General features: G+C 39.1%; 3 protein-coding genes and 1 non-coding gene across 4 annotated transcripts in view; 2 read left to right on the top strand and 2 right to left on the bottom strand.

Moving 5' to 3' along the window:
- The window catches only part of CMAS (cytidine monophosphate N-acetylneuraminic acid synthetase), a 20,211-nt gene extending 10,537 nt beyond the window's left edge, over nt 1-9,674 (top strand). The window contains exons 4-8 of the mRNA XM_045873763.3: nt 2,244-2,377; nt 4,638-4,732; nt 5,095-5,266; nt 6,047-6,200; nt 9,076-9,674. Coding sequence (XP_045729719.1) covers nt 2,244-2,377; nt 4,638-4,732; nt 5,095-5,266; nt 6,047-6,200; nt 9,076-9,266 — 746 coding nt within the window. The 3' untranslated portion in view covers nt 9,267-9,674. The remainder of the gene's footprint in view (nt 1-2,243; nt 2,378-4,637; nt 4,733-5,094; nt 5,267-6,046; nt 6,201-9,075) is intronic.
- Nucleotides 9,675-25,329: 15,655 nt separating this feature from the next.
- LOC123839830 (sulfotransferase 6B1-like) lies at nt 25,330-39,202 on the bottom strand. Its single transcript, XM_045869599.2, has 6 exons — nt 39,041-39,202; nt 36,475-36,659; nt 34,077-34,203; nt 28,305-28,399; nt 27,969-28,155; nt 25,330-25,607 (listed from the first exon to the last, which is right to left on the bottom strand). The coding sequence occupies exons 1-6, from the start codon at nt 39,183-39,185 to the stop codon at nt 25,489-25,491; spliced, it is 858 nt and encodes a 285-aa protein (XP_045725555.2). The 5' UTR covers nt 39,186-39,202; the 3' UTR covers nt 25,330-25,488.
- Nucleotides 39,203-40,564: 1,362 nt separating this feature from the next.
- On the top strand, nt 40,565-40,671 carry LOC123845052 (U6 spliceosomal RNA). The gene has a single exon (XR_006790901.1). It is a non-coding gene; the product is annotated as a U6 spliceosomal RNA (small nuclear RNA).
- A 29,868-nt stretch (nt 40,672-70,539) lies between these two features.
- ST8SIA1 (ST8 alpha-N-acetyl-neuraminide alpha-2,8-sialyltransferase 1) lies at nt 70,540-218,633 on the bottom strand. Its single transcript, XM_045873762.3, has 5 exons — nt 217,824-218,633; nt 167,370-167,514; nt 133,312-133,421; nt 126,692-126,784; nt 70,540-74,342 (listed from the first exon to the last, which is right to left on the bottom strand). Exons 1-5 carry the CDS (start codon nt 218,057-218,059, stop codon nt 73,856-73,858), a joined length of 1,071 nt encoding a protein of 356 aa, XP_045729718.1. The 5' UTR covers nt 218,060-218,633; the 3' UTR covers nt 70,540-73,855.
- Nucleotides 218,634-224,966: the final 6,333 nt, after the last annotated feature.

The following is a 224,966-nucleotide window of genomic DNA, read 5'->3' as shown; positions in this document are numbered from 1 at the left end:
TAGAGATTCTGTTCTCTGTTGAAATTCTCCATCTTTTTAAATCTTTTCCTATAATATCTTTAATATATTTATGATAGTTATTTGAAAATCCTCGATTGCGGGTTCTGACATCTGGGTCATTTATAGTTCTGTTTCTACAACTGTTTTTCTCTAGTTATGGGTAATGTATTTCTGCTTCTTCATAATGACTCGTATTTTGTCACATTCCTGACAGAGATTGGAGTACAGTTGACCCTTGAACAACACGGGTTTGAGCTGCATGGGTCCACTCATACACAGTGTTTTTCAATAAATACAGCACAGTACCGTAAATGTATTTCATTGCATCTTCCTTACTGTCTCCTTTAAATCACACATTTGTTAGAGACAACTAAGCCAGCTGCCCTATTATTCAACAAATGTCAGAGCACCTAACAGAAATCATCCTTATGATTTTCTTAACAGCACTTTCTTTTCTCTAGCTTATTTTATTGCAACAACACAATACATGTAATATACAAAATATGTGTTAATTGACTATGTTATTGGTAAGGCTTCTGGTCAACAGTAAGCTCTTTGTAGTTAAGCTTTGGGGGAATCAAAAGTTATATGTAGATTTTTGACCATGTGGGGGGTTGGCACCCCAGCCCCTGCATTGTTCAAGGGTCTGTATATATTCTTTTCCTCCAGGGAGGTCATACTCCTTCTTCTCTCAGAAACATAGGATATGGAGCCAGTCACTTTGATCCAGTTAGGAGTTGTGCTGGGTTTGAGCTTTAGTTTCACTTTACCTCTTAGTGCAGGTGTCTTGCCAGGAGATGGATCTTGTATGTATTGCTGATAACCCCAGGCTAACAGGACTTTGGGATTTAAGCACCAGAAAACTATAATGATCTCTCCCTGCCTTCCAGCCCATCCCTAGCTTCTTGTGCCACAGCACACCCAGCAAACGTCCTGCAGGGGAATAATTGGGTGGCAAGCACTAGCTCTGTGTTTGGGCTCTTATAGAAGCCAGTCTGTGATTCTAGTCCACAGGGCCATTACAAACTCTGCTGGTTTCTCTTTACCCCAGCAGAGTCCCTCTGCTTATGCCAGGTTTGATCCTTCTTTCCCTTCTTCCTCAGATGCAGCAAATATCCCCAGAGAGAAGCGGCCACTGATCCTTGTTCACTTAGGAAAGACTTGCCCCTCTCATTCCTTTTCTTCCTTCAAAGTACCACTTGAATGAGTTTGTTTATTGCCTATCTCCACCACTAGATTGCACACTACACGAAAGTAGAGTCGTATTCACTGCTATGTATCCCATGCCTGTAAAACTATACCATATGTAGCTATTCAATGTACATTTGCTGAGTATTTTTCCTGGATTATATCAAACACTGGTGGACTAGGACTGAAAAGAGGATGGTTTAGTTAGGGAAGTAAATAGAAGTTATTTCTAGAAGCCATTACTCACGTAAGTGACAGCTAAAAGTAGAATCAAAAAGATTCTGAACAATCACCAACTTTAAACACACACACATATACACACACAGAATCATGCATGCATGTCAATACACATCCATAAACACAGTTTTGGGAAAAAAACAGTGAAAAGGCAAGAGGATCCCTATTTACCAGTACTGAGGGCTTCGTTTGTTACATCATGTTATAATCACTAACATTGATGTTGCTGAGCCTTCATTACCAAGAATAGTAATAAGTAAATATTATTTATTATTATGCTTAGTATATTTTTAAATTATTGGTAAGAATATGTAATATACAAACATTTTTATCAATATAAAAGTCTCAATAATTTAATGAGGAAATCTTCAGTTTTCTGTAATAATTCTATGAAAGTAATTTCTCAACCACATTGTATAAACACATACATTGTATTTCTATAGTAGCAAATAATGAGAAATATATTAAAATATTCAAATAAGGGTATTTTATGACAAGGTCAGTCCTTTTGAAGCTGCCTTAAGGTTGCCTTGATGTCCTTCCAGAACCTTGTATTTTTAAAAATGCCTTAAAACTTCAATTATTCAGAATTCCTCTGTAAAATACTTTATTTTTCTATGATTAGATAATAATTATTAAACAATTAATAAATATTAAAAATAAATCAGCATCATTAGAGATTTTGTTCCTTTAAAAATCCATTTATTTATTGAGATAGAAAAATATTTTACAGTTTCAGTTTATTTATTTTTGAAAATTACTAAATGAATACTCAGTATTCAAAGCAACATAGACTTACTATAGCTTTTTGCTTTTAGTTCGTGAAGTGACTGAGCCTCTGAATTTGAATCCAGCTAAACGACCTCGTCGACAAGACTGGGATGGAGAATTATATGAAAATGGCTCATTTTATTTTGCTAAAAGACATTTGATAGAGATGGGTTATTTACAGGTTTGTGCCTTCATTTTGCAAAAATCTTTTAAACCTTTTTATATGTATAGCTCAGTTCTAAGGAAGACATGGTATAGTTCATAAAGGAAAGTATCAGTTTCTAGAAGAAAGGCAGTAACTGATAAGATTTATCATCTGAGGCACTTATCCTGTAGGCTTACAATAAACTAATCTTTGGAATCCATTCAGTGAGTAAGCAAGAAATTCTGCTACAACTAGGAAATGAATCAGATATTGAATGTTGTATACATGTCCTGATTTTCATTTTATTCCATTCCAAATTCTGTTTTTAAACTATGGTTTGTTACTGTCAGGTTGTGGTTGTACAGTTGAATAAAAATCGATTGCTTTTAAAAAGAGACAAAAAAACATCGTGGATGTGGAAGATCACCAAGCTGGGTGTCAGGAAAGCCAGGATATAGTTCTCTATCTCTAACTATGTGGCTTTGAATATACATTTTATCTGTTCTGAATCTCATTGCTCTCATTTTAAAATAAGGGGGTTGGATGTCTCTCACATCTTTAGAGCCTACATGGTTACATCATAAACTACTTGTTCCTTTTAGTTAATAGCAGTTATTTATTCAGCCCTTACTATGTACCAAGGACTGTACAAAACACTTTTACATAGGTTATACCATGTCATCTGCATAGCAGTGGAATAAAGTAGACATTCCTAGTAGTGATACATGCTACAACATGGAGGAACCTTGAAAACATCGTGCTAAGTGAAAGAGTCCGTCACAAAGGACCATTTATGGCATGTTCCATTTTAATGAAATATTCAAAATAGGGAGATCTATAAAGACAGGAAGTGGTTAGTGGTTGCCTACGGACAAGGGGAGGGGAGTGATTGCTACTGGGTATGGAGTTTATTTTGGTGAAAATTTTCTAAAATTGGATTGTGGTAATGGTCACAAAACTCTGTGAATATGCTAAAAGCCACTGGATTGCACTTTAAATGGGTAAATTTTATAATATGTGAAGTATATCTCAATAAAGCTTTAAAAAAAAAAAAAAGTAGACATTCCTGGCCCAGTTTTATAGAGGAGGGAATGGCTGCTTTGAAAAAAGGAAGTAATTGGCTCAGGGTAGTAAGTGGTACTGTTGGGATTTGGATTCAGATCCTTATTGTTACTCAAAATCAGCATTTAAAAAAAACCCTCTACTCGCTATAGTAAAAATTCTAATGTGACTCATGCTGTGAGGTAAAAGGATTTTTAACAATCATCTGGCAGTATATCGGCAAACTGTAGACTGTTTAGTTAAGTTCGAGTATTCGGGTTTGACACACATAGATAGCGCCCTTTCCAAACTCTTTGCTAAGGGGACTGTTATTTGACGCTTTCCTAAATTGTGGAGAACAATGAAGTATCTCATCATAAGATTTATGAAGAGACTGACAATTCTAAAAAATGAAATTTTCCAGTAATTGATTTTGACGTTCAAATTATCACAGTCATAGGAAAGGTCTCCCCCTTTGCCCCCAGACCCCAGGATCAGGAACTTATCCCTCCCTTTGCTCACATGTGATCCAGACAATTATTGTCCACTCCCATCTGTAGTTCAGGGATCTAAAACAATTCTTTTATTTTTTTCAAGATTTTCTTTATTTATTTATTTGACAGAGAGAGACACAGCAAGAGAGGGAACACAAGCAGGGGGAGAGGGAGAGGGAGAAGCAGGCTTCCCGCAGAGCAGGGAGCTCGATGTGGGGCTCGATCCCAGGACCCCGGGATCATGACCTGAGCCGAAGGCAGACGCTTAACAACTGAGCCACCCAGGCACCCCGACAGTTCTGTACAATAGATAATACAGTTATTTTTCCTTCCCTATCTTGCCACTTAGTTGCAAATTGGAACATAAGTTCTGAAAATCTTTATACTGCTTTGGATGATGAGGGGAGAGACTATCAGAAAAAGGGGATACAATTAGGGGATTTCTAGAAAATTTCCTTGTCAAAATATTGGACGATGTGTATTTCTGCTTTTTTCAGTCTTCAAATAGAAATCTACTTGAAGAAAAATGGGAAGCTTGTACTATGTAGATAGAATTGGAAAAATATTATGGTGTATGGTTTGAATATATAGGAAACAAAAAGCTTTTCCCTCAAAAAATTGTTGAATGTCACTCATTTTACCGGGTTATTTATTTTTCTCAGTATTGTAGAAATGAATTCATTGTTCTGTATTATAATAAACATTTTGGTATTATGAATTAATGTTAAAAACAGTACTCATGGTATTTATACCATTTTTAGGGTGGAAAAATGGCATATTACGAAATGCGAGCTGAGCACAGTGTGGATATAGATGTGGATATTGATTGGCCTATTGCAGAACAAAGAGTATTAAGGTAAAGAGAAGACTTGCACAGCCTTTGCACTGGACCCTGACATGTGGCATTTTCTAGATACTAATTTTTGATATTCCAAACATTTAGGATCTTTGCAATTAGTCTGTTCATGTGAGGAAGACATACACATAAAATATGCCTATAGATGGCTTATTCAGTAACTTGAGAAATACATAGCCTGGTTAGACCACTCTACTCAAAGGTCTCGCACTGGAAGCTGAGGTGTATATGTGATGTAAATGTGAAGGGTCATGTTTGGATAACTGAGTGGGAATGGTTATTAAGTGTACTGGTGTTAGCCATTTGAGAGGGAGTGATTAGTATTGCACTTGTACTCAGAGGTCTATTTTGGTTTCTTTTAGATATGGCTATTTTGGCAAAGAGAAGCTTAAGGAGATAAAACTTTTGGTTTGCAATATTGATGGATGTCTCACCAATGGCCACATTTATATATCAGGAGACCAAAAAGAAATAATATCTTATGATGTAAAAGATGCTATTGGGATAAGTTTATTAAAGAAAAGTGGTATTGAGGTATGTGCCCCCTGAATATAGTGATGTTTTTTAAGATGATGATTCAGGGTCAAAGAACATGTGAGGGAAATAAGAGATTTAAATTTTTAGTATTCTCTATTAAAATGTCTGAAATTTAGCCTTCACATGCCTAGAAAATTGTCATACTTTTATTCTTAGATGAATAAAATTAGGAATTTGTCAATCAGCACATAATATTTCTTGGTTATTCAGTAAGTATAAACACATTATTTTTAAATAGGAACTATCTAGCAATTCCCATAGGATCATTCAACAAGAAAAATTTCATAAAAAATAGGTATTAGCATTTAGAAAAAAAAAATCTTGTGGATTCCTAAGATGTAGCTTATTCTTATTGAAAATTTTAATTCAAAGTAATTTATTTTCAAAAATGAAAGCTAAGATGATTTCTTATAATTCCCTAGAAATCTTAAGTATATGTTCCAAAGCAGCACAAGAGATAGGTTGTAGGCTTTCCTCTGGATAAATCGAATTATAGGAGAATCTTAAGTTAGTATCAGACAATGTATATTTTTTAACCTGCAGATAGGATCCTTCCCACTGTAGAAAACAGTGTCTTTTACCTTCATTGGACTATTAGAAAATGTTGTAAAGATTCATCATTTTGCCTGTGATTTTACTTAATTGGTCCTTCAGAAGGCCACTCATTTGTGACTCATATTATTTACCAGGTGTTATTTTATTTTTATTAGGAAATACTTGTTTATTTATTTTTTCATTTGCCCTTTCTTTCTTTCTTTTCTTTTTTTATTTTTTAAGGTGAGGTTAATTTCAGAAAGGGCCTGTTCAAAGCAGACACTCTCTTCCTTAAAACTGGATTGCAAAATGGAAGTCAACGTACCAGACAAGCTAGCAGTTCTGGATGAGTGGAGAAAAGAAATGGGCCTGTGCTGGAAAGAAGTGGCGTATCTTGGTTGGTATCTTATTATTCAGCCATCATAAAGTAGACCAGGATTTCTTTTTTTAAGAAATAGAGAAATAAAAAAGAAAATTCCCAAGATTTTCATAATTGTAGAGAAATAGGAACTCTCTACACTACTGAGGAAGGCACTAAATTTCTGGAGGTTAGTTTGATAGTCCCTATCAGTTGTATCCTAGTAGAATGATTCCTGACACATGCTTTTGAGTCAGACCACACCTGACTGGCCAGTTTGGGTAAGGTAAGCCTTCATTTCCTCCCCTGTAAACTGGAAATGTCAAGAGTGCCTGTGTCATAGGTCTGTTGGAGGAAGCAATGAGATAATCTGGGTAAAGTACTTAGCAGATTCCCCACATATAGGAAGTACACTCTGGATGATGTCTGCTTTCTTAAAATGTCCCTAGTTTTAACTCTTAAGTTCCAACTCCAGGGAGGAAATTGGACAAATGTGCTAATAATGGAGGAAAAAAAAAAAAGAAGAGCCCACTTAAATATCCTGCAAACATAGAATATCCACAAAATGGAATGCTCTGCAACCATGAAAGCCAGTGCTGTAATCTGTATCGACAGGGTCAGATGTCACAAGGTTGTCACGTTGGCATTTAGCAGATATGCTATGTGCAGGCTTGGGGTTGGTTGCTGGGACTTACTGCTGCCAGAGCTTGCAGTCTGATATGTACATTTTAGATATTAATGACAAGTTATTAAAATACATATAACCTAAGCCATGCATGAAATAAGTAGTTACAAGGGTAATATGGGCCTCCAAAGAAGCAGCACAGAAATGCTTTGGGAGCAGGTCATCTGAAGACTTCAGGACTAACCTTTGAACCGCATGCAAAGATTCAGTGAAGAATACTACAGAGCCCTTGATAGAAAATGATCCAGTTTTTGTAAGGAGAAAACAGTTTTAGTGGAACAAATTCCAGGTATACTAAGTATCTGTGCGACCCTCAGTGAGCTTCTCCAAGGCTTGGTTTTCCTATTTATAGTATAAACACAAGTCAAACTTTATAAGACTATTGGAAAGAAAATTGAAAATAATATAGAATACCTGGTAGAGTGCCTGCAGGTAGTAATAATAGTGTGTATCACTTATATCGGTAAAATTATGTAATTGCATATGCCAAAATACAGTGATTATCCATAAATAGTGGTAATTAAGATGATATTGATTTGGTTTTTGCCTTGACTTTAAAAAAAATGTTTCTACCAAGAATATGCATTACTTACATAATATTAAAAAAAAAAACTATAAAAAGCAGAGGCTAGAAAACAAGAAAATAGAGAATAGACTTCAAATTTTAATTTAAAATCAGAGCACTATTTAGCATGGGTCACATAAATGTATGAAAATGTTTTCCTGGGGCACCTGGGTGGCTCAGATGGTTAAGCATCTGCCTTCAGCTCAGGTCATGATCCCAGGGTCCTGGGATCAAGCCCCACATTGGGCTCCCTGCTCAGCGGGGAGCCTGCTTCTCCCTCCCACTTCCCCTGTTTGTGCTCTCTCACTCTCTCTGTCAAATAAATAAAATCTTAAAAAAAAAGAAAAAAAATGTATTCCTTAAAAATACCAACACTTATATAGGTAAATTTTACGAAATACAGCTTAGTTTCAGGGGTAGATTATGCAAATTAAATACTTGAATTTTCATCATCTTTCAGTGAAAAAATTCAGATTTCAATACATTTAATCATTTAAAAATTTTCACTAGATAAATGTGGAACAGAATTAAAACAAATTCTTTTTTTAATGAGCACTTTATTAGTAGTAGTTGGTCTATGGTATAATAATAATTATACTCAGAATGGAGAATCTGAGGTACTAGGTGCTTCTGAAATTCATCCTATCAACACAAAACAGGGGGAGAGCAGGGCAGGTGGAGAAAGGGTGTAGTTTTGTCAGTGTGATGGTAATTCTTCAACAAATAAGTGATGTACAAATCAAAGAGAACTGTTACAGATTAAAAGTACTTAAAATATAGAGCAACAGAATGCAGTATGTGGACTTTGGCTTCTGAAGCAAACAGATCAACTATAGAGAAAATTTGAGACAGTGGGATATTTGAGCACATACTAAGTTACTAGGTGATATTTCTTTTAAGATTTTTTATTTATTTATTTGAGAGAGAAAGAGTGAGAGAGCACAAGCGGGAGAGGGAGAAGCAGACTCCCAGCTGAGTAGGGAGCCCGACATGGGGCTTGATCCCAGGACCCCGGGATCATGACCTGTGCCGAAGGCAGACGCTTAACCCACCGAACCACCCAGGAGCCCCAAGATGATATTAAGGAATTGTGGGTTTTGTTAGTTTGATGATACTGTCTCACTTTTTAAAAAAGTAGACTGATCTACTAGAGATAGATATGTGTTAGAGGTAGATGCTGAAGAGTCTTGGGGTAAAACGTGATGTCTAGGAATTCCTTCCTAGCCCTCCCTCTAAAAAATTAACGGGTGGAGCAAAGAGAAAAACACTGATAAATGATCCAAAACATTGATAATTATTCCACATGAACTTGGGGTTCTTGCATGTGCTTGGGATGTTTTTTTAATAAAAATTTTAGATAATTCATAATTTATAGATAGAATTTCTCATAAATCTAATACGCATGGCAATCAGAAATTATAATCCTTTCTCCTTCTTTAACTGATAAGAATTGATTTTGAATTGCTTAAGGAAAACCCTAGACCTCAATTATACTTGTAAATACTTTAACATATTTGTTCCACCTCATCTTTGGTATTCTTATATGCAGTGCTTGAGTTCTTGCTGAAGCTACCAGAATTACTTACTGGTTGCTGTTTGCGTTATTAGAACTGAGTATGTTTCGTGTCCTTAAATACTCACGCAGTGTTTCTTTTACTTGCTAGGAAATGAAGTGTCTGACGAGGAGTGCTTGAAGAAAGTGGGCCTAAGTGGCGTGCCTGCTGATGCCTGCTCCACCGCCCAGAAGGCTGTTGGATATATTTGCAAATGTAATGGTGGCCGTGGTGCCCTCCGAGAGTTTGCAGAGCACATTTTCCTACTAATGGAAAAGGTTATTAACTCATGCCAAAAATAGAAATTAGTGTAATGTTAGGAAAGAAAGTATACAGCCTTCTTCAGCCACCTTTATTTTTTATTAAGTACAATTCCATGTTGTAATGTTACAGAGAGTGTGATTTGACCTGTGATGTATCTTAATATATTTTAAATCAAAGTCTTCTCAAATTGTCACTCCCAAAACCTTCTACGAAATAATTGTGCTCTACTTTTCTCTTTATGCAAGATAATTATTTAGAGATTAATACAGTCTTTCTCAGATTTTTAGTAAATGCAAGTAAGAACATCATCTAAATTGACTTTGTATTGTACCCTGTTAAACTGTGTGTTTGTGTGCTTTTAATGATGCTGAGATTTTATTTATTTGGGGACATTGTGTCTGGTAAGACATGCCCTTCTATTAATTAATAAAATTACATTTCACAAACTTGATGAAAACTGTCTTTTTTTTTTTTTAAGATTTTATTTATTTATGTGAGAGAGAGAGCCCAAGAGGGGGTAAGGTCAGAGGGAGAGGCAGACTCCCCGCCGAGCAGGGAGCCTGATGCGGGACTTGATCCCGGGACTCCAGGATCATGACCTGAGCCGAAGGCAGTCGCTTAACCAACTGAGCCACCCAGGCACCCAGAATTTTTTTTTTTTTTTAAGATTTTATTTATTTATTTGACAGAGAGAGAGAATACAAGCAGGCGGAGCAGCAGGCAGAGGGAGAGGGAGAAGCAGGCTCCACACGGAGCGGGGAGCCTGATGTGGGGCTCGATCCCAGAACCCTGGGATCATGACCTGAGCCGAAGGCAATCGCCTAACCAACTGAGCCACCCAGGCGCCCAATGAAAACTGTCTTGTTGCTATAGCAGGGATTTACCAAAGATTCCTGATTTCCTTTAAATGCTGACCATATAGTCAGCATGAGAAACAAGCCACTAAGTACCTGGCAGAAGGCATCTGCTTGTACTTTAGGTATGTGTACAAACAGTGGCCACTCCATACAAATACAGATCTCCAAAGAAATTCATATGTTGCAAAGATTGTACATTGGTTTGGAGTAAATCATTTGCAGTTACCTCTGAGGTCATGGTAATTTTATATACAAAATTTGCTACCACTACAATTTTATAGCCACCACAAAGCACTCTCCTATCTGGGTAAATTCCAAGAATGGAGCTTTATCTCATAAATGTGGACTTTTACCTAATAAGCACTAACCACTTCCTATGAAACACTGACATCTATTTCCACTGTAAAACGAATTCAATTCTGGCAAGAAGCAAGTCATTCAAGCCCAGAAATACAGGAAGCTCTTTTCCTCTGTCAGGACTGGTGCATCTGTCCAGTTCAGAATCTGGCCTTATAGGCCAGGCATTGCTGGAAGAAAAAAGGAACCTCTTCTACCTTAATTTCCTTTGTATCTCATCCTGGTTTTTCTCCCACCTTTCTGGCTTTTCCACTGCTGATTTTATTTTCTCCTACTCCTTAAGTGTACCCATTCCCAAAGGTTCTAACCCCAGTTCTTGTCCTTCCCAGAACCACATCTATATTCGAAGTTTAAGCTGTAGCCTCCATGCAATGACTCCAGAATCTAGTCTGTTGTAAGTTCTGACTGCATCTCAAATTCTTCACATTATAAGCCCAATTCTTGGACTTCACCTCTCAAATGTCTGATCTGACCTTTGAGACATCACAACCTTCTCAACTTCACCTTTTCATCTCTTGTCATACCAAATCTTGAGCTTGATACTTTGGGTAAGCTTTTGCTAGATTAACTGTTCACATTTGTTGTTACCCTTTTTGAAATCTTTTAGTGACTCCATGCTGACCACAGAATTTGATAAAACATTTCCCAGTCCAAAGGTACTCTGGACATATCCTAATATTTCCAGCCTCAGTTCCTACTGATTCTTGTGGATCCCTCCACCCCAATCAAACTATTCTGTGTAATTTTTCAGCAATGCCTCTATTAGCCTCTTCTTCCCAAGTTCTTCCTTTAATCACCACACTAATCATTCATTCTGCAAAAAACTACTGCCAAAATGCCTCCCAAAGTAAATGCTACGCATGAGTATTATACCACAGTATTTGGCTATAGTACTACAATTATACTGGGATCTTGTTTCATTTCAGTGACCCAAAGCCAAGTGTAAGGACAGTTCAGTGAGGACTGAACTACTTCCTGTGTTCCCAATAGTAGGGAATCTTGGTCAAGAAAATACATGTTCAGTTCTGACATGTAAAGAACATAGAAATTACCAATCCCTATATATGTGTATATATACACATATATATATATGGATGATGGATGATGTTTGTGTGTGTGTGTGTGTGTATATATATATATATATACATATACATATACATATACACACAATGGAATATTATACAGTCATCAAAAAAACAACAAAAACAAAATCTTGCCATTTGCAACAACGTGGATGGATCTAGAGGGTATTATGCTAAGTGAAATAAGTCAATCAGAGAAAGACATGTATCATATGATCTCACTGATATGAGGAATTCTTAATCTCAGGAAACAAACTGAGGGTTGCTGGAGTGGTGGGGGGTGGGTGGGATGGGGTGGCTGGGTGATAGACATTGGGGAGGGTATGTGCTATGGTGAGCGCTGTGAATTGTGTAAGACTGATGAATCACAGACCTGTACCTCTGAAACAAATAATACATTATATGTTAAAAAAAAAAAAAAAGATAGTAGGAAGGGAAATATGAAGGGGGGGGAATCGGAAGGGGAGACGAACCAGGAGAGACTATGGACTCTGAGAAACAAACTGAGGGTTCTAGAGGGGAGGGGGGTGGGGAGAGGGGTTAGCCTGGTGATGGGTATTAAAGAGTGAACGTATTGAATGGAGGACTGAGTGTTATAAGCAAACAATGAATCATGGAACACTACATCAAAAACGAATGATGTAATGTGTGGTGATTAACATAACATAATAAAATAAAATTTAAAAAAAAAGAAATTACCAATCCCTTCCTTACAGAGAGAAAAATTGGAAAATTGAAAATCAGTGACTTCTTTTGGACCTCTCAGAGAACTGAGGTCAAACAACAACCACTCCAAAATCTGAAGAGATGGACACAGCCAGAGATACAACACCTGACACTTAACTTACCTGGAGCAGAAGCTGCTGGGTGCCTTAAATGAATAAGACAACTTAAGTGGTAATTTTGATGGATTGCTGGACATTGAGTATAGACTAATGTGTGAGTGAGAAACTTCTGCAGGTCGCAGTCATGAGCAGGGGTGAGGGTGGAGGTGGGAGTGGGCACACTTTCCCTCCAGGAATGCCAACAGGTTCTCACAGGATGGATCTGAGGATCCAAGAAAGATACCCCTATGACCCCGGTGGGAATGGAAGAATAGTTTACTACTTCTACTGATAGTCTCATACTTCTACTTTCTAACCCTCCCAGATCCTTCTCCCTAATAAAGGTCTACTCTGCAGGAGAAGGCTTTGGTATAATACTGCAAGCTTACCCCAACTGGGAGAAGGGAATTCCACTTCACTCTAGCTCCTTCCAGCTTCCTGTGTCACCTACAAGGGGGGAAACTCCATAGTCAACAGGGGAGAGGACATGAAGGAAATAGATCATGAACACCACAGGCAAGAAGAATAGTAGGAGCACTGGGAGAAGAGCTGTACCCATTGACAAAGCCCAGAATCACTTGTGAAGGCCATACACTCAAGCCCACTAAAAGAGGAAGACATAGAAGATTTTAGAATGCTCCCCCTCTTCCACATGCTACAGCACACCGATAAGTCACCAATTTAATACAGCTGAATAGACTGCAGAACACAGACTGTCTGAGAAGCAATACCAAAAGAAGTCCCAAAGCCAAAACAAGGACACTGAGATTAAGAATTCCTCATATCAGTGAGGTCAGATGATACATGTCTTTCTCTGATTGACTTATTTCGCTCAGCATAACGCCCTCCAGTTCCATCCAAGTTGTTGCAAATGGCAAGATTTCATTCCTTTTGATGGCTGCATAATATTCCATTGTATATATACCACATCTTCTTTATCCATTCATCCGTTGATGGACATCTTGGCTCTTTCCATAGTTTGACTATTGTGGACATTGCCGCTAAGGACACTGAAGGAATTTGAAGTCTTGTACATACAGCTACAAGAAGCATCAAATACAGTCCAAATCCCGGCAAGATTAAAATAAATCTTCACACTAAAGACCTGGTTGTCTTGGTACCTATTACTCGAAACATATCTGGCTTTCAAAAAGAAAAAAATTCTAAGGCATACCAAAAGGCAAGAAAAAGCAGAGTCCAAGGAGACAAAGCAATCATCAGATCCAAACTCAGACATGACACAGATGTTAGTATTATCAAACAGGCAATTTAAAAAGCTGTGATTAACGTGTAAAGGGATGTGATGGAAAAAGTCTACAACATGAAAGACCAGATAGGTAACGCCCATAGAGAGATAGAAACTGTAAGAAAAAATCAGAATGAAATGCTAGAAATAAGATGCAGTGACAGAAATGAAGAATGCTTTTGATGGGTGAATCAGTAGACTTGAAACAGCTGAGGAAAGAATGGGTGAGCTTCAGTATTGGCCTATTTCATTTTATTTTTTCTCTATACATCTGAATTACATATGTTACTTTTTTTTCCAGCTTTATTGAGATCAGAGTTGACATAAAACATTGTGTAAGTTTAAGATGTACAACATGATGATTTGAAATACGTAGACATTGGGAAATGATCACCACAATAAAGTTAGTCAACACATCCATGACCTCATACAGCCACCATTCCTTTCTTTTTTCCTTTTCTTTGGTTTTTTGTTTTGAGAACATTTAACATTCCACTCTCTCAGCAACTTTGAAGTATGTAATTACACTGTATTGTTAACTATAATCACCAAGATGTATGTGGAATTGACTCATAACTGAAACTTTGGACCCTTTGGTCACCATCAGCTATTTTCCCCACCCCCTAGCCCTTGGCAACCACCAATGTACTCTCCGTTATTTCAGATTCCACATTAAGTCAGATCATACAGTATTTGTCTTTCTCCATCTGACAAATTTCAGTTAGCATAATGCCTTCAAGTTTCAACCATATTGTCACAAATGGCAGGATTTCCTCTTTTTATGGCTGAATAATATTCCATTATATATAATATTCCATTATTACATCAAATGTAATGTGGAGCAATTCTCTTTGAAATACGTCCAGAAACTAGTGAGCAACTCCTGTACATCAGGCAAATGAGAACATACTCACACTGAAACCATTAGGAGAGGCTGAACCCCCCGGCCCGGTCATAAGCCCCATCCCCAGTACAGCGCCATACAATCAGAAACTCCCAACTCCCAACTTCTCCATAGGAGTAAAGGATTTGGACCCCATATTTAGTGCCCCAAATTTTAAAACTTATACCCAAAGGCAAAGGCCCCCAAAACACGTAATTCTGAAAGCCAATGAAGCCAGTGTCCATGAGACCTAAAAGACAACATATAGCAAACAAAGAAGCAGTTGTTCATAGGCATACAAACACTTGTCCTGGCTATCCCCGGAGCCCAGCTCACAATTTCTCCCCCAGAAGACATATTACTTATTTTACTAGCTGCTCCCTGAGAATCCAGTCTTACAATGTATATTTCTGGGAGTGTATCCATTTCCTCCAGGTTGACCAATTTGTTACCATATAGTTGTTCAGAGTAGTCTCTGACAATCTTTTGTGTTACTGTCTCTTCTTCCATTTATAATTCTATTTGAGGCCTCTCTCTTTTTTTCTTGGTTAGTCTAGTAAAGGTTTGTCAATTTTGTTTGTTTTCAAAGAACCGACTCTTAGTTTTGTCAACTTTTTTCTATTGTCTTTCTAATCCCTATTTCATTTATTTCTGCTCTAATGTTTATTATTTCCTTCTTTCCACTAACTTTGGGCTTTGTTCTTCTTTTTCTAATTCTTTGAAGCATAAAGTTAGGTTATTTATTTATTATTTATTTATTTATATAAAGAAACACTTTATACACTCTATGCTATACCCTTCCCCTCTTAGAACTGCTTTTGCTGCATCCCATGAGTTTTGGTATGTTAAATTTCCATTTTCATTTGTCTCAAGATATTTATTTCTTTTTTTATTCATTAGTTGCTTAGGAATGTGTTCCCCAATTTCAAATATTTGTGAATTTTCTAGTTTTATTCTTCATGTTACTGATTTCTACTTTCATACCATCATAGTCAGAAAAAATACTTGACATGATTTCAATATTCCTAAATTTGTTAATGATTGCTTTGTGGCCAAACATGTAAATCTCCTGGAGAATGTTCCATGTGTGCTTGAGAAGAATATGCATCCTGTGCTACTGGATGGACTGTTCTGTATATATTTGTTAGGTCCATTTGTCCTATAGCATTATTCAGGTCTGCTGTTTCCTTATTGATTTTCTGTTTGGATGATCTATCCACAGTGATTATGGTCAAAATGAGGCAAGTTGCTGACCATCAAATCCAGATGGAGGCATCAGGAGATAGAGTCTACTTCCTAAATAGAAGGAATTCTATTTTTTTTTAAAGATTTTATTTATTTATTTATTTATTTATTTATTTATTTGAGAGAGAGAGAGCACAAGCGGAGCAAGGGGCAGAGGAAGAGGGAGAAGCAGACTCCCTGCTGAGCTGGGAGCCCGATGTGGAACTTGATTCCAGAACCTGAGGATCATGACCAGAGCCAAAGTTAGGCACTTAATCAATTGAGCCACCAAGGGGCCCTCTATTTTTTTTTTTTTAAGATTTATTTATTTACTTGAGAGAGAGAGAGTGAGAGCATGGGGGGTGGGGGAGGGGCAGCTGGAGAAAGAATCCCAAGCAGATTCTGGGCTCATGGGGAGCCCAACATGGGGCTCAATCTCATGACCCTGAGATCAGGACCCAAGCCAAATCAAGAGTCTGACACTTACCCCACTGCACCCAGGAGCCCTGAAGGAATTCTATTTTTATTCTACTGTGTTTGTCAATATGTCTGGGCTTGGGATTTGGAGAAGCTGGAAAAAGATCTGTTTGAGGGTTGTTGTTATAATTATTATGCATTTTGCACTTGGGCAAGTTAGCCGACCTCTCTGTGTCTTAGCGTCTTTACTGCTGGGGGTATTGTGAACATTAAAACACCTAATACAAAGGGGCGCCTGGGTGGCTCAGACGGTTAAGCGTCTGCCTTCGGCTCAGGTCATGAACCCAGGGTCCTGGGATCGAGTCCCTCATCGGGCTCCCTGCTCCTTGGGAGCCTGCTTCTGCCTCTGCTTCTCTCTCTCTCTCTCTCTGTCTCTCATGAATAAATAAATAAAATCTTTAAAAAAAAAAAAAAACAGCTAATACAAGTAGCATATTTAGAGGAGTACCTGGCTAATGTAAGTTCTCTAAATGTTTTTGTTGATGATGATGATGATTGCTTTAGCAATTAAGACATTTGTATTTTAGCTTCAACTTTGTCACAAACTAGCTAAGTAACATTTTTCAAATCATTTGACACCTGCCAAGCTAGTTTATTTGACTATGAACTAAGGGGTTTATAATAGACTGCCTCTATGGTTCTTCTAATTCTTTTTTTTTTTTTTAAGATTTTATTTATTTATTTGAGAGAGAGAGAATGAGAGAGAGCACATGAGAGGGGGGAGGGTCAGAGGGAGAAGCAGACCCCCCGCTGAGCAGGGAGCCCGATGCGGGACCGATCCCGGGACTCCAGGATCATGACCTGAGCCGAAGGCAGTCGCTTAACCAACTGAGCCACCCAGGCGCCCCGGTTCTTCTAATTCTTTAGCTGCGAGATGTACTGATGTTTCACTTAGAAGATATATATGCCATATTTATGATAAATATAGGTATTTAGGGCTCTGGGAACAATTTGCTACAAAATCATAAAGCAGAAGTCTTTTAAATTTCTTTGTACGTCAATGAACTTGAGAAGTAAGTACTCTTGGTTAGACTCTATAGTTCTTTGAAAGAGAACAACTTTCAATAAAGTAACTTTCTCTGTGAGGACTATTTACATTTTTTTCAACTCAACAATGAAGGCTCTATCATGTTAAAGACATTGTGATAGTCCCTGAAGAAAAAAAGATAAACAAGTTCACCACCTAGGCCGGCAGACAAATATAAGGGAATAGGATGAGAGGTAAATAAACAGAAACCAGGGTCTTGTGAGTTACATTAAGGATTTTTAACTTTCTTCTCAGAATAAAGGTAGAGAGCCCCTTAAAGGGCTTGAAACAGGAGAAGCTTTTCAAGAGGAGGTGAAACTTGAGCTGGGCCTGAAGGACTTTAGAAAATGTCATTGGTGTCAAAGGATAATAGCGGAGAAGTGGGGTTAGCATAAGGTGTTCAGAGAATGGGAGAGGTCCATGGTATAGGGGACCTACAGGATCCAGAGGGAAACAGTGAGAAATGAGACCAGAACTTTAGGACCAAATGAGGAGTGACTTCTCAAGAAAATGCTTGATCCCTGTGTCGGCTTTGAAATACCCAATGTCTTTCAAATCCGGTCTATAATATGAACAGCTTACTTGTCTACTTGCGCTCGCTCTTCCCTTTGTAAAGACTTAAAGGGATGCCAAACTGCTCACGGGCTACAGTAAAAGCTTCCCAGTCCAAGCATCATCACTTTCCTTTGTATCCTCCCCGCGCCTCTACTCTGGGGAGGAAACCAGCGAAGCACTAGCCTTCCTCTCTTTATTCCGTCCTCGCTAAGTATTCTCTTAAATCCCAGGCTTCCTTCATAGCCCTGAGTATTTATTGGGTGGCTCATTGGTTTAATGCGTATCTGTAAGTTCCCAAAAGTCAGAAAGCCTGGCTGTCTTGTTGGCATCGTGCAGCTTCAGCGTCGTGGGTGTTGGGATGGGCTGTGCAGATCCCCCTCGAGCCTGGAGGACTGAGTGCCCCCACTGCCGGGAGGACGGATGGTCAGTGGACAAGCCTCGCTGTCAGCCCTCTGCAGCACTGCTTCGGCTCAAAGACAGCTGCTTCAGCCATGGGCACCTGCTTCCCAGGATAGCCCATATCTTCATAGTAGCTAGACAGAGGGTAAAGGGCCTTTTTGCTCCGATAAGAGGTGACACTGAAGGGCCACGCTAGCCTCAGAGCTCCCTGTGGGGTCAGCTGAAGCCTTTGCTGAGACTGTGTGGCAGCCCCTCTCCCCCCTCTGTCTCCTCCTCCTTTCTCCCTTTCCCTTCTACAAGAATTATCCCCAGAGCACCCCTTCATAAACCTGCCGGGCACTAGTTTCCCTTTTAGAGTCTGCTTCTCTGTGAAATATTTCCCAAGTGAATAAATGAATGAACAGAATACATCCTATGCCAATGTGGGATGAGAGCTAGGTAAAGTAATTACTGTTACCTGAATTGCTCATTATTTCCTCATTATTTAAAGTGCCAGGTGTGACTATTGTGGCATCTTAACAGTCACTGTTAAATTCTCCCGTGTCTTTTGTTTACTACATACTGCTACGAATCCCTTTCTCCAAGTCTGAAAGACAAATTAGATGCAATGTTAAGTATTTGTATACTGAGAAAAATACCTCATGTATTTTTTTTTTTTTTTAAGATTTTATTTATTTATTTGACAGAGGCAGAAAAAGCACAAGCAGGGGGAGCGGCAGACAGAGAGAGGGAGAAGCAGACTCCCCACTGAGCAGGTTAACATTTTGACCACTGGGTGTCATCACAGAGCTAACTTTAAAAAAAGATGGCGCTTTAACCAGCTGATTGGAAGCAACTAATGGAGCCTAAGAAGATTTAATAACATATTTTCACCATTCAACCTTCATACTTTGAACATTAATATCCACTGGAGGAAATTCTTTGTAAAGTACAATTTCAGTATTTTTTAGTCTTTCTTCACAAGTCATATAGAAATAAAGTTTCTTCTAACCATGTTTGGGGGGTCTTGAGTGAATGTGGAAATGGGGGAGGAAGGCTAAGGCCTAATGAGGATCTGGAAATGGCTGATTTACTGCTGTGTTAGAGGACCAGAGCTAACTAAATAGACATACTCTCAAAGCTACCCAATTCGGTCATCTGGTTAACTCAGGCCATAAAAATGACCTCTCTCTGTTTTAATTTCTTTGAATCCTCACAACCTCTATAGAGCAAGGACTTTTATGTCCTCCATTTTACAGGTGGAGAAACTGAGGCACAGAGAGATCAGACACGAGGTGACAGAGAGACAGAATTTGAGACAGAGACCTCCCCAAGAGTAGCAGATTATACCTTTGGTGTGAAGGACTAGGCAGTGTAATCAAAGTGTGGTGGTCCCTTGACCATCTTCATCATGCTATATAATCATCATTAAATATAATAGTTGTTAACATATATATTCCAGCCACATGCCAGAGCTACTGAATCAGGACCTCCGGGATAAGGCCTGGGAATCTGCATTTCAGTAAAATTCTGTCAGGTGATTTTTGTGCACACTAAATTTTGAGAATCCTTGAGAGAAGTGACATCGGGAAGACCTCCTTCCCTGGAAAAGGAAGAGAGAGAATGTGCCTCAGAAAGTATAGCAGGGATGGATCTGAGTTCAGGAACCAGCCCATACATCTTTAACAGATACTTCACGCACACTGGAGACCTTCTTCCTGATTACCAGCGGGCTCAGTGTTCCCCTCCCATGCAGCCCCCCATCCCCCTCCCCCTCCCATGCACACCTGTTCATCTGTGGAGGGCCCCGCTAACTCAGGGCTTCCTAACCCTGACTACGTACTCGAATCACTGAGGGAAACTTTAAAATCAAACAGATGCCTGGAACTAACCCAGACCAATCAAATCCCAAGCTCTGGGTGTGGGGCCCAGAGAAGAGAGATTTTTTTGAAAAAGGTTTTTTTCAGGTTATTCTCATGTGCAGCCAGAGTTGAGCAACAGTTCTCAAACAGAAGCTTAAGCAAATAACTTGGAGGTGATTCTCATGCAAATTCAGAAAAATACTCTTTGGGAAACTGTCTTAAATAATATGAAGGTAGGGCGGGAAAAAGAATCTCAAGGAAAAAAAATTTTTAAGTTAGACTGAGACCCTTCTAGGCAGCATTAAAGTATGATTGATTTGGGGCATCCAGAAACCAGTCTTAAAGCCCATGTGAGAGACCGAGGAGGAGGGAGTCTGTCAAGGGCCAGCAAGTTCAGCCATAGTGTCTCTCTCCTCCTGCCTGACCACACAGCCAGAGGATTGCATTTTGCAAAACACGCAGCCCAACTGGCTATGTGGCTATGTGGGCACTCCAGGTTCACTGCCACCAGAAGAGCTGCATGGCAGGTGGATCCATCATGTATTGAGGGACCACTGTCTCCCAATGGCAATCCCTGCAGCTCCTTTTTGGACCCCATTCCTGATTCCACACAGAGATTTAGGCCCCTAGAGCTCTGCCATTGCACTTTGGATAACTGCACAAGTGGAATTTTCACTCTCCACTTCTAGACGTAACTTCTGAAGAAGCAACACCTTCTGGCTTTTTCCTCAGTATTTTCAGGGTATGGGACAACACCAGGAGTCTATTCTAAGGGATTTCTTATCCCTCTTCCATCAGTATAAAAGTAGTGGGCTGGGGCACCTGGGTAGGTCAGTTAAGCAACCGACTCTTAATTTCAGCTCAGGTTATGGTCTCAAGGTTGTGAGATCGAGCCCTGCGTCAGGGCCGGTGCTCAGCGTGGAGTCTGCTTGAGATTCTGTCTCTCCCTCTGCCACTCCCCCACTTGTGTGTTCTCTCTGTCTCTCTCTCCCTCCCCCCTCAAAAAAGTAGTGGGCTAATTCTCCTGAAGGAAACCCTGTTATGTAGTCATGAAGATTTTAAGCTACTAATGATTATATTACAAATGAACAACAACAAAAATGCCCAAATTTATTTACTCAAATCTGCTTAGTTATAGCTTAAGATTATGCTCCTTGTGCTTTGGAAGGATAATAACCCAAACTGTCCTTACTTACATGGTGTTTAGAGACATGGTGTTTCTCTAGAATTAGCTTCCTAATTATCAACGGGGCTGCTAGGTGGATAGATGACTCCTTACTTATTCCTGTTTCCTGTAGCCTTTCATCCAAAATAGTCTGAAGCCCTGTTTCCCACTTCTTCCCCTACTAACTCCTTAGAAAATTCCATCTAGGTCTGTGTATTTAGAAAAAGGACCAATAATTCTTTTATTCAACTAAATTAAAAATAAATAAAACCAATGTGAATGTTATTTAAATGCTGCATTATTCGTCTTTGACACTGGTAATTAATATTTCCTAAATGTGTGAATGAGCTGCTTAAAAATAAAAAAGCATCTCTACTTTATAATCTTACACATTACAAGGAAAAATTGTAACAAAGTAAGGAAAGGTTAAAAGCATACAGACATTATGCAAACCCTCACAGACCTCCCCACCGGATTTATTTACCCTATAAGTGGGTGACAGTTACAGGCTATCCTTACAAACATTTATGATTCATCTTTGCTTACCTTTATATTTGAAGGAAGATAGATAAGTTCTTTCATTACACACTAAATGAATGAAGAGATATTAAAAAGCAAGAATCAATAGTATTTTGTGACTGGTTTGATTTGGAAAGTGGAGGGAAAACAAGGAATTAAATATAATTGTAAGCATTCATGCCCACAGGACCAAGAAGCTAAGCAGGTAGAGAAACAGAAATGTGTTCCTTCATTCTTCAAATCATTCATTCGCTAACTCATTCTTTCATTCAACACATCTTTGATGGACATTTCCTGAGGGCAATACATTGCATTGGTCACTGAAGAAGACACCGACAGCCTCTCTGTAAGGATACAAGAAAATTGGGAGGAAAAGATTCACATACTGTGAATAGTTAAGTAATAATAGAAGAGAATATAGCATCAGGTTGAAAACAGAACTGACTAATGCAGACATGAAGTAATAGCGGAATACAAAAATAAGGGCAAAGTGGGGACAGTCCTGGAACTGAGTTTTCTAGAACATGTAGAATTAAACTGGTCCATGAGCTCAATTCACAGCCAGCATTTGTGAACCACCCATTATGAGGGTTGTCCCAGGCTGTGTGTGGTGCAAGATCCCAAAATGAACAGAACATGGGCTTTAACCGGCAAGGACCTTACAGACTAGAATAGGAGACAGATATTTACCTCGTAATACAAGGCCGGACTGAGTAAGAGTGGGAAGGGAAGGGTCCCTGGAGAGCCAGTGAGGGACAATGGAGAACAACAGGGACACGGGACAGAGTTATAGAGCAGGCTTTCCTAGAGCTGGTGTTAAACCAGTTAGGGGGTGGAATGCCTTTGAGGCACAAATAGATGGAAGTGAAAAAGTGCCGCCCAGAAAACCTTAGCAGAATCGTTGGATTTAGCAGTTATTTATTGACTAGAGAGGAGGGGCAGAGAGAGAAGAAGGAAGAAGAGTGAAAAATCAGTGCCAAGGGGATCAACGGGGGAAGAGCCAGAGGCAATTTGGAGTAGGAAATGCATGTTAAGTTTGTCAGCTCCAAGGAGGTGAAAAAGGAAGGTGGGCAGGTCAGAGTTCAGGCGGGGAGATCCAACTAGCCTGCAGCAGGTCCCCAGCAAATGCTGTCACCACGCAGACGCTCCTTTCCACGGCTCTCCGTAAACCCCCTGGAACTGGCTGCACGTCCCGCGCCCCCCACGTTCTTGAACACTCGCGCGGGGCCCCGGCGAACAACGCCCCAGCCATCGGAGAGTCTTCTATGCAACCAATTACCTCGTGTCTAACAGACGGTTCACACGGTGCGGCCCTAGCAGAAGTCTTGATCCATAGACCCCCCCCCCGCCCCGCCCCCTCCCCCAACCCGCCCCCCAACTCACTCAGCTGTCAAGCCTTGCATCTGAATAAATGCTCCCCGCAGATACTCCGTTGATCAGCCAAAAATCTAGGCTTCATCTTCTGTTTCTTTCTGTCTCTCACTCCTGCATGAGTAGGTTCGCTGGCTCAGTAGCCATATTATAGACTGAAACTGGCCCTGTCTCACCATTTCATCTCTGCCACAACACTGTCACTGTCCACGTGCTCTTCTTCTCTCCCCCGGGCCGCTGTAATAGCTGTGTTTCCCTGCCTCCTCCCTGGACCCTGGGGCCGTCCCCAGCCAGCGGTCATGCTGGTGAAAGCGTCTGTCCGGACGTCTCACTCCCCTGTGGAAAACCCCCAGCTAGCGCGAAACCTGAACTGCTCGCCACGCCTCCAAGCCCAGGGAACCTTCTCTACCGCACCTATTGGTGCCTGCCATATCTCAAATGTTTCCTTTAAAAAAAAAAAAAGATACATTTGCCCGCACTACAATGTAAGTATCTTGAGAGAAGGGACTCTTTCAAGTTCTTCACGTATCCCTACAGTCTAAGGCCTGGCACGTAGAAGGTGCTCAAAAAATATTTCTAATAATAATCTGGGAATTAAGGCTCTTGGTTACACCGCTAGCTTATTAACCTTAAGCAATTTTCCATCAAAACTGGATTACAGTGATCCCAAAGTTACCTACAAATCTAAAATTCTATAATATCTTTTTTTTTAAGATTTTATTTATTTATTTGAGAGAGAGCACATGAGAGGGGGGAGGGTCAGAGGGAGAAGCAGACCCCCTGCCGAGCAGGGAGCCCGATGCGGGACTCGATCCCGGGACTCCAGGATCATGACCTGAGCCGAAGGCAGTTGCTTAACCAACTGAGCCACCTATAATATCTTATGCTGTCCGATGTCAGTTCTTTCCTTCTCAGCGATCATGTCAATCTCGCCAGAAGATGCTATAGTCTCATGGGATTTGGAGCCTTTACCAGCAGTCATTGTCTTCTTGGCTTGCTTTCTCGTCGGATCTCCTCGTCTCACCGTGATGGCTTTGTCATTCTCCGCACATCTACTGCAGGGAGAGTTAAGTGTGAAATCAGCTCCAACGTGAAGACGAACACTTGACCAAGATCACACCTGATTGTCTTTCTGGAATACATTTTATGTGTAACAAATATGTATATATAGGAGATGTGTGAAGATCTCTTACTTCCTGAATAGTGATAAACCTGATACAGAAGACCCCCAATAGATTTGTTACTAGAAATAAGATTCGCAATACACTGAGGTACAAAAGCAAAGTGTTTGGTTGAGTTAACTCACTCAACCCATCGCTTTGGCAGCCTTGAGTTAGATACTATGGCACAGATGTGAGCAACATGATGTAGATGCTCATAAATAGTGTATTGTCATTTAGGTAATAATCCTGAACTAAGTTCACTGAAATTTCATTACAATGTCTTCTAGACTAAAGCTGCAGAATAATGCTCATTACAGGAGAGAGAGAAAAATAGAAATTGAATTAATCCTGGAAATGCTACTGGAAGAAAGAACACATTCTGAAATACTGGAAAAAAATCATAAACACTTCAAGGAAAACCAAGTGGAAAATAAGAAATTCTGTAATTTAATTGACTTTATAAAAGATAAAGAAAATACTGCCATGCCATACCAGTGTTACTTTAATGTGAAAGAGTATCTTTTCATTCTTCATTTTCACCAGTGTACTGGGTTGTGATCATTTGATATGATCTACCTGTTAAGTGTTCCACCTTAGTAAGATTATGTTTGTCATTGTTATGAAAATGGAGAAGATTTCTACACAGACACCAGGGAGTGTTGAAATGAAAATGTTAGTTTAGAGGTCATCGTGTCCAAATAGGCAGAAAATAAATTCTTCTCAAACATTTCCTATTTTAGATAATCCCTCACCACTTTTGTTGTCCATTAATGCAGTTTATAGAACACCCACAGTAATAGGCTCTCTCTGAATAGAAGTAATCTCCTTGCCTTATGAATATCCTAAAAGCAGATATATAATTTGGTCATTTCAAAATCGCATACTTCCTTTTATTAATAATTCTCTCCTATCACCAAATATAGTAAAAACAGTCTCTCGTACATGACACTTTTGACACATTCATGAAATGTCCATTTCTCACTGAAAGAAATATCTGCTTTTCATATTGGTAAAAAAATATTTATGTAATTCCCAAGTACTGCATCCCATAAAATAGAAAGTGGTCTTTTTAAAAAATAAATACTTTATTTATTTATTTGAGAGAGACAGTGTGAGAGAACAAGCATGAGTGAGGGGGAAGGGCAGAGGGAGAGGGAGAAGCAGGCTCCCCGAGGGGACCCCCCGGGATCATGGCCTGAGCCGAAGGCAGATGATTAACCCGCTGAGCCACCCAGGTGCCCCTGGAAAGTGGTTTCATTTCCCAGTTATATTAAGAGTAATCTTCAAAGCGTCTTGCTAGTTCACTGTGTTTCATTTTCTCTGTGAATAGTTCATCAAATACTCTCCTCTGCTTTGAAGTAAAGTAGTTTATCCAATCACCCACTGCTCCTGGAAAAATTGGAAACAGACAAGAACCAATTTAAATGTATAGTATTCACCAAAGAACTCTGTCAGATTTGCAATAAAATGTGAATGATTTCATTTCTTGGTGATAAGATGATGAGGGGTTATTCTTTTCCTCATTTGCTTATTTGTTGCTTCTAATTTCCTCAGTAATGGTTGCATATTAATATGTACAGTTTAAGTTATTTCTTGAAAAGAAGATTCAAATATATAAAGGTCCTAGGTTTTACGATAGCAGGCAAAGAAATGTCTCACCCAAACTTAGTTAAAACACAAAAGCAGGGGGCCTGGTGCCTCAGTTGGTTAAGCCCCTGACTATTGGTTTCAGTGCAGGTTGAGATCTCAGGGTCCTGAGATCAAACCCTGTTTGGGGCTTCGAGTGCAGCGTCTACTTGAGATTCTCTCTCCCTCTCCCTGCTCTTCCAGCTTGTGCTCCCTCACTCTCTCTCTCTCTCTCAAATAAATAAATAAATCTTTTTTAAAAATCCATAAAAGCAGACAAAGTAGACATAATGATGTCACTTACTCCCCTGCTGCGCACCTGTGAAGCAATAACTGTGCCAATAACATATCACAGGGCTGGGCAGTCAGTCTGTCTTCTTGATTCAAGTATAGTTAACCTACAGTGTTACAGCAAGTTCAGGTTGCTAATAGAGGAATAAAGTGAATGGACCCATCCTAGTGTTTAATTCCTCATATAGTCCAAATTTAGCAATAGGCACTCATGGTGACTAGTATCAGTGTTAACCTTCTGTGTTTTGTCACATCCTACACAGGGAAACCACTTTTAGATAGAATTTAAATTCATTAGAATTAATGTTGTTAGTGACGATTATATTGATATGGTTTCACCTGGAGGTATTTGTTATGATCACTAAGAGAGCAGGTCAAAGACTACCTCTGTTCTCATTAGAGTAAATTTCCCAACTTAGTCAGATATGATGGGTGAAAACTGAATACCCTCTCATAATGTGCATCAGAGCTTCTGTTCTCTGGCTCCGATTTTTATCTCCCTCATTCTGCTCCACACGTCATATACTCCTCCAGCACAGGAGACTACCTGCTCTTTCTAAAAGAAACCCTAATCCAATTCCGTGGTGGTTCTGGGCTTTTCTTCTTGTTGTTAGCTCTTGCTGGAATGTATTTCTTCCCTGTCGTTTTCCTGGTAAAATCTTGCTCATGTGTCCAGTCCCAGATCCAATGTCATCTCCTCACCTACTTTGCTAGGAAAAAATTCTCTCTCCCTTATTCATGTTGCTGCTCACATTTGCTCATACTACCAGTATAGTTGCCATCACCGTGTATTACTGCCTCCAGTATGATCTGAAGGACAAGACTATTTTACTCAACTTTTGAATCTCAGTTCTTAGAAAATAGTTTATTAATAAATATTTGCTGAATTGAGTTCTCTCCTCCCTCCCAGCCCTGGTTTTGCAACTGTAAGAAAATAAAAAATGAACCACCAGAAAAGACCAAAGTAATTTGCAAAGTTAAGACACTATCTGATCCATATGAGTTAGCAAATACTGGTGTGGGGAGGAATTCTATTCAGATGAGCTAAAAAAATGGAAACAAAGGTGTGCTTTTTAGTAGGAATCCTGAGTACCTAAATGTAGAAAATTTTGTCATTGTAAATTATGAAAAACTTGAAAAATGTTCAAACATTTTCCCCCCGGATCTGGACTAAAATTCACACGGATTTCGAAACAATTCTATATGCAGATGTACCCAAACTGCTTCTAAGTTCAATGTTAGGAAGTAGTAGAGAAGGTTTATTTCCTTCTCTTTGGGTTTTCACACAGAGGAGCGCCCTGAGATAACTCTCCTAGCTTCCCTGTCTACGCCTTACTTCTATGGGGTGAGTTTTTTGGTGATTTGGGGAAAGTGCACTATCCACACTCATCAGCTCCCTTCTCTCTTCCGAAGAAAGCATGTGTCATGTACCTCTCTCCACCATGCTCTCTGTGGGCTGCCTCAGTGCAGGGGCAGGACTGCATTTGATTGTGACTAAGCAAGCACATTTGCAAAATTGAGGATAAGTTACTAGCAAATGCGCCAGGCTGCAGACCTGAGGCCCATTCTTCAAGGAGTTTTATCATTTCCACCTGTTTGACACCCATGTCTTTCTCTCAGTTGGTTCCTAACTGGGCATGGAAATCTCAATGTCTGGAAATAATGCAATTTAAGAAATTCGTTTAATAAACGTTCACTGAGGGATGACAATGAGCAATCCATTGTGCAAGAGATAGGGGGCACGATGATGAAATGAGAGATTTTAAAATGGTAAAATGGGACTACTACCAAATATAAGCCCCGAGCAAAGTACCACATCCCTTTCTGACTTACCTTTTCTAAATACCAGGTTCCTATTAGATGTGAGGGCACAGATAGTATGATTTGGATCACAGTTTTCTTTGGCTGCATTATTTTTCATTTCACTGAATGATGTTTTCCGAGCAATCTTATTAATTTCGCTGTCACTCACATTTATGCCGAGGAAAGTAACTATTTTCTTGATGCTTTTAGAAAGATCCTGAGCAAAAGAAAAATTATTTTTTTAAAAGTGTAACTCATCAAAACGCCAAATTCATTCCCTCAACCCTGAAAACAGAATTTATTGATTTTCTGTTTTAACTTAATTTGACTTAAATTTTGATTGTTGAAATGTTAGGAAGGACTTACTTTCTTCATTTCTTCATAGAATATAATTAGAATGTTTTTGTCATTTTTGTGCTCTTCCCAGCTTAAAACGTGATCGAACCAGGATCCATATACAACTAGAAGAAAAGTGAATTTTGTTAATATTCAAGATCATGGCTTGGCATCCCACGGTTCTTCCCACTTCACCAAAGTAAGGCACACACGTATTAGACTCTGGAGTGAAAGACTTTTACTTAAGAATTGTTGAATCACATCTGAAATTAATATAACGCTGTGTTAACTATACTGGGTTTAAAATGAAAAAGAAAATGTTAATTACATATGTTAATACCATGTCATTCATTATCTATGAAGAAACTTATAGTTAGGTATACTAAAACTCAATAATTAAAAATGAAATAAGATCCTAAATATTTTTAAAAAAGAGTTTTCCTTAGAAGAGCTCAATCCTAAAACACTACTGTTTCAACTAAATACAATATTGTGAAATGAAGCTGGATGGTTGTATTTTTTAATAAGGCTGTGTTGTTTTTTTCTTATTTTGGTAAACATCTTTTTATCATCATCAGAATGACAGCAGAAATACAGAGATACACATTTTCCCAATAATTGTGTTCTGATAACTACTTTGGATCTTGGGAGAAGTAGAGAAACATTGAGAATTTATTATTCTCTTCCTGTAAAATGACATGCTTTTTCTAAGTTCTCAACATAAAAAGTTAATAAACTTCCTCAAAAAGCGGGGGGGGGGGGGGAGAGAAAAGAGAAAAGAATTCTATTCATTATCTTAGGCTGAAAAATAGTGTTAGGGCTTTACCAGTGGTTGATATTATCTCTTGTATTGTTTTGTTAATTTGACAGATGTCAAAAATGTCCAGGGCTTAAAGTAAAATATTATCATGCAAAATAAATTATCAGCCATGATGATAAAAAACAAAAAGTGAGCAACTTCTTGTGCCACAGAGAGTTGATTAGCTTGACAATCTAAAGCATAAAACAGAGTAATTTAAAATTCTGGGTATACATCTTTCCATGCATCCTTATTATCCACAGACTTAATACTAGCTAATGCCCAAATTATAAAAGAGCTCCTCCACTCGCAATTTTCTGAAGATATGCTATTGATTCATTTAATAAGCATTTATGAAGCCATTAGTGTCTGCCAGACATTGTGCCATATAACTTTTGAACATTAAAGTTTTGAATAAATTGACGTATAATTTCCTCCTAACTAACTGCATTTGTTCACGGCTTCGGCCCCTGGGGAAGTAAGGGGCGAGACAATAACCGTAAGGCATCTGTGAACGGAGAACTTCCGGGACTGTGAAGGCATCACCACAGAGCCCGGTTTGCCCCGCTGTGGACCCAGATGGCTGCAGAGGAAGAACAGGTGTTTGGAAGCTCTGATATGTCTCCAGGTCCCAACATTCTCACTGCCAGTTCAGTGACTTACATAATACTGTATCTTGGAATGACCCAAATTACCTATCAGTGATAAGGAGTTGACCTAAGAACAGACAGTCTGCTCCCAGGAACAAACACCTGGTGGCAAAGAGCACTGATTCTCTCTCCTAGGAATTTAGGCAGCAAACTCGTCTATTGCCTCAAGTGAGGCTCACAATCACCACCTGCATCACCACCTCCCCTGGGCAGCGGCAGTCAAGCCCAGCCCCGGTGGATAATATCACCACCCAGAGTTGCTGATGCAATAGAAGCCCCTGATACTGTCAGGAAGCCCAGACTTCTGTGCCCCCCGCGGCTGGGCTGAGAAAGAGGCCCTGAGTCACAGAGTCACAGCCGGTGGTTAGGGGTGAATGAGTCGGCCCACTGTGGCTTTGCTTCAGGAAATGCATTCCAACATACCCCAAACAGATTTCAGAATAATCTTTTGGAGCATAACCTGATCATCATTTGATCATCATTTGAGGGCCAGCTATTCTCTTATTAACTAATTAATTTATACTCCGTCTTGTTCCAAAAAGACAAAAGAATCTAAAGAAATAGGCTGCCTGGGTCTTTCTTACCCATGTAGAGAATTATACTTTGGGTTAATTTTTTAATTAACCAGGCCTATGGCTTTAAAGAAAATACAGCTTCCAAAACAGAGACTTAAAACCTTTCTTTTCTGGGAAATGCTTTTCTCTGCAACCTTCACTCAATGACAGAATTTTCTACCACCTCCTAGATGGCCCTCCTTCTGTTTGTTATCCAGAATTACTTGTTCCCCCTGAAATGCCCCTGAACGGAAGTTGCTCTTTCTCAACCAACCCAAGTGCCTTAGGGTCTGGATTGTGCATCCGCAATCTCACTGCTTCCTATCAACTTCCAGAACTCCCTCCGAGATAATCCAGGCTCCTTTAAGACTCGTGTCCTTTGAATATATCACTCTTCCTAGCCTTATCTCTGTCAGAAATGGGCTTTCTGATCTGTCCCCTGCAGTCACGGAAATCTCTGATCTTAGAGCACAACCTCCTGGGGCAGCTCAGGTCTTGCTGCCAACACTTTGATGGACAGCTTCTGCAAATACCCTACTTGGACCATTTGTGTCTTTTTTAATCTTCATTTTCTTCCCCTTGTTCATCTCCGCACCTGTTTTCTGGGCAAAACCTTCAACTTCCTTGCTCCCTTATTGCTTATTTCAATCACCTGAAAAAACACTCAGGATTCAATCAAAACACTTTACCTTGTTTTCTTCTTGCCCAGTGCTACTGAGTTCTGGTGAAGAAATCTATACAACTCCATAGTGACACCACTGCCAATTCATTTTTCCAGCCTCAAGGGTCCCGAGGTTGCCTGGCAAACCTATTTGTCCTGCATTAACACATTCTCCTATTCTCCACATCAGCAATTTCAAACCTCCCACACTTCCTGCAAACCCTCTGCCCCACTCCTATCCAGTTTCAACGAATATCTTAATTGCTATTTTCTAGAAAGCACTCTGATGATTGTGCTGAAATTCGCCAGGATGAAGTGCCTAGGAAATATGGAGTTCTCATAAAGACTGGAGAAGGGGCTAGCAGGAAAAAAAAAAAATTATGATGCCAAGATATTATTTCATTGAGATATTAATCTGTCGGGATATTGCCAGAACACAGTTTCTAGTTACTATTTAATTTAAAAACCTAAAATGTATTTGTAAACTGTCTGAAAGGTAAATTAGATGATTAGACAAATGTGTAGCTATCTATGTCTTTATGGTACGGCCTCCTCATATAATGTGTATATATTTATGGTTTGGAAATAGGTACAGGATCTCATGATGCCTCAGTTGTAAAATAATTTTTCTAGATAAATACCTCCTTGTAACCTTTCCACCCTAAAGTGAAACTATTTAAAAGTCTTTGCCTGTCTTTAAAAGTCTATGTCCAATAGAATGAGTAGATTTCTACAATAAATTTCTAGTCATGACTGCATTTGAACATCTAAATAGACCTACAAAATCCAAGTTTGAGCCTCAGAATGGTTAAGCAATTTGCCCACAGTCACAGAGGGTATAAGTTATAGTTAAGACTTGATCCCACTTCTTCTGTCTCCATAGCCTGTTTTTCATGTTGTCGTTGGCAAGAGAAAAAAATCCTCTCTTCAAAAAGTCACTGAAGAACATCCCTGAAATAGTCACCTACCTTTGACAGGAGAACAAACAACCTTATCTTATAAATACTGTTCCCACTCAAGTAAATTTTAAAAAGCTTTAGCAATTCACTGATTACTCCCGGTGTCAGCAGGGTTTGCTCAGGCTAGATTACCTGATGTGTAATACACAGCAGATCCCTTTGCAATTAAAAATCTATTAACACACCTAAGAAGGTATAAAAGAATCATCTGGAATATTTTCTCCAACTAACTGCCGTTCCCAGATACTCTGCTATGACATCAGATAATGGGGTGGTGAATTCCCTATGACAGATAGTTTGCTTCCCTGCCTATGGACTGAGTTGCCCTTTTTGTGACTACATTCATAGAAAAATAACTTCTAGAACAGGAGCACTAACAGGCCTGCTTTACCCTGCCCTAGTCAGACCATACCCAGAGGATGTTTTTTGTCTTCTGGGCACTGCAACGCAATAGAGATGTAGCCAAATGAGAGCTCATGCAGCAGTGGGAGGGGTAGTGAACCCCAGTGTGTAATAATTGGAGACGAACATGGCTTTTCCTGAGGAAAAGCAGACTCAAGATCTGTTTTTTTAAAATAATTTATGTATTTAAACTTGGTTCATTCCAAAAATGGAATTGAGGCAGAGTGAGGCATGCTAACCATCTTCAAATATTTAGAAGACCATCATGTGGAAGAGGCATTAGTGATCAGAGGAACAGCTTTTTGCTGGACCAGTTATGCCACGGTGCTAACAGCAAAGATTGTGGAACTGACACCTGAATTTAAACCTTGGCTCCTTATGAATTACGCAAGTTATTTGGCCTGCCAGCGTCTGCATTTTCCTCACCTGTAAAATGAGGATAACATCTAGCTCATGTGCTCTACTGAGGATGATGAGATCGTGTTTGCATAGCTCTTAGCTAAGTGTCTATATCACATAGTAAGTTGTTTTTTGTTTTTTGTTTTTAACATCTTAGCAGTACCGAGATGGAATGTGTCGTTTGGGGGCAGGAGCTGGGGTGTGAACCTGTTGTCAAAGTTAAGAAGTTCAAGTTTAGCCGGTCCAATTCTTGGGAATGTTATAAAGGTGATTCAAACATCAGGTGGGGGATTTTAACCAGCTGACCTTTAATAGACCTGTCATCCCTGAAAGTTTATGACTCTACTAAATGTTTGTAAAAGAGGAGCTGAAATATTATGAGCATAGCATATTTTTCCATAGGGAATACGGCAAAAGAAAGTGTTAAAGTCTGTTGCTAGCGAGTTCTCAATACTGTCCTGTTAAGGTTATACTTGCTGTGGCCTCTCTGAAAGTAACAAGTAAAAGCTTAATCATTTGCAAGTGAAATAGTGAAACTAACAATTAAGCAGGTCTACCTCTAACCCCTGTGAGATAAGATCCCGTTTCTAAATCATGCCTCTTCTAAATTCTGCATCGTCTCGGTACATTATTTTTGTTTAATGAAAGGCTTGGGAACTCAGGTTTGAGAACTGTTTTTCTTTTTTGTTTTTAAGTGCTCCAGGTACCAGTGAGTCAGGGAACAAGTAATAAATTCAAAGGTCATGCATGGTTATGCAGGATCAATATGCGTGCGCTGCACAGCTCAATCAAATGATGCATCACTTTGGTATTTTCAGGAGAAATTCCTTTTTGTTCATTGCTACAGACCAAGTGTGAGGATGGCTAATTCTTTCATTTCTTTTATTTGGGGAATTTTTTTCCCCTTTTTTGGGGGAGGGGGAGGGAGAATGTGTGTGTGTGTTTGTGTGTGTGTGTGTGTGTATTGTTTGTTGGTCTTGTCTTATTTTCCATTTAGGCCTACATAAGAAATATTTCAGGCTGCCTGTGTAGGTTTCAATGCATCCTCCTCTACTCCAATCAATGCATAATTATTTCACTGACAAAACTGATATTACATGAAAAAAAAGTGATGCTTGATCGGAATTAATCTCTGTTTTAAAAACACTGCAACCAGCTCAATAAGTAATTGCAAATCTGTACTATCTACAGGTGATAAGAAAATCTGTGAAGAAGCAAAGTGAGAAAGAATGGCTTAGAAGTAAAAAAAAAAAAAAAAAAAAAATCTATTCAAATGTATTTCTGAAAGTGGGCCGTTAGGATCCAGTTAAACTTTTGGAAAATGCTTTCATTTGGAGGGGAACTGTATATGATGAATAGAAATCATTGTTATATTTACCATCTCCTCTTAGGAAAAGTTCGAAAAATGCAGACCAGGTTTCAATGCCAGGGAGGTTCGGGTTATCTCTGTAGTAGTGGAATAAAGAAACAGCCGTATCTTTTGGATTCCTAACGATGTAGATAATCTGTTAAAAAAAAAATCAGTTTATTTTTAGATGGAAACAGCCCCCATACAAAACATGTTCTTAAAAAAAAGCAACCGGACTTAACCTGTACATGCCACGATTTTTTGGCAGCTTATACTGATTATCAAGCACAGACTCAGGCCAGTGTTTCTCAAAAGTTAATGCGCACAAGAATCACCTGGGATCTTGCTAAAATGCAGATTCTGATGCAAGGGGTCCAGGAGAAGGCCTAGCTTTCTGCATTTCTAACAAGCTCCCAGGTGAGGTTGGTACTGCCAGTCCACCGACCACACTTTTTCAATTTAGGCCCTAAATGTGGCTCTATCTCTTTAGCAGTGTATTCGAGAAACTGTCTATTCATTTGGAGGACAAGATTACTTTTGTAATATGAAATATTTTAACATAATAAAATTTAAATAATTTTAATGTTATAACACATGATTTAAATACACTAAGATTTCTTGTAAATTGCCTACTCTTATTTATAGGAAGAATGATGTTTTGGAATTTCATTTTCTATAATTGCATCCCCCAGAGTAGGGAATCTGAGCCACCTTCCCAATTTACACAAACACTGCCCTTGCAATCAGATTCAATTTAATACATTTTTGTTTAGTACCTACTGCAGACCAGGCAGAGTGGAATGTTCCAGGTCTGAGAAATCTGATGAGCAAGACAGAAATGTTACCAGCTCTCTCAAAACAGGTAAGGGAACGCAGTGTCATGAAGGTTATAATAAGGACGTATGGAGTGCAGTAAGAGCATATAAAAAAACCTCAGGAAACCAGTGCGAGGAGCTGGATATAATAGGACTATCTTTGATCAAGTCAGTGTTGCATGAGGACCAGATGTTCCACTTACTTTTTTTTTTTTATTCTTATGTTAATCCCCATACTCCACTTACTCTTAAATCGATAATCAGGTGGATACATGTTACATAGGTAAGAAAGTATTAACTGAGTCATGTTTAATACATAACTATCTTTCTGTACGATGTTCATAGTCCAGGAGTTGTGTGTGTGACCCACATGAACAGCACCTGTTCCTCTTGAGAGATGTGAAAAGGCCACTGTGCTCAGAAGTGAAAAGCCACGTTTACCCCCTGTTCTGCCCCCATTATCCTCTCTTCCTCTCAAGAGAAAATTATGGAGTAACTCAACACTTCAGGCTTTCTCTAACTGCTCTCTGCATCCTGAGCAGATTCGCAGAACCCCAAGGCTCTGAAAGCGGTTTAAAAATCCACTCCCTGTCTTAACAAAAAGGGATAAAGTGGCAGAATGTGAAGCCTTAGCCATCCAATTGGAGTTTTTTGTCTGTTCGTTTTGGTAGACAGAAGCATGCTTTAGGGCCTTTGGAGAATACCCAATGTTACATGTCGGTATCATCCCCTGGGAAAGACAATGCAAACTACTAATACATTAATACATATTTTGACAAAAGAGGTTAAAAGAAGTATTCTGTAGTTATGTGTAGCGACATGTTAAGTAGACTTATTGTGGAGGTCATTTCACAATATATACTAATATTCAGTCGTTAAGTGATACATCCGAAACTAATACAATGTTGTATGTCAGTGATACTCAGTAAACACACACATACAATATTCTAAGAAATATTAGGGGATGGTTGAAAGATATGAAGAGGAGGCAGAATAGTACCCTCAGAAAAGAAAATTAAATGTTAACTAAATATCATGAAATGAGCAGACATTTCATGTAAGAGAGTTTGGAAGCAGAAAAAAAGGCAGGGAGACAAAATTAGGAAGAAAACATAGGAGGCTAAGTAGGGTTGAGGGCCGGTAGGGAAAGATGGCAAGAGGAATTGACCATCTGACAGGCCTACTGGAGCAGGGAATGTTAGAGTAGCCCCTAAGCTCTGAGGGCTAGGCAGGGGGAAACAGAGAAGAGGTCATCATCTTGGGAAACCAGGTGCAACCAGAGAGTCTCACTTCCGTTTAGGATTATACCTTAAGGTTCTGTCTTTACTGTGGTTGTTTTAAGAAGCCCCCTACCCATTCTGAGCTTCAGTTTCTTTGCCAATGAAAGGAAAAACATCTATTCTTGTCTTTGTTGTAATGTGTTTATAAAACATAGCTTAATCTTTGCCACATTGTATTCGATGGATCTTGTTGTTTCTGTATCAAATGAGGAAACCAAGGCTCAGAGAGTATCAGCAATTTTTCAAGGTCACACAGATTGAGAGTGGCAGAGCAAGAACTCAAGCCCGGTTTTCTGGTCCTCCCAAGCCTTTGCCTTTAACCACTGAACTCACCTTGCATTGTTTTTGTTTGATATTCGCTGGTAGCAGGTTGTAGCTCAAATGTGTGGGAATAACTCTTCTCTTACGGTTCATTTTTAGCTCGTCAAATTTAGAAATATCTCCCATCTCGATAGGAGACGTTAGACTAATTCGAGCATTGGGAATGTTCCCAATGACCTCTGCAATCCAGTGAGTACCTTCACATAAAATAAAACAAAATGCATTTTTTAAATTAAACGAAATTCTTGATGAAATAAATATAGAAAATTAGCATAAGGTTATAATAGCAAGGAGTGCATTAATTTTATTATAAATAGTTATTATTACCGCTTGACACCCATTGAAACCTGAGACACTCGTTGAAACGCTAGAGATGTTAACTCATTTTACAGGAAGAATCACACTTTAAAGAGCATGAAGGGACTGAGAACTGTCTATGCTGTTTCCTCAGCTTGAAATACTCTTCTGTGCTATACTCACCTCTAACACCTTCTCCAATTCACAAATACACAGATCTTTCCATACACAGTTCCCACTGGTCCTGCAAGCTCATGCATCTTGCTCTTTTATAAATTGTCTTCTGAGTTCCCACTCCCATGGCATAATTGTTTACCCTTTCTGTCCCTCCCAAGTAGCACACACCAGAGTCTAGTTGCTATTGCTTGTATTTATGTGTACCTCCCCATTTCCCCCTGGAAGATAGCCACTGGATCTAATTTTTGTTTGTGTGCAAACATAGAGTAGGCGTGCAAACAAAGCACTTGAACAATGAACAAATGCTATATTCAAACAGCGTAAAGATACAATCCTATGCTACCATGAAGTCTAGAAGGAATACATAAAGCAAATGTGGGTATGCTCCAGTGTAAGACAATAGTAAACTGGAGCAGGGCAGTAGACAATAGTAAACTGGAGCAGGGCAGTAGAAGTTTGGATGGGGATGATGCTTTGCTGATTTGAAAGCAATGTTCCTAAAAAGTTTTAATCAGGCCTATTTCCTTTCCCTTGATCTCATTTGTAATTCCAATTCGAAATTTTTAACAATATTCGCTAATTTATAGCTGAATAAATATTTAAACAGTGCTCTCATTTGCATGATGTTTTAAATTTAAGACTATTTTAAATTATAATGCTCATAAGTCAACTATTTATAATATTCATATAAACATGACTAATATTGTAATGACATTTCTATTATGTTCACAAGATGTATTGATTTATTCTGGTGAAGAAGAGAGAATACAGTTTTGGGCTATATTCAGGGGACCTCCAGAGCTGGTGGGTGATATCAATTTATAGGCATCAATATGTACAGTGGAAGCTTTATATATGGTATAAACTAGCCACCTGCTCAGAGAACCTTAAAAGTATCATAAATTACTTTCTAAACTAACATATCAATTTAGGGTAAGGTGTATTTATTCACAGAGCAATCTACTACATAGAGAGAATACTAAAGTATTCTGGAAACAATCATTTAATTTCCATTTGCAACACCATTTTCCAATAGAAGAATTATGTATGTGATTTATATTTATTCTCAAAAAACACCCTGGAAGATCTATATGAACTCCGTGTCTTTTAATGGGGATGGCCTTTTGGGCCTGACTCACAATCAGATAAAGGGACTAAAATGTAAACACGATTTGAAGGGGCTAAGCTCTTAGTTACTGAATCATGCTAGCAAGCATATGCCCATTCACACATGTCCACTCTTCTGGAAATCACAGCAGGCAGTTGGATATTATATATCCTGGCCACCTCTCAAAATTAAAAAGAATCTATAATTAATTTAGATTATCCCCAGAATGACATTATTCATAATGGTCCTTTCATGAGTGTATAACTATATGTGGAAATAAACTTTGCATAAGAAGGCATAAAATTGAACACTAAAGGGGCGCCTGGGTGGCTCAGTCAGTTAAGAGTGTGCCTTCGGCTCAGATCATGATCTCAGCATCCTGGGATAGAGTCCCGCATCAGTGGGGAGTCTGCTTCTCCCTCACCCTCTGCTCCTCCCCCGCTGCCCCTGCTCTATCTCTCACTCTCAAATAAATAAATAAAATCTTAAAAAAAATTGAACACTAAAAATACTTATGTTTTTTTGATTAGCCTGGGAAAAAAGAAGTATTCATTTATAAATCAATCATAAAGTATGAATTGAACAAATATTGCTTATTGCCATGCCTGGTGCAAGTATGAAGAGAACTTTATAATGTTACAGATATTATGCTTATTATGTACATCAACATCTGTATACTTTAATGAATAAAAGAGAAACAAGACTGGAGTAAAAGCTCTAATTCCTCCAGCTGAATTTTCTCAAAACACAGTTTTCAGCTTTCTAATGTCAAACTTTTTCATTAAAATAAGCATTTATGATACTTAAATTTCCTATGGATAAATTCTGAAAAATAAATGTTTTATAAAAATTGTTATTATATTTCTATAGAGTAGTATATTACATTATTATATTATTATATTTCTATATAGTAGAATATTATACGTCTTATTTCTTACATTTCACACATTTTAAAATGTACTTATACATTTAAAAATACATTAAAATAAACTTTACCAGATTTTGGATAGGACACCAGAAACACATCATCTTCTCTTGCATTGAAAAGATCCAGGGAATTTAGAAGTTCTTCTGAAGACATAGTAGAAAAGAGGATCCCCTTGAATTTATGAAGAACACTTGACTGGTTCTGGAATGACATCTTTCTTCAAATGAATCAAAAAGTATTTACTAAACACTAACTTTACACAAGGCACAGACCAAGTAAGGTCCTTGATGTTAATCCTAGCTCAGTGGCAGGATAATCTCAGAATTACTAAGCTGGTGTTCCAACTAGAAGAATATATGTATATATACGTTTTGCAATTCTTCACAAGAGTAATTTTTAAACCATAACTAAGCCAAAGTCTACTGTGAAAATGATGTCATCTGGATTTTCTTGATAACACAATACAAAATATTTCCTCTAACTTGACATTCAAAATAGTTTACATACAAGGCTATCAGCCTATCAGGATGTAATTATTATCTGAAGGGACTAGAGGTAATCAAATCCTTTGGCCTTAATAAAAAAAGAATTAGCGGCTATAAAGGATTATGTCACTGTGGAAAGGACTAGAAAAGTTGAACGTCTTGTTAATATTAACACATACTAGAGGAAGTAGCTAATACATATTGTGTTCCTGGAAGAGGAGAGAATGGAGTGAGAAAATATAATTTTTTCTTAGAATTGGCAGATAAATCCGTGACTAAAGATGAACTTCATGGGAAATACTTTAAGAAAGATAACATGGGACTCAGGAAACCCAAGCCAGAAAAGAGATATCTTGAGCTTTGATGTATATGGGAAGTTTATGGTTGAATTAAACAAATTCTTGTCTGAATCATTCTTTGCTTTTCTCACTAAATTGTTATATTCTGGATTCAATTGGATATGGCAACAAAGTGCCCAATAACTTCAGTGAACCACAGTGGAATCTTTTTGTTTGTTTGTCTAACCATCAAAAGAAATGTATGTCAACCAGGAAATGATCAGCATTTTTACTAAACATAAAAAAGTAGAGGTCTACTGTGGAAGAAATAATTGAAGAAGAAACATATTCATGATAGTGGCAGAAATGAAAATCAGAATAATTATATACATGGGAAATTCTAAAGAACTACAATTAGAATAAACATGTAAATTGGGCATGGTTGCTGGATGATGAAAACAAATTGTATTTCTACATTCTAGCAAAACCAACTGAAAAATAAAATTTGAAAAACCCTACTATTTACAATAATATGAAAACTCAAATGTCTAGAAATAAATCTAACAAAAGATGTGCAAGGCACTGAAACCACAAAGTATTACTGAAACTAGTTAAAGAAGACCTAAGTAAAATGAGAAATGTACCATGTCCATGGACCAGAAGACTCAATATTATTCAAATGTTAAAATTCTCCTTATTGATCTACAAAGTCAATTCAGTTTGATCAAAATCCCAACAGGGAGGTGTGTGTGTGTGTGTGTTTGTGTGCGTGTGTGTAAATTGACAAGCATTTATATGAAAATGCAAAAGCAGCAAAATAGCCAACGAAGTGCTCTCTTCGGCAGCACATATACTAAAATTGGAACAATACAGAGAAGATTAGCATGGCCCCTGTGCAAGGCTGACATGCAAATTAGTGAAGCATTCCATATTTTTTGGAGGTTCTTCAAAAAGTTGAAAATAGAGCTACCATAAGATCCAGCAATTGCACTACTGGGTATTTACCCCAAAGATACAAATGTAGGGATGCGAAGGGGCACCTGCACCCCAATGTTTATAGCAACAATGTCCACAGTAGCCAAACTATGGAAAGAGCCCAGATGTCCACTGACAGGTGAATGGATAAAGAAGATGTGATATATATATACAATGGAATATTATGCAGCCATCAAAAGGAATGAGATCTTGCCATTTGCAACGACGTGGATGGAACTGGAAGGTGTTATGCTGAGCGAAATAAGTCAATCAGAGAAAGACATGTATCATATGACCTCGCTGATATGAGGAATTCTTAATCTCAGGAAACAAACTGAGGGTTGCTGGAGTGGTGGGGGGTGGGAGGGATGGGACGGCTGGGTGATAGACACTGGGGATGGTATGTGCTATGGTGAGCGCTGTGAATTGTGCAAGACTGTTGAATCACAGATCTGTACCTCTGAAACAAATAATACATTGTATGTTTAAAAAAGAAGAAGAAGAAGATAGCAGGAGGGGAAGAACGAAGGGGGGAAATCGGAGGGGGAGATGAACCATGAGAGAGAATGGACTCTGGAAAACAAACTGAGGGTTCTAGAGGGGAGGGGGTGGGAGGATGGGTTAGCCTGGTGATGGGTATTAAAGAGGGCACGTTCTGCATGGAGCACTGGGTGTTATACGCAAATAATGAATCATGGAACACTACATCAAAAATTAATGACGTAATGTATGGTGATTAACATAACAATAAAAAAAATAGCCAACGAAATCTTATAGAACAAACTTGTAAGACTTAGATTATCAAATTTTAAGCTTTATCATAAAGCAACACTAATTAAAACAGAGTGGCCTGAGCTCAAAGATACATATATAGATCAATGGAACAGAATAAAGAGTACAGAAAAAGACCCACACATAAATGGTCACTTAATTCATGACAAAGGTATAATTCAGTAACAAGAAGATGGTCCTTTTAATGAATGTTGCTTTGTTCAATTGGATCCATATGGGGCGAAAAAAATCTTACCTTACATCATATGCAAAGAAAAATTCAAGATGGGCCATAGAATTAAATTAAAAAAAAAAAAGTTTCTAGAAGAAAACAGAAGAATATTTTCATGACCTTTTGGCAGGTAAATAGTTCTTAAATATGATATACAAAAGCACTAACCATTAAAGAAAAAGATTATAGTTGGGCTTGATTAAATTAACAGCCTCTGTCAATTAAAAGACACCATTAAGAAAGTAAAAGGTAGGGGCGCCTGGGTGGCTCAGTCATTAGGCATCTGCCTTCAGCTCTGGTATCCTGCTCAGCGGGAAGCCTGCTTCTCCCTCTCCCACTCCCCCTGCTTGTGTTCCCTCTCTCACTGTCTCTCTCTCTCTCTGTCAAATAAATAAATAATCTTTAGGGAAAAAAAAAAAGAAAGTAAAAGGCAAGCCACACACTGGAAGAAAATACTCTAATTACATATATTCAACATTATGCTCATTTACAGACTCTTTAAAGAACTCCTAGTAATCAATAACATAAAAATCAAACAACTCAACAGCAACAACAAAAGAGCATACGCCTGAATAAGCCTTTGGAAAAGTGTTCAACATCATTAGTTGTTGAGGAAATGAAAATTAAAATTAGCATTATGGGAAGATCCAATCCCACAATGTTGGCATGAGAAACTCTGTGGGCCCACTCCCTGATGAAACAGCCATAAATAATGAAAATTATTTTTAAAATAAACATTTAGGGGCGCCTGGGTGGCTCAGTGGTTAAGTGTCCGACTCTTGGTTTCAGCTCAGGTCACGATCTCACCGTCATGGGATTAAGCCCTGCCATGGGCTCTGGGCTCACTACGGAGTCTGCTTCAGATTATCTCTTCTTCTCTCTCCCTCTCTACCCCTCCCCCCACTCATATGCGCACATGTGCATACTCTCTCTCTAAAATAAATTGATAAATAAAATCTTTTAAAAAAATAAACATTTAAAGTCTCTAGTAATGATTCAAAATCAGGAAGCAAATGAAGATACATTTATTCAAGATAATATTTGCAAGTCATATATCTGGTAAGGGATTTGAGTCCAGAATATGTAGAGAACATTTACAACTCAATAATAAAACAACCCCGTTAAAAAATGGGCCAAGTCTACATTGTTGAATGTAGGTATAACACAGGCCCAGGGAAAGGCTGAAAAGGTAAGGTAAAGAAATGGGCTGTATCTTGGAAGGCCTTTGCACTAAACCAAGAAGTCTGACCATTGTCCAAGAACTAAGGGAACCACCAAAGATCTGAAGCATCAAGTGAGGAGCTCAGATTACATCCTAAAAAGACCCACCTGCTAGCAGTATGGAGGCGGGTTGCAGTTAATCCAGACTGAAGACAGAAACTCAAGCAGATGCAAATGGGGATGAGAAGAAAAGAGCAGAGCTGACAGTGCCTCCAAGGTAGAATCTCTAGGAATGAGTGGCCAGTTAGACACAGTGGAAGAAGGAGCAAGTAAAGTCACAAAAGCGGCAATCCCACAGGCTGGATTCAGGTTGCGTATTTTGTGTTTATTTTGCCATTCAAAAAATTACATTTGAGCTGCACTGACTTGTCCATTCCTGTTTGCTTTAGTCCTCACCATTCCCTCCTCCCTGTGGCCCTGCTGGGCTTTACCTGTCTGATTTCTGAAGGAATGACTTTTCTAGACAGTCTTTTTTTTAAATTATGTTTGCTTATTCTGGGGTTGTGAGGAGACACATGGGTGAGGAAGGATTAAGGAATAGTGGGGCAAGGTGACTTCATTCCTCCGTCTGATACTGGCTCTGCCACCATCTCCAATCACTACCCCACCCCCACCCCCCATCTTTTACCGACCTCTATTGGATTTTCTGCAGGAAAATCAAGAAAAGAGGAAGAATCTAGACTTTTTCTCTCATAGATGCCTTGAAAAGCTTGAGAAGCTATATTATGCATCTACTAAATTGCCTGTCAGATTTCTAATGCTTATTGCAGCACTGCAGGAATCTAGGATTACTTTTACTTTACAGATGAGTAAACTGAGGCAGTTTAAGTAAGCCAGGTTGCCAATATGCTTTAGAATACTGCGCTGAAGTCTCTTAAAAACAAAGGATCATAAAGCATGACCTCATCATTTTCCTAAGCCATTTGACTTTTTTTTTTATAGCCCTCATTTACTTTTATGATAGATTCACAGGTATATTCACCAGAATCTCTGACCAGCAAAATTAATAAGAAGTATAGCTGATTCATATCTTTGCTTACATATGATATTTTCATACTTCACTGGTAGGAGTATAAATTGGCTATAATCATATTGGAAAGGTGTTTGACAGTATTCTATCTGTCCGTTGCTGGTTACAAACCACCATAAAATGTAATGACTTCAAAGCAACTGATTTGTTATCTTTTACAATCCTGTGGATTGACTGTGTTCAATTTAATTGTTCTTGCTTCAAACCTCTCAGGCAGGGGGCACCTGCATAGCTCAGTCGGTTAAGCATCTACTTTGGGCTCAGGTCATGATCCAGGGTCCCGAGATCAAGCCCCATGTGGGTCTTCCTGCTCAGTGGGGAATCTGCTTGTCCCCCTCCCTCCGCTCCTCCCCTCTCTCCCCTGCCCCCTACTCGTGCTCTCTCTCTCACTTGCTCTCTCTCAAATAAATAAATAAAATCTTTAAAAAAAAAAAAACTACTCAGGCAGTTGCTGTCAAACTGTAGTAATTACTGGATTTTTTGGAAGATTTGACTGGACTTGACATAGAAGACAGCTTGATCACATGGCTGGCAGTCGATTCTGGCTGTTTACTGTGAGTTTAGATGGGGCTCTCTATCAGAGTCCTTATGTGTGGCTTTCCCATCTGGCTTGGGCTTTTTACAGCATGGCAGCTAGATTTTGAAAGGGAGCATTTCCAGAGAGAGTGTTCCAAGAGACCAAAGCAGAAACTGTGAGGTTTCCTATGACCTAGTCTTGGGAGTTGTGTGACATCACTTCAGCAACATTCTACCGGTGATTACAGGGTCAGCTCAGACTCAGTGTGGGAGAGGACTGCACAGGGATGAACATTGGGAAGTGTAGTTCACTGTGGCCATTGGTGGCAACTAGCTCTTACCGGGTTCTCTGACTTCCAATGTTTCATTTCCCTCCTGGCAGCAAAACGCTCTCGCAACCTTCGCAAGGCCTCCAAGGTCCCACTCTGTTAGTGGTCAGGGTCAGGCTTCCAGTCTATGATCCCATTACCTAAATCAGGTCCAGATATCAATGTGGCTTCTTGGGGCCATTCCCTTTGCTGAAGCTCTTTGAGTGCAACTTCTAGAGTATGATTCTCTCAAACTTTAGACTTGTGAATTAAAGAGACCAGTTATCTTCTACACACCCACCATACAACAGGTTAAGACAGTAACAAGGGTATGAGACACGTTCACTTAAAAAGGCAAAGGACAGGAAGCACATAACTGTCGGAGGACTATAAAAATTTTATTGAGTCCGGTCCTCCTTCCTATAAGGGAGTCTCAAAGGCTCTGGGCTCTGTGATCTAGGCTCTTGGTTCCGAGCCATCTTCCCTCTCCATAAGAAATAACACTTCAACAGCTGAGCTGATTTCTCAGACTGACTCATGCCTGTAGAAGGTTGGGGGCCTATAGATCTTTTCCTGTCAAACTGCCTTTGTCCCTTTAAATCCACATAAGGGGCTGTGTTTGTTCATTTGCTTAAAAAACAGTATGTAGGTATTCTGTGATTATTGTTGGTGCTTCCTCCATGAGACAAAAGCCACATCCATAAATATCTCTAGGATAGGCTGCATTCTCCTTTAGGATGAGCATGGGGATGTTTGGAGATGATGTCTTTAAGGTTCTTGGAAATCTTTTTGTCTAGCAGGTAAGGTTTGAGACATGTGCCCTTTAGATTTTCTTTCTTTCTTTCCCTTAAGATTCTTTTTCTTAAATCTTATTTTATTTAAATTCAATTAAGCCCTTAAGATTCTTAAAAGCCTGTCACCTACCGATGAAGTCTGTTAAAGATTAAAACATGTTTTAATCTTTCTGAGGTGTCATAAAAGGATCTTATGACCACATCCTTAACTTCATTCTTACCTTGAGAACATATTTTGCTGATTGTGCTATGGATATGATCTTTGTTCTGGGGTCATTCCTTACTTTGAGACCATTTTGCTAGCTGGAAAGACTGTCATGACCCCCTCTATTTCCATTAGATTCTAATTAATTCTTTAGTTCAACTCCTTTCCTATTTTTATTACAGGCAATAGAAGATACCAGTTATCACTTTCAGCATTCTGCCTGATAGTCTCCTTCACAAAGCCACATGTTTATTAAGTACTCTTCCTATTTTCCATACTTACTCAGGGAATAGTGTTGCTAATTGTTCTTCCATATATGATTCACATCCTCTTTCATTTAGCAATAATCACTTACTCATTATCTTAGTCACTTAGCCAAGAATTTGTTAACAGTTTCCTGATAGCCTATCAAGCTTCTCTCACTGTCTAGTCCCCAAGTCAATGTTACATGTTTTAGGTTTTTGTTACAAAAACACCTCACATGCAAGTACCAATTTCCATTTTATTATCTATTTCCTGAATAACAACCACTCCTTTTTTTAAAAAAGAAGATTTTATTTATTTATTTGAGAGAGAGAGTGAGCGAGCAAGAGAGAGCACACAAGCTGGGAAGGGAGGAGCAGAGGGTGAAGCAGACTCCCTGGTTAGCAGGGAGCCCGATGTGGGGCTTGGTGTGGGGCTCGATGCAGGACTTGATCCCAGAACCCTGGGATCATGACCTGAGCCGAAGGCAGGCACTTAACCATCTGAGCCACCCAGGCACCCATATACAAACCACTCCTAAAATGTAGTATCTTAAGACAACAATGTATTGTCTGTCACAGTTTTATGATTTCACTGGGCAATTCTCATTTAGAGTCTCTCATGATAGCTAGGGCTGGAGGAACCTGAGGACTGAGCTGGTCCTCCAAGGTGACTTACTTACAATGAGGACATGATGCTGACTGTTGGCTGGGGCCATCTACCAAATAACCTTCCTAACTTTCTGCTCTTTCTTTCCTTCTTCCATCTGTCTTTGTCTTTCTTTCTTCCTTTCTCCCTTCTTTCCGTCCTTTCTTCCTTTTCTTCCCCCTTTCCCTCTGATGCTTTGAGACTTTAGTCTTTTTAGTGAGGACACTTGGGAGGAGAGAGGCCTTAGCCTGATGTCTGGATCAGGTGTAGACGATTTGTCAGGGGGTGCATTTCTGGTCCATAGGAGCAGAGCATGCTGTATCTCCCACCACTGATAGGTTTGCTGCCACGTGGGGTACCGAGCAGAATTGAGCTCTTAGGGTGTAAAACCATGAGCAAGTGACTGATAATTACAATCCCGCAGCCAGCAGCTGGAAAGAAAAATAATGAACAGAACACCCAGATTTGGAAGGATTTAGTGAATTAGAATTGCTGGGAGAGATAAGTGACAATGTAAGTTTAGAAAATAAATAATAAGAACATTTAAGGAGATTCTACTAAAACCTTTAGAAAAAGACCTTTTAAAACAAAAGATTTAGAATTCAAAATTCAAAAAATGAATCAAAGGAAAAATTGGTTACTGATGAATACCCACTAGGTAGCCTATAAAAACTACTGAAGGAAAGATGACAAAACACAGAGCAAAAGTTAAAGAAATAAGGTAAAAATAATATAAATGGAAGACAGATCCAGGAGGTTTAACATTTGAATATAAGACATAAAAAAAGACATATTTGACTGGATAGAAAATAAGTATTTAGTGGGAAAAGATATCATAAATCAAAAAATGAATAAAGATTGTGAAAATATTTCCAAACACTATGACATCATCTCTAAGAAAAAGATTTAAAAACTGATCTTTAAAAATTTTTTTAAATGACAAAAGGTTTGAGACAAACTACAGATCCAAACGGAAAATAAGTACATAGGATTTTCCTCAACTTGTGATGGGACTATATCCCAATAAATGCATAAGTTGAAAATATCAGAATTTGAATATGCACTTAATACACCTAACCTACGAAACATCACAGCTTAGCCTAGTCTCCCTTAAACATGCTCAGAACACTTACATTAGCCTACACTTGGGCAAAATCATGTAATACAAACCTGTTTTATAATACAGTGTTGAACATGTCATGTAATCTATTGAACACTGTACTGAAAGGGAAAAAAAGAATGGTTGTTAATACCGGTTCTTCACCCTTGTGATGGCGCGGCTGACCTGGGGCCACTCACCGCCACTGCCCCCATCACAAGAGAGTCTTGCACTGCATATTACTAGCCAAGGGAAAGACCGAATTTTGAAATTCCAAGTATGGCTTCTATTGGATGCATCTTGCTTTCATACCATCATAAAGTTGAAAAATCGTAAGTTGAACCATCATAAGTTGGAGACTATGTCTTACTACCATATGTCTTACTTCTGTCAATAAGGAAACGCTTGTATAAATTTGGATACAGCCATACTATGAAATATTATGTTACCATTAAAAAGATGCATTGAAGGTATAAGCAGCATACAAAGAAAATATACACAATACGATCCTGATTTTATAAGGTGAACAGTAGCCCTAAAGCCTCAATTTCTCTCTCTATATGTATGGCACGCTATGTATTTGGGTGTCTATGATGATAGAGCAAGAGAAAGATAAGAATATTTATCACGTGTGAATGCTATAGAAGTGTGCAAAGAATGAAAGGAAGAAAGAGGCAATAAAAACAGAGAACAAGAAGATTCTTCCTGACAAAATAGCAAGCATGATATGATATAAACTAGGCAAAATTACACATATGTATAATAGATGCCTATGCATGTCTATATGCATAAAGAGATATATGGAAGGAGAAGCATTAAATTTGAATGATGGTTATCTCAGGATGGAGGGATTTCAAGTATCAGTTTCTTGCTTATACACATGTTGATGATTGCCTGCGTTTTTTCTACTGGGAACATGTATTATTCATATCCTCAAATAAGAAATTATTTTCATTGTAGAAAATGGAGCGGGGAAATGAGGGCTAGATAAACTTTTTGAGTGAGCACATCTTGAGATAGAAGAGGCCTGAAAGGATGCCTGATCAAGAAAGAAAGAAATGTGTTTAGAAGCAACACCAGATGGTCCTGTGAGACTTGGTAGCTCAAGAACTGAATGGTGGCCAAAATCGCTCTCATTGTGGGGCGCCTGGGGGGCTCAGTCTGGGCGTCGCCTTCGGCTCAGGTCGTGATCCCAGGGTCCTGGGATCGAGCCCCGCATGGGGTTCCCTGCTCAGCGAGGGGCCTGCTTCTCCCTCTCCCACTCCCCCTGCTTGTGTTCCCTCTCTCGCTGTCTCTCTCTCTGTCAAATAAATAAATAAAATCTTTAAAAAAAAAAATCGCTCTCATTGTACGCCCCAGGAAGCCCCTCCAGCACCCCTGCCGAGGAGTGCTTTTCTCCTCTCTGAAGGAGAGCTGGGGACCCTCATGGGTGTGGCCTCCGAGCCAATAACAGTGCTGGGCTTTAGCATGGGTGACAGTGGTGACTGAGAAATGACAACTGCCATCAGGAAGTCAGGCAAATCCAGAACTCCTCCCTCCCTCCCATAATCCCCCCTGGGCCAGAAAGGGGCAGACTCTCCCAATTGATCTTACTGTCCCGACCCCCAGAAGAGTAACTAATCTTGAAGATGTGGCTAGGACCTTAAAGAGGCTAGCCTTGATGTGCTAAGAAAATTAAAAGGGGAGGGGAGCGAATGTTCAAGGAAGTATTCAAATTCTCTTTCAAAATGATAATTTGGTTTACAAGAACATGTCTTGATGCGTAATTCTACTTTCAGTATGGAAAATGATCTTTTATTTGCTTTTCTTTTGTATAATTGCTAATTCCCTTTCCCCATCTCTAAGAGTTCTGAAGTAAAGTTCATGTACTTGGAAAGTCAAAAGAGGCAAGTATATTATGTGAAGCATAGTGCCAACCTCACAATGGGTACCATTTACAGTGTACTTACTACATGCCAGGCATTAATGCTAAGTGTTCTATGTGCCTATCTTTATTTAATACTCCCCACAACACTACTAAAGAAATACTATTAAACTCATTTTTTTTTAGTGATAAAAACAGACTCAGTGGGATTAAGTAATTTACTTAAGAATACACTTAGCTAGACTACCACAGTCAGTGTTAAATATCAACTTGAAAGCCCCTGTTCTTAATCACTTTGTGATGTCCTCCTGGTTGTATCTGTGCAAGAGTGTGTGTGTGTGCATGCGTGTGTGCACGTGTGGGAGTAAAATGTCCTGAGTAATAAATCTTTAAATATCAGAATTTTATATCTGCTATTTATTGTCCTAATAAATACATTCTCTTCACTCTCCTCCATTTCTAAAAATGTTATTTGCATTTTGAGGTCTTCCAGAGACCTGGGCATAATCCCCAGTGGGAAACAAAAACCTAGAGCAGAATCCAGGTCCAGAGTGAGATAGAAACACAGTGCTGTGGAAGTTAATGAACAGATTAGTAATAGCTCTGAGGAGAAGTGGCCTTTGACAAAGGATCTGAAGATAGGAAGATTTTCACTAAGTGGAGGTGCGTCATGATTTCTGAAAATGGTGTGGGGGTGCTGCAGGAGAGACACAGTGCCTGAAAATTTCAGCTGCTTAGGTTGAAGATAGAATCAGAACAGCAGAAGGTGAGGCTAAAAGATCAGACTGGGTCTCTGCGGTGCAGAATCGTGGAGTCCAGAGTGAGGGGTCTGTTCTCAGTCGGGGATGTTACAGGATAGAGCCTCACCCACAGAGGCCGGGGAGGTGACATAAATGAGTGAAGAGGGCCAAGTGTAAGACACAGACATATGCTTTCTTTTTTATATTAAACATGGAGAAATTATCTTGACTTCCCTAAGCAAATATGTTGCCTTTCATTTATCATTTCAATACGTAGCTTCTTGGGCTATCTTTCGTTTTCTTAGGTTTGAGAGAGGGATGAAGATAGAGAAAAATTTCTCCACGCTAAGAACAGCAACAGCTCATAGCAATTTGATTTGTAATAGCCAAAAAGTGAAGGCAACAAGAACACATGTCCATAAGGCGCCTGGGTGGCTCAGTCATTAAGCGTCTGCATTCGGCTCAGGTCATGATCCCAGGGTCCTGGGATCGAGCCCCGCATCGGGCTCCTTGCTCGGCGGGGAGCCTGCTTCTCCCTCTCCCACTCCCCCTGCTTGTGTTCCTGCTCTCACTGTCTCTCTTTCTCTGTCAAATAAATAAATAAAAATCTTAAAAAAAAAAAAAAAGAACACATGTCCATCAGCAGGTAAATGGGTAAACAATTTGAACATCCACGTGACAGAATACTATTCAATAAAATGTAGTGAACATGCCACTACATGAATGCATCTCAAAAGAGTTTCGCTAGATAAAAGAAAGCCAGAAAACAAAGAGTATATACTGTGTGATTTTATTTGTATAAAATTCTGAACAATATAAATGTGTCTAGAATGACGGAATACGGTTCAGGGGTTGCCTGAGGTTCAAAGATGGTGGGGAGGGGCGCCTGGGTGGCTCAGTTGTTTCAGCAACTGCCTTCGGCTCAGGTCATGATCCTGGAGTCCCGGGATCGAGTCCCACATCGGGCTCCCTGCTCGGCGGGGAGTCTGCTTCTCCCTCTGACCCTCCTCCCTCTCATGTGCTCTCTCTCTCTCTCTCTCTCTCTCTCTCAAATAAATAAATAAAATCTTTAAAAAAAAAAAAGACTTTAAAAAAAAAGATGGTGGGGAGGGACAGGAAGGAGAACTGTGAAGGGGCACAAGGAATCTTTCGGATGTGATTGATGTGCTCATTATGTTGACTGAGGTGATGACTTTGCAGGTGTGTCCATATGCCAACTGTATACTTTAAATATGTGCCGCTGCTTGTATACCAAATATGCCTCAATGAAGCTGTTAAAATTATTGAGGAAAATATTTCAGTACCCAGAAACTGAGGATCAAAGATTACTGCAACACTCTTTGCTGCTTACTGCGTGTGTGTGTTCAATATAAGGTGGGTCTTGAACATTGCTGCTGAAATTATCTGATTAATCACTTATCTTTAGAAACTGTTAGAAGTCTTTTCAATCAGCAAATCAATTCATAGTTTTTTTCTTTTTTTAAAATATTTTATTTATTTATTTGAGAGAGAGAGCACTAGCAGAGGGAGGGGCAGAGGGAGAGGGAGAAGCCGGCTCCCTGCTAAGGGCTCGGGGCTCGATCTCAGGACCCCAGGATCATGACCTGAGCCGAAGGCAGATGCTTAACCAATGGAGCCACCCAGCTGCCCCCATAACTTTTCAATTAATAATATGAAACTATTGGAAATATCTGGGCACCTGAGTGGCTCTGTCGGTTAAGCACCCCACTCTTGGTTTCAGCTCAGGTCATGATCTCAGCGTTGCGGGATTGAGCCCCGCAAGGACAGGCTCCATGCTCAGCAGGGAGCCTGCTTTAAGATTCTCTCTCTCTCTCCCTCTGCCCCCTCCCCCACCCATCAAGTAAATAAATAAATAAATCTTAAAAATTTTTAAATAAAATAAATAAATCTTAAAAAAACCTATTGGAAATATCATGTAATTATGTCTGTGTCCTTCTTGCTAAGGTCATTTATTTTGTGCGTTTATCGTCTTGATAGCAAAACGCCATCATTTTCTCCACCCTCACTGCCTGCCACTCACACATCCACCCCATATCCTCTCAGTGTGTCATTTCCGATGACCCCCAAATCTGTCTAATCAAAAGGCAAACTGAACCAAAGTATTACTGACTTTAAATATCAGGGCTTTATTTTCTCACTAAGCTGTTGATTCAGAGACATACTTCATGCAGATGAAGTTCAGTTTGGGAAACTATTTTATACCCACACTGTGGGTGTTTCTCTGAAGTACTGAAAATTAGTTGCTTTTCTCCTTTTGAACCCCAAACATGTATTGATTATCATTACCAAGAAGCTTAGTTATGAATATGAAGTACTGTAGAGATTGATTTGGGAGGGGTGGTTAGATGTGTGAATCAAGCAGATCTTGCTTTATTGTATCAGTTCCATTTGTGCACCATGCTCACACTCGGACTTAAAATCTGCAAAAAGCAGCACTAACACCAAGTGAAGTCAGTAATAAATACAGCAACATAGATGCAATTTTTGTTTCTCATGAGCCTTGGAAGACACATCTATCACACAGGGAAAAGTAAAGAACTAACCATTGATTCCACTATAGTTTCCAAAAGAGAAAGAAGTTTTCTCTAAAATGGAGAGTAACTCCTTTGGAAGATATAGAATCTTTGTCACAGAGGTTTATAAAAAGTTATTTAATAATAAGGTTAGAGCTTATAAAAATGATCTCTTGGGATTTCCACAGATACTATATTTCTATCATTCTTTCTGGGCTGGGTTTAGTATGTTGGCATAGTACGACCAAAAAGAAAATTTAGAATAGAGAGTGTATTTTATTTAAAATTAGAGGAATTCAGCTTTGTTTATAATCTAAATTTATAACCTATTTGTATGCACAGACGATCTAGCCTGTATATACAAATGGGACTATATTAAAAATAATAAATCTCATTTTCTTTGTCTAATCTATCATAAGAATACCACCAGTATCCTCTTCCTTCCAGACACAAATGTGTACACACTATGTGATTCCATTTATATGAAATTCTAGAGTATGAAAACCTGATATATTGTGTCAGGAAACAGATCAGCAATTGCGGGGGGCCAGGATTTGGGGAGATTTGCTGGAAAGGGTAACAAGAAAATTTTTAGGGCCACAGGCATAGTCTAGATCTTACATTGTTTGTCAAATTCATCACACTGTGCACTTAAAATGGATTCATGTTATTCCTTTTGAATTCTACTTTAATAAACATTATTTTTAGGAATGATATTAAGATAACATTTACCCCTATCACACTGATTTAAAAATTTAAAAGCTTGACAACACACTCTGTTGGGCAGGCAGTGGGGAAATGCCTACTCATATTGCTTGAGGATTAAAAATAATTCAATCCCTAAGGAGGGGAATCTTACGCCTATTGATATAACACCTCAGAATATGTAGTATTCCTGCCAAAAATCTATTAACCAAATCTAATCATGAGAATATATCAGACAAATCCAAATTCAGAGACATTCAACTGACCTGAACTCTTAAAAAATTTCAATGTTAAAGATAAAGAAAGGCAGAGGCATAATTCCAGGTTGAAAGAGAATAATGAGACATGACAATTAAATGCAAAATGTGATCCTAGATGGGATCTTAGAACAGGAAGAAAAAAAAAAAATAAAGGACATTACTGGGACAATTGGTAAAATTTGAATATGAGCTTAGATTGGATTATACTATTACATCAACATTAAATTTCTGAAATTATTTTTGTACTATGATTATGTAGGAAAATGTCCTTGCTGTTAGGAGATGAATACTGAAGTAATTAAGAGTAAAGGATTGGGGAGCCCGGGGGTGGGGGGGGGCTCAGTCGGTTAAGTTTCAGACTCTTGGTTTTGGCTCAGGTCATGATCTCGGGTTGTGAGATTGAGCCCTGGGTCGGACTCTGAGCGCAGTGTGGAGTCTGCTTCAGATTCTCTCTCCCTTTCCCTCTCACTCACTCTCTCAAATAAATAAATAAAATCTTTAAAAAAAAAGAGTAAAGGATTATGGCATCTGCAACTTATGCTCAAATGTTTCAGCAATAATAATAATAATGATTAGAGGGATAAATAAAGCACATACGGCAAAATATTAATGATTGCTTGTTCTGAGTAAAGGTTATATGGGAGTACAATTTTTACAACTTTTTAAGTTTGATGGTTCTTGTAAGTTAAACATTTTGAATAAATAAGATAAATCTTCAAATAGCTGTTTTTCCATTAAGAGGGTAAGCCAAAATGAGAAAGCCAATAATTTTTTTTTTGCCTTGGCCTCCTAGAACAGAGGTAGACCTCTCAGATTGTTGAAAGAAACTTCAAAATGTCCCCGAGATTGTAACTTTGGGTGGTCTAGGCGTTCAGAAAGTGAGACAGGAAAGAAGCCGGAATAGGAAGTGGGCAAAAATGTGTATGTGTGATGGTAAAGGTTGGAGGTCAGTATTTCTGCAGCCCTGTTTCTTCTGCTCCACTAAATTCGCCTCCCTAATTCAGAGGGCTCCGAACATCCTATTGCAATTTTGGCAACATTAGAAAACGAAGTCATATTAGTAAGTGGTCTTGATAGCAGCAAAATTTTCTGGAGAAAAAAAAGATGTCCCAGAATTTGCTTTGCCCGCGAGATTAAGGTTACATGTTAGAGTCGCTGCCAGGTCATTATAGTCTGGAATCTTCCAAGAAAGACGAAGAAAGAAGGGATAGTCTAAGAAGAGCCGGGAAGAAGGGCGAGGACGACAGGGGAAAAGCCGGTGCTGGTGATGCGAACAAGCGCGCCCCCTCGAGGGCACTTGCCGGGCGCAGCTGCCTCGGCTCTCACCCTTCCCACAACCCCCATACAGGGTCTGGCCACTTCATTAGGGAGAGGTTTACATTTTTTTACCAAGTCAAAGAAATTTAAACTGATCTAAGGAAGGATTCACTACTCTTTTGACAGTTTATAATTCTTTGTTTTTGTTTTCCAGCACTGTCTCGTGCCTCCCTTTATTTTAACTTTCTTTCTTTTTTTTTTTTAAAGTTTTATTTATTTATTTGACAGAGAGAGACACAGCGAGAGAGGGAACACAAGCAGGGGGAGCGGGAGAGGGAGAAGCAGGCCTCCCGCCGAGCAGGGAGCCCGATGCAGGACTCGATCCCAGGACCCTGGGACCATGACCTGAGCCGAAGGCAGACGCTTCACGACTGAGCCACCCAGGCGCCCCAAATTTTATTTATTTATTTGACAGAGAGAGACAATGAGAGAGGGAACACAAGCAGGGGGAGTGGGAGAGGGAGAAGCAGGCTTCCCTCAAAGCAGGGAGCCCGATGCGGGACTCGATCCCAGGACCCCGGGATCATGACCTGAGCCGAAGGCAGACGCTTCACGACTGAGCCACCCAGGCGCCCCAAATTTTATTTATTTATTTGACAGAAAGAGACAATGAGAGAGGGAACACAAGCAGGGGGAGTGGGAGAGGGAGAAGCAGGCTTCCCGCAGAGCAGGGAGCCCGACGCAGGGCTCGATCCCAGGACCCCGGGATCATGACCTGAGCCGAAGGCAGACGCTTCACGACTGAGCCACCCAGGCGCCCCTATTTTAACTTTCATACATGCTTCATTTCCCGTACCAAATTGTAAATCTCCTATAGGCCGAGTACAGAACATACTCGTTTTTATTTTCCTCACTCTGAGCCTAACAATTGAGAAAACTTTTTTTTTTTTTTTTTAACCAGGCTACCGGCATTTCATTTGACACGTTGTGTGTTAGAGCCCCCTAGTGTGCAAAACCAGCTGTCTGAAGGAGCCCCGATGACCAGGAATTGACTGAACAAGCTTTCAAGGGACTGACCTCTGACTCCTTTAACTCACGGCCCTTTTCTTATTTCCCTAATGTATTCTTCTGAGGGGAAAGACCAGTTGCAGGATATGAGAACTTCTTAATTCTCCACGGCTGCAGCACTGACTTGTGCCTCTGCCTCTTTCCAAATTGTCTTCTCTTTCACCCCAGGAACGGAGGATGAAGTGTTTTATTGGTTCCAAGATACACCTTTTCACATTTTAACATTTCTGAAATCAAACCGCATCTTACACTTGATGCCTCTCCGTATCACTCCTAGCTGTGTGGAACTCAGGACGTCATTGCCCACCCAGGTGCAAACTCGCTCAGGGCACATCTCAGTTCCACATCAGCTCTATTATGGGCTTTGCGTGTCCCATTTTTGTTAAATTTAACTGTCATTTCGATACTTTAAAAAGCTATATACTAAAATACACTAACAATTGCATATCTACACATATATAGAGAGAGCCGTAATTTGGCATAAAACAGCTATTATGTATGCAAAAAGGCAGAAAAATTATGCAGTGGATTTGTACATTGATTAGTGTGAATTGGATATTTTTTGGAAGAATGATCATATCTCCAGATTGTGCTGTAAAACAACTTAATTTTCTACAAGATCTGAGAAGGTCAATAGAGCTGTATTATATTCTATTACTGAGATTCATGCAAAAAGATTGCTCATCATGTGTCAAGAAATGCAACCAGAGAAAATTTGCCGGTGACCCTCTGAATAGATAACAGACACTTAAAAGTAATAAGAGAATGGTGTGATCTATTCATGCATTGTACAAGACTGTCGATAAGATTTATGTTGTCAGTACCTTCAGGATAATTTGGAATAGAAGCTGTTTACTTGCAATGTTACGTGATTCATTTGAGGAAAAATAGAAATGATAATAATGGAAAATTGAAAATCCTTGTGAAACCGTTAAGGTAGAAACGTTCTTCAAAATTATATGGACAGTTTTATGGTGTTAAAGAGATCAAGAGAGTGAGCACAAGTGAAAAAAATTAGCTTATCACTCTGATAATATACATAATTACTGATAACTGAAAATTATCTCCATAATTTTAAGCTACAACATGATATCTAAGAAGGAGATCTTCTCTAAAAATGCCACTGTGTGAAATTGGCAAAATAATTGGATGATCATGGTTGAGTTAATGGTGGACTGGCTGAAAGTCACTTGGAATTGGTATCAAACAGCCTCCGATAACCCACATTGTAATTTGATTTTCAATGTACCTTAACAATGTACCTTAATAGTAAAGGAGAAGCTCACTGAAACTATAGTAACTTGGGGTATCTTGGCTATTCTTGACTCCTTCCTTTTCCCTATAAGTTACAAGTTAAGTTATACAACAAACTCTATAGGCCTAGATCAATGTTAGGAGCAATGACATCTTTAAGAATCTTTCTGTTCATGAGTATAGTGCATTTCTCCATTAATGTACATCTTTTTTACTGTCTTTCAACACATTTTATAATTACTCCATAAAAGATCTGTGCATATGTTGTTGTTTAATATAGATTGACATGTCATTATTTTTGTTACTATGGTAAATAGTTTCATTTTGTATTTTATAACTCTTATTAGTGACATAAAATGAAATTGACTTTCATATGTTGATCTTATGTCTGGTAACTTTGATAAATTTGTGCATTAATTTTACAAATTTGCCAAATTTTGATAGGTGAATTAGATGATAATTTTGGGTTCCCTATCATTTTCATAAAGAAGAGTTTTGCATTTCCCTTTCAAATTCTTTTATGTTTACTTCTTTTTATTTCCTTATTGTGCCATCGAGATCCCCAAGGACAATGTTGAATGATATGACATCCTACTCTTACTCTTTATTTTTAAAGGCATGTTTCTAATGTTTCACCACTAAGAATGACTTTTGCTTTGCCTTTTTTAGGTAGATACCATTATACAGTTAAGAAACTTATCTTCTATTCTTTTTTTTTTTTTTTTTGAGAGGGAGAGAGGAGGGGTGGTAGAGAGAGGGAGAGAATCTTAAGCAGACTCCATGCCCAGCGTGGAGCCCAATGAGGGGGTTTAATCGCACAACCCTGAGATCATGACCTGAGCTGAAATCAAGAGTTGGACACTTAATTGACTGAGCCACCCAGGTGTCCCATATCTTCTATTCTTAATCTGACAAAAAAAATTTTAAAAATCAGGAATGATTGTTAAATTTTTCCTCATGATTTTTCTTAATCTACTGATAGTCATAACATTTCATGATGTAATCAAGTTAATGTGATTTCAGTATATTATTGTCTAATCCTGAAATACATACAACTTTAAATAACATGAGAAAGCAGAGTTTATTACAATAATGCAAGATTAGTTTAATACCTTAAAATTGATTATTTTAATACAACACATTAACAGAATAAAGAAACTGAAGATGATCATCTCAATAAATTCACAGAAATGCATTAGTAAATAACAAACATTCATGACAACAACTCTCAATAAACTAGGGATAGAAATCAAATTTCTCATTTGGATAAAGGGCATATGCAAAAAAAAAACTACAGCTAGCATTATATAATCCAGAAAGATAAAACATTTTTACTTAAGATCAGGAACAAGGCAAAGATGTCCATTCTCAGCATTTCTATTTAACATTGTGTTTGCAGTTTTAGCCAGTTTAATAAGAATAAGAAGTGAAAGGCATACTTATTTAAAAGAAAGAAATGCATGTGTCTTTATTTTCAGATAATATCAAAAACACTTCATGGAAAAACATAAAATGAACTTCATCAAAACGAAAAACTTTTGATTTTCAAGAGACACCATTAAGAAAATTAAGAAACAATTCATAGACAAGGAAAAATATTTGCAAATATTATACCTGAGAAAAGAAATGTATACAAAATGTATTTTTTTAAATCTAAGAACTCAATAATAAGAGGAACCCTCCCAAATGTGCAATGCGAAAGATTTTAATAGATATTTTACTAAAGGAGATATATAAATGGCTAATAAGCACCAAATACATACTCAACATCATTAGTCATTAAGAAACGAACATTAAGTCTACAAAGAGACACCATTACATACTCTCCAAAATGGATAATTTTTTTTAAAAAACCAATAATACCAAGTGTTGTCGAGGATGTGAAGAAACATACATTTACATTGGGTAGTATAAAATGGTAGAGCTCCTTTGCAGAACAATTTGGTAGTTTCTTTTTTTTTTTTTAAGATTTTATTTATTTGACAGAGAGACACACAGTGAGAGAGGGAACACAAGCAGGGGCAGTGGGAGAGGGAGAAACAGGCTTCCCATGGAGCAGGGAGCCCAATGCGGGGCTTGATCCCAGGACCCCGGGATCACGACCCAAGTTGGAGGCAGACACTTAACGACTGAGCCACCCAGGTGCCCCCAATTTAGTAGTTTCTTAAAAGGAAAATATTACCACGTGAATCAGCAATCTACACACAAATGTTTAAAGAAGCATTATTCAAAATAGGCAATCACTTAAATCCAAATGCACATTAATTGTTGAATTAATAAGCTAACTGCGTTAAATGCATACAACGGAATACTACTACCCAATAAAAAGGAACAAACTACTGAAACATACAATGACATAGATGAACCTGAAAAACATTTGCTAAATGAAAGAAGGGACAAATGACTATATATTATTATTCCAATTACATAGTTTCCAGAAAAGACAAAACTATAGAGACCAAAAGCAGATCCAGATTTGTTGGGCTGAGAGCAGGGGTTGACTATAAAGTGGAACTAGGGAACTTTTGAGGGATGATAGAACAGTTATAAAACTGTACTCTAGTAATGGATTCACAACCATAAATTGTACTAAAAATAATCAAACTGTATATTTACAATGGGTGAATTGTATGGTACATAAACTATTCCTAAATAAAGTTGTTAAAAATGTATTAACTCCCCAAATGTTCATCTCCCACATAGATATTGGGTAGCTTGTTTGTTAAATAATATAATAATAATAATAATAATAATAATAATAAGCCATTCAAGCTCTTGGCAATGGGAACAGAAGGGACTGGAAAAATCCTCAGGTACATTCCCCTCCCTACTAAACCACCACCACCACCGATTTTGATGGGAAAAAGTTAGTAAGTCTGGACTTGAAAAACACAAGAACTCACATAGTTTTGCACATTTTGGTGATACCTAGAACTAGGGACTCTGCTACTGCTAAGTTCAAAGGTGAAATCTCTCTCAAAGTGCTGAAAGCCAAAGATGAAAAAAAAAAAAAATCGCAAAGAGCGAAAAAAAAGCAAACATAATATATAATACAATGATAATTTTAGCAAAATTTTCATCAAACACAATTTAAACCAGGAGAGAACGAAATGACATATTTAAAATGCAAACAGTAAAAACTGTCAAGCTAGAAGTCTATATCCAGTAAAATATATTTCAAAAATAAAGATGAATTATAGAAACCTTCAGACAAACAAAACCTGAGAGAATTTACTATCAGCCTATCAGCACTACAAAGAAAACTAAAGGAATTTCATCAGGCTGTCAAGAAATTATACCAGTTCGACAGGGAGGATTATAAAGCATGAAATTAGGACATGGGGTAAATATGAAAAAGTATATTTTAATTTAAAAAAGTATATTTTAATATCCTAATTTTTGTAAGATAACTGTCTAAGCAAAAACAATATTATATCATGGGGTTTATAAAATACATGGTAGTAATATACACAATGTCTTCGTGTCAGTTTGGGCACCTATAGCAAAGTTCCATAGACTGGATGGCTTATAAACAACAGAAATTTATTTCCCACCTTTCTGTAGGTCGTAAGTCCAAGATCAGGGTACCAGCATGGTCAAGTTTGGTGAAGACTTTCTTCCAGGTTTCAAACTTCCAACTTCTTGTTGTATCCTCCCAAGGAAGAGAGCAGAGAGAGGAAGCAAGCTCTCTGGTCACTCTTATAAAGGCACTCGACCCATTCATGAGGGCTCCACCTTCATGACCCTCCTCTAATCCTAATTCTCTCTCAAAAGCCCCACCTTTCAATATCATCACATTGGGGGTTAGGGTCTCAACATATGAACTCAGGGGCAGGGGGAAACAAACATTCAGTCCATAATATATAACAATAGGAGAAAAGGACAGGAGGGCCAGAGTAAAGTGGCTTATCCTGTTGTAAACTTCTTCTATTTTATGTAAGGTGGTATAATATTACTTCAAGTTATACTGTGATTAAAAATGCATATTATAATCCCTAGAGCAAGGACTGCAATAAAAGCATAGGTTAAAAGCTAATAGAGAAAATAAAATAAGATACTAATAAAATACATGATTAATTAATTATTATTTTTTTAAGATTTTATTTATTTGAGAGAGAGAGAATGAGAGAGAACACATGAGAGAGGATAGGGTCAGAGGGCAAAGCAGACTCCCTGCCGAGCAGGGAGCCCGATGCGGGACTCGATCCCGGGACTCCAGGATCATGACCTGAGCCGAAGGCAGTCGCTTAACCAACTGAGCCACCCAGGCGCCCAAAATACATGATTAATTTAAAAGCAAGCAAGACAATGACCTGAAAGGAAAAAGGAACAGTGAATAAAGAGAAAACAAAAAGCAAGATGATGTACTTAAGCTCAGCCATATCAGCAACTATCTTAAATATAAAGGGGTTAGACATTCCAATTAAAGGGGAGAGACGGTCAAAGTACATACAAAGCTAACCAAGACCCAACTATATGTTGTTTACAAGAGATGCATTTTATTTTATTTTATTTATTTATTTTTTTGGAGGGGGAGAAGAGATGCATTTTAAAAATACACTAGGATGAAAGTAAAAGGATAGAAAAAGATATATCATAAAAACATTAAGCATAAGAAATCTTGTAAGGCTTTCTTGATGTCAGACAAAGTAGACTTCAAAACAAGTAGTGTTACCAGAAATAACAAAAGAAATTTTATATATTTATCTTGATATTTATTCATAGCATAATATTTATGTTTTTATAAATGTAATAATAAAGGGTCAATTCCTGAAGAAAATACAATAGTCATAAACACATCTTTCAAGTAATCAGGTATCATCGAGGTGGTCAATTAGGATAATGAGCCAAATTAAAAATAACAATCAAGCCTTTATTCACTTACTGTGACATTACAAACAGGAGGCAAAAAACAGGCCCTGGTTCCTAAAGGTTTCATTTTTCCTCATGAACTAGCACCGGGGGAGAGTCGGGAGATGCAGTACAGAGGGGGGAATTGCTCACTGCCCAGGAGCCCTAAATGAAAGGATTCTCTCTTGTTATTGACCTGAGGGCCAGAAGGGAGAAAGGGAAGAACTAGAAGTGGAAAAGTATTGAGTCGAAGTGGAAAAAAGTTCCTTCGCGTAGACCTGACGAGGCCTTCAGATTGAGGTGTTAGGCTAGGAATGCAGACACGCATATGACGGTAGCTGTCCCAAGGGTCCTGAGTCCTTGACTGCAACCCACTCCAGAAAACCAATGCATTGGCTGTGTACAAATATGGTGCGGGCAGGACAGTTTCTCCTTTGCCCTTCGCTGGGCAAAGCCTTGTAATTTCGTATGGTTGGGTACAAAGGATCAGCATAGTTGTTTGGCCTGGAGTCACACTCCTCACTTTATGTAGTTCATTATGGAACTGCAAAGCACATAGAGCTAAAATTTATAGAACTAAAGGAGAAGTGGACATATCATATTTGGAGAATTTAAGACTTCTTTTTCTGTAACTGATAGAGCAAACAGATAAAATGTCAGTGAAGATACACTTGACCTAATAAACATTTTAGTATACTCCTGACAGCAACTGTAAAATGTACCTCTTTTTGAAGTAATCGTGGAAGCTGAGCCGTAAAACAAGTCTCAATACATTTCAAAAAGTTAAAATCATAGTGTATCCTTTGATCATGACAAAATTAAAGCTAAAAAAGGTAACAAAAGATACCATAAACCCTCCCCCCATTTATTGGGAAATTAGAATATATACTTCTAAAAGCACATGGGTGAAAGAAGAATCACAAGGTAATTGGAAAGTATTTTGAATTAAACCATGACAGAAGCACAATGTACTACTATTTGTGGGAGTCACTCCTACTTCCATCCCTTAGTCCCCAGATCCAAATATTCTAAATGTGATCCAAGTATCTAAATATGGAAAAAACTGGTCACTATCCAAAACACACAGCACATCTTATAAGATGGTACCACAACCCCTGTCTCTCAAATGGTTCTTAAGATGAGTTTCTATTAGGCCCTGCCAACATTCTGTAGGGCAACAGCTTCTAGATCAGCATTTCTCGAACCTTTTTCTTTAACCCCCGTCCCTGTGCCCAAGGAAACTTTTAAGACTTTTTTTCCCTCTAATCATTGTAATATCTAAGTTTTTTTTTTTGACCTTTAGAACCAACTCTTGCCTCTTGTGGAGGCAATATTGCTCCCGTTGAGAATGAATGTTCTATATAACACGGTAAAGAGTAAGACCTGGTAATTCCATAGGCATAGCTCCTGTCTACACTCTTTTGCTTAAAATGTGCTTCTTGGCCAAAAGGATGTTCCATGTTGTATATGATACCTATATGATAAATAATTCATTATGTAGGTTCCTAGATGGTGGTACTGGCAAAAGCACTGAGGACAGAAAAGGCAAATCCAAAATAAATAGCTATTTCAGTGAGAACAAATTGCCCCATGCTCCATGATGGAAAGTACTGGTAATCACTCTTGGCCTCTCCAGGCATTAACCACCCTACCTTTATAAGAAGTCCAGACAAAACAGGATGCTAAATGGATACCAGTTAATTTCTTTTCTCAGTCACCCCACTACTTTGTCAATGGGCTTCTATACAAAGCGGCTTTGGTAGCGGGTATGGAGGTTGATGCATGGAATCATTAACCTGGCTTCTACCAACCATTGAGTGCCCTGCCAGTAATAGCAAAGGCCAACGCTGAACACTCAGTTAGAAAGCCATTTCCCAGGAGATCGGTAATCCACCTGGTGGGACGTTGATGAAAGTGACCCACCAAATGAACATTCCTATTCTTACTTTTCACTCTTCCTCCACATGCAAAAGTTGGAATCTTCCTGATTAAATCTGTCTTGAGACCAATAAACTCTCGATTGCCCTATAATCTAACTTTTGATTGAATTTGCATATCACAAAAAAGTTCCCAAATATTGATTTTTTTTAATTTTTTAAATTTTAATTTAATTTTATTTTTTATTTATTTGAGACAGAGAGAACAAGAGAGAGAGAGCACATGAGAGGGGGGAGGGTCAGAGGGAGAAGCAGACCCCCTGCCGAGCAGGGAGCCCGATGTGGGACTCGATCCCGGGACTCCAGGATCATGACCTGAGCCGAAGGCAGTTGCTTAACCAACTGAGCCACTGAGGTGCCCCCAAATATTGATTTTTTAAATCCATGCCTGGAAACCATGACTCTTGTGCAGTAAAGAAGTAATTTTAATTCTATCTATATAAAAGAAAACATAAAGGGCTTTTGTTTTCCCATATTTTCAAAATTCTAGAAATTAGATATGTCTTAGAATTATACATGTGAAGCATAATCAGATACGGTCTCAACTTCTTCCCATGTTCTCCAGATCATTCACAATGAATCCCACAAGATCAATTCAATAGTCCTACATCTTTAGTTCTTCGTATCATCAAGAATCTGTATATCCAAAATAATAAGTTTTCAAGCAAAAATCTAGTCTGTGACTTGTAATTACCCTCTTTTTAGGTTTAGAGATTCTTGAGTAATTAATGCTTTTGGATTCTTCATATCTATTTTTGAATGTTCTTGAACTCAGTAATATCTAGATTTTTTTCTTATTTAATGATAGTTGGTAAAAACAAGTTAAATCTGTTTTCCTCATATGGTCTGAGAATAGGTTAGGGTAACCCACATTTATACTAGAGGTCTGCCTTTTTTACCCCCGAATGATTCAGCTAAACACCATGAAGTTTTAACATTAGGTAATAGAATGACCTTCTTAAAATAGCTGTAGCCCGAAAGGCGTTGTGTGACAGTGAATGCAGAGAATTAATAAGATCTGTACGAAGCACACTGATCAATTTCTGAGGTGAAATGTATGATAAAGGATGGACCAAGGTCACTTTTCCTGATGTCCCTCCTGCTGAGAGAGTGTCTGGCAGATCTGGGCCACTAGACCCCAAGGGAAATGGGAGTTTGAAGCAATTACCTAAATAATTTAGACAAGAAGGCACACTCAGGCTTGTCAAAGTCACCCATAGGAACAGAAGGGGAATCTAAATATTTTGAAACTTGTTAGGAATTTGTTAAAGTATCTCTAGGACACATACACCGATACCGACTCATTACATAAAGGGAAGATTTTATCGCTGGAAAAAATAGGCTCATGTACATGTATCACATTAAATAAGCGCTCAATTTTCTTTCTACTTTGCTCAATAGATAAGGCCTTTTACCTGCATAAGAGTAACAATAGTGTTCTTATATTCTATTCATAGCATTTAGAGTTCTGTATTTCTAAAATAATTTTCTCACCAAGCAGCATGAGTTTTCATCCAGAAGGAAAAAAAAAAAATCAGTGTAGCTGATATGGATACAAAACAGAGGAATAGAAAAGGAAATAGAATTACCCATACGCTTCTGGGAAATAAAAAGACTTCACAAGCTATAAAAAAAATCATTTTATTCACAGGGTACATTTCCAAATTTTCTCCAAGTAAGGGAGGTAGAGAAATTGAGACTTACTGAACCTTCTCACTACCAGCCATAATTACAATGAACACACCAAAGAAAAAGACATGTTTTTACAGCAAACTTCCTATGACATTGCATTTAGATTCCGTAGAAACCACTCAGCAGAACCAACCAAGATAGATACTGTTTTCTCAAGTCACACTATAAAAAGTACCAATTAAGGTTTTTTCTTACCTGCTACATTTTATATGAAACTTAAAAAAAAAAAAAAAGACGACGAAGAAATGAAGAGCATTGATCTTCCCCCACACTGCCTGCCTTATTAGGAAAAAGTAATTCCATATATACTTCAAAGGTGATTTCAATTTTATAGTCTAATCTAAAAAGTCTTCTCCAGAATTATTGCATCCATGGACTGGTAGTCAAACTACACCGTGTGAGAAAGAATATTTGAACTTTTCTATTTTTCTCTTACCTCCAGTCTGCAAATTTGCTGAAAAACAGCTTGCACACACGTGGAATGATACAGAAGGTGCAATCATCAACTTAACGAGACCAACGAGAAACTTTTCTTTTTTCAAAGTTTTTCAGACCAATTTTGCCGTGTGGTAACTAGGGTTCTAATAATGTTCCAGACTTTTAAAAAAATTAAACAAGCTTTTCAATGGAGCTGCTCTTTGTCCTCTCCCCTTCCCTCTAGTGTCTCTGACTCTGATGTACCCCTGTGACCATCAATCCCCACAAATTGTGGAATCCTGTATATTATGAGAGGGATGTCTATAGTAACTCATGGATAAGAAAGCACAAAAAATTGGTGCTTAAGAGTGAATGAGAAACAGAAACAAATTGTTTCCTTGCTTCCATGAATGCTACTGTTTGCTGGAGAAAAAAACATTTTTAATCTAATCATTTTTAGATTTCCTGTAGCTATCACCTAAGGAGCTCTCTATGAGAAGGTTCTACTACTTCAACAAAGGATATTTACATACCGTTATCAGACATCTCCAAGGCCTATATTCTATTGTGCATTTATATAAAATAGTTACATTCACTACACTTATAAGAGTTCTTGCTGATGGTAAAGATACAACTTGGAACAGACATGGCTATACCTCTAAAGTCACAGGGGCACAGGAAGGAAATACAGAAGGAAGTGAGAGCCAAGCCAGAAAAAGTTAAGGCACCCTCTGCCACCCCTACCTGGTCATTTTTCTCTTTTCAATGGGCATAAATAATGCAGGGTGTGTGTGTGTGTGTGTGTGTGTGTGTGTGTGTGTGTGTGTACACTAGAACAGAGGGGAGAAAACACATCTAAATCTTTCCAACTGTCACCTGGCATAGCGTACAGTGACCATGTTTCAAAGGGTCAAGTTCAAAGTGACACTTCCTACTATTGCTGCCTCATCATGACAGGAGATCTAAATAATAATCTTGTGTATGCGTCGAAGTGGAGATACAAAGGGGCCATGAAAATGGCAGTGTTTGCATATCCCAGCTCAGACACCAAGGAAAGCACGACTCAGAGGGGGGGCAGGAGGGCCAAGTAAGTAAATTGGTGCCGCTCTTCCATTTTCTTCCCTAAGTGTCTCACCATCTGGCTCTCACGTTACTTCCTCCAGTGTCTTTTCATCATGAGCCGTCACAACTGCATAATAGTATATTTCCTTTACAATGTTTTGAAAGGTTCTATTCTTGGGACTGCACTCAAGGACAATAGCCTCTGTGCTCTGTGCTTAGTGTCATACTAAGATCCCTCCCAGGGGTCCTTCACAATTAAAACCCTGATTTTATCTTTCTCTTTTTCATTTTGCTTAAATCCTTTCTTATTACCATTTTTCATTTTGCTTATGATGCAGAGAAAAACAGACATACCTGACTCCCAATTTTCTCTGCCCTGGATAAACTCATATCTCTTAGATGTTTTCAGTATCATGTGAAACATATGCTTTTAAAATGACAAATAACTGGGGAAAATCTAATTATATAGAAGCAGAAAGAGACATGATGAGTATATTTGAATATTATTCTATAAAACTCCCAGACAGCTTTGCATCATTGATTATATCCTACAGTTTTAACAGGAAAGCAAAATGAGAAAGGATTTTAGCACAATGCAGAGATCAGTAAGAACACAGAGGAGGTAGGCACATAAATGACCATGAACAAAATATAATTCCTCTCCCGTGCTTTAAAAAATTCATAGCTGTGGGCTTAGGTTATCGCACAAATGTTCACAGGTATTATATGTCAATTTATAAGTTATTTATTCCTTATTTCTTAGAGAAGAAATCAGAAATGTTGGCACCAGAAAGAAGAAAATCAGAGGGAGACAGAAACATGTAGTTTTTCCTTCTTGTGATGATGAGCAGAGGTTGTCTTACGTTTGAATGAGCTTTCCTTTCATGACTTGTTTCAATCTTTTGCCTCTAGGAGGTATGTAAAAAATGCAAGAGACACGCCTTGGCTGGGGTTAAAGCCAACAGTATCCATTTTCTTATGATAGGAAGAAAAAAGGCTACAGCCATTGTAGCTTCATGTAAGTCTCTTTCCACTTACAAGACAGGAATCTTACAGGGCTCAACCTAAATATTCTGCTCTCATATTTAGGAGTCATAAACAAACATTCTAGGCTTCTGGATTCTTTTGGATCAGTCTCCCCGGCTCTTAAAGAGACTATACAAGAACTGATGGAATACAGTCCACTCCAATGTGGGGATCAGGGTCGTCAACTCCACTGTGCAGTCCAAAATCTGCATATAACTGTTGACTCTCCCAAAACATAACTAGTTCATAACTACTCTGTCTACGATTGACTGGAAGCCTTATCAACAACATCAACAGGCGATTAACACATATTTTGTATGTTATTTGTATTATATACTGTGTTCTTACAATGAAGTAAGCTAGAGAAGAGAAAATGTCATTAAGAAAATCATAAGGAAAACACATTTACAGAACTGCACTATATTTATAAAAAAAAAAAATCTGTGTATAAGCAGACCCGTGTAGTTCTCATCTGTGTCCTTCAAGGGTCAACTATATTTGATATCTCCCTAGCTTCGAGAACTCAGAAAATTCATCTGAGTGGGAAAAAAAGGTCCATTTTTAATCATCACTGACAGGGCCATAATTAGGTCAGGGTGACCAGAATTCTGTCACAGGACACCCAAATTTAGAGAGCACAAATTTAAGGGGAAAAAAAAACTGTTTAAGGCAGTGTAAAATTTTAAGCTTCTCAGCAAATTTCCACACCAAGTCTCCAGTCACAAGGCTACTAGCTTGACTCCACAGACAGGCCAGCCTCCCTGGTAGAAGACAGAAATACATAGTGCTATAAAGCCAAGGTCAAGGGCAGAGACTTTTCTGACCCTTACGTACTCTGAGAGCTTGGGAGTAGGGTTTTCTCCTCCTTTCCACTTGCCTCATCTCTCCCTGGCACACAGACCCAAGTCACTGGTCATATTTAGTTGGTTACTACAGACTTTGCTAGAGGCTTGACCTAGGTTCCAGGTGCCTTGTAGTTGTTTACTCACTTCCTGATGTGTGCTCACTAAAAGTCATCATCTGAGAGTTGACCTCCATGCTGGGAAGATGAACAAATAAAAAGCATAGTATTGCTCTCAGTCCTTATGCCTCCACATATTTGTCCTCGGGTTCTCACTAAAGTCTTTACAGCTCTTGACCCCTGGAACTCTATAAAGGGAGCAGATATTATTACCTGGTTCTGGTGGGAACGTTTTTGTACAACACAATCAGAATTCCCTAAAGTTTTTGGTGGACTGTGACATTTTTTCCTCTTAGGTCCCTCCTAACAAGGATTTTTCAGTTAAAAATTTCACAAAGTCACTACTTTTAAACATAAAAATTAAAATTATAGATGGCTGATTTTTCAAAGAAATAGAAAGCTGTATATAATACATCATAAAAACTGTGATAGTTGCTGACCAGAGAAATGTTCCTGATATCTTTTTCTATTTGGGAATCATTGCTAACACTTCTGTAAAGCTTCTGTCTAATCTAAGAATATTTTTGTCAGATTCGGAATCCTGGGATTTCTTCCATTATTTTCCCTGTAGATTGTGAAGCTATGTTGCCCATTGCTTCAGGTACAAGTTACATATAACCTAAACGAAGTTTGTAGCCAAGAGAAGGACATGAGACATCACAAAGCCAAACAGGTATTGTCAGAATAGCTACCATTTGGGGTCATTTGCATCATTTTGGAATATTGTTAAAATAAAAGTGAACTATACAGAAACAAAATCCCATGGGCACTTGTTAACTTCATGTGTTGGTTGCAGCTGAGATGCACAGTGCTATATAAACTGCTGGTCAAATACTCTACTTAAAGCATATGTATCCATTGTCCTCTTCCATTTAAAAATCTTTCATATAAAAAATCACTTTTCTATCTTAGAGAATGACTTAATCCTTCACCTATCTTAATTTTACTCTAGTGTAATTAAAATTAAACAAAGGTCACCCTTATTCATGATCCTTAGCATCAGTGCAATTCTCAAACTGGGGCTGATGGAGCCAATAAAAGGTAAAAATCGTATCAGGTACCCACGTTTATCGTATAAACCCAGGTACCCACGGTTTATTGTATAAATCTATCCCTTTTTTCCTCCCATGGAGCAAGCTAATTTTTTGTCAATAAAAAGCAATTTAAAAATGAGACCGATGTTAGAGGGTGATGCCCTCTCTTGGCAGATGCATTGAAAGCAGTGAAATATTTTCTTACTGAGTGTATCTACCATAACCTGAATATCTTCTGAGCTAATCTTAAGGGTCAGTAGTATTAAAATGTAATTGACCAAATTTGGCAAAGTATGAGGCCCAATTCCAGATCAACAGAATAAAATAATAGGCGCTTAGAATTCAACTTCTTAGTAGTAAGACGTCTACTCTGCAAGATAATTCTGGAGAGATCCTCCCTTAGGAACACACATATTTCAATAAGGATAGATATGCATAACTTTATGCTACAACACACATGTGTACACACACATACAAGGACAGTCACACTCCTAGTTTAGATACATCTGTCTAACCATAAAAAAGGGAATACGTATGGCATTATCTATGAGTCAATATAAAATAATGCCAACTGCAATCTACTCTAAGAAGCCATTCTCATTCAATTGTAGTCGTATTTCAGATGATGTGAGCATGTATAGCTATTCTTTTTTTTTTTTTAAAGATTTTATTTATTTATTTGAGAGAGAGAATGAGATAGAGAGAGCATGAGAGGGAGGAGGGTCAGAGGGAGAAGCAGACCCCCCGCTGAGCAGGGAGCCTGATGCGGGACTCGATCCCGGGACTCCAGGATCATGACCTGAGCCGAAGGCAGTCGCTTAACCAACTGAGCCACCCAGGCGCCCATGTATAGCTATTCTTAAGTGAAGACAGTTTGGAGCAATCAAAGCACTCTTTTGGTCTTATCCAGGGTTTCTCAACCTTGACACTATTGATAGTTTAGACTGGGTAATTCTTCGCTGTGGGGGGCTGACCTCTCCACTGTACGATGTTTGGCAGGATCCCTGGCCTCTGTCCACTAGATGACAGTAGCACCCTCCAAATCACGACAATCAAAAGTGTCTCTACACACTGCCAAATGTCACCAGACAAGGGAGGGGACTCACCCCAATTGAGAAGTACTGGTCTAATTAAACATTATCATCTTGGGCCATTTCTGTTCTGCCTTTCAGAAGCCACAAGTTTATAGTCTAAAAATTGCACAGTTTATTGTATAAATCTATCCCAGAAATCATAACAAGATGTTAAATTTCCAAATAGCAGCTTCAGTGGAAATGTGAGGCACAGGCTTTAATGGGGCTCTTTAGTTACATTTTAACAACTTTATCAGTAAAAGTACTAATTTGTGTGACACATGTTTTTCATGAGCCCTTTTACATCTTTGATGAAGTGTATAAGTAAAAATGTATTCCTTTTTAAGGTAATTATTAAATAATAACAATGGCTCTAAAAAGGAAATACGTTTAGGGTTTCACATCTAGTGCGTATTTAACACAGCTCACTCATAGTACATTCTCATTATATTTTTGCTGCCATATAGGATCAAAATAACAAATCAGTTCTGTACAGAATCCGTACTCTCAAATTCTTAGCTTTCCAAGCATCAGTTTAATCTGTGTTATGTCAACCAGTCATTTTTTAACTGCTGATTTCTATAATAACCTCAAAATTTAATCTTACTTAGAAATTGCCTATTCTGGTGGTGATACAGAATTTTTCCAAGGGCTTTGTTGTCTCAATGTCTTTTAAATGAACCCACCAAAAACTGCCAACTGTTTTAATTTATATGGTAGACTAAGTTTCTACCATTAAAAATGAAGCAGAACTTTTTGACATAATTTACCTACATTTTGGTAACATTTAAAAGAATAAAAATAGTGATTTCTAGTGTCTCCTTTTAGATTAAGGCATTCCAAAGCACAAAGACAGTGAGAGGTTTCCTTTACTTTCCTTGCACATGTAAACACATTTAACTGCTTATAATCTGTCAGTAGAGTTTGTTCGCAGTTTGTCAAAGCTTATGTAAAAAGCTTTCTAAGTAGCCTTACTTGCTACTACCAAGGGAATCAACATCTATGAATTCACATCCCTTTACTTGTATGAACCATGCGTGTGTGACCATGCTCAACACAGGGTTCATTCATGAGATATTAGGCAGAGTCAGAATGAGTCAAACAATTCTCATTTTGGGTAAGCATTTGGGGGTCGTGCTGGTGTGAGCATTACGAGCAGCAACCAATAAGCTGGCTTGTCTTAAATCAAGGTGTAGTGGGTAGTGGGTAGTTCACTCACCCGTAGCTCTTCAACAATGGTTACAGATTTTTGCCATACTCAGTCATGTGGGTTCTGCCTTCGGAGTTGCATGGGAATGAGCTTTGTTTAACTGTGTGTATGTGTGAGTGTGTGTGTGTACATGAGTCTGTGTTTTATTAGTGTGCATGTATCTTGGAGTGAATATACCATGGTAGATAGAAAAGGGATGTGCCTTCTAGTCTGTTTCCAGACTAAAACATCATTGTGCTTTATCTCTGAGCACTAAATTATGAAGACAGTTATGCCAATTTGCAAATAAATAATGCACTCACATTTGCAGTCTTTTTGCACTAAAATAACATAATACAAACAGGCTTAAATAATGCAGATCTAAAATTGAGTTTATGCCCTCAATTCTGAGAAAGAGGGAACGTGGCTCATGTTATCCAGACTATGAATCAACACAGTCTAAATTCAACAATGCTTCACATCATCTAAGTAGACCTGATAAAAGGGGAGGAAGCGATTCTTAACATTTTTTAAATGGAAGGAGACTAGAGTTAACAAAGACTTGGTTCAACAAACCACAATAATTAGCTGTAGTGTTTTGTATCTTTATTACTCAGTAAGGGATTCTTTTTTTTTTTTTTTTAGCTACCTCATCACCCACTCACTGCCCCTAAATAGGGCAAAAATAAATAATCATTTTTTAAAAACCTATGGTTCTAAGATATAAGATAGGTTTTTTTTCCTAAAGCCATATTGTGTTGGTAATCAGTAACACTTTGCGCTGGCATTTCCTTTATTCTACCTTGATTAATTCTTCACCTTCAACAACCAGAGTTCTATCTTGTTTGTGAACTGCATCTTCTAGATTTGAACCACCTGAATGTGCTTTACCAACATCATCTCATCAGCATGTTACTGGTTGCAAATCCACAATGTGCTACAAAATATTTCAGAGGATGTTTCATTTCTTATTTGTCCTCCAAGCTAACATCCAAAGTAGAGTTTCTCTTGGGCTTTTATAGTTGTTTTTGTTTTGTTTTGTTTTTCCAAGTGGCCCATGTGAATCCATGAAATGATTTGACCATTTCCTTTTGGAGTCATGTAGAAAACCTAACAAAAATACCCTGTCTTGGTTCTTTCTTTTTCCATGGTCCCTAGGAAGTGGGCTGGAGTGAAGTGTCTTCACATGGGTCTAGCTGCATTCTCAGTGCACCGATTTTATGAAGATACCAGAGCTGGAGAAATTCCTCTGGCATGGCATGGAAGCCAGAGAAGGGCAAGACGTTATCATAGTAGTGGTGGCTGATGGGCTGCTCATGCATATTCACAGAGAAGGGCCAGAAACCATAGATAGCTACCTCTTCACAGAGACCCAGAGCCGCACTCACCAGAAAGAGTCCTGTGGACAGGCGCTTGGCATGGATTCCCCTACTTTTCCAGAACTTTCCAATGCTACGCAGAAAGTTGGGGTTGGCAAAGAGCACTGTCTGATTGGCACCAACATCTGACAGTGTGTAATAAACCCGGAGAGATGGCTCTGTTCCCGTCTTCATAGAAAAGGCAGGCATGTAGATGTAACTGTGGTTATAGATCTTCATGTTGTCCACAAATGTCTTTCTGGACCACAGCAGATTCTGAAACCTATTATAGAGAAGAAGAGGCTCAGTTAAACCCTGAGAAAAGGAACTCATCAAACCCCACTCTATTGTTTGTCTGATGGCCCTGCTAGTTCACATTTATCTCGGGGGTGGGGGGTGGGTGGGGAGAACATGAAAACCGCTTCACTTATATTTAAAATCTTCCTTGAACTTACCAATTATTTCTCATCAAGTAGCCTGGCTTTCCCCAACCCCAACAATCTTAAATTCAGCTTAAGATTCCTTAATGGAATTCCCTTTGAACTAAAATGCACTGTACATTTTGTTCTCCCAGAATTATTTGCCTGGAATGTAAAAATCTCATGAATTCACAAAGGTTCTTGGTTGTTGGATAGGATTCTTAAAAAATATTTTTTAATTTATTCATCTGAGACAGAGAGCTAGCGAGTGAGAGCATGAGCAGGGGGGAGCGGCAGAGTGAGAGGGAGAAGCAGGCTCTCCGCTGAGCAGGGAGCCTGATGCGGGACTCAATCCCAGGACCCTGGGATCATGACCTGAGCTGAAGGCAGATGCTTAACCCACTGAGCCACCCAGGCATCCCACTGAATAGGATTTTGATAAAAACTACTTCTGCAGTCTGATATAAGCACAGGACTGGTTTCTTCATCTGCAAATCAAAGGAACCACCTGGAAGATACTTCTTCCCGTTCAAATTCTATGATCCTAGAAGTATTCCGATTAACTGATACTATATTATAACTATAATATTACATGGAAAAAGGAGCACTTGTTACTATTATAAAATGATGCTGACAGAGTTGCCCGTATTGCTTGCTCCAAAGAACTCTACTTTCCTCTGTTCTTTCCATTTGGATTCCATAAAAAGAGGATCTCCGGTTCAAGTGTATTCAACTAAAATTGATGATGTACATCCTATGTGTCAGGCACTGGGGAATTAAAAATTTAATGACCCAATTTCTGTTCTTAAGAAATTCAGGTCCAACTGTGGAAACAAAAATATAAATGAGTACAACATAATGTTCTAAATGCAACAGTTGGTATCTGTATAAAGTACTGTGGGATACAGATGAAAAAATAATCCTGCCTTAGAGGAGTGGAGTCTGAGAAAGCTTCAGAGAGGGGATGGCATTTAAATACAGCTCCTGTGGGGCAACAACAGGAAGTACAGCAACAAAATAAGAAACACTTTGGTCACAGGTTGGGGTGCACAGTGTCCTGAAACAATCATGAAGAAGAGCCTGTTTCCCTGGGCCACGGGAGGCAGTGGCTGAAGATAAGACATGTTGCAAAAGACCTCGAGTGTCTCTAATTTGTTCGTGGACTTCAGCCTGTGGTGATGGGGAAACTCCACAGCCGCCGTGCGTACTCACAGCACTTAATATTTACCTTACAGATATTTCCTCATTTGCTTAGTGGTCAGTCTGTGTCAAAAAAGGTCACTGGCGATCTGGGGAAGGAAGAGGCTGGTAGCCTGGAGACCAGTGAGGAGGCTGCTACAGATCAAGTATAAAAAGAGAAAAAAGACAATGAACTACACTCGGCTCTTTCAACTTTTGTTCTCTTTCACACAGGGCCGTCACCGGTGTCAGGTTATGTGCAGGTGGAGCAGAGGCCCGTAAGAATGCAATGGAGCCACAACTCACAGAGGAAAGTCTGGCCTGACACGTTGGCAGCGTTCATCATAAATATGTGAAACCAAAACTCTGAATGAACAAATCCACAGGGTTTTGTGTAGCAAGCAGTGTGATTAACTCTGCCTGCCAAGAAAGGTGTGTTCCTTGAGCCCCAAAGAAGGAAAATTGCTCCAGGTTTCCTCATGTCCTTGACTCAGCAGCCTGCTTTAGCAATTTTCTTTGGGCTGCAACAAATAAAGATAGTGGTAACAGGGTTTGTAAGTGGAATCACTTTATCCTAGAAGAAGCCATGGAAGCACATTTACCCATATTCCGGGGCTGGACCAGCCTCGCCAACACAAACTCCTACCTCTCAACTCCACTAGCCCATGCTTAATAATTCTATTCTCCCTGTTGCTCACCCATATCTTCTGCTGTCTTCCTAAAACATGAATGCTTTCCCAGTCATGTAAACACACCCTGCAGGTAACCTCCTACTTCTTTTGAACCATGGTTCTCAAACTCTAGTTAGAATATCCTGATATTACAGCTTCCTGGGTTCCAATGAGTAATCCAGCTGACTTTGTATCCAGCACTCCCTGGTGATTCTCGTGCAGGGGTCCTTTGACAGACTTATTTAGAAGATCAAAGCCATCCATGTAAGCTGTCTAGCTCTCTGACATCTATCCCTCAACATCTCTTTCTTTACATCTTCTAATTTTATCCTTGTTGCAATTCTAACACGAAGAAGTGCTCCCTCTTCCCCTGTGTCTTCGAACAAACCATTTCATATTTTCTAAAAAATTCATGTTCTAAAGTGGATCTCACTTCTTTAAAACATTTAACCTCAGGGTGCCTGGGTGGCTCAGTGATCCCAGGGTCCTGGGATCAAGGCCCGCACTGGGCTCCCTGCTCAGTGGGGAGTCTGCTTCTCCTTCTCCCTCTGCCGCTCCCCTACTCTTGCTTGTGTTCTCTCTCTCTCTCTCTCTCACAAAAATAAATAAATCTTTCTAAAAACACAAACATTTAACCTCTCCCTCTCTACTGAATTATTCCTTTTTGTCTTCTAAGCACAGTTAGAACTTAGTATGAGGCAATTCTTCATATGCTCATACTGTTCCCCGAGCTACATTCTAGTTTTTTCATTTCACTATCAACATTCTAGAGCAATTAGTCTACTTCTATCTGTTCCCTTTCTTGCTTCCATTTCCTCCTTATTGCTGTGCAGAATGGTTCCTATTCCACAGCACTCTGCTGGTTAACGGAACTTATCCTTATTTTTGTAGTGGACTACATACTAATGAGAATTACAGACAGCTCCAATAAAATCAGGGAAATTGATTTTATGTTCCCTGTCTTAAAGCTGACTGATTATTCTTGAAGAGGGCAGTCTTTCTTCCTTGAGTTTTAACTTTGAAAAGGAACACACATCTTGGATTTACTATAGCCTTAATTTTTTGATACTGTTAAAGAACCAGCCTATATATAAAATTTTATTATTTTTACCTACCCCATTTTTCAACAAATAACATTATTTAAGAACTCAAATCAATTCAATGCTTATTTATGGCACACCTAATATATTTACTGTTACTCTGATCAAGAGCTTAATAGGGGTGGTTTGAATTTTACTAAATTATTACAAAATTCAACTAGAATTGTAAAAGAGTAGTGCTCCAGCTTACCTCTCCAGCCTCATTCTCAGATACTCTCTGTATCTTCACCCAATACTCCAGCCATCCCTGTATGTGCATCTGTCCTCATCTTTTGGCATTGATAGTTTCCTTTTGGCTTATCCATTCATTGCCCTGGTGAAGTTCTGCCTAAACATCAAGACTCAAGCTTCTCCTTCTAAAGCTTATTCCTTCCTTTCAACTTAAGCTTTCAAAGGAGTCTTCTTGGAATTTCTCAGGATGAACTAACTCAACCCTCCAAGACTGTGTACTCCTTGAAGACAAGGGACAAGTTTTATTTGTCTTTTAATTTTTACAACTTAGCTCAGAATAGTTGTATACTATACAAATGGAAAACTATTAAACTGAAAAAAGAAGAAAATGAAGTGAGATCAGCAAGTGAAATTATTAAAAATAGAAATGATTATCGCCAAAGGCAAGGGAAGCAAGGGCAAAAATGAACTATTGGGACTTCATCAAGATAAAAAGCTTTTGCAAAGCAAAGGAAACAGTCAACAAAACCAAAAGACAACTGACAGAATGGGAGAAGATATTTACAAATGACATATCAGATAAAGGGCTAGTATCCAAAATCTATAAAGAACTCATCAAACTCAACACCCAAAGAACAAAGAATCCAATCAAGAAATGGGCAGAAGACATAACAGACATTTTTCCAAAGAAGACATCCAAATGGCCAACAGACACATGAAAAAGTGCTCAATATCGCTCGGCATCAGGGAAATCCAAATCAAAACCTCAATGAGATACCACCTCACACCAGTCAGAATGGCTAAAATTAACAAGTCAGGAAACGACAGATGTTGGTGGGGATGCGGAGAAAGGGGAACCCCCCTACACTGTTGGTGGGAATGCAAGCTGGTGCAGCCACTCTGGAAAACTGTATGGAGGTTCCTCAAAGAGTTGAAAATAGAGCTACCATATGATCCAGCAATTGCACTACTGGGTATTTACCCCAAAGATACAAAAGTAGGGATCCGAAGGGGTACGTGCACCCCAATGTTTATAGCAGCAATGTCCACAATAGCCAAACTGTGGAAAGAGCCAAGATGTCCATCAACAGATGAATGGATAAAGAAGATGTGGTATATATATATAATGGAATATTATGCAGCCATCAAAAGGAATGAGATCTTGCCATTTGCAACGACGTGGATGGAACTGGAGGGTATTATGTTGAGTGAAATAAGTCAAACAGAGAAAGACATGTATCATATGATCTCACTGATATGAGGAATTCTTAATCTCAGGAAACCAACTGAGGGTTGCTGGAGTGGGGGGTGGGGTGGGAGGGATGGGGTGACTGGGTGATAGACACTGGGAAGGGTATGTGCTCTGGTAAGCGCTGTGAATTGTGCAAGACTGTTGAATCTCAGATCTGTACCTCTGAAACAAATAATGCAATATATGTTAAGAAAAAAAAAAGAAGAAGAAGAAGGTAGCGGGAGGGGAAGAATGAAGCAGGGGAAATCGGAGGGGTAGACGAACCATGAGAGACAATGGACTCTGAAAAACAAACAGGGTTCTAGAGGGGAGGGGGGTGGGAGGATGGGTTAGCCTGGTGGTGGGTATTGAGGAGGGCACATTCTGCATGGAGCACTGGGTGTTATGCACAAACAATGAATCATGGAACACTTCATCTAAAACTAATGATGTAATGTATGGGGATTAACATAAGAATAAAAATAAATAAATAAAAAAAATGAAATTCAAAAAAAAAGTTCAGAAAAAAAAACATACAGTATATAAAACAGTAAAAAAATAGAAATGATTAATATATAATGAATATGGGCATGAAATAGAAAAATATATCAATAAAAATAGCAGAAAGCACAGAAATATAGCACACTTCACAAATAAATTTCATACATGATAATAAAGAGAAAAATCATTGAAATTTTAAACAGTTACATTCAAGCTAACTATTTAACAATATGAAAATTTGAGGGGGAACAGATTTATGTTTGACAAGAAAATTTCAAAATAATTTCAAGATAAGATATTTAAAGTCTGTATTACAAGAAAAACTAAAGAAAACAACTGTGTGAATTTATCAGCCACTTGCAAATTATCTTTCTATAAAGGAAAATATTGACAAAATTGATTACATCAATATGCAAAATTCCATTGCCACAAAAATAAGATAACTAAAATAAAAAGGGAATGACTCTGAAAAGTATTTTCAACAAATATAAAAATAGAAGCTCAATATTGATAACATTACAGAGTGTAAATATATTGATATAATGATATGAAAATGGACAAAAAAAACACAGATAATGGACAAAAACACAGATGCAAGTAATAAAAAGTGTTAAATGTTCAGCTTCAGAATGCCAGTCAAGATGCAAACTGAATAGAATAAAGAAAGATAAGGGTCCAGTTCTCCCCTCTTCCAGCAAATTCCTAGAAATGAAAGAAAAAATATTTTTAAAGATCTACATCCATCCTGAAGAAAAGAAAAGAAGGGAAACCCTCAATGAATCCCCAAATCTAAGTTACCTCTGAAAAAGAGAATGCTTACAGAAAGAAACCAGAATATAAGCTTATTTGTTGAGCACTGCTCTAAGATGTAGCAGTGCCCCATGCCTAAAGGCAGAAGATACTGAGAAGTTGGGTGTCTTGGAACAATCAACAAGGTGATTGTTTACATTATGGGGCAGGAGAGACATTCAGGTGGACTGAACCCTAAAATCCTGCCCTGATCAATTATCACTGTGGGTAGCAGGGAGCGAATATCAGCCTCTATGGAGGAACAGTGACTATGTGCCCAGAGCTGGCCCAGCCCGAGGGGAAACTGAAATTCTTTTCAACTTGTGCAATATTGGTAGCCAAGCTTATAGTTCCCAAGTAGAATACTGACACTGGCCCAAGAGAAAAGATACGATACAGATAATGACACTGGGGAGTCACCCAAAAGAAAGCCACCTTCCTACCTTCTCAACCAAAAGTAAAGCCTACCCGTGACAGGTCTAGTCTTCAGAGCTTCCAGTTACTAAACAAGAACAGAGAGCCAAGATCAGAAGATATTGAAGGAAAGCCTCCACCATGAGAGTCAGAGAACAAAGTGGAAGAATAAAAGAACTCAGAGGAAACCAATGTTATTCAAGGGCCAGAAGAAAACTCTTAAATATAATTAGCTTGTTTAGAAATATTAATAGTTGACTGCATCCACTTAGACTAGGATGCTATAAAAAGAAAAAGAATATTTAGGTTACAAGAAACAGCTACTGGCAATTTAAGAAGATAATTGGTGGATTCTGGTAAAGGAAATCTCCAGCTAAAGAGCTACAAAGCAGGCCTAGAAACCTATCAGTCAGATACTAGTGAAAGGAAAAGGCCATTTCCAGGAGAGTTGTCTCAACAACAACAACAAAAAAGTGCCTCTGATAGTCATCTGATAGATGTTGACAGTAATGAAAGAAGATTTGCAGCTCTAATTGGGAGTCTGGAGATGAATTAGTGACTATTGCATAGAAAGCCTTTATTTGCTCTGGGGGAAAATAAATAGGAAAAAAATTAAGAGTTGAACAGGATATCAAGTACTCATAAAATAGACTTTTTGTCTCAGATGTGAATTATTATGTAGACAATAAGGTAAGCACTATTAATCTAATTGTGATATATCTTAATTGAGAAGTTAGGGAAGTATAAGTGTGTATGGACGAGTGCTGTGAGTGGCACTTTAAGAGACAAAAACCTTTATTTTTCCATAATAAATCAATAGATAAACTGAAAAGTTTAAAACTGTAATTAAGCATGCTGCTTTAAAATGCAACAAGAGAAAAATCAACTAGAGAATTTGAACATCTTAGAACATTACTTGGGGGAATGTGAGACAAGAATTTACTTCTTGCCATTTTAAGCTTTGCCAAACTATTTGCTTTTCAAAGTGTATATAGCAAAAACTGATTAAAATTTAGATATTCACAAATCCATAATCATAGGGTCTTCAATTAAAAAGTTTATTATTTTTAAACACAAATTAAAAATTTCTAAAAAGGACTACATATCACAAAAGAAAAAAATATATATATAAAAACAATTATCATCATACAGGCCATAACATCTGATCTAAAATGAAAAGTCAACAACACAAAGATACACACACTGCACTAGAAAATTATTTTTTATTTTTTTAAAGACTTTATTTATTTCTGAAGGAGAGAGACGGGGAGGGAGAGACAGCAGGAGCGGGGGAGTGGGGAGAGGGGCAGAGAGAGAAGCAGACTCCCTGCTGAGCAGGCAGCCCAATGTGGGACTCAATCCCAGGGCCCTGGGATCACGACCTGAGCTGAAGGCAGATGCTTAACAGACTGACCCACCCAGGTGCCCTGAAAAAGAAATTTTTTAAAATGTATTTCAAGTATGTCTTTAAGGGGGAATCTGCCAATATTCGCAGATGATATAATTACCTGTCTAGAATATATATAAGAGAACCAATTGGAAAATGATTTGTTGGACCCAATAATAACTTAAAAAAGCATAGCTTTTAAAAATCCACAGCTAAACCAGGCATAGAACTTCCTCAACTTGATAAAGAATAGTTACAAAAAATCTACACCTAGCATCATACTTTATGGTTAGAAACTTGAAATTTTCCTACTATGATCAGTAATAAGTCAAGGATGTCCCCTCTCACAACTACTTTTCAACATTATACTGGAAGTCACTGCTAATACATCTAAATAAGAAAATGAAATAAAGATAAACAGTTTGGAAAGGAATACATAAAACTGTCTTTGCAGACAATCATCTTCACACAATCATCTATGTAGAAAATCTGAAAGAATTAAAAAAAAAAAAAAAGCTTCCGGGAACCAGTAAACAATTACAGCAAGGTTGTAGGATATAAGATTAATATACCGAGTCAACTGCTTTCCTAAATATGAGCAATAAACAAGTAGAATTTGAAATAAAAAATACAGGGTGCCTGGGTGGCTCAGTTGGTTAAGCATCTGCCTTTGGCTCAGGTCATGATCCCAGGGTCCTGGGATCGAGACCCACATTGGGCTCCCTGCTCAGTGGGAAGTCTGCTTCTCTCTCTCCCTCTGCTATTCCCCCCACTTGTGCTCTCTCTCTCTGTCAAATAAATAAATAAAATATTTTTTAAAAAAGAAATAGAAAATACAATATCATTTATATTAGCATCCCCCAAATATGAAATACTTAGGCATAAATCCAACAAAATATGTACAAGACCTATGTGAGGAACACTAGAAAACTCTGATGAATGAAATCAAGGAACTAAATAAATGAGATTTTGAGAGATACTACATGTTCATGGATAGAAAGACTCAATATTGTCAAGATGTTAGTTCTTCCCAACATGAACTATAGATTCAATGCAACTCCAATCAAAAACATAGCAGGTTCTTTTGTGTATATCAACAAACTAATTCTGAAATTTATGTGGAGAAGCAAAAGATGTAGAATAGCCAATATAATATTGAAGGAGATGAACAAACTTGGAGGACTGGCTCTACCCGACTTTAAGATTTACTATAAAGCTACAGTAATCAAAATAATGTGGTATTAGTAAAAGAATAGACACATCAATGGAACAGAACAGAAAACCCAGAAATTGACCCACATAAATGCAGTCAGCTGATCTTTGACAAAGGAGCAAAGGCAATACAATGTAATAAAGATAATGTTTTCAACAAATGGGTGCTGACACAAGTGGGTATCTACCTGCAAATAGTTGAATCTAGACAGAGACTTGATAGCCTTCACAAATATTAACTCAAAATGGATCATAAATGTAAAATGCAAAATTGTAAAACTCCTATAAGATAAATAATGAGAGAACCTAGGTGACCTTGGCTGTGGCAGTAACATTTTATGTACAAAATCAAAGGCACAATCCATGAACGATATAATTGATAAACTGGAATTCATTAAAATTAAAAACATTTCTGTGAGAGACAATATCAAGAGAACGAGAAGACAAACTGCATCCTGGAAGAAATACATGCCCAAAAGACACAGCAGATAAAGAACTATTATCCAAACTATATAAAGAACTCTTTAAATTCAATGATAAGAAAACAAATAACTCAATTTAAAAATGGGCCAAAGACTTCAACAGACACCTCACCAGATGGAAAATAAGCATATGAAAAGATGTTCATATTGTATATCATCAAGGAAATGCAAATTAATACAGCAATGAGGTATCATTACTAGACATCTATGAGAATGATCAAAAATCAAAAAATTCAGAGAATGAACCCTGCCAACACTGAACGCCTATAAGGATGTGGAGCAACAGAAACTCTCATTCACTGCTGGTGGGAATGCAAAATGGTACAGTTTAGTGGTTTCTTATAAAATTAAACACTCTATGTGATCCAGCAATCCTGCTTCTTTGTATCTTCCCAAAGGCATTGAAAACTTATGTCCACACAGAAACCTGCACAAACATGTTTATAGCAGCTTTATTCATAATTGCCCAAACTTGGAAGCAATCAAGATGATTTGCTAAGGTGAATGGATAAAGAAACTGTATTATATCTGTATAAGGGAATATTATTCAGCACTAAAAAGAAATGACTTATTGAGCCATGAAAAGACACGGAGGAACCTTAAGTGCATACCACTGAGTGGAAGATGCAAGAATGGTTCAACATTTGCAAATCAATCAACATGATAGCATCACATTAACAAAATGAAGAATAAAAATCATATGATCATCTCAATAGATGTAGAAAAAGCATTTGACAAAATTCAACATCCATTTATGATAAAAACTCTCAACAAAGCAGGTATAGAGGGAATGTACTTCAACATAATAATGGCCATATATGAGAAGCTCACAGCCAATATCATTCTCAATAATCTGATAATCCTGATTTCTAAGATCAGGATCAAGACAGGATGTCCAATCTCACCACTTCTATTCAAATTAGTGTTGGAAGTCCTGGCCAGAGCAATTAGGTAAGAAAAAGAAATTAAAGGCATCAAATTTTTGAAGAAAGAAGAAAAACTAACACTATTTGCAGATGACATGAAATTATATAAACCCTAAAGACTCCATCAAATAACTTAGAAACAATAAATAAATTCAGTACAGTTGCAGGATACAAAATCCATATACAACAATCTGTTGCATTTCTTTATACCAATAACAAACTATTAAAAATATCAAAAACAATCCTATTTACAACTGCATCAAAAAGAAGAAAATGCCTAGGAATAAATTTAACCAAAAAGGTGAAAGACCGATCTATCAAAAACTATAAGACATTTATGAAAGAAACTGAAGAAGACACAAGTAACTGGAAAAATATTCCATGCTCATGGATTGGAAGAATTAATATTGTTAAAATATCTATACTACCAAAAACAACATACAGATTCAATGCAATCCCTATCAAATTCTAATGGTATTTTTCACAGGAATAGAATAAATAATCCTAAAATTTGTGCAGAAGCATCAAAGACCCCAAATAGCCATGCAATCTTGAGAAAGAAGAATAAGGCTGGATGCATCACACTCAGATTTCAAAGATAAGCTATAGTAATTAAAACAGTATAGTACTGGCATAAAAACAGACACATAGATCAATGAAACAGAATGAAGAGCCCAAAAATAAACCCATGCATATATGGTCAATTAATTTACAACAAAGGAATCAAGAATATATAATAGGGAAAGAACAGTCTCTTTAATAAATGGTGTTGGGAAAACTGGACAGCTACATGCAAAAGAATAAAACTGGATCACTATCTTCCATCATACATAAAATGAACAGATAATGAATTAAAGACTTGAACTTAAAACCTGAATCCATAAAACCCCTAGAAGAAAACATGAAATAAGCTCCTTGACATAGGTCTTGGTGATGATTTTTTGAATCTGTCACCTAAAGCAAAAGCAACAAAAGCAAAAATAAACTAGTAGGACTACATCAAACTAAAAAGCTTCTGCACAACAAAGGAAGCCATCAACAAAATGAAAAGCAACTTACTGAATGGGAGAGCATATTTGCAATCATTTATCTGATATGGGCTAATATACAAAAATATATAAAGTACTTATAAACTCAATAGAAAAAAACAAAATCTGATTTAAAAATATGCAGATCTGAATATACATTTTTCAAAGTAGACTTACAGATGGCCACCAGGTACATACATGAAAAGACGCTCAACGTCATTAATTATTAAGGAAATGAAATCAAAACAAGAATGAGATATCACCTCACACCTGTTAGAATGGCCATTATCAAAAAGACAAGAAATAACAGGTGTTGGTGAGAATGTGGAGGAAATAAAATTCTTGTGCACTGTTGGTGGGAGTATAAATTGGTGAAACCACTATGGAAGACTATATGGAGGTTCCTAAAAGAAAAATAAAGTAAAAACAGAACTACCAAACTATCAAAACGATATATGCACTCCCATGTCCACTGCAGCATTATTTATAGTAGTCAAGATATGAAAACAACCTAAGTATACATCAATGGATAAATGGATAAAGTAATTGTGTAATTATATTATATATATAATAATATATATATAATTCAACCATAAAAAATAAAATCTTGCTATTTGAGACATGGAGAGACCCCAGGGCATACACTAGTGAAATAAGTCAGACAGAGAAAAACAAATATCGTATGATCTTATATGTGGAATCTAAGGAAAAGCAAAAAACCCGAGCTCATAGATACAGAGAACAGATTGGTGGTTGCAAAAGGTGAGGGGTCAGGATGGGAGAAATGGTTTGTTTGTTGGTTTGTTTGTTTTTAGTTTAAATAAAATGAGTAAAAATTTTTTAAAGTGACAACATGAACAAATCAGAATCATAAAACAAAACACTATACAAAAAGACCAGGCAGATTTGATAAAGAACCAAGTGGAAATTCTGAAACTGAAAAAGATAGCCTTTGAAAATAAATATTTTATGAAAAGATTAAATAGTAGATTTGATAGAATCAAAAAGAGAATTAATGCATTGAAAGATAAATCTAAAGACACTACCTAGAATGACACCTGGATGGAAAATATAAGAGATTAAGAGAGAAGATGGAATAAAAAGATCCAAAACATGTATAGAAAGAGTTCCCAAAGAAGAAAATAGAGTGAATGGGAGAAAAGCGATATTTAGAGAACAGACAGATATGCCTTAAAACCAATGTAAAGTAGGTACAAATAAAGAAAGTGAGATGGGGAGGCGAGTGGGGGATGGGCTAGATGGGTAATGGGCATTAAGGAGGGCACTTGTGATGAGCACTGGGTGTTGTGCGTAAGTGATGAATCACTAAATTCTACACCAGAAACTGAGTTACCCTGCATGTTGACTAACTGGAATTTAAATAAAAAATTTGGACAAAAGTAAAAATAAAGAAAGAAAAATTGAAAAAAAAGAAAAAGTCAATTATGTCTAAAACATATGCACAAAAGAGAGGTGGTTATTAAGTACCATTCCCTTGACTCTCTTTTCTAGCATGATTAAAGTAAATAATACCACTAAAAAATAATAATATACAAATAACACAAGAGCCTGGGTGGCTCAGTCGGTTAAGTGTCTGCCTTTGACTCAGGTCAGGATCCCAGGGTCTTGGGACTGAGTTCCACACTGGGCTCCCTGCTCAGTGGGGAGCCTGTTTCTCCCTCTCCTTCTACCCCTACCCCCTGCTCATGCTCTCTCTCTCTCAAATAAATATCTTTAAAAAATAAATAAAAACAAGTAACACAAGAGAAAAACAGATAATGACATAGAACTATCAAGTCTGAGATGAAGAAATTCAAAGGGCCAATGTACATATTAAAATGTGTACAATCTCACCAGCATTAAAGTTATACATTTATACCAATTTTTTAAAGTATACCAATTAAAGCTACAGCAAAATTACAGTTTTCCACATATCCAATTGGTAGAAATTAGGGAACATAATAATAAATAGTAGAGTGTGAGAAATAGGTACTTTTATGCTTCAAATGGGAGCAAGAATCATTACAAACAGTTCAGAAGATGTTTTGGCATTTTCAATATGAACACCAATTGACTCAGCACTTCCATTTCTCAGCTGGTACCTTGGATATTTGCAAAATAACCTCTCACTTCTCTTAGATCTTGGCTCATATAACTGCACCTCAGAGAAGCCTTTCCTGACCACCCCATCTCTCACCTTTGTTGCATTTCTTCATCCTACCTATCGCTCTGTGACATTTTATCATACATGCATGTCTTTTTTTATTGTTTGATTCTTCTTGAATGTCCACAAGGAGCACTTTGTATTGTTTATTGATAAATCCACAACATCAAGAATGGTGCCAGGCATATGGCACTAAGTAAATATTCATGAATGTTTGCTGAAGTATGCAGAAAATTAAAAACAACCTAAATGTCCATCACAAATAGTGTTATATCTTTACTATAATTTATGGCAATTCTTTTAATGACACGGCTCCATTTGTATTGATATGGAAATAGTTCCAAAATGTTATATAAAAAACAAAAAAGTTTCAGAATTACTAGTGAAATTTATGTAGTGTATTATCACACAAGATAAAGATATATATTTTCTGTACTTACATGTATGTGTGTAAATGCATGGGAAATGTTGGAAGGATACACATTAAGCTGAAAACAATGGTTATCTCTAGGGACAGCAGTGGGTATGAGGGTGCAGGTAGAGGGTCAAGGAAAACTTTAACCTTGTCTGGAATGCTCTCATTCTTTAGAAGGTGATATATTTATGTTGCTACTTGTGTTGTTAAATATTTCCTTTTGAAAGGTCAGTCTCCTCAGTGTTCACATAAATGCAAAGTAAAACAATCATGAATTTCTAGTTCACTCTTTCCAACACAACAAAAAATTAGAAGTGTGGTAATTTTATTCGTTAAGTTTTTAATAATATTTTGATGTACTCCTTACAGTATAAAACACATTTATTTAAAAAAGCCACAAATGTTCAAGTTAATTTCTCTTGTTTATTTCATTAAAAGGTCATTTATTTTAAACAGAATATTTGTTTCAATGTTTTTCTCTATAATAATTTTATTTGAACACTTTCCTTATTATTTACTTCCTGTTCAAATGTTCCAGCAATTTTCCAGTAGGTTAACTCATTTCCGTATATTATTTACTTGCTTTTGTAATATTTTGGACCATTTGCCATGTTCATGGTCACTCACTGCCATTTTTTCTGTCTCTTTGTGCAGCTGTTTGTTTACCCAGCTGTTGCTTCCTTTTCCTTTGTCAGTGAAAATTAATTTTGTGTTGATCCACAATACTTTTCTCCTCTGTACTTTCTCACCCTATGGGGGTGGCTCTTCCACAGGAAAATATTTTACCAGATTGCAAACAACACATTATACCAAGCTATTCCATTCAGACATAGTACATATTAAAATACGCCCCAAGAATGCAAACTTTTAAAATATTTGCAAAGTGGGGGTTCCAAACCTAGACTGGACATTGCTAAGAGGAGAGAAATTTAGGACCGGCCTTTCAGAGATGGATATATCTGAACCGAATTTTGAAGAATGAGTAGAATTAGCTATGTAAACAGAGCTGAGGGGGAAAGTATGCTTCTCTGACAGAGTAGTGTGGGCAAACGCACAGAGGTGAGAAAGGTGGTGTTCAGGGAAATGCAAACAATTTAATATAGTGAAGATTTAGAGCCTTGGGAATAGCTAGAGATGAGGCACAGGACAGGATAAAAGAATCATCTATTGCCAATCAAGGTTGAGATTTTACCCATATGGAAAAGGAGAGACTAATTAACATTCATTAATCCATGGGGGAAACGGTGAGGGAGGGTCTCACCACTCACGCTATAGGAGAGGAAGGAAAAGCTGACTGTGGTGAATGGGATAAGCAGGGCTGATCTTCAGCTGGAAAGCAATGGTGAGAAATAGAGGACAGTGTCCATTTTAGTTTGGTGTGAATTCTGTACCAGTTATTAAACACCTATCCCATCTAGGTGTGTGAGAGTGATTTTAGTTTGGGGGCTCGGGTGGCTTCTTTCATGATGATGTGTAACACAACAGGAGAAGGTAGTTTGCAGGAAAATATTATTACCCAATTTTGGACATGCTGAACCACAGACATGAGATCACCCAGAAGAGCCATGTGCCAACATGCAAAACACTGACAAATTATAGCATTTAAATGGTGGGCAAAGGAGGCAGAGTTGTAGCAAAGGGTAGGCTGGCAGAGAGGTGAGAGAAAACCAGAAGAATCTTCAATAACAGAAGGAGTAAAGAGCTACAGAAGTTTATTAACTGATAAATGCTGAGGAGAGATCGAGTGAAGTAAAGACAGAAGATACTCCTGGAACATTTAGTAACATGGAAATTTTCAGTGGCATGTGCTACTTCAGTAAGAATCAATCTAGATCATGGGTTGAAAACTCAGTTGTGCACAGGGGCCAAACAGATTGGGAAAATATGTGACGGGGCCAGGCATACCACAAGAGAGTGTGGATCTGAAAATGGAATGTACATGTCTCATCTAAAGTATTTCAGAGTAAAAAGAAAAAAAAAGTAATAGCCAAGCAACACAATTACGATGGCCAGGTTTGGCCTGTTGGCAACAAGCTTGATGGCAAACTTACTCCAAACTCCAAATGAAGATTAGACCACGGAATCACAAATCCCTTTGAAGCAGATAAAAAAAAAATATGTAGTAGATTTGTGTATTTTGGACATTAGCGATAGTATGAGATAAGAACCAGAAGACCTATAATCAAATCACAGGAATAAGTAAATTCTATTATAAGATTCTTGCTTAACACAGGTTATCCTATTTAAGCCTTGTAGTAACTCTGTGCAGAGGAGCATTGTCCCTTTTCTGCTGTTGAGGAAACTGAGGATAAGAGCGGTTATGTCCTCAAGCCAAGTTTCACAGCTACAATGCAGAATGTGGGTTCCCAAGTCCAGCTCAGCTCAACCTGATTGTTGATTCAACGCTCTTTCAGTTGAGGAAACTGAGGATAAGAGCGGTTATGTCCTCAAGCCAAGTTTCACAGCTACAATGCAGAATGTGGGTTCCCAAGTCCAGCTCAGCTCAACCTGATTGTCGATTCAACGCTCTTTCAGTTATACCGTGTAGCTCTCCTCTGAGGGGAAGACGGATCTCTCCTATCGTATATAAATTCATTTACCTGTGATCTGGGTTCCAACCCTTTGTACCTTCTCAGAGATCTGGTCACATTATCCTTCTTTTACTGCCTTTACCTTCATTCACTCCTTTTCACTGGCCCTTCCCCCAACATGGGTTCTTGCCCAAGTCTCCCTAACCGGGAACAAAAAAACTGACAACAAACAAAAATTTCCTCATCTTTCTGTAGCTACTTGCTGATCTCTTTCTTTGCATCCATAGTTGAACTCTTCTTAACTCTCCCATACGGTCTGGGAGATTTGTTCACTTTCATTACCTAAACTAGGACTCAAACTGGTAATGGAGTAGAAAATATTTTAACAACAGACACTAGAGTTCCTTGTGGAAAAAGAATTCTCTTTGTTTAGGTGTAGTGGTTGCTCTGGGTGTGGGCACTGAAGTCCTATGATCACGTCCCAGTAGCAGAAAAGGAAATAAGTGATAACCAACCTCTTCTGCATAAGTAGTTAAGAGGAATTTGGGGGCAGGGAGAACAGAAGGGTGGGATGAAGGGAGAAGGGGTAATGACATCCTGGGAGGTTAGAAACTAGATGGAACACAAGTGGGACATTCTCAATGACGGGGTGGTGAAAACACTTTTAAGAAAAGAGATGCCCAGGGGCTCCTGGGTGGCTCAGTCTTTAAGCGTCTGCCTTTGGCTCAGGTCATGATCCCAGCATCCTGGGATCGAGTCCTGCATCAGGCTCTCTGCTCAGCTGGGAGCCTGCTTCTCCCCCTCCCCCTGCCCCTGCTCGTGCTTTCTCTCTCTCTCACTCTCACATAAATAAATAGAATCTTTAAGAGAAAAGAAAAGAAAAGAAATGCCTGATGTGCAGTTTTTATGTTCTTTGCTTGCTAGTTTTTTAGTCACTCCCCTCCCACCTCAAACCTTCTATAAATTTTGCTACATATACATAATGCCTTTTAGAAATTGGTATTCTGGAAAAATCAAGGAAAGAGACTTTTAATCCATGTCTGCCTTGATGTGGAGCAGAGAGAGGCGAGCAGTCACAGGAGATGAGGAGACAAGGAATCTGAAGGCAATTTAAGGAAACAGGTAACTGGAATAAATTTTGATCATGTAAATTTAAGCTAATGGAAATTCCCAAAAGATTGTAAAGAACATTGAACTCTATGGCAGATACAGAATAAGAGTTCCAAGTCAATTAAAGAAAAAAAAATCTCAAGGGACAGGCTAACCTCTGTTCACATCTAAATTCATACTGATGGCTTCCTAATCTCCATGTCCAGTCTAGCTGTTTTAACATTCCAAAATTACATGGCAGAATAGCACCATGGTTAAAACTGAAGCCTTTTAACACCTAGCTTCGAATCTCATCTCTAATATTTACTAATGTGAGTTCGGTCAAGTTTCTTAAGTTTTATGTACTCAGTTTCCTCATCTGTAAAATAGAGATATTAGTTGTATCTAGTCCATGGGAATGTTTTATTATATGAATTAATACTTGAAAAGTATTCAAGGGACACCTGGGTAGCACAGTTGGTTAAGCCTCCGACTCTTGTTTTTGGCTCAGGTCAAATGGCTCATTCCATTTTGATTGCGTTATATTTGATCTCAGGGTTATAAGATCGAGTCCCAGGGAAGGCTCCACACTCAGCACAGAGTGTGCTTCAGACTTTCTCTCTCTGTGCCCCTCTCCCATGCTCTCTCTCTCAAATAAATAAATATTTTTTAAAAAGTATTCAGAACAGTATCTGTCCCATTGTAAGCACACAAGAAATATTAACACTTACTATAACCAACAGGCGGCTGGCAATTTCCATTTTGATTCATTTACACACTCAACAACTATTTATTGAGTACCTATTATGTGCCAGGTATTGTTCTACGCACTGTGGGATATAGCAAGTGAACAATATAGACAAAGTCTGTGCCCTCTTAGAGCTTTCATTTGGGTGAGAAGAGACAACCAATAAGCAAACAAACAAAAAAGGACAATATATGGGGAAGGCCATGAAGAAATAAAGTAGAGTAACAGGAAACAAGAGGGTGGGGGCATTGCTACTTAAGAGTTACATTTTAGCAGAAGTCTTACGAAAACAAGGGAGCAAGTACTGTGGTTCTAGAACTGTGGGAAGCATCTCAAACTCAGCATCTTCCCTCCAGTATCTTTTGTGACAACCACATTCCTTATCTGAACAAATAGGACAACCATCCACCAACGACTCAACCCAGCTACGAGTCTTCCCTTTCTTGCTGCTTCTATACCAAGTTCGTTACTAAGTTACCCTCTTATAACATTTTGAGTCCACTTTCCCTATTATTTATAGGTTGAGTTACATGAAATGGCTATTCTGCAGGTCAAAAACAGTTAAATATTGGCATGTGCTTACCAAACCCAGTTTGTTTTCTTCCAGGGCATGCAGAAGGACTACTTCCCAGATTCGTTTTTGGTTAGGTAGAGCCATTTGACTAAGTTCTGGGCAGACGTGCTGTAGGACACCTTCAGCCTCGAGCCTACAATCTCTCCCCAAAATCCATATTTGCTCTAGTCATTCCTCTGACAGCAACACAGAATAAAGAGGGTACAGTCTAGGATTCTTTGGCCCTCGAGGAATGGTGGAACCACAGGATGGAAGAAATTTGGGTTCATAAATGATAGCATGGAGCAAAACTCTTCCCCTTCCCTATACACCATCACTGGATTTGAGTGAGAATACTTCATGGTTTGTGGTAGTTTGTTACAACAGTTACCCCACCCTAACTAATACATATCTTCAGTGCCACAGTTTTATTTCAGATCATCAACTTTCCTCTGTATCATAGCAACAGCATCCAGACTGATCTCTTAGTTTCCAAAACATTCTTCTCAAGGCTCCCACATAACTGTTTCAAGCCCCAATTTGATAATGTCACTACCCATCAGAGGGCAGTTCTTCAATGGCCTGTCCTCAGCTTATCCAAGCAGTTTGGATTTCAAAACCTTTTGAGACATAATCCTGGTCCTACAACCCTAGCCTCTCTTTTTGCTATTGCTCATCAGTACTCTCTACCCTTGCCCCCCCTAACTACTTGATGTTCCTCAAACAGGTCATGCCCACCCATGCTTCTAAGCCATTCCACATGCTACTTCCGCTGATGTGAAAACCCCCTTCACCCTAATTCATTAATCTTTTGGGACTCAACTCATGGCATCTGCTATAGACAGTTTTCTGTGATACCAAGCCTGGATTAGGTACCCAACTTGTATTCTTTCAGCACTTCATTTTTATCAAGGTACTTATCACCTTGTCGTGAAATTATCTCTTTAATTTTCATGGCTCCTTTACTGAATTCTCTCAGAAAGGGCGAATGTCCTTTATCTTTGGGTTCCCTAATACTATGCCTGACATAGTGTAGGCATTCATTGTTTAATGAATAAATACATACAGGAATGAGTGAATTTCTAAGCATTTTTGCATCTTTGCCACAAAATGCATTTAATTCACTCCAAAATATGCTATAGAAAAAAAAAACACAAAATGCTTTTTCTTTCAAGAATACTAAGATAATAGGGCGCCTGGGTGGCTCAGTTGGTTAAGCGATTGCCTTCGGCTCAGGTCATGATCCTGGAGTCCCTGGATCAAGTCCTGCATCAGGCTCCCTGCTCGGCAGGGAGCCTGCTTCTCCCTCTGACCCTCCCCCCTCTCATGTGCTCTCTGTCTCTCTCATTCTCTCTGTCTCAAATAAATAAATAAAATCTTTAAAAAAAAAAAAGAATACTAAGATAATATAAAAGATACTTTTGATTGTGTTTATATTCGTCAACATTTTTTCACTGGTTTTTATGCAAATTATTCCCCTGCCTTAGATCAGAAAATGGATAATTAGGAACTGAATAGCATTCTTAACTACACATCCCTCATTAGACACTAGTTTACTTTCTTGAAAACAGAACATGGAAATTTCTGACAAACTTCAACCCTCCAACAATCATATAATCATTTTTAATCTCAGGAATCATTTAGAAAAATCCCATTTTTTCCAGAAAAATAAAACTGTGCTTGTTTTTCTGACCATAAGTGTTCTTTTATGATTCTCCCTTTTGTAGTTCTTATAATAGCAATTATATTTATTTCTCTAAATTTCAATGTAAAGTTAAAGCCACACTGAACTTTAGGGCGCCTGGGTTGCTCAGTTGGTTAAGCGACTGCCTTCAGCTCAGGTCATGATCCTGGAGTCCCAGGATCGAGTCCCACATCAGGCTACCTGCTCGGCAGGGAGTCTTCTTCTCCCTCTGACCCTCTTCCCTCTCATGCTCTCTGTCTCTCATTCTCTCTCTCAAATAAATAAATAAAATCTTAAAAAAAAAAAAAAGCCACACTGAACTCTAAAAACAGATATTGATTCATTTTGAGACATATAAGATTAACTGAGTTATATTCTCATTTGTGGAATATCACCATTTAAGTAAAAAAATTATGCCAATGTTGGTGCAAAGCAATAATCTTGTATTTTAAAAAACAGACTGTATTTTAAAAGCCCACTGATTTTGCTATAATTGTATCTTACAAAAATTTCTGATACAGATGATGGCCTCAAATGTGACTTCCAATTATAGAGAAGGTAATTTGAGAAAACTGCATGTTCAGCCTCTTCCACAGGTAAACTGTGCAATCTTAAGCAAGTTACTTTATCTCTTTATGCCTCAATTTTCTCACCTGAATAAAATGGAGATAAAAAGAGAACCTAGTTACAGAGTCACTGTGAGGACTACGTGAGTTCATATGTGTGATGCACTTAGAATAGTACCTGGCACATAAAAATTCTTATACTTTTTAGCTTTCGTCATCACCATCTACACGATCATCACCATTATCGATATCTTCATCGTCACATCACTATTACCATCATCATGACCAACATCACCATCACATTATCATCATCGCCAACAACATCATCACAAAATCATCATCATCCTTCCTCTTCTCTTTGTAAGAACAAGTGATGAGAAACCAGTTCCTAAAAAACTCTAGAGGGGCGGAGCAAGATGGCAGAGGAGTAGGAGACCTGGATTTCGTCTGGTCTCAGGAATTCAGCTAGATAGGGATCAAACCATCCTGAACACCTACAAACTCAACAGGAGATTGAAGAAAAGAATAGCAACAACTCTCTGAACAGAAAAGCGACCACTTTCTGGAAGGTAGGACATGCGGAGAAGGGAATCCGAGGTGATATTCGGAAGGATAGACAGTGGGGAAGGGGGTCTCCTCTGTTGGCTGCTTCTGGCAAGTGATAGAGCTGTGGAGCACAAAATGGGAACTTTTAGAAGTCTGCTCCGCAGAGGGACCTCGATCCAGTGGCTAAGTGGGGGGTGGAAACCTCGTGGGACAGTGTGGTCTCAGGCCCCCGGGGTCACAGAAAGTCCAGGGGTGCCTGAGTGTGGCAGAGCTCCCAGGTATCAGAGCAGGGAAGCTGGCTGCAGAGACGGAGCCGAGGTGCGGGCTCTCAGCTTGGGGTTCCATAAACCGTGATCCGCAGCACAGTTGGGCCACTGCTCCTCCAGCAGGGACCCAACAAGCAGCAGACTCCCCTTCCTCCCCCAGGAGGCGTGGTGCAGGAGCGCACCACAGGGATCTGCGGGGTTTGGAGACTCCACATGGGGTCAGGTGCCAGAGATAGAAATGCTCAGTCATAGGCCGGGTGAGCACGGAGTGCGGCCGGAGACTGGGGAGACAGGTGTGACTGACTGCTTTTCTCTGGGGGCTCACTGAGGAGCGGCCCCGAGTTCTCAGCTCCTCCAGGGCGGAGATTAGGAGGTCGCCATTTTCACTCTCCTCCTCCAAAGCTGTATGGAAAGCCTGCAGGGAACAAAGGCTCCAGAGAGCAAATCTGAGCAGATGCCTTAGCCGGGACCGGCAAGACTGGGCAATTCCGCCTCCGGCAAAGACATTTGGGAACCACCGCAAAAGACCCCTCCCCCAGAAGATCAGCGAGAACAGCCAGCCAAGACCAAGTATACGAATCAATGAGAATGGCAGAACTCTAGCGCTAGGGGAATACTGCACATAGAATCCATGGTTTTACCATGATTCTTTAGTCTTTCAAAGTTAATTTTTTTTAACTGTCCTTTTTTTTTAATTTTTCTTTTTCCCTTTTTCAAACAACATCTTATCAATCCTTTTTTTAAAAAACATTTTTATTTTTCATTTTTAGAGTCATATTCTAACCCTTCATAGTAGTTACCCTTATTTTTGGCATATATATATAAGTTGTTGACTCTTTAAAATTTTGAGATATAGTTTCTTCTAACAGATCAAAATATACCCTAAATCTCTAGTGTATGGCTTTGTTCTACTCTCCTGCCTGATAACATTCTCTCCCTTTTTTTTTTTAATCCTCTTCTTTCTTTTTTCAAACAACTTCTTATCAATTCCTTTTATAAAATTTTTTATAATTTTCATCTTTACAGTCATATTCCATCCCTTCATCATATCAACCCTTATTTTTGTACATATATAAGTTTTTCTCTCTTTAAAATTTTGGGAGGCACTTTCTTCTAACAACCAAAATACACCCAAAATCTAGTGTGTGGCACTGATCTATGCACCAGCCTGATCATATTTGATCATATTCTGGTTTTTTTGTTTTGTTCTGTTTTTGTTTGTTTTTATCTTTTTCTCTTTTCTTTTTCTTTTTTCTTTCTTTCCCTTTCTTTTCCCCCAGCTTCAGGTCTTTTCTGATTTGTTTAGAGTATATTTTCTGGGGACGTTGTTACCCTGTTAGCATTTTGTTCTCTCATTCACCTATTCTCCTCTGGACAAAATGACAAGACGGAAAAAATCACCTCAACAAAAAGAACAAGAGGTAGTACCGACTGCCAGGGACCTACTCAATACAGACATTAGTACGATTTCAGACTTAAGAGTTCAGAATCATCACTTTAAAGATACTAGCTGGGCTTGAAAAAAGCATGGAAGGTATTAGAGAAACCCTTTCTGGAGAAATAAAAGAACTAAAATCTAACCAAGTTGAAATCAAAAAGGCTATTAATGAGGTACAATAAAAAATGGGGGCACTAACTGCTAGGATAAATGAGGCAGAAGAGAGAATCAGTGATATAGAAGACCAAATGATGGAAAATAAAGAAGCTGAGAAAAAAAAAGATAAACAACTACTGGATCATGAGGGCAGAATTCGAGAGATAAGTGATACCATGAGACGAAACAACATTAGAGTAATTGGGATCCCAGAAGAAGAAGAAAGAGAGAGGGGCAGAAGGTATATTGGAGCAAATTATAGCAGAGAAGTTCCCTAATTTGGGGAAGGAAACAGGCATCAAAATCCAGGAGGCACAGAGAACCCCTCTCAAAATCAATAAAAATAGGTCAACACCCCAACATCTAATAGTAAAACTTACAAGTCTCAGAGACAAAGAGAAAATCCTGAAAGCAGCTCAGGAGAAGAGATCTGTAACCTACAATGGTAGAAACATTAGATTGGCAACAGACCTATCCACAGAGACCTGGCAGGCCAGGAAGGACTGGCATGATATATTCAGAGCACTAAACAAGAAAAATATGCAGCCAAGAACACTATATCCAGCTAGGCTGTCACTGAAAATAGAAGGAGAGATAAAAAGCTTCCAGGACAAATAAAAACTAAAGGAATTTGCAAACACTAAACCAGCCCTACAAGAAATATTGAAAGGGGTCCTCTAAGCAAAGAGAGACCCTAAAAGCAACATAGACCAGAAAGGAACACAGACAATATACAGTAACAGTCACCTTACACGGAATACAATGGCACTAAATTCCTATCTTTCAATAGTTACCCTGAATGTAAATGGGCTAAATGCCCCAATCAAAAGACACAGGCTATCAGATTGGATTAAAAACCAAGACCCATCGATATGCTGTCTGCAAGAGACTTATTTTAGACCCAAAGACACCCCCAGATTGAAAGTGAGGGGGTGGAAAACCATTTACCATGCTAATGGACATCAAAAGAAAGCTGGGGTGGCAATCCTCATATCAGACAAATTAGATTTTAAACCAAAGACTGAAATAAGAGATGAGGAAGGACACTATATCCTACTTAAAGGGTCCTAACAATTGTAAATATCTATGCCCCTAACATGGGAGCAGCCAATTATATAAGCCAATTAATAACAAAAGCAAAGAAACACATTGACAACAATACAGTAATAGTGGGGGACTTTAACACCACCCTCACTGAAATGGACAGATCATCTAAGCAAAAGATCAACAAGGAAATAAAGACTTTAAATGACACACTGGACCAAATGGACTTCACAGACATATTCAGAACATTCCATCCCAAAGCAACAGAATACATATTCTTCTCTAATGCCGATGCAACATTCTCCAGAACAGACCACATCCTAGGTCACAAATCAGGTCTCAACCAGTACCACAAGATTGGGATCATTCCCTGCCTATTTTCAGACCACATGCTTTGAAACTAGAACTCAATCACAAGAGGAAAGTTGGAAAGAACTCAAATACATGGAGGCTAATGAGCATCCTACTAAAGAATGAATGGGTCAACCAGGAAATTAAAGAAGAATTAAAAAAAATTCGTGGAAACCAATGAAAATGAAAACACAACTGTTCAAAATCTTTGGGATGCAGCAAAGGCAGTCCTAAGAGGAAAGTATATAGCAATACAAGCCTTTCTCAAGAAACAAGAAAGGTCTCAAATACACAACCTAACCCTATACCTAAAGGAGCTAGAGAAAAAACAGGAAATAAAGCCTAAACCCAACAGGAGAAGAGAAATAATAAAGATCAGAGCCAGAAATCAATGAAATAGAAACCAAAAGAACAGTAGAACAGATCAACAAAACTAGGAGCTGGTTCTTTGAAAGAATTAACAAGATTGATAAACCCCTGGCCAGACTTATCAAAAAGAAAAGAGAAATGACCCAAATCAACAAAATCATGAATGAAAGAGGAGAGATCACAACCAACACCAAAGAAATACAAACAATTATAAGAACATATTATGAGCAACTCTATGCCAGCAAATTAGATAACCTGGAAGAAATGGATGCATTCCTAGAGATGTAGCAACTACCAAAACTGAACCAGGAAGAAACAGAAAACCCGAACAGACCTATAACGACTAAGGAAATTGAAGCAGTCATCAAAAATCTCCCAAAAAACAAAAGCCCAGGGCCAGATGGCTTCCTCTACCTCTACCAAATCAAGACCATTTGGAATTCTACCGAACATTTAAAGAAGAATTGATACCTATTCTTCTGGAACTTCTCCAAAAAATAGATATGGAAGGAAAACTTCCAAACTCGTTTTATGAGGCCACCATTACCTTGATCCCAAAACCAGACAAAGACCCCATCAAAAAGGAGAATTACAGACCAATATCCCTGATGAATATGGATGCAAAAATTCTCACCAAAATACAAGCCAATAGGATCCAACAGTACATTAAAAGGATTATTCACCACGACCAAGTGGGATTTATCCCTGGGCTGCAAGGTTGGTTCAACATCCGCAAATCAATCAACGTGATACAATACATTAATAAAAGAAAGAACAAGAATCATACGATCCTCTCAATAGATGCAGAAAAAGCATTTGACAAAGTACAGCATCCTTTCTTGATCAAAACTCTTCAGAGTATAGGCATAGAGGGTACCTACCTCAATATCATAAAAGCCATCTATGAAAAACCTACAGCGAATATCATTCTCAATGGGGAAAAACTGAGAGCTTTCCCCCTAAGGTCCGGAATGTAGCAGGGTTGTCCACTATCACCACTGCTATTCAACATAGTATTGGAAGTCCTAGCCACAGCACTCAGACAACAAAAAGAAATCAAAGTCATCCAAATAGGCAAAGAAGAAGTCAAACTCTCCTCTTTGCAGATGATATGATAGTTTATGTGGAAAACCCAAAAGACACCACCCCAAAGCTGCTAGAACTCATACAGGAATTCAGTAAAGTGGCAGGATATAAAATCAATGCACAGAAATCAGTGGCATTCCTATACACCAATAACAAGACAGAAGAAAGAGAAAGTAAGGAGTCGATCCCATTTACAATTGCACCCAAAACCATAAGATACCTAGGAATAAATCTAACCAAACAGGCAAAGGATCTGTACTCAGAAAACTATAAAATACTCATGAAAGAAATTGAGGAAGACACAAAGAAATGGAAAAACGTTCCATGCTCATGAACTGGAAGAATAAATATTGTGAAGATGTCAATGCTACCTAGAGCAATCTACAAATTCAATGCAATTCCCATCAAAATACCATCCACTTTTTTCAAAGAAATGGAACAAATAATCCTAAAATTTGTATGGAACCAGAAAAGACCCCGAATAGCCAGAGGAATGTTGAAAAAGAAAAGCAAAGCTGGCAGCATCACAATTCCGGACTTCCAGCTCTATTACAAAGCTGTCATCATCAAGACAGTATGGTACTGGCACAAAAACAGACACACAGATCAATGGAACAGAATAGAGAGCCCAGAAATGGACCCTCAACTCTATGGTCAACTAATCTTTGGCAAAGCAGGAAAGAATGTCCAATGGAAAAAAGACAGTCTCTTCAACAAATGGTGTTGGGAAAATTGGACAGCCACATGCAGAAGAATGAAACTGGACCATTTCCTTACACCACACACAAAATTAGACTCAAAATGGTTGAAAGACCCAAATGTGAGACAGGAGTCCATCAAAATCCTAAAGGAGAACACAGGCAGCAACCTCTTCGACCTCAGCCACAGCAACTTCTTCCTAGAAACATCGCCAAAGGCAAGGGAAGCAAGGGCAAAAATGAACTATTGGGACTTCATCAAGATAAAAAGCTTTTTCACAGCAAAAGAAACAGTCAACAAAACCAAAAGACAACCGACAGAATGGGAGAAGATATTTGCAAATGACATATCAGATAAAGGGCTAGTATCCGAAATCTATAAAGAACTTATCAAACTCAACACCCAAAGAACAAAGAATCCAATCAAGAAATGGGCAGAAGACATGAACAGATATTTTTCCAAAAAAGACATCCAAACGGCCAAAAGACACATGAAAAAGTGCTCAACATCGCTCGGCATCAGGGAAATCCAAATCAAAACCTCAATGAGATACCACCTCACACCAGTCAGAATGGCTAAAATTAACAAGTCAGGAAACGACAGATGTTGGTGGGAATGCGGAGAAAGGGGAACCCTCCTACACTGTTGGTGGGAATGCAAGCTGGTGCAACCACTCTGGAAAACAGTATGGAGGTTCCTCAAAAAGTTGAAAATAGAGCTACCACACGATCCAGCAATTGCACTACTGGGTATTTACCCCAAAGATACAAATGTAGGGATCTGAAGGGGTACGTGCACCCTGATGTTTATAGCAGCAATGTCCACAATAGCCAAAATGTGGAAAGAGGCAAGATGTCCATCGACAGATGAATGGATAAAGAAGATGTGGTATATATAGATAAGGGAATATTATACAGCCATCAAAGGAATGAGATCTTGCCATTTGCAACGACGTGAATGGAACTGGAGGGTGTTATGTTGAGCGAAATAAGTCAATCAGAGAAAGACATGTATCATATGATCTCACTGATATGAGGAATTCTTAATCTCAGGAAACAAACTGAGGGTTGCTGGAGTGGGGGGTGGTGGGAGGGATGGGGTGGCTGGGTGATAGACACTGGGGACGGTATGTGCTATGGTGAGCACTCTGAATTGTGTAAGACTGTTGAATCTCAGATCTGTACCTCTGAAACAAATAATGCAATATATGTTAAGGAAAAAAAGGAAGAAGATAGAAGGAGGGGAAGAATGAAGGGGGGAAAATCGGAGCGGGAGACGAACCATGAGAGAGGATGGACTCTGAAAAACAAACTGAGGGTTCTAGAGGGGAGGGGGGTGGGAGGATGGGTTAGCCTGGTGATGGGTATTAAAGAGGGCACGTACTGAATGGAGCACTGGGTGTTATGCACAAACAATGAATCATGGAACACTACTTCAAAAACTAATGATGTATGATGATTAACATAACAATGAAAAATTTAAAGAAAACATACAGTTATAAGATAAGTAAGTTCTGGGGATGTAATGTACAGCATGGTGATAATAATTAACAACATTGAATTGTATATTTGAAAGATGCTGAGTAAATCTTAAAAATTCTCATCACAATGGAAAAAGTATTGAGGTGACTGATGTCAACTAAATTTATTGTGGTGATCATTTCACAATATATACATAAATCATTATGTTGTACACCTGGGACTAATAGAATGTTATATGTCAATTATACCTCAGTAAAACTGGAAAAAAAAAAAAAAAACCTCTAGAAAAATGAACACTATCTCCAAGGAAGCAAGTTAGCCACTTGAGAGGCAGGATATGCCTAACATGTATTTACACAGACATTTTTGGAATGGAGGTGCACGTACCTGTATGCTCATTTGTCATTATTTTGTGAAAAAAATCTAAATATGTTACTGATATTTCAAACTGTCAGTGAACACTTATAAATAAGGAAAGAATAAATGTGAGGTCAGTGAAAATGGTCAATTTCATGTAGTTTATCACAGATTTATTTAGAGTAGAAAGAATATCAAAGAATCTCTCTTTTCTATAGTGAAAAAGAAAAAAGCTAAATATAAGAGAATGAGATCTCTCCAAAATATTATAAAATGCATCATCTCTATTTTATCATAAAGAATTTATGTCCTTATGTTTATAATGTAATTTATAAAGCAATTAATGGAACTATTTGCATTTCCATGAACATTTTTAATATACTACACATTTGTTTGTTCTAGCTATAACATTTAATGATAGATTCCATTATTCAATTACTATTCAATTAAAAAATTTTGCCAATAAAATCTTTGTCCTAAATCTAAATCATGTAGTATTTTAATTTTATTGTATTTCTAGAGTTAGAGTCTATTTCTTTGGTTATTTCTCAATTCAAATGTGAGAAAATAAGTCGAATTTCTCTTTTGTGACATAAACTCAACTAAACCAAAAGTGCAAGAAGGGTATAAAGGTTGGGATCCTTCTACCCTCAGTATCTATGCGAGTGAGGGGGTGGTCAGCCACACTTAAGGGCCAGGACAAACATTTGATATCACTGTGCAGCCATGACTAAATCTGAAGAAACCAAAGAAGACTTAATGTTTTACCTACCCTATCTTTAGTTGGGGGATTTGGCAGATTGAATGCTTGGCTATTGCAAGCCAAATAATGCTACTAATTTGGGGAATCTTCTTTTTTTTCTTTTAGATTTTATTTATTTATTTGTCAGGGGGAAAGAGAGAGAGAGAGCGCACACAAGCAGGGGGAGAGGAAGGCAGAGGGACAAGGAGGCTCCCCGCTGAGCAAGGACCCAATGCGGGACTTAATCATAGGACCCTGAGATCATGACCTGAGCTGAAGGCAGACGCTTAACCGACTGAGCCACCCAGGCATCCCTGGGGAGTCTTCTTATGAGAATTTTAAAAAATGAAATCATCATTAACTAATCATTTACAAACCCCAAGAGCCACTAGAGAGTGTATTTGATAGCTCTGGGAAAGCAAATGAAAGAATCTAACTATTATGTGCCACTTGTACCTTGTACCTTGCAAAGGCTACTTTTGCAGGCTGCCAGAACCATGTCAAGATGTCCACAATCCATCTGCAAAGAACACCCACTGTTTTTGGTGTGGTAAATATCTGTCCTATATAGGGAGATTATTATCTCAAAATTAGAATCAACTACCAGACTTGATTTTCACATGAACCCTTTTAACCTATTTTGGGTATGATCATTTGAGTACTAGGGTATCACGCTATTTGCAAACTTGTTCTAGCTCTTAAGATCCAAACAGAATGCTGAGTATATAATCACAACACGGTAGATCTAAAATTGTGAATGAAAGATTTTCTATTGGGAATTAAGCTTTGCATAAGCTCTACAAAATGAGTCCTGAAAAACTTGGAATTTACAACTAACCAACCTCGAAGCATATATTCAGAAAAAGAAGAGTCAACTCCAAGATCTGGTTTACAACTCACATGGTGGGACATGTATCATTCAAATACCACAATGGGTGAATCGGATAGACTTATTTTACAATAGTATTTAACTATTTTTTTCCTCTCTACAAAAGCAAAACAGAGTAACTATATAATTGTAGGTAAATTAGGAAATATAATGAACACAAAGATGAGCAATATGTGTTTGATATATAGTAAATATTCAATAAATACATGTTGAATGATAGAGATAGAGAAGAAAAAATAAAACAATAATCACACAACCATTTCACCATTCAGAGTTGGCCTCTATTAACATAATGATTTCCATCTTTCACGTACACCTCTAACAGCAGGATAGAAATTTGTGCACAATTCAGAAAGTCTGGCTTCCCTCCCCTCCCGCGACCGGCCCTCACCTGGCCTTCATCTTATTCTGAGGCTCCCATTCTTACTAATGACAAGAGAAAACCTGAGATTTATCATTTAAAAGTAATTAAGTATCTTTGGAAGTAAAATAGTCTTTGGGGTAAATATTCCATCCATTTAAAATGCAAAATTCCTTCAGAGCCGGTTTTCCCCTTTCAGAAGGCCTCTCTCCTTCTGGATCCCCACAGAAGTGGTGGGTCCTTTAGCTGTCTCTAAGGTGGTGTGGTTGATCTTTGTCTGGTCCTTGGGGTCCAGCCTGGTACTTCTGGTTCTCCTGGACACCAAGATGGCCACCACTACTCAAGTCTGTGATTCCTTCTGGTGTCCCAGTAATTCATAGTTGCTTTTTCCCAACCTTGGGCCCCTTCTTCTCTTAGTACCTTTAGTGTTTTGTATCTTCCTACTGGAAATATGAAAATGGCATGATTCCCAAAATATCACATGCAGGCACAACTACATTCAGCCATTTTTAATTTACTGCCCAGCATCAAGATGGGTTCCATTTGGGATGCCAGTATTCCTGGAGAAGCACACCATCCTTTCAGACACACATACTGCTCACCCACGCTACTACTACCCTAACTCTCAAATTTATACCATCTCTGGAAAAAGAGAAGAGGAAGCAAGAGGGCAGATGGTGAACAAAGGAAAAAAAGACAGTGAACAGGAGAATGGAGAACAGACAAGAATAAGAGGAGGGGAATAAAAAATACTGCCAAAGACAAATGGAAAGATAAGATCAGGCAATCAAGAGCTAGTGTGACATAGCATTTGAGATGCAAAAGGAGAAAAGGAACAAAAATCACTTCCCTCCCTAGTACTGATCCCATTATTTATCTGCCATGTTAAACAAAGATGGAGAGAGAAATAGCAAGGCGAAGAAAATAACAAAGAAGAAGAGGTGAGAAGGTGTGTCTCACATGCCCTCTTCAATTTCAAGAACTAATTATACTCTCATTTCATCTCACCTCCAAATTCTTTCAAATCATGAACTGCGAACAGCCCCAAACAAAACCTCTCAGTAAACTGCAAAAACAGTTGATTCTGTGGCTAGGTAAAAACAGAGCCTAAGAGTTAATTATATTACAAATTGTTGAAAAGAGAACATCTATTTTCATTTCATGTTGTGATTCATGTATTAGTGAATTACATCAGCTTTTAAAGTAAACCATTTTCCCTACTTACACCTATATTAGATGCAGGACAAATAGCAATTTCTTCCATTTCTGTCTTCAGTCACTGCCTATGCTAACAAAGTATTCTGAGTAAAAAATTTTAGCAGTTGGTCTCCTCTCTAAAATATAGCTAATACCACCATTCTTCACCCATTGTTCAAAAATGGGAAAGAAAGTAAAAAACAAAAACAAAAGCAGAACAGTGCATATATTGGAATCATTAATAGCAGGCCCTATAATCACAATGTGTTAGGATAAGAGACCAAATATATTTACATTAAGGATGAATTTGGAGGAAAAAGTTAGTTTAGCTTATATGTTATTGGGTTAATTTTATTTTCACATGTTAGTCTGTACCTTTTAGCATCGCCTTGAAAGAGGTGTGCTGTAATGAGGGGAGGCAGTTAAGTCAGAATCTCTGAGGAAAGTCTTGTGCTAGGTCATATGCTGAGCTGGAAAGCAGGGTCCAGATAGATATTTCGTAAGAGAAGCTTCCTCCCAAGGGAGAATTGTACAAAAAAACCCTTTTGTTCTACTTGCGTAGTTTTATTTCAGGAACTGATTTACATTAGAAAAGCTTTAGGTCTCTAAAAACAAAACCTCTAATATTTAAGGAAGAGAAAGAAAAGACATTGAAGAACTTAAATGATTTTTGTTACAGTTGACAAACCGTAAAAATTATTCATTCAAAATACCAATGGATTTTTAATTAAAAGTAGTACTTTATGTGAAAGAAAAGTAATACCACTGCTAGTTATTTAGGAAAATACCATATGTATTGTATGTCTGAGTCTTATTTTTTTTTGCAAGCAATTATTATACTTATTGACTTATTATTGATAAATTAGTTTCTTTATATATTAATATGAAAAAGATTCTATATAGTTATGGTGGTTTATTTTATGTGTCAACTTGACTGGGTCACAGGGTGCCCAGATATTTGTTAAAATATGATTTCTGGTGTGCCTGTGAGGGTGTTTCCAGATGAGCTTAGCATCTGAAATGGTAGACTGAGTAAAGCTGGTTGCAAGCCCCTGTGCGCGTGGGCATCATCCACCCATCGAGGGCCTGAATAGAAGAAAAAGTCAGAGGAAGGAAGAATATGGCTCTGTCTGACTAGTTGAGCAGAAACATCAGCCTTCTGCTTTCGGACTGGGATTTACACCATCAGTTCTCAGGCCTTTGGATTTGGATTTGATCTTACACCATCGGTTTTCCTGGTTCTTAGTCCTTCCGACTCGGACTGGAATTACACCACCAGCTTGCCTGGGTCTCCAGCTTGCAGACGGCAGATGCTGGGACCTCCTACCTTCCATAACTGCAAGCGCCAATTCTTTATAATAAATCTCTTCATATAAAAATTTATATATAAATAAATAAATAAATAAGATAAATAAGAACCTATTGGTTCTGTTTCTCTAAAGAACCCAAATACAAAAGTTACGTACTTGAACATAAATACTTAAATACTATATATGTAAAATATATGTATTTATCTATTTACTTATTTATTTATTACATAGACAAATACATACACACCTAAATTTATATCTAAATGGCTAAACTGTGCTCTGTACTATTCTACCAGCACCACAACTCACGACTGCTGTAAAAAAGCCAAGTTTAAAGTGAAAGTAACAGTCCTTTTCTGGATTTCTTTAAACCTTAAAACCACATAATAAATAACAATGGACATTTATTTTCTGTCCATTTGTGTCACTAACTCCTGCACTTAGTTAACAAACATTTGTTTGCTTGTTTTTTGTGTGTTTTTTTAAAGATTTTATTTATTTGAGAGAGAGAATGAGATAGAGAGAGCATGAGAGGGGGGAGGGGCAGAGGGAGAAGCAGACTCCCTGCTGAGCAGGGAGCCCGATGCGGGACTCGATCCCAGGACTCCGGGATCATGACCTGAGCCGAAGGCAATCGCTTAACCAACTGAGCCACCCAGGCGCCCTGTTTGCTTGTTTTAATGGAGGATGATCACTGTAGAAAAAGTAAAAGGTATACTTAAGTAAAAGATCTCCCATAATCTCATGCAAGTTTTAACACACTGACGTACTTCTCTAGAGTGCTTTTTCTCCAAATATTTTCTACATAATTGAGATTATATATTTAATGTATAATATTTCATGCTTTTTTAAATAAAAAAATTAAGTATTTCCAAAGTCATTTAAAGATTTTATTTATTTATTTATTTGACAGAGAGAGAGAGAGCACAGCAGGCAGAGTGGCAGAGGGAGAGAGAGAAGCAGGCTTTCTGCCTAGCGGGGAGCCTGACACAGGGCTCGATCCTAGGATCCCAGGATCACGACCCGAGCGGAAAACAGACATTCAACAGACCGAACCACCCAGGCGCCCCTCTAAAGTCACTGAAAGCCACTGAATGCATTTCCTATATTTTGGGTGTTTAGAGTGTGGCAAATATATGGACTGGATCACACACTATCCATTCCAACCTTCTTCTGTATCTTCCTCTACTCAGAAGCTGGAAAGCTAAAACTGCATTTCCCAGACTTCTTTACAGCCAGAGTTCTAGCTGTGATGTAGGTTCAGCCAAGGAGGCACCTGTCTGTCTTGAATTCTGAACTGAGTTAAGGGAGGGGAGAGATGGGGTCCATTTTTCAAGTGAGATTCTGGCTCAAGTAGCAGGAGTCTGGAGCCAGCCGCTGGAGCTGGGGCTGCACCGTGTGGTGGGAGGCTTCCTGATTCTGCACTCTCCTGAGCGCAGCAAGTTCAACAGCGGGGCTTTGGAGCTGTTCTCTACTCCCCCGTGTTTCATCATCCTCCCAACAACTCAAAAATCTATTGAAATAAATCCCTTTATGCTTAAACTAGCTAGAATAGATTACATTCTCGGCAATAAATCCTCAATAGAGCATTTCTAATTGCTCAAGGTAATACTTAATTCTTTGATACTTTTTTGATTTCTACTTCTTTATGCTTTATACATTTGAAGATTATTACTTTAGGATTGACTTTTAGAAATGTTATTATGAATTCAAAAGGTAGGAACATTATTAAGGTTCTTGATACATGTCAATTCTTTTGTTTTTCTAGAAGAAAGGTTGCACTAATTCACTCTCACATTATTCTCCCATGAGAATATACACCATCATTGTTATCGTTTCTCTTTATTTTTGCTACTTCAAAAGTTAAAAATAGATAGCATGCTGCTGTTTTAATGTAAATGTATTTCATTATTAATATGGTTGAACACTTACTAACTTCATAAGCCAGCTATCTGTATTTACTCCTCTGTGACTTTTCCACCTTTATATCCAATTATCTCCTGAGACTGTGCTTTTTATATCTATTTATACACTATTTTTATATATGAAAGAGATTTACCCTTTTTAATTTTTTTAAAGATTTCATTTATTTATTTGACAGAGAGAGACACAGTAAGAGAGGGAACACAAACAGGGGGAGCGGGAGAGGGAGAAGCAAACTCCGCGCGGAGCAGGGAGCCTGATGTGGGGCTTGATCCCAGGACCCTAGGATCATGACCTGAGCCTAAGGCAGACGCTTAACAGCTGAGCCACCCAGGTGCCCCTACCCTCTTTATTTTTATATCTGATGAGTATTTTCCCAAATTATTGTTGGGTTTTCAATTTTGTTCATGTTTTTGACCAGAAGAAATTTAAAATTTTTGGATTCAAATGTATAAAACATCCTCCTATGATTTCTTCCAGCAGAAAGTACCACGTGCATCCTCAGAAAAAAATAAGTATTCACATGAATGCTACTTTTTGTGTGGTCTGTTTCTTATGTTTTATTTTATGTTAATCCTATACTGGGTTGAATAGTGTTGCCCCCACCCCCACATCCATGTCCACCCACAACCTAATAAAGTAACCTTGTTTGGAAATGGGGTATTTGTGATGTAATTAGTTAAATTGAAATTAGGTCATAGCAGGTTAGGATGTGGCCTAATCCAATGACTGGTATCCTTATAAGAGAAAACAGAGATAGACACACAGAGGGAGAATGCCACATAACAGTGGAGGCAGGATTGGGGTGATGAGTCTACAAACTAAGAAACGCCAAGGATTGCAGGCCCTCACCAGATGAGAGGAAGAGGAAAGGAAGGACACTTCCCTAGAGACACAGAAAGAGCATGGCCTTGCCGATACCTTGATTCCCACCTGCTAGCCTCCAGAGCTGTAAGGGAGTAAATTTCTCTTGGTTTAAGCCACCCAGATTGTGGTAATTTGTTGTGGTAGCCCTAAGAAGCTAATACAATGAGTACAGAATTGATTTTGGTATACGGTCTGAGATGAAATTGAAAAGTTTTTCCCCCAAATTGTGAACTAATTGATCCAACTGAAGCCAGCCAGCCCCTAAAGGCATGTGAGAAGTCAATTGCACACCTTTCTTTCCGACTGCACGTTTGACGTCACTTTGGTAGTTTGAAATCGGCCACGATGGCAGTACTTACACTGCAGAAGCCATCAAACTACAAATCAGGTCTTTCCTCTCTATCCCTAGAGCTGATTTTAAAACATTTACTATTTTAAAGTCTCTGCATTTTTAATTACTTTTGAATTATTAGTCCTTATACTGCAAATTTCTTATTCTGTGTAGTTGCCTCTTAGCTGTAATAGAGATACACATATAACGTGTTAATATCCAAGTAATTCAAGAAGGGTATTTGACAGGAACACCTTGGGTGGCTCAGTTGGGTAAGTGTCTGCCTTCCGCTCAGGTTATGATCCCAGGGTCCTGGGATCGAGCACCTCATCAGGCTCCCTGCTCAGTGGGGAGCCTGCTTCTCCCTCTCCCTCTGCCCCCGCCCCCCACTCGTTCCACACACGTGCGCACTCTCTCAAATAAATAAAAATCTTAAAAAAAGAGAGAGAGAAGGGTATTTGGCAAAAATATTTTGTGAACCCTTGTATTATATATAAATGACAACCTGACTGGATAAAGTATTTGGCTTCTCAAATCTTTATACCTACTGTGACATTTCTCCTGGAATTTAATGATATGGAAAAAGTCTGAAGCCACTTTGATTCTTATTCCTTTATAAGTAAACCATGTTTTTTGACTGAATATTTATAGAATTTTTCTTGTTATCTTTGGAATGTAAAAATGTTGTCAGAATATGTCTAATGTGAGTCTTTCCCCCATTAATCTGACCTGGAATGTGATAGGTGATGTTCATCTGTGGACCTGTTTCAGGTCCTGTTTAAAAAAAATTTTTTTTTTAGTTTTTTAATATATATTTTTTAATTGGGTTTGATGGAGGTGCCTGGGTGGCTCAGTCGGTTAAGCGTTTGCCTTCGGCTTAGGTCATGATCTCAGGGTCCTGGGATCGAGCCCTGCATCGGGCTCGCTGCTCAGCAGGGAGTCTCCTTCTCCCTCTGCCCCTCCCTCTCCCCATGCTCTCTCTCTCTCTCTCAAATAAATAAATAAAATCTTGAAAATAAATAAATAAATTGGGTCTGATGATGGCTTAATTTTTTTCTTTCTTGATTTTTCTTTGGAAAACCTGTAACCTACATGTTGGGTCTCCTTTCTTTTTCCTCCATCTTATGTTTTGTTATATTCATCTCTGTTTTTTTCTCTACATTCTTGAAGTTGAAATATTACAAACTTTACTTTCTGCCCTGTAACTCTGCTCTTTGTAGTGTCCAATGTGAAATTTCTTCCTTTCTTTGCAATTCTGCCTGCTCCTAGCCATCTCCCTTTGCATCTCCACCTTCAGCTCATTCTCAGTTCTCCTAAATGCTCCTTGCCTTGAGTAGGTCAATTCATATTGAGTATATCAAGCTAAAGCTTTGGAAGTTTTTCTTTTATTCCCTCTGGAAAAGAATTTTTACTTGTTTTTTTCCCTCTGGGTCTTTAAATTGCTTTCCCTCGTGTTGCAGAATGTTTTGGGGAATCTATACCAAATTTTTAAAATTCAAATTTATTTTTCTTAAACAGTAAACAGAGAGAGAGAGAGAATCATAAAACCTGATCCAGAATAATATCTGACTACAGAATGGGTGCATGGTGTCTTCTAACCCACAGTTACTAATCATTCAGGTGTTTCTACATTTTCTCTCTTGGATCTAGACCGACAGAAAACACCCAACTGTTGAGCTTTGAGCCTGGTTTCCAGTGTCTTGCAAGCATTCATCTCATGGTTCTGCTGGATCAAGGGAGGATCTTTTACTCCAACTGGTCTGACTGCTAGGGAGTCATACATAGGCTTCAGTTCTTCTTTAGTCAGTGATGGAGGTAAAAATTGCACCTCCAGCTAGACTATTCTTAGGGCTCTTCCTCATATCTTTCCTCCTTGAACATCTTCCTAAAGCTCTTACACACCACAGCGTGCAAAGTACCACTGCATTTCCCTGTCACTCTCTACCCATGGCAGTTGTATATATTGTGAAGTATGGTTCCCAAGTGGATGAAGAAAGAGAACTGCTGGGGAGAAGGATGGGCACGACACTATCAAGCTAAGAAGGGTTCACATGGCTTTGGGATTTTCTGTGTTTTTTTGCCAGTGGATAGAGTGGGGTTGACTCATAGTCTTTTCCCATCTTCTTCCCAGATTTCTGTGCTATTCTGGTTCAGCAGTCTTAGTTTAGGATTATGACTCTTGACTCAACTCCCTCCTCACTGCAGTTAGTGGAAATTCCCTGCAGATTCTAGCATTTGATTTTCTCTTATCCTTATTTTTCAGTTCTCTTGTGATTCTTTGGTCTATTTTTTTTTAATTTATGGTGATTTACTTTAAGTTGGAATAAAGCATTTCACCAGAATGGCACATAATAACCCAGTTACTTGCTGAAGACTGACTTTGTGTGAACAAAAAGATAAAAAAGGCAGAGTCCGGCCTTTTGAGAACTAAGCCTTGTAAAGAACCGTGAGGAGGACAATTTAGGCAGAAGGCATCACATGTGTGCAGAGGCCCTGGTGAGCATGGTCTTTGGGGAGTGATGAGTGATGGTGGAGTTTGAGACAAATGGATGGAAGCAGTGGAGGATGGTGGTCAGCCATGGCTTATTTAGAAAGTAATGGGGAGCCAGGCAAACTTTTAATTTTGGATTTTAGAAGACAAATCTGTATGGTAGGGGAAAAAATGGACTGAAGGAAGATCTTAAGACACCATTTCAGCTCAGGGCAATGACAGTGGAAATAATGAGACAGGGCAGAGTTCATGAATAACGTGAAAGTAATAGTGACAGCTGAGTAGATACAGATGATGGAGTGAGGGGATGCAAGGGTGACTTAAAGGTCAGTCGCCTCTGACTGGATGGGTGGTGCTAATCACTGCTACAGGGACAAGGAAGATTCGATGGGAAAGATAATTAATTCACTTTGGGGATATATTGAATGTGAGGAGCTTCTAAATAGAGACAGCTGGTAGACCCATGGCGGTCTGAAGCACAGAAGAGGACCAAGGCCCGTGATAGATCTGTACAGAGGTCCTTACAGCTGAGGGTGAAGAATAAAAGTTTGGGATGGCCACATAGAAATAAATTCCTCTACTTTATGCTAACGTAACAGGCTGCATTGTTCAGACTGGGTTGTTGTGGTATTATAAATGCCAAAAAAACATGCTTGCTTTCCCCAAGGGAAGGCCAATGCGAGAAAAAAGAGAGCTGAGAGGCAACAATGGGGAACACCAACATTAAGGGGATAGATGAAAGGAAATCCAACAAAGGAAGCTAGCAACAAAGAGGAAAAAGAAGTATGTGGGGACACAAGGGAGAAAAGAATTTCAAGGAAGCCAAAAACCACAGGGTTAAGTGCAACAGAGGTCAAGTAATGTAAATACTAATAACCACTAGTTTCAACCTTCTAGGGCTTTAAACCTCTATGTGCAAACATTTCTTTAATAAGAAGAATTATGTTCAAACAAATAATAACTGAAAGCTCTTGCATGGTAGCACAATGCTTCTAATCAGAAAACTTTTTCATCTAATGAGAAATTATATTATGAAACCTCTGCCTTCTGGGCTTTTTACTGCTATCAGGCACGGGTATTATCTAGCAAATATTTGAAAAATGCAGGCTTTTTGTTTCACACAATTTGCTGGAATGATGAGCTGAGATGGAACCCCGGAAGGAGACAACCTTCTAAGAGCCTCTGGTCTTAGACGACAGAAGTAGATGGGGCTTTGCAATTCAGAAAAATAGAGTCTGTTTCCCATAATCTGTCATTAATCTTGTGGCAGCTAGGAATAACTAGGCGTACAAATGGTATGATAGAAACAATACTAAAGATTCCTTTCTAGGGGCACCTGGGTGGCTCAGTCGTTAAGCGTCAGCCTTCAGCTCAGGTCATGATCCCAGGGTCCTAGAATCGAGCCCCGTGTGGGCTCCCTGAATAGCAGGAGGGTCTGTCTGCTTCTCCTCTCCCTCTGCCCCTGCTCATGTGCTCTCCCTCTCTCACTCTCTCCCTCTCAAATAAATAAATAAAATCTTAAAAAAAAAAAAAAGATTTCTTTCTAATCCTTTGCTTAAAATGCCTCCCCAACACCACCCCCTCCAAAATAGTCAAGGTGTCTGCATTTCCTTAGGGAGAGAATTATTCTAATTTGCTAAAGCACTTCGTTTCCTCCAGGTAGTACCAGTAAAACCACTGGGGGGGGGGGCACATTAACACACTATCAACCATTAATACTTCAACAAAGAACTGCTCATCAAATGACTTGTTATCATCTTAAGAAGAAAAGATAAGGACTGGGCATTGAGAAGATCTGAATCATAGGGCTCTGCCTTGGGGACAGGACTCTTGGAACAGAGGAACACCACATCACCCGAAACAGGAGGAAGAGAACCAAAATGGGGAAAAAAGGGTCAATGTAAAGCAGAATTTCTCAGACTTTTTTTTTAACCCAAATTCCTTTTTAACAAGCATTAAGATCTCTTGGGTCACTGCCTTTCCAGGTTCTGATGTTCTTCTCAAGGTGGGTGTGACCTCCTCTAAGAATCACAGATCTTCTACAAATACTAAACAACCCCCCGACCAAAATTGCTGAGCTTGGCTGCCTATAATTTGAATTGTGAAAGTAAAAGGGAAATTCCTCAAATTTTCCAAATATAAATATTTAAATATATAATTAGCATATGCTTTTCCAAAGACCCCATGCCCTGCTGGGGATCCTGACCTGACATTCCAACTGCTTCACCATCACCACTGCTGTCCCTAACACCTTCACACCTTGACAGGTAAGAGGCAAATAACTGATCAAATTAATTAACATAAGCCATTTTTTCCCTGAGCTGAAAGAGCATCACCAAAAAATAGTTGTTACAGACTGAAACAGAAATTCAAGGTAGAAAAACAAGCCCATGTAGGAAGAACATGCCTGAAAAGAGAGGAAGGAAGCATAAGAATTTGGGATGGCCACACAGAAATTAATTCTTCTACTCTATGCCAATGTAACAGGCTACATTGTTCAGACTGGGTTGTAGTATTCCAAATGCCAAATGACTAAATGTCAAGAATAAGGATCTTTTATCTGTGTTGACTGGTTTGAAAGTGCTGGAAAAAACTGCCAACTGGGATCAGCTACTGCTATGGAAAGGAGCTGATGCTAGGGCTATACTCACAAGAACCACAAGAAGACAGGAAAACCACAGGATGCCAACAGGAAGAACAAAGGCCCCTCTTCTTTCTCCAGCCTTTGTCTAGTGCCCCACCGGCACTATTGGAAAGCCTCACAGGGACTCAACTGGCAAAGGAAAAATGTGATTTGTACAGTCTTGGGTCTAGCATCACAAAACAAGGTATAGGAAGGTTGCAGCTGAGACATAATAAGCTACTAAATGGCACAAGTAGTAAGGGTGGAAGCATAAAAATTTGTTGGGAAACGATTGCCATAATTCAGGAGAGAAATCATGGCAGCCTGGACGAGGGTGGTGGCAGTGGAGAAAGTGAGAAATGGTTACAATGCTTGAAAGGAGGCTCCTCATAATTTGGTCTTGGATTTAATAAAATGTGAGGTGTGAGAGAAAGAGATAAGCCAAGGAAGACTCCAAGGCTTTTGAACTGAGCAACTGGAAAAATCGAGTTTCCGTTTATTGAGATGGGGAAAATGGTAGAACACATAGGCCTTAGAGAGGGGAAATTAGGAGTTCTGTACTCATTAAGTTTGATACTCATATTAGGTATCCAAATAGGTTAGCCAAGCTGGGAGTTGGGTATATGAGTCTGGAGATAAATATATCCTATGAGTCTGGAGATAAAGAAATAGATGCAGTACAAATTTAGGAGTCATCAGAATATAGATAGCATTTAAAGCCATGAGACTGCAAAAAATCCTGTAGGGAATGAATAAACAGAGAAAAAAAGAAGTTAAAGGATCGGTTCCTTCACTCCAGTGTTTATAGGGTTAAGAGATGAGTAGAAGCCAGAAATCTACCAAGAAGTAGTGGTTTTTGAAACAGCAGGAGAATCAAAAGTATTGACTTGGGAGCTAAGTGAGAAACGTGAATTCAGAAAGAGAGAAGGATCAAATATATCATGTGGGGCTAACAGGTAAAGTAAGGTGAGAACTGACAATTGGCACTGCAGTTAACAATGTGGAGATAAGAAACAGCTTAAGTACTTTTTCCAAAGTGGAAGGACATGAACTTGCAGACTGAAAAGATCCACTGAGTACTAGCACAATGAATAAATCAGGCCAATAATGAGGCACACCATTATGAAATTTCAAAATACTGAGGTGGGGGGCTGGGGAGAAGGGTATGGGAGCGGGAGTAAAGAGAAGACGAGTTTGGAATGCAGGGAGAAATAGAAATCCAAGTCATATATGAAAGATCAGGAATGAGAATGACATCCATTTTCTCAAAAAACACTGAAATTTAGAAAACACTGGAGGAATATCCTCAAAATGCTAAAGGAAAAGGATTTCCAAACCAGAAATAAAATCCTAGCAAAAACACCAATCATGTATGAGAGTAGACTAAAGATAATTTCAGACATGCAAGATCCCAAAACTTTGTACCTTTCCCTGGGAAGCTATGGGAGAATGGGCACCACCAAAATGAAAAAAATAATCCAAGGAAGACGATACAGGTTATATGAATTAGGAGATCCAATACAGGTAAAAGGTGAAGGGAATTCTTAAACTGATGGTAAAGGAGGATTCTAGGTTAACAACCTTGCATCAGGTAAATATTAGAACATATAAGATTCCAGGACTGAAATTCATGGTTGATACTGCTGAATGCCATTTAAACAACTGGCTAAGATTTGGAAAGTTTTACTACAAAGAGACACATTTAAAAGACAAGGAAAAGAAGAAACAAGACATGTACTTGTATTCACAGGGGGAACTGGGATTCTAGGGTGAGAGCAGGCTTCCTTCTCATCACTTCTGTTTTCTCAGGGAAGTAGAAAGCAAGGTTATTACCTGGAGGAGATGGATGAGGAGGATGTGCTGGGGGTTTGACGAAGGGGAAGATATGGTAGTTATCTGGAAGTTATCTGGAAGTGGGCAAGTAAATGGACTTGAGAAATGCTGTGGGATTGCTCATCCACTCGTGGGCAATTCTTGGTGGTATGTGAAAGAACTAGCTAACTGCCCCCTCTTTGAATTGTAAACACATCTAACAGGGGGTGATGGTGGCAGTAAAGAGCAGAAACTATTCCACTATGAGAAAAAAAAGACACCAAGCAGAGAGTGTGGCTCATGAGCCTCATGTAGTCACTATGAAGAGTAAAGGTCCACGCTAGTGGCGAAATGGCAGGAGCGGTCGAGAGAAGGGGCCCCATAGTGTTAGAGAGGTGGCTTGAAAGGGAGGACAATGACTTGGCCTCATTTGAAGGAAAGTAATTTGAAGAATTTAAAGAAGAACATCTCACAGTTAAAATATCATGAGATAATTTAGCTGTGACAATTGACTGTAAAAGCATAGAGGGAAACAGAAGCAGAGAACATGGTAAGGGGTAATCACAGTTTATCCTGAAAACAAGTAATTGCCTTTTATCCAGATGGGAAATGGTTAGGGGTTAGTTAAAGCTACCACTACAAGCAATTATTTTGTGATGGGGTGCTTCTCTTTTCCACAGCTCCAAAAAACAACTGGAAATAGGAGATATTGTGAATTACATCTTCATAAAAAGATTTCCTGTATTAACTTGTAGCAGCCTGTGGTCTTTTTCCTGCTGGTTCATCATGTTTAAGTAGTAATCTTGTGGCTTCCTGTGGTGTTTTTTAACATTTATTGAACATGTATTCTTCTACTCTTTTATATCTCCTGTTGCTGGCAGAATATCGTAATATAGTGTTACAAAGTCAGAAATCGCTCCTTTTTTTTTTTTTTTGCCTCCCCAGGAGTTTCACCCAATTATTTCTAAATTAATAAATCCTCCCTTTCCCTTTTTTTTTTTTTTTAAGATTTTATTTATTTATTCATGAGAGACAGAGAGAGAGACAGAGGCAGAGGGAGAAGCAGGCTCCCCGCAGAGCAGGGAGCCCGATGCGGGACTCGATCCCAGGACCCTGGGATCATGACCTGAGCCGAAGGCAGACGCTTAACTGACTGAGCCACCCAGGCGTCCCCCTCCCTTTCCCTTTTAATAAATGGTCAAGTCATTTATGGGCCTCTTAGAGTTTTCTTTTCTCTCCTATTTAGAACTCTCTGAACTGCGATACCAACTATACACCCCTAGGTGGCATCTCCAACTACTTCCCAAGAAAAGAGAGTCCAAAGACCTAGGTTGGGGCTAAGTCGGCCACTTCATATCTGACTGAAGCATATCTTTCAACTTGTCTGTCACCAATGTTCTCACTGAAAGATCAGGACGACGTGAATCCCTGCCCCACCTGCCTCTCCTGACGCCAGTCCCATGCGCCTCACAGTTAAGCAGGGCTTTGGATACTCTCTTTTACGTGGCTCTTTTCCTCCAAAGGGTGGTTCCTATCTCTTTTATCTAATCATTTAAATTTCTGAGTAACTAGCAGGTATCGTTTATTTAAAAGACATTATATTTCATCACATAGAAGATGTTATCATATTATTTTCCAATAATACAGAAAAGAAGAACACTGAAAAAGAAACTAGGACTCAGTGTTTTTACAATAGTGTTATGGATCGTCCCGCAGTATCATCGAGAGATTTTTTTTCTGCTTTCGCTTGCACCCTTTGGCATGTGATACAGAGAATCACTTTGCGTCCAGCTTACCAACCACTTCTAATACAGTTGCATCTATGTGGGTGATTTTCTTCCCTCTTATTTTGCTGCTTTACAAGAAAATATAGAATTGTTTCCATCGTTTCCCCGAAATACTAGTTTGCTTATAAATCAAGTTGGCCACCCCACTGTTCTGTTTTCATGTCTTTTTTAATACCCAGTAGATATTCCAACTTTTCAGGGATATTTTAGATGCCAATCAAACTTGATATGTGCAGTGCCAATGATGCACAAACATCACTTAAGATGACAGGACAGGAGCAGCTCTGACCAAGGGCCTCCTCCCTCAGCCAGTGTCAACTATGTTTCAGCTTCTACCGGCTCAACAGAGGCTATAAAAGGCAGCTCAGTCTCAGAGATACTAAAATACAAAAAATGGTACATCTCATAATCAATAAAAGACATCATTTTATTTTGTGGGCATGCCTGCCTTCTGTCTTTCCCTTCACTAGTACTTGCAGTAGTAATTTATCAAATATGCCATCTGTCCTATCAATTTATATTCTGCCCTTGTCCATCATTTACACCACAACTCTGATTTTTAAGATGCTCTCCTCCTTGGCTGTTGCTGTGTGTGCAGGTGTGTGTCACTGTGTCACAGAGATCCAGATATGAGAGCTAATAATGGAAACTTAAGCCAAAATGCATATCATGATTTATAGATCAGCCAAACACTAAAACTCTGATTTAAAAAAAATCCTTCTATTAAACAAATTAAAGCAATTTAGTAATAGAAACTTCTAGAGACATGTTCTTATAATTCAAGTTGAAAGCCAAACATTTTTCAATAAGAATATATAACATTATTTTAACCAATATATAATCAAATACAATTATAATTAATAATTTCTAAAACTACATTCTATTTAATCCACATGGTTCATATGCTCCCGTAAAATTTATTACAAATATAAATTTAACAATAAAGTAATTTTCACAGAGACCATAGAAACATTCACAGACATACTAATAATTACTACCATCTTGGCCTTTTGTGTGAGGATAATTAGTAAAGTTCATTAATAGCTGAACAATCTGAATCACTGCATACATAATGAACTCCATGAAATGGAACTGTTCACAGATGGACCCCCACCATCTTCCCCAAAGAAGCTCTTAGCACATATGGAGTTTGGTAAGATAATTAGCCAGTTTCAGACTTTACATCTAAGGTTGCCTCCCACAGTTAAGCTGGGGCACAGATGCCTTGGCTCTAACTGAATATCTCTGTGAGTCGAGAGGGTGCCTCCACATTCCAGAGGGGCATGCAGTCAGTACAAGTGTAACACTTGCCAGGATTTCAATCTGAATATTCCTAGTAGAATTACGTTTTCAAGGCCCTCTCTGCCCCTAAGTGCCATCATTCAGAGCACAGACCACATTGATCCCAGATGAAACAGTCCCTCCATCATTTATACACACACACACATCATATATAAAAATGCCTGGATATATGAGAAATCTGAAGAGTAAGAGAAGGTGAGAGGGAGGTCACGGGGAAATAATATCAGAACACATAGTTTCCGGAAAACCATTTACAACTGATTTTAGACATTTCAGTTCTTTTCTAGCCAACCTGCCTAAGGTTGCCAGAGATTTCTCTCCTGCTCCTTCACCACCTCTCCCTTCTCTAGCCTTCTTTTTTCCTTATCTCCCCTCTTTTGGCTCATCCCAGTGGTTCTATACTTTTCTACTACTCACATTCAACTCTGGAATCAACACCATGCTCCCGAGTCTCTCCCTAACTCCCAGAAGTCTGCAAGAAAGAGTTCCATACACAGCAGCACAATTGCTAAACAAAATTCTGGTGCCAACTGTTAACAACATTTTTCCTGCCATGCTATATGCAGAGAGTGGCTGAGTAACTTATCTCAGATCACACAGCCAATGCCATCCCACTGGTTTTCAGAAATCCACTTTCACTTTTTCCTTTCCTTCCACTCTAATTGAAACTCACTGACATTCTGCTGATTAGGAAAACTATACAACTGAAGTACACATTAAAAAGGAGGCTGAGGAGGAGCAGGTACAAATTTTTGGTATGGTGGTGTGAATATAAATCCTGTGTAAAGATTCCTAAACTGGTACTCTTGCTGAGTCCACCCCTAATGTTTTATCACTGGGATGTAAGCCATTCTCAATGGACCTGCATGAAATTACCAAGAGAATTTAGGCTACTCCAATATCTATCTACTAATTATGAACCAAGGCTTTTAGAGTAACAGTTGCTCTGAACTGCTATTTAATGCTAAGGATTAGAAGATGACAGCGGGGAGGGAGGAAGGAAATAAAGGGACACTTGATGTAATAACGATTCTGTGTTAGGAGCTGGGTTCTTGGTGCCAAGCTCACCTCCACTGCTCCCAGGACACACAATAGTGTGTAGGTCCTGGATTTGGTCTCCTGACCTTAGCATTGAGATCAGAGTTTTATATCTCATGGTTGGCTTTAGTTCCCTGATTTTCTGTTTTTTAGGGTTTTTTTAGTTTGGGGGAGAAGTGTGAAGATACCCTTGGAGAGTCCCTGAATTTGATAAGCCCAATAATACAGTTGAAAATATGTTTTATCCAAGAACAAAATGTATTCCAAAAGGAGAATCCTCTTGAGTAGCGACGCTGGATGTCAGTCAGAACAGCTTCTACTGGACACCGTTATATTATCTCATCTATTTCTCAGCAATCCTCAAGACAATTTTATTCTCACTTGACAGATGGGAGGTTAAGAAACTAATGTTACACAGCCAGCAAGTAGAAGCCCATTAGTACTGGCACCAGAATTTGAACACAAATCCGTTTAAAGCCAAACTTGCGTGCCTCACCACTACATCATATTGTCTCTCACACACAAATTCATGAAGATCTGTACCTTTTTAGAGGCATCTCTTCCCTATCTTCTACTTGCTCTCCCTAGTTCCAGTTTTAGTATCTGCTTCTTAATTCTCTTACATCATGACAGACGTTAGACTGAACGGCTATCAGTGAATGCCAAGTCTTGATGCAAACACTGATAAGCTGCTCTGAGTTTGGAGAGAAAAGAAAAAGAAGTCATCCAGCAGAACAAATACAGAAGTTTTAGGAGCACAGTCTGGGACGTGAGTCATATAGAATTTTAAAGAGAACCTGCTATAACCTTCTTTAGATCAAAGTTATTTTCCTGAATTCTCAAATTATCTTTAAAGTACATAAATAAAATAAATAATTGTTCTCCCTGCCAATATCGCTACAGTCCCAGTTGTCTTTAGCAAAATCAGGGGCAATAATCATTGGATGAAGTCTGTTCCAATTGTATGGGAAGAGATTACCCAGGCCCTATTTGATATTAAGAACCTCAACATAAATACTGGGGTTTCGGGCGCCTGGGTGGCTCAGTTGGTTAAGCGACTGCCTTCGGCTCAGGTCATGATCCTGGAGTCCCGGGATCGAGTCCCGCATCGGGCTCCCTGCTCGGCAGGGAGCCTGCTTCTCCCTCTGACCCTCCCCCCTCTCATGCTCTCTCTATCTCATTCTCTCTCTCAAATAAATAAATAAAATCTTAAAAAAAAAAAAAGACCTATTCTTTAAAAAATAAATAAATAAATAAATAAATACTGGGGTTTCATATCATCCTAATGAATTAAAAGGTATGCATTTACAAATTTTAAAATGTTAATTCTACCACTGATTTACACTTCATTTGTCCTAAAAACTTTTTTGTTTCCTAATTCATGTCAACTTTAAAAAAAAAAAAAGAGTAAGTTTTCCCACCTGAGTATTCCACTAATACTCTTTTGAAATCTCTGTTACTAAAAAGTCATCTCCTCATCTTAAGACCATAAGTATTTTAACTGACATCAAAGGGAAAAAAATCTCCTTTTATAAGACAATTCAAACCACATCATTCAAATTTGATTTGTAAAATTTGGTTTAAAGGAGATTTTAAAATATATTTATTCACTTACTTATTCATTCCATAAACATTTGGTCTGCACGTCTTGTATGCCAAACAACATGCTGGGGTCTCAGGAACACAGATGAAGGAGTCTTGACCCCAAGCTGCTCACACCTATATTAACCCCCTAATATGCTTACATGGAAACACACACACACTCAGAATCCTGCTGCTCTTTGCTAGTGGCAGCAAATAATCATTTCCCAAGTTGGGGCCTCAAAGCATAAAAATGAATTCTTAATGTCATAATAGGACAATCAATTAAGTTTCAGTTTTTACCTTTAACAATCATTTGCTCCAATATATACTGGACTCCTGGTATGGGCAAATGGCTAATTGAGTTTTCAGCTCTACTGGAAAACTCTTTGAAAGCAAGCTTTGAGAACTCTCATCTCTATTTTTACATCATGCTACTGTAGAATGACTCAGGCTCAGCCAGTAAATTTTAAGCATTTGTGAGTAATGGAACCCATGGAAAATCTGATAAAAAAAAATACATGCACATATATGAAATTTTTCTATAAACTTCAGAAGTGGTGCAGGGAACCCCCAAGACCCTGGTACAGACCATTCAATAGGACCACGGGAATGTCTGCTGACTGTGAGCAACCTCAGGGTGTGAACTTCAGTTGTGTCTCATTCAAGTTAGTATTCCTTGTCCCAGAGCAGATTTCAAAGAGTATTGTTGAATGAGCACCTTGGCAACACTGTCCTTACGAAGCTTCCATTGTTACTTCCCTCTCCCCCCAAAACTTCCAAATCCTCAACTTCCACTTACATACTTTTCTAAAACTTACTTGCTGAAGCCTAATCTGACAGTCTAGGCAACTATCTCTTTTCCAGACTCTACTTCCATAATTTTCCCTCCTCCACTTCACAAAAGGCATACCTCCTACCACCCAAATGTTATAATGAAGCATTGTCCCAGAGTGTAAAAACCACTCCGGCCAGCAAAAACATTTCCAAGATACACAATGTCTAAGGGAGTGTCCCTTGAGAAAAAGCAAAAAGATCCTTATAAGAAATACAAAGAGGTTATACCTCATTTTATCCAGGGGATAAACTATTGGCAACTCCCATACCTTACTTATATGTTGAATAATTAGAATTCAGAAGTAAGATGATTATATGGGTCAGATTTTAACACTTACTTGAATTAAAAGGTGGTCAGCCTTTCTCTGACAGAAAGCTCAACTTACGAATTCCTTTGACAAAGAACACTGAGGACGTGTAACATCCAAAGACCTAAATCTGCACTTTTGAGATTTTGGCAATATATATTTAAAGCATATGCACAATATAGAATACACTGAAAGTACATACTTGGTGACAATTTAAGCTTATGCCAAAAAAATTAGATAACTTAAAAATGATCAAGGAAATAACGATGGATTTTTAAAATAATTTTTTTTAAAGATTTTATGGGGCGCCTGGGTGGCTCAGTCATTAAGCATCTGCCTTCGGCTCAGGTCATGATCCCAGGGTCCTGGGATCGAGCACCGCAGTGGGCTCCCTGCTCCGTGGGAAGCCTGCTTCTCCCTCTCCCACTCCCCGTGCTTGTGTTCCTTCTCTCACTGTGTGTCTCTCTCTCTGTCAAGTAAATAAATAAAATCTTAAAAAAAATATATTTTATTTATTTATTTTGAGAGAGAGAGTGTGTACAAGCAGGCGGTGGGGTAGAGGAAGAGGGAGAGAGAGAATCTCAAGCAGACTCCACGCTGAGCTCAGAGCCCGATGTGGGGCTCAATCTCACAACCCCAAGATCATGACCTGAGCTGAAATCAAGAGTTGGATGCTCAACCAACTGAGTCACCCCAGCGCCCCTGGGTTAAATTTCTTAAATATGAAAAATGAAACTATAAATGCACTAGAAAAATACAGGACAATATTTTTTTCAATGGAAGGGATGTGGGTAAGGAAGATCATCCAAAGAAAGATTGTTTTTTTTAAAAGAAGCCATAAAGGAAAAGACTACAAATTTCATTGCATAAAACATATTAAATTTTGAAAGGACATCAGTTAAAAGATCAATGAGAGGCTGGAAGAAAATATTTGCTACATATACAGCAAACATATCTATAATATAAACAGTTAACACCTATAATATAAACAGTTCCTATAGACCAACAGGAAAATATTTTTTAAAAAGAAAAATAGCACAAAATGAGCAAAAAATACAAGAAGGCAATTCACAGAGAAAATACTAACAGTCAATACTCACTCAGCCCTTGCTGTGTTCAGAAAAAAAAATGCATATTAAGTAAAAAATAATATATCATCTCGCCCCCAATAAATTGCCAAAAATTTAAAAGATTAATAGTACATAATGTTGCTTTTAGTATTGGGAAACAGGCAGTCTTATCCTTTACAAAAGAGAAAGTAAATGGTACATTTTGGAGAGGTGATTTCACAGTATCTGCCAAAATTAAGAACTGTTTGGTTGTATTTCTAGACATTTATTATATGGGAATGCTTACTCATGAACCAAAATGAGTAGTGCAACATTGCTTATAGCACATATGTGCTGGTCACTTGAATAAGATTCCCTTAGATGACAAGTGCCTGAGCCCACAACGTCTGGGTATTTCAGTCTTAATTGCTAGCTATGCAGGAGAGTATAAGGCAATGTTTCACTTTTCTTTTCACAGAGATTGAGTCATTCTCTACAATGAGCAATCCTTGGACAAACAACCCATAGTTTACTGATGGGCTTTGTCAACTAGAGACCAACCCCCAAAAGCTTCCACAGCAGCTGTCTAAGATGTCCAGAACTGATTTGGGAGCAAGAATTTTCCACCTGCTTTCCCAAATCTGATTGAACGCAATATAAGGTAATGTAATATCATCCTTCCTGTATATCATTCCTGTATATTCTGACAATTTTGCTATTTTCATGCATACATATGCAGTAGATGGGTCATTTCCTTTTTTTAAATTTTTTAACAAAACTAATTATTAATTCAGTTCACCAATCAATGCCAATCAATGAATTGGGACTAGAAAGTAGTAGATATGAGTAAGCAGGTGGTTGTATTGCTTCTTTGAGTAAAACAATGATTCTCATGTTATTTCTACCATCTCTAAAGGCAAGAAACAGAATCCCAGAAGAAGCATAAAATAGTGTTTAGATTCCCATAATCCTGCTAAGTTTATTTACAATTCCCTCCTTCATCCTTCCTGCCTGTCCAGATGGTTTTCTTCTTTGTTTCTCAAACTGAATTATGTTCATTGCCTTAAGATGTTAAATACTTCAAGGGCCTTCCTCTTTAGTTCCTCACAAACAGAAGTCATAAACTCTTACCTTTGCCGAATTATGCTGGGGTTAGCTGTCACTAAATGACTTTTGGATCCAACATCTTTAGTGTATTCACTTGACAAAGGAGGAAGATTGCATCTAGAGAAACAAAACATTTTAGAATGATTTACAACCTTTTAAATCAAGTCAGTTATCATGACAAATAGGAATTTTACTAGATCTAGCTCAACTCATAAATAATCATTTTTATCACCTCTCCCTTTTAACAGTCATTAGATGATTAACTATAACCATCTTCAAAACGCAGTCATAAAAACAAGTCCTGTTTTAGAAGAAAATGTCAACTACCACAGAGTTAAGTAATCTATTAAAAAGAAGACATTAACTAGAATGAATTTATTCCATTCAAAATATTTTGGGGGTGGTAGGACAGGAAGTATTAGGCTTGAAACCAGAGCTCAGGAGGGTGTGGTACATAAGGACACAGGGCTTGCAGTGTTCTCTGTATACCCAGAAAATTCAAGACACAGGGGAGAATTGTATTTGCTTGTGGTTTTCTTTCTGTTCCCAAATTCTAAATTATAACAGTACATTCAGAGCAAACTCTGCCACCTAGATCAATGCATGTCCAACTTCTGTGTACATGATCAATGTATGGGTTGACTACTGGTGAAACACAATGATTTGCTATCTAAAGAAATGCATTGATTCTCCACTGTCCCAGTTCAGCCAAGGGAAAGAGTATACGTGATGCTTTCCTGGTGACAAAAATAACTCCCCTCTCTCACACATACACACACACACACACCACCCCAGCCCCGATTGCTTTCCTTGGCCACAATGTCTTATGAATGTTTACAATGGAAAATATGGCAACTACAAATCCAAATCCCACGGCTTTCTGCCCTTGGAACTTCAGGCAAGTTAATTCATCTGCCTGGCCTTGGTTTCCTCACGACACAAAATGAAGATAATAACTTTTCTTTAATGAGGTTGTTGTAAGGATTACAGTAAGAAATGTATATAAAAAGTCCCTACCTTGATACCTCACACATAGTAAAAACTCGAAAATATCGTGTATCAGAAATATATTTATAATCAAATATATACTTTTTATGAAGACCCTAAATGAATCTGTAGATCCCATTAGGTTTTCTTTTATTACTCTGTCCTAATTTCTCCTCTCCACCCCTAGCTCTAACTTGACTCCTACCATATCAGAGCATCTCTAACTCTTGCCTACTTAAAATAAAACATCATTTATTTGTAGGTAAAGAGATATAAACATTAAGGTCTCTGCCATCCCCCAACTATTAAATTTACCCCACAAATTTCCCCAGGACATGGAATTGTCCATGCACCCACTCAGCTGATCAGCTCAAGTTCCTTGATGTTGTCTTGTGACTCCTACCACATCAGGGCATCTTGGGCGGAATTTGTCTCAGTTGATTTGGAATCTTTCTTTCATCTGCTCTACAGTAAAGAGATGCTGGATCTTCAGGCAGCTACCCACAGATTATTTAGTCAGCAAGTTGGTGACTTTTGCTGAGTGCCCATTGAGTGGTCACTGTTAGGGTCTGGGGAGCAGGGAGAGCCAAGTCACAGGGCCTCCTCTTGAGGTGTTTATAGTCTCATGGTCGCACCATATCCCATGTAGTTTCTGAAGACACTTGTGAGGGAGTGAGCTTCAGTGTTACCAACCAGGCTCATCTGGCAGGAGTGCTGACTATGGTCTTGTGATTTAACTGATCTTTGCAAAGATGAAGGTGACTTTCAGGATAAAACATAAGCTAAAATTTGAGCATTTATGTCTTAAGGAAGCTTTGATCTTGATGGTCCTTCATAACATTCAAGAATCAAACACATTATACCAAAACTGTAACCTCTGAATACTGCTGGAGAATGCAGTCAACCTGTTTTGTCATTAATGAAACATGTCAGTTTTAATGAACAAATACTTTGTTTTTCTGTGTGTTCCTTGTAGTTCGATCCATGGCTCATATGCCTGGGTTCCTTCATACCTTCTATCACAGTAAAAGCTCAAGAAAAACTTCTGGATACTGATTGTCAAATCCTACAACACAAGGAAATGCTTAAAGTAATTAAGATAATATTTTATAAATGCATTTCTGGAAAATAATGATACTGCATTTTGGTGTAAATATCGGTCTTAAGTTCTTCAAGTGCAAATGTCTATGACACTTCCTTGTAGCTCTTAGAAAAAGCACACTGTAATTTTAGTTCCTCGATTCCTAAATTGATAATAACATAGATTTATATAAAAGGCACATTTAATACAAATTGTTTCTAATAAGGCATAATTGTGTAAAAGTGTTTCAAACTTTGCATTATCGCTCATTGGCACAATTAACAGATATTAATGGCTAATGTATGTTAGTAACTGTGCTCATGATCCTAAAAGATGTGATCACAGAATTGATGAAAGATAAATATCCTTTGAATTGGGGCATAGAGGTAGCAGGGGAATGGGCTTGGTGAAGAGGAATCTTTAAATAGAAAAAAGTCATAAAATTACTTTTTAAATGTTATGCATATCATTCATCATCAGGGAACTACAAATTAAAACTACAATGAGATATCACCTCACACCTCTCAGAATGGCTAAAATCAGCAACACAAGAAACAACAGGTATTGTTGAGGATGTGCAGAAAGGGGAACCCTCTTGCACTATTGGTAGGAATACAAACAGGTACAGCCACTCTGGAAAAGCGTATGGAGGTTCCTTAAAAAGCTAAAAATAGGGCGCCTGGGTGGCTCAGTTGGTTAAGCATCTGGGTTCAGCTCAGGTCATGATCCCAGGGTCCTGGGATTGAGTCCTGCATCAGGCTCCCTGCTCAGCGGGGAGTCTGCTTCTCCCTCTTCCTCTACCCCTCCCCCCACTGCTTGTGCTCTCACTCTCTCTCTCTCAAATAAATAAAATCTTTTAAAATTTTTTTGAAAAAAAAAAAAAAGGTTAAAACTAGAACTATCCTACGACCCAGCAATTGCACTACTAGGTATTTAACCCAAAAATACAAAAACACAAATTCAAAGGATACATGTACTCTGATGTTTATAGTAGCATTATTTACAATAGCCAAAATAGGAAAGCAGCCCAAGTGTCCATTGATTGATGAATGGATAAAGAAGTGATATATAACGGGTAAAGAAGTGTTAAAGAAGTGATAAGTGTCATTTCATGACAACAGAATATTACTTAGCCATCAAAAAGAATAAAATCTTGCCATTTGCAGTGACATGGATGGAGCTAGAGAGTATTGTGCTAGGTGAAATATATCAGAGAAAGAGAAATACCATATGATTTCACTCATATATGGAATTTAGAAGACAAAACAAATGAGCATAGGGAAAAAGAGAGAGAGAGAGGCAAACCAGGAAACAGACTCTTAACTATAGAGAATAAACTGACGGTTATCAGAGAGGAGGCAGGCGAGGGGGATGGGTTGAATAGGTGGTGGGGACTGAGGGGTGAACCTGTTGTGATGAGCACCGGGTGTTTCTGGAAGTGCTGAATCGCTATGTTGCACACCTAAAACCTAGTATTACACTGCATGTTAACTGGAATTTAAATAAAAACTTTAAAAGTGTTACGCATATTTAAGTATGTAAAACACACATTTGAGCATAATTCTACCGCACCAAAATGATGTTGTCCTCACTTGTATCCCTGAGCCACACAAATCATCTCCAAGATGCAAGCATGTTACCTTTGTCTTGCAGACCTTCCAGATAAATTGTATTCAATAATATTATTTTTTAAAGTGTTACTTTGGACTATAGAGCAAATGTTTACTTTGAAAAACAAGAAATAGATGTTTAGCATTAGAAAATGTACTTGAAGGGGCGCCTGGGTGGCTCAGTTGGTTAAGCGACTGCCTTCGGCTCAAGTCATGATCCTGGAGTCCCTGGATCGAGTCCCGCATCGGGCTCCCTGCTCGGCAGGGAGTCTGCTTCTCCCTCTAACCCTCCCCCCTCTCATGTGCTCTCTCTCTCTCAGTCTCTCTCCTCAAATAAATAAATAAAATCTTTAAAAAAAAAAAAAAAGAAAATGTACTTGAGGGGTGCCTGGGTGGTTCAATCGGTTAAGCATTTGGCTTCGGCTCAGGTCATGATTCTGGGGCCCTGGGATCGAGCCCTGCGTCGGGCTCCCTGCTCATCCAGAGTCTGCTTCTCCCTCTTCCTCTACCCGCTCCTCCCCCCTGCTCATGCTCTCTCTCTCTAAAATAAGTAAATAAAATCTTAAAAAAAAAAAAAAGATAAGAAAATGTACTTGAAAATGTCTAGGCAAAGAAAATTATAATACTGTTATATCCTAATACTGAAAAACACTTTGAACTGTAATGTGGTATATCACTGTGTGCAGGTAAGGCTATTTTTGGATCTGTTCTCTCACTGTAACTCTCCATGCACCCTATAGTCTAAGATCAGACATACTACATGCTTTCTAATCATATGTATTCACTAAATGTTTAACTTGAACGTATGATACTACCCGAATTTTCTCAGGGCACCCAAAAAATGTGTATGAAGCAACCATTTATAAGTAGAACCATAAGTGGTCAAATAAGAATAATTTATAAACAATTTATAACACTTAATTGTGGCACCTGGGTGGCTCAGTCGTTAAACGTCTGCCTTCAGCTCAGGTCATGATCCCAGGGTCCTGGGATCAAGCCCCACATCGGGCTCCTGAGTCAGTGGGAAGTCTGCTTCTCCCTCTCCCACTCCCCCTGCTTGTGTTCCCTCTCTCGCTCTCTCTCTGTCAAATAAATAAATAAAATCTTTAAAAAAAAAAAACAAACCACTTAATTACTCCCATATTGTAAACCTTAAATGAGGCTTTTAAAAAATTCAAATATATTATGAAAATGGCCCTATTCTTTGCAGGGGTTCGACATGGTGGCATAGGAAGACCCTGAACTGACCTTCTCGCATTGGTACACCAAATCTACAGCTACTGATAGAATAATTTTCCCTGGAAAAGACCTGAAAATAAGCTGAATAGCAACTCCACAACAAAAGATAAAAGGACCACATCAAGAAAGGTGGGAGAGGCAGAGACATAGTCTTGTCAAAAACCCTATTCCTGGCACGGCAAGCCACCAGTAGGAGGGATCTCACAAATACAGAGCCTGTCCCTAACGAGCAAGGTATTTGATCCCCACATCATGTACCCCAACCCTTGGGACCTGCACCAGAGAGACAGGATCTGAAACATCTGGCTTTGAAAACCAGCATGGCTTATACCTAGAAGACCCAAAGGACTGTAGGAAATGGAGACTCCCATCTTAAAAGGGCTCAGGCACAGGCTCATTACCTTGGGTCCCAGTGCAAAAACAGCAAGCTGAAAAGCACCTAGACCATATGTGAAAGAAATTCATTGGCTAATCTTAAAGCATCTGCCAGAAGGGCAAGGGTCTGCTGGAATTCTCTCCAGGGATGGAGGTGCTGGCACCATTTTTGCATTCTCCTACCTTGCTGGTGCTGCTTGCCCTGGAATGGTGCTCCCATTCCCCCCTTTAAAAGATGTAAAATGCCAAACTCAGCAGGTGATGTGCCAGCATCCTAGCACTCATCTGCCCTGCCAAAGTCTGTGGAAGGGTATACCCCAGTCTGGCACTCTTCTGTGGATCCATGCTGCCTAAACCAGCAGGTGCTTTCAGAACACACAAGGGATGCCCCTTAAACACCTGTCTCTGGCCAAGGGGAACTTGTGTATCTGGGCCCCACAGGTCTGAAACAATTAGAGAAACAGTTCCTGGCAAGCTACAACTCCCAGGTCAGATGCAGGCAGCAGACTAAAACACACCGTCCTTGGGCCCCATTTGGTGCCCTTCCTCTCTTGTTCATGCCTCTCAGAGCCCACTTCCTATCCAGCCCAGACTTCAAGGTATGTCACCTCACACTCTCTCTAGCCAGGATTCTCCGTGTTGTCACTCCCCTCCTTCCTCCCTCTTACCCAGACAATCCCAAACCCATGTCAATCCAATCACTTGCTGTCTTCACTTCTGGTCAAAATCACCCAACAGAGCAGGTTGATGCCACTAGAGGTAGATGGTCTCCACCCCTGGCTGAATGCATCTTAGCGGTTTTTTACACACCCCTGCAGAAGCCTCCTGTGTTCCCCTTCAAGTGACATACATGTCACCACTCTGCTCAGTCCTTTAACCAAACTTCCTCGCTGCTCAAAAGTTCTGCCCCCACCTTCCTTCCAGTTGTCCCAGCCGTACACAGATCAGATCTGTCTTCAAATCCCACTTGCTATATATCCCACTTGCTTTGTTTGTGAAAAACAAAGATGAAAAGGGTGTAGAGTGAAATGAATAAATGAAAACGTTTATTTATAAACAATCTTTGAAGTTTTTATCACCCGACTATATAATCTAAAGCAAAATCTAAGTGTTTCTACTTTTGGGTCTCCCCAGGACGTCTGAGCCCTTCTTGGTTTTGTACTTTCTTGGGGCATGTTCCCTTGCTCCCTGGCCCTCTCCTACACTCACTTGTATATGAACTTGAAGGGAAGCTAAAGAGCAGTTACAACTGATTAATCACAAGTGACTAGCTTTGAAAGGCCCCAGGGCTTGTGGAAGGGGTAGGGAAAAGGAGAGAAGGCAGAGGCCGCGCTGTGGGTGCTCTCTCTTACCGCATGACAAAATTTGCTTCATCTATTTGACGGCCACAGCCACTCTTCTTCAGAATCCCACCATTTCCCACCACCGCGCATTTCTTCAAGGGCAGCTGGAATGGGGTTGCCTAGCAACAGAAAACAAGGCGGGTTTTCACTGCAGAGAACACACAACCGCTCACAAAATCATTGTTTACAGCAGACCCGTTGGAAGAATTTGATTGAAGACTGGGCAGACCAAAAGAGCATGGAAAAAGAAAGATGCCAAGAAGTCTGTAAGGAATAAACTATCCTGTTCCTTTGAAACTAAAAAAAAATAATAAATAAACAATAAAAAAATTAATTCCCTGAAGTGTATTTAAATATAACATATTTTGAATCAAACTGACCATGTACATTGTAGAGAGTGGCTGCTAGGGAAAAGAGAAAAATCCATACTAAGCATAGGATTAGTTTTAAAGGCATTAAACTGGGAACAAGCTCAAATGGATTCTATCTCCCTATCTGAACGCAATTTCATTCATTCCTACAATCTGCAATTCACTCAACAAACAGTGGCTGAGTGTTGCCTATGCTGTTAGGGGTAAATACAAAAAGATACCGAAAGTCAGAGGCCTCAGGACTCACAGTTTGGGATGGAGGGGGACTATGAACATAGAAACTTATCTAACAGACTTTAACGTAATGCTGAAATTGTTGTAGAAGACGTATGCTCTAAGTGCTATGGAGAATCCCACACAGGAGGAAAAGGGCAAATTTCTGCCAAGCCAACTCAGGGAAAGCTTTCTCACTCGAGATGAATCTTAAAGGATGAATAGGATTTTGCCAGGCAGAGAAGCAGTATAAACAAAGGCATAAAGTATGCTGAAAGTAAATGCTGTGTTTATGAGAAAATGTACACTCTGGGTGGGTCTGTCTAGAACTTGGGAGGCGCTAAGGGGCAAGGGACTTGTGCAAACCAGACAGCATGTGACTTTCTTTCTGCAAACATTGAACTGAACTGCAAAGAAAATGTCCAGTGTACCTGAGTGTTCCCTGAAGTGCTATTTATAGTACCAGGGACTGTCAAAACCTAGCAATAGCCCCTGGAAGTGAAATGCGTCATTCAGTGTCTTTTAGCTGGATCAGCAAGAACCACGAAGTACAGAATCTCCTGCTTGCTGAAACAATACTTATTGGTTGCAGTTCTTTGGAGGAAGAACTTACATCTATAGAACTGGTACATAAAATAACCATTCTGATATTAAGTAGGCCATTCTGCATGAATTTGAAGCAAATATGGATTATACCAGAAGAATAAATGAAATACATGAATATATACTCTAAGAGCTTCACATAGGCCCAAAGTAATTAAACCGGAAAATAAAATTCCAAGAGTCTGTGTGATCACTAGGAGCTAAGGTCGGCACTTAATGCAGCACAAGAAAAAATTTTACTTCCTCTATTTCTAGTATGTGAAAGGAACAGCCAGTGCTATGAAAATATAGTTGATAAAGATACAGTACTTAAATGGTAAAGTCTAAGCATTTGCCCACAGACAATTAAGAATTCCCTGCATGACTGCAACAGAGAAAACAGTCTAGTGAACTCCAGAGAGGGATACAGAGAAGAAAGACAGGCAAAGGCCAGCACTCTAACATGTCCAGATTGATCCAGGGTTATATGTGGCATTTTCCTCAGTCAGTCCTCAGGAGGGTTTAAAGTCAACATTAGAAATACATTGGTTAGATCTACCGAAACAAGGCAGAGGATCATAGGAGAAGAGAGGAAAAAATGAAACAAGATGAAATCAGAGAAGGAGACAAACCATAAGAGATTCTTAATCTTAGGAAAAAACTGAGGGTTGCTGGAGGGGAAAGGGGTGGTGGGATGTGGGAACAGGGTGATGGACATTGGGGAGGGTATGTGTTATAATGAGCACTGGGTATTATATAAGACTGATGAATCACAGACCTGTACCCCTGAAACATAATACATTATATATTAATTCATTGAATTTAAATTAAAAAAAGAAAATATATTTATATATAAAAAAATAAAAGTGCAAAAAAAAGAGAAATACATTGGTTAGATCTATGTTAGATGTAGATTTAAGTTTATATGCTCAAATTAGCTATTCATTTATTCCACAAGTATTTACTGAGTGCCTACTATGTTCCAGGCACTGTTCTGGGTGACAGGGACATATGTAATAATCCCTGTTCCTATGGAGCTTACATTCTCATGAGTAAAGACAAATGAGTGGAATGAACAGTATGTCAGATGGCGATATGGGCTGTGGAGAGAAACAAATCACTGGCATGAAACAATCAGGAAATGGCTTTTGAAGAACTGCAATTCAAATAGGGTGGCTGGGAAAGACCTCAAAGGAGACATGTGAGCAAATCCTTTTGAAAATGAGGTGGTGGGCATTATGGACATCCAGGGGGAACTGCTGTTGCTGACCTTGAGGAAGGAACATTCATGGGGTACAAAAGGAAGAGCAAAGACCCCATTGTGTCCGGAGATGAGTAAGCAGGGGATTGACAGGTAGAAGAGAAAATCAGAGTTAACTGGCGGAGAGACCGGAGAACAAATTCTGTAGGGCCTTGAAGGGTATGATAAAGACTTTGGGTTTTGTTCCAAGGTGAACATCAAGTCAAGGTAGGGAGAGCAGAGGAGTGACGTTATGCCATATTTTGGAACAACCACTCTGTCTCTGTGTGAACAGGCTACAAGATGTCATGGGTGGAAAGAAAGGAACCAGTCAGGAGTCTCCTGTAACAGTGGACTAGAGATTCTGGTGGCTTGGATGAGGGTAATGGCAGTGGGGATGGTGAGAAGTGAGCAGATTCTGGAGATATTTTGAAGGAAAAGCTGACAGGATTTGCTGATGTAATGGAAATAGAGTAAGAGAAAAAAGAGGAATTTCAGAATGATGCCAAGGGTTTTGGCTAAAACAGCTGTAAAGATGGACCTGCCATTTACTGAGGTATAGATTACAGAGGAGCAGGTTTTGGGGAAAATGCTTGGGGGTTCAATTTTAAATATGTCATGTGTGACATCTCCTTTAGACATTTAAATGGCACTGTCAAGGAGGCAACTGAAATATGAGAATACATCCAGGGAACTGGTCTTTCCTGGAGAAAGCTGGGAGTGATCAGCATACAGTAGGGAACTAAAGTTAGGAGACTAGATGGTGAATGGGTGTAGACGGAAAAGAGAAGAGGTCAAAGACTTGAATCCTGGGACACTCCAACAAGAAGTCAGGACACTAAGGAGACTAAGGAGTGGCCAATAAAATGGCAGGAAAAAAAAACAACAGGAATGTGTGGTGTCTGGGAAGACAAGTTAAAAAAAAAAGGTTTCTCAAAAAAGAAGGGGAAACATGGTAGCAAATGCAATAGATTTGCAATAATAAATAGATTAATAAAGTAAATAATAGCTAAAAATTGCCCCCTGGATTTAACAACGTGAAGGTCACTTGGTAACCTTAACAAGGATAGATTTGGTTCACAGTGTAGACAGAAGCCTGATCTGAGTGGCGCCTGAGTGGCTCAGTCGTTAAGCATCTGCCTTTGGCTCGGGTCATGATCCCAGGGTCCTAGGATCGAGTCCACATCAGGCTCCCTGCTCAGTGGGAAGCCTGCTTCTCACTCTCCCGCTCCCCCTGCTTGTGTTCCCTCTCTCGTTGTGTCTCTGTCAAATAAATAAATAAAATCTTAAAAAAAAAAGAAGAAGAAGCCTGATCTGAGCTCAGTGAGTTATACATGTTTATTTGCATATCTATTTGTATATAGTTATTTTAAGAGTGTGGGCTCATTCATGCTCAACTAATATTTAGTTTGCCGTGGGGCACCTGGGTGGCTCAGTCAGCTAAGCATAGGACTCTTGATATCATCTCAGGTCACGATCTCAGGGATCGTGAGATCAAGCCCTGCACTGGCCTCTGTGCTGGGCGTGGAGCCTGCTTGGGATTCTCCCTCTCTCTTTACCTACCCCCCAAATAATAAAATAATAATAATAATTAATAACAACAACAACAATAATAATAATATTTAGTTTGCCTTGTAAAAGCCAACTTAAACCCTCCCTCATTGTTGTCAGAGTTCTTGAGGGGTGCCTGGGTAGCTCAGTTGGTTAAGCATCCAACTCTTGGTTTCGGCTCAGGTCATGATTCTAAAATCATTGAGATTGAGCCCCGTGTTGGGCTCCATGTTCAGCAGGGAGTCTACTTGAGAATTCGCTCCCTCTTCCTGTGCCCCTCCCCCACTAAAATAAATAAATCTAAAAAAAAGAGTTCTTGAACCAGACTGACTAGCAACCCCAGGCTTCCAGGCAAGAATCTGGGCACAGAAGCAGCATATCTGGGAAAGGGCAGAAGTAGCAGCAGCAACATAAAGCCAGGTGTCTCCAGGGGCGCTGGGGTGGCTTGGTCGGTTGGCCAACGGGCTCTTGATTTTGGCCCAGGTCATGATCTCAGGTTGTGGAATCAAGCCCAGTGTCAGCCTCTGTGCTCAGCAGGGAGTCTGCTTGAGATTTTCTCCCTCCCCATCTCCTTCTGCCCCTGACTCCACTCATGTGCAGTCTCTCCCTATATATAAGAAATAAACAAATATTTAACAACAACAAAAAAAGCTAGGTGCCTCCTACCTCCTAACTTCCAGGTTGTAGGACTGTGGGACTATAGGGCAGGCTGTCCAACCCCTCAGTGTTCCATTTCTTGTCTCTAAAGAGGGCTAATATCACAGGATTATATGAGATGTTGTACATACATCTCCTTGAGCTCCTGGTACGGTGTTCCTTCCCTTCTTCTTTCTTCCTTCCCTTCTTTCATCCCTTTCCTCCTTCTAGCACAGTTTACTGACTTGTTCAAGCCACAAAATACTGAGATTCCAGGGGTTTGGGGAAACATGATAATAGAGTGATTTGTCTAACTCTACCTTAACAATTGTAAAATGTAACTATTATATTCATATACTATAAAAAATTTTTTTTAAAAGCTCTTGAACTAAAGGCCAGGGATGGGGGGAGCCATTTCTTTTTTTCTGTTAATATTTGCTTGCTACTTCTCCATTTGATCAACTGCTGGCCCTCACACAAGCAATTTCATTTCAGTAAATATTTCTCAAGTGCCTACATGCACACTCTTCTGGGCACAATAACAGCTCACCAAAGCTTTACAGAGAGGAAAAACTTAACTGAGAAAACACTGTGGAATTTTAACTAATTGATATAATACTGTCATTGTGCTATTTTAAATACAGAATATCTCAGCTTGGCAATTATCAGTGCCTACCAGAATATGTGAATGCAATGTTCTCCTTCTGGGATACAGTACCTAGAAAGAACTTTTGGTCATCTGTTTCCACATGAATATTACTATTTTGGCAAAGACTATTTTTTTATTAAGGCATTGCATCCTTTCTTTTCAAATGTATCTCCTTGTATCCCTGCCAGAAAATGTCTACTGGGTCTGAGAATATAGTATACTATAAAACTCCTCCTGCTAACCTTAAAAAATACTACTCTATGTCCATCAGTATATGAATGGATAAAGAAGTCATGGTATACACACACACACACACACACACACACATACCTATACATACACACACAACATAATATTACTCAGCCATAAAAAAAAAAGAATAAGATCTTGTCATTTGTGACATGGATGGACCTAAAGGGTATTATGCTAAGTGAAAATAAGTTAGACAGAGAAAGACAAATACCATATGATTTCATTTATACGTGGAATCTAAAAAACAAAACAAATGAATAAAGAAACAAAAAGCAAAAACAGATCCATAAATACAGAGAACAAACTGATGGTTGCCAGAGGGAAGGAAGCTGGGAGAATAAGCAAAATGGGTAAAGGGGATTGGGAGATACAGACTCCCAGTAATGGAATGATCAAATTATGGGAATAAAAGGTACAAGATAGGGAATATAATCAATGGTATTGTAATAGCATTATATAGGGACAGACAGATGGTAGCTACACTTGTGGTGAGCATATAGCATAATGGATGGATTTGTGGAATCACTATGTTATACACCTAAAACTAATGTAACACTGTGTGTCAACCGTACTTCAATTAAAAAAAAAACAAACAACAAAAAAATATTCTCTAAATGAAAGAATGAATTAGGCAGATCAACCATATGGATGAGCTCAAAATATTGCTGGACCACTAATTCACCTGATGGATCTTTGTCCAAATTTTTTTTGCCTATCACTGTCCCATCTATTAATGGCCATCTTCTTAATGACTATATTATATTAACCATCTGGAATTCATATTCTGGATTGCCAGTCCCCTCAAACTCTCAGTGCCTCACAGGAAGTCAGGCATGATAATAACTATCCCATCTGTCTTCCAGTATGATTATGAGAATTAAAATAAGGTGAGGCATTGAACATCATCAGAAACTCTGAAGTCCTATATATGGCATTAGTACATTACTATATACTAAAAAATTTAATTCTCTAGGAAAAAATGTATCTGTATATTGTTAGACTACTATAATATGTAGTTTATCTTTGGGTGAGATACTTTCAACTTCAAAGAATTATATTGGTCTTGAACAAAATATTTTTTATCATTGGACTTTGAGGATATATCAACTACTTCTATGAATCAATGAATTTAATGAATTTTTTTTAAAGATTTTATTTATTTATTTGAGAGAGAGCATAAGAGGGAGTAGGGTCAGAGGGAGAAGCAGATTCCCTGCTGAGCAGGGAGCCTGATGCGGGACTCAATCCCAGGACTTGGGAATCATGACCTGAGCCGAAGGCAGTCGCTTAACCAACTGAGCCAGCCAGGCACCCGAATTTAATGAATTTTTAAATGTACATTTTTTTGTGTGAGTCATTGCAAGGAGCCTATCTTTTCTGCTTAACACTCTATATCCCAAGTAAGCACAAAGCAGATAATCGACTATTTGTTTAATATGTTAATTATTTAATCAGATTTTTGTTGAACATCTAATCTGTTTTCACCAGTACCTTACCTGAAGTGGAATTTTTTTTTTTTAAGATTTTATTTATTTATGTGACAGAGAGAGAGATAGCGAGAGCAGGAACACAAGCATGGAGAGTGGGAGAGGGAGAAGCAGGCTTCCCGCCGAACAGGGAGCCTGATGTGGGGCTCGTGATCGAGCAGACACTTAACGACTGAGCCACCCAGGCACCCCTAAAGTGGAATCTTCTTAGTGTCACAATGGATTTTTAATTTAATCTCCAAACTTCAAGAACAGACATGAGCCCTGCCACTCTCTAAATAAGAGCCAATGAATAAAGCCATCGCCAATTTTGTTTTTTGAGTTATCCCTTATCCTTATCATGGCCCATGGCCTACATTGCTTGGGTCTCTTCTTAAATAGCCTGATGTCCAACTTACCTTTTCACTCAACAACTATTTGTTGAGCACCTCTGATGGACTAGAAGCTGCTGTGTATATATACTGAGAATATGCTGGTGAACAAAATAGACATGTACCCCATTCATGGAGCTAACATGTTAACAGGAAAAACAGAATTTAATAAATATAATAGGAAAGTACAGAGTGCTATAGTTATAGGACATCTTTATGAGGAAGTGACCCTGAGACCTGAGATTTCAAGTTTTTAGGCATAAGAAAAGTAGTTGAGAATTCTGGTCTATCAAATAATCTTAAGAAAGTTGAAAGGAAAAAAAGGACAAAAATTAGGGTCTTTAATGTTTTATGGCATAAATGAAGGTGAAGAGACTTATTACAGGCTAGAAGACATTTTCAGAAGCAAATTACAAATACCACCTGATAAATTATTCCTGGCTTACAATATGACTTCTGGAAGAATGCTATTAAAATCTGAAGAATTTAAGCCATGTTTTTTGTGCCTTATGTAAATAGCTCTAGAGCATCCCAGAATGGTTTTTTGATTAAGTGAATGAAGCATTATTTACCAAAGTCATTTCCAAAGCAAGATGGCTCACTTCTTCCTCTTCATGTGCAATCACACAAGACAACAAAGCACTAAGGGCCAGTGACTTCAATTACTAACATGAGGACACTCTGTGCCTACTCATCTTCTATCCCATAGACATAACTAGATGTCCTGAATGATAATTACACTATCTCTACGAGGAAGTGAGTTAACCACCGTCAATCACTAACCCTTTTAGAGTCTGAGCTTGTCCTGCAGGAAGGGGAGGAGGCACACGGAGAAAAGAAAAACTGTCAACCACTTAGCAGATAGAGAACTGGATTAAACAATGCTGCAGTAACTATTTTTACAGGAATACACAACACTTTAGTAAAAACACCTCTGATACAAATTAATTTACAATAGTCTTTGAGGCATGTCTACAATGTAAAAAATTAGCATCATGCATTGATGTGAAATAAAAATTGAAGAATAAAAAATGTTCTACAGAACCACTATAGGGCAAAACCAGATATTGGGGGCAGGCTATAATGTCCCTACATCCAAGTTATAAAAAAAAACCTAACCTTATATCTAGGCTTCTACTAGGAGTACCAGGAAGCCAATAAGTTTAAAATCCCAGAGGTGACCCACTTGGATTCTGTGAAAATGAGTAAAGGAAAACCTCATTCAAAATGGAGTTGAGAAGTCCTGAAGAAGGAGCTCTCAACCCTGTACCACTACTTGCAACATACTTTACCTACCTGGGCAGGAGGAAGCTTATTTTCCTACCCCAGCAGGAGGAAAAAGAAGATTTTGTCCTAGCCCAGCAACAGCCCAGACAATGAGAAGTTACCACAAACCTGAACTCTTGCTTTCCTCCAATGAACTTTCATTCAGAACCACCCGTCTCAACTCCTTCCTTTCCTCTCTAAAAGCAAACCCCCCCTCTCCTTTGTTCTCCAGACTTGTCTATGGTTTATTACAGTTTGCATGTCCCAAATTGCAAGTGCTCTGCTATTCCTAAATAAACTAATTTCCTGGTAAAATAACTGGCTACTTTATTTTTAAGGTTGACAATTCTATCCATAGTGGAGCTCGGCCAGAAACAATCTAGGCTCTGAACAAACAAGAGGAGGCTCTGCAGTGCCCAGACACGAGAATTGAGTAATAGATTGAATCAGATTAAGCAAACTAATGGCCAATGAAATATCTTTAATTTCAAGAATTTATCTAAGCAACAAAGTAGTATTTTTAAATACTCTCTTGCTTTTGAAGATGGCAACAAAATAGTCCACTGTTTTAAACTTAAGATATCTCAGATATATCAGATAAAAAAGATAAACTCAGTGTTAATGACAACAATCATAACTCTCACTGCTTCAGTGTAAGTTTCCAGATGCACCAAATAACTTTTGCATCTACCTTGCTCTAGATTCTTCTTTCTCTAGCCTCCTTCTACCACTTCTGTTCCTGTTTCACCTGTAACCTACATTCCTTGCTTGGTTGTTTTCATATTGGGGGGTGAGAGGAGAAGAAAGGGAGAACGCCATAAATATTTCTAAATATTATTTTGTAACTAAAAAAATAAGCGAAGCTATCGAGCTAAATTTTCCTTATTTTGTTACACACGGAACTTTATGCTGATACTCTTTTAGCTAAAAAAGTTGGGCTTTTATTTTCATGCTTCACAATTCAAAGGAAAACTCTTTGTTTGTCTGTTTGTTTCACCTGACTACCCCCTCCAAACACTTCTCTTTGATAGGAAGGGGAACAAGTCTTCCATGTCATGCAGTTGTGTTTTAAAGCTAGAAAAATTACCAGACCACTCAGTATTCAGAACACTACCAAGTGCCATTATTAAGAAGAGGAATCACTATCAATGTTAGATGTGGGTCTCAAATCTTAACAGAAAAGCAGAGCTTTTGATTTGCAACCCTTGAAGTGGCTTGAAAGGCTGTTGCTATATGCCAGCGACTATTACTCATTATGTCAAAACATATGCTTGCCCTTATTGATGAAAATCTCAAGTTTTTGTCCATAGGAATATGAACTTGTACTTCTAATTATAGTCCAACCCATTCATTTCTATGTACCCTCACCCACATATCCACATGGACTCCCACACATAATTATGCCTCACCCACACACATAATTTAATTTCTCACCCATATGTTAATTATATCCTCGACTGAGGCATCTAAATACACCCCCTGTCTTACGTCTAATTACAGCCCCCCTCTTATGAATGTAATTACACCATTCAGCCACCCATCTAATTATGCCCTCCTTGACGTATTTAATTGCACTGTCCGCTCAAGGACCTAACTACATTCTAACCAGTGCATCAATTAAGCCCCCAACCCTCCAACAATATTCGTCAGATGCACATCTCTTTATCTCTGTACCCCACTTTATTATTTCAACTAAGGACTGACAACTTCCCCCAAGCAAATTCCTAGTAAGTATGGCATCCAGCTAACAGGCAAAATAATGACAAGATGCAGCTGAATCAAAAGCAGCTTTGGTCCTTTCTGGTAAATAAGCAAATACGTATTTGCTTTTTCAGTCATTTAACTAGCCCCTTGGAAATCCAAATTGAAATTTCTGCTGTTTTCTTACTTTGCATGTGTAAGCATTTTTATGATGAAAATATCTAGTAATTAGTTAATTTATTTCAGAGACTAATGCTTCTCATTATAGATACTTAATTATTGAACCCTTAAAAAACATTCTCCAGAACTTTTCCTGGGGATATGTAAGTACTAATTATAGAATATTTGCACATCCATACCATTCAAAGACCTTTCATTGTCCTTCAACTACATGAAAGTGAATTTCCAGAAAGCTGATGCTAAGATTTGTATTCCCCATTCCACTAATAAAATTGTGACTTAAAAAAGATAAACTCAGCGTTAATATTCTTTCTACACAGGATGCATCTCTGGAAAGTGAATAATGTGATATATTTATGTGTTGGGTACTATTTCTCCATTAAAATGTTTGATTCAATCCATTATAAAAAATAATACATAAGCATTCCAAGGAGTACTACGTATTTTTCACATATAATCTATAGTTGGGACACAACCCCTAGAAGCCAAATATTACATCAGTTCATGGGACCATTAAGCAGATTCATTAAATGTTTCATAATCAATTCCCAGTTAACTGAAATTTGTTACTGACATTGTTTCTGACCCATGAATGCCAAGGCAGCAAGGAAGGCCCATACCTCTGCTTTAGGCCAGAGGTTGGCCGCAGTTCTCAAAGAGGGGAGATTTTTCATGGTGGAAAGGAAAGGACTATGAAGGGTATGCACAACATTTCAGAGGTAGCCTCCAGTGATTCTCAGTAGCAGGGCACAAAGTGGCGGCGGTGGCAGCAGCAGGAACCTAGTTCATGCCATTCATTGCTAGACTGCATTCTCAACTCCTGAGGTAGAAGTACCACCGCAAGAATCTTACTCTGCAAATACAGTACATCTTCCTATTGAGAAGCATTGCCCTCAAGCCCTGCCTGACCATATCTGAGTCCTGACTTAACGTTTCTTCTATGACCACTGGTGACTTATCTAACCTCAGTGCCTTAGTGTTCTCATTTGTACCCCCCTCAGACCGTTGTGAGGATTAAATGAGTTCCACCTGGCACTAAGTAAGTGATCAATATGGTTACCTTATTTTTAACGGACCGATATTTTCTCAGGAACACGGCCTAGAAATCTTGGGAGTCATTTTCTCTCAGTATCACCCTATCACCTACCTCTGCAGAGGTTCTTCTACTCTCCTCTTTCCATCCTCATTGCAAATTTTTTTTAAAGATTTATTTTATTTGAGAGAGAGACTGAGAGAGAGCATGTGCACATGGGGGCAGGGGCAGACTCCCTACTGAGGGCAGAGTCCGAGGCAGGGCTCAATCCCATGACCCATGAGATCATGACCCATGAGAGCATAACCTGAGCCAAAACCAAGAGTCAGAAGCCTAACCAACTGAGCCACCCTGGCGCCTCACCTCATTGCAAAAATTTTGTCATGGCTTACTACTATTGTCGGATTCTAGTTCTTGTCCACCATCTATCCTTCACTCTCATGTACTAGTTTTTCTTCCAAAACAAAAGTGATGCTATCACAGGTGTTTGCACATGTCCAAACACATAAAATTATGCACATTCAATATGCACAGTTCTTTCTATATTGCTTATCCCTCAATAAATCTTTAAATAAACAAAATCTAGTGCAAGTCACTCCCCTACAAAGAATGTACAAAATGTACCATTTTTGCCCCACCATCCATAGACAAAAACATTTGAGATCTTCATTGAGGCACTCAGAACCCAACACCCCAAACTCCTTGTTCTTTCTTGTTTCACACCACATCACCTAGACTCACACTCCATATTCCCTCCACACCATTTTATTTACTGTGCTTCTCCTCCAAAACAGCCTGAATTTCTTGTCTCCCTACATTTGTTGAGGCTGCTACAATGCCTCCTCCCCTACTTCCCCTCACTCTCCCTACCCTATTATCTACCTACCAAGTCATTTTTCACCCTTAAGAACCATGACGTGTCTGCAGGTATTATGTCCAATAAGATCCTCTACAAGTTCAAGGGTTGCTCAAAAACTGAAACAGATCAGAGGAACATAAGAATTCATTTATGCTCAATGAGTCATGAGAATTAGGTGTTAAAGCTGTGCACAGCAGCTTGTAAATATATGTGAAATTGAATCAAATCATTTCTTCAGTACTTCAGAGACTTTCAAACTTATTATTGTTGATGTTCTTTGTTTCACAATGGAAGTCTTCTGTTGTTTTTCAAATAAGATTTTATGCAGAAAATCTCCATTAAAAAACAAAAATAGAAAAACAAAAGAGAAGATGCTGTTTGAGGTGCAGGTGGGGACCTCTCTTGGTGCCTCTTATTTCTGAAAGTGACACTTAGACACCCCAAGGAAATTGATGGTATAGAAAACTACTAATCTAATCAAACTCCCCCCCCCACCTGGAAATTAAGAACTACAAATATCAAGCACATTTCAGTTAAAGATATTTGGCAGGTATTTATTGGGTTCCAAACAACCATATACTAGGCCTTTTATGAAGTAGTGGGGCAAAACCCCTGACCTCCAGCTTAATGTTTGTGGCACTAAAATGTGGAGTGAATTAAGACATCTATTTTGTTTTCAACCATAAAGAGTGTGCAATTACTCAGTAATGCAGCAGACTATTAAACTGTTAATCCAATTTGACTGACTGAGCACCTTAACAACAGTACCAGGATCAATTGCTGGCTAATTAACTATTAAATTATTAATTTCTTAAAAAAGCAAACCTAGTATTGTCTCATATATAACTATTCCATGACAAAATGAAGAAATCAAGCAGAGAATATTTTCTTTGAGAATAACTGGCTCCTTCTGCTTTCTCCCCACCCCACCCCCCTTTATAAAAAAGTATCTGTCGGGGCACCTGGGTGGCTCAGTTGGTTAAGTGACTAACTCTTGATTTATGCACAGGTCATGATCTCAGGGTGGTAAGATGAAGTCTGCGTTCGGCTCTCTCTCTGTCCCTTCCCTCATCCCTGCCCATGTGTGCACTCTGTCTCTGTCTCTGTCTCCCTCAAAAACAAAAAGTATCTGTCATTCTTTCTTGTGAGAAAAAGGAAAAGAAGTTGTTCCTAGAGCATTCCTCTCTTCCCTGCATCGCTCCCTCAATCATCTCCCAGGACTTGCACATATAAGCCTCGAATCAGCTGAATTTTATAGTCTCTAAATTCTCCACTCACACTCTTATCTCTGCTTATTTTACCCTATCTGCTTGAGTCATCTTTTCCCCTTTTTTTATCATGTGGCCTACATATAACAGAATCACCCTAAAATGCGTAGAAAAGATACATATTCTTGGTCCCACTTCAGCTCTGGGTAGAGTTGGAGAAGCTGAAGTTCCCCTACATAATTCATGTGAACAATGAAGTCTGTAACCCACCACATCCTACCAACTCTCAAATACAACTTAATGTCTTCCTTCTCCAGAACTTTCCCTGACCAACCTTATCTTCAGGGATCAGCATCCACAATCCTACCCACTGCCACAAAAAGAACCCTACAGCAATGTCACTCCCTTTAACTGACACTCTAGACCCTTAGCATTTAGTACTATCTGCTACCCATTTTATGTATACACTCATCCCCCACAAGTGGAGAATAAGTTGCTCAAAGGTATAAATCATGTCTTGTAAATCTTAACCTCTGACATTATATAGTGGCCATAGTAAGTACAAAGATGTTTTGATTAATTGATTGATCCAGAAATGCCAGGAATATAAGCAAATGAAGCAAATCTGTTAGCAATTTCAGACCACTGGTGTAAAGGTTAAGGATACACATCTGAGCTAACACAGTCTAGCACACAGGAGTTCCAAAATCAAATGCCTACAGAATCCAGGCAAGGAGCATAAGAGAAGTTGATGGAAGGCAATAGGGAATGCTAAGGACTGTGGTAAACAAAGGATACATGACAAAACCAAAAAGATCAGGAACTCCTCAGACCCTGTTGATGGGCATAGGACCCAGTGCTGCCAGATATTCTAACTTTTTATCCAAGTGCTACGAAATTCTATGTGAAATCTCCTAGTTTTTAATGTTGGCAATATATTTTAAATAATTTTTTTAATTGTAAAGGCTGAATAAAATACATTTGAGAGCCTCACTTGGCTTGCTTGTAGCCAGTTTGCATTTTAAACTCTAGAACCCAGGCAGGGTCTTGGGCATCTTATATTTATTCAGGATGGGAGGTTAAAGAGAAGTATAAATCTTATTCAGAAAAATATATGTTTTAAGAAACTTTTAGCCAGAGATGGGGAAAGATTCTCTTCTTGCCAGGCCCAAATGAAATAATAGGTCTTTTTTTAAGGCAGTTTGTGAAAATTCATGATTCTAAGACACAGAAGACAGACCACAGGATTTTTGAAGTCTCCCTAATCTCAGTTCAGAATAACATTAAGAGATAGTCAGATAGGGCGCCTGGGTGGCTCAGTCGGTTAAGCGACTGCCTTCGGCTCAGGTCATGATCCTGGAGTCCCGGGATCGAGTCCCGCATCGGGCTCCCTGCTCGGCGGGGGGTCTGCTTCTCCCTCTGACCCTCCTCCCTCTCATTCTCTCTCTCTCTATCTCATTCTCTCTCTCAAATAAATAAATAAAATCTTTAAAAAAAAAAAAAAGAGATAGTCAGATATTACCCACAGTGATTTCTCAGCCCTCGATGACTGAGACCTCTCATCCTAAACAGTTGTTTGTTACTTTCTAACCAAAATGGGATCATCTTACTCATACTGTTTAACATGATATTATGGACATCTTTCCATCATTATTTTAATACCAGTGTACTATTTCACTGGATAGGTGATTCAAAATTTAACCAATTCCTTACTGTGTATATTTTAGGTTGTTCCCAATCTGTCACTATGTTAAACAATGCTGCTATAAACATCTCTGAATTGTGGCAAATCCAGGAAGGTGAATAGGGAAGGAAGGACCAACCCACCCTATTTTTCTCTTTGGACAAAAATAAAGCTTGCTTAATTTTATTAAAGCACTGTGCACGAGCCTCTTCAAGACCACCTCTCTGGCGCGTGGGTAGCTCAGTCAGTTAAGCATCTGCCTTTGGCTCAGGTTATGATCCCAGGTTCCTGGTATTGAGTCCTACATCGGGCTCCCTGCTTAGTGGGGAGTCTGCTTCTCCTTCTGCCCCTCCCCCGCCTTGTGCTCTCCCTCCCTCACTCTCTCTCTCAAAAAAAAAAAAAAAAAAAAAGACCACCTCTCAACAAGATCGCTGTCCCTAACCCATCCACATAGGATTCCTCATGCTGTCACTGACCTGACACATGTAATCTTCAGCATTTGTCCAGTTATATCCTTAAAATAAATCCTTAGATGTGGAATTGCTGGGTCAGATAATAAGCACATATTTAAGGCCTCTGATCCACACTGCTGAATTACCTACCAGAAAACTGTACCAGGTTCACTGGCACCTCTTGTGCCTGAGAGCACCTATGTCTCAACCTCCCTATCTAGCAACCTTGAAACAACTTGGGTCCTATCAATAAAAGCAGCTGAGTACACATTCATCCATTTCCATAAGAAAAACACAATGGGAGGGGCGCCTGGGTGGCTCAGTTGGTTAAGCAACTGCCTTCGGCTCAGGTCATGATTCTGGAGTCCCGGGATCGAGTCCCACATCGGGCTCCCTGCTCAGCAGGGGGTCTGCTTCTCCCTCTGACCCTTCCCCTCTCATGCTCTCTGTCTCCCATTCTCTCTCTCAGATAAATAAATAAAATCTTTAAAAAAAAAAAAAAGAAAAACACAATGGGAATCTCCGTATGTACTATGCCAGCTATTTCAGACATACCAGGGGAGAAACTTTATAGTGCTGTAATCATTCTATGATGTATTACTTAATCTGAGAGGAAAGGCAATGCGGCTTAAGTGGGTAAATTCAGAGTCTGGTTCAAAAGGTCTGAGTGCAAATTCTGACTCAGTTTGGAATCTCAGCTTGGAACCAGTTGCTAGCTGGGAGATCTGAACGGGTCACTTAACATGTCTCAGCTTCAGTTTCTACATGTAAAATGGAAACAATAAAATAAACCTTATATGATAATACATATAAAACACATAGCAAAAAGCCTGGCACATTGTAAGTTCTTGGCAAACTACAGCTTTAGAGTGTACCCACAAAACCTTATCAAATTACCAAAATATAATGAACCCACTCTTTAATATTTTATTTTCTCTAATATGTTTGATTTTCATTAATATTGCTTAAACATTTTATCTATAATGTTACATATTTAGAGACTGAATTAAACTTTATTATTTCTAATTTAAAATAAAAATGTTTTCTTAAAATCCACCTGTGAGTGAAATCATATGGTATTTGTCTTTCTCTGACTGACTTATTTTGCATAGCATAATAGTTTTAAGCAGTTTATATTTATTGCTTTATTTGTATGTGTGCTTGTCATAGGATAATAATTAGTGAATTAAAACATCTTCGAAAGGTCATTAAAATATCTTTTTTCCTTTGACAAAAGAGGCAGGAATATGCAATGGAAAAAAGACAGTCTCTTCAACAAACAGTGCTGGGAAAACGGACAGCTACATGCAAAAGAATGAAACTGGACCACTTTCTTACACCATACACAAAAATAAACTCAAAATGGATTAAGGACCTAAATGTGAGACCCGAAACCATAAAAATCCTAAAAGAGAGGAGAGGCAGTAATTTCTCTGACATCAACCATAGCAACATTTCTCTAAATATGTCTCCTGAGGCAAGGGAAATAAAAGCAAAAATAAACTATTGGGACTACATCAAAATAAAAAGCTTCTGCACAGTGAAGGGAACACTCAACAAAACTAAGATAATCCGCTGAATAGAAGATATTTGCAAATGACATATCCAATAAAGGGTCAGTATCCAAAATATGTAAAGAACTTATACAACTCAACGCCAAAAAACAAATAATACAATTGAAAAATGGGCAGAAGACATGAATAGACGTATTTCCAAAGAAGACATACAGATGGCTAACAGACACATGAAAGATGCTCATCATCACTCATTATCAGGGAAATGCAAATCACAACTACAATGAGATATCACCTTATACCTGTCAGAATGACTAAAATCAAAAACACAAGAAACAACAAATGTTGACAAGGATGTGGAGAAAATGGAACCCTCATGCACTGTTGGTGGGAATGCAAACTGGTGCAGCCTCACTGGAAAACAGTATGGAGGGTCCTCAAAAAAATAAAAATAGAACTACCTTAAATCCAGTAATCCAACACTGGGTATTTACCAAAGAATACAAAAACACTAATTCAAAAGGATATATGCCTCCCTATATTTATTGTAGCATTGTTTACAGTAGCCAAATTATGGAAGCAGCCCAAGTGTCCGTCAATAGATGAATGGATAAAGAAGAGTGGTATATATACACAATGGAATGTTACTCAGCCATCAAAAAGAATGAAATCTTGCCATTTCCAACAACATGGATGGAGCTAGACAGTATAATGCTAAATGAAATGAGTTAGTCAGAGAAAGACAAATACCATATGATTTCACTCTTATGTGGAATTTAAGAAACAAACCAAAGAAACAAAGGGAAAAAAGTAAAAAAGATGGCGGTGTGCCACAACTGGCTCCTGGACGGCTGGGAAGGCCAGTGGGGAAGGTGGCTCCCGCCCCCACCACTGCTCTCTTTGGAGAGTGGGCCTACCCCCCGAGTGTTACAGGCCCCCATAGCAGCACTAGCCTTTAGGACTTGGTTTATTTATTTTTTTTATATTAAAAAAAAAGTAAAAAAGAAACAAACCAAAAAACAGACTTAACTCTAGAGAACAAACAGATGGTTACCAAAGGGGAGACAGGTGGAGGGATGGGTGAAATAAGTGAAGGGGGTTAAGAATACACTTCTCATGATGAGCACTGAGTAAGTATAGAATTGCTGAATCACTATATTGTACACCTGAAACTAATATAACACTGTATGTTAACTATACTGGAATTAGAATTAAAAACTTAATAAAAAAATTTTAAATATCTTTTTTTCAATTTATTTGGCCATATTCACTTGCATCCATTCTTCCTAGACACCCTGTCCCTCTTGGAATTTTGGTAGCCTTTCACATACTATCGGGTAAGTCCATGATGTCTACATTTCCCATGCATACAGAGATCTCCTTTTTCTTTTTTGCACTTACAAGTAGGATTCTCAAATAAATGAAGCTTTCATTGTTCTGACAGTAGTGGCTTTGATGGACCATTTGGCTCACATATGCCATAATTGACTCAGTGAGAAAAAAATGTATATTCACAGGGTGATTTTCGAGGTTAGAATGATTCCCTTTCAAGTGTACTAAACATAATGCCAAGCCCCAAGGAAGCACTGGCAATAGAAAGTTTGGGGTTGGCCAATCTAATCCTCAGCACTTCTCAAGCACATCTTAATTGAAGAACACTTTGCAGATGGAACAATAACAATACAGATTCCATATTTATATACATAACATAATACATCAAATCATTTGTCAGTCATCTTTTAAGTGCCCAGGTCGTGGAAATAGCTCTCAAGTCATGGAGGACATACGGTTAAGCATACAAATTATATAGTCAGAGATTCTGCCACTTACTAACCATATGACCTTAAGATGGTTAAGGAATCTTTGTTAGCCTCAGCTTTCTCTTCTTCTAAAATGAGGGTAAATAAAAGAAACTACCTCCATGGAGGCATTAAGAGAATTAAATAAGGGATAATTATAAAAAGTGCCAAGCCTGGCACTTAGAAATCACTCAGTAAATATTAGCTATTAATAACTTTAAAGTATGAAAGCTCCAATAACCATATTGCGCTGATCTCTTTCCTGGTTTTCTAGAATTTTTTCAGTGCCCTTTTCCCCACATCTGCCCCTCCTGTCTCCATTCACTATATACCCCCTCCACTGTTTTGCTTACAGCTGCTTTCAACCATCTGGAAACATGATTCACCAAGACTCCCATGGTATAATACAACCTAAAACACAAAATCTGTGTTTCCTTCAGGCACTCTCTTTTTAAGGACATGACATTATCTATGACATTTTGTTGCCACTATTTTTATTTAAATGATAATAATTTGCCTTTTACCAACAAAGTTTCCTGGCCCTTACTTTATCTACCTCACATCTTATAAATCCTTACCACTATTTATTTCCCTAAACATAAATCTTCATCTTCTAAATCTTTCCTTGCCTCTATTTGTTCATTATAGAAAAGGTCAGCAACAACATTATAAAATGCCTTAAGAATTTAGTGATTGTCATTTACTTTTAATTTTTGACCTGTTCCATTCTTCCTTCTGAATACTGCACAGCATTTCACTCTTTCTGTTACAAGGCTATTTCCATGAAATGTGATTACAATGTAAAAAAAAAAGTTCTAGAGGATTAATTTATGTCCTTTACTAATTTCTAGAACAGTCATGAAGTTTTCAAGTCAAAGGATGATTGTTCCAACTGCCTACACTACAGAGTAATCTAGTGTCTATAATCTGGCTGAAATTTTTTTTCCTCTCTAAATCTCCAAGAGGTCAAAATATTATTACTGCCTCTGGCAAGAGGTTGTTTGGAAGCCATATTGATTGGCTTGTTTCCTAAACCTATTGGCTCACAGTGCTACAAAGACTAAAAAATGTTTTCCTTCAGTAGCTGAGCCAAGATAACTTGAAAACAAGCAGGGAAGCAGTATGTTAATTTAAAAGATGGTGGTATTATAATATCCATGATTTCAAAATACAAATCCCACACATTCATTTTGTGGGGAAATTGGTGCAGGAATATCTGATGGTTGAAAGACTGAGGAAAACAGAGAGCACCATGGTCTCGACACAGGGGCTTGGAGATTGGGGGCGCCAGCTCACGACAGGGAGGAGACCCAGGAGTCACCCCGCTCTTGGCTCCATCCCTGCTTCCGCCATTTATTTCTCATCAGACAGAGGGCAGAGACTGGCCAAGTTGACATCTCTGATAATGATTTTAAATCTTCAGAAAGAGCAGCAATTTCTCCACTGTGGTGTCTCATAAGATTGATTTCACTGCAGTACCTCGGGCTGGTATTGATAAATAACCACACATGGGCAAAACATAGCTGCAGTGACAAAGGCGGCTCACTGTAACCCTATTTGACCGTCTCCACAGTCTTCTCTTAAGGCCCAGTCTGAGACAGTCCTTCTCAGGTTTCCCAAAACAGATTGCTTCCAATGTGGGGGTTTTCCCCTCCACTCCAAGTCTCTCTATATTTATACCAAAACGTAGGCTGTGGGGTCTACCAGAATTACAGCCCGTGATTTTATAGCAAAACCAAGCAGCCCCTTCCTTCCTTCCTCTCTCTCTCTTTCATTCATTCATTCATTCATTCATTCCACTAAAATTTACTGAATCTCTGTATGTCCCAGGTATTAACCTCCCAGATTAAACACTGTTTCTGGGGAGCTTCCCAGCTAGTGAGAGAGAAAGAGACAGAGAGAGACAGAACCTTGAATCAAATACTTAAACAATTGACTACAAAGTTGCAAATGAGAGGTACCTGGTGCTTGGGAGGAAGGCCCCTTGGAGGAAATGATACTCAAACAGGATCTAAGGGATTAACATAAGTGAACCAGGTAAAAGTAGACAAGAGTCTCCCAGAAAAAGAGACAGTGTGTTGAAAACCTCTAGAGAAAGAGAGTGTCTAGTGTTTCTGAGGAGGTGAAAGAAGACAAGTAAGACACAGTGTAAAAGGTGAGAGGAACGCTGTGGAATTGCATGCTGGAGCCATAGGCACGGACCAGATCAGGAAGAGCCCTGTGGGCGGTAAGGAGCTAGTCTTATGCTGAAATCAAGGGGAAGCTAATCAAGGGTTTTAAGCAAAGTGACGGCATTATCTGATTTGCATTTTAAAACAATAACTCAGGCTATGGACCGGAGAGGGAGCCAGATTAGATACAAGAAGGCCAGTAAGAGACTATTGCAAAATTCCAAGCAAGAGGTCGTTGTCATCTGGAATAGGATGGTGGAGGCAATGGGGTAAAAAAGAAATAGATATGAGAAAGAGAAAGAAATGATCTTCACAAACTTCAAAATGTCCTTCAGCTCTATTCAATAACAATTTCTTTTTTAAAAAAGATTTTATTTATTTATTTATTTATTTATTTATTTATTTATTTATTTATTTATTTGAGACAGAGAGCGAGAGAGAACACAACCAGGGGTGGGGGGGAGCGGGCAGGCAGAGGGAGAAGCAGGCTCCCCACTGAGCAAGGAGCCTGATGCAGGACTCAATCCCAGGACCCTGGGACCATGACCTGAGCTGAAGGCAGACACTTAACTGACTGAGCCACTGAGGCGTCCCTCAATAACAACTTTTTAATAATATATGTCTTCCCTATGATCCAGCAATTGCACTACTAGGTATTTACCCAAAGAATACAAAAATACTGATTTGAAGGGACACATGCACCCCAATGTTTAGAGCAGCATTATCAACAATAGCCAAACTACGGAAAGAGCCCAAATGTCCATCAACTGATGAATAAATAAGATGTGGTGTACGCGCGCACGCACACACACACACACATACACACACACAATGGAATATTACTCAACCCTAAAAAAGAATGAAATCTTGCCATTTGCAATGACATGGATGGAGCTAGAGTGTATTATGCTAAGCAAAATAAGTCAGTTAGAGAAAGACAAATACCATATGATTTCACTCATCTGTGAAATTCAAGAAATGAAACGGATGAACATAGGTAAACAAGAAAAAAGAAAGGTAAACAAGAAAAAAGAAAGGAAAACCATAAAACAGACTCTTAACTATAGAGAACAAACTGAGGGTTGCTGGAGGGAGGTGGGCAGGGGGATGGGTTAAATGGGTTATGGGGATTAAGAAGGGAACTTGTTGTGATGAGTACAGGGTGTTATATGATAAGTGATGAATCACTAAATTCTACTCCTGAAACTAATATTACACTACATGTTAACTAATTGGAATTTAAATAAAAACTTGAAACTACAATACATAAATAAATAAACCCTCATCAAAAAATAAGTAAATGAAATAAAAAATAAAAAAATATATATGTTTTAAAAGTGAGTAAGAATAGCAAAACAAAAGCAAAGTAACTACATATCCAGCCCCAAAGCTGTGGCTTAACTTTAAAGTCGTATGACCTTGTCATCTCAAGATTAAGATGAAGTTCTGAGCACCAACAGGGTGACTGTGGACACACCATCTAACACTCTGCATTTACTGCTATCACCAGACCCCCCCCCCCCCCTTCTTCTAATGTTGTTGCCTATGAGCAACTGATCCTGGGTCATTTTAGTGAGGAACACCTCCTTCCAAAAGAATTAGGCTGACGCATGTGATTGCAAAGGTTTTGAAAGATTAGACATCCTTTCTATTGCTCATTCAGCACATTTTCATTTGCCACCTGCTATGCTATGTACCAGGCACTGTCAAGGTTCTGCCCTCGAGGGGCTCATAGTCTGCTAAGCAGAAAGCATGTGAACAAATAATTGTTATTCAACAGTACAGTAACCCAGAGATATACAAATTATGGGGGTTAAAAAGAACAGATTTTAAATTACAATGGCAGGGTAATGGAGATTTAGGAGAGGGAACTAGGAAGGTTTTACAGACATAAAGATAGTGAACAGCAAGACTGGGATCCCTGGAAAGAGGACAGCTCTTGTCCAACCATGAGCTGATTGATACATCCTCTTCTGGTCAAGCTATGTCACTCACCTTCATCTGCAAGGTTTGTCCCCTAGCTACCAGTCATGGCTACAGAGGACTTTCCATTACCCATAAACACTGAGCTGATAAATCAGGCCAAGACAAGGTTCTACTACTATTCTAGGACTATTATATCACATCAGTCTTTGAATCACACCAGGGAAGGCGTTAGTGCATCTATTCCTAATTAGACAACTAAAAAGCCTGGCTCACTTTCAGGATCCCCTTCCTAGAGTCTAGAACATCTAGAATTTCATCATTTCTAATCATAAAAAGGCACAGATTATCTGATGTATCAGATAACAGGGTATTTCCTAGCTGCTACTTATCCTTCTCCATGAGTTTTCTCCAGTAAAACCTGCTCCCACAAGCTTGGTGAGTGTGTTGTGTGGCCATTTCCTCTTGCTTCCATGGCGGGCAGTGAGGAGAGAAGCAAACAGATTCATATTTTATAATGACAATGTTGGCAGCAGGGTGAAGGATATTGCAGGGAGGCAAGTTCATAGTAGTGAAACTATTAGAGAGTTCTTGAATTAGTCCATCTAATGCTGATAATCGTTGAACTAACAGTGGCAGAGAAGTAAGAAAAATGGGGATAAATTCAAGAGATAATCACAAAATAAAATTGGATTTGGATAGTGGTTAGTATGGAGGATGGATTCAAACTTAAGACCCGGGTGTCCAGATTAAGTGATTGAATGCATCATTACCTGGGACAGAGAATAGAGGAAAGAAGTAGGATGGGGAGCGCAGGAGCTGAATTCTGAGCATGTGAAAGGTAGGGAACCTGTGGGCCACAGAAGACAGTACCCAATGGGAGAAGGGACTGAGTCTGTTTTTACTCCATTTTACTATTATTTCCCCAGAAACTAGCACAGTATTTAGCACTCAGTAGTAGTTGCTCAGTAAATACCTGAAGGAATGGTTGAACATTTATTCTATATAGAATCATCAAAATTTTAGGAAAGCATAGTTTTGCTGGCAGCAGGGCATATTCATGTAGGTGGTAAGCCCAACAAATGTGAAAGGGAATTTCAGATGCTTCAAAGTCTTATTTTTACATTTAGTTTGAACTCTGACTTTATGTTGTAGATTCTTGATTTGTTCTAAATTTCATGGGTCATATAGAAGCACTATATTTTTTCCCGAGTCCACTAATGCACATGCCTTTGGATTTAAAGAAATCTCCCAGTATTCCCCATCTCAGTCACCTAGAAGACCCGTGAACCATAGTCATTTCAGTTCTTGTTGACCTTCCGTGCTGCTGTCAAAGTCTATGTCAGGCTCCAAAAAAAGAAACAACTGGCAAATTTAAGTTATGGCTTCGGAATTAACAATACTTGGTGAATATAGGCTATTATCTGAACAGTTGATTAGACCCAAAATGTATATAAAATCAGAAACCCTAGGAAAAGAAAATTTAAGCAAAATAATTAGATTATGTATATTTTACAAGCAGCTGTTAACCAGTGCAAAACAAAAAGCAAAGTGACTACATATCCAGCCCCAAAACTGTGGCTTAACTTAACAGGCAGAACTGTGCTTCAGCCTGTTCTCAAAAACAGTCCCTAATTATGAACCCAATGCTGGGGACCCCCACCTTGTTCCCTTGAGTTTCTGTCTTGACTAAATGATCCATTCCCAAGCCTCTAGAAGGGTGGGTCCTGCCTTCTTCTGGCCATTACCTCTTGGAAGCTGCCAGTTACTAAAATCTCCAGACTAGAGGGTGGGAACTTGAAGTCCATTGCTATCCTCACCCCACCAATTCCCCCATCCTGTTGGGCAAGTCAACCCAGAAGTTCAGAACCCTACAGATCACAGGATATGACCAGTCAGGCCATGAGGGATGACAAGCATACTGTGCTATCTCCCGTGTGAAAATTACAGGCCAATTAGCAGAACAGAGAGTGAACTGATTTGAACAAATACAAACATTAAGAAAATGTTCTCTGTACTCACTAGTATCTTTTCATTCCCTGACCAAATTAATTAAGCCAGAGAAAGTCAGTGTTGATATGATACCTCTCTATAAGTTAATCAAATGCATCTTTATGCATTTAAGAGATGTCTAATATAGGGCACCTGGGTGGCTCAGTCAGTTAAGCGTCTGATTTTGGCTCAGGTCATGATCCCGGGGTCCTGGGATCAAGTCCTGAGTCGGACTCCCTGCTCAGCGGGGAGCCTGCTTCTCCCTCTCCCTCTGCCATTCCCCCTGCTTGTGCTCGCTCTCTCTCTGTCAAATAAGTAAATAAAATCTAAAAAAGATGTCTAATATAAGTAAGCAGTGCATATAAACATATCAATAGCAGAAATGAAACAGAGGCCTACTGGCATTCAAATGCTCAAAACTAAAGCAAAATCGGATGGAAATTCCCTTCTACAGCTAGGCCTTTGCCTATAAGAAGGACGAAGATGAAGAAACCAATTGGAAAAAAGAAAAACGAGGATATACAAGCTTTTTCTACAGGAAAACCCTGTCATGTCACCAAACCTAAGAAGAAAATGTTATATGGAACAATAACACCTCCTGAAAAAAGTTATCACTCCCATCAGACCTACTGAATGAGATTTGACTCAGTGGTAATTGGCATCATGCATCCTTTTCAATTGTTCCCAGGAAGCTAGAAGCCTGAGCCATAATCAATCTTTGTACTAAATTTTGCACACTGTCAAATATTTTAGAAAGGTTCTGCACCTTGACACAATGCATCTTACATTTAATTTTCATTTTGTTCTCAACCATAGAAAATCTGTGAATGTTCACTAGAGAAAGGTCTTAATTTGTAATTATTTCTACATTTGCAAAAGAAGGAAACTTAAGAGTTTACCCTTCAGCTCCACTGTAGGGCAACTCCATGTACTACCTCACTTCTAATCCTTTGCTTTCCTTTCCTACGAAGGTAACAGATAGTTAGACGTCCTGTGACAATCCACTCTCCTCATCTCCTCAGTTACACAGCAATTTGAAGAATACTGGATATGAATTCATTTAGATACACGATCTTAATTCACTAAAAATTAAATAACTTATCTCATACTGCACTTTTCAGTTTATCATAATTATTATCCAACTATAATGACACAAAAGCACAATGGTAGACTCTGTAGCGTTCTCCATTACTACCTTATATTTCCCTAAGTCCCCGACTCAACAGATTTATCTCTTCTTACCACTCACCGGACTGGAAAATTAACTTCACTCCCTTTCTCGTAGTGTTTTTTTCCCCATTGGTTTCTAGTATTGCCAAAATGCCAAAGAAATGCTTGCATGCCATAAAAGCTTTAGCAGATAATAACAGTAACAGTATTATATGTTTGTATAGCGCCTTCATTACAAAGCACTTTTACATCCATAATCTCATTTTAACTTGATTTCTCATAACACTGAAATATGAAGAGCAGGTATTTTTAGTATGAACTGAATAAAATTCAGGCTGACAACAGGTACATGATTTGTCTGGAATCATAAATGTCATGATATGAAGGACAGGTCTAGAACCCAGATCTTTAAATTCCATTCCCTACACAGTTCTCTCATGTTGGCACTTGGCCAAGAGCAATAGAGTAAATGATCTGAAAATGATTCCTCTAATAAAGAAGCAATGTGCAAAGATTAACTTGCTTCCCTTTGAGAACCTGGATTTCTCTATTATAGATGCAACATTGTGATTTATAAGAAATATATATGTATTTCATCATTCAGATGATCAAAAAACATTTCTCATATATTTTGGTCTTCATCCACAGTTCCTGGCTCACAGCTCCCAAAACCCTTGGAATCTCCTGAGAGATAAGAGCATTGGTAGCACCTGTTATCATAATATTTGGTCTCCTGCCCTCAGTTCCTGAAATCCCTTCAGAATTATAAAGATGAAATGGATATCTTGTTATTCATAACAAGCCTCTTTCCACAACAACAAGGTTTAATGAGGTGACTTTTGGAAAGCACCTAAGGGTGGCAGTGGTTGCCAGAGAACCAACCATGAACAGAGGACTGGAACTTTCAATCCCACCTCCTGATTTCTGGGGAGGGAAAGAGGCTAGAGGTTGGATCAATCACCAGTGGTCAATCATTTCATCATTGCCTATGTATTGAAGCCTCCATAAAACCCCATAAGGATGGGGTTCAGAGAGCTTCCAGGTTGATGGACTTGAAGACTTCCAATTGCCACCATGAAGGGCCCCAAGTGCCACAAGAACAGAAGCTCCTTTGTCTGGGACATCGACCTTCTTCATCTGACAGTTGATTGTACCCTTTAATATCCTTTGTAGTAAATCGGTTATATAGTGAGTAAGCGGATTTTCTGAGTTCTGTGAGCTGTTCTAGCAAATTAATCAAACTCAGGGAGAGGTCATGGGAACCTCTGATCTGTAGCCATTCAGTCAGAAGCATAGGTAACAACTTGGACTTAGCAACTGGGGTCTGAAGTAGAGGGTGGTCTTGTGGGCCTAAGACCTTTGTCTATGGAACGTGATGTTATCACTGGGTAGATAGTGTCAGAACTGAGTTGAATTGGAAGACACCCAGCTGGTGTCTGAGAATTGCTTGGTAATGTGGGAAGCCTCCACACACATGTTGAAACTGGGTCCAGGAACCCACTTAATAAAAATCAAAATAATGTAACTGGTCTTATTTCTCCTTTCATTAGGGACCACTAGGGACTCAAAGTCAAAGGGAAACTACAGTGCCATACTGGAAACTAGTTTCAAAGGGAAGCTACAGTACTGTATAGGATCTTACAACCTGCGTATCTACACTTTATGTTTCTCTCTCAAGTATCTACAAAAGAAATTTCTCCACTTCTTCTAAGAATATTCATATAATAGAAGTGAAATACCTTTAAATGGTTTCAAGGTGACTGAGTGATAAGAATGAACAACTGCGGGGCGCCTGGGTGGCTCAGTTGGTTGGGCGACTGCCTTCGGCTCGGGTCATGATCCTGGAGTCCCTGGATCGAGTCCCGCATTGGGCTCCCTGCTCAGCGAGGAGTCTGCTTCTCCCTCTAACCCTCCCCCTGTCATGTACTCTCTCTCTCTCATTCTTGCTTTCTCAAATAAATAAATCTTTAAAAAAAAAGAACGAACAACTAATCCACAAGAACCAATGTCTTTTTAAGAAAATAAAAACAAGCAAGAAAATAAACAATGGAAGCTTTGAAATCAGATAGGCCAGGTTTCAGGTCCCAGCCCTTCCAGGTGCCAGCTCTGGAACCTTGAGTAAGTTTATTAACTCTTCTGGGTCTGTTTCATCCATGAAATGAAGACCATAAAAACGTCCACACAGAGTTGCCGTAATGATAGCATGAGAAGAAACTGAGGCAGAGAGGATAGGCCAGCACATGTAGCACATTCGCCTAGAGCTGAAATACTAAAATTCCCAGCCTCTCTTGCACCTAGACATGCCCACGTGATTGAATCCTGACCACTGACACATCAGCAGGATATGTTCCATATTCCCTCTTCTCTTTCCTCCCTCTTCCTAGCGGGATCCTGCACCCAAACTGGAAGGTCCCTTGGCCATCAACTAAGTACATTCAAGTATCAAGATAGGAGCCTGGGAGCTTGATGTCACTGTATAGCCATCATCTGACCCTCAACTACCAACCTGCTAATTCCTTATTTTGGGAGATAAATAAGCACCTATTCCACTAAGCTTCTATGCCAAGCTTCTACTATAAAGGAGGCAAACATAAGCCTGACAACATGAACCTAACACAGACTTGGCAAAAGATCTATGCCCACCAAACATTAGTCCCCTTAGTTTCCTTCTAGTCAAAAAGGTACGTGATTGGAAAAATTATCACAATAATATTGATAAGTAAAAAAACAAGTTACCAAATGCTGTAGATTATATAGTATAATCCAAATTTCATTAGCAGGAAAAAAAAAATTGCTGTGAGACTCAGGGATATCCAGGAGCTCAGATGATTCTATTAAGCACATGACTGTAAAGGAAAAAAAAAAATGTGTATTTTCATTTTAACAAAGCCATTTAGACAAAACTACTTCAGAATGTCCTGCTGGGTTTCCCACAGGCCAAGGGCAATGCAGGTCCAGGCCAAGTGGAACGCGTCAGAGAGCTTATGGCAACCAGAGGAGTTGGAAATGAGTGTGTCTGGGGTGCATTAATGATGCTTTGTGATTCTTTACAAATGGCCTTGGGTGGATATTCTGAGAAAAAAAATGGCTAGTCTGGCTTGTGATTTATATCACATGACTATTCAGCACAATATAAGAGAATAGTGAGCTGACCGTGTTTTTATTACACTAAAAGGAAATATTTTTCAGATTATAACTGGACACTTGTGGTTTCTAACATTCCTGCTGCTCCCTCGCTCATTTCCAAGGAAATTTATGCTTTTTCTGGGCATGAATATGTTTTAGGTCAAAAGAGTATTTATTTAAGTAATATCTACACACATGGGACCATGCATACTTAAAAGGGACAGTCTTTGGCAAAGCAGGAAGGAAGTGGGGACCCAGGGGATGGGAGTATTCTCAAAGTAGGAACACTTACCATCACAATGTCCCCTCCAGAAAAATGAAACAAGACAAAACCAGAGAGGGAGACAAACAGTAAGAGATTCTTAATCTCAGGAAACAAACTGAGGGTTGCTGGGGTGGTGGAGGTGGGAGGGATGGGGTGGCTGGGTGATAGACATTGGGGAGGGTATGTGCTATGGTGAGCGCTGTGAATTGTGTTAGACTGTTGAATCACAGACCTGTACCCTTGAAACAAATAATACATTATATGTTAATTTAAAAAAAGACAAAAATAATATATATCATAAAAAAAACAATGTCCCCTCCAAACACACACACACACACACACACACACACACACTGTATATTCTAGAAAAATCTATGTAAGAGTTAAAATTCAGCCCTTTAAGCCTAATAATGTTCAACCAATACTTGACGAAAATATATTTATAGAGCCATTGGAAAAAGCTGCATCAGAATGTCCTGCTTGGTCTCCAACTGCTCAAGCCAGGGCACTGCAGTGGATCACCCCAGGCAGGATAAAGACAGGGAGCCCTAGGTAAACACAAGCAGCTGGAAATGAATATCTCTATCAAGTGGGAAATCCTGCACTAGGCCCAACACTGAAATAATAATCTTGTTCCTCAAAAGCTCACAAGAGAGCTTTTGAGATCAGCAGATAAGGACTTTCAGAAAACTGTAACATGTGGATATGTAGTTATGTCGATAACTATATATGAGGTGGAACTGAATGAATTTGATAGTAACACTATAGGAGGTTACAGAGGTCCAAATAAGAAACAACGAAAGAAAAGAAAGAAAGAAAGAAAGAAAGAAAGAAAGAAAGAAAGAAAGAAAGAAAGAAAGAAGAAAGAAAGAAAGAAAGAAGGAAGGAAGGAAGGAAGGAAGGAAGGAAGGAAGGAAGGAAGGAAGGAAGGAAGGAAGGAAGGAAGGAAGAGACAGAGAGAGAGAGAGAGAGAGAGAAAGAAAGAAAGAAAGAAAGAAAGAAAGAAAGAAAGAAAGAAAGAAAGAAAGAAAGAAAGAAAGAAAGAAAGAATCATAATTAAGGAGATTCACTCTGGCATCTCAAAGAACACTGGTGGGGCGCCTGAGTGGTTCAGTCAGTTAAGCCACTCAAGCCTTCAGCTCCCAGGTCATGATCCCAGAGTCCTGGGATCAAGTCCTGCATTGGGCTCTTTGCTCAGCAGGGAGCCCTTCTCTCCCTCCCTCTGCCTGCCACTCCTCCTGCTTATGCACTCTCTCTCTGTGTCAAATAAATAAATAAAATCTTAAATAAATAAATAAATAAATAAATAAATAAATAAATAAATAAATAAAATGCACACTGGCTCTCCTTGGACCCTCCTTGGATCCTCCAGCCTTGATGCAGGGCCTTGCACAATACATGGAGGACCTTGTATTGCTTCTTGGCAACAACCCCAGGAGCAAGAAAAAAACAGTGGATAAAGGTAGGCAACAGAATACCGATAATGATGACAGCTAACATATATTGAGCATTTAGGAGGAAAAGTGTAATAAAATTAAGATTAACAGTTTAAACTATATAATTTAAAATGTGATGTAGAATTATACATCTGAGTTATAGAATGAGTGATTTGGCATTATTTTGCTGAAATTCAGGGAAAGAAGGAATGCTTTGTTCAACCAACAACACTGAGCCTAGCCCACTTAGCTGCCTTTCTGCCTAACTAGCACACAACTTTCTTCCCACAGGAATATGAATGAAGCATATCAATTAACCGGTAACTTAGCTTCCTGATAACAATGTAGGAATATTTCACTAAGTAATAATAATGAAGTGAGGGCACAGGGATATATACCATCCTTTTTATTGCTGCAAACTGATTTTCCGGGATTTCTATAAATTAGTCATTTCAGAATCTCAGCAGAAAAATACACGCGTAACTTTAAAAAAAAACATCTATTCATTGAATTGGTTTAGCTCTTTGTCATGACTGTGCAGGCACACAATGATGTAATGACTTCTGCTTCCTAAGACAAAACATTTTTCCTTATTATTCAGGGATGGTTCCTTGGTCTTGCAACCAGCACAAAGAAGCACAGAATTCATGTGCACACGCTTTAAAAAGGAAATGTTTCCTGCTATCTTACTGCTGCACCTGACAGATAAGATAGGAGGCTAGTTTGTATTTCTTTAATCATTTTTTTCTTCAAATCTATTTGCTAGCACAAAGTTAGAAGTCAGTTGGGATGACTGAAAGCCCTTGTGTATAAAAAGACTATTTTGGATTTCTTTAAAAATTTTTCTATTGATGAGCTTTAAAGAAGATTGCTTCCTTATCTCTTCTTCACTTCATAGCAAGTTGATATCAGGTTTTGTACACAAAGGGTACCATGGATTGGCCTGTTCACCCTCTATTCCATCTTTTTCCTAGCTTCCTGCTGAAGCTTGATTGTCTTATTTTATTTTATTTTTTTAAAGATTTTATTTATTTATTTGAGAGAGAGAATAAGAGAGAGAGAGCATGAGAGGGGGGAGGGTCAGAGGGAGAAGCAGACTCCCCGCTGAGCAGGGAGCCCGATGCGGGACTCGATCCCGGGACTCCAGGATCATGACCTGAGCCTAAGGCAGTCGCTTCACCAACTGAGCCACCAGGCGCCCTGAAGCTTGATTGTTTTAAAAACTGCCTCTCCTGGATTTCTCTGCAACTAATGTTCCAGATGCAAATTAATCCTCCCCATTAGATGCACTTGAGGGAGATTTGGAAGAAGATGAATAGGAACCCATCTTCATGGCCCTGTTTCTGTCACAGACTGTTGTGACTATTGTTAACGGCAATGGCAGCCGGGGCTTTCTGATCTCTTAACCACACTTATGGCAGTAAATTCTTGAACTAAGTAATTCCAGGAGCCACCTCTTGACTACCACTTCTCCATTCTTTCTAATGCTTTTTAAAGCACCTAATTCCCAATAAGAAATATTTTTCTGCTAAAAAATACCTAGGAAGATTCCTGTTCCCTGCCTTAAACCCTGACGAATGCAATCATATCCTTCATTCCTCAATCTGAAGATGCGATATATGAACCAGGACATCGACATCATGCTTTGTGTGCTTTCAAAGTACATGGACATGCATTATCCACATTGATCCTGACTACAACTCGGTGAGGTGGGAGGACAGGCGCTGCTCTCTCCACTGTACAGATGAGAAAGCTGAGTCTCAGAAGAGTTAGGTGACTTAGCAGGGCATTTGGTTAGTAAGAAATGGAGAAGAAATTCAATCTCACATTTTATAATTCTTGGTCATTTCCTCTGACACTGAGAAGCCTCCCAAGGGCAAATGGAGAAGAGAGAAAACACATGGATGATGGCCATGAATTCAACCTTCTATTTTCCTACTTTAAAATAAAATTTTTTAAAAAAACATCATTACACACTAAGACCATTAAGTTCAACTAACACATCTAGAGATGAACTAGCAGAGATAGGCTATTTCATAGAAAATGTGTCTTTGGATTTGGCGGGGCCTGTGTCTCAGCTTCATCGGCTCCCTCCTTTGAAGACTCATCGCTATTAATACAGGTACATGAAAGGTCCAGCTCTGTTTGCGAACTCTAACTGTGAATTCCCTTTCTGCCTAATCATCTGGCCAAACCAGGAGTGGCTTGAAGACTTGGTGAGGCCAAGCTTCATTTCTCCATTTCTCCCTAATGGCACCTAAGAACCATCCCCCACTGCAGCTAGGGCTCCCTAGAAATAACGATTTCTCTACTTTTCCCTTTCACTGCATATATTTTAGTAAAACATTTGATTTCATTGCTCAGGAAACCAAGAAGAAAAACCTTAAGTAAACAAGGCTTGATTTAGACCACTTCAAAAGCAGTGGAATCCTTTCTCTCCCTATCCACCACTCCTCCACTTCAGAACAGTGTCTAACCACAGGGTTAAGATCCAAGAGCTCTAAGAAGCAAACTTTTGACCATATGGTCCCCAGTCCCCGAGAGCAACACCAGTCCTAAGAAAATATTCCAGTATTGCAAATCTTCAAGATCATTCCACAGCCAACCTCGAAACACGAGAATTCCACAATTCCTGATCTTGCTTCCTTCTCTGCTCACTCCCTTCAGTCTCATATGAGAAGGGCTCATATGAGCCCTGATATTCTCAAATCAGAAGGGCTAGGAAAACTATTACTTCTCCCCCTGCATGGAAACATTATGTGATTTCTTCACCAAAAAAGGTGACAGCTATAAAGAAAAACATTTATAATGAAGAAAAGAAGAGAGGAGATGAAAAGAAGGAGATCTGATTAATTAGGCAAACTCAATTATCTTTTCCCTATGATATCAAGATACACAGGAAACTAAATTGAAAGGCAACAACAAACTATACTAACCTGGGGGAAGAGAGAATAAGTTGAATTGTCAATGGTGAATGAGTATAAAAACTCCCCATCATACCACATGCTCTTCCCCATGGGGGAATTCATTTTAGTCATAGCAAAGAGATGGGCGGGGTCACAGCAGTCTTCCATCTGTTTCCTAGGAGAGAAAATAGAGAGAGAAAAGAACAGCAGGTTAAGCGAGCAGCAGACTCATTCACTTGCCATTCCCACCGAGATGTGCAGCCTTACCTCAGTGCCAGCTCACAAAAGCATCTGTGTCTCCAGGGTGATTAGACTACTATTAATTCACTCTTCCAGCCATCAAAATGCATGACTGGAATATTTTTTAATAAAAAAAGTTAAAAAAAAAAACATTAGCTCTCAGATGCAGCTAAAATATGTTTGAAGGCAAACATGATCATTATAATTGCAGATTTGTTGATTGACTTAAACAACCTGGTCCAGAAAAGATTTGGAGGGTCTTCTAGAGACTGCTGAGCTATGCGGCTGCAGCAGAAGTGTATCTTCATGGTAATTTAACGATCAGGGGGATAATTTCACTGACAAGCCACTTTACACGAGCTGTATGAAGTAGCGGATGCACAGAGTGGCCCAAAAGAAGGCACAATCCCCAAAACTGGGGACAAAATTAAAGAACGACGCCTGGGGGAAATCCTTTTAAATAGAAACAGAATGAGATGAGTGATTTGATTTCAAACACTAGTGAAGCCATCTGCGTTCTAACTGGTAAATCTCATGGGCCTTTTTGGTTCTTGTTTGGTCTGACCTCTTAGCAGTACGGGGCACAGTTTAGCACCAGGACCTTTGAGAAGGGATCCCCACTCCTTTAGCATCCGAAACACCAGGGTCTCCTGGGTCACCTCACTCCTCTGGGCTAGTTCACAGGCTGCTCTTCTGCTTGCCCCTCCAATGGAAGCCCTGTTACTAGTCTACAAGCCAATATTTACATTCTTCTCAATTTAAAAACCTGTCAGAAAAAATAAATAAATAAATAAATAAATAAAAACCTGTCAGAAACCAACTCTGTTTATTCCCTGAGCTCTCAGGAGTAAAGTAGCTTATTCCTCAGCTCTACCTTTAGAAGGACCAATAAAACAAACTGCTAACATAAATCACTTCTGAGTGGTGCCCCCACAGACCTGCTTGCTCAGACATCTTTGGCCACCATGGTGTAGAAGCTTAAAGCTGAAAGGCAGAGGTAATGTGGAGTACTTGGGTTCAAATCCTGGCTCTGCCACCTACTAACTCCATAACTGGGGAACATCTCAGCTTCACAACTGGCCTGACATTATTTTTGAGAATTCACTAAAAATGTCCAGGTGGCACACATTGTACAATTTCAATACATGTCATTATTACATAGCCCCAACTTCGCTGCCGAAATGAATACACTGAGTCAGTGTCCGGGGCCTGCCTCCTCAGGCAGGGGCCCTGGTACTTTCCTCACTACATGGGGCTTTTCCCAACGTGCTTTGGTTCGCTTCCTCTTTTTTTTTTTTTTTTTAAAGATTTTTATTTATTTGTTTAACACAGAGAGAGAGAGCACAAGCAGGCAGAGCAGCAGAGAGAGGGAGAGGGAGAAGCAGGCTCTCCGCCGAGCAGGGAGACTGGAGCCTGATGCGGGGCTCGATCCCAGGACCCCGGGACCACGACCTGAGCCGAAGGCAGCCGCTTAACGACTGAGCCACCCGGGCGCCCCTCGCTTCCTCTTTATAAGGGTTTCCACAAAAAGGACAGGGGAGGGGCGCCCGGGTGGCTCAGTCGTTAAGTGTCTGCCTTCAGCTCAGGTCATGATCCCGAGGTCCTGGGATCGAGCCCCGCATTGGGCTCCCTGCTGTGCAGGAAGCCTGCTTCTCCCCTCCCACTCCCCCTGCTTGTGTTCCCTCTTTCACTGTGTCTCCCTCTCTCTCTGTCGAATAAATAAATAAAATCTTAAAAAAAGAAAGAAAGAAAGAAAGAAAGGATAGGGGAGAGGGGCTCAGGAAGAAAGCCTTCATCTTATCAAAGTTGCTAGAATTTGTGGGTCACCTGGGTTGTTCAGTTGGTTAAGCATCCGACTCTTGATCTCAACTCAGGTCTTGATCTCAGGGTCGTGAGTTCAAGCCCTGTGTTGGGCTCTATGCTGGGCATGGAAGCCTACTTAAAAAAAAATTGCTAGAATTTTCATCACTTCTTGCTCTGACATCATCTTTCCATTTCTCACCAGCTGTGCCTCTTTCCTCTCCTCCTTCATCTTCACTGATTCTTCTCAGTGTTTCATCACCCAAAAGGTGACCTGAAATGGAGGCAGTCAAGTTAGAGTGACTTGCCTGCATTTTGTCAAAAGAGTATCCTAGACACTACATTCCATCAGTATAAAATTAGACATGGCTTAAGACTATCTTTGGAGGGTGCCTGGGTGGCTCAGTCCATTAAGCATCTGCCTTCAGCTCAGGTCATGATCCTGGAGTCCAGGGATGAAGCCCCACATCAGGCTACCTGCTCAGCAAGGAGTCTGCTTCTCCCTCTTCCCTTCCCCCTGCTCATGCCCCCTCTCTCTCAAATAAATAAATAAAATCTATTTTTTAAAAAAGACTATCTTAGAAAAAGATACCAGGAAGGGAAGAATGAAGGGGGGGGAAATCGGAGGGGGAGACAAACCATGAGAGACTATGGACTCTGAGAAACAAACTGAGGGTTCTAGAGGTGGGGGGGATGGGTTAGCCTGGTGATGGGTATTAAAGAGGGCACGTACTGAATGGAGCACTGGGTGTTACATGCAAACAATGAATCATGGAACACTACATCAAAAACTAATGATGTAATGTATAGTGATTAACATAATAATAAAAAAAGATTTAAAAAAATAAATAAAAAAAGACAATCTTTGGAAATAAGGAGAATTACCAGAGACATGACTCTAAACTAAATCTTTGAGCCACTCTTACAGGTCTGGTGATATTTTACCACTTTCAGTTTTTACAATAACCCTAAGAGATAATTAAGAAACTATTATTACTCCCAATTCATATCTGAGGAAATGGAATTAGGGCCATTACAGAACTTACTCAGGTCACACCAGTACGAGTTAGGCTTTTTCCTCTGCATGCTGCCTGTTCAGAACCTTTTTGATTCACCTTTACCATTCTCTGCCCTGAAGAAATGCTTTCTAAACAATGGCCAAGCACTTGCAATGTACCCAGTGCCTTTACAGATATTTTTCCACTTCATCCTCACAGTGAATGACCTTGGAGCTAAATAGCTTTAAGATTCTTTTTTCAGGAACTTATCATGGGTCACATAACTAGTGAAGTGGTGGGGCATGGCTTTGCTCCCAGTTCTGTTGTTTTGGTTTGTTTTTTTTTTAACCTCATGTCTGGTACTTCCAACCAGACCATAGCTCTCACCTCCAAACCAAGCTAAACTTGCCATTCAGTACAAAGTGCTACAAAGAGGAAAAATTGGCCACAGCCATATAATAACACCTCATTTTGTCTAGAGTCTGGCAGCTTATATATCCCTTTAACGTTGGTTTCCTATTTTCATCCTCAAAAAAACTAAGAGGTAATTACACTATCATAAACTTGTAATGAAACTGAAGCTCAGGCCAAGAGACTTGTTCAAGTTCATTAGGTTAATAAGTGTTTGCTTAATTATTAATAAAATGTGTGTTAGATGGACTCAAATTTACATCTCTTCCTACAGCATTGCTATGGTCAGATTATTAAGTTTCGGATGAGTGTAAGTTGAGTAGCGGAGCCAAAATTTAAATACTTTTTATTATTCAAATTCAAGCTTCAGCAGAGTTCATATCAAATGATGCCATAGTTGCATGGAGAAGGTAAATATGAAGCCTGGGAACCACTTGCTAAAAACTCATTCAGGTTCTCATCCCCTTCTAATGACAGCCCTGCGTATCAACTAAGCCAAAAGAACCACCTTCACTGATTGTGTCCACCGGCAAGGAAGACTAAGGTACTGGGGAAACTAAACAGGCAAATAAGGGTGAAAACCCACTCACTCAGTTAATAATGCCAAGTATCAAAATGAACCTTGCTGAGACTCTCTCAGATGCCATGTTCAACACTTTAGTCACCAGAGATGAAGAAGGCTGGGAAGCTGTCAGTCCAATGGCTCTCCCTACTGGGCCCCTTCCGAGGAATGACTAAATTTGAGAAAGTAGGGGTGAAAGGGAGCTCTACTGCTGTTTCATGTTTGGCCAAAAGCTGCTATTGTACTTCAGCTTCATACCCAGCTACTGGAAGGCTGAGCGGTCAAGTAGCCAAACATCCAATTCAATGCCATTTCTGCGTCCCTGAATGTGCGTGTGACAACTGTTTGTGTAAAAATTTATATCACCATAATATCTAAACAGGGTACTGATGTGAGCAATACACACAGGAAGTGTTGTCGGAGTTTACAGTTTATAACTAAATATGCAACTTAAAAATCCGGTAAGCAAAATGTACAGCACAGAGAATAGAATCAATGGAATGGTAACAGCATTGTATGGTGACACGGACAGCTACACTTGTGATGGGCACAGCATAACATCTAGAGTTGTTGAATCACTACGTTGTACACCTGAAAGTAATCTAATGTAACACTGTATGTCAACTACACTTAAATAAAAAAGTAAAAACAAAATAAAATTCTGATGAGCAATTTAGAAGTAACCAGAGTGAAAATCTCTTTATCTGTTTTATATATTGAAATTCTATCAGTCAGAGGAAGTTTAAATGTATCTCTGTAAGAAGAAAGTGCTGATAATAAATTTATTGTGAAATTTATTAATTTTATGTACTTTTGAATTATGAGGCATTATTGACTACATAGGAGAACAAATTGTCAGTGAAAGCATATGTTGAGAGAAAAGTGTGTTTGGAAGATAACTTTAGGAAAAATACTATAGCATTTTTCTGCCAACAAATATTGATGAAGTTTTAAATAATAATGTGAGGCAGAATAACAGGGTTGAGATTACATGATAATTCAAATCTTTGTAGAATTAGTTGATGGGCTAGCATTCAAAATATTAACAAGCTAAACTTTAGGAGCTACATGTAATTTTCAGTTACTTAATTCCATTTAGACAATGAATTGTTCAAGAAAAAAAGTCCTAGTTGGAAACTTTGTATCTTATCATGAGGAATTAAATGCCAAATTTGCCCCTAAAAAATTCCATGAGAAAGAAAAACTCCCAAAACTGACATCATGAGAAATCATCATGACCCAGTCATAATAGAGAATTCTTTACGTCCCCCTTACCTGCTTTATTCTTCTCTACAGCACTTAACGCTATTTATATGCTGTATGTTTAAAGTTTTGCTTATTGTCTGTCTCCCCAAGTCCCAGAATGTAAACTCCGTGAGGAGAGAGACTTTTGTCTTCGAGTCACTGTTGTATCCCCATCTCCTGAAACAATGCCTGATACACTGAACAGGTGCTTAATAAATGTTGATTGAATGAATAAATAACAAGTGGGAAGAAAAGAAGAAAATATTAGAGAAACAAGAGAATCTCAAGGCGCATTTTGTTCTCACTAACCAAAACTCAAAGTGAAGTCAATTCCTTATGGTTTTAGTCTATGGAGACCAAAAAAACAAAAGCTTGTCAAAATAACTGCTGTAGACTGGTAAACATTGCTCAGTAATAACAGGCCAAAGATTTCTGAGATTTGCTGAGTGGTGAACCCCAAGTTCCTTATCCTGTGCACTAAAGGTTAGTCTGATTGCAGTCAGTGTCCCTTTAGGATCACTGACCCACAGCACAGGAACCACAGGAGTGGCCCACCAGTTGATGGTGCTGATAAAGTCTGTTTCCTTCATTGTAGCGTCAAATTTTCAAGATTTGACTTTTAAAATATTTGATAAGGTTTCAGGTTTAATCTTGTCTTCAAAAAGTTCTTTCTATTCTAGTGATATCTGACTTCAGTCAATTATTGATTTTAACGCCTGGCTTTTGGCCAAAAATGTATCTAATGTATTTCCTCCAGATAGCTAAATCAATAGTCCTTATTGTAAACTCTCCTGAATCGAGTTCCTAAAATTCCTTTTAGACTATTATATGTTAACTCTTTGAGTTAGTGTCTCAGAGCCTCAGATTCATGGTTGAAAATGTGCCCAAGGTCCACGTCAGAGGATGGCTTTGAAAGTGAGATTTTATATATATATATATGTATGTGTATATATATATAGAGAGAGAGAGAGAGAGCACGCACCCACAAGGGCACTTAGCACATATCATGGTTTCAATAAGTATTCATTTCACTCTCCCTCATAGTTAGGAACCATAATACTCAGCTTGCCTCACACAATCCTAGGTTGTAATTATTAATAGTCACCTCCCTTCCATTCCTAAACATGTCCCTATTTGGATAAACTATATGTTCACTCTATTAAAACTAGAAGCTAAACAGTTAGCATCAAATAAAAGAGGGCTTTTCTTTAAGTGAAGAATCTGGTGGCCTACAGAGAAATCAGAGATAATTCTTAGTCTAGGTAAGTAAATGGCAGATTTCACCAAGATTATGGGAGGTAGGGTTTGAGCCAACATCGTTATTTTTTCCTCCTAACTTAAAGGAATCTTTGTCTTAAATGGTCAGTTTTGAAAGTCAAGCTTGAAAGTCAGGAGTCACCATGACTGAGCGTCCAGGATATAGAACAAGAACCTGTAGCAGTTGCTCCAAATGAGCGGCAGAGCCCTACCCACGGCAGGAGAGTGAAAGCAAGTGGTGACAGGCCCCTCTCTGAGACAAAGGCAATACCTTCTGTTCACAGGATGGACCCCTATAATAGCTTACATCTTTGACCCAAGAGACTCAAAATACACACTCAATACAGGGTAGAGATTTGTATTCATCTTATCTTCCTGTAAAATTGTCTTGAATGGTGTGGAGGAGAAATACTTTCATTAGATTATTGCTTAAAATAATGTTTTCTACAGATATAATAAAAAGTCTCTTCAAAGATTAATCTTCTAGACAATTTGCCAGGATGACAAAAACAGAAAAACAGCTCTTGTATACTACTGAAGACAGCAAATAATCTTTTATTTAGCAGCATTTTATTCTTCACATTTGAAATGACTGCATAAGAAAGGAAAAGAGTTCCAAAGAAAGGTAGATTACTGCCATGTGTAATTTGCATTTCTCTAAAACAGGAACAGCAGACTTAAAGGAGGAACTTTTGGAACATAAATATTTCAAGGATGATCCAGTCTTCCCTAATACATGTTTGTTTTGTAATGTACTTAACATCTACACATCATTATTTGAATTAAAACACATAAATTTTTTTCCAGGAAGGATTTCAATGAATGCTTTTCTTCAGTCTTCCTACTTATGCCTTTATCTATATAGCTAGAAAGATTCTAATATTAATCTTTGAGAATCGCCTGTTTGCTGTTTTGGTAACAGGAAGCAACTGGGCTCCTTTGGACAGCAGTCATTATTCGATTCACTCAACAAATATTTACTGAACACTTTCAACGTGCCCAGTGTTATCCTAGGCAGTAGGGACAGATTGGGGAAGGGGGACAGGGAATACCTTGCCCTCTTAAATTCTAATGGAGGAGCTAGACAAACAAGATAAAAGATGTGGTTTGGGGCCAGGGGATGCAGTTTTCAATAGGGGGCTAAGTAAGTTCTCACTGTCAGTGGATAACTGAGTAAAGAAGAGGAGGTGAGGATGTGGTTATTTGGAAGGCAGCTATGCTAACCACTATACCACCAACGCCTCGGCGAGGATGTGGTTATTTGGGAGAAGAGCGCTCAGGTAGAGTCAACAGCAAGTGCAAAAAGGCCTTCAAGCAGGAGTCTACCCGGTATGTTCAAAAACATGGAGGAAACCAGTGAAGCTCTAATAAAGACAGCATGCGGCGAGCACGTCAGGGGGAGAGGATCATGTAGGGTGGTGTACGTGTGGCTTTTACCTGCACCACTAACCTTCTTGTGGCATCAAGCACAGATCCTCCAGAATAAATCCAATTCCAAAATCATACAAAGATATTTGGATTTTACTGAAATTGTAATGGAGGGGGCAGGGTCACCACACCACGAACTTCATAAATCTTCCAGTGGATGCCTGTCTCTCCCCAGACACAATCCTATCCTTCCCTCTCACCCCAACCCAGCCATCCTCTCTCCATCACCTCTCTCTTATCCAGAGCAATTTCACCCTTCGGCTATCCAATTTTCATTCTCCTCTAATCACTTACCATTATACTTACAAATGAGAAAACCATTATACGTACTGTTTTGGGGTTTTTTCCCCCTTTTGAAAAATGTAGGGATTTGAAAGACAAAGAAAATTTTCCTATTATATATGTTTAATCTTTATAAATAAAATTATTTCTCTCTTAGTCTATTAGCAGGATCATGGCAAAATAGCTAAATGGATATGCACCAAATTTGGACAGTATGTTTTCAGTGGCCTGAAATCTAAAAGGAGGAATGCAGTGAATTCACTTCGGCAGGTTTGGGTAGAAGCATAGGAAAGGGCAGGTGTGTCCAATCCAGATGGCAGCTGAGCAGTTGTCCAGGAGAACATGGCATTCTGAAAATAAGATTCAGATCACAGCCACCAGTCCACACATAAACCCCCATACTCCACTGAGTTTTAAACTTGCCTAAATGGCAAATACTCCAAATTACAAATTACACTATTTATAATTGGGTTATTTCTCCAATGTACAGGTTTACACAGCAGGATGGAATGCAGGAGGGATTTCTTTATGTAATCATGGTCAATGGTGCTCCTCAATTGTACTAGGAAGCCAGCCATTATGTATTAAATATAAGAATTCTATTCAGAAACATCTTTTCTTTTTCTAATGACACCTAAGTCTGAGATTATTTCTGTGAAAGATGAACAACGTTATAGGAAGGCAAAACAAACAAAAAGGAGGAGACAACTGCATTACGGGTTTTCCAAAACACAGATTTTTCTAAACTTGGGAACTGAATCAACAAACATTAAGATAACCAGGGGAGCAGTAAATTCTAGGGGGTGAAGTTCAGGAGTCAAGTTCCCTGAATTCACCTCAGCTCTACTGCCTATTAGATGCAGGACTGGAGCATTTGTCCTGAAATTTTTCCCGACCCTAATTGTCTCTTTTATGATTTAAAGCACACACTTCTGTTATTTCTGTGAGTAACTGTTCCAGTATTTGAACAGATTCAAATTTATTTTCTGAGAAAAATTTTGGCTTTGTGCTCTGACCCATTTCCACAGGATGGAAGTCTGTATAACAACACAACACAGCCAGGAATTCTCAATTTTCTTAACAGAATATTAACGGTACCACCTGCTTCTCTAAAACATACGGGTCTCTCTTTACTCAGCACAACATCAGCATTTCAGGTGGTCAACAACCTTTGACTGTCACCTAGTTCCCATTAAATGTGTGGTTAAAGGAACAGGAATTTGGGAGTGATGAAAGGATGTGTTTGTTAACTCATTTGCTACTCGGAGCTAGAGTCTTTATATGAAGTCAAGTGATGAGCAAGTCAGCTGTTCACATTACATAAAGCAACTATTTTCAGGGCGCCTGAGTGGCTCAGTTGGTTAAGCAACTGCCTTCGGCTCAGGTCATGATCCCAGGGTCCTGGGATAGAGCCCCGCATCGGGCTCCCTGCTCGGCGGGAAGCCTGCTTCTCCCTCTGCCACTCCCCCTGCTTGTGCTCTCTCTCTCTGTGTCAAATAAATAAATAAAATCTTTAAAAAAAAATAAAGCAACTATTTTCAAATATCCACCCTATAAACTTTCATAGATGGGGACAGAGATATTTTCCAGGTCAAACGTGTCAACTTAGCTTACCACCAACATATTGTGAAAAGAATCAGGCAGGCATTTTCATCGCATCCACCCATTATCCCTCACCTTGTTGCTATGTTCACTACACTTGTACTTAGTTTTGAATTGTTTTGTGAATATCATTGACCCCCATCATGACAGAAAAGTACAGAGGTATTGAGAGAGCTGATGGCAACAGTTCAGAAGAAGCGTAGGCTTGGAAATGGAAACAAGAGTAGAGATGATTTTTTTTAACTGAAAGCAATTGAGAAAATAAAGGATATTACAAATATAGATGAAATGAGTCATTTGACAAAGAGCGAATAAAGAAACAATTTGCAAAAGAGAAAGAAAATAATAGATGAAATGGAAATTTTTTTTTAGTTTGTGGATAAAGGATAAGCAGAGGCTGAAAATTAGAGACCAGATAAACATACTATGATGTATTCAGGGCTTAGGGGTTAACAAGATTGCATACAACTGGAGGAGTCAGAAATGATTGCGTTTATTGCTGAAGAAAAAGCACAGATGCCAAATGTCTATTAACCCAATGACAGTTTAGGGTAATGGTAGGGCATTCTGAAAAAAATTGAAAGCAATGGTTCAACTATTGCTGATGAAAATGTGCAACAAGCCAGGGATGCCTGCTTATGTTCAAGACCACTCTGAACCTGCCCATTTACAGGGTACAGGGGCAAGTGTTGAGGGATGACCTGCTAAGGAATCCTTCACATGAGATCATGAAGGAAATGGTTTAGTTGCCTCAAAATCCTTCAATGAATACAACACCTAACCATTTGGAGAAAATGTACCAAATTGGCTATAAAACAAAAAGTAGAAGAACAAACCCACACTCCATTGGGTAGAAATGTATTGGGTAACAAAAGGTTAAAAATGGGTAATTTTGGCCTTAAAAAACTCTTTTGGAACTGTAACCTATGTAAAAATTGAGAAGTCTGGGGTGCCTGGGTGGCTCAGTGGTTAAGCATCTGCCTTTGGCTCAGGTCATGATCCCACGGTCCTGGGATCCAGCCCCACATTGGGCTCCCTGCTCAGCAGGAAGCCTGCTTCTCCCTCTCCCACTCCCTTTGCTTTTGTTCCCTCTCTTGCTGTGTTTCTCTCTGTCAAATAAATAAATAAAATCTTTTAAAAAATATTTGAGAAGTCTCCGAATTAACTAATCAACCTGTCTAAATGCCTTCACCAAGCCATACAAAGTTACGCTTTTTTTGAGGGTCAGTGTAAGAAAGAGCTACATTAAGAATAGCATTTAATTTTCCATAAAACTGAAGTTGAAGATAATGTCTATTAAGTTTCTGTGGTCTTGTTTATCTACATAACTTCTTCTTTGACTTTAGTGTCAGGAGGATTTCTTTCTAATCACATAAAAATGTATGCTTTCACTTATCAAACAATGAGAGTTATTTTGACGCTTTAAGTGGTCCTTTGGTCTGAGTCATCACAAAGTTCAGAAGTAAATACAGTATAGTTATAAAACAATCTCAGCCTCACCTCCATGGACTGCCAACACTCTCCTCTTTATTAGTGGTTGCTTTTAAAATGTTAACGTACCATTTTTTAAATTTTAGAAATTTATAACTTTAAACTGTTAATTTTTGAAATTTTCAAAAATAAAATTAGAAAAATAGGCAAAAATAATTTATCACAAATAATCCCTCCTGACAGAGATAACCACTGTTAATGGACTGTTTTGTGTGCATTTTTCCTATGAATTAATTCAACTATTCCCTTAGTAAATATTCAACAAATATTTATTGAGTACCTAGTATGTGTCAGATACAATTCCAGAGACACAAGATACTAAACAAGATACAGCACTAAGCAAGATGAGATCAGTGCTTGCCCTCTTGAAATGGGAATTTAATCTGCTTACAGTTTACTGATGCTACAAACAACTCTGTGGTAAACATTCTCATGCTTAGATTTGTGAACACACCCACAATTATTTTCCTGGGATAAATTTTTTAAAGTATTTGCTGAGTTAAAGGGTATATACTAATAGGGTCCCCTTGCCTCAAAGAAGATATTATATCATCTGTTAAAAAATTTTTATTTTTAGCAAAGCAAAATATGTACAGAGTTTAAAGTACCCCAAGGTGGGGCACCTGGGTGGCTCAGTCGTTAAGCGGCTGCCTTCGGCTCAGGTCATGATTCCAGGTCCTGGGATCGAGCCCCGCATCGGGCTCCCTGCTCGGCGGGAAGCCTGCTTCTCTCTCTCCCACTCCCACTGCTTGTATTCCCGCTCTCACTGTGTCTCTCTCTGTCAAATAAATAAATAAAATCTTTAAAAAATAAAAATAAAAAAAATAAAGTACCCCAAGGCAACAAAATAAGATTCTTTCATATTCCCCACCCCCACATCTAGATCAAAAAGGCAACAGTTTTCATATTTTGATTATCATTCAAATACTGTGTTTTTATTTTCCAAATTTTTGTACTACTGACTTACTACTATGGAAGATGAAGATAGCACTTTCTAATCCTACCCCAAACAGACACACACAGACTTTCTTCACCCTACATTCCCTACAGAATTACATAAAAATGTCTAGTTAAGGGGTGCCTGGGTGGATTAGTTGGTTAAGCGTCTGCCTTTGGCTTCGGTCATGATCCCAGAGTCCTGGAATCAAGCACCACATTGGGCTCCCCACTCAGCAGGGAGTCTGCTTCTTCCTCTGCCCCTCCCCCTGCTCATGCTCTCTCTCTCTCTCTCAAATAAATAAATAAAATCTTTAAAAACTGTTTAAAGAAATATTACTATAGTATAATGAGTCTCCAAGTATAATTTGAGAGCTGAGTCATGCAGTATATACTATCACTCTGTTTTCTTTCTTGTAGGCTTTTTAAAATCTGCTCTTCCTGGAGTTAGTTACTGCCTAACTTTTTTCATTTGCTTCATGTATTATGTACCTTTCAATAATTCCTCTTCTCATTCTTCAAAGAACTATAACATTTTCTCAATGTGGTCAAATACATCAGGAAATCAATTTGCTCAATTTTTTTTCTTGGAAACATCTCTTCTGGAGCCTCTGCTCTGCTCTAATTTGGGCTGTTTCCTCTACAACTTCGATAAACCACCTGTCATCTTGGGAACTGCTTTCCTCTTTTCTGCCTTGTATTACCCAGTCTCCTCTATCCATTTTTTCCCTTTGTTGTTACTTCCTCATTGTGGTGTAACATATACTCTATTTCCTTCTTGAGAAAGGGTGAAAGCAAAATACATTTTGTGAGCCTTTGAATATTGAAAACACTTCTTAGTTTGGCTGGGTACAAAACCTTAATTTAGAATTTTTTTTTTTCCCCAGATTTGAAGGTTGCTACCCATTGTTTCCTAGCTTCCAGTGTTTTAGCTGAGAAATCTAGCATCACTGACATCTAATCACTTTATTATAGTCATTTTTCATCTTTGAAAGTTCTTAAGATCTTAAACAAGGGATTCTGAAATTTCACAATAATATGCATTAGGTAGGTCTTTTTGCATTCATTTTGCTGGACACTTGGTGGTCCCTTGCAACCAGGAAATAGGTCCTTCTGATAGAACCAGCCTTCTATTATCTCTTTAATAACTTCTACTCTCCCTTTCTTTTATTTCTCTTACTGGAATTCCTATTATCCAGACTTCTTTTTTTTTTCTATTTTTCACTTCTTTTTCTTTTCTACTTTTGGGGAAATGATTTCCTAAACATTATCTTACAAATCTGTCTACTGACCTTTTAATTTCCACTACCACATTTTTGATATCAAAAAGTTCTTTTTTATCTTCAAAAAGTTTTATTTCATAGCTTTTTAGTCTTTGTGAATACAATGTATTTTGTGTGTGTGTGTGAGAATCCCAGTTAGAACATTTTTTATGTGTTCTCTTGGTTCCTGCATTGTCTGTTTGGTGTATGTTTTTTCTCTTGGTTCATTTTGCTCTCTGTTTTTCATGGTAGAAGCTTTCTAGAAATATTTACAGATCCACAGCTGCCTGTTTACATTTAAGAATGAGGTACTAAACAACTGAATGAAAGTTCTTTATACTTGGGTAGTGATTACCAACTGCTAGGCCTCATCAGAGTGTGATCCAGCAGGGATCCAGACATTTCATGAGGGGATCCCCAAATGTCAGTATCCACAGCTTTTTCTCTTACACTAGTCAGTTTCCCCAGAGAAGAACTTCCCAATTTCTTGATAAGATATAAGCCTAATTGATAACATTCTGGGAGCTAAGTGAAAAGGTGGGGCTGAGGTCTCACTCTTCATAACACAACCTTTCTCTTAATTCCCCTGTTTTCATCTGATGTCCCACATCCAGAGTCTCTGTTTCATCCCCAGTCTTCTAACAGATGTGCAAGGGCAACTTCTTGTGTTTGTGGGTAAGGGGAGATGTGGAACACTTCCAACCAATCCTCCTGTTTTTAGTGTCATCAGCACTCGCCTCTAATTGCTGAGTCTTTCGGGAATTCTGGAACATGAACTGGCTCCCTTCTTGCTGGCTTCCCAGCTGCAAGCACGCAAGGTTTAGATTTCTGTGCTCTCCTGGTCAGATATCACTGAGCCATCTGCTTTTCATCTCCTAAAATTTTGTTGATGTCTTTTCTCTGCTATTGTCTCCTTTTCCATTCTCTTCATTTTTACAAGTTTATTCCTATTTATATTCCTCTCTTATAATTTTATTAGTCTTTCAAGAGGGGTCAGGAAATCAGAGGCCAGGCAGTATTATCCTTTTCAAGTTTAACTTTAACTGTGGTTTTTCAGTATTTTCTGATTTTAAAATAATGTGTGCTACCAAGAATAATCTTGATGGTGGTTGCTTTTAAGAAATGGAAATGGGGTTTTAGGGTATGTGGGGACTTCTAATTTTCATCTTATGTGTTTCTATGCCTTTTTAGTGTTGTGAACTTACATTACCTTATCATTTTAAATCTGATTTTTAAGAGCTATTGAAAATAAAAAGTAACATGATTGGTATAGAAAATCTGGAAAATATTAAAAAGGGTAAAGAAGAAATTATAAGTTAAAAAACAATACAACCACATGGAGAAAAATATGATTAATTTGATTTTTCTCTCTGATCTTGATGTTATAATCTCAGGATTTCTTCAAAATTTATATAGATTAACCAACCAATTATCTTTGCTCTCCAGCATCTTCAAGTCTCCTTTTTCTCTGAGGTATAATTGGCATATGATATTATATTAGTTTCAGTTGTACAACATAGGGATTCAACATTCATATACATTGTAAAATGATCAACATAGTAAAGTCTAGTTACTATCTGTCACCATACAGAATACAATATTATTGACTATATTCCCCATATTGTACATTATATCCCTGTGGCTTGTTTATTTTATATCTAGACATTTGTACTTCTTAATCCCCTTCACCCATTTTGCATCCCCACCTCGAACCACCCTACACTCTGGCAACCACCAATCTGTTCTCTGCATCTACAAGTCTGGTTTTGTTTTGTTTTGTTTGTTTTGTTTCTTTATTTCTATCTATTAGTGAAATCATGCAGTATTTCCTTTTCTCTGTCTGACTAATTTCACTTAGCATATACCCTCAAGGTCCATCCATATTGTCACAAATGGCAAGATTTCATCCTATTTTATGGCTGAGTTGTATTCCATTGTAAATATATACCACATCTTCTTTATCCACTCATCCATCAATGGACACTTAGGTTATTTCCATATCTTGGCTATTGTGAATAATGCTGCAATTAACAAAGGAGTGCATTTTGAATTAGTATTTTCATTTCTTCTGAAAGATACTCAGTAGTAAAATGGCTAGATCATATTATAGTTCTATGTTTAATTTTTTGAGGAACCTCCAGACTGTTTTCCATAGTGGCTACTCCAATTTACATTCCCACTAACAGTGCATGAAGGTTCCCTTTTCTCTACATTCTCACCAACACTTCTTATTTCCTGTCTTCTTGACAACAGCCATTCTGACAAGTGTAAAGTGATAGCCCATTATAGTTTGATTTGCACTTCCCTGATGATTAGTGATGTTGAGCATCTTTTCATGTGCCTGTTGGCCATCTGTATATATTCTTTGGAAAAATGTCTACTCAGGTACTCTGCCTTTTTTTTAAATCAGGTTGGTTTTTTGTTTTGTTTTTTGTTTTTCTTTTTACTCAGTTGTATGCATTCTTCATATATTTTGAATATCAACCACATGTAGTATATGTGATCTGCAAATATCTTAATATCTTCTTCCGTTTGGTAGGCTGCCTTTTCATTTTGTTGATGGTTTCCTTCACTGTGCAGAAGCTTTTCAGTTTGATGTAGTCCCATTTGCTGATTTTTGCTCGTTTCCCTTGCCTTTGAGGTCAGACCCAAAAGGCACTGTTAAGACTGATGTCAAGGAGCTTACTACCTGTGTTTTTTATTTTTAAAGTTTGGGTTTTTTTTTTTTTAAGATTTTATTTATTTATTTAATTGACAGAAAGAGACAGCGAGAGGGGGAACACAAGCAGGGGGAGCGGGAGAGGAAGAAGTAGGCTTCCTGCCGAGCAGGGAGCCCAATGAGGGGCTCGATCCCAGGACCCTGGGATCATGACCTGAGCCAAAGGCAGTCACTTAACCAACTGAGCCACCCAGGTGCCCCACTACCTATGTTTTTTTCCTAGGAATTTTATGGTTTCAGGTCTTACATTCAAATTTTTAATCCATTTTGAGTTAATTTTTGTGTATGGTGCAAGATAATAGTCTAGTTTCATTCTTTTGCATGTAGCTGTCCAGTTTTCCCAGCACCATTTATTGGAGAAACTGTCCTTTCCCCATTCTATATTCTTGCCTCCTTTGTCTTAAAGTTAGTTGAACAGGGCGCCTGGGTGGCTCAGTTGGTTAAGCGACTGCCTTCGGCTCAGGTCATGATCCTGGAGTCCCAGGATCGAGTCCCACATCGGGCTCCCTGCTTGGAGGGGAGTCTGCTTCTCCCTCTGCCCCTCCCCCCTCTCATGTGCTCATCCTCTCTCATTCTCTGTCAAATAATAAATAAAATCTTTAAAAAAAAAAAGTTGAACAAAAATGTGTGGTTTATTTGAGTTCTCTATTCTGTTCCATTGATTTATATGTCTGTTTTTATGCCAATACCATACTGTTTTAATTACTAGAGCTTTGTAATATAGTTTGAAATCAGGGAGCACGGTACCTTTGGCTTTGTTCTCCTTTCTCAAGATTGTTTTTTTGGCTGTTTAGGGTCTTTAGTGGTTCCATGTAAATTTCAGAATTATCTGTTCTATTTCTGTGAAAAAACAATGCCATTTGAATTTTGATACGGATTACACTGAACCTGTAGCTTGCTTTGAATAGTATGGACATTTTAATAATAGTAATTCTTCCAATCAATGAGCATGAAATATCTTTCCATTTATTTGTGCCTTCTTCAATTTCTCTCATCAGTGTCTTAGAGTTTTTCAATACATAGGCCTTTCACCTCCTTGGTTAAATTTTATGCTTGGGTATTTTATTCCTTTTTAAGTGACTGCAAATAGGTTTGTTTTCTTGATTTCTCTGGTAGTTCATTATTAGTGTATACAAATACAACAGATTTTTTTTATATTTTTTATCCTGAGACTTTCCTGAATTCATTTATTAGTTCTAACAGTTGTATGGTGAAATCTTTAGGGTTTTCTCTATATAGTATCATGTCATCTGCAAATAGTGACAGTTTTACTTCCTTTCCAAACTGGATGCCTTTTTCTTTTTCTTTTCCTTTTTTTTTTTTAAAGATTTTATTTATTTATTTGAGAGAGAGAGAATGAGAGAGAGCACATGAGAGGGGGGAGGGTCAGAGGGAGAAGCAGACTCCCTGCCAAGCAGGGAGCCCGATGAGGGACTTGACCCAGGGACTCCAGGATCATGACCTGAGCTGAAGGCAGTCACTTAACCAACTGAGCCACCCAGGTGCCCGCTTTTTTTTTTTTTTGGTTGCCTTTTTCTTTTCTTGCCTAATTGCTGTGGTTAGGACTCCCAAAACTATGTTGAATAAAAGTGATAAACATGGGCATCCTTGTCTTGTTTTTTATTTTAGAGGAAAATCTTTTGGCTTTTCACCATTGAGTATGATGTTAGCTATAGGTGTGTCAACATTTCTTGTAAGGATGGTTTAGTAATTATGAACTCCTTTAGCCTTTGCCTGTCAGAAAAACTCTTTATCTCTCCTTCAATTCTGAATGATAACTTTGCTGGGTAGAGTATTCTTGGTTAGAAGTTTCTTCATTTCAGCAATTTTAATGTCATGCCACTTTCTTCTGGCCTGCAAAATTTCTGCTGAATAATATTCTGACAGCCTTACGGGGTTCCCCTTATAAGTAACAATTTATTTTTCTCTTGCTGCTTTTAAGATTCTCTTTTTATCTTTAACTTTTGACATTTTAATTATAATGTGTCTTGGTGTGGATTCTTTGAGTTCATCTTATTTGGCATTCTCTAGTATTCCTGGATCTAGATGTCTATTTCCTTTCCTCGGTTAGAGAAGTTTTCATCCATTATTTCTTCAAATACGTTTTTTGCTCCTTTTTCTCTTTCTTCTCCTTCAGGGACCCCTATAATGTGAGTATTACTCCACCTGATATTATCTCTGAGGTCCCTTAAGTTAGCTTCATTTTTAAAAATTATTTTTCTTTTTGCTGCTCTGTCTGGATGAGTTCCATTGCTTTATCTTCTAGCTCATTGACCCATTCTTCTGCTTGTCCAGTCTGCTGTTGAACCTCTTGAGTATATTTTCTCAGTTTAGTTACTTTATTCCTAAGCTCTATGTCTTCTGTTTGGTACTTTCTTATATTTTCTATGTTTGTTGAAATTTTCACTTTGTGTTTATCCATTCTCCTGAGGTCGGTGAGCATCTTTATGACTATTACTCTGAATTCTTTATCAGGTAGATTACTTACCTCTATATCATTAAGGCCTTTTTCTGAAGTTTTGATCTTATTCTTTTGCTGGGAACATATTTCTCTGTTTCCTCATTTTGCTTGACTCTGTGTTTGTTTCTATGTATTAAGTGAAACAACCACCTCTCTGTCTTGAAGTGGCCTTGGGTAGGTGATGAACTTTCTTATTCAACCTTGGCCTAGCTCTTGGTTGGCTCTCAAACTTCTGTGATTGTCTAAACCACCTGACATTCTTGATATGTCCCCATTTTGAGGGTGTGTCAAGAACCGTCTTAATGTGGTCTTTTTATCCTTTGTTATGGAGAAACAGTTCATCTGTTTTCAGATCTTTTTCAGGGAGAAATGATCCATACATAGCTGTAGATTTGGTGTGTTCCTACATTGCCATCTTTGGAAACTGAAAAGGCAAGTTCCTACATTGCCATCTTTGGAAACTGAAAAATCAGAATGAAAAGAAGGATCCTTTTGCATCAATTGTCTTAAGTTGGGTTCCCTAGAAGCAGAGATGGAGTTTAAGTGACTTGTGAGAAGGAGTGCCTCAGGAGAAGAGGAGAGGGAGTCCTCAAAGTCTCCTTTATTTTTTTTTAAGATTTTATTTATTTTCTTGAGAGAGAGAAAGCATGAGCAGCGGGGAGGAGAAGAGGGAGAAGCAGACTCCCCGCTGAGCAGGGAGCCTGACATAGGACTTGATCCCAGGACCCTGGGATCATGACCTGAGCTGAAGGCAGATGCTTAACTGACCATCCAGGTGCCCCAAAGTCTCCTTCATAACTAAATCCTTAACTTCTGTCCATAAAAATACTTATACTTGTCCTAAGTTAAGGAAAAATCCCTTCAAATATGCTATATCTTTAAGATATGATAAGTTCTCTCTGAGAATTCTCACAAACCAAACACATCAAAGCACTACTGCCCCTATATCTTCATCAACCTTTTCACTTGCCCATTTGCTGTCCTGAAATTGCCCTCTCCAAGGTCTTCAAATATATCCAAATGACCAAATCAAATCAAATGGCCTTTCCTCACTTCTTATTCATCCTGACCACTGTGGTATTTGACATTGTTGACCAAATCCTTCCTTCCAACAAGCCCCTCCTCCCTGGATATCTATGACAGTGTATCAATATACCCAACAACCTCCTATTTGGTTTTTTTTCTCTCTTTCCTGACAAAATAGCACTTCTTCTCCTCACCTAAATGTGGTTATGTCCCAAGGCTCAAACTTTGGTTCCCAACATTTTTTATTCTAATAATAATGAAAGATTGAGTCATAGCCACATTCCTTATACTCGACCCAAGAGAACTAACATTATGTTGTAGAGAAATACAAAAGAGAATAGATGTAGGACAGACGATCAGGAGATGTCTAAATTTGAGGTTGGAGAATAGGGTTGGGTCAATGGAGAAAGAAAAACCCAGAGGAAAAACAAGAAATTAAGAAAAATACTCTGTTCTTACTATGCACAAGACACTATCCCAGGTCCTTTCATATGTGTGCTACCCCATTTAGTTCTCAAAACAGTCCCAAGAGTCAGATATTTTATTTCTCTTTGCAGGAGTTAAGCAGCAGCACAAAACCACATAGCTATGAAACAGGTCACCTGATGAGGAAGGCAGCATGGTGAAATGCAAATAACAGAAACTTTAGGGTCATACAGCTTTAACTCTGCCACTTGCTGCTGCATGGCTTCAGCCAAACCACTTAACCTTTTGTTGTTCAGCTTTCTCATTTATAAAATGGTGACAAAATTAGTTGAAAGTATTGTAAATAAGGTGTATAAAGTACCTAGTAAATAGGAGGTGCTCATAAATAGTTGTAGTTATTATTATTATGAATCTATAAATATAATTTATTTTTATAACAAAAGGGAATGCTAAGGAGGGCAAAGGAAGAGCTTCAAGATGAGAAGCTAATGTTTCTTCCAAGGCATAGTCCAAGTCCAGACTGAAGCCTGGGCTTCTCATGGCTGTACAACCTTAGGGAAGAGATCTCAGCAATTTCCTATCTACAAGAGGCATGTCTGTGAGAAAGGCAAAGAAGCAGTTGCCCTCTGACTAAGAGTCAATCAGAAAAATGCAAGTCACAGTCATCTCTTGATCTGGAAGAATGCTCAACCCAGTAACTTATATTGCCTAGAGGTCATATGTCCCCAAATGAGAGTGTTTGTATTACTACCGAATCTTATGAGAAGCTATGGCTAGCTTTTCTAGATAAGTTATTTTGACAAAAATTTTTAAAAGGCAAAAAAAAAAAAAAAAAAAGTGGGGCACCTGGGTGGCACAGTCGTGTAAGTGTCCAATTCTTAGTTTTGGTTCAGGTCATAATCTCAGGGTCATGATCTCAGGGTCATGAGATCAAGCCCCACATCGGGCTCTGAGCTCAGCGTGGAGTCCGCTTGAGATTCTCCCTCTCCTCTGCCCCTCCTGCTTGTGTGCTATCTCTCTCTCTCTCAAATAAATAAATAAATAAATCTTTTTTTTTTAAAGGCAAAAAAAAAGTTGTTTTGACAAAATTTTTTAAAAAGAGCAATAACAGAGTGGCACCTGGCTGGCTCAGGCAGTAGAGCATGTGACACCTGATCTTGGGTTTGTGAGTTCGAGCCCCACGTTGGGTGTAGAGATTATTTAAAAAAAAGAAGAAGAAGGAGAAGGAGGCACCTGGGTGGCTCAGTCAGTTGGGCATCTGCCTTCAGCTCAGGTCATGATCTCGGGTCAGGGTGGTGGGGAGCCCACGTCGGGCTCCCTGCTCAAGTCTGCTTCTTCCTCTCCCCTCTGCCCCTCCTCCTCCACTTGTGTGCACTCACTCTCTCTCAAATAAGTAAATAAAATTTAAAAAAAAAAAGAACAATAACAAAAAGGTGAAGGATTTAAGCCTCTGTAGATTTAGAAAGATCAGACTACAAAAAATCCTGAATATTCTCCATATGTACTTTATAGCAGGACACAACATTCCTTTTGCCATAATAATAAATTAAAATGTGATCATCAACATGGTAAACCAAAAGTGAACAGACAGAAAGAAAAACACAACCTGACCAGAAGGGCCGAAAGAAGCATTAACGCCCATGAAGATATTTCAGACAGCAGCTGCAGATTGTTCCCAGACATTCTGATAATGGAGAACATAATTAGTTTTCCTTAACAAAGAAAAATAAAAGAACTGATGAGGTCAAAACCCATAAATTAATTCAATTCAATGAGTGTTTGTGTTTGTTCAAAGGGATCCTCTGCGTTTAAAACTGAAGGTCACGGGAGTTACACAAGACACAAACAAATGACATGAAGGGTACACAGGTATTATTCATTTACTCATTAATTCATCTGTTAAATATTCATTACACACTGTATGCAAAAGACTGTGTGTTAAACTTTAGGAAAGGGGGTGAATAAGATGCAGTTTCTGTCTTCTAGAATCTCAGGTCTTGTGGCGAGAGAGTAGTAAATAAACCCCAGCACAACTTATCAGGGCATGGAAGAAGATGCACAGAATGCCACAAAGAAGAGATAACTGGAAGGGTGGTGAGGGGGGAGAGAACAGGTGGAGGGAGATGGGAAAAGATTTTCTAAGGTCAACATGTAAACTGAGAATTGAAGGCCTAAGAGGATTTAGTCAGACAGGCCAAAGGCTAGTGGCGTGGGAAAAAGTAGAGAATTCCTGACAGAGAAAACAGCGTGTACAAAGGCACAAAGTTCCCAAACACCACAGGCCAGTGCCAGTCCAGAATAATTTTTTCAAACAGTCTCTGGCAAAATGAGGAAAATACAGGCGATGAATGAGGTTTTTATATTTTATTTTTAATTAGCAGCCAGTTTTTTCCCCCGAGATTGTGTGCTTTCTACATTTTGAGGTAACATATAAAGTCTTTAATGAAAAGTTGGTATTTTATCATTTCCTTATTTGCCAAAATATAAAATTATCAGGACTGTCCATTTATTTGGTTATTTGATGACTTTCTACCCCATTAAATCCTAAATTTGGGAAATCCTGAACACAATTAACAGAGACACAAGACTTGGCATGATTAGAAAGGCAGAATACAAGTGGCAAATAAATATGCCATAGTTTACATGGGAGATTAAATTTGGAAAATAGGCAAAGACCAGATTATGAAGGGCTTTATGTGGCTAGTTAAGAAGTTTAGACTTTAGGGGCATCTGGGTGGCTCAGTCGGTTAAGCATCTGCCTTCAGCTCAGATCATGATCCCAGGGTCCTGGTATCAAGTCCCGCGTCAGGCACCTTGCTCAGCAGGGAGACTGCTTCTCCCTCTGCCCCTCCCCCTGGTTGTGCGTTCTTTCTCTCTCTCTCAGATAAATAAAATCTATTAAAAAAGAAGAGGTTTAAACTTTATCCCATAGGCAAAAAGGCAGAGGGTAACATTCAAAAAAGTGAAGAATTAGCAAGTATGATGCTGGGCAAGTCACTTACTCTCCTTCTCTGGTGCTTGTTTGTAAAATGCTGATGCTGATAAAGATCCCACACCTACTTTTGAGTACTTAAATGAAAATCAAGATGAACTGAAATACTCCATAAATTATAATGTATACTCCAAAGGTAATGGGTTAATGTTAATAAGATCCTCCCTTTCCTCTAAATACATAGATAAGCCAACCAGCTTTAAAACTCCCCCTCCTCCTCTATTTCCCTGATTGCTTCTGGCCAGGATACTGGACCAACAGGTCCTATTGACAGGACATGAAGGGATGATGCAGACAGTCAGACACTTCTGACTTGTTCGAAGGCATGTCTCTTAGATTTTGAGTTATAACCAATGAACGGCATGTCTCTTAGATTTTGATTTTTATTTGTGACAAAGGACCACCTACTAACAATCTACAAAGTTCATTTTTTAAGAGTTATTCAAATTTAGTATTCAAGAACTAGAATCATCACGTTTTGAGAGTTTACCAAGGATGTCATTCAACATTCTACAAAGAGGCCTGGCTTCTGTGCAACACTTGGCTACGTAACAACGCTTCCTTTGTGCCTGACACATGCAGTTTTGAAATTCCCACAATTGTTAGAAAAGACATGTTTTATCAGTGCATCATCAGTGTTGTGGGGAATTGGCTGTAATTTTCAATTGCTACTGCTCTTGTTTGTAAATATAAATTACCTTAGTCATTGTTGAATTAACTAAAAGGCAGACTATGTTTGTATTTGGTGTGCCAAACAAGTAAGGGCATCACAGAAATGGGGGAAAAAAGCAAATTTTAAAAAATAATTTGATACTTGAATTTCTAAAAAGCATTGTAGTCAATATGCGCAAATTCAAAAAACTCTGCTAAACCAAGCATCCCATATTCTTTGTAATGCTTAGGTTCTCTAAAAGTCTTAATCAGAACTTTTGATTAATTTAGCAAATAACTTTAGTTTCTACTGCATTATTGGACTAACCATTTGGCATGTCAAGATCAGTATTTGCATGACAATATTTTATGCCGTAATTTTCGAAAAATTTAATTTGAGACCTATCTGTATTACTTACAATTCAAATATGACTCATCCATAAATGTGCTGGTATAATAATAGCCCATGGTTAGTAAGCTTTGGAAGCAAGCTAACCTGAATTTGAATTCTGGTCCTATCTCTTAATACATAAGAGACTTTGTATATGTTCCTATAAACTCTCTAAGCCTCAGTTCTCTCAACTGGAAATAAGAGTAAAATAGTATCTATCTTATAGATTAGCAGAGAAAACTAAATAAGATCATGCATTTAAGTCCTTTTGCATGGAACCTGTCACATTGCTCAAAGTTAGCCATCGTTATTGTCATAACTATTTGAATTCATCTTTCCACATAAAGTAATACTAGGTGATATAGAAGGACAACAAAACTCAGTGCATTAAAATCACCAAATAAACACACTTGAGTTTGCCAACAAAGAAAATAGGAAAAGCACAGAACACATGCTGAAGGAGTTATTTCTACACATAAAGCATCAGGGATAGAAATGGGATAATATCCAAGGGAGCTGAAAATAAGAAGCAAGAGAATTCCAGCCTGTGCCAAAGAGTTTGGGTAACCACTTGTTCATAAACGTCACCCTATTTCAGGGGTGCCTGGGTGGCTCAGTCGTTGAGCGTCTGCCTTCGGCTCAGATCATGATCCCAGGGTCCTGGGATCGAGCCCCACATCAGGCTCCCTGCTCGCCGGGAAACCTGCTTCTCCCTCTCCCACTCCCCCTGCTTATGTTCCTGCTCTCGCTGTCTCTCTCTCTGTCAAATAAATAAAATCTTTAAAAAAAAAAAGTCACCCTATTTCAGTGAACCTAGACAACTAAGCCAAATACCCCTGATGTTCAACAACAAAACAGAATCATTGGAATATACACAAATTGTACCAGAATTGATTAATTTATGCATAAGCTCAATTTGACAATTTTTATGGTAAGTACACTTTAAACTTCTCAACAGGTGCTTTTATATCTGGAATATGCTGGGATGTCCATGGAGCCAAAGGCATGTGGTGCCAGTGGGAAGGTATCTTAGGCCATATAGGCTGGTCAGGTGGTGGTCAGATACCTGGCACAAGTAGATATGCTCTGTTTACACCTTGGTAGTTGCTCATAATGCAAATTTAGAGATTTTTATTTTTTAAAAGTTTGTCTATTGAAAAAGTACTTGGTTGTATTTGCTCCGTGTGTGTATGTGTCTATGTTTTGGTGTGTTGCAGGGCAAGGGGGACACCTAGAATAAGCACTCTGTGGTCCTTAAAGCACTGAGTTGGTTTATCTGAGAAGAATAAAGGAAGAGAATATGTATGTCAGGGAGTATGCCTCTCCCATCTATCCAGACCCCTACTAGCTCAGTCCTACCAGGTGCACAAACATCCACTGCAAAACGGGCTAAAACAGAGGAACCGACAAAGTAGCCCAGCCTTACACCTTCCCTTTCCCTCCTCCATGCTTATTAGTACCAGCATTCATTATAGATCTTTAGTCATCAAAAAAAGCTCAAATACAGTTATCTCCTGTTACCAAGAAGAGAAGGAAGCCAGCCAGTATGTTTTCTAACAGGCTTTTAACCTCTTCCTCTATTTATGCCATCATGGTGATAGCCTTGGCTTTTCACTCACTGGAGCATCTACTGGAGGATCGTTTGAAGATAATTCAATATATAATGGATAAAAGCATTACGGGAACACATCAAGAATCCCATCTAACAACTGAAAAAAACTTTAAGGATAAAAAAGTAAAATGGTAACTAGCTCAACTGGCAGGGAAAAAAAATGCCATTTCAGCCCAGATTCCATGACTGATGGATGTATTCAGGATGAGAGTACATAGATAATGTCAAATTTGCCTGTCGGTCTAGTTTTGAATAGTAGCACTTGAGGCTCAAACCATATTTATTGTATATCTTCCTTCTTTGCCATTAACTCTACTAAATCATTTTTTAATCTAGAGGGTTTTCTGCTGAGTCTCCTAGATCTGCCCATCCTATGCTAATCCCATTGTCTGCACTCTCCACGGGGCTCTTGGCATGACTGCCTCTGAGCTCCTGTCCCTGCCTCTGCCAATCTGCCCCATGCCACTACCAGATCTGTACTCCTAATCACAGTTATCAAGTTACTTGCACACCAAAGAACTTCCAGTAGCTCACAAACTTTTAATGAACCTCGTCCTAACTGCTCAAGATTTTCTTTCATTTTCATACCCACATAATTCTGCTGAAGCCAGCCATTCAGCACTAACTTACAAACAAAACCATTTCTCATGCTGTCTTTCCCAGGATCACAATGTGCCATTACATTTCCCTGCTGATTCAAATACCATTCATCCTTCAGGAGTAAGTTCAGCACTCTTCTCTACTCCTAAGTACCACTACTTAGTTGTCTGACCCACTAGCTAAAAGCACCTGGATATCAGGGACAATGCCTTACCCTTTCTTTGTCTCCCCCCATCAAAGCTATCATCATAGTGGGAATTCAACAATGATCTGTTGAATAAAAAAAGATGTGCTAAGTAGAGTTGCAAATACTACCACTTGCAAGTAAGAGGTTCTTATTTTTGACATTTCTCCCACTCTTTATCCATCCCTATCACAACCACCCAAGATAGACCTGCGCCTTATTAACAAAAGACTTAGTTTAGAGCAACCAATCTTCCTCTGAAATAAGATTCAAGCAGAGAAAATATAGCAAATTTAACACATATCAACTTTTTAAACCTATCACTGTTTCCTCTCTTCTGAAGAGAACTTCTGTTTGCCTTTTGCTTTCCTTTTTTCCACAAAAATCTGAACTATTTTCTTTCCCTCCCTCCTGTGCTCCTTTCTAAAGTAATGACATTTCCAGAAACCAGAGTCATTTGATTCAAGCCTCTCTCAGTGATCTGTGTTTCCTGTCAAACTGAGGACCTTATGGTAGTGAAGGACAAGAGAATATGCAGCAAGAGGTCTTGAAGTAGTGAAGAAATTATGAAGTTTCAATAATTTGGAAAAGATGAAAGTGGTTAGGGCAAACAAATAAACCAATTCAGGAAGCCCCTTGCCTCCAAAAAATAAACCCTCTCATAGAAAGGCAATGTTATATGATGAAATCTACTGTTCTTAAAGTCAGACATCCAATCATACCTTGCTTCCAATCACCATAATGGTATATCTAGATGCTTATTATATCAACCGCAGATTTCCACCAAAGCTGCTAAAACAGGATACATTTTGGGATGAAATTTGGTGACTAGATTTAGAGGATCCATAAACAATAAGCAGGGGAAGGAAGGGAGAGAGAAAGAGACAGAGAAGGAAGGGGGGTAGGGAAGGAAAGGGAGGGGAGGGGAGGGGAGGAAAAGAAGAATAAACAGAGAAAATAGATGAGTGTGAGCCCTGAAGCCAGAAACTCCTGAGTTTGCATTCTGGCTCAGCCACTCCCTACTTCTCTAAGCTCCACTTTTCTTCATGTCAGTAACTTGCCCAAATCACAGAGCTAAAAACTGATGAGAAGTTAAGATTCAACAGAAGACAGACAAAGAATAGGAAGACAAAAGAAATCCAGCATTGAATTCATTGAAGAAATGCTGAAAGCATGCCCATTAAAGAACATAAGACACAAGAAGTAAATATTAGGAAAGAGAACAGATTATCATTATGTATAAGATACATAAATATAGAAGTGCATATCCGGAAAACCCAAGAGGATAAACTAAAACACAAAACAAAAAAAAAACTACACTAAGAAACTTAAATAAGGTGGCTTCCTATAAATAAATAATAACTTTCCTATATATAAACAATAATCACAGAAATAATTATGAAAACAAGATACTTCTTGGTAAAAAAAAATAGCATCAAAAACAAGATATCTGGGAGTAATCTCAATAAGAACTGAGCAAAATATAAAAGAAAAAAACTATATTCTCTGCTTAGGGAAATAAAACAAGGATTAAATATATAAGTAAATATATATTACTCTTGGATAGAAAGTTTCAATTTTAAAATAATGTATCAATTAATGAAATTCAAATAAAAATATCCCACAGAAATCATCTGAACTTGAAAAGCAATCTCAATTGTACCTAGGAGAAAAATATGAAAGAATTACAAAGAAAATTCTGGCAAAAAAAACAATAACTGGCCTTATGAGATATTAAAATATACTGTAAAGCTACAGTAATTGATATAGTATGGCTGTAGAATAGAATTAATCAGATAAAGCTATGGAAGAAAAGTGGGACTTCCAAAATAGACCCACACAGATAGGATTATCTAGCATGGGTAAATTTGGTATTTCAAATGAGTGGAAGGAGGTAAGATTTTTGTTTTTGCTGTTGGGTAATGATGCTAGAAGATACAGGGAAAATACTGGATATCTCTCCCTCATTATACTAAAATAAATCATAGATAGGTCAGAAATTTTAATGTAAAAATATTAAATCATAAATATACTAGATGAAAATATCTTGGGCTGCAGGAATCATGACACAAAGGTTCAAAAGCCATAAAAGAAAAAAGTGATGAAGTTGATTGCTAATTACTTTCAAAGTCTTCACCAAAAAAATTATAAACATAAACATAAGACAAAAGACAAACTGGGAAAAGTATGTGCCACAGATACGGCAAAGAGCCACAGTCCTTTAACAAAGGACACTTGGGTATCAAAAAGGAAGAGATGAACAACTCAAGAAGAAAATAGGCAAAAGACCTAGAAGTGCCCTTCATAGGAGAGGAAATCTTCAGGAATAATAGTAATTAAAAAATGTAAAATGAAGCTCAGTCTCATTAATTAAAATTATAATTTTTCACCTATATATTAGCAAAACATTTATTTTATTTTATTTATTTGACAGAGACAGCGAGACCAGGAACACAAGCAGGGGGAGTGGGAGAGGGAGAAGCAGGCTTCCTGCCTAGCAGGGAGCCCGATGCGGGGCTCAATCCCAGCACCCTGGGATGATGACCTGAGCTGAAGGCAGACGCTTAACAACTGAGCCACCCAGGTGCTCCAGCAAAACATTTTTTTAAGATTTTATTTATTTATTTGAGAGAGTGAGAGACAGCATGAGAGCAGGGTGGGGGCACAGAGAGAAGTAGACTCCCCGTTGAGCAAGGAGCCAGACCCAACCCAGGGCTCGATCCCAGGACCCTGGGATCACGACCTGAGCCAAAGGCAGATGCTTAACGGACTGAGCCACCCAGGCGCCCTAGCAAAACATTTTAAGGTTAATTATATTCCATATTGGAACAGCCAACAGGCTCTTGGTCACAAAAAAGATGACTTCAATTGGAAGACAATTCATAAATATCAATTTTAAAATTTAATGTCTTATTTCATGACCCTGAAATTTTCCCTTTAAGAAGCTATCCTGTAGAGATAATTACAGAAGCAGAAAAATGTATTCCAGGATGTTTGTTAAGCCATTTCTCATTTTAAAAAATAAAGAAAAGAAAGATACTATGGTCAACCCTAAAATGGAATTTCATATTCTCCCCATCTTTTTTTAAAAATAAGATAATGTTGCTTTGTGCCACACATACTAAATGAGGTATCCACTAACCCATACATTGTGGGTAGCAAAAAGAGGATGCTGTCAAAAATGATTTTTATATGATTTGATTATTACTTAATAAATGCATCAGTTATCCATTACTATGTAACAAATTACTCCAAAATTCAGCAACTTCAAACAATAAAGATTTATTTTCTAACACAGTTTCTGAGGGTCAGGAGTGTCTTAGCTAGATGAGCTCAGGGTCTCTCGTGAACTTGCAGTCAGGCTATCGGCCGGGAGCTGCAGTAAACTAAAGCTGGAGGGTCTACTTCTCAGTTCATTCATGTGGCTCTTGGTGGCCTTGGTTCCTTGCTGGACCAAGGTTCCTTGCTTGACCAAACACCTCAGTTTCTTACCACATGTTCCTCGCCAGTGCCTTACCACAACTCCAAATTGCCTGAGTGTCCTCACAACACGGGAGCTGGCTTCCCCCAGAACAAGTGACCCAATAGAGAAAGAGAACACGCAAAACGGAAGCCACCGTCTTTATAAATCTAATCTCAGAACTGCCATACCGTCAGTTCTGCAGTAGTCCATTCAATTCTAGAAGTAAGTCACTAAATCTAGCCCACACTCAAAAGGAGGGGATGACACATGAATACCAGGAGGTGGGGATCATTAGGAGCCATATTAGAAGCTATCACTATGTGTAATATATGTATATGGAGTGCAGTTAGATGTTTCTATAGATTTAAATTTTTAAAAACTCATAGACAGTAGGGGAATTATATATCCTGGTTAGTCTGAAATAGTCCTAGTTTACACCTGCTCTCCTGGAATAATGATGGTATCAAAACATTAACACTGTTTACCTCTAGGGAAAGAGACTGAGAAGACTTTCATGCTTGCTTAATATACACCTGTATAAAGTTTTAATGTTTACAATAAAAATGCATTACCTTATAAATAATTTTCAAAAGACAGAAATTGCACTTCTAACAGAAATTAGACCTCTGGGGCGCCTGGGTGGCTCAGTCTTTAAGCGTCTGCCTTCGGCTCAGGTCATGATCCCATCGGGCTCCCTGCTCCGCAGGAAGCCTGCTTCTCCCTCTCCCACTCCCCCTGCTTGTGTTGCCTCTCTCGCTGTCTCTCTCTCTGTCAAAAAATAAATAAAATCTTAAAAAAAAAAAGAAATTAGACCTCTAGATAATCCTTCAGAATAACTCAAAATACTGTCACACAGATTCAATTTCAGAGACAGTGACTGAGTTCGAAAGAAGTTTCTGGGGATTTCCACAATGGAGAGAAGACAAAGAATAACTTCCTTTTTTAGGTAACACAGAAAAAGTCTCCAAACAGTGGCTGTTCCACTCCTGTTTCTCACAGTTGTATAGGTTTTAGTCTCCCTGACGATGGCATAGTTTGTATGATTTCTTGGCATCCACCTCACAGATATAAATGGAAATAACCAAGTGGGCTATGACAGCAAGATAGGAGAGCCCCAAAAACCCCTAAAATTAAGCCACTGGGATGAATCAGAGATGCCAGGCAGAAAGAAGGAAAGAGACAGCTTGCCCAAGGCTTGAGCACACTGCTTTATTTGCAGGATCATTGAGGAGTAAATAGTAAAAGTAGTCTTGGATATTAACAATAGTCAAATACAACAAGAATTAATTCACTTTCATAGACTGAAATTTTTCCATTTGAGATTCTTTCCTTTGTAATAAGACACTACAATATAAGGAGGCATCAGGATTTAACTTGAAGCCCTGAATGTCAATATTGATCTTACTGCAAAGGAGCAGTCTGGCATAATAAGGGGCCCTAGAGCCCTAAAGCCCATGAGCCCTAGAGCCAGAAAGACCATTTCCTAACTGCATAATTTTGAGTAAGGTCCTAAAGCTCCTTTTGCTTCAGTTTCTCCATCAATAAAATAGGACTGTCTTAGTCTTTTCAACAAATAGTGTTAAAACAACTGGACATCCCCATGCAAAAAAAAAAAAAAAAAATTTAATCTAGACACAGACCTTATACCTTCACAAAATTAACTCAAAATGGATCACAGACCTAAATGTAAAATGCAGAACTATAAAACTCCTAAATGATAACATAGGAGAAAACCTAAATGACCTTGGGTATGGCAATATTTTAGATACAACACCAAAGGCACAATGTAAGAAAGAAATAATTGCTAAATTGGACTCCATTAAGATTTAAAACTTTTGCTCTGTGAAAGACAATGTCAAGAGAACAAGAAGACAAGCCACAGACTGGGAGAAAATATCTGCAAAGACACAGCTGATAAAGAATTGTTTTTCAAAATACACAGAAAACACTTAAAATTCAATAATAAGAAAACAAACAATCCAATTTAAAAATGGGCCCGCCACCAAACAACAACAACAACGACAAAAAAACAAAATACCAAACTCATACATACAGAGAACAGACTGGTGGTTGCCAGAAGTAAGGCGTACGCAAAATGGATGGAGATGATCAAAAGGTACAGACTTCCAATCATAAAATAAGTAAGTGCTCGGGATGTAATGTGACTGTAGTTCATAATACTGCATTGTATATTTAAAGTTGCTAAAAGAGTAAATCTTAAAGGTTTTTATCACAAGTAAAAAAAAAATTGTGACTATGTGGTGACAGATGTTAAGTGGACTTACTATAGTGATCACTTTGCAATATACACAAATATTAAATCATTACGTTGTACATCTGAACATTATATAACATAATATGCTACTTACATCTTGATTTTTTTTAATGGTCTGAAGACCTTAAGACACCTCACCAGATGGCAAATAAACATGTGAAAGATGCTCCACATCATTTGTCATCAGGGAAATGCAAATTAAAACAATAATAAGATACCACTACATATCCATTAGAGTGGCCAGAATCAAAAACAATGACAGCACCAAATGCTCGCCAAGATGTGGAGCAATAGGAACTCTCATTCATTGCTGGTGGGAATGCAAAATGGTACAGCCACTTTGGAAGACAGTTTGGCAGATGCTTACAAAATTAAACATACTGTTATCATACAATCCACAATCATACTCCTTGGTATTTACCTAAACGAGTTTATTCAGCTATATATTCACTTAGCTAGGCATCCACCTCTTTAACATTTATTGAGTCGGTATGCCAATGCCTTAAATCTGTGAGGCCAAACTGTCTGTGGTTTTTTATAATTCATAACTGCCAAACTTTGGAAGCAACCAAGACATCCTTCAGTAGGTGAATGGATAAAAAAAACTGTGGTACATACAATGGAATATTATTCAGCATTAAAAAGAAGTGAGTTATCAAGCCATGAAGACATAGAGGAAACATAAATGCTTATTACTAAGAGAAAAAAAGCCAATTTGAAAAGGCTACATACTATATGATTCCAACTATATGGCATTCTGGAAAAGGCAAAACTATGGAAACACTAAAAAATCAGCCCAGCATTGAGGGAGAAAGGAGGGATGAATAGGTGGATCACAGTGGATTCTCAGGGCAATGCAACCACTTTGTATGTTACTATAATGATAGATACATGTCATTACACATTTGTCCAAATGCTTAGAATGAACAACGCCAAGGCTGAAAAGATGAACTATAGACTTTGGGTGATTATAATGTGTCAATGTAGGTTCATCAATTGAGGCAGCATTCTGGGGAAGGTGTTGATAATTGGGGTGGCTATGTAAATATGCAGCTGGGGGTATACAGGAAATCCCTGAACTTTCCTCATAATTTTGCTGTGAACCTAAAACTGCTCTAGAAAAATTAGGTCTTAAAAAAAAAAAAAGACCCAATTTGCTCCCGGGGGCTTTTAAGAAGGAAAGGATTCATGAGCCAAGAAATGAGGGTGGCCTCTAGAAGCTGAGGCCAGCCTTCAATTAGCAGCCAGCCAGGAAATGGCCACCTCCATCATACAACCACAAGGAAGTGAATTCTGCCAACAACCCAGATGAGGAAGGAAATGGATCCTCTTCTAGAGCCTCCAGAAAGGACTGCAGCTTGCTGATACTTTGATTTTAACCCACTGGGACTCATGTTAAACTTCTATCCTACAAAAGGATAAAATAGTAAATTTGTGTGATTTGGGGGGGGCAGATTATCTTATAGGGTTGTTATCATGACGTTAACATACATGAAGTATTTAAAAGAGGGTCTGACACATAGTAAGCACTCTTTAAATGCTAGCTGTCAGCATCACCTACAATCTAAATGGCCTTAAAGAAATAATTACTCACAGCCTGATTCTTTGTAAAATAAGGATAATACCTCCCTCACAGAGTATTTGTGAATGCCAAATAACACTGTGTAAAGTCCTTAAAATAGTGCCTCGCATATGGCAGATAAAAAATAAATAACAACTATGCTACTAAAAATATCATTATTGCTTAAAAAATCGAGGTGATTTTATTTTTTTACAAAGATTTTATTTATTTATTTGACAGAGAGACACAGTGAGAGAAGGAAGACAAGCAGGGGAAGTGGGAGAGAGAGAAGCAGGCTTCCTGCCAAGCAGGGAGCCTGATGTGGGGCTCAATCCTAGGACCCTGGGACCATGACCTGAGCTGAAGGCAGACACTTAACGACTGAGCCACCCAGGCGCCCCAGAAATGGAGCTGATTTTAAAACCAAGAGTTTTTGGGCGCCTGGGTGGCTCAGTTGGTTGAGTGACTGCCTTCAGCTCAGGTCATGATCCTGGAGTCCCAGGATCGAGTCCCGCATCGAGTCCCGCATCGGGCTCCCTGCTCGGCGGGGAGTCTGCTTCTCCCTCTGACCCTCCCCCATCTCATGTGCTCTCTCTCTCTCTCTCTCATTCTCTCTCTCAAATAAATAAATAAAATCTTTAAAAAAAAAATAAAACCAAGAGTTTTTAAAACCAAGATGGACTGATATTTTGCACATGAAAGCATCTAGCATAGTACTTGCACATAATTGGTGCTCAACAAATGTTCATAAACATGAACTTAAGTTTCCATAGATTATCTCTACTCTAAAAGCCCAAAGGGAATTTTTTTAGACTGCTTAAAAGTTATAAATCCTGAAATTTGATACTTTAGGAGCAATCTTCCAGTTTCTTTATTGGTTCTTTCCTCTTGTAACAGGATGTTCAGTGGGATTTTATGCTGGAATCATGGTTTACATCCAAATCTGGAGACACTGCTGCTAAGTACCCTTCACTGACTTGAGAGGGCCACGGGATATATGGCCAGACCCCTAGCAGAGTTTGGGGGGATGATCTGGATCCAGCCCCACCACACAACCACCCCCCAACCCTGGTCAACATAAAGGGAAATTAGGAGTGAGAGGAACCTGTTCAGGAGTGGCCCTGCTTCCCTTTCCTGAAGAGGAGGGAGCACTCAAGAAAATCAAGACTGGGAGTGCCTGCCCAAAGGGATAACATTCCCCAGCTGGAGTCTGCTTAGCCAGCATACTTGGCAGTCTGCCCCCAAGCTTCCTGAGCAGAAAGAAAAGGAAATGAAGAAGAACTGGCAGCAGAAGAGTGACTCTAAATGGCATGGTGACAATTGGAGACATTTGTGGTAAGCCCCCAAAACAGGGGGCTGGGTGTTCTTGAACGCCTTGTTTGTTTTTTTGTTTTAAGATTTTATTTATTTATTTGAGAGAGAGAGAGAGCACAAGCAGGGGAGAGAGGCAGAGGGAAAGGGAGAAGCAGACTCCCCACCGAGCAGGGAGCCCAATGTGGGGCTTGATCCCAGGACCCTGATATCATGAACTGAGCTGAAGGCAGACGTTTACCCAACTGAGCCACCCAGGTGCCCCGTTGAATGCTTTGTTTGTGATAAGAAACCTTGATCACCTATTCAGTATGAAAGTGAACTGACCCATTGAGCATTTCCCGATTTCTGGGGCCCACAGGGATCGTTTAAGAAACAGTATGACTGAATTTTGTGACAGTACAAAAACGTACCCAGGAAATAAATATAACAAAATATGAGGTTTTTCTCTCTTATCTGGGATTTACGGTCAGAAGCCAGAATTAAGACCAACATGTGCTAATTACCCTATTTTTTAGGTTCAGAAAGCTGCCAGAAGTTGGAGCCAACCACCTCCCCACAGGTTCTCTAAGTAGTACTAGACAGTGAAGCAGTCCTCTCGCCACACAGCTGATTCACATGGAGTAGGACCAGGGGAAAGGAACAGACTTGGGAGTGCCATGTTTTCTCATGAGGCTATTGTCTCATGTAGAGCAAGTGCCTTCTCTCCCTGCCAACAAAGGAAGAAGAAGGGTGGGGGATGTTCAAATAGAATCACTTGTAAAGACAATGAGGGTCTTCAATAAAGAGAAACAGGCATTTTATGCTTGGGCTGTTTGCGGCACTGGCCCCGCGCTGGCTCTGTGCTATCTCCTATGAAAATTAACCAAGGAAAATCTCACTACGATGGGAGTCAGAGGCCAGAAGGGGGAGCCCTCACACCGTACCACTCTACCTCAAGACTCATCAATTATATACACCCCCCCCCCCCCCGAAGAACCAACAAGGAAGAATCATCAATTACAGTTCCCAACAAGAAAAGATGTACATTGCATCTCTTACAAGAAATCAACTACCCCTGCAACTCAGCCAATGGGAAACCATCATCACCCTGAACTTTTGCCTTCCTTCAATGGACTTTCCTTTAGAACAACCCTTCTCAACTTCCTCCTTCTTCATAAAATAATGTTCCTCTCCTTTGTTGGCCTAGTCTATGTTTTAGCCAACCGTTGCTTTTTCCAAATTGCAATTTTCCACTATCCCCAAATAAACCCATTTTTGCTAGTGAAATAACTTTTATTTTTAAGGGCAATGCTGGAAAAAAGAAACAGAAATGGAAAGAGATGGGGAGGCAGTGGGCTGTAAAAAATCCCTTCAGGGTGGCAAGAATGGGGAGCTGTCTGTGGGTGGAGGGCTTACTAGTATTCCACCTATGAAGGCTGCCCACCAGGTGAAGGAACCAGACCAGTTTGCCTTAGAAGAGGTGGGCAGCCTGTTAGGATTCCCCATGAGAAACCACAATCATTAACAGAGAAAAAGGACTGTGAATGTCCTCCCTACCCAATGGGGAAGAGGTAGCTCCCAGAGGCGGGTGGAGTAGGGCTCTACCTTCACACTTCCACTACATGCTCCTGGAGGTGCAGGTAGAGCCAAAGCAGGCAGCAAGGGTAGCTACAGAGTTTTCATTGTGCTTTAAAATAAACTAAAACTGAGGGCCTCCTGGTGGCACAGTTGGTTGAACCCCCAACTCTGGGTTTCAGCTCAGGTTGTGATCTCAGGGTCATGAGATCGAGCCCCACGTGGGGCTCTGAACTCAACGTTGAGTCTGAGATTTTTCTCTCCCTCTCCCTCTGCCCCTCCCGCTCATGTTCTCTCTCTCACTCTCTAAAATAAATATATAAACCTTTAAAGAATTAATTAAAATAAACAAAACTGAGCTAAGCACCAGAATATACTGTCCCAATAATCAAGATGGATAAAAATTGATAAAATTTGACCACATTGGCCCAAAGACCCATTAGAGCCAGCTAAGTGGGGCGGGGAGTGGGAGTGAGGAGTTAGGGCTACCATGGCATGGTATTGGAGCAGTTATTAGGAAAAAATAAAATGACTGTGTTTTTACCCCAAATTGAGACTCCTTAAACCACAGCATTCTATTTCCAGCCCCTCCCCCTTCTGTCAAACTTCCTCTCCTTTATTATGGCAGGGTGGCTAGTTAAGTCAAGATCAGTTGCATACAGGGGCACCTAGATGGCTCAGTCGGTTAAGCGACGGCCTTCGGCTCAGGTCATGACCCTGGAGTCGTGGGATCGAGTCCCGAATCAGGCTCCCTGCTTGGCAGGGAGTCTGCTTCTCCCTCTGACCCTACCTCCTCTTGTGCTCTCTCTCTCAAATAGATAAATAAAATCTGTAAAAAAAAAAAAAAATCTTTAAAAAGGATCAATTGCAAACAAAGTAAACAATCCCCATCCAAGCCAGCCTGCTTCTAGCTCTCTTTCATTCTACCAGTAATTGGGCTTTGCTTTCCCCCATGGACTCGTATCTTTTAGCAATGTTTTAAAGGACTTTTTCCTCTCTTAGTATTTCACATGTTGCATAGGTTAACCAGAATCAAAAGATGTCATACCACTAAACAGTACAAAGGCCTCTGGCCTCACAATCACTGTGCAGGCCAGAAAGAGAGTGGACCAAAGGTAGGATTTTGGCCCAAACACAGACACAGCTAAATTCTGAAAGTGAAGTTAAACTTGGGCTTGTTTTTCCTCCATAAAAAGGAGTTGAGAGATTATTTTGGAGAATATCACTCTTCTTACAATGTATGCTGTGTGCTTATCCATTCTACGAGGGGAAGGCCCATGTCTTCTTGGCTAACTACTTGATTCTCAGCACCTAATAAGAGTGCCTGGCATACAGAAGGCTCTGAATAGTTATTTGTTGAAAAAAGGACCGAGTGAAGGAGTGAACAAATGAATTGGTAGTGAATATTAATAACATGGAGTCTCAATATTAGGTAATAAATGAAACTACCCCTGAATGGTATTCAGACAGCTATCTACAGGCCTTGCAGAAAATGTGATGTTTTCATTCATAAAACAAGTACTTGTTAGACGGTCAGTAAGACTGTGAGGGAGGATCAGAGGCAGACAAATATAAACAAGACTCAACGTCTGACCCTAAAGCACCAAAGCAACAGTACGCGTAGCTGCTTCAAACAGGTGCAAAGGAGGAGAATAACACAGGATAGAGATGATTTAGTCAAGTATCAACACAACCAATCACCAACACTCAACTTCCAAAACACCAACCTAACAAAATATCATCATGGGATTTCTGTGCCTTTCTACTGTACGCTCACCCTCTGCACAGGTGGATATGATCTGTTCTAGTTTCAAGCCCAAGATTTCCAATTTTACTTTTTTTTCAAAGATTTTATTCATACATTTGAGAGAGAGAGAGCGCACAAGCAGCGGGGTGGGGCAGAGGGAGAAGCAGACTCCCCGCTGAGCCCAGAGCCAACACGGGGCTTAAACCCAGAACCCTGAGACCTTGACCTGAGCTGAAGGCAGATGCTCAACTGACTGAGCCACCCAAGCATCCCCCCCCAAGACTTCCACTTTTAGTATATAGGAAAGTGACTCTTAAAATAAGTCTTAACATACAATTGTTTTATTTTTTTTATTTAAGACATTAATCATTTTCCTTGAAATCTCTACCTTGTCATGAGGAGAAGGTAAACTTTCTTTTTAAATTACAGTTTTTAATTGCTTAAATCCTAGAAGATAGTACAAATGGTCCTGTAAAGGCATTTCTTTTTAAACAAGAATGAAACACTGAGCTAGTTACCATCTGTTCTGTAATGAAGAGAATAATCATGACAGACAAAGGCACATCTTCCAGGGCACTAAATAAATTCCTCATAGAGAGGTCGCCACAGGGCTCAGTGAGGGGACTGCTACTGTACACATCCCGTTGTATGGGAATTTTTCCTAGATGCTTCCACCTCTTGAAAATTCCCTAAGGAGAATTTCATCATTTAATGTTAACAATCATTGTATGTTTTCTATTTATGCAATCACTTTCCACACTGAAATGGAGGAAAACTCAAATCTGCCCTTAGCCAAAGCTGAAGATATTCTATGAACAACCAAAGAAGCCAGTTATAAGAATTGATGGGGGGGGGGGGGGAGAACTGCCAAGAAACTACTTTTAGAAATTTATGCTAAGAAAATAGATGAAATGTTTAAGATGTATACACAAAGATGTTAATCACAGCATTATTTACAAAGGTGAGAAACTGCAACAACATGAATATCTAATAATAGTGGATTAGTTAAATAAATCATTAACTATTCTAACAAAGGAAAATCTTACAGCCATTAAAAAGGGCTGAGGTATACAAATGGCCAAAAGACACATGAAAAATTGCTCAACATCACTCAGCATCAGGGAAATACAAATCAAAACCTCAATGAGATACCACCTCACACCAGTCAGAATGGCTAAAATTAACAAGTCAGGAAATGACAGATGTTGGCGGGGATGCGGAGAAAGGGGCACCCTCCTACACTGTTGGTGGGAATGCAAGCTGGTGCAGCCACTCTGGAAAACAGTATGGAGGCTCCTCAAAAAGTGGAAAATAGAGCTACCATATGATCCAGCAATTGCACTACTGGGTATTTACCCCAAAGATACAAAAGTAGGGATCCGAAGGGGTACGTGCACCCTGATGTTTATAGCAGCAATGTCCACAATAGCCAAACTGTGGAAAGAGCCAAGATGTCCATCGACAGATGAATGGATAAAGAAGATGTGGTATATATATACAATGGAATATTATGCAGCCATCAAAAGGAATGAGATCTTGCCATTTGCAATGACGTGGATGGAACTGGAGGGTATTATGTTGAGTGAAATAAGTCAAACAGAGAAAGACATGTATCATATGATCTCACTGATATGAGGAATTCTTAATTGCAGGAAACAAACTGAGGGTTGCTGGATTGGGGGTGGGGTGGGAGGGATGGGGTGACTGGGTGATGGACACTGGGGAGGGTATGTGCTCTGGTAAGCGCTGTGAATTGTGCAAGACTGTTGAATCTCAGATCTGTACCTCTGAAACAAATAATGCAATATATGTTAAGAAAAAAAAAGAAGAAGAAGAAGGTAGCGGGAGGGGAAGAATGAAGCAGGGGAAATCGGAGGGGTAGACGAACCATGAGAGACGATGGACTCTGAAAAACAAACAGGGTTCTAGAGGGGAGGGGGGTGGGAGGATGGGTTAGCCTGGTGGTGGGTATTGAGGAGGGCACATTCTGCATGGAGCACTGGGTGTTATGCACAAACAATGAATCATGGAACACTTCATCTAAAACTAATGATGTAATGTATGGGGATTAACATAAGAATAAAAAAAAAGAATGCCTAAAATTAACAACTCAAGAAACAATAGATGTTGGTGAGGATGTGGAGAAAGGGGAACCCTTTTACACTGTTAGTGGGAATGCGAGTTGGTACAGCCACTTTGGAAAACAGTGTGAAGGTTCCTCAAGACGTTAAAAATAGAGCTACCCTATGACCCAGCGATTGTACTACTAGGTATTTAACCCAAAGATACAGTGCAGTAAAAAGAAGGGGCACCTGCACCCCAATGTTTATAGAAGCAATGTCCACAACAGCCAAACTGTGTAAGGAGCCAAGATGCCCTTCAATGGATAAAGAAGATGTGGTCCATATATAAAATGGAATATTACTCAGCCATCAGAAAGGATGAATATCCACCATTTGCATCGACATGGATGGCAATGGAAGGGATTATTCTAAATGAAATAAGTCAGAGAAAGACAAATACCATATGATTTCACTCATATATGGAATTTTAGAAACAAAACAGATGAACATAGGGGAAGGGAAGAAAAAATAAAATTAGATGAAAATAGAGACAGAGGCAAACCATAAGAGACACTTAACTCTAGGAAACAAACTGAGGGTTGCTGGAGGGGAGATGGATGGGGGGAAGGGGTAACTGGGTGATGGGCATTAAGGAGGGCACTTGATGTAATGAGCACTGGGTGTTATATGCAACTGATGAATTACTAAACTTCTACCCCTGAAACTAATAACACAGTATATGTTAACTACATTGAATTTAATAATTAAAAAAAATAAATAAAAAGGGATGATATAGATCTACATATATTGTTATTAAAAATTTTACAATATACTGTCAAATTCATTATATTTTTGTTTTATAAACACACACAGAAGAAGCACTAAATGTTCTGGAAAACCATATACCAAAATATTAGCAATGTTTGTCTCTAGGTGATTAAATGTCAATTACTTTCACAAAGTGCTGCTCTTATCACTTAAAAGCCAACTTTGAGAAAGCAGAACTCTTTAAAGAGGCTTTTGGGGGCGCCTGGGTGGCTCAGTTGGTTAGGCGACTGCCTTCGGCTCAGGTCATGATCCTGGAGTCCCGGGATCGAGTCCCGCATCGGGCTCCCTGCTCGGCGGGGAGTCTGCTTCTCCCTCTGACCCTCCTCCCTCTCATGTGTTCTCTCTCTCTCATTCTCTCTCTCTCAAATAAATAAAATCTTAAAAAAAAAAAAAAGAGGCTTTTGATTTCCCATGCTCAGTATTTACCAAATATATGAAGAAATATTAAAAAAAAAAATCTAACATGCAAATATGATATCCTTTATAAGGATCCTTTGGAAGAAAGTAATTTGTTCCAAATTGGTAACATTCAAAAAATTTACAGTAAATAACGTTTTTCCAAAATGAAAATCATAAAGCTATTTTATCACAAGCTTGGCAGCTAAAAATTATTTAATTATATGAGAAAATGTTAAAGATATAACACTGAGTGGATAAAAGAATATAAAACTAAACATACAAATATACAATTTAGTAATACACATATGCAAACAAATACGCACAAAAGAAACAGTGTTCGCAATGAAGTACTTCTGAGGGACAGAATTATGAGTGGTTTTTTTCTCCTTTTTACTACATTTAAATTTTTCCTACAGTATCTATTACTTCCAAAATCAGACAAATAATGAACACTATAGATTTTTTTAAATAAGTACAGGGGACATAAAATCATGCATATATTTGTTGTATCAATAACTGAAACAAGCAATTTGTTCCCCAAAAGCCTGTTCTCATTATACTCACTTGGAAATCTCTGGTAGTGTATTCTGTTACTTAAGCCCTGAATAGTAGAGAATGTGTAACTCTGAATTCACTTCAGCTTCCTCCTGGCACCTAATTAAAAGAGTGACACAGCTCCTCTGGTTTTGGCTGCTTCCCTCTCATGCAATGCCATAGCGAGAAGACAGTCCAACAGAGAGGGAGAAAATCAATCACTTTGAAACTCCGCATAATTATCTGAAACAGACCAACCGTAGCCCTTGGAACACTACATTACTCAATTTCTTACTAACTTAACTAATGACACTAGACCAGACTGTAAATTTTATAAAATCAGGAACCATGTCTTAACTTTCACTGCTGTATCCCAGCCCGTACCTGGTGCACAACAGGCATTCAGTAAATGCGGATGACTGAATAGGTAATTTATGACTGGGCTCTGTTCTCTTCCTTAAAATTCTACTGGCCATTTTACAGCATCCTTAGTACTAACACTATGGAAGAAGAGGGTGTGTCATAAGGTCACATTTCATTAGATACTCCATTACTGAAAGTACAAGTAATAGGCATCAGATGTGTCCCAGGAAGCGGCTTTTCTCATCATTATGGCTTAATAATCAGCAATAATTCAACACCTAATCCTCTTAAGGTAAGTACTGCCACCCACAGCTAAGGCTCAGAGAGGCCAGGAAAATTTTTCAAGGTCACAAAGTTAATAAATGACAGAACCAGAACCAGGATCAAAACCTGATTCTCTGGGGCCCCAAAATCTAGACTCTTTCTAGGTAGGAACAAGCATCCTGTCATCTCACCAGCTAGGTGAGGATGGCTATGGATTCTACAATAATTATCTCAATTTATCATCACAAGCCTATAAAGTGGGTTAGCATATATACCATTTTTTGGATAACAAAACAGAGGAACAGAGAGGCTAAGCAGCTTGCCCAAGGTCACACAACTCCCAAGAGATCCAAGGTGGAATGAAAAGCTAAAAAGTACTGTATTTTACTAGAAATCTATCAACTCCCTCAAAGAAATTGCATTAAGTATACATAGTCAGCATCACTTCCAAGATGATTTATAACTGTAATGAGAAAAACAACTTTTAAGAAAAAAAAATCTTGTTTTTCTGAGTTGCTGCCTAAACATTTTACAGTGTGATAACCCTGCTCACATGCACAGTCTGGACATTTAGATAAGACCTTAAGTTTAGGATTCCTGCCATAAGTTTCCCGGGGGAACCTTTTAAAATAACCGCTTACAGTCAAGCCTGAGAAACGTTAGTGACCTCTCCTCCAACCACCTTAAAAGTAATAGGTGCTTGCTATCCTGCTCTGGATCTCCTGCTCATTCATGACCTAGACCAGAGGCCTAGGCAAGGCAGAGGACAAAAGCACAAATGTATCTAAATATTTAAAAGTTAGAATCAAATCAACAGATAAAAAATATATTCCGACCTCCTATCCCTTTCCCTGAACAAATATACCTGCATAACAAACTGGGATGCCAGTTCAAATTTAGGCTTCTCAAACTCCAGGAAGTTTGATACTGGAACAGGGCGACACAGGGAGGGCACCCCCATGTGTCCATGTGAACCCCCAGTCACCTCATTAGCCCATAAACTTCAAGAAAGTAAATTTTAAGTTAACTGCTATAGTTCTAGCGTCTTCTATGGTAATAGTGGTAGACACATAGTAGTAAATGTTTTTTGATAATTACAGAAATGCAATAATATGCACAAGGCAATGAAAAAAAGAGAGAGGAGAAGCTTCTAACACAGCCTGGGAAGGAAGAAAGGAGTTAAGGGAGGCTACCTTGAAGAGAGGTAACATGGATTAAGCACTAATTATATGCCAGAAGCATTTTTCAACACATTATCTATTCTAATGCTCAGAACAATCCTACAAGACGCCACATGAAAAAAAAAAAAAAGCCACATTTACAGATGAGGAAACGGATAGTGAAGGCTGACTTGCTCAAGAACACAGCAAATGGAAGAATCAGAATTTTAGCACAACTAACTTTGGGACCTTTGCTCTTAACCAGTAAATGCACCATCAAGACATGAGTAAGAATTGGCCAGGTGAAGGGCAAGGAGTTGTGGCCTTGAAGGAAAGACATTCCAGGCAGAGGGAATGACAAGCAAAACCAACACAGCCTGGCTTGTTTCAGCAACTAGAACCCTCACCAGTATACTATACCTAAAGAGGAATGCTGATGAAAGATGATGTTGGAGAAGTATTCATGGCCAGATCTTAAGGGATAGAGGCAGCAGTGCCTCATTTATCTAAGATTATCAGGGAACGAGTATAAGGCTTAGTTAGAGTCAAATAGCTCTGGGTTGGAAACGTGACCATCATTTCGTTAATGGATCTCTCTGAATCTCCATTTCCTCATCCATAAAACAAAGAACATACAAGTATCTACCTTTGTAAAGTAGCTATGAGAACAAAAGAAAAGAAAAAGAAGCACTGAGAACCAGGCCTGGTATATTTTATGTGTCCAATTGGTGTTAATGATTTATTCTTGCTATTGTGGTTATTGCTAATGAAGTTTTTTCACATTTGTAAATCCACAACATAATCGAAGCTTATTTTCTTAAGCACCAAAATGTATTAAACTCTCTTTTTCCTAAACTACTTTTAAAGTGAATTCCATAAATCTCCACCTTAACAAACATAAGCCTTACATCCCATATACACAGAGCGATGCACCTGCCTCCCTCCCCTCCCCCTCCCCCCAGGGCCCTTCTGCGGCCACCAGGGCAGCTGTGGAAATATCTGAAGCTTCTGGGATCCACAGATTCAAAAATATGGACAGAAACGAAGGCACATAAAGCTAGAAATGCTTAGAGTAGTATTTCATTCAGAATTTGGGAAAGGAAGGAGGAACATCGTGGCTTAAAGTAATGGCTAGCACCCAGTGAATATACAGAATTTTCAGAGCACTTGCGTGTGTTATCCTCTATCCCCCAGTCCACCAGTAACAGTGAGGTGCCAACAGTGAGGTGACAGCTGACACACAGCCGGTGCCCTTGGATACTTCCTTGATAAACATCATTCATTTTTCACAAATCACACCTCAAGCCCATTCAGAGATGGTGACCTGGCCTCCGTCTACCTCCCAGTCTACCTTCTTACTACATTCTCTGTGGGAAAATTAATACCTTTCCATATAGGAAGCACATCAAGAATTTCCACATCTCCCTGCCTTAGCCTTTGCTGTTCTCCCTGCCTAGAATATCCTTCTGCCCTCACCTCTTACTACCACCCAGTTTTACCATCCTTTAAGGATTAGTGCAAACACCACCTCCTGTCCGATTTCCCTCCTTCCAGCAGAATTAAAAGCCATGTTCTGTGAACTTCCCCAGCACTTTGCTCATGTTTCTCTTGTTATAACGACCATGCATTGAACAGAAGTATATGGCAAGCATCGTTCTAGGTGCTTTCAATATGCCACTATGTAACTTGCACTGCGAACTTGTAAGAAATTACTACACACCCCATTTTACAAATGGGGAGACTGAAGCTCTGAGGGTTGAACTTACCAATGATCATACAACCAGAAAGGGATACAGCTGGGATTCCAACCATGCTCTGACAGCTCCCAAGTCCATCAGTTTTACTCTCTGCTATGCTGCCTCTCTTTGATGGCCCTATGTCCAGCTGGTTAGTTAATTATACACACATATGCCTATCCCTGGGATTACAGCAAATCCCGTGATGGCAGGGACCTGGGCATGTTCCTCTCTACAAATGTGGATGATAATGTATCCACTTATACAAGGTTGTTAGGAGAATTAAATGAGACAGTACATGTAAAGCACTTAGCATAGTGTCATGCACATTATAAGCTCCTAACAATTTGTCAGTTTTGTTGTTGTTACTGTTGTCATTATTACTATGTCTGACACCAGGGATAAAGTCTTGAGCATAAATTGTGAGCTGAAGTTTCTTTCAGAGAAGCAAATGAAGTGGCTGAGGCCCTGATGGAAGAGACAAATGCCACTTTGGTTCAGCATTTCCCCACACCGCTTGACTACTCGTTCAGAAGCAACAAGAGTTGCACAGAAACTCTCCAATATTTCTATGATACGGTCAATTGATTCCTTATCTTTCTGTTGCCATGTGGATGTTACGAAAACCTCCTCTCTAGTTCAAAACTCTTGCAGCTCTGTGACTTTCTTGCTGCCTTCTCCTATGAGATTTGTCAAGGTTCCCCTCTGAGAAGTCATACTTAAGGTCTGAGCCAAGAGAAGAAAATCACAAAAGTAACTGAAAGCACAGAGGGCAAAATGTAATCTGAAATTCTAATGCTTATACACATAACAAAACACTTTCCTTTGTCCTCATAGCATTTAACGGTACTTTAAATCATCCTATTGCTTTACTCATTTGTTTTTGTCAGTCACCCCCCAGTAGGAGGTAAGTTGTCTCAGAGAAAGCAATCTGTCCATCCTGTTCCCTGCTATCTCCCAGAGCCTAACTCATATCTGGTGTATAACAGTCATTCATTAAATACTGGTCAATTAACTGATTGCAATTATATATATATGTGTATATATGAATATGTATATAAATTTACACATATACATGACATCACTCCATAGTTTATGAATGTGCATTTATCTCCACACATAGGTGCATATTGTATATTTGTGTACATATATTTCTATTTGTGCAGAAGATATATTTTTTTTAAAGATTTTATTTATTTATTTGACAGAGAGAGACACAGCAAGAGCAGGAACACAAGCAGGGGGAGTGGGAGAGGGAGAAGCAGGCTTCCTGCAGAGCGGGGAGCCCGATGCGGGGCTCAATCCCAGGACCCTGGGATCATCACCTGAGCCGAAGGCAGACGCTTAACAACTGAGCCACCCAGGCGCCCCTGTGCAGAAGATATTTTAGACTGGAAAACACAGCCACCGGTTTGCAAAAGTTATGCCTTCTTAACATAATAAAGGCCTCTGGCTGACCTGTCTAATATTTTAAAAACATACACTATTGGGCACCTGGGTGGCTCAGTTGGTTAAGCGACTGCCTTCAGCTCAGGTCATGATCCTGGAGTCCCAGGATCCAGTCCCGCAGGGCTCCCTGCTCAGCAGGGAGTCTGCTTCTCCCTCTGACCCTCCCCCCCCTCATGCTCTGTCTCTCTCATTCTCTCTCTCTCAAATAAATAAATAAAATCTTTTAAAAATAAATAAATAAAAAGAAACTCTTAAAAAAAATACACTATTACCCACAAACTAAAAATCCACATTTAAAACAACAGATTTTATTATAGATGCAGAATACAAAAATTTTTTTGACTTAACAAAGCATGATACTTTTATCTTTTAAAACTCCTCATCCCTGGGGCGCCTGGGTGGCTCAGTTGTTGAGCATCTGCCTTCGGCTCGGGTCATGATCCCAGGGTCCTGGGATTGAGCCCCACATCTCTCTGCTCAGCGGGAAGCCTGCTTCTCCCTCTCCCACTCCCCCTGCTTGTGTTCCCTCTCTCGCTGTGTCTCTCTCTGTCAAATAAATGAATAAAATCTTAAAAAAAAAAAAAAAAGAACTCGCTCTCTTAAAAAAAAATAAATAAAAATAAATAAAACTCCTCATCCCTATTTATTAGGTTCAATGTAAAGAAGCTGGGGGGTGGGGGTAGTATATTGACCTGTAATGTTTCTCTGCAAATTTGGCAGGCAAAATGTTCCAAATTCTTATGGGCTGGCCAGAAGTCCTTATTTAAGTTGTAACATATACAGAAAATCATAATTCATGACAATTATAATAACACCATTGACTGGGTAAATGTGCCAAACACTTGGCATCATTTTTTTTATTTAAACCTATACCAACCCTGCAAGATAAATGTTATTATCCCTGTGAAAAGAGGAAAAAATGAAACAAGACAAAACCAGAGAGGGAGACAAACCATAAGAGACTCTTAATCTTAGGAAACAAACTGAGTATTGCTGGAGGGGAAAAGGGTGAAGGGATGGGACAACTGGGTGATGGACACTGGGGAGGGTATGTGTTGTAATGAGCACTGGGTATTATAAGACTGGGTAATGTAAGACTTATATAATACTGATGAAGCACAGACCTGCACCCCTGAAACAAATAATATATGTTAATTGAATTTAAATAAAATATATGGAAACTAAGACTCAAAGACATAGAGTGGATTGCCAAAGATACTCTGTTCCTTATCTATCTAGTCATGGCACACACAGCCTAGAAATTCTACTAGTCTAGAATTCTAGTCCAAAGCCCAAACTCTTTTCAACAAGCAATGGTGCATCTTACACACTTTTACAGACACTAACTTTGAGGGATATGTGTTTAGGCAGTTTTTTATACTGTGTGGATTTTAATTAGTAATTCTCTGCACATAGAGACTAGACCAAATGAAAGCCACACTGAAGATTACTCCAGGCTACAGACAGCAAGGGACAAATGTGTCTCAGAAATGATCAGTTTGTGTTTCTCAGAATATGAAGCATTTTCCACTTGATTATGTCCTGCAAAAGAAATTTATGCTCTAAAAGAGCTTCCTTATTCTTCTTCCTATACCAAAAATGGACTCTTTCACTGCAAATCAATGGGAAGTTCTTAACTCATTTCCTTATATTACTTAGGATAAAAGTGCTTTCTGTCTTTAGGGAAAAGAATTGCTGGATGCTATGCCGTTGGGGTGCTTTTGAGTCCAACAATCAATACTGTGAAGGCGAGAGAAAATTAGCCCTTACAGACTTTTAAGGGGTGTAGGGTTATTTTTAAACTTAATGATAGCTGAATTCTAAAGAAAAAGAGAGAAGGAAAGTCTTCCCTCCCAGTTCAAAGAATTCATCTGCCTTCCCCTGAAAGAATTGGCTATTATCTCTTTGACCTTCTTTCCAGGAGCAGGCCCGACCAAGGAGGAGAAGGAAACCATCTGTTTAAAAAGTTTTTTGTAATTCATAGATGTTTCTGAACATTTGTAACCAACAGTAGTGAAAATGTTTAAGTTGGCTCTCAGCTGCCCATCTATACTGCTTGCAAATATCCTAGGCAGAGCAAAGGAAAGCACTCCCCACTTAGACCACTACAGTCTCAGGAAGAGCCAACTGCAGCATCTTTGGCCCCAGGGACTGAAGGGGAAAGGGGCATCTGGCCCTCGTGGAGGCCCCTGTGTGTCCCCCTCAACATGCCCAGGGAAGTGAGGAAGGAAAATTACCTTCCCTCCCAATCTAACTACACAAACCCTGCTGCCAAGAACTTATTTTTAGACACTTAAGCTGAAATTCACAGAAAGGAAGGAAAATTACAACCTCTGAGCCCCAGCATTCTAATTTCCAACCTGGCTTGAGTTTTTTGTTTGTTTTCTGATTTCAAGTCTCTACCTAAAGCCCATCTCCCATCCTCCAGAAGCCCTCTACAGTCTAAGCCCCCCCCCCCAAAAAAAGCTGGGAGCTGTAGAGCTTTGTGTGATGAAAATTTCAGCTCCCACACTTCAAAGGGTCATGTCATGACCTCGGGGAAGTAACTCCTCCTTCTGAAGACCCAGTTTGTGGTTGGTAAGATGGGAATAATAATATCTGTTACTGGAAAAGTTGTTGAGTCTTCAATAAAAATCACACAGTACCCGGCTCTTAGTAGGTGATCAGTAAGTGCTTTGTGTTTTGTCATGGGCACACTGCACAAAGCAGAAGGATCCTGGATAGGTGTCCATGTTTTTCCCCGCCCAAGATTTGCTCATCACTCCCTCATTAGTGATTTATGTTACCAACCACTCACCTAACCTCAGGAAGATGCCTCTTACCTTCTTCTAGTTCTCTATAGCTTTAAACATCTGCAGAGCCCAAGAGATAAATTCTCATTAAGTGCAAAAGACAAAGTTCACCTGGATTCTCCTTCCCACCAGTTACCGACGAATCACTGACTATAACTTAGGCTGGGGAAGAAATGCTTACAGGCTTTATGTGGGCAAAGCAGGTGTCTGCACATGTCTTGGTGTAAGGGGTGGGGAAGGACCCCAGATAAAGTCTTCAGGTTTAGAAATGGCAAAGAAAGGAAGTAGGAGAAGAAGTACTGGATGAAAGAGATGCCTCTGCAAGGCCGTCCTAGCCAGTGACCCAGTCCTCGGCGCACGGGGAGTAAAGGACACGAGCTGGGAGGAGCCGCGAGGGGAGGAGTACCTGAAGACTCTCGCCGCCGTCTGGTTCCTTCTCCACGCCGTGCCCTGTTGCAGCACCCCTTGTACGATCTCCTTCTCGTTGGGCAGCCGGTAGACCGGGAAGATGTAGAGCCAACAGAGGACCACGACGCAAAGGGCACTGGCTCCCACCGGTAGCCGGGTCCGCGGGAACTTCCACGCTAGTACTGCCATGGCCCCTCTGGACGTGTGTCGTCGGGCCCGTCTACAGGGGCTCATCGCAGCCCCGGGGTCCCGGGGGCGGCCTCAGCACAGCGTCAGGCAAAGCGGCAGCGGAGGGTCCCCCCACCGCCGGCCCCCCATGCACACACACCTTTCGTTTTCTTGTTTGCACTCGCACGCACGTTTCTTCGGCCCCCACGGCCCCAAAGGTCAGCGCAAGGATTTTTTTAAATGCAACTTTTTCAAGGGTTTCTTTCTAGGGGAAGTGGCCGGGGGGCAAGTCACGAGCTCTGGTCATGGTCTCTTCCCCTGCAGAAGGCGGGCGCTGGGGTCTCCGAGAGCGCAGAGAGCGGCCGCGGTGAGTCGCTCCCGCCGGTTCTGCAGCATCACTGTCGCCCTCCGCGCGGGTCCGGGGAGAGGCTCGGCTCCCTCCCAGACAACTGGTCCGCGGCGTCCCCTTCTGAGAGATGCTCCTGCGCCCTTCGCCGCCTCTCCCCGCCTCCTGCGCTGCTGCACCGCCAAGCACCCCCCAGACGCGCTCTCCGCGACGCACCAAGTCCTTGGAAATTTCCACGGCAGCCCGGGACCGCTATCCTGCCCCGGGCTTCTCCGCCTTGCCCGCCAGGACCCTCGCTCCCCACCCCTCCCGAAGAAGAAAAGAACTCGCTCTCATCAGTTAATTCAGCGGCGCGCCGCAGCCTTCCGCTGCGCCCCGGACTTCGCAGACAAATGCCCGGGGATTGGTGGAAATCAAGGTCTCCCCCGCCCTCCCCCACCCGCAAATTTGCCTCCTTCGACCCGTTCAGATCCGCGACGCTCGCCTGGAGCGCGCGCCTCTCCTCCCGCTCTTGTTCTCTGGAGATAGAGGCAAACAATAAAAAATAACCTCCCACCCCCTATGTATGTATATATTTGAGTGTGGCAGAGACTGGCTGCTAACCTGACCCTTCCACACGCAGCCGGCACGCCGGGGCTGTCACCCTGCCGCCGTCACCCTCATCTCTCTATAACTGGCTGGTTTATTAACCCGCTGTGAGGCGCGAGGAGGCCGGCAGAGATTTATTCCTTCCTGGGCCCCCAGCCCCATTACCCGATCCTGGAGCCGCGGCTCCAGCCGACACTCGTGCGCGCCTGCGCGCACACACACACTCAGATACACTCCCAATGCTCACGGACCCGCACGCGCGCGCACGACGAGGTGCGTGCACACCGGGATCCTCAGCCTCGACTCCGCCCTGCATCGAAAGGCGCTGCTGCATCCAGATGTGCAGCCAGCTGGTGCCCAAGCTCGCAGACCTCGGGGACGATAATGCCTTGGCGGGGTGTTCACCTCCTCCGCCTTTTAGATTAAAGGGCCGTTTGTTCTTAGACCTCTTCTTCGCCCCACCCACAAGCTAATTGCAACCCCGACCCTGGAAAAGCGCCACCAGCCTGTATCCGCGGAGCCGAGGGACCCACAGTTAGCCATTTCTTTTCGCCCCGGCTGTCGACGCATAGCTCGGGTACCTCCTAGCGGTTGTCTAATCCATTTGCTTAAGCAGAAAGTGCAGGGACAAAGAAACCCAGCAGCCTACTAACCGGGTCAGCTTCGTCATCACGAAACCAAAATCCAGGGCCATAGCTCCATTTGCTCAGCTGACCAGGCTGCAGCGCCCCAGCGCAATCTCTGCTGACTGCTAAGAGGCCTGGTATCTTTCTCCAGCATCTTTCTCCACTGAGAGGTGAAACTTGAGAAGTTGCTGGAAAGTTATTTACCAAAAATGACCGAACGACCACCATAGTCTTAATACTCCAACACTACTAAGACCTCTTAGGAGAATGACCCACTGCCCTCCATGACCAGGTATGCCCCAGAAATCTCTCCTATTTAGGTAAATCAGTAGAGACAGGAAACTGTGAAATTCCAAAGTTATATCTTAACATAGTCGAGCCTAATAAAGATTGTTTGAAATGAAGATCACCTGAAGTCCTGCGAAGTAACCAACCCACCTTCTTCTGTTCTGGAAAGGCCAGGGATCTTTCCCATAGTTGCCAGAGCTATGGATAAATCACCTGTCATCCTTTTTCCTACAATATAAATAGAACACAAACCACCCCGTTTTCTCTCTTCTTCCCCAAGTAAAAGAGATACTTGCAGAGCAATAGCAAATAAACCAACAACCAAAAATAAGACACTGCAGTTCTGAAGGGGCTATATAAATGTACCCACATTTAACATCATAAAAATGCATCAAAGTTGTGTCTTACATCGAGAGACTTCTGAAATGCAATGTGCTACTTTTCCTTCTTCTGAAAACTAAGGTTCTCTTACCTTTGTTGGCTCTTGCCTCACCCTACAATCCAATCGCATTCCCTGCTTTTCCTTAGCACGAACACCAAATCTAGACAGGCCTTGCCCTCACCTTTCCAAGTCACACAGGCATCATTTTTGGCACTGTATTTTGGCACTTCTTCTTGCATGGGTTGTATTTTTCTTCTCCCTCCATACAAATTCAACACATCATTAAAGGCCAACCCAAGTGGCTAGATATTTCCCCCTCAATGTGTTCCCAAACCATCTAAAATACAGGCGTCATGGGATAGGAATTCAGTAAATGTTTGTGGTTTCTGCTCCTATTCCCTTTGACCTCCTGCTCTGAATGTCTATAGTATTTGCTGACTCCAACAAATAAGACACTCAGATGTGTTGGGTTGTTTTGCTAGCATTTTTCATATGTAACTTTGTCAAAGCAACTGGGCAGTAACAGTATGTGGTCTTGTATATCAAATGGCAAGCCCAAACTTGATCCAAATAACTTTTAGTAGGTAACTTAGGTATTATTTTCTATGTCTGCATCTGAGTACACAATAGAATTTGCACAGGAACTAAACAACTTTTAAAATTCTATAAATGTTTGTTTACTGAACCAGTAAACATGATGTGCAAAGCTATTTTATGCCATATGTAAACTTGATGGGGGGCACTTTTGTGACATCAGCATTGTAGTGGAAGCCAGTATAAGGGACAAAACCACCACAGAACTGAAGCCATGGAGAAAAGAGGAAAAAGAGAAACTCCCATTGAGAAGTCAAGAGAGACCAAGATGTGGAAAGATGATCAGAGTAAATGGGACACAATTTACAAGCCAGCTTGGATGCTAATGGGTATGAAGACAAATACTAATAGTCACATAGAAATCTCTCACTAAAAGATTAAATAAGGGGCCCCTGGGTGGCTCAGTCGGTTGAGCGTCTGCCTTCGGCTCAGCTCATGATTCCAGGGTCCTGGGATCGAGCCCCACATCGGGCTCTCTGCTCAGCGGGGAGCCTGCTTCTCCCTCTCCCTCTGCCTGCCTCTCCACCTGCTTGAGCTCTCTCTCTCTCTGTGTCAAATAAATAAAATCTTTAAAAAATATATTAAATAAAATTGTCAATGATTTGAGGTAAAAAAAAATTAAATGGCATCCTTTCTTCAGTCTCCTCTCATTATTTCATCAAAATGGCTTGGAATGGAGAGACAAAAGCATAAAAATATGGCTTTTCAAAGCCAGTTACAACACCAAAGCAAATAGGGTTGTGGAATGAAAAGAACCATAAATATAGGGTTTTTTAAAAGACTTTATTTATTTATTTGAGAGAGAGAGAGAGAGGAAGCATGAGCAGGGGAGGGGCAGAGGGAGAGAGATAAGCAGACTCCCAGCAAAGTGCAGAGCCCCAAGCAGGGATTGATCCCAGGACCCAGGCATCATGACCTGAGCCAAAGTTAGACACTGAACTGGATGAGCCACCCAGGCGCCCCCTAAAAGAGCTATAAATATAGTTTATCTGAATAAATGCATTTGCTTATTTCTACTCCCTCTTGTGATTCCACTAAAAGGAAAATAAAGGAATAAAAGAGGCATAAACTCAAAAGGACAAAAGCAAAGAAAGAGATACAAAAGCAGACAAATGATGTCAAAACATTTACACTCAGGTAAGCAACTGAACAAGTGATAACTGGTTTATCAGAATGTAGAAAGCTCTGAGCCTTCAAGTGATGGGGTGTGTGTGTGTGTGTGTGTGTGTGTGTGTTGGCACAGAGTGGGGGAGTATAGACAGAAGTCAAAAGAATCAAGCTAATTTGCACTACAGTAATTTTGAAAGACTCAGAAATTAGAGGCACTCCTGGAGGTGGAAGTGATAGATGAAACCAAATAAGAGTTTGTTGAAAGTCTTTAAAAGGAGCAGTGAAGCCTCTAGATCTTATCCTCCAAATTGGCTTAGAACACAAGGTTACCTCTCTAGAGAAATTTCACAGCACTAGTAAGAAGACCTACAGATTCTGATATGTGCAGCTCTCCAATCAGACAGCAATATCCCTGACCAACACCATATGGGGAAGCCCACCACTAGGAAAGCTCTATTCACAGAGTTTCTATCCTCTTTTTTGAGCTTCATTCTCAGATATGAGTAGAGAGCCAGGATCCCCAGACATTTGAAGGGACTCTCCAACATGAACACAGAGACAAAATAAACAAGAAACACACGCAAAAAAACCCAGAAGGGGGAAAGATAATGCAGAAAACAAAAGGAATCTTCAATAAAAGCTGTAATTAATACTTTCACAGAAATAAGAGACAATCCATGAAGCAAGAACAAAAGGAATATTCAGATAACCAAAAATAAAGTCCTTTAAAATTAAAAATACGGTAAACACACAAATACACAATTCATAGAGGAGCTGAAATACAAAATTGAGGAAGTATCCCAGAAAGTAGGCTCTAATAAGATAAAAGAGGGTTCTTTTCAAGGTAATAAATTATAGACTCAAACAGAAAAATTAACATCCAATTAATAGGAATCCAATAGGGGAAGAAAACAGAAAGGGGAAAATTTTCACAGTCATACTAAAAAAAAAAAAAAAAAATCCCAAAATTAAAGAGTCCATTAAGGACTCAGTAAAATTAATTAAAAAGGCCATTACCAAAATATATAACAGTGAAATTTTAGAAAAAAAAAATTGTGAAAGATTTTTTTAAAAACACATACATACAAAGAAGTAGAAATAATAATGATGTTAGACTCATCAAAAGCAACACTGGAAATGAGAGGAAAATGAGGTTAGGCCATCAAAATTTTTAGTGAAAATTTTTCCCAAACCAGAATTCTACACCCAGCTCAAGTATGACTCAAATGTGAAGGTAAAATAAAGACTTTTTAAAAATTTTTTTAATATATTTTTTATTTATTTAAATTCAATTAGCCAACATATAGTGCATCATTAGTTTTTGATGTAGTGTTCAATGATTCATCAGTTGCGTAAACACCCAGGGCTCATCACATCACGCACGCTCCTTAATTCCATCACCCAGTTACCCCATTCCCCCACCGCTCTCCCTCCAGCAACCCTCAGTTTCCTATGATTAATAAGAGTCTCTCATGGTTTGTCTTCCTCTCTGATTTCTTCCCATTCAGTTTTCCCTCCCTTCCTCTGATCCTCTGCACTATTTCTTCTGTTCCACATATGAGTGAAACCATATGATAATTGTAAAGACATTTTTTAAATGCAAAGTCTGAAGAACTTCACTCCCATGCAACGGGAAGATACTGGAGATACTCCACTCAAATAATAGGTTTACCAAAAAGAGGGAGTAGGGATCCAGAATTCCATGGTTCTCATGCAGGAGAGAGACAAAGGGAATTCTTAGGGAGAGAGCTGTGCCTCAGATCAAAAGAGCAATTAATTGCTTTCAGTTTCAACTCAGACATAACTTAGAAGTTGTAACTCCCATCCTTACAAAAAAGCTGAACAAGCTGAAAATCAACAGCTTTTCTTGTACTCATCAAAGAACTGAGGTCATAAAGCAAACTACCATCTCCAGTCTGGAGAAACAGGCAAATCCAGAGTCCGAGCTGAGGCCTGTTTGTCTAGAGCAAGAGATGCTGGAGTCATAAATTGGTGGGAAGAGCTCAATGATAATTTGGAATTAGTAAAAGTGTAATTGCCGGAAGCTGAGGGTGAACTAGCATAGGGATGAGAAACTCCTGGGAGTCAGGTGGGCCTCCATACTACTCTGAGTTTTACCGCCAGGAATCCCACCAGGTTTTCAGGGTGAAAAACTGAGAAAGATCCTCTTGGTGCTCTGGCAGGGATAGAGAAAAACAGTAACCACTGTGAAATATGCCCAAATGATTCTCCATGACAAAGTCCTACTTTCCAGGGAAAAAGACCTTATCATAACCTTATCCTACCTGAAGGAAGGGCATTTCTCTCACTTCAACCCCCAATAGCCTTCCTGTTTCACTTAAGCTGGGAAAAGAAAAAAAACAAACTATGATCTACTTGTGAGGTACACAGCCCAGGGACACAGGCCCACTGAAAGACTGAAATTTCATAAGAAAATAAAACACTTTCCCTCTCCCACATCTTACCACCACACTATTAGGGCTCCAACAGAACATCAGTAGATTACATCTAAATGAGTTACAACAGATTCTCTCTGAAAAGTACTTATGGAAGCCCAAAACCAATGACATTAGAGAAATCTGAAGTCTCCAGCACTTTTAGATAAAGCAAACATTGAACACAGATGAACTCCCAGCCAAATTAGCATAAAAATTCATACTAAGGCCTACTGACTTCTTTTCCTATTATTCAATACATCACACCTGGCTTCCAACAAAAAATGATAAGGCATACTACAAGACAAGGGAAAAAACAGCCTGAAGAGACAAAGCAAGCATCAGAATCAGACACAGCATACAACATATGACCCAGGTGTTGGAATTATCAGACAGGGAATTTAAAGTCACTATGATTAAGATGTAAAGGCTTTAATGAAAAAAGTAGACAACATGCAAGAACAGACTGCTAATAAGCAGAAAGATGGAAGCTCTAATAAAAAATCAAATTTAAGTACTAGGAAAAAATTCACTATATTGGAAATGAAGAACCACTTTGAAGAGTTCATTAGTGACTGGATATGGCTGAGAAGAGAGTCAGCAA

Source organism: Mirounga angustirostris, unplaced genomic scaffold (genome assembly GCF_029215605.1).
Source record: "Mirounga angustirostris isolate CCGP_5_RB_7025 unplaced genomic scaffold, mMirAng1.0.hap1 SCAF_5, whole genome shotgun sequence".
NCBI classification, from domain to species: domain Eukaryota; kingdom Metazoa; phylum Chordata; class Mammalia; order Carnivora; family Phocidae; genus Mirounga; species Mirounga angustirostris.
The sequence above is the reverse complement of the archived record's forward strand: the minus strand, read 5'-3'. Positions and strand labels throughout refer to the sequence as shown.

Bases quoted from the DNA above. Each gene is read 5' to 3' on its own strand.
- LOC123839830 (XM_045869599.2), bottom strand. From the start codon at position 39,185: ATGTCATTCCAGAACCAGTCAAGTGTTCTTCATAAATTCAAGGGGATC. The intron at 36,660-39,040 runs GTAAAGTTTATT...TTTTATGTGAAG, and splicing joins GGTGTCCTATCCAAAATCTG to GTACTCACTGGATTGCAGAG. The intron at 28,400-34,076 runs GTAAATATAACA...CTTTTCTTCTAG, and splicing joins ACTTTTCCTAAGAGGAGATG to TTGTATATGGATCCTGGTTC.
- ST8SIA1 (XM_045873762.3), bottom strand. From the start codon at position 218,059: ATGAGCCCCTGTAGACGGGCCCGACGACACACGTCCAGAGGGGCCATG. The intron at 133,422-167,369 runs GTTAGTATAGTT...TTCTGTTGCTAG, and splicing joins CTTATTCTCTCTTCCCCCAG to GCAACCCCATTCCAGCTGCC. The intron at 126,785-133,311 runs GTAAGAGAGAGC...TTGTTTCTCTAG, and splicing joins GAAGCAAATTTTGTCATGCG to ATGCAATCTTCCTCCTTTGT.